Source organism: Sylvia atricapilla, chromosome 6 (genome assembly GCF_009819655.1).
Source record: "Sylvia atricapilla isolate bSylAtr1 chromosome 6, bSylAtr1.pri, whole genome shotgun sequence".
Taxonomy (NCBI): domain Eukaryota; kingdom Metazoa; phylum Chordata; class Aves; order Passeriformes; family Sylviidae; genus Sylvia; species Sylvia atricapilla.
Window position 1 is genome coordinate 51,621,792 of NC_089145.1, and position 249,011 is coordinate 51,870,802.

The 249,011-nt window shown below is 37.5% G+C and overlaps 4 protein-coding genes across 8 annotated transcripts; 2 read left to right on the plus strand and 2 right to left on the minus strand.

The window, feature by feature from the left end:
* Positions 1-12,840: 12,840 nt before the first annotated feature.
* On the minus strand, positions 12,841-55,593 carry TTC8 (tetratricopeptide repeat domain 8). The gene is made up of 15 exons (XM_066321937.1): positions 55,400-55,593; positions 47,113-47,142; positions 43,971-44,091; positions 39,717-39,780; positions 39,416-39,575; positions 38,556-38,645; positions 34,781-34,825; positions 28,303-28,388; positions 26,128-26,215; positions 22,448-22,558; positions 19,788-19,927; positions 18,370-18,544; positions 16,950-17,072; positions 15,085-15,168; positions 12,841-13,442 (listed from the first exon to the last, which is right to left on the minus strand). The coding sequence occupies exons 1-15, from the start codon at positions 55,505-55,507 to the stop codon at positions 13,326-13,328; spliced, it is 1,542 nt and encodes a 513-aa protein (XP_066178034.1). The 5' UTR covers positions 55,508-55,593; the 3' UTR covers positions 12,841-13,325.
* Positions 55,594-67,239: 11,646 nt separating this feature from the next.
* EML5 (EMAP like 5) lies at positions 67,240-162,792 on the plus strand. Of its 2 annotated transcripts, XM_066321939.1 has the most exons (43): positions 67,240-67,566; positions 86,597-86,756; positions 89,186-89,284; positions 89,850-89,918; positions 93,176-93,361; positions 100,608-100,743; positions 102,088-102,289; positions 103,431-103,568; positions 104,280-104,536; positions 106,508-106,720; positions 107,651-107,818; positions 109,121-109,227; positions 109,661-109,779; positions 115,435-115,621; positions 117,413-117,518; positions 118,774-118,867; positions 119,929-120,029; positions 122,071-122,273; positions 123,386-123,497; positions 124,467-124,594; positions 126,285-126,426; positions 128,202-128,354; positions 129,168-129,299; positions 130,568-130,656; positions 131,383-131,559; positions 132,495-132,696; positions 134,385-134,511; positions 136,068-136,082; positions 143,242-143,320; positions 144,345-144,474; positions 145,165-145,263; positions 147,124-147,144; positions 150,002-150,175; positions 151,083-151,291; positions 153,239-153,396; positions 155,281-155,395; positions 155,909-156,097; positions 156,296-156,468; positions 157,716-157,878; positions 158,818-158,921; positions 159,734-159,887; positions 160,705-160,805; positions 161,124-162,792. In XM_066321939.1, exons 1-43 carry the CDS (start codon positions 67,370-67,372, stop codon positions 161,158-161,160), a joined length of 5,925 nt encoding a protein of 1,974 aa, XP_066178036.1. In that variant the 5' UTR covers positions 67,240-67,369; the 3' UTR covers positions 161,161-162,792. The 2 variants fall into 2 exon arrangements, with proteins under 2 accessions (XP_066178036.1, XP_066178037.1); XM_066321940.1 differs by lacking the exon at positions 136,068-136,082.
* A 7,322-nt stretch (positions 162,793-170,114) lies between these two features.
* ZC3H14 (zinc finger CCCH-type containing 14) lies at positions 170,115-193,690 on the minus strand. 3 transcript variants are annotated; one of them, XM_066321954.1, is made up of 17 exons: positions 193,564-193,690; positions 192,849-192,891; positions 189,506-189,620; positions 186,566-186,606; positions 186,013-186,208; positions 185,250-185,670; positions 183,650-183,810; positions 182,461-182,561; positions 180,164-180,319; positions 178,630-178,704; positions 178,038-178,194; positions 176,324-176,547; positions 174,151-174,271; positions 173,086-173,222; positions 171,969-172,063; positions 171,017-171,123; positions 170,115-170,396 (listed from the first exon to the last, which is right to left on the minus strand). In XM_066321954.1, exons 1-17 carry the CDS (start codon positions 193,597-193,599, stop codon positions 170,390-170,392), a joined length of 2,193 nt encoding a protein of 730 aa, XP_066178051.1. In that variant the 5' UTR covers positions 193,600-193,690; the 3' UTR covers positions 170,115-170,389. The 3 variants fall into 3 exon arrangements, with proteins under 3 accessions (XP_066178051.1, XP_066178053.1, XP_066178052.1); XM_066321956.1 differs by lacking the exon at positions 180,164-180,319; XM_066321955.1 differs by lacking the exon at positions 192,849-192,891 and having other exon boundaries at positions 193,564-193,641.
* A 5,092-nt stretch (positions 193,691-198,782) lies between these two features.
* Positions 198,783-244,178, plus strand: PTPN21 (protein tyrosine phosphatase non-receptor type 21). 2 transcript variants are annotated; one of them, XM_066321941.1, is made up of 20 exons: positions 198,783-199,240; positions 202,800-203,172; positions 213,352-213,521; positions 216,117-216,214; positions 217,890-217,957; positions 218,391-218,461; positions 219,778-219,865; positions 220,067-220,155; positions 222,472-222,559; positions 223,249-223,328; positions 224,479-224,580; positions 225,107-225,167; positions 225,770-225,854; positions 228,015-229,480; positions 231,710-231,847; positions 234,159-234,380; positions 235,486-235,614; positions 235,929-236,163; positions 236,681-236,841; positions 237,671-244,178. In XM_066321941.1, the coding sequence occupies exons 2-20, from the start codon at positions 202,993-202,995 to the stop codon at positions 237,797-237,799; spliced, it is 3,660 nt and encodes a 1,219-aa protein (XP_066178038.1). In that variant the 5' UTR covers positions 198,783-199,240; positions 202,800-202,992; the 3' UTR covers positions 237,800-244,178. The 2 variants fall into 2 exon arrangements, with proteins under 2 accessions (XP_066178038.1, XP_066178039.1); XM_066321942.1 differs by lacking the exon at positions 224,479-224,580.
* Positions 244,179-249,011: the final 4,833 nt, after the last annotated feature.

The window sequence follows — 249,011 nt, forward strand, 5'->3', positions numbered from 1 at the left end:
TCTTGAGGAAGGACAAACTCAAGGAAGGTTAAACCAAGAAATGGCACCCATGCTTCTCCTCACCTGGATTTAAAGCCTAGATGGCCATCAGTCCCTCCAATGCTTGTGACAGGAACAGCAAGCCATAGTTCTCTCAAACCCAATGGTAGCTTGGTGTTCCCCAGGGGCTGCCATTTGCCATCAAGGAGAGAACAAGCTCAGATTTCATTCAAAACCAAATCTACAGGGTGTTTCTTGCTGTTACAGAAGACAGAAGTCTCCAGATTACCCAGAATATCATAGATCCAAAGAGCTTTCTATTTACAGTTGCTTGATTTTGGAGGCGAGGCTGACTCAGGACTTTCTGTGCTTGACTTGGCAAAGCCCACCAGCTTGCACCAGCCTCAGCCTCTGAATATTTGCCTGCTTCACATCAGACATTTATCCCTGCAATGCAGATTGAAGAGAGGACACACTGTTATTTATTTCTTTTCTCCTGGAAAAATATTTTCCTTTTGTATAGTCGAATGGTATCTAAATAAACATTTACTATATTCTTGTGTCATTTTGAAACACATGTTGATTCTGCAGAGAGAGTAGCACACAGCATTCAGTGTTTGAGTTGTCTATTTTGCTCCATCCGGACTCCATAGCCTTGAAACAAATGTGCCACATCACAGCATAAACTCACTGTGGAGAATTAAGACTAATTCTAGTTACTGGATTGAACAAATTGTGTTTACAAAGTAGTTGTTTGATTCTTTTAATTTCTTGTCATATCCTGTTCCGTGTAAACTTGATATCCTATTTTTTAACAGAACAGGTGCCACAATGACTGTGGCATTTACTGACTGTGACACAGTATCTCATTACCCTAAAAAAATCAACAAAAAAGTTTGAAGCTTATTGTCAGCTTTCAAGAGAGAACTTGCAGACAGAGCAGGAAAGTGCAGTCAGGTTCAGGAACCTGATGAGGAATACAGAGAAATGTTAAATAAATTATTACTTATGCATTATTAAAAATAAGTCACACTTCTATAGCTCCTCTCAGATAATGAACTCAAATCCATTTATTATTAATTTCACAATGCCATGTAGGTGAAGGAACTATGCCATGTTGGTTTTATGACCAAAGAGCTGAGACTTTGACATGTGAAATGTTAAAAAATTATGTAATACCAGGAAATTGTCCCCAGAGGACATTCCAACAGGCAAGTGGAGGTAGGCAGGCATCTGGTCTCACTGGAATTACATTTACTTGCCTCAGTTGTCAGTTTTTTGATGTTGGTTTTTCAAGTTTTAGCTTCTGGGACAATGTGTCTGTCTGTCCTGAATTTGATTGGAGTCTGGTCCAGTGGGGTCTTCAGATTTGGTCTTCAGCAGTGGGGTACTGACCCAGCACCTCTAACTCCATGGGACTGTTGAACTCATCATCCTGAGACTTGGAGTTGCAAAAAGGACATTTCACGGTGCAATGCTGTGACAGGATGTTGAGGACACCTGTCACTGTTGTTAAAACCTGGAAAATCATAGTGCTGCACAGCAGGGACAAAAAAAGGCCATAACACAAATGCTGACTTAACTCATGGATGGGGGAGCTGCAACTGCTGAGACTAGAAGCTGTTATGCCACGCGCTGATGGGAAGCAGAAGGATGGACTTGTCTGATCTGCTGACATGCATGGAGGAAAGCATTCAGCTGCTGCTGAATCCAATGGAAAATCAAAACCCTACCCCAAATGATTTTCTGACATGGTATATTCCCAGAAAAAGCAATGACATTTACTGGCGCAGTGACAATAACATGAGCGTTACACACAGCACAACCAAGTGTTCTCTCAGAGCTGAAGTCAACTGTGCAGCCCAGATTACTTCCACTTTTGTAGACTGCATTGCAGAGTGCTGTGGGAAGCAGTATTTTGGGAAGCTTAATGAGTAGATAATCTGAGCCCTGTGAATGCAGGAGAACGTGACTTGCCCTCCTTTCCCCTGCGCTGCTTGGGTTTGCAAATGGCAGGTATTTTCTTTTCCCAGCTTTCAGCCTTATTTTATTTCTCATGGGCAGTTGAATCAAGTTGCACTGTACGTGTGGTATCCTATGACTGTATTCTTTATCGGGCAGTGGCAATCCTTCTGTGAAAAAACACAACCTTTCCTTACATCCCTGCCCTTGCCCAGATGACAGTATTCCATGGTTGGTACCTTCTGCATCTGCTCACTGCATCACACAGGGAGCAGCAGTGAGATCCTGAAGGCAGAGAATGCTATTTTTGGTTCTGCACTTTAAATGCGAGCCTTTCTTTCTTCTCTCAAAATTGTGTTTATTATCAGATCACGTTTCAAAGAGGCAATGAATTTCTGCATTTAAAACACTTCCCCAGAAAGTGGTGGGCTTTCTTGATAGAGAGGCAAGTAGGAAGAACCTGTTCTATTTCAAATCTCCCTGTCAAATTATGTTGCTTCCTTCTCATGTTGCTGCTATTTAAGCTGTTCTAGAGGCTTGTTCTGACTGTATTCAGCAGGAGATGCACAGAAGTTGTCTCCAGCATTGGTCTGTGAGGGGCTCAGGGAGTGTCAGAGAAAGGATAATCATGATGAATGTCCACCTTCTCCTGGGGCCTGCAGGCTTCCTCCAGGAACTGAGATCCAGATGGTGACAACAGGTGATTTGCTATTCATACAGCAGTAGAAAAGCTGTCAGGACTCCAGCTGCTGATGGATGAACTTCAATTCTCACAAGGGGTTTTCTATTTTCTGACGATAAGTCCTAGCTGTACTAAATAAACAGTTCACTTCCCCAAAGCACCCTCCTTTTCACAGGATTTTTTATGTTAGCTCTTGTTCTGTGGCCTTCTATTGACTTAAGGATTACATATGCTGCAAAACCTGCCTATAAAATGGATTGTATGAATCACAGAATCATCAAGGTTGGAAGATACCTTCAAGATCATTGAGTCCAACCTTCAACCCAGCATCATCATAATGTCTCCTGAACCATATACCCAAATGCTGCACCCAGAGGCATCTTGAACACTTCCAGAGATGGTGACCCCACCACCTCCCTGGGCAACATATTCCAATGTTTAACCACTTTCAGTGACATTTTTTTTATAATATCTAATCTGAACCTCCTCTGGTGCAACTTTAGGCCCTTTCCTCTTGTTATTTCACTTGAAGCATGTCAGAAGAGACTATCCTCCATAACCTTCCCTGACAGGCCTCTAGTTCTTCAGATCCTCCTTCCACCCTTCTTATAGATGGGCATCACATTTGCCAAATTCCAGTCAACTGGGGCTTCCCACAGTTGTTTTCTTTTTTTTCACCAGGACTGCTGGGAAGTGATTGAAAGTGTCTGGGCAAGATCTTTTGCCAGCTCCCTCATTCCTCTCAGGTGCATCCTGCCTGGGCCCATAGACTTGTCAGTGTCTAATTACCATAGCAGTTCACTCACCATTTCCTCCTGGATTATGGGAACTTCACCCAGCTCCCCATCACTAACTCCCACCCCAGGGTATCCTGGGGGCAGCTGGGTTTGTATTGAAGGCTGAGGCAAAGAAGGCATTAAGTACCTCACTGTTTTCCTCATCCTCTGATACGATGCTATCCTCTTCATCCAGCAAAGAATAGAGAAGGCCCTTGGCCATTTCTTTGCTGCCAATGTATTTGGAAAACTTTTTTTTTTTTTTTTCCCTTTAACAGAAGTGGCCAAATTACATTTCAGTTTGGCTGTGGCCCTTCCAATTTTCTCCCCAACAGTCTCACAATAACCCCTCAGGTTACTTGCTTCTCCTTCCAGAGGTGATACACTCTATCTCTCTGAGCTCCAGCCAAAGTTCTCTGAAGATTTAATGAATATTGAGATATTCTTCATAATCTGGTGAACCACCAGCTCTTATCTCTGTGTGTATGTGGAGGAGCATGAAGAGAAGTCTATGCCAAGTAATGGCCATATGAATAATTTCTTTGACACAAAACTATTTTGTTTCTTTACAAAGTCTTGTATCCCTATGAAAGCAGAAGTTACACAGAGAGCACATTTTGCCTCTGGGGCAGTATGCTCTTTTCCTATATTTGTTTCTCATTTTATAGCAACAATCTTATTTACTTTATCAGGATTCATCATTTATAATCACTTCTTAGAAATTTTCTGACTCCACCAGCAATTATTTTGCCATCCTGAACTACACATTTTCAGAGTGCACAATAGACTATATATTCTATATTTTGTAATGAAGATGTGGCAAAAAAACTTTTTTTTTTTTAATAAATAGAATGCATATAAGGTCTGAACAACAGAAAGAGGTATGGAATTGGGATTTGATTGTAATTTGAGCAAGTGAAACACGACATTAAGATTAGAAGGGAAATATTTGCTGAAAATAAGAAAAGGTTATCTCAACTTTTTGGAATTACAAGATGATATTCAAAAGAGGTATTTTTATACACACCAGGGAGCCATACAAGGTTTATGCAGATTTGACATTTTCTTCTTTCTTCTCTATTTGTATCTGGAGCCCAGGGTGAACCACCTCCTTTGTGTTTGCTCTTGTTAAATATCTTTTTCTGGGCAGCTGTTGATTCAGGCCCTGTGAATAAATAAAATGAAGAGGACCTCCTGCATGATTCAAAAAGAAATGCTATTTTCTGAGCCCCGACTTGCCATTTGCAGTGTTAGCATTATCTTATTAGACAAATAAATGGCCTCATTTCCCTCCTCAAGAGCACATTAGCTTTGCACTTCCTAAAGCTGCAGCAAGTGAACTTTCCTGACATTTATGGGAGGTGATGGCAGGCGAGGGAAGATGTTGTCTTTGTCCAAGAGGAGGAGAAGCTCTGTGAGCCCAGTGTGCCTGCAGCACTCCAGCTTCATGCACAGATTTTATTCTCAGTGCTTGTGAGCGTTACTGAGGGGAAATCAAACGCAAAATCCTTTAAGAATTCTGTCTTATCACCCCCTTACACACTGCCTCTCACCATTAGGGAGGACTGTTCAAGGGAAAACCTCAGTGGTCACTGGGTGCAAGCGCTGAAAAATGGGGTCAGCTGACAGAAAATGCATTCATTTATAATAAATATAATAGAAGCAACAATCCCATGAGTCTTATTTTACATGTGGGAAAATGGAGACATAGAAAAGCACCATGTGCTGAAGCTGGGAGCACTAGCTGGGCCTGGGATGTCTGTTCTCCTCTTTCCAGGTCTCTATTCTAATGACTAGATCAAATTTGTGATGCCAACATGTGATTGCTCCCTGATATTCTTTATTAAATATGACTAAAACTTATTAGGGGAGCCTCACACAACTCTTTGAGGTTCAGGAATCCTCACTAACCCTCAGTAATATTTGTGTTGCCTCTTGAGAAGCATCAGGCAGTTTGGATGAATGTTCCCCCCCTAGCAGCTCAGTGGCTATGATTATATCTCTTAGCTCACACAAGCCCTGTTTCACATCCCATTAGCATGTTCAAAGGGTACTGCACTTAACTCCACCCTGTGCCAATGTTTTAGCTCCTATTCCTTTTGGACAGTCCAACACAAGGGAGAAGGGTGATGAAAAGGATAAAACGATATGCCACAATGTAAGGAGACATGAGAGCTGACAAACAGAAAGTGGAATGGATGCTGTGGCCTCACCAGACATGGAAGAAGCCCGGGAAACCCTGTGTGAGTCATATATACCAATATGCCCTGTGGAAAATATTGCCCCATGGCTGTAAATCTGAACCACATTGCTCATGCAGGTTTTGGGGGCTCCCTGGCTTGGCAGCTGCTCTGCTGCAGTGAATGTGCACTGTGGAGGGGATGGGGCTGGAAGGTGTGCAGAGAGCATGTCTCAGGCTGAGCAGGGGTGATTTGACAGGACTGCTGTGAACTCAGCAATCTCTGTCCTCACCATACATTTTAGAAACTGCAGACATTTTCAGTGCTCTGGAGTTTGCAGTGTGTTAGAACAGGAGGCAGTTGAGACAGATAAAACTAAATGCTGCTCATGTCTACAGCTGTGACCTTCTTAAACTCCAGAACACAGGAAAAGACATCAGATTAAAGACAGGTTGTCAGGCTGAAAAAGGGTGAAATTCCTGTTAGTCAGCATGATCAATTAAATGAAATTTCATTTGCTTTCCAAATGTATCCACAGGACAAACCCAAAGCCTCCAGATGACAAGCCCAGACAAAGTGGACTGTTCTCATTTCTCTTCAAGTAAATGGCAAATCTGAACAACTTCCAGAGTTACTGGTACTCGTGTTGCAAAGCTGGCCCTGGCATGGTGACAGCTTGAGTGGATGGAGATGGAGCCTGTCTGAGGAGCACATTTCTTTGGGAAAAGCCAGGCTTACACATTCAGCAGCTGGAAGAGAAGAATATTTTGGGGTCATACAGACCAAAGTGCCTGAAAACAGAATGTGAAGTCACAGAGAGTGCAAGTGCAGCAAGGCAGGACGAACACATTCTGAGAGAAAAAATGAAACTAGGTCATAATATCTGAGAAAAGAGGAGAAACCACACTTATCATTCACTAGCAATTCCCAGGTTACTTGGCATCTCAGATCGTCTGGTCCAAGGATGGATTTCACAGAGACCAGAGTGATTCCCATTTTCAGGTCACTTTTAAAGAAAACTCAAAATTAGCAAGTATTACTCCAGAAACTGAAGGAATTTCTTACATTAGCTGTCATGTGTCAGCCTGGTGCAGCCACAGAGCTGGGCTGTATCCCCCAGGAGAGGGGGACAGCTCTTTCCTTTCCTCAGTGGCAGCAGTGTGCCAGCAAAGGGAAGTGGCAGCCTCCAAGCCTTTGGGAGATATGCAAAGCTTTGGGGCATCCACATCTTCTTAACAACTTTATTTCAAGAGTAATACAAGCCTTAAAACAAGGTCCTGGGCTGTCTGTTGAGGTTTTTATCATGTGTACCTTTAGCTACTTAAGGCTTAATCAAAATCTGCCTTGAAGCTTATCCATGTAAGAGAGCAGATCTGACTGCAGCTGGGAGCACCACAGGGTGGTTGACTTCTCCTTGCCTGGTGAGATGCACTCAGCCTGAGAGTGCTCAAATTTCTCAGCAGCTATGAGGGGCTGTTGTATCTATGATTTCTCTGCTGTAAGAAGTTTTGTCATCTAAGTAGAGATGAAAACATTGGGTACAAACTCCTGAAATCAGGACCAATGATAGAAAATTGTTCTACTATGCAGGTATATAATCAAGTGATGGGAAGCACACCACTGACACCTGCTATGGATATGCAAGGAGAAAAGAGCATGAAAGAAGCCCTCATCTTTCTTGAATTTAGCTCCTTTATTATTGCTAAAACAGATTTGTTATACTCCATATCTGGAGTATACTCCATCTCTACACACCATATCTGGTGATATGAACTCCCGAAGGGGCAGAAAAATGTTATGACCATGTCTAGCACTGACTTTCAAATATCCATGGTCACAAGACAAGGATGGACTGCTCCCAGGAGGATGGCACTCTGTGGATCCATTAAAGATGAACAGATTTTTGGTACACCACAAACTATTTGAAGCCTGTCAAACTACCTGCTGTGCTGCTCTGAACCTGAACTAAAGTGGGACTTCCAGAGCAGAAAGGAGAATTTATTTACAGTATGTACATCTTAGAATCCCACGCAACAAGAGTGTTTGTTTTTTCTCAGGGTGTTTGAACAGACCTGTATGGGTAAAGTTTGTCTGTTTGCACATTGTTATAAATTATATTGAGCTACAACAGAACCTGATCTTGACAAAGTTGGCTATGTTGCCATGGGATAAACTCCAACAGACCCAAAGGTGCCTTCTAGTATTACATGAAAATATTGTTTCCGATCCAGGTAACACTTTTACAGCTTTCTCTTACTCTTTCTCATTCAAGAGATTTGTGCCTGAATTACCTTGTTTTCCCAGAAATTACAGATATTTAGCCTGAAGGGATTTTGGTTACAACTTCTGTTACTTTACAACATGCCATTGGCTTATGTTGCAGCACAGTAGTGCTCACCAAGATAACATGATATGAAGTTACAGGTGATGATGTGACAAGAACCATAGGCTACCCCAAGAAACAACTCTCTTTTCCCTTCAGAATCAAATACCTGTCATTACTTAGGCTTTTTCCCAAGAATTTTAAGTTTTGATCTAACTGGAAAGGTGTCTATTCTGGTAGTAGTGGTTTTTTTTTTTTTTTTTTTCCATTTTAAAGGCATTGGAGCATCTGAAGCTTCAGTTTAATTAGAGTCACTTTCTGAGATGGCTGAGTATGTCTAACTTTTTCCCTTCAGGTGATGATGTATTCTGGTAGACTGTATGAGACTTGACATGTAATGCCAGTGGTTTGAAAATTTGTGAACTTTACTTGTAATTGCTTAAAAGTTAATGTTTGATAAATACACACACATTGGGTAATAAAGATTCTAAAGAGTATCAGTGTGGCTGAAAAGTATAAAGAATATCAGTCATTTATAAGTAGCCACATTTTATTTACTATTATATTAATTTTTTTTGCTAATAAACATATACCCCTGCAAAACAGGATCTCCCATTGCACCCACACTTCCAAGTGTCCTGTTAGACTGGGGACTAAGGTACTCTTGGAGAATTATTTCCTTCACTGTCCACAGTAACTCTTTGACTTAAAGACACAGGCTGTTTGTGGATGTCTTCCACATATGCAATAATGACAGCCATGTCTATGCTGTCGAGATTTTTGATAAATGTGGTGGTCTGCTTATTAGCCTACCTTCCCAGGATCTCTATTGAATTTTAAATCTTACATTCATTCAAGTAGCTACAATTTAATACCTTAACAAATGAATGCTTAGTAAAGACAGCATGTTAAGCCTATCCATCAGACATTGCAGGACTGCAAGCAGAAGTCAGGGGCTTTCAAAGTTTTTTGTACTGGGCCTCCCCCATTGGTATCTCTGGAAAAACTAACAATTACATCCTTGAAAACTAGGACAGATACATGCATTTGTTTTTGTTCTACCGATTCGAAAAAGAGTCACTGACCATATACTTTACAACACTGGGGTTTTATCTGAACCCTAAACTGTTGTTTTATGGCAATTCCCAGGAATAAAAATAGTCCAGGGCTGCTTTTAAATTGGCTTTTGGGTGGTATCTCATGTACCATTAGTCTAGTTTCTCGATGGATGACTCTAGGTTAGCATGATCTAAATTTATTGCTGGAAAGGATAATTAGTTGACGTGTAATAGCTTTAAAGGTGCTTGGTATTATTAAAGTATATAGACTTAGAAAAATATGGAACTGACAGTAGTATAAAATGATACCAAAGCTAAAATGTAGAATCTTGGCAATTACTTTATGGTTATGTAAACTGAAGGAGCTGAAAATGAGATTAAACTGTTGGGGTGGTCTACTTGCTGGAACCAAGCTTCCTGGCTCTTAATGACTTTGCCCTTTCCATAGTGCTGAGCAAGGTTCGCATCCTGCAAAAGCTGTGCTTCCTGCTGTTTCTTCTTTTGTCACATTTCTAATGGCTTCAAGGCTCTGTCACACTGTAATTGGTTTCACTAGAAATACCTGTCAAAAAGCAAGCAGGAAATGGGGGAAAACCTCAATGTTTTTTATGGGCTGATGTATTCGTATACACAATTAACATATCACACCATTTCTTGGGAAGATTTTTTTACAAGTAACTCACTGACTTGATTTTTTTACCTATTTTATTTAGATTTAGTATCTAAATGGAAAATCTTTTCCAACTAAATCCTTATGACCTTTCAGTAAACTAAACACAAGGAGAAGGCTGTGCACTAAGCAACTGCTGTAAGTAATCAACAGAACAAAAGTACATATAGTACTTTTACAGCTCCTTCAATTACTCAGCATAATTCAGGCTATGTGTATTTGAGAATTTTGCAACAAAAATTGCTTTCATGGCATATCTTCCACATTTAACCTGCTTACACATGCTTCTGAGTATTTGCAGCTTCTGAGCCCTCATTAACTCTAAAAACTTCACTTTTCAGGGGAACTAGTTACACCATCTTACCAGCACAGGAATTCAAATGCTACTGGAGAGTGACTGGAGATACAAGTCTGTAAATGACTTGAATATCAAATTCTCTTAGCTTTTGCTTTATTCATCTTCTAAGGCACAAAGAGAAACCTATTTTTGTTTTCATTTGCAGAGAAAGGGGAAATTTGCATTCTATACTCGCCATATGCTCTTTTGCTCCTTGTGATGGTGGGATAGCGGTACAGTACTAATCTGTGGCCCACTCTGAGTACCCACTGGCTGAGGCTGGTTTTAGCCTGGAAAGACATGAATAAGCTTGAAAGCACCCATCAGAAAGAAGACAAATGTGGTAGGTAGTGAGAGTGACTAAATAGAAAATCTTTCACAAAACTTGATGCTGCTCCACCAGGTAATTGCTGCTTAAGTACGAAATAAGTTCATCAGAAGAAGTTCCTGGCTTAAAAAACTTGACTTATATAATACCAGAGATAAGACTGAATGACCCAAAAATCTCCCCCTCTAGCCTACAAAGACAGGAAACAATCAAAGAAAAAAACCCACCAACAGTACCAATAAAAAAATTGGATCATTATCCAGTCATACACAGACTGAACTGGCACCTAATGGCAAACTTTCTCTGTCCTGCACAACTTCTGAAGCTGTTTTTTGCAGCCAAAGTCACCCACAACCCTTAAGTGTGAATTGTGATTAATTTCAGCCACAGTTTTGTGGCTATAACAGCTGTGGCTGTAACAGCTAGCAGAAGGATCTAATTCCTTTAATAACCCAACCCTACATTATGACCTTTTAATTGGATTCATCCATTAGAAAGACCCCAGCAAGATGGTCAAGAAGGATAAAACTGATGGCAACAGCCACAAACTGTACAGGCCTTTCCTTCAGGGACACAGAAACTTCAAGACTCCCCAGACATCTGCTTCAAGCTTCCTTCCAGGCAGCTTTGTTGTGGAACTATCAGCACTGCAGATTAAAAAATTGTGGGTTTTTAAACTTGTATTCTATTCTCTACTCTGAAGAGGCTTTGTAAACGTTGGCCAGACATACATGGAGCTGTGCTACAGGTTAGATAGAGGCACATCGATCTCTGTGTTAGAGAAACGCTGTCGCAGCACTCGGACAGGATCCTGCAGCAGGGATGAGCCATGGATGCATTGTGTTGTGGTGGCCCTCAATTAACCGAAGGCACTTGGCCCCAGAGGCTGTTTGCTGCCCTCACGCCGAATTAACACACAAGGAAATTGAGTCTTCCAGGATGAACAGCCTGCTGATTCATCTGCTGTTGCACTGTGCTGAGTACTCATTACCACATTTGATTTCACTTGTGCCGCGCTAATTGTGAAAAATACATCGTCAGACCCTTGCTTTGGGGCACGAAAGAGCAACAAAGCAAATTGCTGCTGCCTTTTGAGGCAATCAAAATACACCAATTTGGAATGGCTTGCAGATGCTGCAGAGTAGGGAGCTAAAAAGGTTTCAATCCTTGTTTAGAACTTTGTAATTATTTTTTTGTGTGTGGGGGGGGGAGTTGATTTTTTTTTAATAACTGATTTGCACAAGCATATTGTGTGAAAGATTCCTTAACATACATAATACTTTTCCCTTTCGATCTTCATACATTTCCCAATAAGAAAAGAATAATAAAGTCAGATCCATGTTGTAAGGGGCACTGTTTGCTAGAAGAAAAAGAATTACTCAGATCATTAACCTGAGCATTGAAAACAGTAAGTGGCATCTTATAAGCACCTAGGAGGAACTGTCAAGCAGCCACACTGGATTGAAAACTGTAGTAGAATTACTCATTTCAGTTCCAATTCACATAGAAATAGGCTTACTTACTAGGCAATTTGAAAATTACTTTGAGTTAATAATATGGCATTCAAAAATTCTCAACAGTTGTGTTTAAACTGCTAATATAATTTTCTTTTCTGGTACCTTTCTAAGTTTAGTCATGACAGCTGGAAAGACATAAATACCGCAGATCAAAGGATGGAACTTCCCTCTAAATTCTTGCATTTTGGCAGCAAGTAAAATCTTAACTAATGAGGATTACTGGTAACTAAGATTCCCTTTTAAATAGTTTGTGATGAATTTCCAATAATATAAAATTAAAATGGACAAAATAAAATTCCATAAAAGATGCTGCATCTATTGAGCCAATAATGCTTTTGAACTTCACACCATGTGACAGCAATTAATGAGTGTTTCTGTCACCTACAGAATGCTCTGTGGGGGAACCTGTGGGCACACTTCTCTAAGCTCCCCAGCACCCACCTTAGCCAGCTACAAGTCAAAGATGAGGGTGGAGAACTAACAAATTATAAAAAAAAAAAAAGATGTAAGATTCATAAGCATGTTTAAGGTTGTCCCTTAAGCTAAGACATTCTCCTAATATATTAGAGAAACATGAAAAGATTTCAAAGGTCTGTTTCAGGATGTGCCATTTCAGATTGCCTTAACATCCCACATTTCTTAAAGGTCTTTTTAAAAGGTCAGGTTGAGAATTCATGTAATTTCCTTTTAGCTAAAATACAAAGTATGACAGAAAGTCTTCATTTGTTGTTAGTAGTGCTATTTCCTGTAGTTAGATTGATCCAAATATTTATTTAGCAACAGTGTTTATGTGGGAGCACATGTAATCACCTCATCAATGCCTTGTTCTCAACTACTAGTTCTTAATTTTGCAATTCTAAATACCCTTCTCACTCATTGAGATCCAGAATAAACTCCCTCTTGGGCAGAGAGGAACACATGCATTTATGTGATTTTGTACCAGTTCTGTGGAGTCTCTCAAAATATTAAGACTATCAACCCAGGTTTTCATGGCAATAAGGATGTAATTTAACTTAAATAAACAAATGAGACAAACCATACAAACTGAATTTATTTAACTCATAGACTGCAAGGAATATAAGAACTTTTGCTTTACATATGTATTTAAAATTCTTTTAAAGTATTTTAAGTTTAAAACCTAATATTCAGTAAGAAATTATACTATCAAAAACCAACTTGAAAACCAGTTAGGAAGAAATTTTACTCTGTTTCATCACAGACTATCACATGGGAAAGTTTAAACCCAATTTTTTTCTGCATAAATGTCAGAAAAAAAACCTTTTCTGTAATTTCTTGTGTACATAGGTGCAAAGATTTCTTGCTGCATTTGAATAAATGTTATCTTTAAAGATGATAAGTAATTGAAACTCAGTCTTTTCTTGCTACTCAAAATAACACAAGCTTTGCCACAGGAATGCATTAAGTATAGTTCATCTACTTTGAGCTGGTGTTCTCAAAATGTGTACGGGACATTTGCTCTGGCTAACTCCTTACATAATACAAAATTTGCTCATCAGAGCATAGCAAAGTGCTCTTTTAACTGTTTGATGAGCTGCTGTGTATCAACATGGCCTGGAAATGCTTCTTCAGACTTCTGAGCTGCTGTGTAACCTCTTTGAAGATCTCCAACCTGTAAAAAAACACACAAACTAATTTTGAAAATCCAAGCATTGCATTGTTTGCATCATGTATTCTTTGCATTCTGTGCAGTACATTTCTGATGCTCCCAGATTTTAAACACAGCTGATCCAAAGAGTGAACAGTCAGTATAAGGACATTTGGACGCAGGATTATGTTGCACTTACATCAAGGGATGAGAAAGACAGAAATGTGATTTTAATGGGAGGGATGCTTCAAGATATCAAGGTAACATACTCAATTTTACCCAACTTCTTGGAGAATGGACAAGGCACACCACGCCCAGTGCTTGAAGTAAGGAGGAATAAAAAAAATAGAAGTTTTACTTTTAAATTCCATAAAAGTGCTATTGTATAGCACAAGCAAAACACAACCCATCAGGCCTCTGTAAAAAAACCAACTCAGTGATTTCCTGCTTCCTCACATAGATTCACAACAGTGTTGGAGAAATAATGGTGGTCTTCAGTTGCTTTTAGAAGAAATTGTTCCCTGCTTAGAGAACTTGATTTTTTTCCCTAAATAGCCATCATTTTTTGGAAGGATTAAAAGAAAAGCATCTCAGAAAGTGTGTTCAGCAAAAAAGAACCCAAATATGAGTTACATCTAGAAAAAGAGATTACTCCTGAATGGAAAGGGAGGAGCTATGGACAGCCAGGAGGCCGTTTATGCCTGTGCATCACACAGCACAGAGATTCAGCACAGGAAGAATTCTCTGAAGGAGAAAAAGTCAAGGCTCCAGCCAGAGATGTCATGTTTTGTAAACCATGGCCTTACACTGACTGTAAGGACTGCATTACCTCCCTGCACCAACACCTGGCTGATGTGGCTGTCTGTCTTCTTCCATAACCTGTGAGAGTCCTTTGTGCAAAATCTACATAACAAGACATTTGCAGACTAGGATTTACTCCTCAATTAGTAAGTAAAAAATGCAATTATTCAACACCCTTTTGTGTTTCACAATGGAGAGGATATGCTTACAAATTAATGGGTTATTCTCTTCTTGATGCATGTACTTCAGCATTGGTAGGAGTGGAGCTGCCCACACAACACAGAATCATAACAGAATCATGAAGGTGTAGGCACAAGCAAAGGAGTAATTTTTTTCTTGTGAAGAAACAAGAAAAAAATTTGTACAAGTTTCTCCTATTAATGGGGAATGTTGGACACTGTTAATAGAGTGTCTGAGACACTCTGGATGAAATTGATCATTAACACAAAGCAATCAGGTTGTAAAGCTGAAAAACAGATTTTTCTTTTGAGATCAGTAAAGAATGTTCTTTCTAGCATTACTAATAAATCATATGATATTATTACACTTCACATTCTGAAACAGCTTATGACTGTAAAGACTGTAGACGGAACTGTTAACAAACAGTTCATCTTCCAGGCATCTGGACAATTACGAAATCACTTCATAGCCAGTTGGCCTCATTTATTCCCAAAAGCAGACATTGGAATGGTTACTTTCACACAGTTCTAGGTATGAAAACCTAATTTAGCATTTTCCTTGAGTTTACACACTCTGTATTCTTTTGTGTTTTTTATCTGGAATTCTCAGTAATAACCACAAAAAAACCCCACCTGCCTCACCAATGGCTCAATTTTTAGATTACAAGAACAAGATAATGCATTACCTTCTCTGAGAGTATGGCAATATTGAAATGGGGCTCATACATGTGAGGTGCTAAAGATGAAGCAGTCTGCAGCAGAGCTCTTGCCTATACAGAGAAATGAAAAAAATCATATAGTGAAATCTGGGAGGGAGAGTAACAAGAAACTAATGAAATACTCATAATTCTTAAAAGAAATCCATTTTCAGAAAGGTTACATCAATAGTGTAGGCATAACAGAGTCAAATAACATTGAAATGAATAAAGACTTTTGGTTGAGTCAGGAAAAAATTATTGGGACATACTCAATTAAGCAATTCAATTTTAAGTGCTGAGGACAATATATCAAGTAAATTAAATAAAACCCAAAGTATTTAAAGAACACCCCACTGTATTTATCTGTTGTCCCTGACAGCTCTGTCTAAAGCAATCCTGAAACCATAAATTTTATCATATAAATGACAGCTTTCACACTCAAACATTTTAATAAATTTAGGGGTTTTTTTTCTCACTAGCAAAATAAAGGCATAAAAAGAAAAACAAACTAAGTATCAGAATGTGTAGTTCCATGTTGTAAATCAAATCCAGAATTAAGATCCACTTGTGAAACATTTTACAAAAACATGGAGAGCTTAATGGGGATAACTCCAAAACGTTTGAAAACAAAAGTAACTGCAAACTGTGGCAAGACTGAGCTAGGAACTTATTAAAACTTCCTACATATGAAAAATCTGAGAACATGCAACAGTTTTTGTGAAAGAACATTGTGAAATAAAATCCAATATAAGCAAAATATCATCCCTTTAAAAATTCTTCTGTGTATATTTTTATTGTCAAGATTATTGCAATTTTTAATTATACATCTGATGCAAAAAGAAAAGTGGAAATTTTAAGCTAAAACCTAAAGTAAACAGGGAGCTATACTAATGGAAAGACTCTGCAGAGCTAATTATGAGCAATCACAACATCCACAACTGAGGGTATTAATTGTCTACTAGGGAATTAAATGTCTACAAATTTCCTGATTATGAAACAGAAACCAAACCCAAAGTTTGTTTGTCACTGGAAACGTAGAGTGCTGGGTTGATTTCAGTGTTTCCATAGTAATTGTTAGGTTATCTGATTAAAGTCAACTTCCATCTAAGAGAATTTGCTCTTAAAAAAGGTATTTATGATTTATTTTAGCTCCATGATGTATACATAAATCCATCAAATTTGCTTTCTCACGTAAGCCAACAGTAGTTTTATCCAAAACTGTCCAAAACCACATATTCATTTTCCTGCATGTTTATAAAAATGGTTACATTTACTCCACCATGCATGTCAATTATATGTCTAAGCACAATACACTTGGTATATTCACATTAGGTAAGATGCACCACCAAGCTTATTGATGTGAAAGTATTTATCAAGAACCTGCTGCTTTCTGACAAAATTCTAATGCAATCTCTTTGCTAAAAATAGCCCCAACTTTAAAGAGCTGATTTGATTTCTCTTGTCTGCCACCCAACAAAAGTATGTTATCTATATTTATAAACTGAATATACAGTCAAAGTTGTCTTTTAAGTGATGATTACAGTGTCATGGGGCTTGCTTTGAGTACCAATTTAAAAAAAAACAAAACTCAACAACTGCAAAGCTATTGGAAGCCTTGCTTGTCTTTGATGATCCATTTGGATAATATGCCAAAGAATAAGCAGTTTAATGGGAGATGGCATGACAATATAGAGCTTACACTGAAACATGTATAATAGCTATCCTATTTGTTTTCTGCCTGTAAGAGTAAGTTAGACATTTATACGATGCCTCCACCACAGAGAAATGACATGTTTGTTAAACACAAAAAGCCTAAATGAAGCATTCTGCTTAGGCTGACATTCGGCACTGACCTGTTCGGTGTGACCTTTTCGCATTTCCAGCACAGCCAAGTTGTTGTAAGCTTCTGCATAGTCATTATTGTTGACCAGTGTTAGCTTGAAACACTGGTAAGCCAGATTCAGGTCTCCTATGCCCTAAAAGTAAGACTGTGTTTTCATTCGTGAAAAGATTGGAAGCAATATGCATCTTCTTTGGTTTTTGGAATATCTTTTCATCTATAAGTACTACAGTGGAATGCAAATTACAATAAAACATTCTGATCAGAAACATATGGGCTTTCTTCCCAGATCCCCTCCTTATTTTTTCCTTATTCTTTCTACAGACAGAATCATTTCTCTCCAGCACAAACTTCCATGCTTCAAGTGATATTCACTTCATCTAATTTAACTTTTAAATTATTAAAGTGTCATCTAAAGATTATGCTGTCTGCTACTGTCTGTAGCAGGGTAGGCAAAACTGAGATGTCTGCAGAGAGGAAATCACCTTGCCTCTCTGTCTCTACACATATTTATGTTAAGGGAGATTCAGTTCTCAGATGGAGCAGCTGACTACTGCAACTGTAGTGTTAAGACTGACACTGACACAGCATCAGGCTAAACATCAAAAGTGACAAATGCTGAAAAATACAGACACATCAGCTCAAATTTCCATCTTTAAGGCAGTATACATTACTGTGTTTATCCTAGCTGCAGTACAACACAAACAGTTGTGTTTCTGACTCAAATCACTATCAGCAGTTGAAGACTGCTCGTGAGAAAGCTGTCAAAAACTTTACTCAGCAAACTTATTCTGGGAATGTAGCTAAAGAGAAATCCAACACAACTTATTGAAGAACATCTGCAAAAATGGGCAGGAATGTAAGAAAATTTGTGTAGAAATTTAACAAAGTTTATCACACAACACAATATTTCCATAGCTGCTTTTGAGACACAGGAATATACCTTCTCAACCATGACTATTTAGTGTTTTAGTATTGGCTACTTGGTGTTGAATGTGTATTTTCATGACAAGGGAATCAGTCTAAATTTCCATGTGAAACAAGTAACAGTCCCTAGAAAAATATCTTGAATTTTTTTTGTGTGTGTGTTGGTTTTTTTTTTTTTTTTTGGTCAGATTAGCTTGCTTTGCAGCCAAGGCCTTCAAGGCCTGCTGTATGTTGCAATTTTTTTAGAAAGATGGGAAGGTTAAAGACAGTGAGGAGTGAGCATCTTTTAGCAGGAGAAAACCACATTCTGTAAAGTCCAGAGTCTTTTTCTCTCGCTGCTTCTTCCTTACTGAAGGACAAATAAACATTCCATCTGTACTGGACTTTATCCTGTACACTATCAGGTTTTGTATTTCTAAGAAGGGAAATTACTCTTTCCTAGGGGTTTTTTTCACATTTTTTTATAAATTGTATTTATTCAAAAAGATAGTTAATATTTTTCATACCACAGCCACGTGTCCCAGGTTGTACCACACATCTGCTGTCTCCTCCTCATTTTCAGCCAAGAACAGTGCCCGTTCAAATGAAGATAGTGTCATATCATATTGCTGGGCATAGAAGCAACAGAGGCCCAGATTGTTAAAGAGCTGGCAGTTATAAACACCCATCTGCAGGAGCCGTCTAGATTGAAAGAAAACATTTGTTTCATTTTTAAAAATTATTTTCAAGTAGGAGTTCTACTTCAAAAGACAAAGTTGTCTCCTTTCTCCCTATTCTGAGAAGGTGTAAAAAACTAAGTGTTATAGTCTTACACTTGTTACTTTCATGAAGGGCAGTGCAAGGTATTTTTAATTAGAATCACGACTCTGCAAAAGACTGTGTAAATTAGTAACTTCTGTCTTCTTGACTAGGTCAAATGATCTGACTTGACTGTAAGACAGGGATGTCTTAGCAGACTTTCTCTGTTTCCTTTTCCCAATCCCTCGACATCAATCAAGCTGTAGTTAGTTGGAATTACTTTATATAACTCTTAAGACTTCAATTTTTTTCTTGGTTCCCATCCTTCAGTACTGCTCTAACTAGTAACAGTTTATTTAGATGTGAATCTATATTAATCTTACACACCAAGCATAACTCAGATTTTTATTCACATTGATACCGTTTAAAGTGTCTTTTAAAATGGAGATGTATTATAAAAATTCTGTTTATTAATATTTATAGGAAAAACAGAAATGCTATGAGGACCAGGGAAAAAGAGGGCTGCTGTCTGCAGCATGACTGTGAGTTTCTGAACCTAAAGCATAAAAGAGCTCAAGTCCAAGAGAAATATGATGAGAGTGCTCTTGCTGATTTAACCTGCTCTTAGCGAGGCACTTTCAGGCTCCTTTGCACTCTGACTGTATTGAAATAAAAATCAAGCAGCAATGTTTAAAACAATCTTTTCATTGCTTTCAGTAAAACACAGAGGAAGCCCAGCCCACATTCCAAGTCAGGGATTTTGTGGTAACAGCTCCTGGACACTGCAGGTGGAGTAAGGGCTAAAGAGGAAGTCCTTGTGCCTTCTGTATTTCTGTAATTCTACAACTGAAGTTGAGGGTGAGATCCACTGTTCTCAAACTGCCTCATGCTGGGGAAGAACTTTCCTTGGTTTTGGTTGAATGGTAACTGTTTTGATAATCTTTACTGATACTTCTACATATTCCTCATGTAATGATTACAAATTTGTAGTGATGTACTTATCACTGTTTAAAAAGACACAAAAGCTGCTAAACTGATTTTATGGTAGTATTTTCCCAAATGCTCATTCATACTCCCATGCTAATCTCCTAATTAATTTTTTTTCCTGCATTACAAAAATCAACCATTTACATTACCTTCTCACATATTCTGTTCCCCCTCCCTCCCTCTCCATAAGTACAGATACCTGTAAAACCGCAGAGCTATCTCAGGTTGATCTGAATAGAAATGGTTACTGCCAATGCAGGCAATGGCTTCCACATGAGTATTGTCCTGCTTTAAGACATCTTTGTAGTACTCTGCAGCCGAGGAGATATTGTTCATTTCCTACACAATTGGACAAAAATTCCAATTACTTCTACTGTTTATCGCCTATTTTTAATATGGAATTTCTTAAAATGTTAATCTGCTGAGTGCTTTATCTATGCCCTGTACCTAATTGAGTACCTAACTGAGATTAATTATCTATGGTCTTAAAGTTCTCTGACCATACCATTGAACACCACTGTTTTGCATCTTCACAAGCAACACACATATCCATGAGAGGAATGCATATTGATTCATTAGTAATATCTTTACCCGAAATTAACTCTGCCACAGCTACAAAACCAGATTTATTTGGTTTATATTTTTTAGAAAAAGAGACAGCCTGTTGTATTGAGTTTGAAAGTCAAAGGGGTGACTACAGGGACAGCTTCCATAAGAAGCTGCCAAACCTTCCTCCACATCGAACAGAGCCAATGCCAGCTGTTTTTGGGATGGATCCACCATTGGCCTCAAGGCTGAGCTCATCAGAGAAGGTAGTTACATCTCTGTGATAACATATAACCCATTTAAAAAAGGAAAAAAAAAGTTATTGCACAGATGTAATTGTGACCAGGAAGAGAGGAGTGAGAATATGTGCTAGGAACAGCTCTGCAGACACCAAGGTCAGTACAGAAGGAGGAGCAGGAGGTGCTCCAGGAGCTGGGATTGCCCTGCAGCCCGTGGTGCAGCCCGTGGTGAGGCAGCTGTGCCCCTGCAGCCGTGGAGGTCAGTGCGGGAGCAGAGATCCACCTGGAGCCTGTGGAGGAGCCCCATGCTGGAGCAGGTGACCCTGCTGTGACCCTGAGGGAAGTCTGTGCTGGAGCAGGCTCCTGGCAGGACCTGTGGTCCCATGAGGAGAGGAGCCCACACTGGAGCAGGTTCACTGACAGGATTTGTGACCCTCTGGGGGACCTGGGCTGGAGCAGCACCAGGTGCAATAAGACATTTGCCCCTTCTTGCACAATGTCTTGTGATACCCAGAACCCTGCAGTCAGTTTGCCAGCATGGTAACACAGAACAGACTGATTTCCCCTGACAGTGTCTCAACTATTTCCAGTGCTTTTTAAATCAACTCATTAATTCTCTGAACACAAATGAGAATATAATTGCATATGAAAATCTATTATGTGCCTTTGAAAACAGGAATCATGAATTTACCAAAATTGTACTACCTAGGATATGACAGTTAAGAGAAATGTACTGTATATAAATATATGCTTGGATGTGTGCTACTTGGAAGATGGATTAGGGTAAACTCACTGCTATAAATGACAGTGCACTGTTTCTGAAGGGTGCAAGCCCCTGAGAACCCTATCCCATATAAGAAAAAAATAAATTAAAATATCAATCTCACCTCTGTGCTTATACAGGAATAATTTCTACCTGTGTGCTATAGATACAATGTGCTCCCAACTTAACTAAAGAATAAGCTTTTATATAACTTCAGCAGTGTATTTAGCTATCACAAAGGGTTAAAAAGGATTTCTTGTGATTAAAGAAAATAGTAATACAGCAGTGCCTTTAAAAATTATGCTTTTTTTTAAACCAAAACACTCTACAACTCTTTGTACTGTCAAAAGTTAGTGACTTAGAAGAAAAGCTCTGATTAAAATGCCTGATACATATGTTCCACTTGTACTCACAAGTCCATGTAATGAAAACAGCCCTGTGTTGCAGTACAAATCTTTGCTAATGAAGCTATAATCCTGCACTCATGTGTCAGTGCAAAACTAGATCCTATCAAATATATGCTGCTCTTTAGTGATTCCTTAAAGGGTTATGCAATGTTATGTATGGTTCTGCAAAATAATATCCATATTAAAAACTATTCAACAATTCAGAAAGAAAAGCCTCCAAAAATTATGCAGCTGTTTTCTTCTTGCTGAAGGACAAAAAGGATTTAATATGAAAATGGATTAAGGCTTAGGGGTTAGATGAGAATGATGAGAACAGGATAGAATGCCAAGCATGAATATAGACAAAAAAAAATTCATTACTTTGTTTTTAACATTTGTTCTGGAATAGCATGTTACCAACTTTTAGTGAAAAACAATATGAAGTCCACTGTTTGACATGAAAATATACAATTTTAAAATGCAAAGTACATAGTTACCATGGTAAAGTGAAACTACTTTACAACTAATCCTTTTTAATAAAACATTTACTTCCTAACTAAAAAACATTCACATTCTAACTGTTCTCAGAGCATTCAGAAACTAATGGTAACACACAGTGCTAATAAAAACAACACAGACAAACTATTTTGCTGTTTAACTTGACTTAATATGGACTTGCTTCTGCATGCCAAGGGCAAAGGGGATCTCACTGGTGTGATTAATGGTTGAAACAAATAAGCCTGCAGGGGTCCCCTGACATTACCTTGTTACCTTTGTGGAAAGTTACTTGTTTGCATTAGTGACACTGAAAATCAGCACAGTTGGTTTTTGATGACCTTACAGTTATATTCAACTATTGACTCTTTTTTCTTGCTCTAAAGCAGCTAAATTTGGCCACTATAAGGATTGCATAGTGGATGCTTACCTCGTAGATTCTGGCAATTCCACAAATAAGAGTCACTTCTCCAGGAAATCGCTCTAACCCTTGCTTGAAAAGGTTCAAAGCTGTTACAGGCTGATCCAAGCGCAAATACACCTAAGCAAATAAAAAGTGTATATAGATGTCAAATGTCTGGCTTTTATACATGTTCTGCTGTTTAACAAGGGAGATAAATAAAAGGGATGACACCTCCATTTATACAGTAAACCATTAGCTTAGATGATGAATAATGCTGGGAAAATAACTGAGTGAATACTGAATAAATCTATGTAATGAAGATAAAATAGGCTACTTAAGACAATTAAATTTACCTAATAGCATCTATACATTATTAATTTGAATATTACTAATTTAAAATATCTTGTTATTTATTATCATATATAATATACTTTGACACTGAGGTGAAGGTATCACCTTTAATATTTCCCTGTTTATTCTATTTTAAAAAACTTGTGTTTAGGCTTGAAAGAAGTGGATCTTCAGGTTGATAGTGCTGGAATATCAAAATCTACTTAGTCAAATAAGCCTGCACTGCACAGAGTGGTGACACTTTCAAGTTTCCTAACTACTCAATCAACCTCCCCTGTCCCAACCAATAAAATCCTATGGAAAGAGGGCAGTTTTGCCTCTGTGGTTTTGGCTTCTGTGTTGATTATGAAAATGTGCACTGTGGATAATAACTGTGTGAGAGCTGGACATCCAGTATGTCCAGTGTTGATAGGGACCACCTCAGCAGCTGTATGAGTGTACAACTGTAAAACCCTCCTGCTGTGGGGTATGGTAAACACAGCTATAGCAAAGGGAAAAACCACATGCTTTGGGGAACTAGATGGCTAGAATGATTTATCTATCTCTCACTGAGTGGAAAAGGATTTTGTTGGAGAAATAGTATATCAATCAGCGCTAATACTTGACACTAATAAAAAAGAGTAAGAATCTGTGACTGGTGTCCTGATACAACCTTTTCGTGATGAAACATAAGACAAATATCAGTGTTAACTGAACACCTGAGAAACTTCCAATCATGATTTCTGCTTTTGCCCTTGAACTTCATGAACTTCTGACTGCCAATAATCACAACTGTACATTGCAATCCAGATGTAGCCATCTGCAAAAAATTCTTTCCTATGACCACTCAATGATGTTCTTAATTGTCAAAGAGCTGACAACTGTGAGTGTCTTCCAAGAAAGAGACTGCCATTCCAAGTTGGTCATTGTCAAAATGAAAATAATGCAGGCATTTTTTCCACTTGTTCTGCTAATGTCACCCACATTTCCTGTATCAAGCTAGAAACTAATGCCTTCTTGTGAAAATCTATAAAAGAGCAAGGGTTTTGGAGGGCACAGTACTTACTAGATTAGAACTGCACTAATCACATCATTAACCATGAATGATGCACCCAATTCAAAAAATGGGAAGTGTGAAACTCCCCTAGATCTGCCCTTTTTTAATATTTTTGTTTATGAAGTATGTTTTCTGAGCATTAATGACTTAAATCTGATCTACTGCTTTATCTAGAGGCATTATTTGTCAGCTGATTTTCAGCATGCAAAACATGCATGTATATTGTCAAGATGCAAACTGAATAATCTCCCTGATAATGGTGCTCAGACGGTGTTTCACCTTATCTAGAGGTTGACTCCAAAGATGCAGTCACTACAGATGCTAAGACCACACAGCCACAGGACTCTGCTATGTAATTCCCATATCCAGTGTGGTATCACACTGTCCAACATCTCTGTAGACAGTAGAGCCGCTCTCTAGGTAAGTGGCAAAAGAAATTAAAAAACAAGTGAGGCAATTTCCATCTACTCTCAGCTGCTTTGAGGAGACCAGCTCTTTAAAAGTAATTATCATTTATATATTAAAAGCAGAATAGCGCCATTCTCTTTTTGGTCTCTCGCTTATCTCTTGTAAAAATACCACATTTCTAGGTCTTCTAGGTCATGAAATACTTTGTAACTTCGCAGCAGGTCCTGAATGCCTTAAAGATTCCTACTTATTTTTTTCTTTTGGTCTTTTATACTTTTGTAAACTACATTTCAAGGGAGAAATCGCTTTCAAGAAAATATTATTAAGAACCCAGATAGCTGTTGCAATAATGAATATAAACAAAACTAACTAGTATCACGGTATCTGTATATTTCCACAGAACTTTGTGCAATCCTATTATTTTTTAATGGCCGCTTAACTCAAGCCTGAGTTTTTCAGTTCTGCTAAATTGAGCCATAGCTCAGTGCCTTACTCTATTGTCTGTCCACTGACAGTCACTAAATCATGCTGTGCAATGTTTTATGCTTGAGCAAGCTGGTCGATAGAGTGGGAGGTGGAAGTTCAAATGCAGCTCCTGCCTGAGCTAGTACTGATGTAGGGGGATGCAAATCTCCTCCAATGATCTTCTGTTTGTTAATCCAATTACTCTGCCAATTTAATAATTCTTTGTAGCTTATGGAGTGAGTCCAGAGAAGGGCCAGCAAGATGATTAGAGGGATGGAACACCTCTCCTGGGAGGAAAGGCTGAGAGAATTGAGTCAGCCTGGAGAACAGAAGGATGTGGGGTCACCTAATTGCAGCCTTCCAGTACCTGACAGGGCCCTACAAGAAAGCTGAAGAGGGACTTTTTACAGGACAAGGGGGAATGGCTTTGACCTGAAAGATGGTATGTTTCTATTAGGCAGTAGGAAGATTCTTCACTATGAGGATGGTGAGGCACTGGCACAGGCTGCCCAGAGAAGCTGTGGATGCCCCATCCCTGACAGTGCTCAAGGCCAGGCTGAATGGGGCTCTGAGCAACCTGGCCTGGTGGAAGGCATCCTCTCCATGGGGATGGAGGGGGAGAGAGACTGGAACTGCATCATCTTTGGCATCCCTTCCAACCCAAACCATTTTGTGATCCTATGTATTTTGTAGAATGATTTGTGATAGAGACAGGAAAATTAATAAGCTTCAGTGAACTTCAAACACAGTCTTGAAGACATGGCTCTAGATATCAATGATGATCATTTAAATACAAACCATAAATTGGTCAAGAAATGTAAGGCACATATGAATATCTGAATTATCCACTAGCAGTGATGACTTTTGGACAGGCCTGTGACAGCTGGCTTAAGGGGAATGATAAAGAGCAACTGGTTTCATCTCCTGCTAGGACATGATGAAGAAAAATGCAGCTTTAGTTTCTCACAGGCCATATTTTCTTGAATGCCTTAGAAAATGTTTAGAATCTAATGTGCATTCTGTTCTGAAACTCAGCTGTGGCACTTCTTTTAAAGCTTTTAATGCCATTATTTTGACAGACCATTCCCTGTTTCAAGGTCTCTGATTGCTTCCTTTAAGCTCACTTTGTTTTGATTTTGCTTGTGAAACTAGGATTTTGAGCTTCGCTCTTTATTTACAGATTTATTGCATTCGTTTCCTAGGAGACCATATATAGCCACATTGTTCTTCATACTGGAACTCCAATAATTTTTTTTAGCTACATAATCCTCATTGGAGTTTAGAACAAAGAATCCAGTAACATAGGAGATTTTTTTAAATCTTTTTTAAATCTGGGAGCTCTAAAATAATTTCGTAAACTATCGACTTCCATTGCAACTGTTAGCATGTATTGCCTCAGGCATGGAGATCATACACTTTTAAACACAATGATGTATCTATGACTTACTTTTGCCAAATACAAGATTGTATCAACCATGTCCTGCTGCTTAAGGGCTGACTTAAATTGTTTTTCAGCTTCACGATATAATCCCAACCTATAGAGACAACAGACACACATAGAAGGTACTTGGTTATTGGGTTTTTTAGTATTTTTTAAAAGCTTATTAAATAATGAACCATTTCAAACTAAATCTAACATAAACTGCCTGAAAGCACACTTTATGACTACATATTTGTGTGCGTGTTAACAAAACACATGTTGTTATATAAAGATAACAAAACAACCATTCAAAACTATTAAAAAGACAAATCCATGAAATTTGGCCCTGTCTTACACATGCAGCCTTCTGGAATGTCTGAATGGTGAATAATGATGTTCTTGTATTCATAGGAATTCCTCCTGCTCTTAGAACAGACAGTCGAGAATGAGGAATTAATGTCTCAATTCTACTCAGACTGTTTCAGACCAGAATCTCCTCATCCATGGCAAAGATCACACAGATAAAACTCCACTGTGAATGAACATCACAGGAGTCTATTTCATCTCAATGGCATTTGCTTTGCGTAATTACAATCAAATGTTTTGCACTAATCTATAAAAGCTACATTACTACAAATTAAGAGGACTATGCAATTTCAACAGAAAATGGTACACTTTCTCATATACAAATTGCCTTTTGTTTCCTTCAGCCAAAGAGCACATACATGCTGAAGAAACACACAACACAACAAGCCAGCTAAACAAAAAAAAAAACCAAAAAAACTCCAACCAACCAAACAAACCAAACCAAAGCAAAACAAAACAAAACAACAACAACAACAACAAAAAACCCCACAGCCAATGGGGACATAAGGTATTTTGAGATCCTGGAAGTCCATGTAACTGCCTGGATGCATTAGTCTCTATAATACGATTCATAAAAATTCTGGAAGTAATGGGTGACCTCTAAGCTTATATTTGCATGAGAAGGTTTTGGTAGCTGGGGGATTCAGGAATGGCTTCTACAAGAATCTGTCCCCAGCGTGTGACAGAGCCAAATCCAGAGGGCTCCAAGACGGACTCACAGCTGGCCAAGGCTGAGCCCACCCATGATGGTGGTAGTGCCTCCAGAATCAGCATAGGAATAATGTAACATAATAGATTTAAGAAGGGTGGAAAAACAGTACAATGGCAGGCAGAGAGAGAAGCAATAATCTGTAAAAAAAGCTTTGCAGACATCAAGGTCAGTGCAGAAGGAGCAGAAGGACGTGCTCCAGAAATTCCTCTACAGCCCTTGGTGAAGACCATGGTGAGGCAGCTCTGCCCCTGCAGCCCATGGAGGACTAAGAAGATGCTGAGATCCACCTGCAGCTTGTGAAGGAACCCATGCTGGAGCAGGTGGATGCCTGAAGGGGACTGTGACCTCATGGGATGCCCATGCTGGAACATACTCCTGGCAAGAACTGTGGCCCCATGGAGAGGTGAGGCCACGCTGGAGAAGGTCTGCTAGCAGGACCTGTGATTCTGGGTGGGACTCATGCTGGAGCAAGGGAAGAGTGTGAGGAGTCCTTCCCCTGAGGAGGAAAGAGCAGCAGACACAAACTCCATTCCCTGTCCCCCTGTGTTGCTGGGAAGGGAAGAGGTAGAGAAAAGTTACGCCCACGAAGAAGGAAAGAGTGGGTAGCTGTTTTAAGAATTGCTAATATTTCTCATTATCCTACTCTGATTTGATGCTTGTGTATGGGGTGCCAGCCTGAGGCCTCAGCATGTTTTTAACTGGTACTTCTTGGGCAATGTAATTCTGGCAGAAAGTGTCTAACATGAATATCTTATTCTGCATTATTTCATCAATCTGAAGTCCTTATTGACAGGTTAGTTCTCAAACTAATACTGTAATATTTATTTTATGTGGTCTGCTTTAGCAATAGTTCTTTGCATTTATTAACTGACTTAGCAAATAATTACTTTAAAATCCACTAACAAAGGCAAAATTGCAACTAATTCAGTTACTCAGTATGGATGCCTTTACCTCAAGCAGTGGTTTCCATGTACATTAAAAGAGATTTAACTGTAAGCACAGCACTCTCCAACAAAAAACACTTTCTGAGCTATTTTTCAGTGCTCAGCATTGCCCAACACACCCAGCAATACAGGTCCTGCACTCACAATCACTCACCACAGAAGAAATAAACAATAGCTTACCTATAGTAGCACTTTCCAATTTGGACTTTCCACCACCAGTCCTTGAATTGTGCGTGCTCAGTGGCAAGGGCTGCCAAATCTAGAGCCTTCCAAAACAAACCCATCATCTTAAAATTAATGTTTACACAAAGTAAACACAGCAAAGATTTTTTTCAAGAGAAAATTTTGAACAAAAGTCCAGTTAACTTGAGGTGAAGACACTGCTTTTTGTTTATTACTTTTATAGTTCAGTGCATAAAATAGATGAAAGAATTATTTGTCCCTATAAAAATAAGCAATCCAAACAGTTTCTTTTAAATCAAAGAGAAAATTATTTTGATCAGACTCCTGCAGTGCCACTTCAGAATATACTGACTATTTGTTTAAGCACAAACACTTTTTCCAGGCTTCCCATTCTTTTTCAGTGAAGTTGTTAAAACCAAATAAAAATCAACTTAAATAAAGAAATAAGTTCAACCAATTTGAAATACCGTAGAACTTTTCATCTCATTGCTAATATCAGGTCTCCATCGCTTCTGGAATCTCTCAAATGTGTACAATAAGAAATATTTCTTCCTTTAAAAAGTCTATAATGTAAGCAATTATTTTACTACAGCAAAACCAGAGAAATATTCTAAGAAATAGATATCTATTGAAGATGGTGGAGGTCTGAAATCTCTTTTATCTGGTATACTGGAAAGGCAGGTAGCTAATCAGTGTGCTCTGATCAGCCACCACAGCCAGAATCTATGGCCTTTCATCTTTTAGCTATAATTTAAGCACCTCCGTTAAAACAAATGTGTCTTTTCTGTACCACAACCTACCACATAAGCACTTGTGTTTCTTTTTTTTAAAATTTCATTTTGTCTCAGAACATATCAAAGCTGTGTTATGTTTGTTATATTTTCAGGATGTCATCAGAAGGAGGGTAAAAAGCTTAAACACAGTGTTTTTTAACACAAAGAATCAACCTTTCTTGCCTGCTTTTTTTGGTAAACATTTTGCAGACCACAGAAATCAGAAACAAATTGCCTATTAGGAACAATATGTAAAAGTTCTGTGCACCAGTCACTCAGTAGCTGAGAAAGAAATAATTCCAGGAAAAATTAATCTGAATACTGAAATGCTGTAAGAGCCCAATTTAGTGACATCTCTGCCTACACAGGATTCCTGTTCTTTCTGCTAGCAAAATGAGGCTGCAAGTAGTCAATGGGTTTAGATCTGACATAATGGAGAGAAGTGAGTGGAACGATGACAATTTAGACAAGTTGCTCTCTTTTGGCTTTGTGATAAAGAATAATTTGTTTTCAGTAGCAATTCAGGATAAGTAGTTGCATCAGTGCTGTCCCTAAGAGAAGGAGATAGCTGTCATTCCCTGCCTCTGTGACAGGAGAGAGAAAACTAAGGTAAACCTACAACTGAATTCACTATTTCTTCAAGTTAGGTGGAATCCTTGAAGGCCTTAGATGGCAGCTCTTATCTTGGCTGCCCTTTGTTTCTGAATATATTTGCAAATTACCCAACAGAGCCTTTGTATGCTACAGCTATACTGGGGAATAAGCTTGCTTCAAGACAGAAATTGTTTGATACCCTTCCAGACAGATTTGTCCCTTCATATGAACGAATATAAGTAATTTTGTCCCAGTACTGGAAAATCTGTGAAAGTAGTTGATGTTAAAACACTGGTTACTTTTGATGCATTTAAAATATAAAAACAATGTGGGCAACTGTCAAATACCACACCTGCTTCTAATGCAGCAGGAGCAGCCACTTCAGAGGAGTAAGGATCATACTGCAAATACTGTGCTCCAAAGAGCTTACCTCAGAGTTCTGTGATGGCAAGGGCTCAAGAAGGAGGACTGAGTGTCAGAAAATGATCCCCTCTGTAGCTACACATTCAAGTTTCTTTCTGGTATCCTAATTGCTTCTGATATTTTATGCAAGGCTAACAATTTTGGCTGTGATTGGAAAATGGGAACTAAGACTGCTTCAGGCTTGGTAGATAGTAACATCAGCAGTTTATCTGTCACTGCAGATCCTGAACTCTTCCTGGGATCGTCTACTAACATCAAGAAACACAGCATTACTTCATTTTGAAGTTAGTTTATCAATTCAATCCTGTTTTTATATTTTCCAATTAATGAAAAAGGAAGGGAATAGGAACATTTTGTTTCTGATACTTTACAAGCAATTACAATAACTTCAGTCAAAAAATACTATCAAAGTTACTAATACTTCTAAAAAGTGTTTGCTTGAGAAGGCTTCATGCATGCTAATAGTTAAAAATTTTTGCTGGTATTACAAAAAAATCTTTTGAAAATGTGGCCCTGAGAATGTTAGTAAATGGATCCAAATAGTCTTTTTAAAGTAAAAGCTTTCAACTTGCCCCGTCAATACCAACTGCTAGCATATTTAAATTTCAGTTTGCTGCAAACTTTGGGTTTTTAAGTGCACAATTTGGGTACAAATCAATGTTCAATCTGCAAAACATGTGAATTTAAAACCAATATATAAGAGCAGTAGTGATATGCCTGTCAGCACTCCTGTGCATTGCTGGACATGAGTGTAGTCATATTGATAACTGAAAGGGAAAACCATGATTGATTTGGGATTGGCAGATACTGATACATCATTTGAAGGATTTTTGATTGTAATACATGTATCAGTTCAAAACCTCCACTCCTTGCCCTGAAAGCTTTTAAAAACTTTAGGATATAACTCATCATCTGAATATAACTGATGAGCTGAAGTTGTTACTGTCTAGAGCACTTAGCATACTCAAGAATGCAGAGTACATTTCAGTAACAGTCTTAGCCCTGAGAAGCTTTTCGGAACAAATTTCTTTTATTCTCATTTCTTATGTTTTGCCAAATAAAAATCTTTAAAAAAACTGGTATTTGTGGATTTTCTGTTTCTTTTAAAAATACTTTCTCTTAAGGAATGAAAATTAATGTAGATTCTTTAATTGTGTTTAGCATGATTCTGAGTTTCCTTCTTTTTTAACCATTACTTTCCTTAGCTAAACTGTATTCTAACTAAGACTTCCAAACTATCTACCAGCTTAATGCAGTATAAAACAGCCTATAGGGTTGTGGCAATTTACTATTTTATTGCAAAATTAAATTGGTCAATGTACAGTTGTTTGAAACAGTAATTCCATACGGAATATTGTATGCCCCTAGAAATTAGATAGATGGAAACAACAGTAAGCATTTGCTACTTCTTTCATGTGCTGTTGAATGGCAGTAATTTTCCCAGCAACAATTTTAACAATATTTTATAACAATAATAAGACTAAAGTCTTATTTGTAGATAAATCAACAACAGATAGTCTATAAGATGACTGAGGAAATTACATTAGCCATAGGAAATTTAGCACAATTTATTTTGGAGAGTGTCTTCTGGATTTCTATATTTTGTAGATCTAACATAACTCCATTTTAAATAGATTTCTATCAGAGTGTATAAACTACAAAGTATTGAGAAGAACTAAGGAAAATTGAGAGGTTGTGACTTCTGGCCACAAGAATATATTGTACAATCTTCATGCTTCCTCAGGACAAAGTGTTTTGTCATCATTACCCACCTGTGAATAATGGTAAAATACAATGTCATGGTCTACTGAAGAAAGTAGCAGCAGAACTATTTCTGGACAAGTCTTTGAAACTGCCCTGTGCTTACAGCAATTAGCCCATTAAATGGCTTTTAGAAATAGCTCAAGGAGTACAGAAAGTCAGTTATTAAGTATATGTGTTCAAAAGGAAACAAGTCAAGAACAATAATGGATACAGAAATAGTATTTTCTTCAGACAAGTATTTAATTTTTCATTACATAAAACAAAAGACTTTTGAATATATTTTCAAGTGCTGAGAAGCTCAGTGCTTCTCTGTTCTTCTTGCATCCCCACGTTTCTGATAATTGATAGATTACAGATATATTTAGTTTTAATTTGAACCAATTTCCTCACACTATTTATCCAGTTGAATGCACACTGATTAATGGCAGTTCTCAACTGAAATTGCTGAGTCTTTTTTCTTTCTATATACTGGTTGAATATGAAACAGAAGATAAATAATAAAACTGCCTTTGTTTCTCAAATAATAATGCAAATGAGAACAGTACAAACTGTTCCAGTTCATCATAATGACAAAGAAAGTATATTGTCACTACTGCTTTGTTTTATTTGCAAAACTGCAGGATGTGGTATTCTACTCATGTAGAAAGCCCAAAGTAAAGACTTTTCAAACTTAAGTCAATTTCCCAGGCTTCTAAGCCTTTCAAGCTCCTTCATCTCATCTCATGCAGAAAAGTGCTGGGTTTTAAGAATATCCATCATCACACAGCAGCAGGAAATACAACGATGTAAGAGATGTCAGTGAATGTTCTAAGAAGTGATCAAGCAACAGCCAGATCAACTTTTAAAAGTTAACATATCTGCTGTTTCTCTATGAACCCTAAGGGACCAAATTCTTCTGAGAGAAGAAGAGAGATGCAAGATATCGAATTTGGGAAATGCCATTGCTAGGAGAGGTGAATAAACAGTGATGCAGCCACTTTTTAGCAGGCATTAAAGTGTTTATTTTTTTAAAAGAAAAAATTAATGCAGATAAAGTTCAAAAGAAAGGGAGAACAGTATGGGGAATGGAGTTACATTATTGCAAATGGTGTAGAAAGCACATAAGAAAAGAGTCAGTGAAAGCAAATGAGAGAAAGCAAACTGAACAGCTGAAAAAAAATTTCTTTGGAGATATACATTATGTGATAAAGACATCTAATTCTGTGATGTGTGAATTCAATCCACAACGATATTTTTTTCCAAGAAGATGCAATCATTAACCAAACACTGATATCTCTCTCTCATTACACAGTAAATGGTGGTGATTAAGCTGACACCTCTTTGCTTACAAGTATTTATTCAAACAGCTCAGGTGGGTAAAAAAATAGAGACAGAACTTTTCCTTCAAGACATTGATTTGGGATTATCAGCAAGGATTTCAAAATACAAAGAGTACAGTGCAAAAACACCTTACAATTTTTCTGGAATTCTTGAAAAATTACTTGCATTATATGAATCCAGGTCTAGCCTACAGATCCTGCATGCCATTAAAGTGTAGGCAACGTGTAGCATCATATCAAGTGACCCTTTTATTCTTAGTGAACTGGACTTACAGTAACAAAGATCAATTTTTAATTACTACTGGCCTAAAACTCAGGTACTTCCTTCATATTCAGTATTGGATATATAAATGTTAATTTCTACTTCTCTCTGACATTTCTGACACTTGCATTTACTTTTTCAATGATATTTGGGATTAATAGTGCATTACAATTCAATCCTCTTAAAAGAATGCTATGCAATAAATTGACAGTGTACAACCATAATCATTTGATACTAGATTAAAAAGCTTCACATAGCAGCACATTTGGAAATTATTAGGAGCTATGTCAACAACAGTAAAATATTTTTGGTGTGTGCTGTTGATGAACTGGAGAGTTTAACTCCAGATCTAATTGCACACCAGCCAGTAGTGTTGCAGAAAGTTCAATAACTGTTAGTCAACTATGCATTATTGACATAAACTTCTTTCAAACAAACTTGAACATTTTGATTCCATTTCAACTGGGTGCACATATCCAAAATAGCAATGAAATATATTGACACTTCATTAATTTCATAAAGAGATTCTTTCCCTGGGTGAACTGCCAAAAAAGAAAAAACCTCTGCAACATTTATCTCTTTTCGAAAGCTCAAACAATATGTACCCAAACTTGATCTTTCCCATTCAGAGAAGTAACATAAGAACCACAGAAGAAAAATTTTGGATAGATTAAGAGGGAAAATATAATTAGAAAAAATATTTGAAGAATAAATATTACAGAAAACTGTATGGACAATATAATCTTTCTCTTGATGTCACAGAACACCTCAGCACTACAGATGTACATTTCTAGAAAAAGTATCCAAAATCTTATCGGTATTTTATTTTTGTTTCACCAAATACGTTTTCTTTCTATTCACCCAAATGCATAAGCAGTCATCTCAGGAGTATAAAATGTCAAGTGATGTTCAACAATATCTGTTTTGTCAGGTATTTTCACCTTCCTCTGTTAATGGACATTCTTTTCTAACTTATACTCAAGCCTCAGGACTCTGAACTTTCTAGGCAGTTCAGCAACCACTCAGGCTCCAATAAATTTGGTTAACAGGAATCCATTAGATTCAGAGACCTTGCCATATTGATAGCTGAGGGATCCAGTTTTAAGAGTTAAAACGTTTTGCTTCTCAAAAGAAGATTGCAATCTGTATCTTGGTATTTGCCAGTTATCATTCCTGACTATCACCCCTGCAAGAAAAGATTTCTCCCTCTTAAGCAACTATTAATGCTTCACTTCTGTACTTGTGATGTGCTACCTGGATCCTTAGTTTAGCAGAATACTGAGAGAAATAACTGACTCATACATAATAAAACCTGAAAAAGGAACATATGAGTTACTTACATTTTTTACATCATTTTCATGGTGAAAGATATATTCAAACAGTGCCTGCCAGAAGAATATTTAAAACATTGTCATATTTGAGGAGAAAATTTGATAATATTCTTTTAGAGGAATACATAATCTTGATTATGCTAAGCAGAAATTAGTTCTTTGGGAAAACAATCACATTCACACATAACAAATGCTGACATTTACATTTATTTAAGACTCCAATAGACAAAAATTATAGATGTGCTACACTGTCATCCCAGGAAAGAATCTTAATTCCTAATTTGTTGCAAAAGATTAGTGGAATTGCCTCTTATCTTTGATGCTTATCATCACTTTAAAACAAAAAAGGCAGCTATAACCTCAAAGTGAATATATATTTCAGAATCTGGTACTATTTTAACGACTTTTTAACTGTAAAGTCAACTAGTGATCTAAGAAAAGCTTTTTGCAATGGACACTGAGGTGCTTACATAGTACCAAACCTACTTAAATTAAAAACAAGTTTATTAAAAATGCAAGCTGAGCAAACTTTGCCTTCGGGGAAAAAAAATGTTTTGGGATCTGTAAAATTTTTAAAAATTATTTTTAAAAATTTTTAGTATATGATAAATAAATGCTAATAATACTGTGCTTCTGAAACTCAAACACACCATCATAATACCAAGGCTTAAAGAAGTCACTTTCATCAGCTGTGCTGTGGTTTTAACTGCTTATAAGCCCACAACAATTACACAGTAAAATAACTGCAGCTTTAATTCCTCCAGTATAAAGCTAATTGTCATACTACCTTGTAGCTGTTCTGCACTAGACTATTAGATGAGTATATACCAGGTAATGGGGGTGACATTTTCAGTAAATAAAATGACATTGAAAGACACTGGATAAATAAATGGAGACTGGAAGCCTGTTCCCAAAAATGTATTATAGGTACTAGTGACACAAGGTTCAATTGAGTTGAACCTTGACCTTCTTCTGCATCCAAATCTTACGTCTTAATTGCTTCAACAGAACAGAACGTTTTTCTGAATTCATTTAATTAATTCTAAAAAAATAACAGGAGAAAATATTGCCCCATGAGGAAAGAAATACAGAACAAGACCTCAGTCTCCTAAGGGCTTCCATGACCCTTCTGCCAGATTTTCTTAGACAAAATTCTTAAAATATTTACCCTCAGGAAACTAGAGAATTACTAATGAATTGTTGGATCTTGTGAGGAAAATAAACCACAACCTACTTTTTGTCTAGTTTAGGTTAGAAAAAGACACTGAACAGATGATTAAAAGACATTAAAGAATTATAAATAGTAACACATTTATAAGGAGCTTAGATTATGTAGATAAGAAAAGAATAGAAAATAAAGAATTAGCGGGACGTTTTCTCCTCTTGTTCAATAACAGAAAAGCATTCAGTAAAAGTGTGTAAATCTAAAGTGACAAAAAAAGATGTTTTCTTGCACGGCTGGCATGAGGAATTTACTGCTGTTATGCACAGACTCTGACCTTCAAGAGGATTTAAGTGACTGAACATTCACTGGGATAAAAATATCTAGAGTTATCTTAACAAGTCTATTAAAAATCCACAAGCTAAAAAAGATAAAACTTTCTGTTTCATACCAAAGAACAGTTGCTAACTGGGATTTACCAGAGGCTTTCTGTGGTGACAGGTGATACCTTATATGTCTACTATGGTGTTTCCTGGGTAGTCTTTAACATGGTTAAAATGTGGCTAGTCAAAGACAAGCCACATTTCTGTATACTTCAAAACCTCAGACAGATAATTTAACTTCAAAAAAGATAGTGAGGTTACTTTGCAAGCACAGAAGCAGCATGTAGGAAGTATTCATATACAAACATGAATAGACTGGCTAATTATGTGAATTCAATAGTACAAGGTTTATGACCTTTATGCACTGGGAGAGGTGACAGCTCAAAAGGTTTTAGAATTTCAATCAATTATTCTTAACGGAGAGTGCAGTCTGCATTCTCACCTCCTGCTTTGGCTTTAGCCTTAATGCTGTTTTGCTTGAAAAAAATCTACAAATCCATGTAGCTCCAAATTTAAACTTAGATCTTACATTCTGTGTGAAATGTTAATGTCATAATGTATTAGCTTCATAATAATGACAAGTACACTTGCTGCCTATGGATGTTTCTATGACTGCTGATTTACATTTTTTGGCTTAAGTTTCTTTTCATATGAAACTGAAGGAAGACAAATCTGCCACAGAAAATGCTAATTAAACCCCAAAATTGTTAAAAATATGTATGTTGTTCATTCCTGCAAGCCGTCGTTGAGAATATTTCCTCTGAAAGCTAACCTACCTACTTAAATAGCATGTAGTTCGCAATCACAATGAAAAGCTAGCTGTCTTCCAGCAGAAGGACTAAGCCTAGTTTTTATGGATGTGTCTTGTGCTTCTTAATCCTTCCCAGGTATCTTACATTCCTGTAATGTAAGAAATTAAGTCTGGAAGAATCCAGACTGTAATGCATTTATAATAATGTGTCTGCTGGCTGATTGCCTCCAAGGACACAACTGGACAAAAAGCAAGCAGTATCTTTTCAGCACTGATAATGAACTGATTTGTAACTGCTGTCAAATGTTAGTATGGAAGTCATCAATTACCTCACCAACTAGAACTTGATACCTGTTCTTCTTCCTAGCTTGATTAAGAGGCCAAGGGACAATGATGCAAGCAGTGGGTGAAGGAAACAGGACAATTACACAAGATTTATTTCCTTTGAAAACCACACTGAAATGCAATGCCCTACATCAGTCTAGATCAGGCTTAAAAAGCAAAGAAATTTCCTGGCTGCTTATGAAAAACTGTTAACCAAAGTTTTGGACTGGAGGAGCTATTTCCACCAGCACATTATCAGATATTGCCAGTTTTCTTAACAGCGTTCACCACTATGTTTCTCAAAATAGATTGAATTCATATTGGTTTGTTCACCTTTAGGCTGAGAGCCAAATACAGCTCCTTAGAGTGTGTTTGATACCTTGTGCTCCCTAGAGACAATTACTTGATACATTGTGCAAAATGAGCTGTTGGCCTCACCCCAACAGTCGTTTTCATGAACACACTATACACAGAAAACATCTTCAACCACACAGCTCACTGGTTGTGTTGGGGAAAGATTCAATTGAAAGGCAACAGAATGATAAATCTTCACATAACTTTCAGCTCCCTGGCACTCAGCTGAAATCTGTAAGTTGGGCAGACAATCTGCAAAAACCTGTTCTACTGTCAGATAGTTTCACTGACCATCAATCAGATGATCTTAACTGAAAATGAAGAAGTATTCTGAACAAAAAAATGGTACCTTTTTACATAGAAAGTGTTAACTCATGCCATAAAACAAAAGGAAGAAATCCAAACATGAACATTTTTATGCCAGGATTGCCATCTATTTGTACACAGAACCACTTTTCCAGACATTAAGGAAGGTTCTGCTGTTTTTTTGCTCCTGGCTTCTTTTTTTAGTTGCCCTTCATCACTCCTAGATGCACAGCCCAAAGTTATTTACCAGTATTTACCAGAATATTTTTTCCTATATGAATGTTTTTCCTAGGTTATACTTTCACCATAACCTCTTTAGACATACCTTCAATTTCAAGTCTGGTAAACACTCTCAAAAGGTGAGTAACACACTATTTTTCTGAGGTTAATCTCTAAACCACTATTCATCATTGTTTTTATCCCCAATCCCATGTACAGTTACATTAGAATGACACCAGAAAACAAGAAAAAGATATTACAACACTAACAAAAATTGTTACATACCTTTGCCAATTTGGGTTTCTGAGCATATTTTGTTAAATTCAGTCGAGACAGATTTATGAAAGGGCCATCTGGATTTGTTATCATTGAAGCCTGAGGGGGAAAGAGAAGCTTTTTAATTGAGAAGATCCCCTACACTTTTCCTGAAGATTTTCAAAATAGTATTAACATACAAAAAACCCCCAAATTCCAAACAAAACATTTGTAGATTCACTGCTCTACTGTGCAGTATGGACTTCTCCTTTTTCTTCTCTGTCTCTCCCCACTATTGTCATACAGTGCCTAAGCACGTAGCTAGGTAGTTAGGATACATAAGCAAAAAAAATCCTCAAGAAATACTTAGGAAGATTAGTTCTTACCTTCAATAATGAGAACATGCCACATTTTGCCATTAATGTGATTTTAATTTGTATTACATATTCATGCCGGTTGCAGTTTATTAATTTTGCCAATAGAATGGGATAAATTAGTATAGACTATTCTTGTTATCTTTTGAAGTGACCGACAGAGTGCTTAGCAATTGTTTTGTAGTAGACACTTTACAGTGAAATCATGTCACAATATTTGCAAGGCCTTCCATGAATACAAATGTGTCTTAAAGAGCACAAAGAGTGAATTCAGAATTTATAAGAATCCTGGTGAACTTGTGAATTTATGTACATTTTTTAATATAAACAGACTAGCAAATGCACAAAAAAGTTATCTATTCAAACTCTATTTTGAAAAGAATTTTAAAAAATAAAAATAATCGCCTCCTTCAACCTTGAGCTTAGATACAGCTCTTAAGTAAACTGCCTGAGTTTACTTCAGAGTCACTGTGACCAAGAAATGTTCCATTCTGGGAACAGGGGCAAGCAACTCACCGTGCCCAGCCTGACATATCCCCCAGAAGCACTAGTGAGTGGACGAGCTGTGAGAGCTGTTCGAGGTGTTCTGATCGCCTGTTCCATGGTACTTGGGCGCCCACTTTGTGTGCTGGGTCTCACAAATCCTGTGATGGGTCTTCCTGATTGAGTTACTGGCCTGGAGATGTTAAGTGCATTGTCCGTACATTAAGTGGTATTTACTGATAGGGAATTTAAACAGTTATACATTAAGCATTTCATTTTCAGAAGATTTTTCATTTTTAACCTGTGACGTTTTTAAAAATAAACTATCACATACCTAACAGCTGGACTAGGGCCTCCACCTTGGCCAGTTCCAGGAATTTTCAAAGATGTTCCCGGTCCTACAAAATAAGAGCATTTCTCACTTCACTTTGAGATACTACTCCCTTGTCCAGAAGACTTCAAACATGCTTGTGTTTTACCACAAACAGTAAGCCAGAGATTTCTTTACTGAAACTGGAGGGACAAAGAACTAAACAAAAAGACAAACCCCAAATATTGCATTTTACAACTGATAAATTGATAGACGATTGCAAGAAACCTGCCAAACAGTGAATATTGGTTTTCTTTCTTTCACCCTCTCCATTCTCTTCTCCATCTCACCTGTGTGGATGCCTAATGGGATTGACCCAAACAATTGTCAGCAACATCTTGGAAACACCACACAGTGCTAAAGTAAGAAAGTTACTGAAACAATGAGATCAGGCTAACTTGAAATGGTATATTTTCTATCTGGCACTCAGACTTGAGTAAGTAAACCTAAACCTTCACCTACAGAGCAGATGGAGAATGGTATCTCATGACATTACCCCCTGGTAAGATCCCCACCTACAATTTACTGCACTATAAGCTGTGAACTCATCCATACCCAAAGGCCATCAATGTAAACTCTGAACTAGCCCGAGCCCAGGTGAACTGACATTTGATTGGGCAGATTTTCTAACCTGCTAAGTGAATGTCTATAAAATAGTTTTAAACACTCAGTTAAAAGGAACATATGACATCTATACCTTGCAATCTCTTCACTGCGTGTTACTATGTACAGAAAGAAATGAGATTTAACTTGACACAGAAAAATCTTGACAAACCACTGTTAATCATCTGCATATTTTCTATATACTTATGAACTGCTTTTATTGCAAATATTTCCAAGAACTGAAAATAAACTGACAAGTAGACAGTTTCCTTCCTTCTTTTTTTCCCCAAGATAAACCCTAAGCAGCCACCTGACTACAGCTGTATTTGAAGTTAAATAATACAAAAGAAGGTATTAACCACGATCTCCTTGGTAAAAGCAACTAAATATGCAATTTGTGCTAAAATAAATAAAAACCCTTAGGATTCTCTCTCTTTTGGCTGGACACATTTAGGATTCCTATTGCTTACTTGCCTTTTATAGCCCTGTGAATCTTGCAGTTTTTACTCCACAACAGAAAGGGTGGATAGTTCACACAACACAGTTTCTAACATGATAGCTAGGGCACTCTTCAGAGAAATGGGGAAAGTGGCTTTCAACTTTTCAGACTAGCAGACAAATTTGTTACTCTTCCACTTTCTGAACTCTTTTTAAAACTAGTGCTGTAATATAAAAGAGGCAAGATATTAAAATTCTTTTTTTTCAGACATGTTTTTTAATAACTACAATTGTTTTGAGTTTTTGGTGTACTGGGAGAATGCTTACAGGGTATAGTTCCTCTGACCTCACCACAGGCAACTCAGTCCTTACTTTGAGAATCCCAAGTCAACTAGGTATGAATAGATGTAAAAGATCACAGCAGTGCCTGTGGCCACTAGAAGTGTCAGAATTTAGGAGTGAAATTTGAGTAGTTTAACTCCTCAGTTAATGCAATAGCTGTGATTATACGCCAATTAGTACAAGTTTCTGAAAAATATGCTGTCAAGGTAACACTTTTAAACACAATTACAATATTAAATAAGAAAATTAATGGTGTTAATCATCCAGAAGTAACAAAATGGACTTTTCTGTAAAACAGTGCTCTAGGACTTTTTTATAATAAACAAGACTGATGGAAAATTAACACAGCAAAATTATTAAAAAAAACAACTGGTGGGAGAAAGATTTCATTACAAATATGTGAAGAAGAACCACAGAAAATTAATTTTTTCCCATGGATCCTATACACTTAAGTAATTATTTAATAATGCACAACTGACAGCAAAGTCATTATTAAGAGAGTTTAATCTGGAAACTAAGATAAGGGCAGATGTAAAACTGAAATGGTTATGTAACTGATGCAGAAAGATTTAAACTGCTTAGTAGGAAAAGTATGGACAATGTAGGGTTGTTCTCAGTGTAATATGAGAGGTGTAGCTCTAGTTTTATGTTTGTGAACTATGACTTTAGTGGAGGAGGATATTCTGAAAGATCAGCCACAGTGAAAAACCCAAGTCAAGACCAACTACGGCTAACACACTTTAACAGCAAAAGAAAAAGCCCAAAAGAAAAAGTCAGTAAGCACCCATTTTTATTAAGTTATATGCACAAGTGGAGTTATCACAGAATGGCGGAGGTTTGAAGGAACCTCTGGAGATCATCTGGTCCAACAATGTTCAAGCAAGGCCACCTGAAGCCAGTTGCCCAGGCCCCTATTTAGATGGCTTCTGGATAGCTCTAAGGAGGTACACTCCACATTCTCCCTGGACAGCCTGTGCCAGTTCTCATTCACCCTCACAGGTAAAAATATATTAAAATAAATAAATTTCCTGATGTTCAGAAAATAAACCTCCTGAGTTTCAGTTGTGCCCACTGCCTCTGGTCCTGTCACTAGGTACCACTGACCCCGTCCTCCTTGCACTCTGTTTAGTGATTTCTGTGCTTACCTTTTATGCAAAAGTGTAACATTAGAACACCTTAGCTGTATAAAGAAAGGAAAATCAAAGTGTAAAAGAAAAAGATGTTTCCTGTGTGTTGGTGGAGCATTGTCTGGTTTGGTGACTACAAAAGACAAGTGGATAACTAGAAAGGCTTAAGAAAAGAGTTTCAAGATTCAACACAAAAATCAAAAGATTTAGCTCAGAATGAGAAGACTGTTTAGCTTATCAAAGAAAAGATCACTGAATGATTTAATGACAGATTTAATGACACTGATGATTTAATGACAGATTTAACTATTTACTTTGGAAATATACATTTGAAAAGAACTACATATCAGGCATAAAACATTCATAAAGAAGCAACAGATGGAGTTATAGTTGATAATTCCCACTAAAGATATGGCACACTGATAAAAGCTAGTAAATTTAATAATTTACAAAAGACTGCAGGGGGTTCTCTATCTTTGGAAAATTCATATACTTTCTGAAAAATTATATACTAGCTCAGGCACACCTAGCAGATTTGAAGCATGGATAGCAATCTTATCTCAGTGATTCAGAAGAGCAGGCTACACTATTGTAATAATTTCCCTTGCTTTTGACATCTCTGACACACTACCCAGAAAAAAGTCACCTATTTTTCAGTTTCAGCATAGTATGAATATTTTTCCAGAATGCCTTATTTCTAAATAGTACTCATCAAAAAAATTTTTTGGAAGATAATCTCTACCACAGGGGACACAAAATCAAATAAAACTCTAAATCTCATTACTGTGGTGTTTTAAGACAGATACATATAATTAGTTGATCACAATGTATAAACACATCTCCAGTACTGCTTGACTGTGACCAAGCACGTAATGACAATTTTAGAAAATGTAATCAGATAGATATGCAATAGCCTACATCTACACAGACAAGAAAATCTTTTAACACTTCAAGTATCCATTCTGGCCTATGTCCAGTTCTTCCCTTGAATTCCCTGACGTGGTACATGGTAGAGAGGCATGCTTAATAAGTTATGTAAACAGAAAAAAAATAAGTTATGAAAACAGAAAAACATAAAAATAATGCCAAAAAAGTAATGGAAGACAACTAATAATTGTCCACTTAGAAGGGAATTGATGAAGCTGAAAAAAAAAGATGCATAAAAGAATCAATGGCAGAGATGAAAAACTGCTCTGTAAAGGAAGAGAAAAATGAAGCAGAGAAAAGGAGAAGAAAGAAAATCAGTTCAGATAAGGTTTGTAGGACCCAATGCCAAAAAGTGATATCTGATTGTTGTCTATACCACAGGCATATGGATAAAATTCGCAGTACACCACGGGCAGATTTTTTCTCTAGTTTCCCATAGTGCCTAAAGAAGTCAGAAAGGAGTAAAAGAAATCAACATACTGATGGAAAAAGCAAGTGACCACTTGTATGCTCACTACATTTCCTCAAATGTAGAGCAAAAGCTGACAAAGCACAATCAAGCACAGTCTGAACTCTTGTCTGACAGGTCTAAGTACTACAACAAGAACACATGGATCTCAACATTGCCATGCAACAATGAAACAATCCAAAACACGGTTTCTACAAATACTAAATGTTGTATCAGGTCACCTCTGTTTGTACTACTCCATGGCAGATGACATAAGAAATGGCCAAAAGAGCTCTTGTTGAGTCAATGTGTTTGAATAAAAGTCAATCTTACGTGCAACTTGAGCAATGGCATTTTCATCCAGGATCATCTCTGCAATTCCTTCTTGATCCATATCAATTTCATCCACATACACCATTTCTGTCAAAGCTCGTGTTTTCAGGTTCCAGGCAGCCTGAATAAGGATAAGTAAATAGTAAAATATCTTCAAGACACTAAATAAATAATCTAATCAGTTATTTTACCATTTCTTTATTAATCACTTCACAGTTTTATTAGGTAAGGTATTGACTTAAAACAGCTGAGTATATCCATCTGTCTGATGGAGGTTTAAAAGGGGATGAAGTCCTATGTTCAAAGCATCAGCTGTAGAACACTGTACAAATATATACCCTAGGCATTTCAGATTACTCATAATCTGTATTGGAACTGGAATAAAATATATTGGAATATAGTCATATAATTCATAAATACTTAAATAAATAAAACATTAATAAAAGGTATTGGAATACAATTTAGTGATCTGAACTGACAAATTGCTCCATTGTATGTCTTGAAGGATAATCTGAGCAGAGTGGAAAGGAAAGCATAACTCTAGCCTATGTGACAAGTTTTGTGTAGACTGTGAAGACACCAAATTGGTGGGCAGAAAAAAGAAAACAAGAAAGATCAGCAGCAGCCATATAGAAACACCAACAAAGTAAGTGCAGGTCCAACCACTAAGACAATTTGATATGCTTGCAATATACTCATAGAACTGGCATGATAAAGGAAGTCACAAGACCAATCCCTGATCTTCCATCACATACTGAACAGATCATCATAGATTGTCCAGAGTAAAAATCACTGCCAAAATAATTAGATTTGTTTCCTTTCTAACAGGGAGTACAGCAATCTGCTGGAAAAGCATATTCAGTATTGGCTAAGGGGTCCTTTCAAAATAGAAACAGACTGATGCTATCTTAATAGAAATAAAGGTCAAACACAGGGAAACATTTGTTCCTTAAATAAGAGGTATGAGAAGATCTGAAATTCAGGTTTATTTAATAATTCAAGCAATCATTTAATGAGACACTTCTCATTCATCCTGTCTCTTCCTCTACACTTCCCTTACACTTCAATGCAAATTTCTATCAATCATAAAGAAAATGTATCTAAATGTATCTAAAGATACTGAAATATTTAACTATTCTTTCAAAAAGTGCTTTCTTCAAGCAGAAGTAAAGGAAGGCTTCAGCCAGCTGATTCAACCACAATTAGAAATCTTTGTTCAAGAATGAAGAGAAGGGAATTCAGCATGATGATCTGAATCTAGGCCAGACAGTCATAATCCAGACCTGCTTTATTCTAGTTTCTTCTTATGTAGTAGGATGACAGCCTTTAATTAATGTTGAGATTTCTGTTAGATGTTCAGCACCTTTAACAGTTTTTCATGATTCTGTGAATCTTTAACACTTTGGTGGTACTCTGTTTTTTTCAAAGACACGTATATCTGCAGTCAACATAACTATGTCTATACAGGGAACAAGATTAGAGCTCTTTTATAGCCAGGCACGGGCTAATTTCTTACTAGAAGTAAGAAAATCTGCCCGTAGTAATGATCTTTTCCTGGAAATTGGAAGTAGTAACTCCTCTACACTAATTGCTAAAACTGAGGTCAATTCTTTACAAAGGCATAAGTATATTATTGTGATTTTTCCACTAACAAGCGAAAATGTGCTTTTAAAATCAACATGTCTCTTTGTCATTACTGGACAAATATCTGTCAAAAAATAGATTCCTTAGGCATCTCTTCCAGTCTAAAGCTCCAGTCCAAGGCTTCAGAGCCAACAAAAAATTCAAATATCACACAGTATTCCTTAATTAAACATCTGTTTGTAGATTACAGATTATCTGATTTCTCTGTGTGGGACTGATAATTTTGTTTTGTGATAAGCACCAATGTCTGGACCATATGAAGATAAACTGAATTTTTATGAAACACCATTTATATGGTAGGAAAAAAAAAGGGAAACTAATTTCAGACAACCCACACATTCACAACATAACAAATTTAGCTTGCTTAACTCATAATCAGAACAAAATTTACAATACCTAATAGCAACTAAAGGGGTACAGAAATGTGATACAGTATCTAAATACGCAGTACACACTATCTAAGTCTAAACTCCAGAAAGAAAAGTGACAGTGTTTTTCACTCAGTTCATGAGAAATTTGTAACTGAATTGAGTCTTTTCTTCTTGTTCCTGAAAAGTCCAAAAATCAAATCAAAAAGATAAACTTAGTATTTAAATTTAAATGTTTTCTCTGAACATGGTAACACACTTTTCTAAGAGCTTGTATTCTCCAATAATCCTTTCTACCATAATAAATTTTATTCCATACACAATAAAAACCCCAGAACACAGCTACATTGTGACGGATAATAATTACACTCAAGAAGATATCTGGCAGTGTTTCAGTGAAACCATTCTCTATGTAAACAAGGTGCACGAATTCATGGAGTGTAATTAAAGACCTGTAAAATATGTTACAGAGCTGTATTCAAAGATGCTATTTCACATTGCATTTAATCTCTTCTGACTGTGAGCTGGAGCCAAAAGATGCCATCATATGCAAAATGCTATTGTTATTACTGCCATTGCAATAATCTAGAGCTAATGTGGGGAGAGTGAAAATTAATTAATTACTCTCAATATTCCACCACTTATGCAAACCAACATCATGCACCTACAAGGCTACCAGACTCTACACAAGGTAGGCAGTGAGCCTGAGCTGCAAGAGCAGGAAAAGCATGAATAAGAGCCCACCATTACATGGATTAAATAAAACATGAAAGTGAGCCCTAAGAGCACAAACATTGTTCTGTCTGTGAATACACATTGTTTTCCTCCTAATCTCATCTGCAGGTGAAGGTCATTCAGTACAAGGTAGATTCAATTTAGCTTTTAGAAAGCACCAAACTGCTGAATAAAGATACAGGAAAAATATGAGAGAAATAAAATTCTATCAAATATAAAAGCTGCCTGTTCAAAATATCAAAAATCTTCCCTTTATCAAATGTAATGCCTTACCAATAATAATAACATAAAAAAAAGTTATTGAGAAGTTAATAACAAAATAAGTATTATTAAGTGTATTAGAAATCCTTCCCAATGATTGCATCTAATAATTGTATTTATGGAAAGAACTTTACCTGAAACACAGTGTATTCAGAATCAAGCTCCTGAAAAGAGAGAAAACAGAAACTGATGAATGGAAATATCGAACAATAAAAACAACAACACAACTGCATTTATACTCTGTGATGACCTCATTTTGCACAAACATTTTGTCTCTTACACACATATCTAAATTTCCATTTCATTACATTATCTCAACTTACATATGCTATGATGTCAATGTCATTATCTCAACTTACATACATTACAATGTCAATGTCAAACAATCAATGTTTTGCACAATGAAAGTAAATTTGCAGAAAGTAAATTTGCAGAAAGTAAATTTTTCTGATACCTTTGCTTTCTTGCTTCTGCTGGATCATCCTAGCCAAATCTTAGATTAACATTCAGGCATTATGAAGATGAAAAAATGATAGATTAAAAGAAAATGAACATGTAAGATGTATGCACAACTCCTAAAAATTAACCAGATTATCACACCATGGTCTTTAGAATACCTACTTAATAAAATCCATTTTATCACACTTTTTTTAGCTGCTGCTGGTGATTGCAATGATGCCACTCAAGAAGACAAAAGAAAATTTCAGCACTTTCTCATGGTACTTTTATGATGAAAATTATGTATTCATTGCATTTGGACAGTAATATTGCAAGTGAAATAAATGTCAAATTAACAGCCTATTGCATTACCCAAAAAAACAAAAGAAAAGCTGCCAGATTAAGTTTACTGTAAGTGAAAAAGCTGGAACTTGCAGCTACTCGAAAACTTCTGGTAAAATTGGGTAAATGTTGATAGGAAAAATTGTAGGTTTATCACCAATTGATGTGTAATTATCATGCTTACATAATATTTAAACTACCCTTCAGGGCTTTTGCTGTTCACTTCTAGAGACTGGGGATGAGCTTTTCCTAATGTATTACTTTAGCTTTAGACAATGGAGGTGGGAGATAGATGTTACTGTCTCTAAACCACCTTTTTTTTTTTTTTTTTTTTTTCTTCTTCTTTTTTTTTTTCTTTTTTGTAGAGTCAGATCATTTCTGCTACTGGAGGCAGTGAAAAATTTCTTGTATATCCAGCATTGTGTACATATATATAGTTAAACCAACTATATCACACTGGGCAACCTGTTCTACTGCTCACTATCCTTATTGAGAAATGTTTTTCTTCATACCAAGCCAAAGCTTCCTTCACTTCTCTGCATCATTGCAAGTGGTCCCTGGCTCCATACTCTTGATAACCTCCTTGTATGTATTAGAAGGCTGCTATTAGATCACACCAATGCCTTCTCCCAGCTCAAGCATTCCCCTGCTGCTGGCTTGCTTTGGAGCCAAGACACAGAGCTGGCCTCTGTTCCACCAGAATGGCAATGTCAAGATCAGCCCTCTGATGTTTGAGACATGGTCTACTTCTTTCAGTTTGAACAGTTTTACTTGGTAAATTCTGACAGCAGGACCTGAAATACTGGTGAAGGACATCTTCATCCTGTAGCGTACCAGAATCCTTTATAGGATTGTATTTGGAGCCAGAAAGTTGTTCATTGGTGTTGGAGTGCATAACACACATATTGAGTATTCTATGGAATTAAACATGAATTCAAGGATTAATCTCAGTTGACTGTGACATACCTGGGCCTGACTAAAGCACTGGAACTGGCTTTGCATTTTAGTTCTATTATTAAATTAACTATTACAATTCTTTAATGTATAGCAGTTGTTTTCTAAAAGAAGAAACTATTCAACTTTCTAAGTAATAAAGGGCATTGAGATATTTCAGCATGCATTTTATTCCCCATTGAGATATTTCAGCATGCATTTTATTTATACCCCACTGTGTCTGAGTATTACAGCATATATGAAGATGGCTTTAAGAACATTAAGTGGTCTTCCATTCCATATGTGCAACAGTAACTAATGAGGACAAGTTAGGAGTAAATGTCAACACTAATACAAAACCACTATGATGTTACAGATGTGTATCTTATTTTAGGTACTGTTCACTATTTTAAAAAATAAATTAAAAATCAACTAAATTTGCTTATGTAAGAGCACTTATATTACTATAAAATTCAGAAATTACATCCCTCATGATTTTGGCAAGAAACTAGAGTAGGTCAATAATACTAAAAACTACTCCACTCCCATAATTGTAGGTGAGAGTATGCATTGTTAATACAAACTAGTGCATTGTTTCACCTTTTGACAAGAAGTAACTTTGAATTTTAAACAACCCTCAAGCAGGTAACAGGACCCTTAGATTAAACAAAAGTATGGAATAACAAAAATTACATTAAAATATAATATACTTTAACATGGGTAGATGCAGCAGTTGCTACACATGCAAGTAATCCACAGGAACTAGATTTCAAATAAAGAGTTCTTTGAGAGGATTAACAAACAGCATTGCCCCGTAAGCTTGTCTCTCAAAACAAAAGCTCAAATTTATTCTTCATTTATACATAAAGCTCCCTTGAAAGTCAAGTCATTGTAAAATCAATGAAGGAACTATTTAATCCAGATCCCCAAATCCACTGAGGGCACTTTAACATTAAAATGTAAAGTCCGTTTATTTGAATACCAAAAATACTTAGAATAATTAAGGTTTTTGATGCTTATAGCCTGGAAGAGGGAATATATTACATATCTTATATTATAAGAAAGCTTCACTTTACAATTAGTTTCAGGTGAGTATAATTCAATACATGCAAAAATATTCAAATTATTCTATTCTGAAAACGTTCTTCAAATGATTAAGAGCAGAAACCCAGAAAAAAATCCCCAACCTTTACCCAGGAACAATGACTTCACTCTAAGTGTCAGTATTTTCATGCATAAACTTACAGTCTCTTGCACTAATAAGTGATTTCTGTTGATGATGCTTTTTCAAATCAAGTTCAAAGCCCGTAAACATAACCATGATAACTTTATTATGATATTACAAAAACAAGTATGTAAATTATAGCAGCTGAAAGTTCAACATGGGAGAAGAAGGGATGAATGAACAAATGCAAATCCTCATAGAAGACCATTAATCAAGTTAAAGGAAGAACAAAGGAAGAACCCTATATGTCTATTAATTATATTAGGCAAATTTTTCTATTGTTAAACTAGAGCAGGCCTCATACATGGATTCTGTTTATTGCCTTGAATCTGACATATGGAACACAAAGAGTAATCAGATTAGGTGATTAATCAGGATGATCAACAGAGACAGTCTCCTGGATTGTATTTCCTCTAGGTCAAGCTATTACTATAAACACAGAAGACAAGGCCTGTTTGCTTACAATAGGAAATAATTAAACTCAACACCAGTATTTTACTTGTTTCTATGCCCAAGTGCTAGTTACACAAAATACAGTTTTTATTTATCCTGAGTTAAGAATGTCAGCATAGAAGTGAATTCCACCAATACCATTTCTATTCCTAGTTCTTAAATAAAGAAATAAAAAGGGATATTTTATTAAAAAAAATTTCAATCTTTCACAAAGTGTAACTCAGTAGCAGTGAATTCTTCTTCTATGACAATGTTATTTATTAAGAACTCTTCAGGAAAACTTCATTGATTTTAAAACATTTCCATTTTGTTGTACTCTTTAAGAGTTCAAAATATACAATGGCACAGTATTTGATACTACTATGTACGAAAATTTCTGATTCATGCCCTGTCAGCTAAAAGGTCAACAAAGTACTTAAAAAACCTCCTAGGGCTTATTGCATCTGGTGACAGGGTTCAAAGAGAGTCCTGCACCAATTAAGACAGCCTCTGAATGTACGTACATGTGACTATTGACTGGATCATTAGTAAAGCTATTTTTAAGATTTTTATATCATCTTTTGCCAAGTTCTTAAAGGAGAACTTCTTGTCATTATTATACCTTTGAAACAAACATATCCTGAATGCTAAGCAATAAGTACAGAGAGTGGTAAGTCTCAACCTAAGTCAAGATGTACTGGTCAAAAAAATTTCTTACTACATTTTTAAGTGTAGTGGCAAAAATGCACCTAATTCTAAGGCTATTGTAAAAAGCTGGTTTCAGCAGGAAACCATAGCTCTAGGACAGTGCTGCAGATGCAATGGAGCAGAAGTGGTGCTACCTTTTAGCAGATAAAGGGGGGAAAAAGTGCAGGCTTTCACACAGGAAAGGCCATCTCTTCAGGCATGAAAACACTCTCCAGTTGGGCACTGTTAGTCTCTTCCCTTACTCACCCGCTGTTACATTACATGTCTTAGAAGGGAGAAGGGCAGTTGCCTGAGCATGAAAAAGTTCTGACCTGTAAGAGTCACTGTTTAACTTGACCTGGGCAAGTCTTTATAAGACACCAGCTCCTGTAGCTTAAATTATGCCCCAATGTATGCTGTTCAAAGAAGTGAGTCCCTGAGCAGTGACAGAGGTTATTGTTCCTACAAGATCCCCCTCTCCCTGGTTGCAGAGGTTTGGAAGCACGTGCTTAGCAGAATATGGGACAAGAGGATAAGAACAGATGGCACAGTGATTACAGCCACTGAATATTCCCTCGTGCTGCACAGCAGCTCACTTAATCCAAACTTTCTGCAAGTGTTGTCATTTGTCTGTCTGCTTTCCTGGTGCTCAACATGACATATCTTGGGTTTGATTTGCAGAAATTCTATCATTAAGAGTCTGACCATTAAATCTGCTAGAACTGCTATGTGTTTTTTAAGCATTATAAACCACACTTCCTGGGTTAGGTACCAAAAATGATGCATACTTTATTTTAGATAATTTGCCAACTTGTATTAAAATACTACTAATGTAATTCACACAGACGGAAAACAGCACCATTTTCTGGTAGGTGGCTGAAAACGACAGAACTAAAGTTCAATCAAAATATTTAGATTTCATTAACTACTGATTTCATTAACATGCCATTTCAAAGGTAACAGAGATACCAGAAATCAAAGCCAAACTGCCTGAGAATGATCCTGGATTCTCAATCAATGTGGAAATAAAATAATCATAGATCACTTTTCTAATATTCACAACTACAGCAAAAAACCTGATACACTACTATTGGAATAAATTCAGAATAATGTAAAATAGGATTAGACTAGGCAAGCCAGGAGAGTTAAGTAATGCATGTCACTTATTTGAGTTCTAATTACCTCAGTATTCAGCCTTGTATCTGAGTACCTTTCAAAAGTTTTAGAAAAATAATGATTTTGTTAAATGCAAGCGATATGTGCTACAATCCACAAACATGATTAGATTTTTCATTCTGTTGTATTAAGTAAGTTGAAATTAGTTTGTAAGGTTTCAAGGACACATAAAATATATTCTTGAGGCATGCTACTACTTCCTTTACTCCATGCCTGAAGTTTAGCAGGGTAAAGAGGACAGGCTGGTACCTGAAAGCAGCAAGTGTTAGGAAGTAATGAGCTGAAAGTGCAACAACATTGATAAGGGGTTAAGGAAAACACCCTTACAAATGAAAAGCACAATAATAAAATAAATACAGGTTTATTTGGACAGATAACCAGAAAATATTAGTATTTTAGGCTGATTACAATAAAAAGGGTAAAATCTAAATATCATGAACACAGTTGACTGACAAACAGAAATGCCATTCCATGTTAAGTTTCCCACGAATGTTTAAGTGATATTCTGATTAGACAATCAAAAATGTTTTGTTGAAGAGATTTTAAGTGTAATATTTTGTTTGTTGAACTGGTTTGAGTTTGGTTCAAGTTGCATTTTTGAAAGTAATTTAACTAATATTCTGGTTTCTGCAATGTGCTGTACCACAATGAACAGGTGGTATAAATAATGCTACATCTTCTCCTGTCGGGAGTTGTGCTTTTTGTCTGGACTAAACAAAGAAGAATGATGGAAAAGAGCTGTGTAGCCATTCCATTACATACCATGAAAGCAGTATATGCCATGATCCTTCTGAAACAACATGAACTTCCATTTATTTATCATCTCTCCACTCATTTTATTTTTTAAGAAAAACTGTTATTCCTGACATGAAATATTTCTATAGAGTAAAATCCACTTGGTGTCTGCAAACTTTACTTGAACATTGCTGTATGAAACCTTTTCAGACAAGGACTGAAACATCCTGCCATGCATTTTTAAACGTTATAGAGAAGGACTGATATTTCCCAATCTCAAACAGATATACTTTCAAATACTTTTATAAATCACTCATTCATGCTTAAAATGAGCTATTAATAAGGATTCCTCAAGAAGATTATATGAAGCAAGAACCAAACTAATCTTATTTCAAGTTTGTCCCTCTTCCCTCTGAACTTCCCAGTAAGTTTGAAGTGTGTTGCTGCTGAAGAGTACCTTTTTCACACAAAACTCTGAATAGGAACACAGTTCTGAAATGACATACTGAAGTTATAAAGTCCAGTCGCTTGCATGCAACTGTGGCCTGAAAGTTTTTTCAAAACAGTCATGAAACTTGATCTTAAAATTCAGAGACTTCATGTAAGACTACTAAGAGCTTATGATTTGATCTGGTATAGACAACGTTCACAACCCCACCCTATACCACTTTTCAAAGGAAATTATCTTAAATGTTTTTCCTCTTTCATTCTTATAAAAGATAAAGCTTATAGGCTGGTGTGAACATTTCATAGGTGATCAATTTTTGTCTCAATACAGAATTTGGAAAAACTCTCATATTGCTGGCATATAAGGTCCTTGTTCTCTAAGGAGCATGTGTACCTTGTCTAATAAAAAAAATAATTTATGTACTTAAATGTTTCACCATGTGTGATCTATATTTGGAAGAAGGAAAACAAATTAGGATCTACATCAGAGAATCACAGAATGTGAAGGATTTGAAATGGACCTTAAAGATCATCTGGTTCCACCCTGCCTGTGCCATTGACAGGGACATCTCCCACCAGACCAGGTTGCTCAAGGCCTTATCCAGCTACATCCTCTCATTGCTGTTTTGTTAATTTCTTCCTAAGTATTTTTTCTTGGCCTCATACATATTCTATTCCTTACCAGTGCTACTGGAAACAGCCCAGCAGAAGTTTGGAGCTGATAGGTATAACAATACCATTTTATATTTGAGCTTAAGCACAGAGTACAAATGGAGCTGTCTTTACATTCCCACGTTGAGATCATAGACTGCAAGATGTTTTACTTATTAAAAACTCTATAAATTAAGACCAACAGAAGCATTATGAACTTTACAACTTTTATTTACTGTTATCTGTGCTATTTCAAGTGTTTTCTTTCACAAATCAAGTGTTGTCTTTCCATATGCAAAGATCACATATATAAAGACCCAATAATGTAAAAACATATAAATAATACAGCACTAGCATGGAACTGAGTCCCATTTAGGGTTCAGGAATAATGTTTTTGGAATATTTTCTCCAGTAAAAATGTTTTTGCTGATGGCTCCTTGTTGGTCCCTTATAGTATAAAACATTTAAAAAAATCTTTTAGATATCTGTTGCAAACCAGTTCAAATAATTACTGTGCTTTATATTTACACTATTTTGTGAACAGGAAGCTTTCTTTAAAGACTTGTCCTTTGTGATAAAAAGAACTGTGCTCAAGATTCTTAAAACATCTGTCCATAGGATGCTTTGAAAGTTTACTGTTGTTTAAGATGATGCCTGTTCAATTGCTGTTTTTAAAATATGGAATAAAAATATTCCATATTTTTATGGATGTAAACATTAATCCAGAAACAACTTTGCCAAATCCTTTGCTCTTACAGAAGGGTGAGAAAATATGTAGGTATTGAAAAACATGTCCTGCGTTTCCAGAGATTCTGCAGCTGGAAAAATAGCAAAGAGAAAGAAATGCAAACACGTCGTGTCTCAAGGAGGGCTCGTAGGTAAGCTGAGCTAAAATGCATGTCTCTTAACCCTCTGGGATTTGGACCATAGAGCAGCACTGATACCTAAACATCAGTATAAAATCAACAGGGACATCCCTAGGAGGCCTGATGTTGAATCTCAGCTTTTCACCCTTTAACTCTCAACATCCCGAGCGGGTTGCAGTTGTCACTGCGAAGAGCCTGGCCCGGCAGCGGCAGTACCCTGCGCACCGCTCTCCCGTCCCGGTTGTGGGGCCGGGCGGCGGCGGCGGCCCCGGGGCGTGTCCGAGGAGGAGCCGCAGCGGCGGCTCGGTGCCCGGGGGACAAGGGGAGCGCGGCGGGGCCCGGCCTCCGCTCCGGGAGCTCGGCCCCGCGCTCGCTGAGGGCTGCCCCCCGGCCGCTCCGGCGGCGGCAGGCACGGAGCGCTCCCGCCGTGCTGAGGCGGCCGGGACGCGGCCGCTGCCGCTCCTCACCGCCCGCCACGGCCCCCGCTACCTGCTCGCCGGGCGGCCTCTCCAGCAGCTGCGAGCAGACGTCGGCGCACTCCCGGAACTTCCTGCGCCTGAAGTAGCTCCAGGCCTGGAAGAGCGGCTCCAGCCCCATCTCGCCGGCGGGAGCAGCTCGGGAGGTCCGGCCGGGCCCCCGCCTCCTCCCGCCGCGTTACCGCCGAGCGGGGCCGCGCTGGGGCTGCCGCGGAGCCGCCGGGCCCCGCCTCGGCCGGCTGGGGCGGAGCGGAGGGGCCGCGGGGGAGGCGGCTCTGGGCGGCCTCCGGGGCCTGCCGCTGCCGGGGCTCGCCGGGGGCGGACCCTGCCGGTGCCGAGCCTTGCCGGTGCCGGGCACTGCCGCTGCCGGGGCTCACCGGGGCCTGACCCTGCCGGTGCCGGGCACTGCCGGTGCCTGACCCTGCCGGTGCCAGACCCTGCCGGTGCCAGACCCTGCCGGTGCCAGACCCTGCCGGGGCCTGGCCCTGCCGGTGCCGGACCCTGCCGGGGCCGAGCCTCGCCGGTGCCTGACCCTGCTGGTGCCAGACCCTGCCGGTGCCGGGCCTTGCCGGTGCCGGGCACTGCCAGTGCCTGACCCTGCCGGTGCCGGGGCTCACCGGGGCCTGACCCTGCCGGTGCCGGGCCCTGCCGCTGCCGGGGCTCACCGGGGCCTGACCCTGCCGGGGCCGGGCCCTGCCGGTGCCGGGCCTTGCCCTGCGGCCCCGGGCTTGGAGCCGCGACCCTGCTCCTGGCTGAGCCCCTCGCTGCCCGCGCCTCTCCTGGGCTTGCTGTACTGGCGACTGACAGCAGAGTTTGATCTGTAATACACATCAGTAGACTTCCAGTAACCCCACTGATCTTAAATGTTGTCATTTTCTGTCCTGTTATCTAGAGGAGTTAGGATAAATGCCTAAACAAGAACAATACAGCCGTATTTGGGTAAAATGTCCTTTAGAGCCATGGAGCCCTGGGTGAGAAAAGTACACCTCGCTGTGAACAACACTTTTCAGTCTTGCAGGCTCTTATCAGTTCCTTTAGGTAATTAGTTTTTGGAGGGACATTTTCAGACTGAGATATTTAGAGATTTATAAGTTGGAATACAATTGCTCCTAGTTTATAGATACTATAAAATGATGAATGCAACCGTCAACCAAAGTAAAAGAAAAAATCCTAAAATTGCTTGGAGCAGTATTCATTCATGGTATGAAAATCTTTGAGGGATGAGCACAAACAAGACTACTAAAATCACATTGTTGCCATTTAAAGAGATCTTTCTGGTTTTATTGCTTTTGTCTCACCTAAGCTATCAATTTGTCCAAGATGCATGAAATTAATACCCAGGCTAGCAAGATCAGTGTCAGGTGTAAAGACAGAGAAGTAGAAGTGGCAGTCCCAGGACTATGACTTATTCAAATATGGGAATAAGTGGCTTGAACTGAAGTAGCAGTTACAGACAGCTTTGCTTTGGTTGTCCTGTGAACAGTGCACAGGTCTATTGGATTTGCATGGCAAGGCTTTGGGTGAGAGCCCATATGAGTGGCTTCTGTGACAAGCTGCTGGAAGCTTCCCCTATGTCAAATAGTGCTGCTGGCCAAGGCCAGTGGTGGTAGCACCTCTGGGATAACAACTTTAAAAGGAAAGAAAAAACCTGCACAAGTGCTGCTCAAGACAGAACTGAGAATATGTGAAACAACTATGAAGGAACCAAGGTCAGTAAAGAAAAGGGGAAGCAGTGCTCCAGGCAAAAGAGCAGAGATCCTGCAGCCTGTGGTGAAGACCATGGTGAGGCAGCTGTGCCTCTGCAGCCCATGGAGGAGTGCAGGGGAGCAGAGGATGCTTGAAGCAGGTGGCTGCTCAAAGGAAGCTGGGACCCTGTGGAAAGGTCACAGTCTTCTGAAGTCAGATGGGTAGATGCTTCTCAGCAGAAGGAAGGGGAAGATGGTTCTGCAGCAATTTTTATTTTTCATGCTGCTGGAAAAGGTATTCATTGCCCTTAGTGATCAAGCTGAACTAATGTTGTCCTATGGTAGCAATTAGATCAAGATGCATCTTCAGATTTTTTACAATGAGATTTTGCAGTGTTGCAAATGACAAGAAAATTAATTTTCCTTCTTTCCAACCACCACCTGCAAGGGGTTTCATTCTTTGTTTGGTTGCCGATAAAGAGGGTTTTTTTCAATTTCTATGTGATATATGAAGCCAGAAGGTGTTTCTCTGGTATTGGCACACGGGTCATCCTTTGCATATCATCTCTGAAGTCTTTTCCACTGATAATGCTGCTTTTCACTTCCTGTGTGGAGGTATAGCCTAAGCTTTCTAATATGGGGATTCTCATTTATATTGATTATTGAAATCTCCAAATTTGAACTTTTAACTAGAATTTTCTCCAAATATTAATCTCTCTGGGTGGCCACATGCCACTTCTCTAACTTACTAAAATCCTGGAATATAACACAGAATCCCTGTGGCTGTCTTTGTGTGTTCTGCTTGTCAGTCCCCATCCAGTGTAATTGCATGGAAGCTAAACAACCATGGATTATATTCAGGTCCTTCTGGAGCAAGCTGCTCTGGCGTGAGCCCCCATGGGGTCACAAGTCCTACCATGAACTTGTTCCAGCATGAGCTCCTCTCTCCATGAGGCCACAGGTCCTACAAGGAGCCTACTCCAGCACAGGTTTGCCATGTGGCTGGAAGTGTTATCTATCACAAGACAGCTTTTCAGTGGCTTATGGGAAATCAGTGGTTGTTTTTAGTACCATTAGTAGTGCTTCAGTCTCGATGTTCAGGAATTACTTTTGGTATACTTATGTATAGAGTATGGAAAAAGAATTATTTTGAGTATGTGTTTCTTTCTCAGAGCTCAGGGCTAAGACACTGTTTATAGTTTGCTGGAGCTATCCACTTCTTTCACCCACCCTTTCAAAATGAGGAAAATTAATTTTGTGGGAAGTTCAACAAAGTTAATTTGGGGAATTATACCCGAGATGTACCTGATTTCTAGGAGAACAAATTATCATTTTTCTGTTTAACATTGACAGAAAAAAAATATCAGAATTTAGTAATCGCAGCATCGTGGGAGAGGTTGTCCAGATGGAAAAAACATTTCAGCATGCAAAGTGTTACAAGGAGTGTAACATTGTGTGATATTATGAAAGGTAGAATTTCCTTGGCTTTAGTGCAATACAAGCTTGTCTGCATTTTTTTACCGAAAGGTTGGTAGTCTAGTAGTTAGTCCTTTCCATTACCTTAGATAAAAATGCTTAATTGGTCATAATAATCAAATGTTCGCCAACTATAATAAATTCCTCCATGTTTATTGAGTCAGTGCTATATTGGCACAATGATAGGTGTGTGACATAACTACAGAAATCACCAGGGTTTATTAAAGAAAAGTCATGTGCTTGTCTTGTATAACTATGCACATTCATTGTATTAGGGGTGACCTGAACTTAGCTGGGATGTTTTGAGTGATTATTCTCATCCTCTTTAAATGGACAGGAAATTTAGTGCTTTATTTACAGTTTGAGTAATGTGGTGATATTACTGTCACATAGGTAATTTGAACCTTGGCTTCATTTATTTGAGCAAAGAACAAAAGATTCAGGTATTAGAAGTAAGCATCAGTTCCTCTTCTGGCTATTATAGGTTGACTTTGTGTCCCATGACTGTAAGTCTCCCATGGGAGTTTTCTGTGCACCAATCGATCAAATATCAATTATCTCTCAGCCTTATCTCTCCTCATGAATGTGCATTCTTACAATAAAACCAGAAATAGAACCTAAAAATAGATCCTAAAATTCTGTTGATATCTTAAAATTTCTTAGGCAGCTCTGAGGAGAAATGTTCAGTATCCATTAGTAGCTAACTCATTTAGATGCAGGCTGCTGCTTCTGTCAGTTACTCATGTCTCCTGAGATACAAGAGTACAGAAGAAAGATGTTCTTTGCAGCTCAATATAATTAACAAGGACTTGAAAACAAATGTCGAAGTTGTGACGCATCTACCTGCAGATTGCCTCAGCTGGAAATGTCTTGCTCACCTTTGAGCAAAAGTTGGCATCATGAAAGTTGACATACAAAGAAGGTTCATTCTAGTGAGTCAGATACCTTTGGTATCAGGAGAATTGAGAACAACAGAGCATAGAGCAGGTTTTGGGTTTTGTTCTTTGAAGGAACGCAAATGGGACTACAGATCAGGCCATGCCAGGGGAAGGATACAGAAGTGGCAGAAAGGTAAAAAAAGGAAGTTCCCTCTTTATGTGCTATTTTCAGCAAGGATTCTGACATCTGAAGCTGAGATCACGTATTTGCTTGTAGAACCCATTTCTTGCTGACTGTAGAAAATTAAGAGATGTCATGCAAATGAAATTGCATTAAGAGTAGAGTTTTGTTCTCAGGCATGGATTCACCGTCTGGGAAAGTAATTTATAGTAACAGCTTCAGGTTTCATTCTGTGACCAGCCAAGACAACAACATGCATCAATAGCAATTATTGCAATCATAAATAAGATTTATGCTGTTTCTTTTTTTTCCATATATACTTTCTTTTCTATCCTAATCATGGTTATCTTGGTCTAGCTGAAAAGGGACCATCCAGAAGTTGATAACAGAAATGAGGTGACAATAATGTTCAGGTTCTAAGCATCCATCTTCCTTCATAGGACTTTAAGTCTGTCCTCTGTTATTTATGCATTGACTGAACCCACTCTTTGTAATCACACCCACACCTCCTTCAGTGTACAGAATGAATGGGATGATTTTTAAGTGAGATTATTACCTTTCTTTTTATCTGTAGTGCCTTCATATGAGGCACTATTTCTTGTTTGATGCAGATGCTCTGTATGCTGTGCTGAATATAGATTGGTGTTCATAACACTAGAAGAAATCAATGCAGCTATAAAAACCAAACAGAGGCCTATGAAAAAGGCTGGCATGTTATTTCCATTTAAAGATAGGTTGCAAAAAATTGCAAAGGATCCACTGATGACTGGATGTTGAGCTTAAAAATGCTTGAACTTTACTATTTTTCTTCCTTTTCAAGCCTGGAGCAGCTAGCTAACACACTTACTTGCAGTGGATCCTAAATATCAAAGTAGGAAACCTGGTAATACTACTGAGTTAGCAGTCATATCTGGAAATCTTGATACCAATTGTTTTGGTCATACAAATCTGTGTATATAAATGCAGTGGAGAAAAAATACTGTCTCCTGGTATTTAGCCTACTGTATTAATTACAAACCCATTCCAGCATCATCATTTGTTATGTACCTGTTAGCTCCCACAAAACAAAAAAAACAAAAAAAACAAAAAAAACAAACAAAAAAAAAAAAGTAGGTGCCCTACAAATCTACTTTCTTCTTTTTAGGAGTCTTAGTCTGTTTTATTATTAGTTTATCATTTTTAGAGCAAAAATGTGGGGAAAAGATCTATTTTGAGGATGAATTGAGTTTTATGAGGAGTGTCTGTTTTATAAAGCCTTTATAAAGGCTTGTGCACAGTGTGTTACACTAGAAAGTTATATCATGTAGCAGTTTATGGCCCCTATTTTCTTTTACAGTTGGAAGCACTTGAGAAGAACTATTTGCTGTCCTAAAAGTAGGCTTACTTCACTTTAGTTGGCAGAGTGACTGAAGTGCAGTGTGACTCTATTCCAGTCCTTAACTGAACTGTTCCAGTGCTTAGTTAAATCTGGTAGTATGAAGTCATTCAATGAAATTAATTAATTCAAGGTCTGCATTCCACTGCTTAATAGTATTATGTTACTTTTAAAGTTTCTTGGCATTATGAGAGTTAATACTGTTACTTTATTTAATGCTGAAATATTTTATTTCCTTCAGGTCTTCTGAAAATTTGTATCATTGCTAGTAAATGATGTCATATTTGATAAACCTGCAGTATTGTATGTTGATGCTATGTAGTGACTTACAGTTAAGATGTTTCATGATTCCTTTTGACAGCTAAGCTTTTTGAGACCTTTTGCAAAGTCAGTAGTGTTCACTGTATTTTGAAATCCTTGTCAACGACTGTGTAAAAGGAGGTCAGCTTGACCTCAAAATTTTAATCTAATAATTGTCATCAGCCAACTGAAATTTTGATTAATTCTCTACATAATTTTAACGACATGTTTTGGGGTTGATGATCCTACACTATCCTAGTTGTAAAGAAAGGATTTAAAATGGGTATAAAAGTTATGACTGTGTGCAAAGGTGTTTTTTCACATTGCTTTTGATCATATCATAAAATGATCCCTGAGATAGCTGTCACATAAGTTTAATTTAAAGGAAATTGCATACTATATTTAGTCATCAGTCAACAGTTGAAATTGATTTTAAGAGTTCAGAATCAGATTTTTATCATAAGTCTATTGATAGAAAATGCATTGGGATTTAACTACCATCCTTTTATGTGCTGCATTGACACCTGTTGAGGCTGTCATATGTTATGTCAAGTGCTGGTCTTCAAATCACCTAGATGAATAATGTACACATAAAATTTTATCTCAAATGCACACTAAAGAAAAGTGTTTAGATCCAAGTTGTGTGTACATTGATTAGATCCACGGGGTGTAAACACAGTGTCATTGCAGAAAGAAACTGAGTCCTCCACTGAGGGGCATCAGAATGCATCCTGGTCTCAGTTTGTTGGCAGTCAGAAATACAGTAATTTTTTCATTATCTATAGGTTAAAAAGAATCCTTTTAGTGGACTATTCCCTTGTGCCAGCTCAGATTTTAGGCCCAAAGCTCATGATAGACATTTTAGGAAAGAATATAAATGTTAGCACCCAACTTTTGAGACTAATATTAAACACTATTTTACTACAACAACTTCAGATGGAACTAAATGTAGAAATTCATTTGAGGAAAAATATATGCTGTGATGGAAGTTCTTGGACTGAGATTTTTTGCCATTGAAATCAGAAACCCTTCTTTCACTTTGAAAAGAGAGGATTTGAACTCTGGATTACCCTAAAACAAGGTCTTATGGTAAAAACATCATAGCTAATGAAGGACCATGCAGCTCTCAGTATTTGTGTTCCCTCCGCAGTTTCAGCTGATGTGGTTTACTGATGTACTTGCATCACTTCCAAATATCCAGGAATTATTGTTTTCTATACTAATTATGGATTAATCTTCATCCCTTTGCCAGACCTAAGTTAGGAAACTGTTACATCAAATTTCTGTGAATAAATGTATTATGGTCTTGATTGCTGTCTGTATTGTGACATGTTCATTGTCTTTTCAACAGGGTGCCTGTTTCTTTCAGTGCCTAGCATGAATGTTTATCAGATGAATACAATTCCTATAATTATCAAGGTGTAATTTGCAGAAACAGGAAAAAAAGTCTGTAATATTTAATTTTATACACATATAATTATTACATTTTAACGTTGCCTATTATATGGAGTTCATCAATCAGTACCAAAAGGAAATATGGATTCGTAATTCCCATTAGTTTATAATAGAACTTGCTTTTAAAATGGTTATAGAACTAGAGGATGCTTTGACATAGCACATGATTTTAACAAGAAGTTGCATTTTTCTCTTCAAAGCGTGTCACCTATACAATTTTGAAATTGTCAGAATTTTTGGAAATACAGTATAACGTACTGATGGCTTATTGCTCTTTGGCTTATCATTTTCCAACACCTTGCTATAAAGAATCCTTCTTAGGTGACCATACCCTGTACAGGCTCCTATCCTGTATTTCCCAGACTTTTCTGTGTTGAGACATGATGTGAAGAAATTAATAACTTTTCCTGTACCATTTTCTTATCCTTAATTAATTCCTTTGCTTTTTGATCATGCAGTAGACCTACTGATTATGTAAAGCCTTCCTGTGTCTAATGTTACTCTTAAAAAAATCTCTGCTGTTAATTTAATAAAATAACTTAGTTCTTTAAAATTTTTTAGTAACTTACATGTAGTATGTTGCTGACATGGTATAAAATGTATCATTAAACTTTAATTTCCTGAAGGAGAATTAACTCACCTAGTGTTTGAGTTTGCAATGCTGTCTTTTTTCCTCAACTTCTTATTTTTATCCAATAGTAAACAGGCCTTTGGGATCCTACATGTTTTGCCTCAAGGCTGGTAAATGGTTGCAGGTAATTCTTATTACTCTCTCATAAGTAGGTTTCTTAGTTTTGCAAAATATCATTTTTAGACATGTTCCCATAATAGACTGAGACCTTTTAATTCCCAAGAATCTTGAAATTAATGTTGTCACTGTTGTTCATCTTTTTCATATAATATAATTACTACTTGAACCAGCTACTCTGTATTACTTAGGACTTAACAGAGAATAATCCCTCATTTTGTGTGCTCTGGAATTAGCTGTTCCAAGAGCATTTGTTTAAGAAATCACTTCTCTAAGCCTTGTTACATTTAGCAGAACATGAGATACATTGTAAATATATTTGCAATATGCTAAGAAGTATGTTTTCTTAATAACCATGCGCTGTGAAACACAAAAATGCCACTTATGGGATTTCGTTTAGAGAGGTGAGGTACCTGTGTTACTGTGTACTAATGAAGCATAATTTGCAGTGATGTATATATAGGAATAACCCCACCACAGGCAGCTATGGCAAAACAGCCAGACTGTTGTGAAATACCTTACTGGAAGAACATAAAATGTCTTATTTATATAAAAGGTCATTTGTTTCCCACTACAGCCATAGTGGATTGCCACTAAGGCATACCTGACCCTGCCAATTGCTCAGTCGTCAGACCATGGTGTTGATCACACCAAGATTTCAACCTTTTATGGGCCATCCGTGTAAGAGCTGGACTCGATGATCCTTGTGGGTCCCTTCCAAGGCGGAATATTCTGTGACCCGGTGAAGTTTCCTTCCCGGCCCCGTGTGTTCTGCCGGCCGCCATCAGCACCTCGGACAGCGCCGTGCCCGGCCCGGGCTGGCCGTGCTCGGTTCCTGCATCCCCCGAGAAACAGAAACGACAGGGACTCGTGTCTGAGTTCTGGGGTAAATGTATACAAAATGTGTACCATTATACAACGTATACAAGGACTCCACACTGATGGAGGGATACTGTGGGGCCTTGTGGCTCCCAAAGCGCTTACTGCTCGTTATGAGTGAATGATAAGGGTGGAGACATCCAGAGGCCCAAGGAGTGGTGTGTGTCCGAGTGGGACAGAGCAAGGAGAGAGGAAGAGGTTGTTGCACTATGCTGCTTCCTATTCCTGTCAAAAATAGATGCCAAGTGTCTAAAATTCCACTTGCATCCCTTGTGCATCAGCATAAGGTTTGTAAACTCGGACAATGAATAGTTTTCCTCTTGTAGTTTTCCCTCAGACATTGCCTCATTTTAGAGATGGTGGTAAATTCCTGAAAAATCTAAAGAAAATGCTGGCTGTTTGAGCGATGCATGTGATGCACAGCTGTTCCCATCATCACACTGCATGTATGTAGTTTATCTGAGTATGGTTGTGGGTCTTCTGTTTATTACAAAAAATATGATCTGCAACTTCCAGTTAGAGACAATATCATTACATATTAAATTTACTTCCTGATTGCTGGGGGGTTTTCTTCTCTTCAGTTTCAGTTTTTGAACAATTGACTGAAAGCAGCCTATTTACTTTCACCTACCAAATACTCTCTTGTTCTAATTTCTGAGTTGCAAGGAAGATAACAAGATTAACAAATTTAGTTTCACTGAAGTTAATACTACACATTAGTATTAATATCAGAATCTCTCAGGAGATCCAGAATTTTACTCTAAGTAATAATCTAAGAAAAAACGTATTTGTAGAGAGTAGAAGAAAGTAAAAACACCATAATTATGGGTTTTGTACATTCAGGTTTAAATATATATTATATGGGCAATAAATAGAAAATTAATACATTCTTAATTTATGCCATAAAAATACTCCCACTTTGAAATGAGCTTTTGCAACATCAGAAGTAAAATATATCAACTGCTTATGTCTGCTGATAACCAAGCCAATTTCCAGAATGAGATTAGGCATCATTATAGACTTTTTCTCTAACCACCTTTCCCATGGGATAGCAACACAGAACAGCCGTGCAGAGTTAACATCTGATTAGAAAGAATAATACATTTTGCAGTTCTAAGACCAGCTAGTTGGAAATTTTTCAGTCCATTTCCCCTCATTTGTTACTCCTCCTGAGACTTCCTGAGAGACTATGGCTCCCCAAGCTCCAAGGTGATCCAGCTGTTTGAGAAGCAAATAGAAGGAGGAAAAACAGCTAATGATTTTCTGAGAGTAAGATTTATCTGTTGGTTAGTATATACATCTGTCATGATTAGGGATTAAAGTACTTTTCCTTAATTCAAAAAGTTATACGTTTCATGGAAGGGTAAGTTTCATTGGGTGTGAGTTTCAGGCTACATGAATTTCGCTGCAGATTTCTGTTCCATGCTGTGTTGTTTTCATTAAATGTGTGGGACTGAAAGCTGCATCTGAGCCTGGCGTCACAAACACTGTCATTATAAGAACTTGAGGAAAATATTCTCTGTCAGTGTTTTACACTGTGAAAATACGTTAACATAAAATTAATCGACTGGAATGCTTAAATCTATGCATTTTTACAAAATAATTATTTTTAAAAAACAATTAAAATACTAATAAAATATTAAGTTTATGCAAGAAAGAGAGAAAGCTCCCTCTAATTAAAATGAATACAAAGCAGCATGGAAAAATGTCTCCAGTACGAACTAACTAGTTAAGAGTAAAAGTTTTGTGGGAAAACAGTCAATATGAATAATAACAGAGTAAAAGAGCAAAAGAAGATAAAGAAATGGAGATTTAAAAATAAATCCTAATAAAAGAAATACACTTGGAAAGCTAAACCTGTGCTGAAAGTAATAGAAAAAAGATTTGGTTTATTTTAAATTGTCAAACCAGACATTTACCCAGGAGCTTTCCGAACAGGTATTCAACTCTTTAGCACAAAGCTGCCCGCATGATCATGTACTGTACATTAATTTAGGCAGCGAGGTCCCCTATGGAGTGACAAAGCCAAGGGGAAGCACCTTTTCCTGACCAAAACTGTGGACCTGGCGAGGAGTTTCCCCGGCACTGCTGCCTCGTGCAGCACGGAGAAATCGCTTCCACGTCTCTGAGGTCGGATAGTGGTGACTTTGCCATGTAAAACGCTTTCAGAACAGAGGCTGTAAAGTTGCGTATGGGGAAATTAGGGCTTGAACGGGGAAGTAACTTTTGTGTGGTGCATGACTCAGGCGGTGGGCTGAAAGGGTTAACTATTCGTCATTAAAAATTACAGTTGACATTTTCTTCTCGGATGGCAGCGAGCTGGCGTGCCGCCGGTCCCCAGCGAGAGCGGGGGGTGGCTCCCAGCACGGTGACAAGCGGCTGCGACTCTTCCAGCCCCAGCGGCTGGCGAGAGCCGGCGGCGATGCGCCGGGGGAAAGGCAAGGGACCGACATATTCCCCGAAGGGGCAGAAAAAAACAAAACCTCCCTAAACTTGGGGATAGGGGAGACAACACAGCCTCTCTTGAGGAGGTAAAAAAAAAAAAAAAAAAAAAAAAAAAAAAAAAAAAAAAAAGCCACACGCCACAACGCGCTGAGGCGAGGCGCGTTCCCGCCCGCTCGCCGCCACCATCACTCGGTGGCCGGTCCCCGCTCGGTCCCCGCTCGGTGCCGTCTCCCCCGCCGCCCGCCCGCCGCTGACGGCGCCGCCCTCGGCGCAGGCGCAGCGGGGCTCGGGGGGGCCGGAGCGGCGCCGCGCCCTCGCTCCGCGTCCCGGGCGGTGTCTCGGCGCAGCCATGTCTGGCGGCGCGGGGCGGCGAGGCGCGCTCGGGCGGCGGCGCCCTCTGTGAGGCGGCGGACGAGCGGCGGCGGCGGGCATCCATGTCGGCGGGCAGGGATTAGCGCGGCGGGCACCCAGCCGAGCGGAGGGGGCGGCCGGCCCGTCGCCCCCTTCCCGCGGGGTCTCCGGCGGGAGCGAGCCGTACCCGGCTGGCGGGGGCGGGTGGACATGGCTGACCGGAGCGCGCCGAGCTGCCACCTGCGGCTGGAGTGGGTCTACGGCTACCGGGGTCATCAGTGCCGCAACAACCTCTACTACACGGCGGCCAAGGAGATCGTCTACTTCGTGGCGGGGGTCGGCGTGGTCTACAGCCCCCGGGAGCACCGGCAGAAATTCTACCTGGGGCACCAGGACGACATCATCAGGTACCGCTGGCGCCGCGCGCCCCGGGGCCGCATCTCGCCGCGGGCTCCGAGCCCCTCCGGCCGTCCCGGCCCCGCAGCCCGCCTCGTCCCCGCCCGCTCCTCCCTTCCCCCTGGAGCGGGGCGCGAGTGTCCCCCCGGGGCCGTCCCGGGCAGCGCCGGTGGTGCGCGTCCCGCCGCTGCTCTGGGGATCCGGGGAGCGGACCGAAATACATCAAGGACGGTCGGCGCTTCCTCACCGTCCCCCCCCCTCGCCCGGGCTTCGCCGTGGGTAGAAACAGCCTGGAAATGGCTTTTAGTTGTCGGATTTAATCAGCCGTGTTGCGTGTCCCCCGCTGCCGCCGGTGTGCGGTGCCGAAACTCGTACGGGCGCCTGTGCCCGGCGGCCCGAGGGTCGCCGCTCCGTCCCCGGCCGCCCCTGAATGTCAAAGGGCCGGCGGCAGGAGAAGCAGTAATCGCGTGTGTGCCCTGGAGCACTTGGGCTGCGGAGGAGGTTAATCTGTAGCAGGTAGACCTTTGTCTGGTGTTTAAATGGCGACGATTACATGGGGAATTAGTGGCCTGCCTGTAACTCACGCAACTTTTAGGGTAATCTTAAAAGAACGGCTTTCTTGAGAAGTTGAGGCTTCTTCTGTAGCTCAGTAGTTCGCTTGGGTGGGAATGTTACCAGGTGCTGAGTTCCATTAAAAATTACAAATTGATGTTGCAAAAGAAGCGTGCTGGTACAATTTCTTATATGTCTTTCCACTCCAAGGATGCTTTTGTAAGCCTAGTGGTGTTGTGAGATCAGTGAGAGAATTTGAGGAGTATGAAGGGCAGATGTGAGCCTGAGTCATCAATCTTTTCCCTTGCAGTAGGTGTCATTGCAGATGGATTTTAAATTCTGATTTCCTTTGGTCTTTCTGTTGGAGTAAGAGCTAGCAGTAGATACTTTTGTAGATCTTTTGTATGTTTTACAGCACAAAATTTGTTTTTATGAAGCTTAGTGTTCAAGGCATACCTCCGTATGTGTTACTCATGAGTAACAGGTATTGCCTGTAGAGAGCAGAATAGATGCTATTTCATTTAAGCTTTTAGACGCACTAGAAAACCTGGTCATAATGGCCAGTTTTTCCCTTTGTTTAAATCTTCTTGAAGAACTTTAAATCGTTCTGAAGTGTGGCTATGGGTGTTCCTAAGAAGGCTGTCACTTTCGTGGTATATGTCAGAGAAAACCTAGTCAATGTCCCACGGTAGAGTGTTGTACTAGGGATGTTGAGTCAGGAGTTTGGATCACTATAATTTGCATCACTTAATGTTTTAACATTCTCACTTGAATCCAGGAAGAACTGTTCTCTTCAGCCCTGCTAGCCGCCTGTGATGTCAGGTGCTGTGGGAAATCCAGATCTGCAACTTGCCATTGTGCTGAGGAAGCGGTGGCTCGCTGCTCCTTCTGAGGTCGCAGCAGTGTAATATTACACATTTAATACCATGTATTCATGAGGGCTTCCGAATGACACTGTTTGTTTCAGTAGCGCTTCTTGTAGCGTAAGAATTAAAGGGTTTGAGCTACAACTGGGCAGCTTTTCTGTTTGCATGCGGTAACAGTTTCTTGCTCAGTCTCTCTCAGTTTTGGTATAGTGTGCTACGTTTGGCTAAAATGTGACAGAATGGTTTAGACTAGGACTAAACAAACAACAACCACCACAAACCCCACAAACCCCAAACAAACAGATCTGCTGTAAATCAGCTCACTGGAGAGAAAGAGTACGCCTGGTTTGTGTGAGTATATAATTCGATTTGGGTGGTGCCATGGCCCAGCATAACAGAGTTATCCTGCACTGAATTGCATTGATGTGAGAATATAATTCTAAGTATGACAAAACATTACATTTTTATGCAATTAAAAATCTGCATGCTTCTTAAATGCAAAAGCTATACAGAAATATTACTATGCTTAAAGAAGAGCACTTGATTTAAAAGCAGGGTGATTATTTCTAATAGTATGATTAGACTCGCATTGGTAAGTCTTTCACTTTTTACTTTTCCTAAAATGCAGCCTGCTACCATTTAAATGCCGTCTCACACTTTTCCTGATTAAAGTTGGGTATCTAGGCATGTTAGTTCTTAATATTTAAAGCAGTTGTAGGGTGGTCAAATATTAAAAAAAATCCCAACAACAAAACCCACAAAGCAGGTGCAAAAATGGGATCATATAACATAATAATAATGTTACTCAATTTTCTTCCTGAAGATAAACTCAACTGTTGTATTGCAAAATAATTAATTTATTTTGTGCTCTAATAGTTTCAGCAAGTGTTTTCTGAATGCTGAGATATTTGGGACTTTTTAGTGAAAGCAATGGCAGGATTAAGTGACTTTTTACAGGTATGGAATCTAATTTGTGAAAGCAGTTCTGGAGTCTGAAAATCTTATGTATTTAAAGAATCAAACTTTCATGAGCTAAGCTCCATAGCTACAAGGACTAAGCATAAATATTGCTCACTACATGGTGATATTATTAGTACTCTTCATTATGAGAACTTTTATATTGTAAGCGTTCTTTGGATGACATTGTAATTGTAAACGTCAATCAGGAGAGAGGAACTGCAGTTCTTAAGTCAGAGACCATTTCTTTAGTGGTGGAAAACAGTGTTGGAGTAATGGACAGCCACAAGACATTTTCCACTGGAAATTTCTAACACTAGCAGGGAGTTTTTGTTCTGCTTTGAAGTTTTACCTGCTTTTGTTTCATGAAACCCTGTAAACCTGCTATAAGATTTTTTTAATATTGATTAGGTGTTTTAACATAATTTGTTTTCAGTATAAATGTCTAATCTTAATTTTAGTCATGGTGTCCACACCCTGAACTCCTCAGCCTCAGTGAAGTGTACAGTAAAAGTAAGAGAGCTCTCTCTCAGTGTTTTGTTCCTCAGATCTATTGTAAACTCTTTTGGAAAAGAAGAAGATAATTAGGATCATTTCAAACGTCTTTTGTTAGTCTGGAGTTTTTGGTTTGGTTTGGAGTTTTTTTGTTTCATTTTTGTTTTTTAATGTGAACAATCCCAGTTGTAGTCCATTTTTAAAAGGACTTTTCTTGCTTGCTGGTGAGCTTTTGCTTTTTATGTTTGTTTTTTATCTCTTCTGAGAATTACTTTCCAGAAACCAACTGACTATTCTGGAGGATAGGACAGGATGTTTTCAATCTTACTTGTCTCCCATTTCTTATGCATTTACATATTTTTATTGTTGAGGTCCAGAATGTATGCAAACACTTGTGGAAAGTGTCAGATGCAGAAATGCTTTAGAAATTTGCATATTTTGGGTGTGCAAATAACTGAGTTTCTTACATTTTCAGGAGCAGATAAGGAGAAAAATCTTGTACATGAAATCTCAGGTGACTTGCTTTGATCTTTTACCAGCAGCATAACTTGGATGTCTGCTGTGTTTGTGGAAGATAAGTTCCCCTGTCCCACCTTGGCTGTGTATGTGCAGGAGATACTAACACTGAATGAAAATGCAACTTTTTCCTACAAAGCTACTGAGTTCAAGTGCATGTTCTCTAGGATTTCATGCATCACCAAACTAGCTTGTGATCTGTAGAGTGGTTTGCTTTCTGCTAGCTGAGGAAGAAACAGTATCTTGGTGTGTTCAGGTTAGATTTTGACTTTGTTCTCTCCATAATTTTATTGGTTTAGAGGATCATAGGTTGTTTAATGTTGACTGATCTTCCCATGTCAGAGAGACCTTAAGGGGATTGTATTTAAATCTGATCTGTATCAAGATTTCAGAAGATGCCCCCTCAGAGTATTAACTTGTCATACTGTAAAACTCATGGTCATGTTGAGGCTCCTTATTTGTCTGGGCTAGCTAATGCATATTTATGTATAGTATTTTTTTGATATGGGAAAATTTGAAACCCTGAACATATCCACCTTTTAAAATGACTGTCTACTGGCAAAAGCCTTTGATGTCACTAGGACAATTGTCTATGATGATGTGCTCCAAGGAGACTGCTGAGATGCTCCAAGGTGACTTGTGGAATACTTTTTTCTTTTTTTTTTTTTTTTTTTTTTTTTTTTAAACTGCATTTTTTTACTGCCTTTTTTTTTTTTTTTTCTTAATGCCAGCCCTGTGACTTTTTTTGGGAGGGGGAAGGCGGGGGGGGGGGAGTTTCAAAGTACTGTAATTTTACTGGGAATTAACTTTTCATCTGACATTGGTGATGCTATTGAAAAATAAAATCAAAACTTAAGGTTAGGCCAGTGCATAGTGCATCTTTTTGAGAGCTTTAGTACACTCAGAAAAAGTTTATATTCTGCTTTCCATGATATCCGCTCTTGATTTCAAACTTTAGCTCTTATTTGTAATTCTCCTTTTGCACCATTATCTTTGTGCTGACATAGAACTGCACAACTGTGCCAGTCACAGAAAGAAGAAGAATTATGTTTTTCTGTCAGAAGGAGACAAATGAGGAAGAGTTGTTATCTCTGTCCTACTTTTTTAATATCCATTATGTGAGCTAGCTGGCAAATAATAGTGCTTTTGTATATTCTTCCTAGAACTTTATCACTCTGACTGCTTGATTAAAATGCTTGTGGTACATTTAGGTTTTATTGCTTAAGGTAGTAGCTGGCACATTTTATCCTAGTAAGAATTCTTAAATCTCTGCTGATTATTGCATTTATGGCTCTGCTGTTGAGCAACCATGGGCTGTGTCTAATAAGTTAATTTCTCTTCTTGTCTAAAGTCTGTATATTTTTCCTTGTCTTGGACTAAGTTGGAGGAAAGAAATTGTGCATTGTCTGCCCTAGGACTCATGCAGTGTTCTGCTTTTAGGGCAAACATAACTTAAAAAATTATTTAGAAGACATTGAAATTTTTTGCTATTAGGAGTTCTAGTACCAGAAACTAATCAATACTGTGCTACAAAGACAGAGGAGAAATAAATGGTTCTACTTTTTTTTTTCTGTTCGGTTAAAATGTGGTTCTCTTCCCCCTTTGTGCCCCTCTGTGTCCAAGACTGTAGAGAGGTAAATTGCATGTTTCCAGGGAGCAGAGTTATATGCAAGACAGGTAGAAAGAATGGCAAAGCATTTATCTCTGTTCTCCCAGAGACAGAGTTTGGCTGTTCCTAACAAAATAATTTGCTTGTCTAAATCATGATTTTTCTTAAGACAAGTTTTCTTGTTGGTGTGAGCTCTATAGGAATTACCCAAACTTTGTTTCCCAAGGAATAAAAATAAGCACCCAAACCTCTGACCACCAAACTGTGATCTTTCCAGGCACTTTATTTAAGACTATCATCTTTTTATATTTCAAATTTCATCTACAAGACATTGTCCTGCCTGAGATACTATGATTTTGTTCCTTTATTCCAAGGCAAAACAAACCATTTCATTTTAATGTCAACATTTCTTAGGTTCTAGTGAAAATCAAAACAACTAAAATCATCTCTGCTCTCTGGTGGTTAGTGCTGTCTGCCAACTCTGATTTATCTATTTATTGTGGCACTCTAGTGTTAGTGTAACCCTCAACATCTAAGAAATTGTTGGGTTCTGTCAGCTGCTTTCTAAGACTGCTCCTAGATGGTGCTCTCCAGGAGGCAGGTCCATCCCACCTTCCTCTGTGGTTTGCAAGCAGAAATTCTGGCAGTGCAGTGATTAGTCACAACCGAGCTTTGAATGGCAACAGATCTTTTCCTCACCTTCTCTTTTCATTAACTATGCGTTGTTATGACTTTGGATGACCTTCTGTTGGATGTTTTTAGTAAAGAGGCTCTGTATTTCTACCACCTCATTGTGTCATTCTGCCTCCCTTTGATACCATTTCATTAGATTCTAGTAATAATAATAATAAAAAATTATGAACAAAAGATAATATCTTCTCAGAAAAAGAGCCAAACAGATTTCATAAGAACATATAAGGAAGTTATTTTGTTTCCATGTTTTGTGTTCACTCAGTAGTCTGGCACCTTGAGAGTTCTCAAAAAACCTCAACAAACAGTTGAAGCAATTGAAAGTTGGGGTATCTCCTGTCACATTTATTGTCTTGCTCTTGTCTGGCATGAATGGTGTATGTTTCTCACCTAACTCCAGATGACAGTCAAGCACAAATGTTAAGCAATGGATACTAAATATAGCTACAAAATTTTGTCAGGGGAAATTCTATTAATTGGTTTGGCCCCAGCTCTATGAATTTTCACTGGGAATTTCATGATTAGTTGTGTATTTTGGACTTCAGAGAATGTAACTGAAGGAATACCACTGTTGCCACGTAAAGAAAAAAATTCTGATTGTCACGTGCAACCTTTTGTCTTTTTTGAATTATGTATGTGACAGAGGAAAAAAAGCTTCAGCATGTTCTGGTGAGGAATTCTTTGTATGCACTTGAATTCTATACAGTCCAGGTTTTTCTTTCTAGAAAAGAACTCTGTTGTTTATTCATTTGCAGAAAGGTAATCTCCCAAACTATTTCAATAGTTTTAGCCATTGGAGAAGGCCAGTCATCCCCCTTGGTAGCCTCTGATAACTGGAGGAAAACAGGAGTAAAGTCCATTTTGTAGTTACGCTTTAAATATGAAATGGATCATGCATAGAAACACCTCAAAATGCAGCTTGTCTAATACTTAGCAAACACACAAGGTGCATACTGTCTGGGTTATTAGGTATGGTGTGAGGAAACCAGACTTTGTTCTTAAGTCCCAAAGAAGGTCCTTGGCAGGAGTATTTCCCCTTGACTCAGCGCTGGTGAGGCTGCCCCTGGAGTGCTGTGTGCACTTCTGGCCTCCAGACAGGAGGGACTGCTAACCAGAGTCCATTGGAGAGCCACAAAGGTGATTAAGAATCTTGACCATCTCTCCTGAGAAAAGGCTGAGAGAGCTGGGACCATTTAGCCTGGAGAGGAGAAGGCTCAGAGTGCGCCTGATCAATGCATATATATAGCTGAGGTGAAAGTGTAAAGAAAATGGATCCAAGCTCTTTTCAGTGGTGCTCAGTGACAACTCAAGTGACTTTGCAAACAAAAATAAAACCATGCTGAATGGTAGGAATTTCCAGAATTGGCGGTTCAGTTTGAAAGCTTCAGTGTTTTGACTACAAACATTATTCATTACTTTCTTCCCACGTGCAAATTCAAATAAAAATCATTTAATGGAAATCTAGTTGAGGAAATAATTTTTCAAATAATTTTTTTCTTGAAGAAAAATAGGCATTAACTATAGATCATGGGCTTTTGGTATGCAATAGAATGTTTACTGTGAAATGAAATACCTTTAGTAGTATTTTCTGTAACAGAGCAGGCTTTGGGCTGTGTGCTGATGGGTTGCTGCTCAGACATGGCACATGGGGTTCATTCTCCATTCACACTTGATAAAGAAACCACTTTCTTGTTTCAAAGGATGAAAGCAGTGTAGTGCTGAAGTCATGTGATCGGCCATTCTGAGAGGTCAAATAGAGGCCCAAATCACTTGAGCAGGTTAATTCACCAAGATATTCTGCTTTGTTAATAAGCTGTTAAGGCATTTTTCTTTTCTGAATATATTTTGAGGAATTGATTTATCTTTTTCCCCAGAAAGTTTATGCTTCCAGCTGAAAAATCATGTTTTCTTAGCTTATTCTTTGGGCCTATATGGTGTCATGGGGGTTTTTTTTGTTCATACTGAAGATAAATCAATTAAGTCACTTTATCATCTCCAGATGATATTTTTGAGCATACCCAGTTTATTTCCCTCTGTGAAAGAAGTCATGACTTAAAACCCAAATTATATCATAATTAAACTAAGCAGTCCTCCTATAAGCCTCTAGCTTCAGTATCTTTTGTCTCTCAGTCAAAAAGGCATTTCTTACAGCAGAAGCAATTGCTAGGACAAGGTGAGAGAATTACCCTGCTGCCCATTTTATATTGTGGTTCACAAGGGCAAAGTCCCAGTTCAGCTTTTTCCAGCTTTTCATGCTAAGTGGTCTCCACTTGTCAAATGTGTAAAAGTCTGAAAGGAGGATTTGGGTTCATATCCAGACCAGGGGGAGAGATGAAAGACAGTGATGTGCCTTCCACCTCAGGAAAACCAAGTTTTCTCAGTAGTTCTAGGCCTGTTCTGGAAAACATTGTACTGTCTGAAAGATGTTTTTTGAGGGATTTAGTGTTGAATCTTCATAACAAATCTTTTTTTTTTTTTTTTTTTTTACCTAGAGTTTTGTACATCATCTTTTAAAAAACATTTTTCTTGCATTTGGTTTGATAAAATGAAAATATTTTAGGAATACAGAATAAAAACTTCCCTGGATTAATTTTGAAGTGAGGCTAGAATAAGCCTGTTGTTTAATACACCTGCATGCCACTGAAAACTTGTTTTCTTCCAATGAAAACTACAAGAATAGAAATACCAAAAATACCCAACCAGAATTGGACATTTGAAACATACTACAAGTTGATTAAAGTAGATCAACACAGCAAGGAGCTACAGGCTTAGGAGCTTGCCTTCATGCATTGTGCTTTTCATAGCCAGCAGTCACATCACCTTCTGATCTGATTCTGTCAGCACTCACAGGCAAGGTCAGGTCAGGTCAATACTTAAATGGGAAAATGTCTTGGTGCTGTAGAAAATGCTTTTCTTGGTTTGGTAGTTGGGTCTTTTTCTCAGAACTATTGCAACAAAATGATGCTCTAGGACAATATCTGAGAAGAAGAGATGTAACCAAAAGCTTAATAATCAAAAGCTTAAAAATTTTCAAGTATTTCTGCAGAAATTTTGAGGTCTGCCCTAATCTTTTAGTTTTTCCAAACTGCAGTCAAAGAAGTTATAATTCTGCTTACCTATGTTTTCAGTGGTTCAGTATGTTAGTCATTCTCTTGATAAAGAGAGGAAAGTAAATTATGTTCCTGGTTGATTTTTTAATAGCATTATGGGGTCAACTTACTGTGTTTGCAGTGTTATTGCGGTAATGATAGGCAGTAACTTAGCATGTTTCAATAAAATTGAACTATTGATTTTTTTATCTGCGTCAATTTTTTTTTTTTTAGATTGAAAACCATAGTGTACATGTTCTGTATGACATATCAAAAATTAGTTTAGATTTTAATATAATTAATAACACAAGCATTGCAGACTTTTTAAAAAAGATGTGTGCTTGAAAGGGAACCTGAAATAATTACAAAAAGATGTTTCTAGCTTTATGTCATCTACATTTTGGGGTTTTTGGAGTTTAAGCTGACATTGACATTAAGCTAAAAATCCGTAGAATTTAATCTTACCTTTTATAATATCTCAAGGGGTTTTTTACTTCAAGATGTAGTTTACCTAGTTTTTCAAAATATTATTATGCAACTTACAGAGTTGTATTTGGGATTTAGGGCAGAACTTCTGTTTAACATCAACTTTGAAGGAAAAATAGTTTATCATTGATAAAAGTGGCAAAGGTGTCTAATCTGTACTGATAAGGATTTGGCATATGCTCACATTAAAATTTAGATTTGTTAAGATACCCTTCAATTATAATGCTGTTATATCATGATTAAGGAAAATGGTTTATTCACAATATATTTATTTTACTTGAAATAAACTTATTGGTTTTGCCACATTCACATGGTAAGCAAAACTACTGGGCACTTGAAATACCTTGAAAAGAAAAATAAAGCTGTAACTTTCCTTGAACTTAGATGGCAGAGTGAAATCTCCATTAACCATCTTAATAATTTGTTTGAATATTTAATCTAGATGGTGTTGAATGTTCTCTTCAAAATACATGCAGTGAAGATTTTTTGCCCAGTGAGATTCTGGTGTGTCCTGTGAAGTAGTGTGCATTTCCCCTGGTGTGACACTGAAGTGCCTTACAGAATGTTATAGATACATACAAATCACCTTCATTAGGGCACAGATTGCTCTGATTACTCCACTGGCTATGAAAGATTTCCATTTCTACTGGAAATACCCAGTATCATTATTTGCATTGCTGTTATAGCTATTACCATAGTAATACACTTTGAAAATGCAGTGCTTGATTTGCACAAAAACGGTGAGAATCAGCCAAGATTGCCTTAACTCTTGGTAGCAAAAGCTATGATTGTATTTTTAGGCCAGGTTTATGATGTCTATCGGTTTTATGTTGCAAAAGATAGAAACCACAAAGAATTCCACTGTGTTCACCATTTGATAACACCTCTACTACTCTGCATTTAAAAGAAAATGTCTTTGTGACACCACTTCTGTTAGAAAAGCAGTTCTCCTTGTTATTTTATCTAGCTTCTAGAGGATACCTGCATTATTAAATCTCCAAAGAAATAAATATTAAATCTTTTCTTCAGAGTAGCTGTCCTCAGCCTAGTTGCAAAGGACTGTCCTTTAACTGGGAATCCTCATTGCTATTGAGAGGCTTCTGGCTGGACTCTTTTTCTTTTGAATAAGTTCTGTAAGATGATGCCTGATGCTTATTCTTCTATGAAAGCCCTGTGTATTCAGGTATTACTTCAGAAAATACAGTGAAAAATCCTTCCAACTATTTTTCATAGGTTTTTAATTTCATTTCACTCTTTGATCTTCCAAGCATTTTCAAAGGAGTTCCTTTATAGTGCCTATTGCTTTGGGCTGCAGACAGGATGGATCAAGACTCATAACTGTATGCAAAGGTCAGTTTGATTCTTTTGCTTTAAAAGCACGTATCATTTTAGCAAAAAACATCAAAAATAATTAACAAACCCCAAAAAACCAAACCAGATCAAACCAACCAACCAACAAACAAAAAACCCCAAACCCAAAACCCCACAACCCAAAACCCATCCCAAAACTAAAGCTTCTCATCCAACAGCGATGTTCAACTTCTAATTGCTCAGATATTCATGGAGTCATTTTTTGATAAATATTTTTAGAGGCTCCTTTTTAGGGGATGAATTAAGGAATCAAGAGAAAAGTGTGAGAGTGAGTGGCATAACTGGAGAGAATAATGTCAGTGTGAACAAAATGATCAGCTTTAGAGGTACCTGCAGTAATACTTCCACCTATGGTTTAGGCAGAGTGGTGACAGATTACATTTAGGGAAATCTTTCAGTTGCCTTTTACACTGTGTTGACTCTAGAAAGTATTGCACCTTAAACTTCCTTTGCCTTCATATGAAGTATATTGATGAGATATTTGGCATAAAATTACATGTAAATAAAATGCTTGATTCAGGTGAAAAATTCAAGTGAAAGAAAAGAAGCAAAACTGAGGCAAAGGACCAGACCTAATAATAAAGCAAATGTGTCCAAGCTGAAAATGATGTTTAGAAATTGCTCTTAATTACATTAAAATCATTGTGTTTTCTTACAAGGCTCATACATTTCACTCCTGATTACTTAATGTAGTTTTTACTTTACCCCAACTGACAATGAAATTTGTATTTTTATAACCACGTTCTAAAAGAGTGTTTTACTGCTTTGATTCTTTCTATTTATGTGGTACATTTCTTGTGACTAAATCTGGTTGGATATTTTAAAAATAACAGTGACCCTTCAATTTTCTGAACCGTAGGGTAACTTATTTCAAGAGCAAAGCTCCTGTAAATGTCAGACTGTGATATAGGTGCCTGCAAATCCCATATATAAATGCCATTGGGGGAAAAAAAACCCCAAAGTGTATTTAAAGGTAAAAATCACTTAAAATTTTTATGCATTTTAGTTGTGGTGATTAGAGGTCTCCAGTTTATCAAGACAGCTTGCATGCAGAATGAGTGGATTAATTCTATGTTTTGGTTAGCTGACAACAGCATAAACCTTCTCCTGACTTTTAGAACTATGCTAATCCCTGTTCCTTGTTTATAATCCCTCTACAAGAGCAAGCAAGGTGAATGATGCTTTATCTTAGATCAAGACAAGGCATCTGACAGCATTTGGAAATTGCCTGAAGAGTTATTGTGGTGAGTGTGACATTTTAAGTGAAATAGCCTCCTGGAGTACTTGGGGAAATAAAAGGAATATTTGAAGAACTGGTAAATGTTTGGTTTGGGTTTTTTTTTTTTAGATCAAGGTTGCACGTTAGATGATATTTGTGTTTTTTAGTTACAGGTTCCTCTTTTGCCTACTGTTTTTTCAATGCTGTTTCTTCCACCATCTAAATAAATCACCACAAAAAGGAATAGCCTTTAAAACATTATTCAGTAATAATTCATAAATAATCATGATTTTGTCATTAGCAGGTTACAGCATGTGCTTATGAGAATGTGTATTACATTATATTACATTCCTCGTTGGGATTAGTCAACTAATCAGTATTTTTGAGATAAACATAATTTTTAAGCAGAAGATTTGTATTTTTTTTGAAAGTCTTACACATGAATGCTCTTTATACATCTTCTCCTTTCTATTTGTTTTCAGTAATTAAGTTTATGAGCCCACATGGGCGATATCTTTCATTGGCTACCAACTACACATTGACTTCTGAGTCCCTTTAATATTCTCTAGTTTTCCTATGCTTATTTCTTGTTTTATTTATGGTTCTGGTACATGTGGGGATTTTGTTTGTTTAGGAGATGGTCTTTTGTGTAAGTACTTTTGTGGCCTCTATAGCATTTTTATAGTTTTTTTCTAAGCAAGAGTCAGATGTCCCATTTTTAAGTGGTATCCTGGTTCCTTTCACTTTTCTAGGTGCAAAGTTAGATGCTGGGATGGTCAATTTGTGCCAAGTGTTAGAGATATCCTTGACTTTTTTTCTGTAGGAGAACACCTCTGTTGAGCACCTGCAGGACACCTGTACTAGCACTTCCTGATTTGTTAAGGGATCTCTTTTGGGTCATCAAATCCAGTGACCCAAAGGAGCTGGTCAACTTCACTGTCCCCCTCCTAAGTTACTGACAGCTGATTGCTCTGTCTTCTCTCCACAGATCTTGCACTTCTGGTTTCCTCTTTCCTTTTCTCTCTCTTTTCATTTTGTTTTGTTTCCTTGCTGCTAGTTCTCGGGGAGTCATATTTGACACTTCATAAGTAATAATGGTTTAAATAATTGATTTTAAGTCTGTGCATTATCTTGTGAGGAAAGAAGGCAGTTGGATATTTTTTTAGGTGGGATTCTTACTTGCCTTCAGGCTCTAGTGTGTCCCATTATTGTACCAGCAGTTCTTTAATATGAATTGCTATTAGGGAATAACAGGACATTATTTTAGCAAAGTCATCTCCAAATGATTCTGGAGAATATGATACTTCTAACTTTCAAGTGAGAAGATTTTTTAGCTAGGAACAGGTAAGTAATTTTGCTGTCTTCTTTTTCAAGGGGCAAATTAGAAAAGAATTTTTTCCCTCAGATTGTGAAAACCTGGTGATTAAATTGTCAAGATCATGTAGAATTTGTAAAAAGCCAGCAACCCCACTCAGTCAAACCATGAGTTCTCCTATTGGCACTGGCAAAATCATTCATATTTGAAAAGAGGGGGAATATCTTTATTTTTAATCAGTTTTCTAGAAATTGTAATTTACTAGAAAGCTGAAGTCAGTCCCTTCCTCAGTAGTGGAGAATGTGACAATGCAAGACAAAAATTGACATCTTCGTAAAGGGACATATAGTTCCCAGAATATTTTACTCAGTTCTCATATTCAATGAGTTGGGAACTTTGCATCAGTATTGCTTTACTCACTCTCTAAGTCTTTCTTTATCTTTGAAGTACATCTGGTTTCTTTCCTTTTTTTTTTTTTTTTCCTCCTTGGAATTCAGGAACAAATAGAAACCCAAAGCAATCTTTAGGATTCTCTGAGTTGTTTATAAATGTTTCTTGTTAATCTAAAAACATTCAGATCCAAGAGGAGAAAATATGGAATGGTAAGGAGATAAACTGCAGCTGGGAATAACCAATGTACAATTTGAGTTCACTGTCCCTGTCTCCACTTCAGACTCTCTCACTTTGAAGCTGGATGCTTGTGCAATTTAAGGAAGCTTCAGAAAGCTTTGTTGGACATTGTTGGCTCTGGGGCAATAACTGTATGGAAGGCCAGTAGTGATGCTCCATGATGGATACTGCTTTGTTTTGTCTATGGAAAATAAGTGCTCTGACTTGATCTGTTTAAACTTTGATGAGAGATGTTTGCTGATTACAGATCTTTCTGCTTTAAGATCTTAAATACTATGACAGAAATGGTTTGTAGCTTCCCTTGTTATTCTTTCTGGGAAATATGGATAAATGACAGCAAATAAGAACTGTATGTAAAATGTCTGTAAACATACCATGAAAATATTTTGCTTTATTTAAGCATAGAAACAATTTCACACTTGAAATTAACTCTTAATTAATAGATGTCTGAGATGCTGTTATTTTACTGCAGTATTCTTTTGTGCATTTTTACTGGTGCCCTAGTTTTACGAAGCTCAGGAGTAGTCACATGAATATATTCTTGGATTTTCATCCAATATTGTTGCTAAGGAAACATCATCTTTAATACTGTATCCTTGTCTGCAGCTTGTCTGTACTAATCAATGCCTGCTAATGCTCAGCACAAACCAAGTAAAGATGAAAAAAAAAATCTTAATTTCTTTTATTATCAAGAATTTATTTTTGACTATTCTCCTTCAGGATCTCCTGCCACTACAAACCTCACACAAATTGGAGAGTCTTGTCCATGTCTCTAGTCTCATTCTATGCAAATGCAACATGGACATATTTTATTTTTTTTCATTGGCAGCCATTAGTATTTAATATAATAATCTAACACTGGTCTTGTACAGTGCATGGATCTGGTCAAAATGTTGGGAAATGCTTACATGTTCCTCTAAAAGGGAGAAAAAACCTTTTCTGTATGCATTAAAAAGAGGAGCTTGAATGTACTAAAGTGAGAAACATCCCTTTAACATGCTGTTAAAACTCTACTGTTGCATTTCAGCCCAATTTGAGTGTCTGGCTAGGAAAAGACCTGTCATTCAGACATATCAGTAGAAATCTCAGTTCACTACAAGTCCAGCTATTTGGTTTATTGCAATAGTGACAGACAAGTTTTTTGAATTTTCTATTTCTGAACTCTTCTGAGGAGTACCAAGTTCTAGAGCAAATTAAAAAAAAAATAATTAGACTTAGCAGTTTGTTAGCTTAATACCTGCTTTTTTTTTTCATGATCACGTTTGCCTTTTGGACATGTTCTTACATATCAGCTTCTTCAGAGCCACTACATTAGATCTAACATCTGCTGTGGAAAAGCCCAGGTCAGAAAGGCCAGAGGCAGACAAGAAGGCCTGAAGAATTTGTCTCATTAGGAATATCTGTTTCCTTTTTTGGACAAGCAGCAGTATCTCATTCATCAGCTTAGTCATCCTTCAAGGACGAGGAAAGAAATCAAGCACCAGTTTACAGTCTAGCTGTGTGGGCTAGATGCAAGCAGTTTTCAGCAGTCTAACCTGGATAGGTCACACCAGCTCTCATTACCAGCATAGTAAAGGGAACATGAGTTCTCTCCTTCTGGGTGCAGCACAGGGAACAAGTGTCCTTTTCTTCTAAGTGCAGAGCTTCTTATGCCACGAAGCAATCTCTTCCTTCTCCCTAAGACAAAAATAAATGCAAGGAAATATTTGTGAGGCACTGTACCTAAGCCCACAGGTCCCACACTGACAGATTTGAAAGCTGCCTTTAGAGCTGAGCCATACCTATACTTTTCTGCCTGATCTCAGGAACTGAATGGCAAGCAGCTATTGCAGATACCATCCCAATAGCTGTATGATTTTAACAGTAGAGGGGTGCTGAAGATCATACCTAGAGTACCCAGAGAGAGCTCAAACTCATTGTTTGATCCTGTTAACTGCATCTCACCCATGAGTTCGTGTATGGAAAGCATTTATTGTTATTTGTTTCTGGGCACCCATTCTAGTTAAACTCTTTCTTTCTGCAGTAGGAAGCTATTTAAAGTGTTTTGCTCAGGGCTGTTCTAACAATGAACATTCTCAAGTATGTGAGTTGTATAGATGCTTCTGTTCTAGAGGTTAGATCAAGATACTGTATTTTTGTATTGATTGCTCTGCTTATAGGGATTGCCTGATCACTCATAGTCCAATGAAAGAACTGAAAAGAGTCACCATATTGTGTAAAACTGGAATCTAATCCTTGGTTTTTCATGAGGACCCAGAATTTCAGATCCATAATTCTGCATTGTGCCCCATGGGATTAATAATAGCAAAGACTTGATCATTAAGGAAAAACATTCTTATCATTTCATGTCTCATATCAAAATCATGTAAATATATGTAATAGTTACTTAGTTTAGTGTTAGTAACAGAAATAGTAGTCTCTTGACTTCTTTCATGCTTCTCTTATTCATCTGCTCTGGTAGCCTGTGAGATAGAGTACTTGCAGGTAGAACTTCAACTGATCCTTCACTCCTTAGACTCTAAGAAAAGTTGAGGAAAGGTATTTTCAGGTGGGCGTTTTTTCAGCCACTGCTAACAGCTTTGCTAAATACTTTCCCTTAAAGTCACCATATTTGCTTTTTTTGAAAAAGTTTCCTGTCTTAAAAACATTTACTGTACACTTATTTTCTTCTTCTTTCAGTCACTGTCTAGAAAAAGTTATTAGCAGTTCACTATAGAGATTGAAGTGATAGGAGGACATTGGTAATTCTACAGGGTTGTCTGCTGTGATTAAAATACAGGCTTTGGATCTTAATTTGTGCTGTATTATTGTCCCATATCAAGGCAGAATTTGAGCTCAGTTGTGTAAGCCAGTATTTTGTATTGTGTTGTAGAAAGGACTAATACTGTGCTAGTACTATTAGTTGTAATTTGCTATTTATTGATTAGAAGTAGAGGAAACCTTCTCTGTATTCACCTAATACTCTTTGAATGAAATTAGTTGGTATACTTGGGCTAAGGACACTGTTCTCCTTTCCCTTGGTAGTGCCTGTTCTGTTGTCCCTTCCATCTCTGATGCACTGTGTTTCTCTAAAGACTCTTGGCTTTGGTTAAAAATATACAGAGCTAATTTTTGGTTGCTATAAATTGTTCTGTAAGGTGTGGTGTGGGGATGCTTTTGCATATGTGTGTGTCCATGGTGGTGTATGAGTGTTTTGTTGTACTTGTTGTGTGGTTTTTGCTTGTCTAAAAATGCACTATGCACTTGTAGCACAGATCAGGACAGGACTGAAGAGGTGGCGAATCAGACATGAGACTGGTGTGTTTTTTCTATTTTCCTCTTAGTTTCTGTCTCTTTTTTCTTGCTTGTTCTTTTCACTTCCTTCTTCAAATTTCTTTATTGTCCATTTGGTCAAATTCCTCCCTTTCTCTGGTGCCATGCTGAAAAACCAGATCATTTTTGGTGCAGCATTTTCTCTCCCTCCAGATGCTTTCCCCTTTTCCTGTGAGTACACCATTTGCCTTTGTGTGCTCTGGGAGATGTGCAGGTGTTAGTCAGGATTAGGTAGCAGAACTGAATGGAAATGTGCTAAGTTTTGCCGCCAGCTCTTTTCTGCAATGTTTTTTAATTGTGAAGTTGCTCTGTCAAATAAACAAGAAGGGAAGAACTAGGAAAACAACTCTGGAAGTGGTGTGAAGTGGAGTGGGGAAGTATTGGTTACTTTATCCTGGTGCTGAGGATAACAGGGAGTAGCCAAGAGCAGAAATTCCCATAGCAAAATGGAAAGGTTTAGGGCTTTTTACCTTTTCAACTTAAAAGTTAGAAGTTCTGCACAGTTTTGCATGTGGAATTTGTCAAGCGGTATCAACCAGCTGAACTGCTATTTTAAAACAAAAAAAAAATAGAAATGTATCATGTACTGTAGTGTAACTTCATAAAATATTAAGCATCTTCTAGTGTGGTTTTCTCTTGCTCTTTCTGTATATAGAAAATGCATACATCTTTTGAATTAGATTGTTTTTTCCTGGTAATTTCCTGGTTAGCTTTAACCTTGCTGGTTTTGTTTATATTTATAGACTTCCCTTGTCTCCACCCTTTGAACTTTATTTATCAAATCCTGTGTTCAAGTTAAAGATCATCTTACCTTTGCAAAGTGCTCAACCCTTCTCCTTTCCAAATCATTTGGAGAAGATAAATGTACTTACTGCATGTTGTTAGTGGTTCTGTCCACCAGTCTCTCAAGATCATTCATTACCCTGGGATTCATCAGGCTAGGAAATTTTTTAGCTAAATTAAACAGCCAGCTTTGGAAATTATGTCTTCCTGACTTCTATATGTTGTTTCTACATCATTTTGGACTGCTGTACCTAGGATGTGTGGAATGTGATTAAATAGTTTGTTTGGGTTTCTGTTAGAATATATTCTTACTTTTCTGTATTATGAAATCTGAACCTCATGTTCTCCCCTACAGCTTGTTGGCATAAACAAAATGAAGAAATATCTTGCTGATTAGAATGTTTTCTAGCTTGGTCCCAGATTTGGCAAAACAGTTCTAATGAGCCTCAAGTGAACTCTGAAAGACTGAAATGCAAGCTAGAAGAAAATTCTCTACAATATTAAAATTGTGAAGAATTAATAATTATTCAAAACCAGCTATTCCCAATTGTTCTATATTAAAATTACGATATTTAAGATAATCACTCTTAAGTTTAGTCATTGCCTCTAGTCTAAGCTTTGGGTTCATGCTTTGGGTTGCTGTGCAATCAGGAGAGAGACAGCTCCAGAAAGCTGTCCTCTCATGAAAAGGACATCAAGTACTGTGTAGAATAAAGAACTTCTGCAGATGTGTACATATCTCTCTCTTGGTGTTTGATGTGTAGATAGTTAAACACTAACTTCTGTCTTCTATTGTTTGCGTTTTTAAGTTTTAAGAAATGGAAAGAAAGGAAAAAAGGTATTTCTCTCAGTACATGATAATCCGACCAAATTTAGTAAACACTTTTGGAACAAAGGAGTGTTGACTATTTTGCAATTAATTTAAATGTAGAAGGCTTTGGAAGGCTAAATTCAAGAAAGATGTTGGTATGTACTATATTTAGAATTTCACAGCTACTGTGGAATCTGTGATACAAAATGACTTTTTATTATCTAGTATCCATGGGAAAATATTGTAAAAGAATTTTTAAGGCAAAAAAAATCAATGCAACTAACTAGGCAAGACCAAAAATTTCATGCAGAAATATTTTATATCTTTTTTTTTTTGGCAGCCTTGCTTTGCACCCCGAACGTGTGTTGGTGGCCACAGGTCAAGTTGGGAAGGAACCATACATCTGCGTGTGGGATTCATACACTGTGCAAACTGTGTCTGTTCTGAAAGATGTTCACACACATGGCATAGCTTGCTTGGCCTTTGATTTAGATGGTCAGGTATGTAATTAATATTATTTTTTCAAACTTTAATAAATTGTTTATCTCTTAGAAGTTTGTTACATGGTTTCTCTTAAAAAAACCCAAAGTGTATTGTCTCATGTTTTATCTGCTTATTCCCTAGTTGAGGAAGATAAAAATTGCATTACTGATGAATGCCAAATATTTTTCATTTGACAAGAGTATTATAACTTCAAAAGCTTTTTAAATGGTGATGAGGTGGTAGGGAGGTTCTTGTAGTCTGTGGGCCACAGTTCAGGGTTAGACCAAATGGCTGGAGGCCGGAGACCTCCCCTGTGCAGGGGCATGTCTTGTGCCCAGAACGATGGCAGCCCCATTGCGTTACTCATCTTGGACTCCTTCAGGCAGTATCCCCTCCTCTGCCATGCATTTTGATTCACTGGTGGCTCTCCACATTTTGATTGTGCAGATTCATGTATCCTGTATCTAAGAGTCAAGAAAAAGCGTTTCATTGGATTATGATTTTGTTGCTTTTGAACGTTGTCTGAGTAGCAAATTGGTTCTCAGAGTTGCTACCTATAATGAAAATTGTTTTTACCAGACACTTGCTCCTCTGAGTAAAGAGATTTTCTTGACTGATATGTTAGAAACGGAAAATTTGATGGTTATATTTACATGTTAGGTAGCAGCTGAAAAGGTATTAACTGAGAAAATCCTTTCTGGAGATGTGATTTCTTGGTCTGAGAAACTTCTTTCCCTCCCACTCAACCTTGCAATAGTTATAGTCAGATTTAGCGATGTTGTCAGTTCCTTTTCCTTGCTAAAAAGGTCAGTGTTAGTTACTGCTGTTTTCTCAAGTGAGGATTTACTGTAGAGCCCACTTGCTGTCCTTAAGAGAATATCAAACGGAGCTGTGTTGAACCCAAGAGAAAAGCCTGTCTGTAACTTGTTTCTGTTAAAACATATTGCAATTGTTGTAGGAAAGTTCTGAAATTGTTGAAATGACCTCTCATTGTTTAGGAAGTTGTCTTCTAGAGTCAGCTTCTTTCTAGAACATAATTTCTACTTCACAGCGACATCTTTTCTCTATATTCGTGTTGTGTAAACTTGTGTCCCTCCCTCACTTGAATGGCCTTCACAGTTTAAAATCAAGATACATCAAAATAGGATTGAAATACCCTAACTTTTCAAAGATGGAATAGAAAGGTTAGATTTTGTGGTATTAATAAATAGGAAGCATGGATAGAAATTGTATTTAACTTGTTTATTTTTCTTCTCATATTCTTGAGGTGTTTCAGACAGTAGAGGAGTTATGTTATCTGGAATAGGTTTCTGTCTTTGGGAAAAAAGATTATGATTCAAGTTTGTTTTTTTGGTTGTTTTTTTTTTTTGGTTTTTTGCTTATACAAACTCACTGGATAATCTATGTAGAAATTGAAGCTAAATTTGTCTTTAATATGTGTAAGTATTAACTGCTGAACAGTGAAAAAAGCTTTGCCCAAAAGATTTCATTTATCAACAGCGAGATGGCACAATTAATGCAAAAACTGAACAAACATACTAATTTTCTTTGAAAATTAAACCAAATCACTCAGCTTTTTTTAAAATTTTTAATTCAGTCCTGTTAGTCTTTTGAGAATTTCTATAGGAAAAAAAATAGCATTTTGACTGGTTAACAATGACAATACAAGTGGCTAATTTACTCAATCAGTTGTATCAAGAAATCTGTGCAAGGTGTCTTCCCAGTCAAGACAACACAGGCTGCAAAGCACAGGAAGATCTCAAAATTTTATTTTTCTTGATTTTTTTTGAATATTCTTTTTGTCCATCCTAGTTTTACAGTGTAAACGGCTTCAAACTCTTTCTGAGTAATAAAGACTTCATGAAATTATGTTTGAGGCCTTTTTAATTCTGGTTTGAGAAAGTATTCGAAAAGAAGTATTTACTCATATGTGTCTTGAAGAATCAAGGAAAAGACTTTCAATGCATTAAGCTGTTTTTAATCTTTTGTTTGTTTCCAAGAAGATTGAAGAAAATATTTTTTCTCTGTATCTCTTGAACTTGTAAAATAAATCGTAAATTCTGTAAATTGCATGTAATTAAAGATAAACGCAGTTTCATTAACTTCAGTGATTATTCCTTTTTTGCAAATGTCTCCTGACTGCAGCTTGCCATGTGTGCTATATATAATTATATACATTAAACATTATAAATCAGAAGTATGTTGTTGTCTAAGAAGATCTTTATGATCATGATATTGGACCTGAAAAGATGCATCTATGTAAGCTTTGGTGTAAGATATAGCTTATGTTTTCTTCTGTATCAAAATGGAGCTATTTGCTTCTCAATATCTCAAATATTAATATCTCAAATATGTTACACGTGTTTTGCAACTCATTCAAAAGAATGACTTTGGCTTTCATTAATATATTGAGCTATTTTTATTTGTTTAATTTGGACACTTTTAGCGTTTGGTCTCGGTTGGTTTGGATTCGAAAAACACAGTTTGTGTATGGGACTGGAGAAAAGGAAAGTTGTTATCAATGGCTCCTGGTCATACAGACAGAGTAAGTATAACTAAGTAGTCTGAGCATCAGTGTCATTCTAGTTTGTTAAGCCATGTCTGTATATTCATACTAGACCTATGGCTGAACAAAAACCATTTTGTTTTAGAAACTGGATTTGCCTAAAGGTTAATATGAGTAAAAGACGTGAAGATATTTAAGATGTGTGCATTTGTTTCTAGAACAAAATGTGTAACTCAATGTTTATTTGTGTATTGTTTGTTGAGACTGAAAACATGTAGGGGAAGTGTAGAATTAATGCACTTCTCAGACCCTAATCCCATATGGGAAATCAAAATGCAAATAATTGCTTAAATTTTTCTAGTCTATAAATGAAGCTTAATGTTGTTTTATAATGTGTTTTAATTACTCTAGGGGAAAAAAAGCCAGAATAATATTGGGTATATATTGAGATTTCAGTATGGAATGAGAGGATAAAAAAGTCTTTCCAATGGACCTATTTAAAGCATTTCAGATTCCTTGTTAATTTGCTAAAAGTTTTTGCTGTTTTAACTGTCCTGTGCTAGAAAGACCATCTCTGCTGACATCCTTGGGGTTTTTTGTGCAGATATTTGATATTTCTTGGGATTTATACCAGCCAAACAAGCTCGTCAGCTGTGGCGTAAAACACATCAAGGTAATGAAATAACTTTTCATTTACAAAATATATAAGCTGCTGTAATATATGCTCTATAAAATATGTAAAAATAGAATCTAAAAGGAATATAGAATGCTAATGTGGAAGGTCTTGTGTAAGAATAATATTAGTTCTTAGAACTGCAATCCTGAATTACACCTGACTGCACTAGATATGTTAAAAGATCTGTGTGGGGATAAACAGACCCTCTCTGCTCAAGAGATTTCATGCCCTTGCAGAAGTAATGCAGTAGGAATGAAACAGTTGTCAGTAGCATTGTATTCAATGATTGTAATATAATTTAAAATTTAGGTTCTCTTAAACACGCTGTTTGAAATCTAAAGAAGTGTAAGACAGGATGCACATGGTTTAAGGTGACTCCAGGCACTCAAGTTTCTGAATCTTGCACAGTGAATTAATTCCTGCACTACAGAGGTGAAATGAATCGAAAAACCATTTCTTACCATTTAGAGAGGGTTTGGGGAGGCAGTGGAAGAGAAAGGAAGAGAAGAAGAAATATTTTCTTTTATTTTAATTCTTTTCCCTGCTTGTATTTGTGCCTTTGTCATTTGGAGCACTCTGTACCTGTTACAGGATTCATAATTTGGACAGTTCCTGTCTTTTTCAAACATGCTCTGTTTGATCCATGTAGCAAATGCTGGGCAGAAACAACTTCTTTTTCAGGTTTAACTTTGTCAGCAGGATTATCAGTGATTAGGAACCATGTTTCATGACAGTCAAAAGTCAGTCTTCTCCCGTGCATGGTTTTCTGTGTTACCACATAACAGCAGTAGATGGCAGCTTGAAAGTTCTGTATTGCTGTTGTGTGTAGGTTCCCATGGTGGGGAAAATGTGTTGCTTTTTATATGATGAACTTTTGAAGTAGAATGTTTTAATGACCTACTGGAAAAGGTCTTAAATCTGTTGGCTAGATTGCGTCAGTCTGATTTGGCATAGTATTTAGCATGTCAGTTACAGAATTCCATGAACTTGCTTAATAATGATCTTTTATTTTCTACTTCTCCATGAAGACCTTTATGCCGATAGTAAGCTGATATTTGAGAGCAGTGATTTACTATATTTTAGATGACTTTATGATGTCACACCATACCTATTTAGATAAGCAAAAGTTTGAGCAGCTTTTAAGGCTCTAGAAAGCCTTTCTAAATAGCAACATAATTTAAAAAATCATTTCTGTTTCCTGTGCAAAAACATTATTGAAAATCAGAATTCTAGAGGTATTTAGGCATTTGGATCAGGCAAGAGATTTTTGTTGATGTGTGTTTTTCCACTCTTTCTTGTTCTTTCAGATATCTTAAATTAATTTAATGTTTTTGATACTATTGTATTTTTTCTCAGATTATATTTTTTGCAAATTGTAATAGTACTTAATCAAGTTATGTAGATAAATCCAAGTGAACTGATATTGAAAAATTACATTTCTTAGATACATCACCCGCTTTCACATTGGAGCTAGGTGTTTGAATAAGAAGTGGCTGTGTAGTTGGTTCATAAACAACAACATGGTCTATGTCTTGAAATCTCTACTTTAGTTAAAAAAATACCACTGTAATGGTTTCACCTCAGCCAGAAGCTAAGCCCCAACCAGGTGTTCAATCACTCCACCACTAGCAGGACTGGGGAGAGAATTGGAAGGGGAGAAGCTGGAAAACTCATAGGTTGAGGTCAAGACAGTTTAATAAGGAAAGCAAAATCTGAACATGCAAGCAAAGCCCACCAAGGAATTAATCCACTGCTTCCCATGGGCAGGCAGGTATTCAGCCATCTCCAGGGGAGCACACATAATGGTGACTTGGGAAGACAAACTCCATCACTCCAAATGTCTCATGTTGTTCCATGCTCACCCCTTCTTCCCCTTACTTTATATACTGAGCATGATGCCACATGGTCTGGAATATCCCTTTGGTCAGTTTGGGTCACCTGTCCTGGCTGTGTCTCTTCCCAGCCTCCCATTCACCCCCAGCTTCCTCACCAGTGTTGCAGTAGGTAACCAGAAGAGCCCCTGGCTGTGCAAGCTGTGCTCAGCAATAACAAAACCATCTCTGTATTATCAACAGTGTTCAACCAAATCCAAAACACAGCCCCATACCAGCCATTGTGAAGAAAATTAACCATCCCAGCCCAAACCAGCACAACTAGTTAAGATACTGGGATTTGTCTAATCAATACCAGTTATTCTAATCAGTAATGTTAATTTCTGGTTATTTTTGGATTTCAGTGTTGCATGCAGGTACAAAAATCTATTCACGGTAACTTCTTACATTATCCCATATTAATTGAAGTCTGCTCAGAGTTTTGAATTGATTATTGGTAACAGAGTGCCTTGCTGTGAAATACAGTTCTATAAACTGTATGTTTATACAGTTCCATAAACTCACGCAGGAAACTCTATATGCTGAGACAATGTAAGAGTAACCTGTCAGCAGTGATCTTTCATGTTTTGTGCTGGATTACTTCAGCAACTTCACTTTCCAGTGCACGTTTATATGTTTGGACAGGAGAGTTTGAAAGGAATATCCAAGTGCTTCTTGTTTGCAGAGATTTCAGAAACTGCAGTGTTTATGTAGGGACTTACTTGGCAAGTATTGTGGTCTGACAAGAGACTTTGCTGGTCTTTAGTTCAGGATTCATTGGTACTTGTTGGGTGACCTAGGAAGGAATTCACACTTGTGTGATTACTGCAATTACATACAAATAGTTTATTAGAAAGTTCTTAAAAATCTCTGCCTCAGATGGCTACTCTGTGTAACCCATGGTTCTGATGAGAAATACATCTACAATAAAACCAGCTGCCTTCAAACGGAGCAAATAGCAAAAAATCTACATGCTTAGGTAGATTTATACATCTTTAAATGTATAAAGGAACATAAAGTACAAATGCAGCATTTTCAGCATGAAAGTCTTATATCAAAGAAAGGTAAGATAATTCTATTACGAAATGCTTTTCAAAAATAGCTGAAAATACAACTGACTCACAAATTATTATTTGAAAGAATTTTAGTGTGATTTACTGCTGATATCCCACAATTCCTTCCCAACTACTCTGATATGATGATTTTATGGAAAGATAGAGTTGGTTAATAACACAAAACATTATTAATCTGGAGAACTATGGCATGGAAAAGGAGGTGAATGGTGATGCTTTTTTCAGGGAAAGTACTTCTCTTTCTGATAGACATATTAAATGATGAAGTATTAACAAAATAGCCATCTTCCTAAATCACTTTATGTTACAGTTCTGGAGCTTGTGTGGCAATTCATTGACACCAAAGCGTGGTGTCTTTGGCAAGACCGGTGATCTCCAGACTATCCTGTGCCTCGCCTGTGCAAGGGATGAAGTGACATATTCCGGCGCACTGAACGGAGACATCTATGTGTGGAAAGGGATCAACCTTGTGCGGACAATACAGGGGGCACATGCTGTAAGTGTAGCTCTCTAAGGTCGTATTAAATGTTAAGGAGATTTCTGGAAAGCTGGAAAGGGCAATGCAAGGTCACTTTGTGCTCCTAAATGGTTTCAGTCATACTCAGGATGTCTTGTTTGAATATTTTTTTAGAACAGTACACGGCTTTGAAAGGTGAAGGTATCTCAGTGAAAGCTTAATAAAATCTTTTCAAAATGCTTGGTAATATCTTCTTTTAATTTAAATATTTAATATGAATATAGAGTGATTATATTTTTGCTATATAGGTTTTAATTACATTTTCCATGTTGTTTCAAAGCACATGGGTTTGTGATTAAAGTAGGCAGCAAAAAACCCCACTTGATGGTTTGCAGTCTGATTTATGCATACTAAACTGTGAAAATCCACATTACTTCCCATTAGGTAATATGCAGGATTTGACTTCCAATTGTCCAAGTATCACTTGAAAACAAAGCCAACCAGTTTCTGGTTGGTTTTACCTATGAAGCATGAAACTGCTAAGGTCACTTTATGAAGCTATATGACTTGCTGGTTGAATGTTAATTTTTGTTTTGAAAAAGCATTGTATGTTCTTGATAATATTTGAACTTACCATATTAACAATTTAACATGGTGTGAAAAAACAAACATATGAGTTCTGATATTGCAGCTTCAAACTTCTAGATAAAAATCAGTAACAATGATTCTTGCTTGTAAGAATGTGTTTGTTTTACTGGCCTGTTGGACTGGGTGGCCTGACATTTGTAACTGAAGTAGAAGAGTCACTCTTTGATTTAATCAGAGAGAGTGGAGAGGACAAAGCAATGAATGTTATGTGTAAGAGGTTGCAGTCACTTGTTGTAAGGAGACTCTCGGTTTACCCAAGATTTAGAAATAAACATTCAGGATGATTGCAGCTTGTTGAATGAACTAATAATTCAAAAGTGATTGGAGCACTTATTCAGACAGCTGTGTAATGACACTGTCTGCTTTTGAACAAAGATGAAGTTATGAAGAACATCTGTGTGTAAAATGCATCCCAGACTGTATTTTGCATTGGAGATTTCTTTATATACATAGAAGTATATGTGTGTATATATATATATATATAAATTACAGATAAACACACACAAGCATACTGTCCTGTATGCATCTTTAGAAATACTAAATGTATTCAAGAAGGCCCAATTATAAATCAGGAAGTATGAGGGGGTATTTTCAGTGTGGAGTTATCCCTGATTCTTGCTCTGTAATTTCAGATCTGGTTTCAGTCTTCATAATAAGTGTTCAATAGTGTTCTCTTTTTTTCTCTGTTTTCCTGAGATGATTGGACATTGCATATGCAGACCTTGATTTCCAGAGGAAAGAGTGCGCTTAGTCTGCTGTTGAAAACTGATGCCAAAATATTCTCCCATCCTGTTGGTGCTGTAGGAGACAGCTGTCCTGCATATTAACATACTTTTTACTTGGACTACGTAGAACAGCAACAGTTTATTTCTCAGAATAATGCAGTGCTTTTCAGCTGTTTAAGTGTGAAATGACACAACTGATAAACATAAGATGATGAGAGCTTGTTGCTCCATTCCCTTATGTGCTGTGTCAGTTCTTCATTGACCACAAGATCAAATTTGAAGTGTAGTAACATCCTTATCTTCAGTAACATCAATGGACGGAGCTCAGGTGACCTTGGAGTAGGTCTCATCTAGCCTTCTATTTTTGGCTCTGTCATCTAGGCTCAATGGAATTGTACTTTGCAGTACTGAAAATTAAGTAGGGACACTAGTTCATGTCTTTGAAATTCATTTTTACAAGAGATTAGAGTCTACAAATCTCACCAATTTCAGGGGGAAAAAGAACACAATAAAATATGGATGGAAGCTTCTTTCCAACAAAATAAAACCATGCTTTTCAATAAAAAATTACCTTAAAGGATAATATTGATAGACTAGTCAAAGCTGAACATATGGAAACTTGGAATGACAGAATCTCTTCAGCCATACTAAAATATTATCATGATATTTTATGGCTACTCAATTTAATAAATTATTGTACTTAGTTTTATTAATTATAAATTATGTCCTTGTCTGAAAAAAATGCAAATGTAAGTAACAAGATTTATGGTATATGTATATTGTTGAAGGGACAGTGTACACATAGTAGGGAATTAATGAAATTTCTCTTTAGTGTGCTAGTGTTGAAAATGTCATCCCTGCATACATGTTCATCATCCTGTATCATTACTCCTCAGTAGGTGTGACATAAACTGTAATCTTATTGAAGGAAGATGTCTCATTATTTGCATAAATACCATTCTTTTCTTGAAGCATAAATAGCAGATACTGGAAAACAGTTTCTAAAGCACATTAATGATATGGAGAAATAGTCCAGCCCCAGATTTATTAAGTTATTATTAAGACATTTTCTGCATTAATATAGAAAACCTGTTCTTTTCAAAGGTTGGTTCTCTTTGTGGTAGTTGCCTTAGCTGAAAAGACATTTTTCATTTTAAGAACCATTCAATGTGAAAAACCATGCTCTCCCAGTATGAACAACCAAGGAAACAGATAGCAACTTTAACACCAACAAGCAAATTAAGAATTTTTACTTCAGACAGAATATCTGTTTTCTGTCATAGCAGTACTAAGAGAGAGGAAAGTAGTTTCCCACAGATTTCTAACTGAGTTTGAGTAGAAACAAAAAGTTGAAAGCACATAAGTTGAGGTGCCTGGAGAATTAGTTGGAGGAGGATAAGTGAGTTCACCTAAAATAGAAGCAGGAATGAAAAGTAGAAAACATGCAAATGAACACAGAGTTCATGTGCATGGAACAATGGATAACAATGGGAAACTCCAATTCTAGATTTGCCTCCTTAATAATAATCCTAATAATAAAAATTTTAAAGGGGAGAAAAAAACCCAATAACATGAAAGCGTGTGTAAATTCGCTGGCAATGATAATACTCCATGAGGTGATTTGAAGGTCATGGAGCTGGCTCTGGAAAGTTAGTAAATATCTAGACTAATAAAAAAAAATCTTTTAATAGATGTCTCATTTGTGTAAAGTGCAAAGAACAGATTATCGAATCTTCCACTTATCACCTTATATGTTCTAAATTCAAGATAGTCCATGACTATCTTGAATTAAGATATTACAAGGTGTTACTTGGATATTAAAACAAAATTGTATGTTTAGTTAAAGCTAGTTAAAACACTGTACGTTTGAAAGATTCTTGTGTGCTATGCTTTTGCCTTTCATAGTAAATGTACATAAGACACTTTCTCAGCAGATGAATAATTAATTTTCAGATAGTCTTTCAGAGGTACACATTAAAGTTGTGTGGATTGATGTCAGAAACTGAGGTTAAATAACAAGCTCGAGGTTAAATAACAGGCACTCTGTTAAAACTATTGCACGCCTATGTCAGTTGGCTGAATGCTAATTAAATATAGATGGAAACAATATAATGAACTTAAATGAATGGTTTTAAGCTAGTATCATGTACCAACACGTTAAGTCATGCAATATTTTTTCCTGCTGCTTAGACTTGTCATTGGTTTCAAAGGTAACTGTCCACTTCTTTCAGCCAATGAGAGGTATATAGACAACTAATTTAAATCCTTATCCTAATATGCACATTTTAAAACTGCTTTCTGGATGATTTGTTAGACAGGAAGATCACATTTCACAGTAGTGTCTCTCCACTGCAAACTCACTGGCACCTATCTTAAATGTTTGCAATCCATTTCCTTACTTTGCAGTATATACTGGGAGAGACAATGTCTCAAAGTGCCCAACACGTGTGTTGCTTTACATTTCTGTGTCCTGTTGTGTATCTGGGAGTAAAAAGGAGGCACTGGAGTTGGTTTTGTGTTGGTATAGTGTCTCTGTTCTCCATGATGCTCAGTAGTAGTCAGTTACTTCTGAAGTTTCCCTATGATCTTCCAAGCTTTGTCCTAATTATAGCTAGCTGCAGTCCATGTGTTTTAGGAATTGTGTGGTCAGAATTAGAGTGGTGTATTTTATACACAAATTTAGCATTTAGATAAACTGACACTTGATTTTTGTCCATTGGGGGCAAGAAAGGTCTAGCAGAAATAGAAAACCATCAACTGCTTCATTGGAAGCTTCTTGGATTCAAGTAGTGGCTAAGTATTCATGCAGGAGGGATCATCTTTGTCAAATTCTTTTTGTACTTCTCCAGCTTTCAACTATAATTTCTGGTAGATCTGTCCATTTATTTTTTTTATTTGCTCCCATTCAACTATTTTTTTTTGAATTTGAGGGAACACAGATGTGATACCAGCTGGTTATGTTGGGAAAACAGGAAATAGCATTCTGAGAAAATGTTGATCGATTTGAGATATTATTTCCAGAATTTTCATGTTCATTAGGAAGTGAAATGAAGAATTCATAAAAGAAGAATGCAATCTGTATGCCAATCTTCATAAGTTTTAAGATGGAAGTCTTTGATTTGCACCTTTTATTTTTATTCAGAAGCACAGTCTTTGCAGCTCGCATTCAATTGGCTCTAACGAAGTCAGTGCAATTGTTTGCCTCTCATTACTGCTAGAGGGTTTTTAACCATCAAGAATCAAATTATGTTAATGACAATTTCAGGCTAAAGGATTAAAGAAGCATGAAGATTCCAAAGTTGATTTGCATTAACAATATTGTCAGTTTTTAAAAGGAAGGATTTACTGGCTGAGCTACCCCAGTAAAGAATCTATCTTTTCCCTTAAAGTGTGAGCCTAGAGCCTAACAATTAAATGAAATGTAGCAAAGCTCAGCTTTTTCCATAGATACTTACAGTCCCCATTAATGAGGGACATTTTTATAGTTTTCATCTCATTCTGTTATCCCAGTGGCACAAAGGCTGAAATGAGACTGTCCTATTGCATTTCAGGAGATTGAACAAGCACATCTGCCAAATCTCCTTGACAACCAGTATGTCCTTTTCAAGATAAGGGTATTCTGTGGAATGGAAAACAGATTAATGCTGGATCCACTTGATCTTATCTTCAGAGCATTCCGCCAGCTCCCACATCACCAAATGTCTGATTATTTTTTTAATACTGACTAATTAAATAATGGATTTTGGAAAGAGTTAATTAGAGAAAAGAAAATAATTCTATTATCAAGATTGCATTCCAAAAAGAACTTTAAAAGATTTAAACTTCGACAGAATTCAGCATATGCTACAAAATGAGCTGGAATTCCTCTAGACTTTTAGTTATTCCATGGCACCTAGAGTCGTAGAATCACTAAGGTTGGAAAAGGCTTCCAGGATTAGAGTCCAAATGTTAACCTGGCACTGCTGTGTTCACCACTAAACCCTAGCCACAGGTGCCATATTCACCTGGTTTTGAACACTTTTTGGAATTATCCCTCTAGGACTTCCCTGGGCAGCCTGCTCTGATACCTGGAACCTTATCAGTGAAGAAATTTTTACTAGTATCCAATCTAAACTTTTGGTGCAGCTGGAGACCATTTCCTCTCATCCTGTCAACTGTTACCTGGAAGAAGAGACAGACCCTCCCCTGGCTACACTCTCCTTTCAGTCAGCTGTAGACAGTGATAAGATCTCCCCTGAACCTCCTTTTCTCCAGGCTGAACAACCCCAGCTCCCTCAGCTGCTCCTCATAAGAATTCTCACAATAAGAAAGATTAATGCAGTGAAACAGACAGACACACACAGAGAAAAACAAATACAGTTTGTGCTGTATTTTCAAAAAGCTCTAGGCTCCTAAAGAAACAGAGGATTTTCAAGATGTTAGAGATAATGAGAATTAGCCTTCTAAGCTGCTTATGACTTAGAAATTCCACTACATTTCTGTTTAGACAGTACTACTCCTGAACTTGTGACTTGTCATAGAAGTCTCTTTCTTCAGAATGGACATGACATGTCGAAAAATTTGAGGTCTGTCACCCTCGTCTTTCAGTTTTGATTGTCATGTGACATTCTAGCAGGCTTTTTTTTGTGAAAGCTGAGAGATATCTTTTTGCTTAACATGATAAATTATATCCTTGTTACCTGATGCTAGAGAAGCAAACAAAATCCATATTTTATTATGACCAGTCGATTATGCTATTTTTCTTAGTTGTAATTTAAGAAGAAAAACATACTGGTAGGAGATAATAGTCATGAGTACCTCAGAATTCTCACAAGTCACATCGTATCCTAATTTGTTCTGTGAGTGTACAGCTTTTTTTTCCCCCAAAAGCCAGTCTCTCCTTCACAAATTGCTTTCATCTTTGCAGATAATGTGCTTCATTACTATAACATCTGGACTCTATCTAAAGAACTGTTGGTATTTTACTTCTTTACCAAACTGAAATTTCAGACCAATATTATAGAAGATACATGTATATTATTGGCTATTCTACTTTCTTTTGGGCAGGAGTTAGAGGCAGATTTTCTCTTCCATTGTTTCTAATACTCTCTTGTTTTCTTTTGTCATAGCTGTATATTACATTCTTTAAATAAATATGGAGCAATTTTTTAAATTTCTCATAGTCTTATCAGCTAAAGTTGCTCTTTCAGTAGCTTTTCTTACTGAAATGTGTGAGTTATTTCTGAATATAAGGCTAGTGAATTGTGTAGGTATTTAAAAAAAACTCATAGCATGTATGCCATTTAGATATGTATTGTTAAATATAGTGGCTATGGCTATAGTATCTTTATTTTAATACTATATATATCATCCATGCCTCTTTGTTATCCTGAATAAAACATGTATCAAGTGAGTTGAAGAAAATGAGTTAGGTTTTGTTTCCTGATGTTTGCCTTTAAAATAAGAATTCATATTAATTTTTAATGGTGCAGCATGATCATTGTTTTTCTTAAGTTTTATTTCTAAACTTAAAATTTAAATCAGTCTTCCTTGGTATAAAAAAATGAAATCCCAGAAGTTTTTTGTGTTGTATAACAGCTGAGTACTAGCAACCAAGGCTCTAAACCAAGCCTAACAGAGATCATGGGAAATCTTCATGCTGACTTTGATTAGAGTTGGACCAGGTCCTAAGGCAAGAGGATATGAAATTAAGCTCTTTCTAGGGATAAGAAGCAGCACCACTATGATGATGACCATCAGAAGGAAAGCGTTCCTGCAGCAATTCACTTACTGTTTATCACTTGTTGGTAATTCTGCCTGTTTTGAGTTTGTTTCCATTTCTGACTTGCACGTATTTGAAGCTTGTATTAGTTGCATGCTGTTTTTTCTCTAATCTGTGAATGTTGTTAAAAGTCACTTTCTTCTCCCTTTAGGCAGGAATTTTCAGCATGAATGCCTGTGAAGAGGGGTTTGCCACTGGTGGCAGGGATGGCTGTGTTCGCTTGTGGGACTTAAATTTTAAACCAATTACTGTGATTGATCTCAGGGAAACAGACCAGGGATATAAAGGTAAAGAGAAATTTGTTGCTTTCAATATATCAATAAGATAGGAAATTTATCAGCATTTTGAACAAGAAAAGGCTTTAAAATCCAAAACCTTGTTTTAGGTATGTAACTATGAACTCTTTGCAGAAATAGAGTAGATCATGCTCACTTGTATGAAGGTCATAGTTACTTTTACAAACAGTACCTATGATGAGGATGTAGACACAGATTTAATTTTTTTATGCATGTTTTTAGAGCACAGCAGTTTTTAGCAAGGAACAGTAATGCTTTAAGAGAACTTGGGACAGTGAGATCTACAGTGTAAAACAATTGAGTACAATAACTTCACTTGCTAGTTATCCAAATTTTCCTTAAAACTGTTTGGATGTTATCTATAGTTTTGTGGAAATTAGAACACTGCTTACTTGTAACTATGACTTCAGTTACTGTTCGTGTCATGCTAAAATTTTACATAGAGTGTTTCAGATATTGTTGTTGTAATGATTTAGGATAAGAATACAAACATGTACTGAAGCATTAATGTCACTCATAATATTGCTTTTGTTGGCATTTGGTTTTCTTTGCCCCTAGTCACTTTTGTTACATTCTAATATCTTGCCAAGAATTTGAAAATGTGTTGGAATGTCTGATAGCAATGAGATACTCAGGGTTAATACATTACTGATTACAAGTGAAGTCTTTCTATGCTGTAATTGACATGGCATTCCCACCAAAACTGTGAAGTGTTGCAACAAGATGGAAGACATTTAATTTTAAATATGCCCAGCAGAGTGGCTCTGCTTTAAATTTAAATTTACTTGGCTACTGCCTGTCAGTTGTGATGCATGTAGCTGAAAGCTGTTTCATTCCCTGTTTCATTCTTTCAGACGTGTTCTCACCTGCAGTTTGCCTCCTTTAGTTCTGATGTGACAGACTCTTACCATATTTTGCCTTGTTGAATGCCCATGACAGAGCAAGCAGATTTTTAAAAAATCTTATCTTGAATTAAATGAGTTTCCTGATTCTTTTCCCTTCACTCTTTTTTTCTTACATACTTCTGAGGATTGCCTTTCTGACTTGTCCTCTTGCTTTTTTTCTTAATTGCATTTTCTGCTACTCCACTGTCTTATCTCTTGGTATACTCTATATATTTCTTCCAAGTAGTCACTAAAAAAGTTTATGTTCCAAGGGCAAGTATGCCACTATCTATGAAATAGATAAAAAGAGTAAAAGAAGTAAATCTAGGAGTAAGAGAAGGGATATGGATACTTCTTGACATCTTCTTGCTTTTATGCTTTGTCTTTTGCTACTTTACCTTTGTTTTGCAAGTTCTGAGGATGTATCTCTCAGTAACAATCTCTTCTACAGGTCTCTCTGTAAGGAGTGTTTGCTGGAGAGGAGACCATATACTCGTTGGGACACAAGATAGTGAAATTTTTGAAATTGTGGTGCATGAGCGTAATAAGCCTTTCCTGATAATGCAGGGGCACTGTGAAGGAGAGCTGTGGGCTTTGGCTGTCCATCCTACCAAACCCCTGGCCATGACTGGAAGTGATGATCGATCAGTCAGGTTAAATTTTGTTTCTTTGTTAAACTGCATACAGTTTTACACCATCAACTCATTTCGTAATTAATCTAATTGAAATGTGCGCATTTTAAAGTTAGTAAAATGTGGCATTGATGTACTTCTGCAGTTAAGTTATGCAGGAAATTAGTGCTCTCCAGTACTAAAATACAGTGGAAGTATATATTTTCCAAAACCCCCATATAGGAAATTTGGAAATATTTCATTTCGGCCAACACTGAGCACTCAGAGACAAGTATCCTTTAAGTCTTTCCTTTTCAGGAATTATGTTAAACATGCACAGCTTGCAATGAAAAAAAAACTTGTGATAAAAACTTACACATTTTAGTCTTAACATATTTACTTTTCCAAATGATGTAAATTAATTTTTCACTTTTAACAAAAAATTCACTTCTAACGTGTGAATTTCATCAAACCTAGTCCATGCATTGTAAACAGAATATAAATTCTCAGAAAGTACACCTAATTGCTCCCTCTTATATGTTCATCTCTATTTTTTTTTTGGTCAAAACCACCTTTCCTTTCTTATAAATTAAAGGTGTTGTTATTTTTGTTAAATATCTGAAATGTAACACTGTTAAGCAAATAAATAATTCAATTATTGATGTTGAAATATTACTCTCAAATTCCAGATATAATTGTAAATAATAGATGTAATCTACCTTGTTATAAAAGCTTACATATTTTAATATTATTAATTATAAGAAGTTATCAATGAGAGTTTGATTGGAAAATTTGTTTATACTGATCATGATTGGAAAAGTTGTTTATACTGATCGAAATTGTTATTTAATGTTTCTGGCTAAAATTATTAGCAAAATAGTGGAATTCTTGCAGGAATGGTCTCAAAGTATGTATTGTCATACGCTATCATCTTTTTATATTCAGAAAATCAAAATTAATCTGTCCCCACATTTTCTCATTAGAGGTAGTCTCACCTTTTAAAATATAAGAATATTTCTTGTGTATGCAAAATCCACACTTACGTCTTAGATTTTCATTGTGGAAAATTATTTTAAAATAGGGATGCTGCCATTTCCAGCACTGTGCAGAAATTCAGGGCTTCATCTTACCCGTGACAAATCTGCAAATCCGTTTTACATTTGGAATAATCACTTCCTTGTAGGATCTGGAGTTTAATCGACCATGCTCTGATTGCCCGGTGCAACATGGAGGAGCCCATTCGCTGTGCCGCCGTGAGCACCGATGGGATCCACCTTGCTCTTGGAATGAAGGATGGCTCTTTCACTGTGCTTCGAGTCAGGTATGCTACAAAACTACAAAAAATACATTATTAATATTTTAAAGATACATTATTAATATTTTGATAGTCTTGTGGCCATGCATGGGGTCATTCGCAGCTCTGTTTTAAATGGGGGAGAGTGCTCAGATTTTTTAAATGTGTGCTACATATGTTCATGTTGTTCCATAACAACCCATTTGAACAAGTATATTGGTCTATTTGCAGTGTGACTGTGTTCTAGGAAATGTGTTACTTTAGGGTTTAGATTTATGAATTATCCTCGAATTACTGAGAAATAAATTTTCATTACTTCCTAAATTGTTTTCATGTGTTGGAATTCTGCTGTCAGCACATCTTGCATACAAAACCAGTACTGCCTTGTGCTGCTGTGATCCCACAGTTTTAAAGGGAAAATGAGATTTGTGTCTCATGCCGGTGAAGTTTCCTTCCCTGGGTGAATAAATATCTCATCATCTACCTGATGAAATTTTCTTGTGGACTCAGTTTGAATGGTTCCATTTGTTCACTGTCCCTCTAGCCCAGTGAAGCACCTTCTTGTGTCACTGTTTCCTTCCTCCATGAAGCCCTAACCAACTCTAAAAACAGCAGTGTTGTGTTTGCATGTAGGATAGTTAGGTTCAGTTTCACAATCTTGTTAATTTTTTAGACTGGGAACTTAACAGTGTGATGAGGCTCTTCTCTACTTATGTCATGCTTTCTTTCGTACTACAGAGATATGACTGAGGTTGTTCATATCAAAGACAGGAAAGAAGCTATTCATGAACTCAAATATTCTCCAGATGGGAATTTCCTAGCTGTTGGTTCCAATGACAGCTCTGTGGACATATATGGTGTTGTTCAGCGATACAAGAAAGTTGGGGAATGTATTGGATCCTTAAGCTTCATCACGCATATGGATTGGTCTTCGGACAGTAAATACTTACAGACCAATGATGGCAATGGAAAGAGACTTTTTTACAGAATGCCAAGTAAGATTCTGAGTTGCCTTCATGTTATTTCTTACTTATAACAGAAATAGCATATAGTGGTTTTGTGAAAAAAGCTAAATGTAAATTCTGGTTCAAAGCATGGGGGTATAGAGGAAGTTTTTTGTATTTTCATAAGAGTATTTGCAAGTATTTGAATAACTACAGCCTTTTTCTGGCAAAGTTACTGAAATATTTTTATCCTTATATGTTTACTCTTCTTTCCAATGCATATTTTTGTACTAGAGATGCTGCCTTATAATTTGTTTTGTTAAAAAACAAATAAATTTTTGGTTATACATATATTTATTTGTTTTACAAATAAATTTTTGTTCCACTTTTTTTAGAAGAATTAAGATGCAGCATTTAAATTAAATTTGGCAATAGCTTAATATCTTTGTTCTTACGAAGCTTGGATATTAAATGAATTATCATTTGATTGCACTGAATGGTTTTTAAAATGTGTGGAATAATCAGTACTTTGCAGCTCAGAAGAGGCATTTGGTTTTCTCTGACTATGTTTGCAACAGACTGAGAAATTCAACTGAAAAGAGCTTTTGCAAAGCGGAACTTTGTGACAACCCCATTATTGCAAGTGTTTTCAAAGACAATTTTCTTGAAAACTTGACTGAAGTGTCCCATAGTCTTGAAATAATTTCTATCAAGGTAGTTGCCTCTGTAGAGGACATATGCACATATTACTATCTTAAAGCTTGACATTTAAGTAGTTCGTACTAGACTACGCCAATGGCAGTATTTATCACAAGGCTTGACTTCCATCTGTTGCATATAATCTTTACACAATACTCTGTATTCTTCCCACTCATCCTTTGTAGTATTTATATTTATGGCAACTGTGTATTATCACCTCTTTTTATATTGTCCCTTCATTCTTATGAAAGATTTATTCTGTGCACTTTGAGCTTTTAATAACTCTCTGCTGAAGCATCTAATTAATTCTATGTACAATCTTGATTCTGAATGCAAAGAAAGATGTGTAAGAAAAGGTAGTGAGAATTTAATTAGACAGTAACAAAGAGACACAGGAAAAGCAATTTGAAATTATATAGACAGCTTTCAACCTGGAGTTTCTTCATATGTTAGTGTGTGGGATTGTGAAACCTTGTTTATGCAAAAGAAGAGTTAGAGGAATCTCCCAGATATTTCAAAATAATGATCAAATTGTGTAATACTTGAAATTCCACTATGAATTAAGAAACTTACAGTTGTCTGGCACAAGACCTGCAGGATTTAATTATGGATATAACCAGTATTGTTAATCACTGTTTACATGGATTAGTGATTGAAGGTTAAAAGTGAATTGTTGTCCTGCTCACCTTCTGCAGGTGTGTGTTCAGTGTGACTCACAGCTCTTGCCTTTGCTTGCACTGTTCTTGCATTGCTCCAGCCCTTGGCTTCTGGCCTTTCCAGAAGTGGAAAGTGGGCTTTTGTCCACTTTTGCCCACTTAGTGGGCTTTTGGTCTGACTCAGTTCCTCAGCTTTTACCCTGTGGGATTGGATCAATCTCATGGCAGTAGAGCTGATGTGAAATAATGTAACAAGGACCTAAGCATGAAATTGGTGATTTTTGTAATTTGCAGTGTTCAAATGTGAGTTCTTCAGTTCTTGCTTTAAATAATCCAAGTTTCTACAATCATTCAGCAACAGATTTTTAATGAAATTTATCTTAGAACAATTGTATGTATTTTTGATAAACATTTTAAAAGTAATGCAGTCTCAAGCAGATACCAAGAAATAAAAACTGTGAAGTAACAAAACTATGATCTTATGTTAAATAGTCTTGAGAAGTCTTCTTACTGATACTGTTGGTCATAATAGAGAATACTACATCAGAAGTCAGTTTTTAATTTTGTTGCACTTGGATTCAATTTTTAGAGAATTTTTTTAAAATATCACATTCTTTAAAATTGCATGAGTGAATATTGAAAAAATGGCTCTTTATTTTTTGCTTAGGTGGAAAAGAAGTAACAAACAAGGAGGAATTGAAAGGCATTCAATGGGCATCATGGACCTGTGTTTCTGGCCTCGAAGTTAATGGAATCTGGCCCAAATATTCAGATATAAATGATATAAATTCTGTGGATGCAAATTTTATTGGTCAAGTTATGGTTACAGCTGATGATTATGGAATAGTAAAGCTCTTTCGATACCCATGTCTAAGAAAAGGTAGTGCCTTTTGAATTCAATTGTATGTATATTTTTAATTGTGACTATTGTGTGGCTATTCAAGAAAAATGTATTAGAAGACTGTAAAATGAAATGGTTTTTTATATCACTTTTTTCAAAAAGAGTTTAAAAACATGGGGGTTATCAGTCTTTAAAAACAACATCAAAATTTTTCTTTTTAAGTAAATAAAGCTTGGAGACATATCCTACGACCTATCCATGCAGTTGTAGCCAGCATTAAACATGAATGGTATCTAGAATGAAGTTCTTCAAACAGCTCTGAAACAATAAAGCCTTTCTGGTATAAAAAGATTACTTACAATGGAGTGCTGTTAGGAATTTCATTTCAGTAACTCATCCAATGATTGTGTTTTCGTTATGTAGCCATGAAAATGTTAGCTGGATGTAGCTGTACTACTACTACTACCAGTTCTACTGCTAAATGTGGGAGGAGATGAATTGCTCAGTGCTTAGCACTGAGATTGTACATTGGGAACCCGTGCTACAAGCATGTATATGGGGGTGTTTTCACAGACCTAAATATACATGATTTAAATAACTGTATTTTTCTCAAAGTAGAAGTAATAATTGTCAAAATCTTAGTTTGTAAAAAGTAAAATAAAATTAATACAGTGAAATTCTAAAACTCTCTGGTACACCTCATACAGCATTATCGTAGGACTTCTGTTCTTGTGTTTAACTTGATTAAGTTACTATATTTTGGAGCCAAAACTTAAAAATATATCTTACACACATATTAAAATTTGTGAAAACTGCAAAAAGTCGTTGCTATTGATTATAATACCAGTAGTAATTAGAATATCTTTATTAAACACCACTTTTTCTATGGCTTCGTTAATATGATTTTCTGAAGTGCTTCCAAAACATGTGTTTCACAAATATTGAGAGAGATTTTTATTCTTGTTCTAGGAGCAAAGTTTAAAAAATACCTTGGTCATTCTGCTCACGTGACAAACGTCAGATGGTCACACGATCACCAGTGGGTTGTTTCCATTGGAGGAGCTGATCATTCTGTCTTTCAGTGGAAGTTTGTCCCCGACCGCAAGTTGAAGGACACTCTTCATATAGCACCCCAAGGTAAGTAACTAACTGAAAAAAAAAACAACAGAAGGGTGGGAGGCAGGGAGGCTGAAAGAGAAGTAAAAATTTTTGGTGCCCATATTGAAATAAATTCAAAATTGTCAGTCTGCACAATTACAACTGTTGTTCTTTAAACTTTGCAGGTGCCTGAAGCACCTGATAGAGTCACCTAATACTTGTCCTGGTTTGGCATTAATTGATCTTTGGTGAAGATGAAAAAAAGTCTGTGCACTGGCATTTGGCCAGTGGTCAAATCATCACACCTGTGTGTTCAGGCTAGCAAGGGTATGAAAAACCCTTCACTGCTGTGCTTTCTTTGAGATGGAAAATTTTAAATGTTCAAATCATAGATACGAATTTCTGAATTCTGTATATGTCACCCTTTACTAGATTGACAACAATGTGGTGCTCAGACGTCACTGGAAAAATACAGTTTTATACTAATTTGTTTAATGTTTTGAAGTATTTAGATGATTATTTAAGTATTATAACTGATTTTTTTTTAAGCAGAATGTAGATGTTTAATGTTTGGGAAAAAATGAAGATCATGTTTCCACTAGTGACTAATTAAACAATTATTCTCATGAGTTTCCTAAATCAAAACAGTTAAATGAGCACCTCCCTTAGGAATTCCTAAAGGAACTTAGAGAATCCTTTGGGAAATGAAAATATAGAGTTACAATAAAATGGCTGTTTCACCATCTAATTGCTCAGATCAGATAAATATGTATCAGTATGGATCCAACAAACAGGTAAATAAATAGAGACGCAGTGGTGAACTTGTCAGTGACATATGCAGAAGGAAACAATTATAGGCTCATCCTACATGTCAAATTTATAAGACTACCCTTTTTCTCTGCAGTCACAAAAAAATTTTGCCTCTTTCTTCTCATTTATAATTTTTTTCCCTATGCCTTAACCTACCTGAAGGATTTCTACTTGCATCAGTGGCTCATTTAAACAGAAGTTTCTCCTTAGATCCTTTGTTAATTTTGTGCAAATCTCAGTTTCTGCTTTACAGTGATTATTTCATTATCTTTTTTTTCCTTTCCTCCTAACATTAAAGCTGATGAAATAAATTTAGTTAATAAAAACTAACTCACTCCAACACGCCAAATTAATCATATTTATGGCTTATTTCTGTGTAGCAGCAGAATTGTTCCTATCAATTATTAGCAGTTTATGTTGTAGTTAACATCAGCATTGATTATTAAATCAGAAACTTTAAGCAGTTAGTTTAAAATTTCTGGCTTGTAATTTAGGTTGCCTAATGTTTTATTTCTGTTTTCTTGGTGACAGAGAGTCTGGTTGATTCTAATAGTGATGAATCAGATTCAGATCAGTCTGATGTTCCAGAGCTGGACTCTGAAATTGAACAAGAGACTCAGATCACCTATCGTCGACAGGTAAAGATTTTAGTTTTAATTGCAGTTGGAAGCTTCCTAGGATTTAACTTGGTCATTTATGAAGACTGTTGAAATCTCAAAACTGGGGAGACTGCACAGGAGCTGACCAAAACCTTTAGAATTTTTATTACCTGATGCATTCAAAAGATCACACTTATTAAAATAAAAATATTAATTAATAATTACAAGGAAGTTATTTATTAATATTAATAGAGAGAAAAATTATTATCAGAACTTTGCCAAGGTTCCAACACAGGTAATCCTAGAAGACAATTTAAAGCCAAGTTGCACTATACAGTCACCAGCTACAGGTATTAGAGGGTTTTTCAGTTATGTCAGAATAACATTTTCATGAATGATAACAGCAGCTGAATTCTCAGAAACATGTTTTTATGATGAGTCTTTTAATTTTTAAATATGATTTTTCTCAAAGGTTTACAAAGAAGATCTACCTCAACTTAAAGAGCAATGCAAAGAAAAAAGAAAAAGTGCAGCTTCTAAGAGACGTGAGCGAGCTCCAGGGAACAGTATAAGACTGCATTTTGTTCATGGGTATGCAAACTAGGATTCTTTAAAATATACAAGCAGACTATTTGATTTTGTAGCCTGGTGTGTATAATTTAATAATCTGATCAAGGACTTTCGTGCCTGTTGCTTTATGATTTGATATTTTTATTTCTATCTGTATAGATAAATTTATACTAAATAATTAGAAAGCTTTGATGCCAGCATAATAATTCTACACATCAACTCAGAAGTGAATTCACATTCAAACTTTAGCTGGTACTTATTGCTTGAATACGTGTGACTAAATAAAGTATTCAGTAATCTCACCCATACTTTGGGGTGTCTGGAAAGCAATAGTTCTCTTTTGTGTGTGGTTTTGATAGCTAGCACAGAAACTTTGTGTAGTTGAAGATGACTGGATTCTGGACAAAGTGATGTTTCTAGCAGTGATTTATTAAAACAAAAAAAAGGCTAAACTTTGTACCTAGTCTGAAACAACTTACATGTTCCTTTCTTAGTTTAGGAATTAAATGTAATTCTTAATAGGTCTTGTAAGTCTGTTAAAAATGAGTTTATTCTCTTTTTGGAGCTAATTTGAGTAGTAGAATGACTTCTGGATGCATCCTTGAAATCTTATGATTTCATCATTAGGATTACTAGTTTCCATAATTCTTCATAAGTGAAGAATTTTTATCAGGAAAAAGATGTGGTGTTTTAAAGCAAACTCGTACTAGATGTTACTGCATTAGAATAATGATTAGAAATATAAATTCTCTTGATATAAAGCAAAACCAAAGCCTTTATTCAAGTAAGACATTGCAAGTCAAGTTTTCCTTTCAAAAGATAGCTCTTTTCAGGAGGACAGCTTCTTTTCAGGTATAACTATACGCAGGGAGGAGTTACTGATACTGTCTTTATAATGGCACTTAATTTCAGTAGGGCTCCACATGGACTACTTAATAATTTGGCTAAGAATAGTTAATATTAAAATCAGCAGTTTTGTCTGCAGAAGACGTGTAGTCTGAGTAGTAGCTTTGGAAATAATGACAACTGGAAGCTTGGTACAGAGTTGGGGTGTTTTATTTCTCTTTTTGGTGCTGCAGAATTTTCAGTTGAAGATTTTTATATCTGTATAGAAAATGCATTAAGATGGGTAGCTGGTGTATGTAGTCTTTAAAATTTGGTCTTAGAATAAAACCAAATGATCCTGAAGAAGATGTAGCACAAGCAAGGGCCCTGGATCTTTGGTATTATTGTTATTTCCTTCGCAACAGAAGTGAAGCTTGACCAGAATATCCAGGAATGACCAGAAGTAGAATGTCCTGTTGAGTTCTGTCTGGTTACCCAATGGGCATCAAGAAAACTAATGAAGAATCCATGCTGAACAACAGATTTTTCTCAATGTCCAGGCTGTTAACTTTAAAGTGACCCACATCCAAGTGAGTAATAGGCATATTCTCTGATTCAGGAAGTCTGCTTTGCTTCATCTTTCTTTAGCTGCAATGGAAATGTCTTGGATGTTTCTTGAAAATGTAAGAAGTGGTGTTTTTTTTATAATTAGGGGAATCAGAAGCTCTTTTTCTTTTCTTTGTTTTTTGAGCTTGTTTGTCTTGTGTTTTGAATTTGTCAACTGCCTTGAAAGACAAACTTCTAAAACTCTCTTGATAACCTGTAAGAAATCTCTTAAACCTCTGGTTACTTCCTGTTTTGGAAGGGAATAAATTCAGAGCATGTGAGCCAGCTTCTGACTAACATGGACAAGGAAAGAACTTCTATTAAGGGGTTCAAATGTGTCTTTCTCTGAGAGATCTGATGCAGTTATGATCAGAAACGGGTTGCTAAATTGGTGTACAAATCTGTCCTTTTTTGGACTATTCCTGTATTTTAATTCTGCCATGTCTTTGGCAGGGTGGTGGTTCAGAAGCATGAACTATTCAGAAGAACCTTTTTATTGGACTCAATGCTTGTTATGCTTTCTTTTTCCTGGCAGGAAATAAGGATGCACATATAATACTCATGCCCCATATTCTCTCAGAACTGTGCTGTTGATTTCACCGTAATGATTTTTTGTATTTTTGAATAGTCATAGAGTCATAGAATGATTTTTCAATATTCAAAGTATTTAAGCACAATCTAGAGTGAGTTTCAGGATATCCACTGAACTAACCTCGGTGTAAAATTAAATTTGGTAGCAGTTTCAAGATGGCATGGGAATGCTCTGTAAGCATTATGGGATAATGCATAAGGCATTATTATAATGCCTTACAACACCTTGCATGGATTCGTACAAGTACCTACAAATCTGGAGGGAATAGCCTATGAGTGGGTCCTCTTGAGAAAACTACTGCTATGAAGAATATTTTAAAAAAAAGTTTCCACCTTTGTACTAAAGATTTCCACCTTTGTACTAAAGATGTTAGTTTTGACATTTGGTTCTTCTAGAGATTTTTGGGGAAGGGTCCCATTACATGTAGAAACCTCTCCCATATACTTTGAAGAGTAACATGCAAATTTTGAAATGCTTACAGCATTAGACAAGCTATGGACATCGACTCTGCCCAGAGAGGACATTACTTGTGAAGTTGCTGGTTAGTTGGATATAGATGTGTAACTTGCATATGTGGATAGGATTCAGCTTCAGGTTACAGAATTCACAGTGATGTATCCAAAAGGAGATGGTTTTATGTGTATATCTGAACTTCCATCACAGTCATGGGAGATGCAGTTAGTCAGTGGGAGGATAAGGAGTGATTTGGCTTAGGTAGAATGGCCAGCTGAGCAGCCCTGCAGGTAAAACTGACTGTATTGGCTATAGCCAATTGTTGACTAAAATGTAGGAATTAATGTATCTAGCAAACATGTGAACAGCTATGTTTACATGTCACTCTGGAATTGAATGCAGCCCCTACTATTCATGACTTTGGTAATGGCAACTTTTTTTCTCTGTGTAGCACTGAGGGAGCTACATCTTCTGATAGTTACTGTCATATTAACTCAAATCAATCCTGGATAATTAGCTATGGCAGAATGCAGTCTTATTTTTATTATGCCTTGATATATATTATACTGTAACTACAGTACAGAAATTGCTTTCACTATTATTTAGTCTATAGTTGCTAATCAAGTTGCCTTGTATATTTCTTTGGTTTATTTTCTGCATGTGAATAAATTATTTCTCTTAATGCTTTTTTGGAGATTAGCTAGTAATCTCTGTTCTAAATTGATTTAATAATGCAGATGTGTAAGTACTTTGGAACTGTGTAGAATATTCTTAGGGAATGATATTCTACATTGAAATATGCTTCTCTTCATTGCTGTTTAACCTAGGCCCATCACTTCCCTCTGGTGAGAAGTACCTGTATTGTCAAGGAGTTAGTAAACTGGGATGTGGGAAAGACCAGAGGTGTTTAATTTGGTGACAGAGAGTCTTTGTTGACACTTCTTGATATTTTGGCAAAATATGTTGTATCTGAATTGTAAACAATTGATTGTACTCATTTTTTGTAATTACTAGAAGAAACAAATCTAGAATTAACTAAAATTAACTTCTATCACAAGAAGTTGTGAGTACTAAGAACTATTTTCCTGCATCCTAGATACATTTAGGATATTTTAAGTAGTCCTGTGCTGCGTGGCGTTAATGTACTCAGTTTCACTATGTTTATTTTAGGCATAGTTTCACTGTGTTTAATTTATAGGCAATTGTTATGATGAGCTGGGAAAATTCTGGGTTTCTTGGTTGCATGTAGAAGGACCTGAAATCTTTTTGCTGTTTTCAAACTATTTACTTTTATAGGTGGTTGCTAAGCTTGCAAGAAATTGCTCAATGTCCAGTATTTCTTTCAGCACACGTATTTTCATAGATGTTGGTTTTTGTTGCTTTGGGTTTTTTTAATATTCTCCTTTAGGGTGCATATTTGGCCTTTTTTTTTTTTTTTTTTTTTTTTAATTACTCTGTGCTTGCAAAGGAAATCCAGTATGTTTAGCAGAGCACAGTGCAGAGTGAAACACAGGAAAATGATGTCTGAGCAACAATAGATTTAGGTATCTCCTTTGGCACTGTGCCTGCCTTTATAGTCCCTACTCCTCATCTACTGTTGTCATGTACTTAAAGTGGTGATGTTACATTCTGTGATAGGTTGTTTTTGTTATTTCTTCATAGTTACTGTAGGTCATTGTATATTCTGTTCCTTAAAAACCTAGTGGCAGCTGTACATCGAAGAAGGCTGCAAGCAGACAGCACTTTGGGTTAGGCAGAAATCAGCTTTAAAACATCTGCACATGGTGCTCCTGTTAGTGAAGGATGTGGGTGGACGGAGAGCAAAGCAGGACTGAAGAACCTGCACTTGTATTGTGAGTCTAACTTGTTGGTCACTTTGAGAAGAGCAGGGAGCAGACATAGCTGAGCCTTAGATCCTTGAAGGGAGGATCTCTCTCCCTGCTAGAGACCTTGAAGGGACAGTAACTCAGGAAACACTGAAAAGTTGCTGGACTGGGACCAAATAAGAACTTAAGAATCTGCCTATGAATATCAATCTAAACAGTGAGTTGAAGGGAGCCTTTTTTAAAAGCTTTATTTCTGTGCTATCACAATTTTTGCTGGGCTTTTTTGTCATCTAATGAGACCCAGCTTTGGACTTCACAGTATGGCAGACAGTACTAACTGGGAGGAGAGGCTGGCAGACCTGATGGCTGTGCCATCTGGAGGGACCTGGACAGGTCAGAGAACTGGGCAGGCAGGAATTTCATGATCTTCCAAAATTTTGAGATACAAGTTCATGAAATATAATATACTTCTGGGGATTTGGATTATCTGCTGGTCTGCTTAAAAACTTTTTGTGGTGATCTTAGTAATTTTTCTCTAATCACATACAATGACCGAAGTCCCATTGTGTGCAATGTAAGTGAGCCAACAGAAATACATCATATTCAAATCTGCTCCGAGTATGTACTCTGTTGTTGACCAGCAATGCATAGATCTAGTGTTTATCAACATGGATTCATGGTTTTTGGAATATTCATTAAACTAAAGTTGGTCAGCTGCCTAACAGATTCATTACTTCCCCAGTGGACATGGTTGTGCTGTGTACATAAGGAAAGATGTATATAACTTCATGAACTTCACGCCTAGGAAGAAATGAGTGTACTGAGATAGTGCATACAGATCTCAGTTGGGAATTGGCCTACTCATGCCAGTTCCTGTATCAATTAGAAAGCAGATAGGTTTTCCTTCAAAATAAGAAACTGTTCTAGGAAAAAAAAATTATGCATTGTTTTCTGTTATCAGGTTTCCAGAAACTATCATGTTTTGCTGCCTGATTTTTGAGCAGTAGGAAATAGCCAAAGCTAAAACTACTGTGGACATTTTCTACTTCACTTAACTACATGTTGCATGCCCAACTTCTCCATGTGGTCTGAAAAAATTACTAGCTATTACTTTCTCTTCTAAACCTGTGGAAAGTAACAATTAAGCGCCACTTTTAAACTAGCGCTTGTAGTACCAATGTCTGAATAGTAAATTAGATTGATCAATTGGTGTTCCTTTAAGAACAGGAAAGTACGCTCATAATTTTAAAACCCCAAAGCAGTAATTGGTAAGTAATGCGAGTTTGACATGAAATTAATTCAGCATAACCGTATCTCAGTTTCAGTATGCATGTTTATGACTTTGGTGAGCAGCCCCTTTTTTTGTTTCCTTAGTTACAGAGGCTACGACTGCCGGAGCAATCTCTTCTACACGCAGACAGGGGAGATTGTGTACCATGTGGCAGCCGTGGGAGTGGTGTACAACCGCCAGCAGAACACACAGCGCTTCTATCTGGGTCACGACGATGACATCCTTTGCCTTGCTATTCACCCCTTAAAGGACTATGTGGCAACAGGCCAGGTAGGATTCGTGGGTTTCTGCCATAATAACAGTCTGAAGTCATGTCATAACGATAATAACAGTTACTGAAGTTATTCATTGCTATTGAATTTAGAAAGGGCTTGGAGGTCTTGAGAGAAAAGCGTCCAGTCTGTATTTATTCATGTGAAGGACTGCATTTTTGTTGCAGATGGAATCATGGTAAAAAACTGACACAGAAGTGTTTTTATAGTTACTTATATTATGGTAAGAGTCTATAGTCCGTAGTTTCTCTGAACCTCATTTAAGACTAAGATTAGATTAATATTTTTTATTCAGCATTATGTTGCAGCTTCTTGATAACAGGTGGAGGAACTGTGCAGATAAAATACAGTTTTTAATATCTTGTTTGTGAAGTTAGTATATTAGCATTGCATTCATTTACTGTTTCATAGTGTGAAGTGAGCAGTTGTTGTTACAGTCTGACATTCCATTTTAATGAATTGTTTTTCATTATCACCGGTACACAAACGATCTACTGTTTGTGCATACAACGAAGGAATGTATGTTGCTCAAGTTTATAATACTAATAATAGTTAATTTTATCTTTTGTCAGGCAAAAGATTTAAGGTATTATACATTTAAGGTATTATTTTCACTCATGTCTTCAGACAAACAAGCCTTCTTGTAAATATTTATACATTAGGACTTGAAGGTTTGAGCTGATGTTTCAGGGTTGTTTATTTATGCTTATAATTTTTATAATTGTTGCTCTTGTTGTTGTATAATAAATCGGAAAATGCGTGAACTGAATTTTTATTAGAAATAAGCTTTTGTTTATTATGCTCTTGATTTCTATAAAAAGGTTGAGATTAACATGACTCTGTATCTCAGTTAGGAAACTAGCCCTAAATATAAGAATTGAGTGGATTTAATTATGGAGTAGTAAAGACTATGAATAAAAATGTCCCTGAATTTACGATGACTTATGCTATCAGCAGAAAGATACACTCCACTGTATACTGTTATATACACAAATGTTACATACTGTTGTATGCTATATTACATGAAGAAACTAGGTAATGCAGTAATTAAATTCCTCATGCCAGCCTGGTTCAGATCTTCCTGATCATGAATGTTCTGAAAAACTTTACAAATATCTCATGTTAAGTTTGTGACAAAACCAAAAATAGATCCTAGTTTTTCTGAGCCTGAAATGCAAGAGAATTATGTTCTGGTTTTGCAACCTTTTTATTTGTGCAAAACCCTTGGAATAGCAAATCATCTTTTAAGTACTGGCAAATAGTGCTTTTGTACATAGTTGAAAAGAATAACCTATATTCCATTTCTTACCAGGTTTGTTGCCTACATAGGTGCATTCTAGTGGAAATTACTGCACAGGTACCAGTGTATTAGAATCTGCCTTATAATGACGCCAGAAAGCAGCAGAAGTCACCTTGATTTCTGAAACGTGGAGAAGCTGACATACTAGCAGTAAAAATAACCTTTTATTTTTAGACAGGGAATGATTGATGAAAAATTGATGGAATAAATATGCTAAAGTGCAATCAATGAAGGGCTTTCCTCCCCTCCCCCTGCCCCCACTACAGGAGGACTTAAGTTAATTGTGATTAATGTGCCTAAGTCAGCTGGGAAGTAGTATTTGGGAAGCAGCAAAAGGAATGATGTTCTGCAGCAGTAGTACCAGGAAAATTCTATCACTGTAATTTTTTTTTCAAATATTTTTTGAAGTATTCCTAATACTTTTTAAGCAATTGTGTAAAATAACTGAGAAATGAAAAAATAAATGGCTGTGAATATGTATACTTTCAGGTTGGTCGAGATTCCTCAATACACATTTGGGATACAGAAACAATAAAGCCACTCTCTGTATTAAAGGGCTATCACCAGTATGGTGTTTGTGCTGTTGATTTTTCAGGTAATAAGTATCTATTTATTTATTTATACTTTTCTGTGTAAAAATACAAGATAATCAGTTCTATTGAGAAACTGGGGGTTCCTTTACACTGAAAATTTTGTGTTAAAAACATTCTCCAGTGTTCAGTGTCAAATGAGAGACGCTGTCTTGAAATGAAAATTCATTAGAATGACCTCCTTTGGAGTCTTGCACATAGGAAGTGCAAGAGCAGCTACTGTCCCGTTTAACAGCTGAGCTGAGCACTTCAGAATTTCTTTTGGTTGTGCAAGGCAGGTGCACAGATCTGGAGTGTTGTGTCTACTTAACAACTGTCTGAGAAGATTTTTGAGCAAATTGATCAGGTGTGCAATTTTCTCTTTTTTGAATGAAATCCCAAAATCCATGTGGGTAGCACACCGATCTGTTCAGGAAGTCTAGTCAGGGAATTGTTCTGGTCAGAAGCACAGTCTCTCTCTCCACCTTAAACTAACATAAGACTATCAGTTAAATGCCTTGAGATTTTTACACCCCTACACTGAATTCCTATACCAATATTAAATTTCCTCTGCTCCACTAGCAGAGTGGAGAAATTCATTCTTTAACTCTTTGGATTTACTGGGTAAGATCTCTGAACTCACAGCAAAGATGTGTGATCACAAAGATGAATGCTTTGTGGTCTTTCATGCTTCTTACTTTTGTTTCTCCTTTTTCAAGATATGAATCTCATTTCTCAAATTCTGGCATGGATATATAGCAATTCCAAAAATGGATACATGTCAGAAAGTCATTGATTTTGAGTGAGCACAGACAGCTTATTTATTAAAGGTTAATGTGGGATATGTATCAAAACGTTTTTCCCAAGGCTTCATAGTACTGCTCAGTTTAAGGGCATTTCACAAATATTGTGGTATGGCTTCAGTGCTTTCCTGTTCAGAAATGAACAGAGATTTTCAGAGTGAACATAAAATTTTCACAAGAACAACCTATGGTGAATGCTTTTGTGCAACTATGTCAGCAGCTAATTGAGCAAGGTTTTTAATACAAACAGAGAGCATCTGAGTTCAAATTTGAGACAGGATAATTTGAAGTCCTACACTTCATCCAAGTTTAAAAGCAAACGGATGAAAAAGCATACCTCTAAATCATCATATGCTTATTTACTTGTTTGTACATTCTTCTTATGCTATTTGTGAAGTAATAATATTTTTAATATGGTTTCTTGTTATTGCAACATAGTTATCTATCTACTCTCTTAATAATAAATTTATTATTCTAGCGGATGGGAAACGATTGGCTTCTGTTGGAATAGATGACAATCACACTATTGTACTCTGGGATTGGAAGAAAGGAGAAAAGCTTTCAGCAGTGAGGTAGGAATTTACCTATGCTTTCAAAGCTGTACCTAGATTTACTATCAAATGACAGTAAGGAAAATATATTTATTAAAGAATAAGAGTTCTCCCATGAATTCACAGTTCCTATTATGTCAGTGATGCAGGCAATAACATTTCTGTCATGTTAAAAACCTCTGTGGAAGGAATAATTGAAGGTCTGATAGTCAACAAGAACTATTGCAGTGGCTGCTCAGCTGGTGAAGAAAGATGACTTAGAAAACATTGCTGTGTTCTGAAATATTTTCTTTAAAACTCTCTGCACTTCTGTTTGCCCTCTTAAAGATTTGGAAAGAAAAAAATTAGGAAAGAAACTGTTTCATCGACTGGTCTGAAAGGACGGAAAATAAAAGATTATTGCCACTTTTGAACAAGGAGAAAAAATTAGGGGCTGGGGGCTCTTCTGCATTTAAGTAAAGAAAAACAACCTGTAAGCTTTGCTTTGCATAGATGGCAAACATAATTGAAAGCTGTTTTTCAAACTGTAGGACTGAAGCAAAGCATTTCTTATAGAAGCAGAGTAAGAAATCTAGAACACAAGAGGTTTTAATGTTTTTCGAACCAACTGTAATTTCCATCAAAGATGCAATAGGAGCATAAATTTTGTTCTAACAAACACAGGAGAATCAGCTAAATGGTGAATGACAATGGCAGTTTGTTTTCAAAATAAGTGAATTTAAAATAAGATTTGTGACTTTACTCCTTTCAGAGTTGGTATGAGCTGTCAAAGAGCTAAATGCCATATACCCAAACTTAATGCAGATATATTTTCTTTTGCAAAGAAAGTGCCTCCTAGTGCCTCTTTGCCTAACAGAATTCCTCACTTGCCTTGGAAACTGAAGGGTAATGAAAACAGAGGAAGACTCAGTATGTTGCTTCTTTAGATTTCTACTTCCTCATTATTAACTATTAGTAATGATTTGAAAGTAAATGCTAGGAAGATAGAGCAGGTGTACGTAAAAATAAAACAAAAATAACCCTCCCAAACCTATTTAAAAATATTAATACTTTTATTTAAATTATTTTGCTTTGCATTTCAGGGGAAGCAAAGATAAGATTTTTGTTGTTAAGATTAATCCTTACATGCCTGATAAATTGATTACAGTTGGAATTAAACACATGAAATTCTGGCGGAGAGCAGGTAAGAACACTTTTCAGAATTAGAACATTTTCTGTTACTGACAGTATAACTATTGCATCTCTTACTGTATGTTTCATGCATGAAAGGCAAATGTTTTCTCTGTGTATCTCTTAGGTAGTGTTGTCCTAGCAGTAATAATGTTAACTGACATTATGGAAGTAGTGGAAATTCTTTTGAAGATCTATCTACTGTGGAGTTACAGCTACATAAGTAGAAAAGACCCTGCATTTTCTACTGTTTTTATATATAATACAATAATAATATACATATAATTATTTTATATATAATACAATAATTATTTATATATATGTATAAATTATATATATATAATTTATTTTATATATAATGTAATAATAATATAGCATATCTGAAAATTTTACAGTGCTGCTCTAAAATCATCAAACAGTTTTTGGAAGAAGAACCTTTACAGCACATATGCTGTAAAAAGGCACAAGTATAAATAATGTTAAGGTTACAAAAAATTCACATACAAAATACAGACAAAGTACTTGAAGAGGACACATCTGCCAGTTGAGAGCTCTTTGACTAGATACCTCTGTTGATCTTGAGAGTTAAAAACCAAGGTTATTTCTGCTTGAGAAATTTTGAACAGTGAAAAACCCATTCTGTGATACTTGTGTGAATGTCATTGTTTCACACCTCAAATCATATATAGAGGCATATGTGCTACAGGAGACTAGCTTATCTGCTAAGAATGTTCTAATTATTCATGCAGAATTTATGTACATTAACTGGCATGAGTCCTGATAAAGATTAATTGTGTAGAGAAAACTCTGTGATGAAAAAAATTACACTGTTTTTCTCAGTTCTAGCTCCAACAGAAATTAATCAAGATTGCCTGAGAGCAAGGTGTTGAAGTCTATGTAAATTATTAATTTGCACAATTGAGCTTTCTATCTATAGAAAGAACAAAGTGTCTCAGAATATTTACTAAAAGAGCTACTATAAATTATTTAGAGAGGAATCTTAACTATGGTAAAAGCTTGGAGATGGGGATTTTGAAGAAAGAAAGGCAGTTGTTTAATAAGCAGCTTTGATCTCTAGCACTGCTCAGTCAGAGGAATCAGATTCCTCTGATGCTGCAGCCCACCTGGGTGAAACTTCAGTGGCACACTGGTGAGGCTGTCCCTGCCAGGAAACACACTCAGCAGTGTTAGTGTGAGGAGCACAGTCTCTGTGCACCTGAACAAATGCAGCTTTCTGAAATCTGCAGTACAGCAGGTGCACTTGGCCGAGCAGTGACACAAAGCACATGCTCTGGACTAGATTGTCATCACTGCCTAGTGAGGGCAGAGGGGTTCCAAGACCTGGCATCTCAGTGCAAGAACAATACAAAGTGTCAGATCCTGAGGGACTTCTGTTTTATACCACGTGAAGTTTCCCTGTTTTGTTTTATATCATTGTGATGATATAAATCTGTCTTTCTAGCCAGAAATTATTGTGTGCTGTAGTTGCAAAATCTTTAGATGTAAAACTTTAGATATAAAAGAATTACAAAATTTATATACCTGTAACACTTTTGTTACTTGTAGGCTACTAAAAGTAAGGCTCTAAAATAAAGTTAAAAAATCCTCTCACTGAATGTCGGGAAAAGAGTGGGCTGTGAAGATCTGAACTTTCTTTCCAGACAATTCATTAGTAGGTTCTATGAACTGTGTGCTAGATGTTATTTTTTTTGTTTAGATGCAAATTTACAAATGCATTTTATCTATATATGTCTATGTTGCTATATGTACATATTCAAATCCAGATTCAAGTAGTAAGTTAAAAGTAAGGTTGGGTCTTTTGGGTTTGGGTTTTTTGTTTGGTTGGTTTTGGTTTGTTTTCTGGTTGGTTTGTTTTGGTTTTTTTATTGCAGTGAAAGTTGACAAATAACAAAATTTGTTTTGTGAGACCTCATCTTTTTTGGGGACTATGGGCAGACTAAAAGAAGAGGACTTGTTGCTCTGGATGTGATTATATTGTTGTTGTATTACAGTTCCAAGCAGATGTCTAATGACTTGTTTTTGGTCTGAACCAGGAGGAGGACTAATTGGGAGAAAGGGCTGCATAGGTGCATTGGGAAGAACTGACACAATGATGTGTGCAGTATATGGCTGGACAGAAGAGATGGCCTTCTCTGGAACCTCCACGGGGGATGTGTGTATTTGGAGAGATGTGTTTCTCATAAAAACTGTCAAAGCACATGATGGTCCTGTGTTCAGCATGCACGCATTGGAAAAAGTAAATAAACTGCTCATTGCTTTTTTTATGTCTGGACAAGAAAAACTATGATAAAGCTAAACCTTTCCCAGACTCAGGAATCCATGTCCTTATTTTCATTACAGAAAAGCCTTGTGTGGTCCGGATTCAAAACAGTGTTTTATGCATTAGTGCAAAATAGCGTTTATGCAGCCTCCTATTTTTGTTCTGTAGCTTGCTGTTTGTCAAACCCTTGTGGTCAGTGACATCTTATTCAGTAATTTTCATAATCTTATACTAAACAAATGACAGTAACTGATTTAAGCATCAGTAAGGTCAATGGAATATGTGAGCTTGTGAGAAAGGAAGAAGACCATACTTGTACTATTTTGTGCTGTAATTACTGTCTACCCCTAGGCAAAGTCAATCAGTATATCATTAAGTACTTTCTTCAGATTCTTGGCTTCTTTTTAGCCCAGGAAAACCTTTAAGCATGTGCTTAAATATGGATGAGTCTTCCAGTAAGATTATTTGTGTCTTCAAAGTTATGTATATGTTGGTGTTTTGCTAGGTTATACCGAGTCACTCCACCTCCCAATATTTGCATTTCAGAAAAGTAGCGTTGGACAACACGTGTTATTCATACTGCAAGAACTGAGTGCTCTAAAGGAAATAACTAATTATTTCAGTGTTACCTATACCTGTTGCTTTTTTAAATACCTGTATATAATTTTTAAAGACAGAATGGCACAAACGTGCATATATTTGAAAAATATAAGCAGTAATCAAATTTTTACGTTACAAAGTCTGGTGTCAAGTAATGAGAAGAAATTCCAAAGGGATATGGAGCCTAAATATCAAGGAAAAATGCTGCAGTGTGTTGGTTATCTTTTTTTTTTTCTAGAATGGTAGAAGCATACAAGTTAGAACTCCTAAATCCAGCCTGTGTACATGCACTGTGTACAGAACTGTGCTGCCTTCATTAGGAGGAGAAATCACTCATTTTGTTGCTCCTGTTCTTTTCATCTCTAACATCTGTAGCTCTGTGCATTACAGTGTTGTACATAGTCCATTTTCAGTATTGGCAGAAATCACTGAAAATTAAGGAAAGATAATAATGAATTATAACAAGTGATTTTTATTTCTTTTCCCAGGGGTTTGTCACTGGAGGAAAGGACGGGGTAGTAGCTCTCTGGGATGATACCTTTGAACGTTGTCTCAAAACCTATGCCATCAAAAGGGCTGCTCTGGCTCCTGGATCCAAAGGTAGCACAGACTTTATCTGTGTTTTGTTCTAGTTTTAAAGTACTTTCTTTGGAAATCTTTGTGAAATTGCTTTCCATAGTAAGAGGAATCCACATTTGACATAATAAATACTAAATTTTTTTTAAGCTTTATTGATTCTAAATAAGTAATTTTTCTATTGGGACAGGAGTCATGTGTCATAGGGTCTGTGTGCACATTTGGTGGGTGCAGGTCGTAATATTTAGTTTACTATTAGCTTAAATTAACTGATCTACCTGTTAGTTTCCTGTAATCCAGGTGTTTTCTTGCTTTGTTTTGTTTTTATTAAAGTGGAAAGCAAAAAGCCTATTATATTTCTGATCATAAAGTCTTTTACCTGATCTTTTTTTGTTTTGAAGAAAGGAAGGAAATCAGAATTGTGGTTAGTTTTGTAAGGTATTAGTAGTTAATTTTCTGTAAATGCATATGTCTTTTGAAATGATTAAAGATTATTTTCATTTCTATTTTTCCTGTTTCTACCACTTATTCTTGATCTTAATGTTGATTTACAGTTCCTTGTGTTTCATTCTGGATAGTTTTTTCCTCTTCCATCCCCTTCCCTTAAAATTATGTTTGCTGTGTTCCAAAGTACATGATTTGATTTTCAAACATGATGAATGTAAATACTCATTAATGAAAACATTGTACTCCAGAGTGTCTCATTCTCATAGCTTCTTTACAAAAAGAATTGGAGGTACCATAATTGGCAATATATATATATAGCAATGTAGTGCTATAATTTATACTTCACATGCACAGAGTCAGGCTGGTTAAACTTCCTGATGTATTGCTGAATCCTCCCAAATTAATCCAGACACGTTGTTTTGTGCAGGAATGTTTTCACTGTCATTACTGAGTAGATTTTTTGATAGTGAGGATGTAATGTAAGTGTGAAAAATCCTCTTTAAGGCAGACTTGATACTCCTATCCTCTAACATTTTGATGTTCTAGGTCTCCTCTTAGAAGATAATCCTTCTATACGTGCCATATCATTAGGACATGGTCATATTCTAGTGGGCACAAAGAATGGTGAAATATTGGAGGTGGATAAAAGTGGACCAATAACTCTGCTGGTTCAGGTATGTGTTAAATATCAGTCAAATATGTCATACTACTACCATGGTTTTATTTTTAAAGTAAAGACTTGTGCAGTAAGAAGCACTTCATCTACTAATGAAGTTAATGAGTTTGTATCACTTTTAGTTAGACTTGGACTATTGTGACTCCTTAGTGAGCAAGATAGAACACAGAATTTCATCACTAGTTTGTTCAATGAGTTCATCCTGCCAAACAGACCAGGATCATAGATATGTTTTGAAAAAATAAGAAGTGTGTAAAATAGTGGGTCCTCCTCCAAATTCCTTATTAACTCCTCTAAGAGTGCTAATTACTCTTATTTTTGAAAGTCTCCTTGGTGGTTTTTTTTGAGATTTTATTTGTAATTATGTAAAAAAGTTTACAATACTAAACAACTACATTTTTTAAGCTTGACTACTAAACAGATTTTTACTTTGCATCAACATAGTATTTTCTTTCATAGTTAAGTAAAAATCTCTGGATTCTCTCCTTTCTAAGTGGCCAGTGCAATAAATAAAGAGCTGTATTTGTTAAAATAAAATATTAGAAAGAAAAAAGAAAAAAACTAGTTCATAGAATAGTTTGGGTTGGAAGGGACCTTTAAAAGTCATCTTGTCCAGACCCCTTGTAGTAAGAAAGGACATCTTCAAATAGATCAGATTGTCCAAAGCTCCATCTAATCTGACTTTGAATGTTTCTGGGGATGGGGCATCTGCAGCATCTCTGGGCAAGCTCTCCCAGTGTTTTACTGCCCTCGTCATAAGAAATTTCAATTCTTCCATGTAGCCTGAATCTACCCTTTTTACCTTAAGCCCATTACCCCTTATCCTGTCACTACAATCCTTACTAAGAGGTGTCCCTCATATTTCTCTCTCTTCTGTACTGAGAGGCTGCAACAAGACCTCCCTGAAGCCTTCTCTTCTCTAGACTGGGCACCCCCTCCTCTCTCAGCCTGCCTTCATAGGAGAGGTGCTGCAGCCCTTTGACCTTTTCTGTGGCCCTCTTCTGGACCCATTCCAACAGGTCCATGTTCTCCTGTGCTGAGGAGTCCAGAGATAGACACAGTACTAGAGTCTGACCAGGGTGAAATAGAGGGGCAGAATCCCCTCCCTTGACCTGCTGGTCACGTTTCTTTTGAGGCAGCCCATGACACAGTTTGCTTTCTGGTTTGCAAGTGCACATTGCCAGGTCGTGTCCAGTTTGCTGTCCATCAAAACCTCCAAGTTCTCTTCAGGGCTGCTCTAAGTCCATCCTCTGCCCAGCCTGTGTTTGTTTGTGCTTAGGATTGCCCTGACCCACATGCAGGACCTTGCCCTTGGCCTTGTTGAGCTTTATTGTATGTGTTCCTCTGTCCAGGTCCCTCCAGTGTGTTGAGCACACCACTCAGCATTCTGTCATCTGCAGACTTGCTGGGGGTGCCCTCAGTCCCACTGTCCATGCCACTGACATACCGGTGTGTGAGGATTATTTTGCAGATGTTTTCTGTAGTAGAAATTACTATAATTTTGCACAAGTAGCAAAATGAATATTTTTCAGGTGTTCTGTGTTTTTATTCAGATATTTATTATCCTTTAAATAATGCGTGCTCTCTCTCTTTTAAAAAAAAAAAAAAACAAACTTTCTTAAATGCCTTAAATTATTTCATATTTCAGTTGAAAATAAAAAGAAATCTGATTCATTGTGTTTTTTCAGGGTCACATGGAGGGGGAAGTTTGGGGTCTAGCTACTCATCCTCATTTACCTATTTGTGCCACTGTAAGTGATGACAAAACCTTAAGAATATGGGATTTATCTCCTAGCCATTGTATGTTAGCTGTTCGCAAATTGAAAAAGGGTAAGATGCTTAGTATGAAAAAATATTTACTGATTCAATTGACATTTACAAGCATTATGAATCTTTTGAAAGCAGAACTTGAAAGCAGAATGAATTCCTTTCTTTGCTCAAATTATTTTATTAATGCTATGTTCATGTGTTCATGTGTAGATATGAGCCCTTAAGCTAATGAATCTGTGCAAAAAATTCTGTGTAGTACTGTTCTGAAGATTATTTGCAAATGTAACTTACTTAAGTCAGTGAATTAGCAATAAAAGTTGAGTCAATTACCTAAGTGCTGTGTTACTTATAATATTGCAAGGCTTTTTTGAGACTTTGGATCTAGAAATTTTTGGAAGAAATCTTAGAAGAAATGTTGACATTTTCTTCTTTGTGAATGTTTGAAGGATCTTGAATGTCAAGAAAAGAGAAGTCAAAATTTTTACTTGTTTAGGATACAATTAAATTCTATTTTGACAGATGGATAATCTGTTTTAAGTGACATCCTATAAGATGATTTGTTTAGGATTGGATGAGACTGGCCCTGACAAGCTTCTAATGCTATGTATGCTCTGCTAGATAAAGGAATACTGTAGGCTTTTTCTGTTTGGCATTCAGCAATGCAGTTTGATTCAAACATAATGGGATGCTTAATTGAAGATGATTTAGATTGACAAAGTAAATGTAGAAGAGATTAAAGCTCACACAAGCAGGGATTAAACAAGAAAGTGTCTAGTTGGTGAACTCTTTTCAGGCTTTAAAGCTGATATTTCATAATATTTTTGAGAGTATTTTTTGCAAAAAAAGTCTTTGATGACTATTTGCTGATGAGACACATTTTGAGATGCTTTGGCAATCTTAAAAAGTTCCTGTGTACTGTACAAAAAAAGATGGATACTTCTGCAGACTGAGTAATGGAATTGAAATAATTTGTTAATGCTAAAAGGCAAGACCCAGTGACTGTAAGAAAAATATCTGTGTAGGTCAGGAGTAACTTAAACGGCAGAAGCTCAGGACGTTGTTGAATGCAGGGTGACAATTACATGTGATAGTGAGGTATTTTTCCCAAGACACATTGCAGCATTTGTGTAAATTATAAGACAAAAATCAGGATATTTTTGGTGTGCTTTTCTCAGCTATGTTCAGCTGAATGCAATTAAAATAAAGTTGAGAATGGAGAAAGGAGCTATGGGATAGTGAATGCAAAGCCTTGTGCTGAGCTGTCTAAGTAAAGGATTGCTGGCTACAAGTTAATCAGAGAAACAAATAGTAGGGGAAAATATTTATGTTAACAGAGAGTTCTGGCATGAAAATAAATCTACATCAGTTGGCCATATATAAATTTAAAATGGAAATTAAACTGTGATTCAAACAACACTTGATATGTTTATTGGAAGGATTCTATGACTTTGTCTTATTGTTTGTGATAGCAAATGACTGAATTCTGTGAATCCAGAGAGTCTTTTCCAGCTGTGTTCTCCTTAGCAAATGGTAACAAGCAGGCAGCACCAGGTACATAAAGAAGGAGAGCAAATTAAAAATATACAGATAATAGTGATTAATCTGTATTACTAATGTAGAACAGATGTCAATTAATATGCAAATTCTAAGATTCTGGGCATGTGTACCCGTTCTTATGCTATCACAGCTTGGAAATTATTTTGACAGCATCTGGAAAACTTGCTTGGAAGTTTTATAGTACAAGAATAGCTTTCCTTTACTGATGGAAAAATAGATCTGAAAGAAGGATAATGCACTGTAAATGTATCCGAATGCAATTTCTTTATTTCTCATAGGAGGCAGATGTTGCTGCTTTTCTCCTGATGGAAAAGCATTAGCTGTTGGTCTCAATGATGGAAGTTTTTTGATAGTTAATGCAGATACCCTGGAGGATTTGGTCTCTTTCCAGCACAGGAAAGATGTTATTTCAGAAATCAGATTTTCTCCTGGTAAGTGATTTTTTTTTAGCTGAAAATTTTAATATCAATGTTGTTCAAGTAAGGCTTATGACATGGAAGAGATAAAAGTAGTAAAGATTTGTAGTACTTTTAGATGTAAAAATAGGTCAGCAAAACTAATACTGACATTTTGAAAGACCATGGTGTGAAGTCCTGTGTTGCTTGTTTAAGGATGAGATTATTGGAATAGGTTTGCTTATAGTAACCTCCTGAATACAGCAGTCAGTTTTAAATCATGAATATCTAGCAGCTCCCTAGGGTTCTACTTTCTGAGCTGCATAAGTTTGGAACATCACTGAAGTTACTGTGAACTAATAAGAATACTTGAAACTGATGTGTCAGAAACTTCTGGCAACTTTTTTTTTTATTTCCCCCCCCCTTAGCACCCCCAGTGAGGCTAGGGCGTTTCCAACATTTTAGCTCATATTTTAGGATTTCAAAGTGCATAACCTACTTCAGTTAAAATACTCATCTGTTGGAGAAATTTGATGCAAATTACTGATACCAATTCTCATACAACATTACTCTCTGGTTCCCTGAACCTTACCATTCTCTGAATGCCATTAATGCTTAAAATTTCAGCAAATTGTTTTTAGTGTTCGAAAATTTAATATCATAGCTGTGTGTTTCCTGCTGATTATGTGATATGAAAATCAGTTTTCTGGGGAATATGTATAAATTAGCAAGCTGATGTCAAAGAATTTGAAGTTACATATAGCTAAATTTGAGGATTTACTTGTGTTTAATATGCAGAGCACTAAAATTTTTTTGAAAATATTTTCTGTTTGTACTGATGTGTTTTAGGGGCTGGGAAGTACTTAGCTGTGGCATCCTGTGACAACTTTGTAGATATTTACAATGTAATGAGCAGTAAAAGAGTAGGAATCTGCAAAGGAGCCTCCAGCTATATCACGCACATGGACTGGGATATAAGAGGTAAGCAGCATTCATTGTAAAAATGTGCTGGAAGATTGATTACATTGTAGACACATAAAGTACATGTATAGTATGGATTTGTGGTATCAGATTTGATTCTTCAGCTTATGAATAATGCTCTCACAGCATCTGAATAAATATTAAACCCATGATTTTTACTGCCACGTACATTTTTAGAAGTTGTGCAATTTGAAGTAAAATGGTTTTTCTCTATAGATTGGTTTGTTTGGATTTTTAAAAAAATCTTTCCTGTTTATCATTTAACTTCACATGGCCAGTTAGTGATAGAAGGGCCTTAAGTTGGAGGAGGGTATCTTCAGATAATGTATTAGGAAGAAATTCTTTACTCTTAAGTGTGCTGAGGCACTGGAAATGGCTACTCAGAGGGGCTGTGGATGCCCCATCCCTGAAGGTGGTTAAGGCCAGGCTGGATGGGGCTCTGAGCAGCTTGGTCTAGTCACAGGGGATTGGAACTAGATGGTCTGTAAGGTCCCTTCCAACCCCAAACATTCTGTGATTCTGTGTTGCTACTGCTTTAATAATATACTGTACAATGTGGTTGTATCTGTGCTCAGGAATATGTATCTTTGTTGTCACACACAGCAGAAAGACTGGATTTCCTGTGTTCCAGGGTATTAATATGTGATTACTTGAAATATTGAATTTAGTCCTCTTTCATTAAAATCCAAGGCTGTGCAGTTGTGCAATCTATTTGTTCACATTCTTATTCCTCTACACAATCACTTTTGAAACAGTCTCATTTATTTTGAAAGTGTTGTAAATTAGCTTCCTTTGAGAATTTTGAAAAGGAAGAGGGCAGAAACATTGGTGAGAATTTCCCTCAGAAATGCAGTATAAAGGTGTAAAGAAGTCTCCTGCTTGGGATCAGCCAAGGCAGTGTATGTGCTTCTGCATCCCAAAAGCTCATGCATCAATAGCCAGTTATCATAAACAAGCTTTGAATTACACCCAGTACATTTTGTCTACTATCTGATGGGACAGCCATAATAAGGAGAGAAAAGTGCTACATTAGTACAGTTTTCAAAGAGAGGAGAAAGGGTTGTGAATTTAAGGGATCAAAGGACTTAGATCTCTTTAGAAGACCATACTTCTAGATCCATTATTTATGTATGCAGTTTCTTCCAATAGAAACAAATAATGGATGCAATGCTGTTAGCAATAAAAAATTCAAACTCACCTTTCTTTTTTCTTCTGTAAAATTGAATCTTCTGTGTTAACATACAATATGTATGTCATATGTTTTATAGGAAAACTTCTGCAAGTCAACACTGGTGCTAAAGAGCAGTTGTTTTTTGAAGCCCCTCGGGGGAAAAAACAGACTATTCCAAGTTTGGAGGTGAGGAACTGCACTGCCTTCTTAATTCATTTGCAAATTAGAGTTATGATATAGCCATCTATACCACATAAGAGGAAATGATGTATAGAACTGTAATTTTAAACTTTTAAAATAATGAAATATGTAGGGGATTTCACGTTTTTCTCTTCTATTAAGAAACAGACATTTGGCTGATTTAGTTTTGAATATCTCACTAGACTTCTATGAGTCTTTTCTGATACCTAAATACCTTTGAAAACCTATTGCAGATTACTTAACCCTAACCTTGCTGTGGAAAACCTCGTGTTTGTCTTTATATAACAATGTAATACAGTTTACATAATACATATGTGCAAGAGTAGTATTTTGTAGCTATAATGTTTTGTTTTCTCAGATATAGGGCACTATCATAAGGCAGAGAGCAAAAATGGATAATTTCCAAATTATCTTTCCCATGGTGTTGAAAGGCAGTGTTGGACAATATAATTTGTTTTCTTTAGCCTGAAAGGGCAGCTAAGGTAAAACTTTTCAAAATACTTCTTTAGATTTTGGAATTGAAAGTTTATAGAGGTAAAATTACAGATCTCAAAGGAAATTCTGAATGGTAAAAACCCAAGTGATTAATATATTAAAATACTATCTTTTAGATGTGATGTATCTTCCAGTGGAAGGACTTTCTCTCAAAATTGGATATGGAAGAAAAATGCCTGAGAAGTATGCTCTGTCTCAAATGGGTTGTTTTTGTAGGTAGAAAAGATTGGCTGGGCATCATGGACAAGTGTTTTGGGCTCCTGCTGTGAAGGAATCTGGCCAATAATTGGTGAAGTCACAGATGTAACTGCTTCATGCCTCACTAGTGACAGTAAAGTATTAGCCACAGGAGATGATTTTGGATTTGTGAAACTGTTTCGATACCCTGCTAAAGTAAGTTATTTTCAGCTGTTTATGGAAAATATTTATTCATAAGTCTGCCTTTTCAAAATTGTGAAAATTAATTACTCTGAAGAAAATAATACTTTTATGTTTTTCTCATTTTGATCAAAGAAAGCATTCAGTATTACACTGCAGTTTGCAGTGCATAGAACTCGCAAGGAGTAAGAATGATCATTCCAGGTCAGACTGTAGAACCATCTCATCCGTGATGAGCTATCTCAGCAGTGTCCTGCTGAGCAAATGAATAGGAAAAACTTTAAGAATGACAATGGTTTGAAAGACAGTCTTTCTCACCTAGATTTTATTCAGGATTTTAAGAGCCTTCATTTTGTCCAATAGTAGTCATTTTTTTTTTCTAAGATGAAGACCTTTACAATCATGCATCACAGAAAAGCCATTCCAGAAGCACACTGTATTTTTACTGCTCTTCAGTACCTCTACTTTTCCTGTATATTTGGTGGTAAATGTGTCTTCAGTTTTGAAGTCATACCATGCTAAGGATGGTAACAGTTCACAAGTACTGATACAAAATATTCTATGTGTATTTTATTCCAACTCAGTTAGATTATTGTCTCTCTTAGGAAAAGTGTTTGACCAATGTTTATTGCTGGAATCAGTTTATAAACTAACTCTTTCATGCTTGATATGAAAATAAGATTAACATTTCATGAAATTTCTATAGGATGGGCGCTTTGTGTGTTACAATTATATATTGTATATATAATTGTATATTATATATATAATATACATAATACTGGAATTATATATATATATAAAAATATAATATAAAATACTGGAATACAAAACAGCTGAAGTATGAACTGCAAAGAAGTTAAGATGATGTCATTGTGCACCAGAAACTAATTCCAGTTTTGTCTAGCAGGCTGGGTAAATTTGATCTTTGTGGGTTTTTTCCCCTTTCTCAGGGAAAGTTTGGAAAATTTAAGAGGTATGTTGCTCACAGTACCCACGTGACAAATGTCCGCTGGACCTACGATGACAGTTTGTTGGTCACTGTTGGAGGAGCAGACACCTCCTTAATGTTGTGGACTTATGAGATGGAAGGACATCGGGACAGCAGGCAGTGTGACAGTGAGGAGTCTGATCTAGACTCTGAAGAAGATGGAGGTCAGTAACAGTTTATACAACTAGCTGAATTATGCTATTTCAAGAAGACTTCATTAACGTAAAATGGCAAATTTAAAAATAATTTATGGATTTTTTTCTATCTTAAGTAGCAAATACTTTTCAAAAAAGTTAAATATAATTTGGTTTTGGGGAAAGGAGTGATAAACTGCTGTGAAGAAAATGATAATGAGGTGTTTGAGTTACTGCTTTGAGTCACAGTACATAAAGAGACTCTTGATATCTTCCAAATGAAAAATATTAAGTCTCACTTGTACATAGCTACCCAAAAATCTATATTTAAAATAGAATCATCACAGTTGATATTCAGTCACTAATTCTAAAGAAATAATATTCAAATCTGTATAATGTGAGATCATCATTATCTTGATGTTATAGCATCTGCTTCCATAACATGGAAACTGAAGAAGACTGGTGTTTATATGTATTTATTTCATGGTCACAGTATCAGTAATTATAAAAGTGTTAATTTTATTTTGTAGCATTAACTTCTGCTGTTTTTTCCATACTTATGTTTTCTTTTTCATGTTATAATTCCAAGGGTTTATGAGCCTCCAGACTGGTTTTCTCTTTTCCAAGGTGCAGTTTTTCCTCCTTGTCAGTTCCTCAGTTTTCAAGCATTTTTAAACTATCACTGCTGCTCGTTAAATAGTTCTGTGTAATGAATTAACTGTAGTTGTCACTAAAATGTGCTAAATAACCAAAGAAATTCATTAAATATTAAACATTCATTGGAAAAGAATTTTTAATCACTTTCTTCTTAAAAGCACTGAAGAATACATTTTGTATTTTACACGAAGTAATTGCATAAAGTAATTTAATTGCCTTTAGGAGGACTTGTCGAGTTTAACTTTCACAGTCAAAAATTACAATCTTCAGAGTTTCTGTTCAGCCTCTGCTTGAGACCTGTTAGAACATCTTAGCCCTGTAATCTCTCCCAGGCTCTGCTGCTTTACACAGAACCCTCTTAAGCTGTGTGTTCAAAAGTACTCTACAAGAGAGTGATGTCTGTGCAGATTTACAAGGAAAGACATTGACACCTTTATCCACAAAATTTCTCTTGGTCATGTCCTATTAATTTCAGTTAGAATTAAGAACTATTCACCATCACATCGTTGGCATTAGTAGTCTCTATCGTTGAAAAAACAAAAAACAAAATAAGTAACAATCCTGTCCCAACTTAGCTTTTCCAACAGGTTCATTTTACTATAGTAAACATCATCTTGATGTTCCTTACTGCCCCTAAGCATCATGTAGAAACCTTGTGCAGACCCATAGATTCCATGGTAATGGATGGATCCTGGAACTGAGAACAACCAGGTGCTGACTCTTACAGGTCTTAAGGGCAGGTGTCAGGTAGAGAGGTTCTTTTTAGTGATTGTAGTTAAGGCCAAACAAGTAGAAATGGGGTAGCTTTTAAAGTCCCTTGACTCTTTAATAACTTTTTCCCATAAAGATATTGTAAGGAATTCTTTTTCTTTTAATGTCTTTTATTAACAATGTTCATGATTCCCAGAAACTTTCTCTCTGTTGTCTGTGTACGTTACTAGTAATCCATTTTATAATAGTTTTTGTAATCTAATACATTGTTGAAATCTGCACAAATTAAGATTAAATTGTTGTTCTTGTACCTTATTTTGGTTTGATACTCTTCCCTCTGGTTTTGTTAGGTTATGACAGTGATGTGACAAGGGAAAATGAAATTAATTACACCATCAAAGCCTTATCAACAAACATTAGACCAATGTTTGGAATTAAGCCTCATCTGCAACAAAAGGAGCCAACCTTAGATGAAAGGTAATTAATTACTAAATTACAATTCTAGCCAAGAAATCAACCTGAAAAGATAATAGTAGAACAAAATTATATTGGAATATATAATTCTTAACTTAAAAGGATATGTATAAAAAGAATCCAAATGCTTCTTTGAAGAAAAAAAAAAAAAAAAAAGGTTACCCAAAGGACTAGGCTGTATCTATTTTCAGAGAGCACAAAAGACTACAAACTATGTATGCATATTTTTATGTTTGGGGGATTTCCTTGAGATGATTGAGTTTTTTGCTGGTGTTTGATTACATTTGTTTTGAAACTGAATTACTGACTGGTAGTTGGTGATAACATTATAGGCAGGAGCATGTATGATTGTTTCAGTGAAGGACAGCTCTCTGTTTTTTGGTTCTGCCAACAAGCTGCTCTGATGAATTCAGCTCTAATTGCTCCTTGCATTGTTTCAGTCTCCACATAACTTCTACCTTTCTCTGAAAAATTCTGGCCACAGTGGTTCTGCACTTTTCTTAACAAATCTTGAAAATGAAGTTGGTTGCTTTGCAGCATTAGTTTTATATCTTGGTTCACTATTGTATGCTTTAGAAGAGAATGGGATGGGAAGCAGACTACAATAAACCCAGAAGATAAAGTACAGGGAAGTTTAATTTTCACATTAACATGCAAAATAACAAAACCAATTTAAACCCTCTGGAACATTATCTGTTGTAGAATGTGCAGCTGAGCACAGGACCTGGAAGTTGTTTGTTGTCCACAAAATAGATGTGGAGAGGGTCTGTGAGGAAAAAGAAAGAGGGATTCCTAATACAGAAATTGGAGAGCATTGATACTAAAGAGAGGAAAACAATAGGCTATAACAGGGTGTAAGGAGATGGTGAAATCGGAGAGTAGAAAGTTTTGCAGCAGTGTGAGGTGTTCTGTGGCAATGCTCACACCTCTTTCCTGTGAAGCTGAACAGGTCTGTGATACCCTGGTTGAGAAATGCAGTGGGAGTTTCATATCATCTTTTGTTTTTTAGTTGTGTTGCTGTAGGGGAGAGTGGGATGCCTGTGTATAAAGCTGGGTTTTATGTCTTGCATTTATGAGAAATGCTCCTTCTCTTTTTTAATTAGATATATTTGATGTGGAAATCAAAAAGAAATAATGTGCATGGTGTGAAAGTGTTGATTAAAGATTTTTTTCTTTTTAATGAAATTATAAACCTCTTGTGGTTTTTTCAATAACTGTTTCTGGAAGCTAAGTGAATTGTGTTTTTCAGTTTCAGACAAATTAATAAGAGAATTAATTCTGTAGTAAAGTAGTTAAATTGTGATTCAGAATGCAAAAAAGGTCATGAAAAAAATCCATTGCCTGCATTGTTGAAAAGTTTGAGGCCCTAAAACTTCAAAGGCTTTTTTTTTTTTTTGTGAAGAGTAAAACCAGATTATTGTTACTGTATGTATTTTAACTTCTGTTCGGATGTTAATATTGTGTAAGATTGGTAAATGTTTTAGAAATGTTTTAGTCTACTATAATAGATACTGATTTTTTTTTTTTTTTTTTACTCTTTATTTTTGCTTCCTATGAAGGCAGGGGGTAGTAAGGTAAGTTCATGTACATGAAGTCCAGGATTAAATGGTTTTAATAACTTAAGTTGCTTGGGAAGGGAGTGACAATTTGCAACAGAAGTGAGGGATTTACCTCTTTACCATTAAATAATAGCTTGTTAATGGGTAGAAAAGGGTTAAGGGACAAATAAGTGCAGTTCTCACTCTACGTTGACATGAATGAACACTGGAGTATTTGAGGAGGTGATCAAACCTCATCTTCCTTTCCTCAATACTTTGGAGTGGCTAAGGGACATCAGCCTGTCTGAGTCACAGCCCTTGCCCCAGTGCCTGTGGGTGCCTGTGTCACACAGCTGTTGTCTCACTGCTGTTGTAGAGGTCCAACCTCGAGCAGAGTGCAGTGAGCACATTGCACAGGTGCCTGAGGTGCCTCTAGCAGCAGCAGCATCATACTGGAGCTGATAAAGCTCCTGGGTGAAGGGAGCACTGCTGCCTTGGCTGCAGCATTTTGCCAATGCACCTCTGCTGCCTGAGGATCTGAGCTGCTGAGTCCAAGCTGTGTTCTTCTGGGAGTCTCTAGTGTAGGAGCCTGCATCAGGTTATTAACTTCTGCACCTACTCTGTTCAGAATATATACATATGCAAAAAGCTTGCTGTTAAATTTGCAGCACAACAAACCCTTAGGCTGTTAGGATTTGTTACCCTTCAGACTTGTAGATGGAGCTGCCTCCGTGACTGGAACTCGAGATTTCATTCAGATTCAATTGGTCTGAGATTTTCTTGCAGTGTTAAACACCAGCTCTAGTAATGATTTAGTATTCTCTAGCAGGGAAATGACCATGCTATATCATTGAAATTGGAATACTTATTTTAACTTCTATTGGAAACACAAAATGGCACTGCTGTGAGGCAGCACTTAGGTCTGTAATTTGAATTATTTATCATTTCTGAATAATAGTGTTTATAGATAATATTTTTATGTGAAAAGATGTGTACTGTATGTCAAATTTGGTTGTGTAATAGCATTGTGGATACTCAGCAGCGCAAAATGCATTTGAAAACTGTTTCTATTCTTTACTAAGGGTTCTTTCCTAGTATGTTTTTGTGCTAGGTAAATTACTCAGAAAAAAAGTCCATCATGGTTGATTTTGAAAACACATCTGACTCAGCTACTCCCTCAGCTGCACAGCACTGAAGGTTAGGAGATGGCTCTGGAGAATAATGCTCCATTCTCATTCTGTTCCTACACTCTCTGAAGTTGGCTATTTGTGGCTGCTAAAGGGGCAGTGCTGTGATTAATGGACCTTACAGATCTACCAAGAGATCACAACATTAAACAACCAGGAATTTCAGTTAAATTTTTTCACCAAAAGTTTTAAAGATTTGCAAGCAGATAAAACATTACTTACTCCATGTGCTGAGTCTCTTGCATGAAAAGATCCCAGCAGCTTATCTTTTGAAAATTCTTTTGGTGTTCTGTATACATTCCCAGATATAATTCACAACTGGGTGTTGTGGCAAAACTGCCTCCAATTGTATTTATTTAGTTAGCTAATTATTCTTGAGGATTTTTTTTGTGTGTGTGTAGGGACCTACAGACAGATGCAAAAATAGATAGCCTATTTTAGATCCTTATGCATTCAAAATGGGAATCAACCAAAAAAATATTTACAAACTATTCCTTTACAGATTGAAATGTGAAGAATTTTTTTTTATTCATTATAGACAGTAAATACACCTTAATTGTGCTTCCAAGGGAGTGAGAGAGGAAGGAAACTATTGGAATGAAACATTTTTAATCCAAAACTCACAACTATCACCTTGTAATTGCCACTGAAGGAGAAAATATGAGATTTTATACAGACAACTTCCATATATGTTTTGGATAAATGAAGAGAATGCAATTACATTTTTCTGTTTGCCAGTCTACTGACTTGTGATATGAATATAAATAATACAAATTCCAGAGCTCTTTTTGTAAAAAATCATCTTTATTTTCTCCTTTGATTTTGTCAACTTGTGTGATTTGGGAGAAGGGAGAAGCCAGGAGTCAAAATTAAAAACTACAGCAAGGGACTTTGCACTATCATCTTCTCTCTGTTTACCATGTCCACAGAATAAATTAGTTTACAGGAAAGTTTAAATTTAACTTTGACTTTAAACCCCCCTCAGTTTTCTAAAACAGGGTTTTCTGAGGCTAACTTTTTTGCCCATTGGAATGTACATTAGTGCAGGGCATTAACCTTGGGATTGAAAGCCCTGAAATTACAGACTTAATTCTTTCCAACCATAAATTTAGTTATTATTAGTTACTTATATTACAAGCTGTAGACTGGAACAACAGGATGGAAAAGAATGGTATCCCTTTACCAGTTTGAGACAATTACTTTTTCCTCCCAGAGGTGAGCTAAAACCCATGTCTTTGATGAAGTGAAAAAGCCAGTTACCAAAGTATAAAGGTTTACCAAAAAATCTCAAATTTGAATGCAAAGAAAAAGCCTCTTCACTTTGCAACTAAGAAGGAAATGTCTAGAGAAATGATTGCATGGCACAGTGATGAGAATTGGAAGATTTGCATTTGATTTATGATCTGTGTAGATCGGATTTATCAACAGAGAATCCAAGTAGTCCTTGCTTTACTATGAAAAATATCTGGAGGTGTTTGAATTTTGTACTCCTTGAAGAATTGCACACTATTGGCTGCAAAACCTGTTCAAGCTACATTTGGATTTTATTGTGGCAAAGGTTTTGCTGTTTCCTTTTTGAATAAATAGTGCATTGGTCTTGCACTGCAAAATATAGTTAAAACTAATTAAAAGACATTCAGTAAGACCCATTGTTTTCAATATAGGAAAAGAATCAGTCTGTGTATTGGTGAATTGTTAACATTGCGTTCTTAATTTTTAGTTTATTTTCTTCCAAATTATTCCCCAAATTATTTTACTTAATTTATAAGTGAAAAAACTCACTGGTGTTCACCTTGCCACAGCAAAGTTGCTTAGTGGTTCTTAAAAGAAGAGCTTATCATACCAGTGGAAGTGTACCAGCTAATCAAACTAATGTAAAGTGCCCATGCATACACAAATATTAGGAAATAATCTGTACATGCCCATATGCTTTTAAATTATTAATAATGGTTTTTGGCTAGTCAAAGTATAGGAGTATTCCATCACACATGACTGAGAAAACCTATCCAGGGCAAAGTATCTTCAATCAACATAAACTGAATTAAGTAGTCATGCAAAAATACTACATATCAGGATTGCTCAGTACCCCACACATTCTGATTAGCAGAGATAAAATTATTTTAGTATAAATGAATGTATTTTTGTGACTGAAGTTGAACATCTGTCTTTAACAGCGAGTTGACTGTTCCATCCATCAGCTTATTTCAGGAAGTTAAACCTACACAACCTTTCTTTGAGTTACGCAGGTGTTGTGTATGCTGACTCTAAACACTTGCTATACTTCAGAGGGTTTTTGTTCTGCTTCTGCTTTTTTTCTCTATTTACAGTAGAGTTATTCCATAGAATTATATTCTCATGCCAACACATGTTCATAATTCCCATTTAAGTGAATGGGAGTTTTCTATACAAGTAATAGATTTATATAGTCTATGAAGTGAATAATCCCCTTGTAAAAAGAAGTATACAAACGAGGAAGTCTGCAATAATTATCTATATGAATAATTCACTGGCACCTAAATTTTAGCCAAACTTGTATAAGTAATCCTTTTCTCTTTCCCATCTGCTGCTGAAAAGAGGTTCCAGGTAATGCTTTTATTTTCCTATCTAGTCCATCTTCTACTGCCACTTCCCATTTTTCTTAAAAAGCCATCTGTCATGTTGGGTGCCATGCACCTGTCACTCTTCAGAATATTGCTGTATGAAAAATCTGAAATTTATACATATTCATTGTAGTTCTGTTTCATACAATAAGCTAGATAAAATTTCACCTAGCAATATGAACTCCAACTCCATAAACTATTATACTTTCCTATGTTTCACAAGTAGTGTTTTTCAGTAATATTTATTAAAATATAAAGGTTAGTACTCCTTCCAGTCCCCTAGTGGGCAGCTGTTTTACACGTGATGATTTGACAGTCTCACCTGACATGTCAAGGTGTATATGTTATTAAATTATTTAAGCATTAGATACTCTGTATCTGGGTTAGGAAGTATAAACCGGTATTTACTGCTCATAGGACACATGAAAATAATTATTCTTATATATATATATATAAATAATTACCTTTATATATTATTATAAGTAATTTTTGTCCAGAAGCAGTATTTAGAAACTACCAGCCTTCATTATCCTCTAATGGAAGCCAGACCTCTGTAAAGTTTCACAAATGACTTTGAAGAAGTTGCCAAGAGTAAATGTAAAGAAGTCCTCCTTTTAAAATTCATTCTGTACTTCATGCTTGCCAACACTTTTTGGGGAGGGCAGTGCAAGGCACTTCATGCTGAAGAGTGGTGCAAAATCAATTGCTAAGTTCTCTACAAGTCCCCCTAAGTATGAAGTGCAACTTTGGTGCCCCACACAGGAAGGGACTTTTTGTTTTGCACCAATAACTGTAATATGCTCTATGAAATCATGCCCCAAATAATACTTGTATTTTTAAAACAGAAATAAATATTAATAATAAATATTAATAATAAATAAAGAAAGAAGTAAAACACACCATTATAAGTTACCACAGAACTCAAAGAATTGGTGGTAATTTACATATGCTATGAAAATGAAAATCATTCCATGTTCTGTTAGTAACTTTAGATACTCAGTAACAATGAGGAAAATATGGAATGAAATACATCATACAAAAATAAGTAGTAATATTTAAGCTGTGAAGAAGGTGGTTTTTTTTTTTTTTCAGAAACTACTTCAAAATGCTTTTACTCAATTTTTATGGTTTCATAGCAAGAAATATTGAAATACGTATACCAAACCTATTTTAATTTTGAAAATAAATTACCAATATTGAGGTATTTATTCCCTTATGATAGATGGCTGGAACTCTCCTTCCCCATGCTAAAACTGACCCTATCCATACATGAATTCACCCAAACATGATATTCATGCTCTCCTTCCCATCTTTTCCACACAGTTTTTGAGCATGCAGCAAGTTATGCATACAGGTATATATATGACCTCTGTGTGTTGTATATGCCATTAGCCACTTTGCTGCACATTAAACTGCAAATTAAACATATTTTGCACTTTGCTGCAAATTAAACATATTTTCAGCTTTCACACCTTTAAAAAGGACTTGGAAAATGTATTCTCATATCCTTCATCATTCCTGTTTTTAAATGCTCAAGTTGTTATCTTGAAACTTAATTTGGAAGAGAATACATACACGCTTGTAATTTGTGTTCCAGTCCCACTGCTCTGGATCAATATAGAATTATTCTTTCCTGGACAGATATTTCAATAAATTGTTTAGGTGACCTGTGAGATAATGCAGCTGAGTAATAGTTGTCAGGTTTTCCTGACCAATGTGCATTATCTTTATGCTGTTGTGTGGTGATGTATGAATGCAAATGTACTCTATTTATTAATTAAGGATGAGATCAACCTGTATTTGTATCTCTAGAGCCTTTAAGTATAGATGGTCTTCTCAAGCAGTTGTAAAATATGAGATTGTTTTACCTCTTCTCCCATTCTATCACAAGGGATTAACAGGCAGCCAATGTTATAAAAACTCCACATTCTAAAACCAAGCCACAGAGAAATGCTCAATTCTGGAAACATAAACCTCTGTCAGAACCATGTCCTTTCATTTTTTACTGCTTTCATCAAACTTCAGATACGTTCTTCTGCTACTTTTAATTTTGCTGCTTTTCCCCCCCTCCAACTCACTTTTCCCTCTGTTTCAGGGATCTAAGTGAATTAGGGCCAGGTTAGGAGAGGAGGAAAGAGATGAGGTTTGAGTGCTCTGTGTCAAATGTGAGGATGGTAAGCGGAGGAAGGGCTTTTTATGCTGTGTTTTGGTAATTTCTAGAGGAACGATAATGAGACTGTTGCAGAGTTGTCCATGACAAGTCAGAAATTAAAATTATGCTGTCTTTTGTAGCATTCTGGAGTGAGCTGTTTTGTATTAAAATTAGGCAGGGAAAATGAAGAAATAAATCTAAGAAAATGGTATTTTATTTGATTTACTGAAAAAATGCTTGTCAACTGACCTTCAAAATACACAGTGTACAAACAAATCATAGTGTTCTGAGAAAAGACAGTCATTATTTTGAATCAAAGTCATCACTCAAGAGCAGAGACGAAATTAGAAGTACTTCATACTAAAAAGGAATATGAAAGAAACCTATTGCTTTATGTTTGATATTGATTTATTACACTTCCTACTGGATTAAATAATCTGGATGTCACTGAATTTATGCAAAGAATTTGTTTTTAAATGGATTACTCCTCTTAAAGGTCAAGTTTAAAGGATTGTTATCACAGCCACAATGCTGTATCTACAGAATCAATAATCAATGCTCCTGCGAATTACTAAGAATAGCTGCATATATTTAATAAAGCTTATTTGTTGATGTGTTTCTTTGTATAGGTACAGTTGAATGTAATGTGCAAGATGTTATGGATATTTGTTAGACGTATCTAATTAAGATTTCCTGATTGAATCTGGACTATTCAGAACAGTGGAGCCTGAGTTATGGCTGTTACTCCTGCATTTGCATGGTCTTGGTTTGCTTCCACATAAGCTCTGATCAATATCTCATTTCAGTTATGTAACACTGAATGGGCACCTGGAGCTCTTTATAAACTATTACAAAAGCAGGAAAAGTTAGGGGTCTGCTGGAGGCATGTGGGAAGAGGCATTATTAGATTAATCAGGTAAGCCTCTAATTCAGTAAAATTGCTGCAGAGAAGATGAAAGTACCTTGAAAACATAGCTGGAAAAAGCTAAGGATATTTAAAAAGTGGTCAGTCATTTTAAAACAAGGTTTTGCTTTAACCCCATGGATTGCTGAATAATTAGGGAACCTAGGATTTTAAATAAAGGATTTTTAGGTTTTGTCTTTCTGCTTTGACAGAGGGATTTGTTTTAAAGATGAATATGAATACAAGTTGAGTGTTCCAGAGCTATAAGATTTCCCTAGGCATTAGCAGGTTGGAATGTTAGTATGGAATGGGTGACGGACAGCCTTCTCTTATTCACAGTTCTTTATTTCAGACCACCAGTTAGTAGGGCATTGCCACAGCCGGAGAAACTTCAGACAAATAATGTGGGCAAAAAAAAGAGACCTATAGAGGTAAGAAAAATGTTGCTCTTCTTGTCTTGTAGGATTTTGGTTTGCCAGAAACTGACTCATTTGTGAACACATGGAATGATTGTTTTATTCTAAATATATCAAAGGTGGAAATAGGGAATAGTGGGTGAATAGCAGAAAAAGTGGGAGAGAATTTTTTCCTGTAAGTAAAAAAACAAAAGTCCTATATGTCTTTTTCTTGCAAATAAAATGGAGTAAAATTCAAATCATGAAACCTTAGAACTGGCTCTAGAAAGCAGGATGTCTTGTTTAGATAACTGGATTGTTAAAAGGTATATTGTTGCTAATAAAGCTAAGCATTTTTTAATTCCAGTCTTAGAATTTATTTTAAAACTTCATTTTAAATTAATCTCCAATAAGAGTTTTAAAAATAATTTTAAAAATTCCATTAATGATGAATTCAGCTTTGGCACCTGTTTTTTCATTACATGGCAGTTGCAAACAAATATACCAATTTTTGATTATTCTGAAGTAAAAACTTCATCTAACCTTGGAAAATGCAGTTCTTTACCAGCCCAAATATTATTGATTCTGCAAAATATTTGGTGTAGCATAATAAACAGCTTTTTGACATCAGTGCTCTAGAAGTTTTAGGCTGTGAGTTAGGTTTCTAGTTGCTGGCTGGAATTAAATTGTGGACCAGTGTTTGTCATTCTTTGTTTCTTAGTGTCTTCTGCATCAAAAGAACTTTATTCTTCACTGCACTTGATGTATTGATGTGCATGTGTATAAGTATCTCTTTCAGTGTGTATATATCTGTCTGTGTGCATTATATGCACATTCTGCAGCATCCCCCTGGGAGGTGTGACACTGCTGAGTGTGACAAGAATGAGCAGCTGTGTAAACTGACAGGGGAGGCACGAGCTCAGCTGCTGTTGGTTTGAGATGTCATTAAACTCCTTTACGACATAGGGACATAGTTAAAAAAATTAAATCCTACGGAAGAACGGGAGGTTCACAACTGCTTGAAGGTTTTGTGTATCATTGATGTGACTATCTTTTTTAGGACCTAATTTTGGAGCTGGTATTTGGGTATCGAGGCAAGGACTGCAGAAACAATGTGCACTATTTGAATGATGGTGCTGATGTAATTTATCACACTGCTTCTATTGGGATCTTGTATAATGTGGCAACAGGTAGGAGAAAACCCACTGGATGGAAAATGTTTCTTTGCACACATGGAGTTGCAGTTTATAAAGTAATGAATGTGCTTTAAGCATTGTAAAAATATGTGGAAAATATTATTTGTTGCTAAAAATTCAGTCTGCAGAAAATATTCATAGTAGCTGCATAAGCAAGCAAGTATACTGAAATATTCTTGGTGACTGAGCTTTAAAGGAAGTAAATATCTGGATTTTTTGCTATTACCTTTCTGAAATTTGCATGTTGAAATGATCACAGAAAGAAACTAAAAGAGCTGAATGTTGAGGTAATTGTAATTTTGTTTCCTAAGAATAAGTTAACATTTTTATTTGGTTTACTTTTCAGTCATCTATATCACAAATATTCCTTCCCAATAACCCAGTGAGTTTAGATAACTTAGACCTTTAAAAAAGTATCCAATGCCATTTGTTTCTGAGATAGTTAAGCATCGTGCTGTGGAAAACTTGAGGGAATACTCTGGAGTTACTGAGTGATGTGTATTGAAGTCAAGATAAAAAATTAGGAGTTTCTGTTTTCTAGTTTTACACTTCAAAATGCAACATGACCATAATATTGTTTTCTAACAAATATTATAAAATTTTCAAACATTAGCCATGCCTATGTGTGTATAAATGTTTTAATTAAAGTTGAACCAGGGTTTGATTTTTTTTTCTTATTTTTAGGCTCTCAGTCATTTTACCAGGAACATAACGATGATATTTTGTGCCTCACTGTGAATCAGCACCCCAAGTTTACCAACATAGTGGCAACTGGCCAAGTAGGTATGTTTGTATTTTTGTAAAAAGAATTAACATAACAGCATGCATTCAGGGCCTTGTAAATTCATGATAAATCACAAAAAATATTTGATTATGCTATCTCCGTTTGTATGAGTGTTACTCAGTTACCTGTCCTCTTTATACGTTCCTTCGAGTGTAATTGAATAAAGTTGACAAAAAATATTGTGGCATGAAAGATTAAACTTATCTTCTGTTTGGAGTATTATCAAAACTATTTTTTCAGAAATCATAAGCCCCATTAAATTACTTTGGTTGCATTGAACTATCAGCTTGTGTTAGACCTTCCAAAGAGTCACAGCCCTTCCAAAAAATAGAGCTAACCTTCCTTTCTTAAAATACATGTCAATCTTATGTAGGTTTTACCTCATCAGGTAGATTTATAATAACTACTTGGTGGTTGGATATGATATAGCTGTAATATTCCAGGCAGAACCAAAACCCTAATGGTGTTCCCTACAGATAAATTGAGATTTAGAGGGAAAATGTATATATGTATTTCATAGTGACATTAACATCTATAAACAAACCAGGCTTAAAAAAAAAAAAAAAAAAAGGAAAAAAAGACCCATTTTGCATTAACATAGCTGGTAGAAATTGCTGTTTCTAGATTTTGTAGAATAGTGATTTTTGTAGCCCTACAATCTGATTGTAGTTTGCATACCTTCCATTTGTTCTCAGCAGATTGAAACCCACATTATTTTCTTCAGTGCATAGAATACCAAAAACCCTTTATTTTATTTCAATCAAAATAGCTTTTTTTTTCCTTTTAGGTTTGTTTTAGAGGTTTCATGTAAATCCAACCAGTTCTGCAGAGTTTATTATCTGCTTTCCCGTGTCTTTTGGATTTTTAGGTGCATTTCTCATTAAAATTGACTCACTGATAATACTAACTGCTTAGCTAAAATAGCTTCCTTTCTTGGTGAATTTCCTGCCTCACATAATTTTTAACAATTTTAGTGGAAATTATTTAAATGGAAAAAAATCACCAGCAGATTTTTGTCTATGGTTGGATTGCAAAGAATATTTGTAGGAATTACAAACCCTCTATTGTCTTTGAGAATTTGCTTTTGCATCATATTTATTAATCTGGCCCTGTTTGCCTTTCTGTGAAAGAGGATTGTGAAGATTTTTCTTCTGCAGTGTCCATCTTACCCAAGACACAACACAGGGCTTAATCCTTTTATTTTCATAAACATTTCTACATCAACTAGCAGTAGGGAAATTTTAACTCTGAATTAAAGCATACAAATCAAATGACACTTAAAAATTACATATACTTTTAAGAAAAGAAATTAAAATAAGCTGGAAGTCAAATATCTTAAAACAGTGCTTGTTTTTTGATTCTGAAGTGATGTTAAGGAGTGTATATACTCTATAAAGAACACTGAATTGCTGCTACTTTTCCTACTGGTATAATTGGCACAAATAGTGTCACTGTCATGATTTAAATCTTCAAAGGATTTATTGAATCTTCAGGTACTCAAATGCTACTTAGCATTTTTCCCCACTTAATTTGTTAAACTATCAATGACATGAAAAAATATGTTTTTCATTTACTTTGGCTGAGAGAGACCTAACATACACCAAAACTAGAATTTTGTGTGTAGCTCAAAATGGAAATCAAAATATTTTCATTCAGTATATTCATTCTATGATTTATTTCTTATGTGACCTCCTTTTATCAGTAATTACTCATCTTTTACAGCAGTATTGGTGCTGCTGTAATGCAAAAAGATGACATCAAGGTGTGTTTTAAGAAATTACACTGAATGTGGCATATATTTTCTTTAGCACTTATCTTACTTCTGATCTAATTATTTTTCTGCTGCTTTTCCATTACAGGAGACTCAGCAGATATGTCAGGTAAGGGAAACAAAATTTTAACATCTTCAGGTGTAGTTAGTCTATCTAGTGGCCATCTGCAGCTTTATAGAGCCGTAAGTGATGTGAATTCATTTTTAGCTTCTTAAACCCCGTGTATCAGTCATATTACTGTCAGCACTGAATATAAGTCAAAACAGCTCAGCATACTGTAGATAGAGAAAAATTTTAAATGTTAGAACACATTTAAAACTACTCTTGTTGAAGCATATTCCCTTCTTGCTGCTTAGTTATTAGTGAGTTCTAATACATACTGCTTCTGTAGCATTCCTGTGTATGCTTGCCAGTTTTGTAGGTATGCTGGGGCTAACAACATTTGATTTAGACCTTCAATTGAGTGTAATTTTAAATATGCATTTCTAAAGTAAATTCTGTTGAGGAGGCCTAGGTGACTGAGTGAATAAACTAATCACCTTTCACATGTATGTACAATTGTAATGCAGTTATTACCACTGATCCAAAATGCTTTTTATGATGTCAGTTTAATTTTTCCTATATCATTTTGGGTCTTTGACATTTTGACAGTCTTGACTGAGGCATTTTTTATTCCTTTTTTTTCAACTGTAATTCTAAAAACTCATCACCATCATGTGCGAATGAGTTCATTGTTGAGCAGCCATAATTGTCTGTCTTGTGAAGAATCTTCAGAGATGCATAAATGTGTGGTCATGTGTACTAGAAAGTGTAATAATCTTGTGGATCTAAAGCTTGTTCTGTAAGAACAAATGTACATTGACATCTTTAATGTGTGTTGACTTCTCTTAAATATGGCAAATGGTGCTTGCTCTAAGGATGGGAGGAAGAATATAGGTACCTTTTCCTACACTTTTAACCTTAAATTTAAATAAATTTAAATTTAAATAAACAATGATGATGTGGATATTTATGTGAAAGAACATCTTTAGTCCTGCATATGGTGCCTGGACGCTTCCCCTGTGTCACATCCCTTTTCTTACTGCAGCTTCAGTTTGAGCTTGTGTATATTACTAAATTCTGTTGTCACTGCCTGAAATGAGCACTCTTTACTTTTTTTTTTCTTTCTGGAACATTGGTCTGGAATCCAAGCTGCTGCCTGCTTTCATTAGAAAGTTGAAAAGTTTTGCTTAAAATTTATTGATGGCTATTTGGCATCCTTCTTACCAACAACTTTTGCTTTTTTAGTTCCAGTTTTCAGTTGTTTATAATGATGCAGAAGTTCTTGGAGGAATACTAATTGTACTAGACTGGAATGGCAAATAAAGTTTCCTAATGCGTGTGCATTCAATCCACCTAACTAAAGATTTCTTCTGTCCTGCCAGCCCATGATACCTTTATCTAACTGCTCCCAGAACGAGATGACACCTTAGAACATCTCTCTTGTCAAAGTGTTGAGTACAGGCAGCATTCAGTGTCAGGACAGAGACCTTCAGAGGGATTCCATCACATAGAAGGACCTAAGAGTCCATGTTTTCTGTCTTGCAGACCTTGCTCTGAAAGATTTTGTCTGTTCTTATTCAGGAAAACTAGGTGACAGTTTCTGTTTGCCATCCAAAAAAACCTTCTGGCCAAGGTTACTGGGCCAAAAGTGCACAATTCAAGGGTAGTACAGAGTTTTACCAAGGGGAATGTTCAAGAGTGAAAAACAGCTCAGAGCCAAAAACAGTTCCCTTCCCTTAGCTTCCCATAAGAACAACGAGGAGTTTGCTGACAATTTTTGGGAAGTGCTTGTTACTGTCAACTCCTACTCTTTCTGTTTTAATGGCATGTTCATACTACACTGTAGTACCTCTCAGAAGGTAATGATAACACCATGTTGCTGCCAGGAGAGGAAATTCCAATGGGAAATAAAAGAAATGAGGAAATACGTTCTAAAGACTGTTTTGGAACAGCTGAAACTCAAAACCTGAGTTTCATGTGGATGAAATTTTGCCTGAGTCCCTGTGCCTACTGTTTCCCATCACATGCATGCCTTTGAGGGCCTAGATTTAGCTGATTAGGAACACAAAGCATGAATCCAAAAGGGAATTTAGTTTATGGGAATCTGGGTCTATGACAAGTACCAGTAACCTTCAGACTCTGCAGTCAAGTTTATTAGAGAGCAGAAGTGAAGAAGTTTGAGGCTCTTACTGTCCTGGAAATGCCTTAGATGCTGCTTAGATTTTGTAAACTATATATGGAGTGCAAGATCTTTTGAGAAGGCATTGCACTGGGGAGAAAAACGGCTGTCATCATGGTAGAGATAATCACATAAATTAGTAGTGTGGAAAGACAGCTTTTACTGCAGAGAGCTTGCAGTCTGAACAATGCAGACTAAACACTCTTGTTCTTCTACATGGGTAAGCAAGTCGATGGTTGGGCTGATGTTCTCCTAAGAGGAAAAGCATTTCAGACAGGTGGCCATTTTGTAGAAAGGAGATTTTGGCCCAGCCAAATTGATTTCTCTGTAGTTATCAGTTGTCCAAAAGTCCCACATAGAAGTTGTGTTCTTGATAAGCATCTTTATGAAGCTTTTTGAGTTAGCATGCTGCTCTGTGTTTTACTAAGAGAAAAACAGGAGAAGGCAGCTTGCTTTTAGAACTTCTGTTGTGCTTCACAAGTCCCATAACAAATTAAGCTACAAGTTAACATCTCTGGTAATGTAATGAGGCCAACTTGTTCATGCTACCTAATGATCCTGTTTGTCACAAATTGGTTTCCAAAGGGAGGCCAAAATCTCCTTTCTTTTCTTTCTTTTCTTCCCCCCATCTGATCACAGCAATTTTTGGGGAAGTGCTCATTAAAAAGCATTAACTGCTTCAATAAGCAAATTATCACACATTTTCTAAATGCATACTAACGGCATGTTTTTATATTTGTGTAGCTACAGCTCCTTCCATTCATGTGTGGGATGCAATGAACAAGCAGACACTGTCAGTACTGCGGTGCTACCATTCCAAGGGCGTTTGCTCAGTCAGTTTCAGTGCCACTGGCAAACTGCTGCTGTCCGTAGGGCTGGATCCCGAACATACCATTACCATTTGGAAGTGGCAGGAAGGTAGGAAAGAGATTGGTTTTGTAGAAGGTGTTTACACTGTTAGGGATATGTCTCCTTGAGTCAAGAGCAATAGTAACATTAAAGCATCAGCCAAGAGATCAAAAATTATTGCAATAAATGCTGTGCACTGTGCTCCGTGTAACAAGATCTATAATAGATGTGTTTACCCATTCTAGTGACTGCTAAATATATCTCCACTGAAACTATTGTGTAAAGAGCAAGATAATTCACTCATTTCCAGTAAGAATAATGTAAGGTTTTCTTTTTTAAAATTGTCATAGTTATCATCATTTTCATTGTTATTATTACTTTATTCTTCTCTAAAATCTGTTTACTAACACACTCCTAAAATTATTCTCAGAAGTTGTAAATGGCAGAAATGGGGTGCAAGGGCAACTCCTCTATGTATACGATTGGTGCCTTGAGCTATGCTACGTGTTTTCAGATCAGCTTTAATCTGTCTTCCTGATTTAGGCTAAAGAGATTTTAGCTCCTTTCCTCATCTCCTTTCTGCCTGGCAAAGCCATGCCCAGATTATGGATCTGATTCTCTAGTCCTAGAGGTTTACTTCCTCTCTCTTTGGGGGTTGTTGTTGATAAACCAGTAACTCTCAGAATTTTAAAGATCAGCTATTAAGTTAATAAAAAGTGATATTTCACAGCTTGTCTGATAGATCCTGTGGGGATGGATAGAATGTCATGTGTGTATTTATACAATCTTAGGTAGGATGAAGGATGTGTGGTCAGAACATGCCTGTGTTCATCTTAAGGGTTGATACACATTCAGCATGGCAGCTGAGGATCCCAACTGAGGAATCTTCATATGGGTCAAAATTATTTTTACATTTTTAAACCAGAAATGTGTGTTTTTCTCAGAAAATTCAAAATGTCCATTTTCTTTCTGCCAGGTGCCAAAATTGCCAGCCGAGCTGGTCATAACCAGCGTATATTTGTAGCAGAATTCAGGCCAGATTCAGATACACAGTTTGTTTCTGTGGGAGTGAAACATGTCAGGTTCTGGACACTGGCTGGAAGAGCTCTCCTCAGTAAAAAAGGGCTGCTGAGCTCCATAGAAGATGCCCGGATGCAGACGATGCTCTCTGTAGCTTTTGGAGCGGTACGTACTTCAACAAACCACCCGAAAATTCATGAAACCAAACTTTTTTTACCCTTCTGCTTTCATTCAGTTCAGTGAGACTTTTATAACTTGCTGATGAGTATATCAGTTCTTTTGTTAAACTCAGTTTAGCATTCCTAATACTTATATGCTAGTTAGAACTAGTAACAGCTTTCTTTAGAACAGAAAGGACAAGACTACGGGTTTGTACGTTTTCTGGAGAAACAAACATAGATGCTTTGGACTGATAACACACTGCTTGTTATTTAATCCAGGTGAAACAAAGCTGAGTCTAGACTGCAGGAACCAGAGTAGAAATGAGGCTGGTTTTATGCCCACCTGGAGGTGATTGTTTTGTAATCTGTATGTGCTCATGGGTGATCAGAGAGCAGCATTGTCCTGGGGCATTCGTTAATGTTGGACACTGCTAGACAACTGCATTAGGGGTTTCTTTTGCTGTGGAGATTTTTGGACATGTACAGGCCATCCTGCTAAGTTCCACAGCTCTGCTGGTCTGGAGTTGCTCTGCATGAGCAGTGCTCGTATCTTCAGAAGGGTAGGAAGCAACAGATACCTTTGTGAAGTGATCCTTTGCTTTGGTTGCCTACATTGTTGTCCTGTTTGACCATCTGCCTGTTGGGTCCAGATGGAATTTACACCAATTTCGATTTTTGAAACTCTAATTGGGCTGTGGTTTCCTCTTTTTTTTGCTACACTGTCTCTTTTACACAGTGGTGTCTGCCTGATTTAGATGAAGGTCTTACAAAAAACCAAGAAATTTGCCAAATTTTAACTGTTATTGATGCCCAGCCCAGGCATTAGTCAGGGGTTTGGGAAACCTCTGTAAACTTTGTTATGAAGAGACAGGTTCTTAGTGTGAGAATCAGACAGTAAGCTGTATGGCCTGAAGTTTGGTATGAGGGTTGAGGATGCAGAGCTTTCAGGGGTTTTGTGAAAAGCTATGCAAATGGAATAAAGCCGAACCTGGTGTGTCCTCCATACTTCTGTAGGGAGCAGTTCTGGGAGTGCTCTTCTTGATTTTGTCTCCAAAGGAGCTGGTTCAGCTCTCCCTAAACAGAAGTTGGAAACAGCCCAACAGTTATGCTGTGAGGATGATCTGAGGATCTGCTCTCAACTTCATTTCCAGTCCTTTTTTATTTTATTAGAGCCACACACAGGCACTGTTTTAAAAAGGATATAGAGCATCAGCCCACTTCAGTCAAGGGAAGTGTTTGTGCCACATGTGTACATATGTACTGATACTCTTAAATGTGATAATGTTGCACATGATACTGAATTTGAGGATTCATCTAAGTTACTAAACCAGTTTTGCTCAATAACCAGTTCCTGTTGGAATCCTAATAAATAGCCCTTTAATTTCAGGGGTAATTAAATTTATTTTTATTACCTTTCAAGAGCAGGAAGCACAAGTAAAGAACAGACAGCTTTTAATTCTAAGTAAAGTCAAACTCTTTTCTTCCTGAACTAAAGATTATCGTAATCATGTGAGTCTCTTCACCTTACATCAAAAATTACTACAAGCATAAGATATATAGCAAGGAGATGCAAATTGCCTACTTGTGTGGTTGTGTAGAATGTCAGTTTTTACTGTTTATTCTGCTTCTTTTTGCCACACCTTGCACACCTGATTGGCTGAAAGCTTAGATCACTGTATGACTGAAGCTTAAGTCATTGCATTTTTTCTTGCAAAACGAAAGGCCGTGATTTTCTTCAAGCTACAAGAAAGCAGACTTCAGACTTCAAGAAGGAATTTAGTAGCTCATTGTTTTGTCCCTAGAGGACCTTATTGCCTCTTCCACAGTTTCCTCTTCTGCAGCAGCCAATAAAAGCAATTTAGCCTCTAAATGCAGATGGTGTTTATTTCTGAATGTTTTTCTTCCCACCTTACTCAGAATCAGATGATGAGTATATTTTTCCCCTTTTCAGAATAACTTGACATTTACAGGTACTATCAGTGGAGATGTTTGTGTTTGGAAAGATCATGTGTTGATACGAATTGTGGCCAAAGCTCACAATGGACCTGTTTTCACCATGTACACCACACTAAGGGATGGTTTGATTGTTACAGGAGGCAAAGAAAGGCCGTGAGTCTTATTTTTCTTTTTTTTTTTTCTGCATGCACATGTAGTCTTTAAAAATGGTTTGCATTCATCCCATCAACACTTGTTGAAACATTAAAGGTAGAAGAGCAGTCTATTTCAGATAGTTGTTAAGACAAAGAGCAGACACCAACTCCACAGTGCAAGTAACCCCAAATGAGCTTCAACTAGCTATTTTTCCCATTGATTGTAAGAGAAAGCAATTAGTCTGAAATTTAGAATCATAGAATGGTTAGGGTTGGAAGGGGCCTTATAGATTTTCTAGCCCATTTAGCTTTAAGCAATAAAAAGTTACCTAGTTTTTGGGTTACTTCTTTCACTGAAGATGTACCAAGGTTGTTAACCCAAGTAATTTGCACTGTTGTGATTAAATACATGAATGATATATTCCATAGCAGTATGATGCAGAACTTCTTTCAAAGGAAAGATCTGCTTAGTTATGATGGCAGAGGCAAGCTGTCTTCTCTGAAATCTAAGGTACAGCAAGGTTCTTTGTTTCTGGGGTTGCAAGCAAAATATCTCCTCCAGCACTTTAATTTTTTTGGTGCCTTCCTAATCATAAGAAAATGCTTCAGCTGTAATACAGTCCATCTGATGACATGATAGTGCCCCATTTGCAGGACACAGGCCACTTATCTTTTCAGATCCAACTGAAAACTTACTTCAGTGTTTAAAATATTTCCTTCTACTATTTATACATGTTGTTATTTTATTTGGAGGATATTCTCTCTACCACTTAGCTTCAGAGGCTCTTAATAATTAGTATTTGACCTGAAACAAATAGTAATGAATAACAATAAGAACCCAGAGTTAATCTCTGTGGGAAAATGAAATATTGACAGTACGTAAAACAAATTTTCATTTGGGAAGACTGCATGCTTTTCTCTGCCTTAGTTGTAGTTCACTAGCCTGTTTTGGTAAAATCTTTTTGCTGAGTATAATGATCAATCATATGTCAAAACAGTGCTAGTGGGAAGCAAAGAAAATACTATTGCAAGGACTATCAATTTATAATAGTTATATGCATAATTAGTTATTAATTATGAATTAGAATTCATAATAGTCCTTTTATTAATACTACTACTACTACTACAAATCAGTGATTGTGATTAAACATTATGAATTCTTTGTAAGATTATTCAGTAATCAAAGCAGCTCGATATTGTGGAACATTGTATTTTTGGTTTTTTTAGGGGAGATTGAAGACAGACAAGACATGTCCCAGCTCAACTAGAAATGCCACATTTATCACTGTTTCAATAGACGTTATCTCCTTTTTAGAAACTTCCTTTTTTATTTCAATGTGTTCTGCACTGAAATACCAGGGGGTTTTTGCAAGTGGGCGGGAAATACTTAGTGTTTTTATTATTAATACCTATTAGCTATGTGGTTTTTCTGCTATATCTGTGTAATTTATTTTACAACAGTGAAAGTAATGACGTTTTCACACAAGTGAAAAATCTTCTATCATTTATTTCCTGGAACTAAAATACATACCATTTCTGTTTCTCTCAGCTCTAATTTTAAAACCTCTGCCTGTCTGATTATTGAGATTGTGATTTGCACGCTTAACTGTTCTTTTGACTAGACAAATTCCCTCAGAAATACTCATTCAGACTGAGTTCAGCAGCACCCATCTTTCAACTTGTTTGTAAGGTAGACCAGTGAGGACTTGGAATCAGTGTGTCTTGCTGGGCTGTGAGGCTCAGCATGTTAACATCAACTGTCAAATTGAATCTTTAACAATTTAAAGCATACTAAAATACCTCATCTGCAGTCCAGTACATTAAATAATGCAGTTCTTTCATCCATTAGTTGTCCTTTTTGTGCCAGCTGTTATGCTCATGGGTCTTCCTGATGTCTCCATAGCTCAAAGGAAGGAGGAGCAGTTAAGCTGTGGGACCAGGAGCTGAAGCGATGTCGTGCCTTCAGGCTGGAGACAGGACAAATGACAGACTGTGTTCGCTCTGTTTGCAGAGGCAAGGTGAACAAAGCTGCCTGTCTTTAAAATAAAGCTTTTATTGTGATTACTGAATTATAATTTTATTATAATTCGTGGGTTGATGTCTAAATATCAGATAAATTGGTTCTGCTTTCTCTTATAGCTAGTATTTGAAATTAAAAATGAAGCTAGAAGGTGCCTACAACTGATATTGTGGCAGGAAAACATCTACTTTGTGATATCTCAGTCTTTCTTGGGATAATATTCCATATATATTTTTATTAAAGACTAATTAAGGATTTCTTTTCTATTTTCACACTTCAGATATCAAATATCAAATGACAAGCAGTAGCTCAGCCAGCATTATGGTATCCACAGAGCTTTGTACTTTAATAAATCAGCAGAGATTAAAAAATAATTTTTCTTTGATTATTTAATAACTTGATCAAGCAAACTTTCTTGACAGAACCATAGCTCTAGATTATATTTTAATTACTGTTCATCATGAGAGGTTAATGTATTTTATCAGAGATAATTCTTTCACTATTGTTCAAGGGGAAAATTCTCGTTGGGACAAGAAATGCTGAAATAATTGAAGTTGGAGAGAAAAATGCTGCATGTAACATTCTAATTAATGGTCATATGGATGGACCCATCTGGGGCCTAGCAACACATCCATCCAGAGATTTTTTCCTTTCTGCTGCAGAAGATGGCACAGTAAGACTCTGGGATATTGCTGAAAAGGTAGGTGTTAGACAGTACTTGTTAGGAAAAAAAAATAAACTTGTGATTGTGTTGCAGACTTGAAACTTTTTTTTTTACTATATTCTGAAAATAATCCATCTGATGCTGTTAGCATGTTAACAAACTGTTAGCATAAGATGCTTTTAAAATATGGACAGTTAGTAATAATTACTATTCTGAATTTTTATTTCTTCACAGAAGATGCTGAACAAAGTCAGCTTAGGACATGCAGCTCGTACTGTTTGTTACAGCCCAGAAGGTGATATGGTAGCTATTGGCATGAAAAATGGAGAATTTATTATCTTGCTTGTGACCTCTCTAAAAATTTGGGGGAAGAAAAGGGACAGAAGATCAGCAATTCAAGATATCAGGTCAGAAAATGTAATTTGTGGTCTATTGTGGTATTCTAGAAATCCCTAATGCTTTGTTTTTTAAATATACAATTCCGTGCTCTGAGGACCATTGCAATGATATTTCAGAGAGACAGAATTGATGAGTGAATTGTGGAGTTTGTGTGATTATGCTGATACCAGGAGTAAAAAAGAAGGAGGAGGTACATGAAGATGAGAGATAGCATCAGTGAAAACAACTGGTGGTGTAGACACCAGTGAGGAGTGGTGTTCCCTGGGGGCTGGAGTTGGGAGTGGCACTGTTTGACATCCTGGTGGCAGCAGGGACAGTGGGGTCCAGTGCCCTCAGCAGGTTTGCCAGTGACACACTGGAGGGAAGGGATTCAAAGGAGGTAAAATGAGATCAGAAACTTACAGATGAACACTGGATTGTGACAGATAATGGAAATGCCTGTCTGTCAGTTTGCTGTTTGTTTTTAGAGACGAGTTAGAAGTAAAATTTTGCTTCTGTTTCCTGAGTGGAAGAACAGATTGCTTCTTCTGTGAGATAAATTGGTCATAATCAGCTAAGGAAAGTTTTGGAAGGCAAAGTGTAATGAGAGAGAAATAAAAGCAAGGACAGACCTTGCAGGAGAGCTCTGACAGGAGTTAGAGGGTTGCTCGAGTTGGAAAGCTGTCACAAGGTATGTTTCAGAGAGAGCAGAAATAAAGCAGCTTCCCCAGTAACACAGAAGTGGCTGTGAGGGCTTTAGCTCAGGAAGCTACTGAGTTTCAAGACTTGAAAGGAAAACTGGAAGAAAGAAACAAGTGTGCAAAGATACATTGAGCAAACAAAAGGTTTGATTTACACCTTTTTTTTCAGTACATTTCATCTAGAAATTCTGGCTTTTTTTCAGTTACAGCAGTTCAGTTTTCCAATTTTTAACCTTGTAAGTATAGCATCAGGGAGTCAGAGTGTCATCCAGGGGGATTTCACAAGTTGTTAGACCATGAGATGGTCATGAAATCAGATAATGAACAGAGTTATTCAAGAGATGTTCCCAGTTCACTTACATGTGTACTCTGTACCAAAATTATTGCCACCTTCTGCTGGATATGCATTCCCTGAAAATTTAATTTCAAAAGTTATTTTGCTTAGCAGACTGAATACTCTGCCTCTCTCTAGTTCTGGATAGCAGATACTTGAAATGCACGTTTCTGTACTTCTCAAATATTATAATCTGTTGTAAGTGCCAACCTGTGTTCATGAAACCCTTTTATCTGTTCAGGTTTAGCCCAGATTCTCGTTACCTAGCAGTTGGTTCCAGTGAGAATGCAGTGGATTTTTATGATCTGACTTTGGGTCCCACGCTAAATCGAATCAGCTATTGCAAAGATATCCCAAGTTTTGTGATCCAGATGGACTTCTCTGCTGATAGCTCTTATCTCCAGGTATCAGTCATTAATTGTTCTAGGTACTGAATGGAAAACATACTCATGACAGATACTCTGCAAGTATTCTCCGTGCAACTTCTAAGTTTCAGCATGGTTCTGTCATTAGACTTAGTTGTAGTGGCAAGTGGATGCCTTTAGTTTTGAACAGTTTTCCTGGAGATCAAATATAGAAGATAGACAAAGAAATGAGAGACAGATTTCAAACCTCCTGTGATGTGTTTCCTGGCTTTTTTACCCCTGATGCTGATGGGCTATCTTAAAAGAGGGAGGGGTACAGTGTCATTCTGCAGGACCTGGGGACGTTTGAATTCTTCATCTCTCTGACCTTAATGATGGCATGACATGTCTTTTTAGTGCTAGACTTTGTGGAGCAGCACCAAAATCATGGTGTTGCAACTTCCAACTATAAGAGGGCTTAACACATTTCTTAAAGTAAAAATAAAGTAAATATAATATGCTTTCTGTATTTTATTTGCATCTGAGAAGAGAAATAAGCTTCTCTCATCATCAAATCAATATTTACTGCCCAAGAGGAACACCTTTGTGTCCATTTTCAAGACAGTTTATTTTGCCTTATTTGTACATACTCATGCACTAACACATATGTGCAGAATGTGAGTTGCTTCAGGTTTTTTTACTAATTAGACATTTAAATGTTAAGATTTCTTATGCTTTCCCACTGTTGAGTTGCTTCAGTTATTTTTTACTAATTAGACATTTAAATGTTAAGATTTCTTATGCTTTCCCACTGTTGTTTTATGCTTGTCTAGATTTTTGAGAATTTTCAAACTCATTCACTTAATTTTTCTTAATAGCTGTTATTTTCTGGAGTAAAAAGTAACTGTCACAGAAATGCTTTTCAAAGCCCTCTGGAATTAGACTTCCATGTTTTGAAACCAGTTAATGTATTGTAAATTCTCTGTGGTCACCTCAAAGGTCTCTACGGGGTCTTACAAAAGGCAAGTGTATGAAGTGCCTTCAGGAAAGCAGCTTGTGGACCAGGCTGTGATTGACAGAATAACATGGGCTACTTGGACAAGGTAAATGATTCGTCTATTTACACCTGTTAAAACATCTGGAACTTCCAGGAGAAGCACCTACTATTCAAAAGCATATTTAATCCCTTCAGTCAGATATTTTCTTTCAACATCTGCTCTGGCAGCAGCTCCCCTAAAGACAGCCCAGCAACAGGGAATGCAGAGCAGATTCCCTCATTATACAGGGGCTGTTTATCAAAATAGTGATGAGAGTACAGGGCCAATTAAAACAGATCCAAACATGGAAAGACAGTACACAAGTAGAGTAATTCAAGTTTATTTACAGTACCACACTCATGGTACTTGTATAAGTTACTATTAACATTTGCATATTAGAAGGCATGCAAAAGTACCTCTAAATACCTTAAAGTTATTATATTTCTTTCAAGATATTACATGAAATATAATATCATATTTTAGTTTTTATTTTGCAGTTAAATAATTTCTTTTCTATTCTATAAAAATCTGACTTCCTACACCCTTTTTCAGTCTTGCCTCCTTTCAATTGTTGTCTTCTAATTATCACCCTCAGACAAAAATTGAGAATAAATACTTGAAATTTTTCCACATTTGAACCACATTGCCATGGGCCACATTATTTTGGGAACTATATCACTGAATCAGTTTCAGGGGCAATTATGCAATGATTCAAAAATGAATTACAGAATAAAAGCTATATAAGGTGTGCATGTGTGAGAATAAAATGTAAACATTGCCTTTTTATAAAACTAGCTAGAATATGAGATCTGCTTTCTATTTCCTGACTCTTGTTTTTGCAGTGGTTTTCAAAAGAATTTCTTGCTCTTCTGTTTCAGTGTTCTGGGGGATGAAGTAATTGGAATCTGGTCCAGGCATGCTGAAAAAGCTGATGTGAACTGTGCTTGTGTCTCTCACTCGGGAATCAATCTCGTAACAGGAGACGATTTTGGCATGGTCAAACTGTTTGACTTTCCGTGTCCTGAAAAATTTGTAAGAACGAGTTTTTGCATAGTTACAACATGAAGTGATGTTGATATTAGGATCTTGTCTGGTTTCTCTAGAAGACATATGATGGAAATATTTTCTTCTCTAAATCTGTAGCTTTTTAATACCTCCTTAGCTCGATACTCTCATATGCATGGTCCACATCAGTTTCCCTACCATTTTATGCAAGAGCTCAACTGTTGTTGATACTGTCTGCCAGTCTGCTTTAGCATAGTGCCTGCTTAATGAAAATCTCAAAGCCCTCAGTGATTTCCACATCTCTGATCCATTTGACAGATGAGGACGATAGCTGGTGACTTTAGTCCCATCTGTGTATCTTCACAGATGAAGAGTTTACAGATTTTTTTCACTAACACTGTTAAATTGTTTCACTGGTTTTTATGATTTTAATTTATAATGTTTTTTTAAATTTGTTTTCACTGTTAATTTTTGAGATTTGAAACTGCACAGGGTAAACTGCTCACACAATTGCAATTAAAATATTTTCTTTTCAGTGTGAGGGATTTTACACAAAACTTGGAAGTTACTCATGTGACAAGATGTATTTAATATTATTGCATTAGCCTGAGCATTCTTTCCAGTTTTCCAGTGCTTTCTTACTGGCTGACAATTTAATCTGCACTGCAGCTCAATAGTAGGTCTCCTTCAGGAGATCTTTCACATTTGATAATCTGTGTAACTTTTGAACATTATAAATATGTGAGGCAATAAAAAGGTAGACAAGAACATGCACTCCTTTGATTTAGGGGGCTGCAGAATATTTAGAGTTTCTCATTCTGTTGTTGTTTGGGGTTTTTTTCAGGCAAAACACAAACGATTTTTAGGTCACTCTGCCCACTTAACTAATATTCGGTTCACCAGTGGGGACAGATACGTGGTCAGCGCCGGCGGAGACGACTGCAGGTAGGTGCCCTTGCCATTGCTGTCAGAATCTACACTGGACATGGACAGACCAGAACAATGTAAAGCTCAAGTTCAGCTTTCAGCCTTTTTATCTGTGTGCTTGCTTTCCTGTTTATCCATAGAGAAAAAGATATTTGTGACAAAGTAAATATCCCAAATGTTAACGTGAACAGCTAATATTTGATAAGTTAAAATGTTCACATGAATATTCAGAACATCATGCTTTTAATGGGAATTTCTTTTGCCTGTGTTAGCCATTTCTTCTAACAACACTGTAGGTGTTTATATCTCATATTTAATATCTTTTTGAAAACACAGCTTATTTGTTTGGAAGTGTGTGCATATGCCTCATTGAGAGAAACATGGAGACTTGCAAAGAGGAAACTGCATGAAGTACCAGGCATGAAATACCCAGGACTGCAGTGTGACATTCTACTGTGCCCTGCATGTGTAAGAAATGACCCAAGACACAGAGCAATCTGTTTCTGAAAGACAGCACCTGGAGTCTGCCAGAAGGATGGACTGTCACAAACACACTGAGGCTGCTAGGCTTGCTTCAGTGTCAGATAATCTGGGTTTGTATTCCACTCACTGCCAGATGTTGAAAACAAAATATGTGGATGAAAGGAAAAAGTGAATTGTGAATCAATGTACAGTTTCACAGCAAGTTCTTGGGGTTTTAATCAAGAGATGCTGTTTCTGAGCTAGTGCTGTACATTGATCTATTTTCAGCATGAATGTTTTTCCTTTAAGTTTTGAGGTCTAAATAGCATAGGTAAAAAGAGTATTCCATATTTTATTACTGAGAGAGACCATATATTAACTCTTAAATATATAGTATTTTAATAAATGTTTAATTATTTTAATGGAAATTATATTTCTATGGCGGGTCAAAAGGAAACATCATATCTGATGAAGCAGAAAATAATAGAGTTGATTCCTTATGACTGAAATATTTCTGTATTTAGAGGCCTGGGTCACAGTCATGTCTGGTGAGAGCCGTTGGATATGCATGATCTTCATGGCTAATTTAGTGTTTTTGTTGCACTTAAACATTAAATTAGTTCTATGAGCAAAAATAGATTTGCTCACTTTGCGAGTGCCTTGCCCACTACCTAAAAGTCTAACTCCAATTTTTGCCTTGTGAATAAAAGTCTTCTCAGTGGAAGAGAGATTATTGCTGTGTTACTTGACTGGGCTGTGAGCCTCTCTGCTGGAAATGAGGACCAGGGTGAGGATTTTGTAGTCTTCTTGTCGGGAAGTTTGGGAGTCAGCAGTGGCAAAAATAGGATTTCAGAGCAATATGAATTGATTTTATTTTCTCAGCATCATAGGGGAGATTCAGAGAGAACTTTCTGAGCATTATATTTTATACATTTGAACTTTTTAATAGAGTTAGGACTAGCTGGGAGATGTCTCTATTCAGATTTCTCTTCTGATTGTGAAAAATGTCCAGTCATCTGCTTCTTTGAATGGACCTACTGTCACTCGAGCATTTTTCTATCCTGCAACATAACTGAGGTTCTAAGTTGGAAAAACATTTCAGTGATAATAAAATCCTGAACAAAGCTGTGTTTTAGGTACAAGTGAGGAAGATTTTGTCAGCTATTTGTCTAAACCATGTCAGAGAGAAGCATTACAGACCGTTAATTTTCATACAATAATAGTAGGGATCAAAAATCACTAATTATCAGCACTGCTCTCATTGTGGTATTTTGCTGGGAACAGAAAGCTCTCTTTCTGTGTAAGCCAGCGTTGCTTTGACAGTGGCACTTGTTTAGGTCAGTCAAGAGGCTTTGGTATTTTTCATCTCTTACATTTTCTTAAGCCAGATGAAAAAGAAGTGAACCTCATCTCTTCTTGTAATCATCTTGTGTGTATGTTGGTTACAGAGGGAATGGGAGGGCTTACAGGTAGAAGAGAAGAAGGAGAAAAGTTACAGAGCCAAACTTTTGTGCTCTCCTTGTTATGTGGTATACAAAACTAGTTACCCAACTGTCTTAGATAATATATTTTATATATCAAACTAGAACAAATCTTTATTTTAAAGAAGCTGATGAACAAAACTGTATTAGGTTTCTCAGCATGGTGGTTCTTAGCAAAGTCTTGACAGTCATGCAGCTGCTATTCTACAACAGCAAAAACTCTGAGGATTTGGTCATGAGTGTACAGGAGGATTTTGGCATCAATGTTTTTGAGTTTAGGGAAATTGCTTGTGAGAGTTGTGATTAGACCTGATGTATCTCATAACCTTGTTTCCTGTCTGTCTGTTGTACATGAAAATTAGTCTCTGGTGTTTATATCTTCTCTTTACCAGAGGAATGGTTTGCAGTGTGCTCTTTTATGGCTGTGATTCTATCCCTTACTAAAACACATCTGTGCAGGACTTTTGGACTTCAAGTAAGGTTTGGCCTGCCTCTGTTTTAAAGTTGCCTTTCATTGGATCAAGATAGATGGCTGTTTAAGAGCTCACTCATAGTCTGTCCTACTCAGGCTGCCAGATCAAAGTCCATATTTTTCTGTGTCTGAGTTTTCCTCACAAAATCCTAGGCTCTGTGAGCTCTTCTGTGGGCCTTCACCCAGTGAAGGAGGTCTGTGGATCAAGAGGGTTTGTTCCTCAAATCCCTGTCACTGATCCTTTTCTCTCCTCCTCCCTCCCCCAACCCCCTTCATTAATATTGTGCCTCTCCACTGATAATTTATCCATTGGTGCTTTTCCCCTGAGGAATCCCAAAGGCCACACCAGAGCTGAAGGATGAGCAAAAAAGGGCAGGAGGGACCAGGCTGAGGGCTGCAGCCTCCAGGTCTCCCTGATCCTTCACTCTCTTCCAAACCTCACCGCTACTGTAAAGGGCTGGGATGGGAGCAGGAAGCTGAGGAGCTCTTTAAGAACTAAACTGCCAGCATTGTTCCTCCTCTTGCAGCCTGTATTGGTAGCCAATGTTTCCCCTGGTGAAACTGCTCTGTGGTTTGCCAGGTGAAACCACAGAGTTTTGTGGGGGCAGCCAGCTGGGGATGAGCACAAACGAGAAGAGTGAGCAGAGCCTCAGTTGCAGTTTGGAGCATAATGTAGCTGTGATTCTCTGCTGAAGTGAAGAGCTGGCTGTCAGCATGGTCCAAGCTGGCAGCTTTATGGTGTTTTTGGTCTTTTTGTTTGTGATGGTGCTTGCTACTGTGCCTCATTTGCTGTTTACATTAAATGCTACTGTAGTAACTTGCTAATTGTTGCCACCCATGCTTGAAGCATGTGTACATGGGAACAAGCTGCCTGTTCTGATAGGCAGTGGGACCTCAGGCTGGATGCTCCATGGAGAAGTCAGAGGATGAGAGAACCCCTAGGATAGGTCAGGGAAGAAGCTGGAATGTGGAAGGACTAGGGACAGCCTTTCAGCTGGAAGCATCAGAGAGAACTAGGAGCAGGAGGGCTTTGCCTGAAGCTGGAGGAAACCTCTTCTGGGGTTATACAGCACCAGGGAAGGGGAGGCAAAAGTTCTTTGTATAATTTAATCACTCATTGTGGATGATTTTGTACTGTAGCTTGTATTTTTGGTAAGCAACATACATTCATCTTTGGGATCTGTAGTTGGCAATATTTTTGTAATAAAAGAAATTAACTAGATAACTGAATAAAAATAAAATTACATTTCATGTAATAAAATAAGTATGCCCTTGAAGGCTAATAAGCATACTTAGAAAAAACAGAATAAGGAAATTAAACAAATAAACACATTTAGAACTGAAAGTCTTTTTAGTCCAGGAACTGAAGAACACAGTTGGGAATTAGAGAGCAAATTAGCCAAATATGTCTAATCATTTAGACTTGATTTTTTTTTTTTTTAATCTCAAGAAGGTAGTCAGCATATATGACTTTTTTATTTTGCTAGGGAAAGCAAGAAATGCTGTGAAACTGAAGGAGAGGATTTCAGAAAATTAGGGCTGTTCTGTCACTTGGTGACAGCTGAGGAAAAGCACACATTCAGAGCATTCAGAGCAACTTCTTACTTTGCTCTTTTTCAAAGTTTTCAGTGCTGGCAAGATTCATTTCAGCATAACTGAACTTTCTACCAGTCAGGTTAATGCTGACCTGGAATTGTGCCATCAGAAAGCAGGTCCACTGCAGGTGAGACATCTCCTCAGTCTAAAACGAGACCAAAATAAAGGACTTCAGTACCAAGAGCAGGACTTTGATAGGATTCAGGAGAGGCTGAGTTTGAAACCATGATCCAGTTCTGTCATCTGCTGCCTAAATCACCTCTTTTGGAGCTGCCAGTTTGCCAAGAGACCGAGGAGCACCTGCCCTGCCTTGGGATATCCCCCAGAGCCTGGCCTGCATGGGCTGGCCAAGCTGGGAGAGTGTCACAAGCAAAGGATCTTGGCTTCAAATACAGCATTTAGTTAGGTAAGGTGACATGTTCCCTATTTCTTTATCAGTGTCAGAGATGTAACCAGCCTTAATCCTGAAAGTGTTTTTTAAAAAAGTTCTCTTAACATAAGCTGTAGACAGATGTCATCTTGTCAATGTTTTGGACAAAGTGGAGCATCCTGTAGACTCTACAGAAGGAAGTAAGACTGCAAATCACATAATGAATTGCCACATCAGTGATGTAAACACTCCTAGTAGCATAGCACTTGTATGCTTTTTTGTCTCAATTGGGTTTTTTATGCTTTCTTTCAGTCTCTCTGTTTTTCTAAAATTTTTAGCAGCATGTGATTTCTGCTCATGTGGATAGATCCATATGCTTGCCAAAGCCTGCTGTCATTTTTCATACCACTCATTGTTGGGTGATTACACTAAGTCCATTTATTTTGTTGATCCTGGCCTCTGCTCTTCACTTAATTTTGACTTCAGACTTGAACTCAGCATATCTTCTTTTAAAAATAAAAATAGAATAGTTTTAGGTGTCTAATATGCATAAAAGCTACAATAGGTTTCCTTGCCAAAATCATTTGCACATAAGAAGTACTAGGTGGTTTTTTCAGTCTATTTGATGCTAGCACAGGTAAACACCATCCTTTTCTCAGTTTACTATTAGCAAACCAGTCAAAACCCTGATACTTTGATCTGTTTTCTTTTTTTGGGTTTTTGTTAACTGTGAGATCAGCAATCCAACCCATTCACTACTACTTTGAAAAGGAAGAGGAAAAAAAGCATGGAACATGTGTTCTCTTCTCCATCCCTTTGTTTAAAACAAAACAACAAAACGTGTAAGCTCTTAGCATGATGACAGTAGCCAATTCTTCTAATTTCCATAATGTTTATAATTTCCTCTTCTTTTTGGAATTATGGAACATAAGTTATAGGAAGCAGTAACAGGAAACCCGTAAACAAACATGGAGAAAAGGCAGAAGGAAAGCAGAGAAAGGAACACTCAAAAATAGGCAAAGGCAAGACCAAAGAACTGACGTGGATCGTGGTGAGTGGCAGATGTCTTTTTTCAAGTGGGAAACATTCAGTGGCTGCTTGGGAAGTTTAAGGACTGGAGAGCTGCAGAATGCTCAAGGAAAAGCTGCAGGCAATTTTGGTTGCTCTGTTTTTGGGAAGATGCAGCCACTCCCACTCATTGCTGTCTCCACTCTTGTACCTGTGGGACACCTGTTTAGAGCTGAAGTGCAGCAGCAAAGAGCAGGTCACCCACAGCTGCAGTGCATGCAGTGGGACAGAGAAAGTGCTATAAAGACAGAAGTGCTGTGTAGTACTGAGAGCTCAGGCAGAAGAGTTTTAAGGATGCATTTTAAAAGGCTACTTATCTTTCCACCTGAACCAAATCTGGATTGTTTTAATAGGCCTCTTCTGAAAATTTTCTTTCTTCAAACAAAAAATATTAAACCAAAGAAATATTATACTTCAGAAAACTCTTCTTAATCAAGCTGTTGCAATTACTGCCTCTTGTTTCTTTCCTATTCAGCAGTTCTTGATTCTGTTCCCAGGCATTCACAACATTTAAGATGACAGTCATGAAATCTGTGGGCTTTACTACATTTCACTTGAGGTGTGACAGCAAGTGTAATCTGCAGAGGGCAGTTCAGATCCAACTTGAGTCAAATTTTCCTTCATGGTTCCATGTCATGGGCTTTCAGATATACAGGAAGTCAGGTGAATGTAATTAGACCCAACGAATACATCTGAGTAGAAATAAATCAAGTTCTTGACTTTATCCCATAGTAAACCATTACTAAACAAGGAAATAATGATGGTAAACTTTATATAAAAAAAATAATCCAAACTCCTTATAGGTACTGGTTAGACAACTGGACTTTAACTTGTAGCAACTCTTTGTAAGATACACAAAATTTGTGCATGAATAGCTGGACTGGTCTTTCTCCACATGCTGGAGGGCAGTGGAGTTTGGGACACGAGAGGCAGGATGTTCCTATTGCTTGGTATGTTTGGATTTCTCTTCCATAAGCCAAAGTAGGTGTTTCCTTAGTTTCTGTTGCTGTTTGTAGGATACCTTTAAAATCACTACAAAGTGATTTTGCCCTCACTTAGTCTGGGCACAAATGTCAGGTGAGAGTTTATTGGAAAACGGGAAGAAACCAAAACCAACAAACCTCAAATGTTTTTTGTTTTTTAATGATATCCCCTGAAGTATTGTCATGTTTGTTCCAGTGATGTGAAGATCTGTGTGACTTGTACTGTTTGCAAAGGAAAGCAGGTTGTATCCACTTAACTACTAAGTGGCCCCCACATAATGGGCGTTTTAAACCAGAGGATTAAGGCCAGTTGTGCTTTACCAGTTTTCTAAGATGAAGGGACAATTGCCACTGTCCTGTTGTGTGTGGTGCTGCAGAGCTCATAAAGCTGGTGCTGCCTTCAGCTGCTCTTAGTGGGGCTGAGGCAGAAGATGAGACCATAAGAACAAAACATAAATTATTGCAACAAGCATTGTGTTGGTGGGTTCTGAAAAAGGGCTGCAGCAGAGGGGCATTTTAGTTTCAGTCCTCTGCAGGACTGTAAGCCTTTAGGGAAAACAGAAAGTTAATGTAATATCCTCCATTATTCCTTCATCAGCTTTGGCTTTTATTACTCTTCCTCCTCACAGAAGTCCCTATCCCAGCTCCTCCCTCCCAGCCACCAAATAAGTTTATTTTTCCAAAGTAGTGGCTGAGAGAGCCAACTTTAATCAGCTTTGCTGTTAGTTACTGTGGTCATTTGTAAAGCAAAGCCAATCCCAAGCATTCTGTTGCTGAAAATTAATTTTCTGTTAACTTAGTTGCAAATTCTTGAGATGGGGTAGAAGGGAGTGGATCTTTCCATGCAATGGAGCTGGAAGCGGTACTGCCCTAACACCATGATTTTTTCAATCACCAGTTGCACCCAGGTCATGTGCTACACTGTATTCTTTTGGAATCCAGTAAATATCCTTTCTAAAGGAACTCCAGGCATGAACACAGACACACGTTGCATGAAATAAAAATGGTTTCCTGTACTTTTGTGAAATGTTGGTGCTGTTGGGTAATACTTTATACATTTCTGTTTTTTCCTTTTCTTGCTACTACTTGCCCTGGTGTTGTGGTTTCAGGTGCAAAATAGCTTGATTTTTTTTTTAAAGCAGTATCTGGTAATTAGCTTCATTTTTGCTTTTCAGTTCAGTTATGGGTGTACAGCATATAGTAAAATGGAAAAGCTGCATTACTGATTTGTGAAACAAGTTAAGGCATTTTTAATGTAAACTTCTGTATTAGAATACACTCAAGCCCAAAATGGTAACTTGAAAATTTAACAACCTAAGTAAACGCATTAGAAAAATTTCCTTTTTTTTTTAAAAAATGCACTTCTAGCTTTGTAGCTTGGTTTGTTCAGTTTTTAGCAGAGGAAAAGCTTTCCTCACACTGAACACTGTGCAGTTGGTGACAGCCCAGCACAGCAATGGAAATGCAGCAATGGAGATGGTCCTGGTCTTCTGCTGCCCTTACAAATTCTTGTCTCCTCATCTCACATGGAAAAAGCTTCATGGTGGCAGCTATTTCTGCAAGGGACAGCTACTAGAAGGCATTGGGAAATTCTGTAGAAAAATAATGTTCTTTGCAGTCTTTCATCTGGAAACTCATTCCAGCAGTGCTCTGTGCAACACCAGAGCTCATCTTCTTCTCTCCTCTCCAGTCCTGTCAGGTCACCTTACAAAAATATTTTACTGTAGTTCTTTAAGCTTAAAATGCAGTTGTCTGTTCAGATTTGTTGTTTCATTATGGAGTGTGTCAGATAATCCCTCTTGCTTTAACAAGGAAAAAAAAAAAAGCAAAAAAAAAAAAAAAGTTATTTTAAACTAGTCCAAAGGTATGGTCATGTATTATTGTAAAAAGGATCATGGGTTTAAGTGTACTCCAGTTTGGTTCCCATCATGAACATCTAATTCCTGTAACAATGTTGTATGTTTATTTAAAGTATATATATATATACATATATACATAAAAATTAAATGTCAGATTTTTGCATTAATTAAGATTTTTTTAAATTTGAATATGAACTTTGAGTACTTTATTTAAAAAAAAACCTTAAAAATACTTTTCCTGGAGTGTTACGTTTCAGAATTCCAGACTATATTTGTCAAATTTAAGTTTAAAATATGTAGCTATCATTGTTTTCTGATATTGAATGTAAATATTTGTAAAAATAAATTCTTTTGTATATTTTTGTGAAAATGTAGTTCCCCAAAATATAAAAAAGATTTAATAAAAAAGTGCATTTATGTTACTGTTCAACACTTTTCATCATTTTAATATCCCTTAACCATATTTATGGGCATGTGTCTGCATTATTTTTTTTGCCATGTAAGGCACCTTAAGGAACCACGTAAGGTTCACAGAAACCTTCTTGAAGGAGAAAACCAGAGTATGCCCAGTAGGAAAAAAGAATTCCTTAGAAGAAAATTCAGCAGTACTTTCTTTTCCTTCTTCCTAGTATAAATGGAGATATCTCTGAGTATCTATTTTCAAGTGAAGTGGCAGGCCATAAGAGGAGAACAGTATCAGTAATCCTTGAATTGTTCCAGCTTCTGAAGCAGTTTGTTTCCCTTTGTCTTTTTTTCCCCATTTTAGAGAGCAGAAGGACTGTGACAACCACTGCAGTGGAACAACACCCCAAAGACAAACATTTGCTTTGTGCCTGTGCTGGAGTGGAGAGCTCAGTCCCTGGGTGCTGGGACTGCAGTACAGCCATGTGCACTGTACCAAACACTTGCTGGACAAAAAGTATTTCCAGTATGATCCCAACAAAGGAATAAGCTTTCTAAGCACTTCTGCTGCCATACTTTCTTCTGCAACACACCAACTCTTAAACAAGGAACATTACTCAAACAGAACACAAAATGTGCTTTGAAGGTTTTTAATGGAATTTAAAGTAAAGCTTCCCTTACACAGATGTTTTTTTTCTTACAGTGTAAAAAAAATGTAAAATTGCCCAAACTTACAAACTTGGAAAATTAGGGACATTTCAAGTATGTAATCAACCTCGTTTTATGAAAACATGTATATTCAAAGTCCAAAATGTATGAGTCTTTCCTAGCATCCTGTGTCCTGCTGGTTAATCTTCCTGTCCTCTACTGTCCAGGGGAGGCAAAGCTCAATCCCAGGTCGTACCATATTCATTCACTGAGAAGGAAGAAAAAAAAAATTCCATTAGGAACAATTCTACCCCTCTGTAAAGATGATTTGAGAGCTGCTGGGTGTCCTACCCCTGTAATGGTTAAAACCTTTGCAGAGAGGATTAGTTGGAGTGAAAAGATCATGAAATCACATGAGCATTAAGGCAGGCCCATAGCTGCAGCTTTGGGAATTCTGCTACTGGTTTATGGAATCATGGGTAGATGACAGGAGCTGCTCTACCAGAAACACTCAATGAACCAGTTGAACCTATTGTGGAAAATACAGCTTAGATACAAGATAAAACAATGGTAAAAAGATTTTCAGCTTTATTCAAATACAAGTCAGGAAACATCATCTGTCCAAGTCCGGATTCCAGTGACTGTGCCCTATGCCAGCTGCAGGGCACTTGTTTATCAGGGTTGCATCACATTAGTTAATGTTTATACAACTACTATCAAACAGCAGCACAGAGGTGTCTTTAAAAGAAAGTTTCCCATAAGGGGTATCTTTCTTCATACATCTTTGTTGTTTCTCACACACACACATTACTTCTGCAAGCAAAACTGTATTAGTAATATCACAACATACTTCTTATTTTTCTTGGTTAGGTTTAGAGTGTTTCTCACCTAGTTTGATTTCGAGTCCATTTCAAGGCATGGCGTGGAGGTACAGCAACAGTGGGATGGTAGAAAGTGCAGTCTGGTCTTGTACACTGTGTATTAAACCTACAATGCTAAAACCAAAAGTATTTCAGAAGAGGCTGCTCAGTGCAGGCTGCCTGAACTCCTGAACATGCTGAGCTGCACTGTGACCCTTGTACTGCTCTGTGACACATCTCACCTGCCAACACCCCCCTCCACCAGGTGCAACCAGCTCAACCCAGTAACAAAAAATCCTTTTTAAAGTACCAACTAGGAATTTCATGCTCCAAAAGCTGCCACTGCACTGACTGGTGGAAATTCCTTTGCTTGCAAGAGTTTACAGAGCTCCGTTTGAATTGATCTTTGTGTACAAGTTGGAAGCATGACACAGCAATACCTGAGGGGGGAAAAAAGCCAGAGTATCTGGCTAATAATATCTGAGCACAGGTATTTCAGCATTATTAGGGCTTGAAAAAGCACTAAACTTCCTGGCATTAGATGCAGGAACACAATTCTATAGAAGTACCCAAGGAATAGACTACTGTAGTGTCTAGATTATATTAACACATTTTAGGGTAACTGGGCAATCTTTAAAGTTTTTGTGTGTTGCAGCATATCTGATGAAAGAGTCAAGAGTCTTGAGACATATTCCTTCCCAAAAGGCTCCTCTCTGCCCTCAGCATCCTGGCTGGGTATATTTTGAAAAGAGATATGGCCTGTTTGAAAGCTCCCCAACAGCATTTGGTAGGAAGATTACTTAAAAGTATGATTTTCCAAATTCCTCAAGTCACTACTTTTGTGTATTCTACTTATAAGGCAAAGTTAAAATGTGAAAAGTAAAGCAAAAAGTGTTAAATCCTAGCAGCATTTCCTGTCCCAAAGTTGCAAGTTTCAAGTCCCTTTCTAAAAAGGAAGGAAGACAGGATATATATCTTACTTTTGGGTGGTAAAATGGACACTCCATTTTCTTACAAGCTGGAAAAAACTTGCACAGCGGACTACTGGAGGGTATGGACAGTGTGGGCAGGGGTGCTAATAGTAGAAACAAAAAGAACAGGAAGTGAGTCTGGATCAGTATAAATTGCCTTTTTAAGACAGCTCCACACAACCTTAAATATATCAACCCTGCTAGATATTGCATTTTATAATACACCAAAGTTCAGCAAGAAATACAGACAGCATTTCCCAATGCAGTTAGTGGATCCTGGAGCAGAACAAGACTATCAGGTAATCATTTAACTCGGTTCTTCACCTTTTCAGGACAGGAAGTACCATGGTCAAGGCAAAACTTCCAAAAAATTACACAGAAATTCTGGTAGGCAGAGAACCTCAAAGGTTAAATTTAGACAGCAGCAAGCCTGTTGGAGTTTCAACTGACTGGACTGGGAAGGCACTGCACTTTCCAGGAATACAGAAGAGCTGCTGGAAATGATACGGGAGACAAGCACATTGTACTTGGTTTCTTGGCAAGGTAACAAAACTGCACTGAACTGTGACTAGGGGCTAAATTACTTCCAAAAGATCATGCAGCAAAGGCCCTGCACCTCGTCACTGTTCAAAGGCTCAGCAACACTAACCCATATCAAACACAGCTACTGCCTTCACCAAGTAACCTCACCCTCAAAGTCATCTCATCATTACACCAACTTCACTCCTACACTGGCATTAGAGAAAAAAAAATGTTCAAAGGCAGAACTCTGTTTTCAGTGTGTGTCATAAGCCCTTGGTACAACATGTGTCCAATATAAGAAAAAAATCAGAGCAAAACTGCAGTGCTGGCTAATACCTTCAGAGAAATGGACTTGTGCAAGTCATCACTTTGGCCTTGCACAGCCTTCATATGAACTCCTGCATAAGAGCACTGGATGATATTTCTGATATTTTTTTGCAGTAACACTGGATTATTATTCTTCATCTTGCATTAAGAGTTGTAAGAAAATTAGGTCAACTCAAGCAAAAAAAAATATTTTTCATCACAGTCAATTTCTGTTTCCCAAAACATCACTGTCCCTTCAGCACTTTCATTTAAAGCTCAGAAAACAAGATGTGCTCACCTGGTTTAGGAGATGGATGGGGGGTTCGTCGACTGGCGTGAGTGTAAGGACAGTCTGGCTTAGTGCACTTCGCATCGTATTTACAGTTTGGATGGATGAACAGGCATTTGTCAGCAAATTTGCAGTTAGGAAAAACTCTGAGGGAAAAGAAATTGAGTCAAAAGCTCATACTTGGAGCAAAATCCCCAAACATCTGTTGCTCATGAAAGCCAGAATATCACAGAAAGCCAGAGGTGCAGCAGGGCTGAGGCACGTCTTGGTTCCTTCCCAAGTGGGGCACAGGCTGTGGACCCTGCACTCAGCTTCCCTTCCTGCAGACCCTTCCTCCATGCAGTGAACAACTGAACCACCTCATCACTCTCAGGGCAGTGTGGTCCCAAACTCCTTGGTGCAAGCCAGGACATGTCACTCTTAGTGTGTGGCACAGAGTGGCAAAGGCAATGTGAAATCAGACCTTCCCCAGAGAGGGGTGCAGTGCTCCCTAAGTAACATGGTCTTCTCTGAAAAGTTTTATTTTGAATTGAATTACACCAGTTTTTATAAGATAAATCAGATGTCCGAGTAACTGAAGTTAAACTCTGGTAAGAGTTACGTCAAAACTGACACTGTTTTTCTGGACTTCTGTTCCTGCTTATGGAAAAGAAGTCAAAGGCACAGGGCACGCTTCAAGAGTTTGTCTTCTCTTTCTAATTTAAAACCCACAATCACTGCATTACTACATAATGATAACCTAACCTTCAAAAGCACTGTGACAGCTGACACAAGAGGGCCTATTCTTTTCAGATGCTAATTTCTGCATCTTTAAGCAACTCAGGAACATCGGCCTGTATTCTATAAACTACTAAAGCTTTCTTCTGCAAGGGTGCAGCTGTCATCCGTGTGTTCTGACACTCAGGAGAAGGGCAGAAAACAGAAGGAATTACAGTGTGACAATCTAGCTCTGATCCTAGCAGCACAGGTTTGTGCTGCCTTGGAATATTTATTTACTGACACAGAGCAGAAGTTTGCAGCACTGGAATAAAATTCGAAATAGCATTTCAAGTGGATGAGCTCTGTACTACTCACTTGCAAGGTAGTGTGGGGTGATGGTACACACATTCATCTCCATTTTTGCAGGCAGGCCAGTACTTGCAGCGCTCCAGCACCTTCTCCTGCTTCTGTAGCATACTTAAGTCTTCCATTTCCACTGGATGGTAAGAAAGAAAAAAAAAAAAAAAAAAAGAAAAACCACCAAGCTGGCACCTTTATGATTCTATATGCAATTTGGTATAATCAAAATGTACAGTACTTCTATTCTCTCTTAATCAAAAAAGTCATGACAGTAAAAGTTTGTGTACAATCATATTTTCTGAAGAAAATTTCCAAAACCATAATGTGAAAAGTCATAATACTGGACTGACAGCTGCCTTTTGGTGATAGAAGACCAAATTTGCACTGTTTACAAGCAAAATAAACTAGTTTTCTTTGCAAATCTGAATTGCTTTAAAGACTTGAACAGACAAGACAATTCTCTAGCTGAACCTGAGTTATGACTGTTCTGCTGAGCCATGAGTTAATTATAGCCATGTTTCCTTTCTTCAAGATCCTTTTTGCTCTAGAAAAATATTTTAAGAGATGAAAGTTAAAAATCAATTTTTACACTGATCAGATTTATTATTATGGGGGCACATACTGAAAAAGGCACACTTTCATGTAATTTGTTCAGACACTTTAGTTCCCTGAACCCAGACTCTAATCCAAAAACTATTTGAGCAATTCTAAGCTGAAACATTCCATATCTTCACTACTCTTACGGGAACATACGACTTTGACTTTCTCCTATTTAACACTGTTTGTAAAACCTTATTCTCCAAATTCAGACAATTGTACATATGCTGCTGTTGCCTTTTTTCCCCAAATCTGCCTAAACCTTTGGCTTTTCAAAGTTTTCCAGCACTGCCTAGACTTTCCTCTGATCCTACTAATGACACAAACTGCTCCAGCTCCATTCCATCCTTAGTCTCATTGATGCCTTCTCCTTGCAACACACCAAAGCCAAATAATGTCATCCTATTGTGGGACCACACTGGCTCATAGAGATCACTTCCACATGGATCTGACTGTGTGTGAGCTTCAGCCCCATCCCTGCTACTTCACAGGAATCCTTAACAGAGCTAGGACTGTACTGGCAACACTCTCCTGTACCAAACAGCTTTGGTGAGGAGTATGAGGCTACACATAGAACAGTATGGATTTGCAAGGAAATATTCTAATGATGGTCTCTCTGTGCTAGTAAAGTGCATGGATACACAGCATTCCCTAAGCTTTAAGAATGCCTGATATGTGCAGTACTTCCGCAGCCAGGGGACTGAAAGGATGTGGACTGAAAAGATCTTTTGCTATGGTGCTGTCACAATTGCACACAATTATAGCTGGATCCATGAAATTTAAGGGTTCACAGTACAACATCAAATAGTATTCTTTACTTAGTTCAGAAATTTGGATACACTGTTACTACAGAAAATAAGGATCTTTATTTTCTTAAGAAAGCTAAGTGAAAAACATGAATCCAAGCACAGCCCTCAGGCAAGTATTCAAACAAAACAGTAGCCTTTGTGTTTCTCATCACCATGTCAGCATTCTAAACAATTCAACCACGTGGCTCAGCAAGGAATTTCCCATGTTATTCAAAAGAAATATAGAGAGAGAATACAGAAACCTTCATGTAGAATCATGCACTGTTAAGTTCTGCTTTCAGGTGCTAGCTACCGGACTCTACCAACACCTTAACACTTAACAGATGCCTTTTGGTGTCACAACCCTCAACAAAAACATTAAAACCGTCTGATATATTTTTAAAAGTTCAAGGCATGTCAATATGTTAACTATAACATTTCCTGTTCATCAGCCCAGGGACAAATCATAAAAGGTCAACCAGAAGAACAGATTTCTGGCAATGACGACCAACTACATTTGCCAAAAAAAACCAAAAACAAAAAAACCCCACAAACAAAAAAAACCCCCAAATTTTACCAATATTGAGATGTGTGGAGAACTACCACATGTCATATTGCTCTAGTGTACCAAGACAAAGGCTTCTGAAAAGATGCCTAAAAATATTCTAATATTTGCCTAAAGAATATTCTAATTAGAAGAATAAACACCATCACTTTGGTTTCTTAAGAATGAGACAACCAGGAGGTCTAGCCATGATCAAAGCACCACCCCAAGGCTAGATCCTGTTGGTCAGTATAATTACCATCACAGTTCTCCAGCTGCCTGGTGACAATTTGCATCTGCTGTGCTCGAAGACCTTTTAATCCTCTGCCAGCACATATGTGCTGGGTAACTGGCTTTACTCCTTCCATTATACACATATCTTCCTCCTCCTGATCAGAGAGGTATCCTGGTGGACTGGGCACACCATCCAGCGTAACAATGAACTTGGGACTAGCAGGTTTCTCTGGCTGTGCAAGCTGGTCTCTGTCAACAAAGAAATGTAAATTTAGATTTTCTGACTCAAGACGTTTGAGTGAATGTGAGCTGTGCTAGTGGGTGTAAATAGTACAAGCTTATCAATGGGGAGTCAAGCAGTAACAGGCCTTCTTTTAGTAATTACTGGTAATGCATTCCAGTTAACAGTTAGCCTTCAGGTCTCCATGAGGCACTATTAAGAACTACAGCTCGCAGATACAAGTTCAGTTTGTTGCATTCTGCTCAAAAGAGAGATCCAAAAGCTCACTTACAAGCAGTCAACCCTGTGGAATTTGCAGTTTTGAGATAGAAAAAGAGAGCAAATATCATTCTTGGAATTACAAACCTCTTAACATAGAAAACATGTGTCTCCTCTAAATTACTGAAAACCACATTATGAAGGAGTGGTGTAAAAGTTTTTAGAACTAGGATGAGAGAACTGAAATACTAAGAACTTTGACATTCAGCCTAGCCTAGTGTCCTGTATCTGCCAGCAGTCAGCATGGGTAAGAGGGAGCATTAAAACAGGGGACACATACATTTTCTCCAGTCTTTCATCATCCCATCCCTTTCACCTGATGGGTTTCCTGAATGACAGGTGATTCTAAGTATATGGAGAACCGTGGAGTTCTCATCTTTGACAAACAGTAATGGGATAAACTTTGCTTCTCTATGAAATAAGACTAAAAGCAACTACACTGTAGAATGCCTTTAAGAAGATAGAAATCAGAACATTAAAAACATCACGAGGTAGAACTCTCAGACTGAAGCAGTCAGAAACTGACGTATTCACATGCAAAAATTTACCTATAGTAACACAGTCACAGCTTTCAACTGTGATATTGCCAGGTTATCCTTTTGGGTTCGATGCTCAGTGTTAATTTTGTTTTCAATTAAAACAGGCTGCCAAAAGCCACTCACAGAAAGGAAATACCAGCAGTTTCTCAAGCACAGCAGCTGACATGAAGTTCATCACGCTGTTCAGAGTGGTTTTAACTCGTAACAGGTATGACTATTTTGTTACCTGGAACTTCGTTTGAAGCTGACATGAACTTTAAGCTTCTCCTGGCAGAACTCTCCAGTAAGGAGCCTTAAATCATTGCCCAGGATCCACCACACTCAGTACTGTGTTAGAAGACGTTTCTTAAGAAACGTAATCCAAGGGTGAAACAAGTATAAAACTAAAGGCAATTTAAGCAAAATGATTACTTGACTAAGATTTCAGAAATCAGAACAAAAGAGCAATACTTTTCAGAAGTTCCTTCTTCTTTCTTGCAAATCAAAGACATGCTCAAGTTATAGCTGACCCTAGGATTATTTTCCATTTAGAAGGATTTCTGGGAGGCCTTTTTTCCTTCTGCTATTCAAAGTCAGTCCATTTTGCATGATTTCACACCTCCTGACCGAACTGACAAAGCAGAAGTCTGACCAAATGGCTCCATCTAAACCCCAAACAAGCAACTTGATTAGCAGCAGTGCTAAATGAAGCAGCTTATTACCGTGTCTGTATGAGACGTCCTGAGTGAACTCGCACTGCCTCTGTGCCCTTCTTTCCCAATTGCTGATTCTGGGCTGCCATTTCCTCTGATAACTTCGGTTTCTTCAGGATAAATGACCGAGTATCTGAGTGGACCATAGATTCTGGGTCACAGTAATCTGCATTGTGAGAAAAATTACATAGAGAAGAGTAAAGTTAGGTGGTAGTTGTACTCTTAACTTATAGCATATTTCTAGCATCAATTTATGGTAAGTAAGTTAATCTTGCTTTGTTTTAATTTCTTCCTAGTAGTTTCCAGAAAACATTTTTACTTCCATGTTAATTCCACAGAGGTGGATCAACAGAAGCCATAAGCCGTATTAGGTCAGATCAGGAAATTTTATAAATGGAACAGCTATGCTGAAGAGGGTCCACCCATCCCCCACCCCACCAAATCTCTCATCCTCAGAACAGGATGAATTTAATGCATTCATTCCTTAGAGGTGCAGAAACTAGAAAATTGTAGAAATCAGTATAATTAATTGAGAAAGAGTATCTTAACATTCACTGGCCAGGAATATTAGATTTGAAAATAAAAGATCACAAGACTTAACCCTGAGTCACTTGCAAGGCATCTTCAACCATAGGGTCAATCTGAAGCCGACAAGAAAGCTCCTTTTGTTCAATTCCTAAAAGACCAGCAGTAAGAAGTATATTTTACAGCATGTCAACATAAAAGTATAGATTAGAGAACTGAGGCACACTCTCTTAATTCTTTTGATAAAAAAAAAATCAACAAAAACATTCACACTTTTAACAACAACAAAAGCCATTCTCATTATTATGCACCCTTTTCTCATTGTTTCAAGAACAGTACCATGGCAAAAGCTAAGTACTGTAGGACACTACTTGTTCCCATAACTGCTGCTCAATACAAATGAGGTCTGTGGGCACAGCAACTGATGAAGGCCAAGCTTTTCCTCCTCATTTGTAGAGGAGTTGGCCATTTAGAGAACACACACAGAGGAAAGCAACTAACAAGGGACTACTTTACAGTCTTCTTAAAAGAGCTGAAGCAAATCAGAGCAGCAGTGTTTTACATTTGAGATAGGGCTAAAAAAATTATTTTTGCCTTCTGTAGATTTCCTAAACAAGCTGTCATTTCCATTTCAATGGCAAAAGAGTGAAAATATTTAGTGTGATTATTTTCTGTGCATTAATTCAAGGGCTGATAAAGCTTTTTCTCACATATTTTACAGATACAATTTCAACTACTTAAGGGTGGCAGGAAGATTCCAAATACATCTATATGAAGAATAAGCAACTGCAAAAATATTTTTTTAAATAATAAATGTTTACCCTTCCTTAACAATGATCATGGTATGATGTAACAAAAATCTTACTCAAAACCAAATTTCATTCATTATCAAAATATCTAAACACTTAGCAAGTATAAACTAAGTACTTGTAATATTTTTCCCTGCCTTACTTCTGTGATTCCTTGTGACTAACAAAGACAATCCCCCATCCTCTATAAGAAAACCAGGCTGTAAAGGCACTCTGACTGCATTTAAATGTTATGTCCTTTAGGAGATCCAAAACAGAAGTAAAAACCAAAGATAACACTGCCTGTTATCAGCTGTCCTTTAACAGCAAATAGAACATTCTTGTATTTAAAATGGAAAATAAAACACTAGAACCACTTGTGTTGAAACCATGTGTTGTAAATAATCTTTTAATACTTCATATGTTGGAAAAGTGCTCTAAATACTCTAGAGTATCTTCACTCTCACTTAAGCTTTGTGACAGAATTACTCCTACAAGATACTAATGAAAATGTGCAAAGGATGGGGAAAAGAAGCTATCCAAATGTAAGTGCTTATGTAAAACTATTCTTCAGTTATATGCCACATTGCTATTCCCTTCTTTGCTTACTGATTAATCCCTCTGAGGTTGTCTGTGTGTGTGTTTGGATACACATATCTATCTGACAGCCATGCTTTAGAAAGCTGCATGGACTTGAAGGCAGTTCTGCATACAACTTTTGATGCAGACTTGGAAATTAAAAGCATTCCTTTCCTCTTCTCTGCTCAGCCTGTAAAATGGCATCCCCTAGTATAAATTTTTAAAAGAACATTATCAGATGACCTTGAATTTCTTCAAGTGTCTGCTCCTTTGATTCTTCTACTTGAAGCTGAGAACTCAAAACAGGCAGTCTGCTTTGCACATGAATTACTTCTAAATGTGATTCTTCTGGGCTAATTCGAGTTCTTGGTGCAACTGGAACAGTCTGTTTCTGCGGAACTTTAAACAGAGAAACAATGGCAAATCATTTACATACTACCCAGTCACACAATAGTAGCATTTTTAGATATATTGTGCTAAAATGGCTCTCACAAATTCCTACACACACACACACAAAAACAAATCCCAAGCATCTTCCTGTCTACACAAAAAACATCTTTAAGCTACCTGTAAAATTCTTACTGTGCAAGCATATTTGTGCATGTGCACAGAGCACCCTGAGTGGCACCTCAGAACACTTACTTCTAAGACAAAACAGCATGACAAGCATTAGAGTGACAACAGCAAAGTACTCATTCCTCCACTTCTACATATAATTAATGTGGTACTTTCTGATAGTTTTGAAATCACTTTTCATTCCATCTTTCGTATGAATCATGGACCATCAACATGTCTCCTCATACCCTTTGCTGAAGTGCTTGCAAATACAAAACTCAATGGCAGCAGAATCATAAAATCACTGAGGTTTGAAAAGACCCTTAAAATCACTAAGTCCAACTGTAAACTTAGTCCACCACTGCTAAGCACATCACTAAGTGCCACATCTACACCTCTTCTAAATACCTTTAGGGATGGTGACTCCACCACTTCTCTGGATAGCCAGTTCTAATGCCTGACCACTCTCTCCATGAAGAACTTTTTCCTGATATCCAATCTTAACTTCCATCAGCACCACCGAAGGCCATTTCCCCATGTCCTATCACTGGTAATTTGGGAAGACATTCACCCAGACCAAACTAAAACCTCCTTTCAGATAGTTCTACATCTCTGTACAGATAATTGTGGTTTGGAATTTGGGGGTAGCAGGACAACAGGCTGACTTCTTTACTTGGCTTCTGCTAAGACTGTCAGAGCTGATGGTGAGAAGCTAAACTCTTCTCTTGGCTGAGTATCAGAGCAGCATTTAAATTCTGACACGTACAACTGAAAGGTACCACTCAAGCACTGGAGTCATTATTTATAAATTTACTGTTTTGTTTTACCTATGTGTTTTAAATTAGTTTACTTCCATATTCCAATAAAAATACTTTTTAAAATATGTTAAATATTACTTCTGAAGTGGAAGAACCTGCATGATACTTCAGATAAAATTCACAAATCACCTCCGTTAAAAAAACAAAGTGGTGCCTTCTGCTCTTTCCACTGAAATATTCTCGTTGGTAAGTCAAACTACAAGATCACCACTATTAAAAAGACCAATAGTTACCATTAATTTAGACTTTTCTAGCTATGTTTCATTTCCTACCAAAGTGCTTCACACATAGGGAAGAGCTTCCTGCATCACCTCAAAGTACTGTTTCTTACCATTTACAGAAATTGAGAGAGAGCAAGCAAGAGTCTTCAGATGGTATAAAAATTCTACTTCAAAAGGTATAAAAGTCATGGTTTAAGTGATTTAGTGAATGCTTCCTCCCTGGCAAGGTACAATGTGTCCTGCTGACAATATGTGGATTTATCAACACCCAGTGAAATGAAAGCACAAGACAACAGCTGGATTTGCCCTTCTCCAGAGGTCTCTCCTAGCTAGGAGAACTGAATGCCTCCACACAGACAATTGCCCAACTGCTGGGTCAACTGCAACTAAAATCACTGAACTGAAAGTGCAGCCTTGCTGTTAAAGGACAATATACATCATCATACACATCCTGATATTTATCAACATACCATGATATACATCAATCACTTTGTTCCTCATTATTTTGCACCTCTATTACCTATATCCAGTGCATTTTCATTTTTTTGCTGTTTTGCTTTTTTCTCCTCCCCTCTCAGAAGGAAGAGTGAAGAAAGGGAAAACAGTTCAAGCAAATAGCTCAAACTACCTGGCTTATTCTAATTAATTTCCCCTTGGCAACTATTGTCTTCAGAATACTCTGGCACTTCCATTTTGTATCTATACACTTCACAGACTCACTATCTTCATCAATACATTTTAAATATCACTTCTCTCCCTCGTTTATGTTTTCATAATTCATTACTGAACATCAGTGCAATGAAACAGGACACAATAAATCCCTCATGTATAACTAACTGGCTATTTTGCATTCTGTCTTATCTCTAAGCACTTTCTTTAGCTTGGATTTATACAACAGAGTTCGGAAATATTACAGATTAGCACAAGCAAAATCAATGCTAATTACCAGTGGAATAATTGGTTGTTTTTGTAACTGATTCCTGTGCTTCAGAGATTGCTTTCAGTATTAAATTCTTATTGGCCTGTTTTGAAGGCGGCAATGAAGGTCTAAAGGAAATAAAAAAAAAATTATTTGTACATGGATTGTACAGTAACTGTACCCATGTAAAGACAGTTGTTTCAACAGGTTAACACAGGACTAATATTAACAGAAATCATCACCTACAATTATTTTATCCAAAATAGTTTTCGGTTAATCTGCTCTCTCAGTGAATTCAAGATCGGCAAAATGCTCTAAAAAATGGAAGTCCAAAAGTGTGATTTCACCTCCCAATTTAAGCTGCTGTAAAATCATGCTACATGTGAAAGGCACTCTCTGCCATTCATTTCTTCCCACCTCTGCCCACCACTTATCTCTTGCTATGCTTGTGCTGGCACAAATAATTATGCAGCCAACCTGAGAAATACGATCCAGCTGCATAATTAGACTGACTCAGTCAAAAACATATTATTTGTAAAAAAATCTGGTTTGCTTATCTTTAACATCAACAATAAGGAAGCTTAAATCAGATGAATGTGCTGTGGTGCTGAAGATAAATTCAATACAGTGTATTAGCTTAAAATAAATCTTATACAAGCTAGCACTGTAGGTCAGTAGAGCCATCTCTCCTCTAGTTTAAATTATCTTCTTCTGTTGTCAAAAATCAAATACAAAAGACACGAATCTTGAGTAATGCCTGACACTGAGACAGAATTAGGGAGCAGAAAAAAAGGAAAAACCTCTGAAGACTGTTCGAACAGTTAAAATCACCTTAAAGAAAAAGTGGTAACTGGTTCAAAAACAATTCCTGAAAATAAATCAAATTACTGAAATATTATTTTACCACAATAAATACTTGGTCTGAAACATATCAATATTAGTGTTCTTTTGCCAGTAAACTTTACCCAAATAATGTGAAAATTCACATTCCATGGCCTCTTACATGCAATAATGAAAACAAATTACAAAATCAAAAAAGGGTGGCATAAACAGGCATCTCATCCACAGAGTTGTGAGATAATACAAAAACTATTAAAACAGTTTACTAAATTTTGTCTATCAATTTTCAAAAGTGCAAACTGATTTTCCCCACTTCCAAAGCTGTCATTCATTATATTAATTCTAGAAAACTCAGAATCACTGAGCCCTTCAGTACCTCCTTTCTGGCTTTGCAGGTACAGACACGCTGCTGGAGATGCTTCCTGTTCGCAATCCGTAGTCTTCCTCATCCTCTTCATCTTCTCCATCATTACAGAACTTTTTCACTTTGACTACCGAGCTTACAACAGGCAGCCGCCTCTTCCTGGAGCTTTCCTCCTACGAGGTACAGAGCAGGCAGAAGAGCTCATTTAGCATAAATCTCGTACCAGTAAGCCAGCAAAGAAAGCACTGCAATTCCACCCGAAGCCAGGAGATGGGGAACTTCCATTCCAGTTGAACAAGTGACTGCACTGGGCAATATGGAAATCAGATACATTTACACCGAAACATCTCATTGGAAATGTAACTGAAAACAGCATTTAGGAAAAAAAACGAAGAAACTCTCAAGTACAGGAAAATTATCTAACACCTACAGAAAACTAGGTTTTTCAAAGAAATTTATATTATTCTTCAAGATGAGTATGGTCAAAGTCCGAGGGAGAAAAGTGAAACCAGTATAAATTACTTCCTCTGTATCAACTCTCTAATTTCAGATAAGTGTAAGGATTCATTTCTAGCAAGGAAATGACATATTCCAAAGGATGCTAATGGTTACACACAGTCAGGACAGTCCAGTTTAGACAGTGCAAGGTCCCTGATGTCTCTTCTGGACACTGTTCATGAAACAGTAATAGAAGGAACGTACCACAAGATCTTTTTTGAACATTTCCAAGGACAGACTCTCCTGACATTGATCAGTGACTGATGTACAACATTAAATAAATCACTATATTCTCATTTACATTTCTCCATTCTCAAAACCTAAGACACCAGCATGTATCTTTGTAAAGCATTCTAGATTTCCAAATAAAATTAATTATTTTTTTACACAGAATGAAGGAGTGGCAAAGAGAGTACTTTAAGTGCAGCAATAAATATAGATGCACTTGCAATACAAGGTATGTATAATACTTGTTTCATTACAACATTAGTAGCTATACTATCTTCATTCCTCTCAAAAAAGGCCCTTAATTCATTCATAAGGATAATCCATCAGCTAGGACTATCACCCTGCTTGGCTTAGCTTGGCCTCCAAAGTACTAAGAGCAGCAATCATCTTTTATTTTGTCCTTGTCCAACACCCATCCCAAAGAACACTTAACGGACACAGTTCTAAACAGAACAATCATCATCACCATCAATGTATCTGGGCTAATAAATGGCATGCAAGAAATCCTGATTTACAGGACTGTGTAAAGCTGGGGGTGTAAAGAGCACTTAGGAAAGATCATGCTGATTCAATGACCTTAGGATCAGAATCACAATTTCTGATTCATCACACACAGCTCAGTAATGTGCTAACCTGTTAGTCCAAGTCAATATGACACGAAGAGGTACATGGTAATTAACTCTGAGATGCAGCAAGCTCTCAGATAATGATGTCAAACTATGCAATCTGTTTTTACCCGCGGACCCAAAGGATGGAATCTCAAACCTACTGGTACCAGTGACAGAAGTCTTTCAACTTCTCTGAGGTCAAGATTTTACTGAAGTGTACACAGCAATTTAGGTTCCTAACAGGAATAAACTTTTGCAATAGTTTATGTTCTACCAACCTCACTCCCCACTTTATCAGCACCGTGTTTGGAGGTGGGTCTGTGACCTTCTGCTAAGCTGCCAAATGCTTCTGGATTGCAGAGCTGGCCTGTTTCCAAAGGCCTGCAGCCCTGCGTGTCCGACTGCCGGCTCTCCTGCAGGCTGCCCTGCTGTGACAATCTGGGCACGTGCGCGCTGCCGTCCGCGCCCCTCACGGCTGGCGGCCGGTAGATCTCGGCCGAGGGACGGGAAGAACCGTAAGTCACAGTCACAATGGGCTTCTTCCGTGCCAAAGGATTCTCCTGCACAAAGTTTAGGTCTTCATCAATGAGATCATCTGGTTCAGGTTTAATGTCAATTACAGCTTCAGAAGGTGACAATTCCCTCAAAGGCTTGACGGTAGATGTTAAGCGGGATGCAGAACCATCTTCACAGGACTGCCTGATAAAAAAAAAGAAATCGCCAACTGTTATCTGCAAGTCAAGTCCTGGAAAATGAGAATTGTCTTTTAATCAAAGCCAGGTGGGAAGAATCATTAAGGTATTATTGTTTATACACACTGAACAAACTGATTGATATTTTCAGTTTGGTTAATTGATCTAAGCCCATATGTTGCTTGAAGAACCGGATTCTGATTTAATGTTTTTTATACAATGAATTATAGCGATGTTTTACTCTTCAGAAGTACTTGTATCTTTTCTGTCTGTACTCTTTAGAACGGCTACTGCACTCACACAACTACTGATGTCTGAAAGAGTGTTAAGAAGTAGCCAGCAGCCTTACCTGGAAGCAGCGTTCCTCTGCTCCTGCGAGCTGGTTGAAACTCTGGAATCATTTCTTTCAGTCCTAGAGCTTGACACTGCAAGAGGTGGCAAGTTATCCTCACGCCTCCTCTCATCACTCACACATGAAGTGCTTTTGCTGGAAGGCAGGCTGCTCTCAAAGATATTAGATTCTGAAGATTTTACATTGGTTGGTTCTGTGGAGACAGGTACCTTTCACTCACTTTTACATTAAAGAACAGCAATACAGATTTTACAATAAATGTAGCTAAGAAACTGCAAACAAGATGTTGCATAGGCCTGAAAATACAACAAGTTGGAAGCTGTTTCAGCTGAATATATCAGTAAGAAACACAGAGAAAACACAAACACTGGACTCAAAACTAAATGCTTTATCTCAAAATATAAACGACTTTTCTTAACAGTCTGGATCCTAAAGACCATGTAAACAAAAAATTATTGAACAGCTGAGATATTTTTGCAAGTCATTAGACATGTGACACTACACAGAAAAAATAAGCCTACCTTCATTCATAATCAATTTTCTCACTTACCAGTAGTCACAGATCGCAGCTTATCCAAAACGCCATGGAGCCTCAAATGGACAGTGCACAGGGAAGGAAGCAAAAGGAGAAATAAAAAACTTTAACTTACATTCACAGTAATAATTTCTCAGAAACCTCGACTGCCTTTCTACCCAATCACAAACACTTCTTTTATCTAAGACTTCACTTGCCATCAACCACAGTATGTTTAACCTCAGAAGGGAGGCTTAAAGTATCTTGCCTCTAGTATGTCTTGCACATGCAGGTAGAGTTTTCATCATATCATCTGCTTTTGGCATTTAGCTGGTTTACTTAATCAAAGCCAATACTACCTACCTTTCACTACAATCAATGGAGTTAAGTATCAAAAAGATTGATTAAAAAAAACCTAAGTTACAAGCCCAAAGCATAGCCTAAAATTTTACTTTGTAAATGAAATTTTAATTACACAGTAGAGTTAAACATAATTGTAAGTACAAACTCAAATAGTATATAACTCATAGCACATAAGATTCTCAGGATCCTTTCAGCATGCTTTGTATATACCAACAATACCTTGAGACATGCTCAGTGAGTACCAAATTTTCCCTTTGCCTGTGAAAAAGGCACTCAGCTGAAGTAACACAGAAAATTACAGGGCTTTAATACAACAAGGCTGCTTAAAAATAAACACCTATTACAGTGAGAAGAAAGAAAAAAAAACCCCAACACTTAAATTCATATCTTACTTGGAATGTAAACCTGATAATGGGCAAGTCCATAATTTAGGCTGAGTATCAGAAAAGAGCTAAGGAACAAGAAAGTATTGAAAAGACTGCATGTGGGTATAATGAAGGTTTCTACTCGTCCTCCATGTGAACTTTCACTAGAACACTTGTCAGCTGAGCTCTGGTCATGCACATCAGTTTTCACACTGACCTCAGTAACTCATCTGACACTTGGTTCAGAGTAAGAAGTGCTGGCCAACCAGCAGGATTGCCAGGTCTGTCACAATTGCTGCAAAACTTTTGCCAGAAGGCCCAAAATTACCAGCTACAGAGACAAACAAAGGAATTTTGCTGAGTACTGTATGTAACCAACATTTAAGAACATAAACATTCTGGGTAGTCTGTTGTCTTTAGAAGACGTAAAAGAATATAAACCCCCCAGCTACAATGCTATGCAACACTTTTCCATCAGTCCTCTTACAGCTTACTCATAGGTTTCATCTTGTCTTCTTTTCTATCCTTCTTTTAACCAATACCTACTTTGGTACCTGATAAAGCACTCTAACATTGAGTCTGTATCTATCTATATATAAAGAGAATACCAACTTAGGGTTAAAACAGTCTCTAGTCTCTATGTTTAAAATTTAAGCAAGTGTCAAAAACAGCTAGTGGCATAATACCTGCACATAGTCAATACACCATTTTAAATACAAATATATAAAATGATCTGGACTTCTTTGCTGAAATTTGCTTTTTCTACATATTTATTATTTTTTGCAATAAAGATTTAGTTTCATTTACAAAGCCATGAAAGTGTTTTCTGCTACACTACTTCTTACTGTATATCAGGATTCAGTCAAAACCGTAGTACAGGAGCTACATCCTCATCCACTTGTAAACTTCACTGGTTTGTCTGATTCCTAGAACTACTATGAGAAAGACAACTGCATGACTTACTGATACACTCAAACTCAAAAGTTTCCCATAGGCAGGCCACAGAAGGCAGCAAAGAAATGCCAGTACAGTTTTCAAAAAAGAGGTCCATGCTTAATTGTACTCCTTTATTATATTTTTGACAAATGCCAGGAGAAAAATGAAACCTGTGTAAGTAAAATCAAACTACATCCACACAGGTTACACTATCACCTGTAAATCCATTACTTTAAACAGCTAATAGAGTGAATTGTAATAGCTGGAACTATTTTTCTTTTTTTGTCAGTGTTTATGATCTCATAACATAGCCAACTTCTAAAATGTTTCTCTCTGCTATTCAATAACAGAAAAGCTCCTAGGAACCAATTACATGGAAGAAATATTGGAAGTGAATGCAAGCTGTCAGTATAAGAATGTCAAAGAAAGCAAACTGAAAAATTTAAAAAATTGTAGTATTTCTTTCATGTATACAAAACAAAATAATGTTCCTTTAAAGCTGTATTAGGTAGGTGATTCAGAAATAAGATTAACTTGAAAAAATACACAACTCTGAAAGTAACGAAATCTCTACAGTCAATTGTCTGAAATGTGAATTTACCTACAGGTTTCTACTGTAAAACAAATTCAGTATTAGAAAATGCATGAGAAATACAATGGCTAAGTTTGTCATGTTGCATGGAATAAATGAACCTTCATTGTCAGGAGCTGACAGTAGAGCTGAAGTGTTGCTAACTTGCCCTGTTCACAGTAATACTGAGGTTCTACTTTTGGTTTTTAGAGTTGGGTGGTGGTAATAAATAAACAGACTGAGAGGTGGGAATACCTAAGCATTTGGTGCTAAGCCTTGTCAAAGACAGTACACAGAATTAGATCCACTGCTCATCTGCCCTGATATAGTAATTCCCATGCACAGCAATCTGAACCAGTGTTAGCTCAAAAGCAAACAGATTGGTCCTTTACATCTAACTGCACTGAACAATGCTCTCATGCTCACACTGGGTTTTGCAGGAATAATTTTAAGTCAACATACAACCCTCGCTTACCTGAGCACTTCATTTATAAATCTGACTGGCTTATAAACAAATGAGTCCTCCAGTCCATTGCCATCTAACTATCACCTCCTCAAAAGTCCAACAGTTGACACACTAAAACTAATTTACTCATTAGACATGCAAAGCAGAAGTTCTTATTAATGCAAATTACATAATGGGAAGATAAATAATTTTTAATTTTTTAAATGCCAGGTGTTACTTATAGAAAGCCGTCCTGCACTATGGATAAGAAGTGTGACAATAGTTGGCAAACATACCAGACAGTAAACCTGACAGTATTGTTTCCAAGGAAAAGGGAAAGGTCTTCTGTCATCTGCTCTTGACTCTTCTTGTTGGCCACCATAACCATAATATAATCAGGGAGCTCTTCATCTAATAGAAAGAGAAACATATTGTTTTAAAGTACAATAAATCATGGAAGACATAGCAAATACCTTGAAACACATAACCAATTTATAAAAGACAGAAAGAAAAAAGACTATGCAGACAGAGGATTAGGTAAGCAAATTAACAAGACTTCCACTCCCTCTGAGGTTCAATACAAGTCTCATCTACAAGCAAGGGATAAAAGATCATCAACTTCAGAAGGGTGCAAGCTGAAGGTCAATGTATTTAAAAAAGTGAGTAAACACAACAGAAAGAAGGACAAGATAAAAGAAAGCCACTCTGCTGCCTATATTCTTTTCCTCGAATACTAGCAAATATCTACAATATTCATCACCTCAAAAATTGCCAAATACAGCAGCTTATCCTTTTCAAATTTCCTTTAGTTACAAAAACAAAACAAAAAAAAAATCCATTTCTGATATGTGCATTAAACAGATCAAAACTGTTTTAACTTCCAGATCTTCTAGCTACAAAAATAAAACAAATCCTGAGAACTGGATTTCTATTCTGTAATTCATGTAATTTCACACACAGTGAGAAACCCACTCCCTTGCACACAAGGTACTCCCACTCATCAGAATGCAGAGGAAGGTGCTTAGAGCCCAAAATTACCACACTAAGGGTTTGGGGAGTTTGGTGTTTGGCATTTCACTTTGGCCTAGCTCTGGCCTCTGCTGAAAGACTGACTGGCACAATTGCTGCTCAAAGGCATTCGCTGTGCTTCTTGAGCACAGACTTCAATTTAGTTTAATCAAATATCCCATGCTTTCCAATTCCACTCCACGGCATGACATGAACATAACAACACTAAGTGAAAACAGCTGGGAAGTACTGCCCAAATGATGAAATTGAATCAAGGCACTAATACAGCTGTGCTTATTTAATCAAGCTAAGACAGTACACAACACTAAAAAGACCTAAAAAATGAAAAATGGAAATCAAAATCCACATGAAAGGAATTGCCTTTCTTCTATGTCTGTGTACACTGTAAATAATTTATCTCTACCCTAGACTACAAAAATAACGTTCACACATTGTACCTGCACTACCACTACTCAATTGTGCCAACATAAGCCATTCCTAGCTTAAACCCTCACTTCTTTTTGATGGCTTTTTATTTGTTTCAGTTTTTGTTGTTGCTGCTTTGTGTTTGGGTTTTTTCTCACTGCTAACTACAAGTTGCACAAGATGTTCAGACGTAGGAACTTAGAAAGAATTTTATTTATTGGCCAAGCTACTTTAAAACATGATAAGCTCTTCAGGTAGTTCAACACATGACACAGTAAAGAAGATATTTTAAGTACCAATAAAAATGTAAGTTAGCACAATTACCTGTAACAGGATGATAGAAGAAGGAAAGAAACTTTCTTGGTAACTACGTTGGCTTATGAACTTAAACAGCATGTGGAACTACAGCCTTCTGAAAAATTTCCTAGCTGATGAACAATTAACTGACTTAATCTTGCTTAAATACATAAATATTTCCCTCCTAAGCTCTACACAACAAGTAAGTTTCAATGTATCTTCTTGTAGAAGACTTTTCAAGAGAAAAGAACTAGCAGTTACAGAAAGAAACAAAGGCACAGCTCTTGTACAGAGGCTAGAATGAGGGAGAATCAACCTTTTACTGATCGCCTGAAATAAGGAATGGAGAGTTTTAGAAAAACATTACTAGAAAAGTTGTCTGAAATATTCTAGAAATATTCTGAATTTCTGTCTGAAATATTCTATCACAGAAAAGAAATGTGAAAAATCACAGGAATTTGGAAACAGCGATTTAAAAAGAAAAAAGAGCCCAAGGCAAGACAGACTTAGCAATAAAGAATACAAAGTTATTTAAGTTCAGAAGTTGACTGAGAAGAAACTGCAGACATGGTCTGCTGATCCTGGGAATACAGAAAACCTGTCCTCTGAATACAAGAGACAGAAGGAAAACAAAGAATAATCAGTCATAGCTGGAATCAAAGACGGCTAGTATTCCACCAGCATCTTACATTATAGACAGGAATGACTTTTATTTCTGAAATACAGGAGAAAGCAAAGAATCAAGGACTGAGAAACTGAAGCCTGGAGTGATGGTCAAAAAACGAACAAACAACAAAAAATGAGTTACCTAAAAAGACAAGCTTGGAGATGGTGAAAAAGATGATTGCACAATTAAAAAGCTCTAAACACTGTTCCTAGGCACCAGCTGAGTTCAGAACATCAGCTCACACTTAACTGCCTTCTGTGGAGCTAATACATTTTTCCATAAATACAATGCCTCCCTTGAAACAGATGAACTTGAACAGATGAACTTGCCTCCCTTGAAAGAAGATGAACTCGGGCTCAAACTACAACCTTTGAACTTGGCCCTGCAACTCACAGGATCTCTAAATTATGCTCTCAATTCCTTTTCCTCCCCCGAAATCCAAGAAGCATCACAGACAACAACAATGCAGTTTCAGGACTAAGGTATTTTGTTTCCAACAGAATGCTGTGTTAAGTTACCAACTTTTACTGCTGCAAAATCAGCTGCTCTGAAGTGCAATATCCATTTCTTCCCGGATTCAGAAAAAAAAAACAAACCCACAAAACCAGAGATGTTCACACTGCTCACCCCTCCTGTCACAAACCAAAATAAAATCTCACCCTACCTATAAGATTCAGATACATATATTTCATCATCATTACCTCATCACAGTTCTTAGTCGTCTCCTTAATGGTCAAGCTCTTCTATTTTACTGGTTTGTCTCATGTAACGTTTCTCATCCTGAACTCAAGAGCTGTTAAAAATATGCCTAAGAAAGACTGATTCCATCTCAGAGTGGTCACAGCCAACTGCTGATGTATTTCCAACAGACTTGCTTTACATAATGTTTCTCCTAATGCTTCAAAGAAATTTCCTTAGATATTCACATCGTGATTTGTTTTTCTTTCAAATCTCTTGCCACCATTTCAGAAGGGGAAGACTATGAGACTGACTTCTTAGTCACTTTATTTTAGTTCTTCACATACTGATGTTCACTACTGCTTCCTCTTATCCTTAGACTGTAATGTTTTGTGAAATACGTCTCTTGCTTTCTTACTAATCCAACACTTGAGGTAATTCTCATGTTAGAGACTTCTGTACGCAGTAACAGAGGTAATAGTAAATTCCACTAGCTAAGCTGTTTTTTTCCTGCATAACAAAAATGATCTAGAGAAGATTGCTGAACACGTGGCAAAACTTACCAACATAAGCCCCCAGCTCCTGTAACTTTCCTTTTATAGCACCCTAAAAAATAATGAAATATTATTTAAGGGATGGGTCAACAAGTTATTTCTAACTGCAAAGAGGTGGGAGGCTTAGCAAAGTTTCTCTCCTTTACTGTTTGAACACCTCGGTCTAACACGTTGAACTTTTCCTATTTGTACTGCTCAGCCCGGGAACGCTCTAACAGCGCGGGGCCGGCGGCACAGTAACGGCGTCTCGCCCGGCTGCATTTCCGACACACCAGTTCCTGGCGCTACCATTCAACCTACAAGTCCCAGCTGCTCCTTTTTAAGCACAAGCCACCCGGACTCATAAGGTGCAAACAAAACGAACCTAAGAGGGTTTGATAAAAGGTCGTTCCCGGCTCAGCAGGGAAACGGGAACCCGCCGGGATTTCCAAGCCGTGAGTGCCGAGCGGGAGCCGCTGACAGGCCCAGCCGGTGCCGGGGGCTCACACCCGGCCACGGCTCCGGGCAGCTGTCCGGCGGGGAACAGAGGTGCCCCCACTCCGCTTCCCACAGAAACGACTCTCCTGCTCCCGCCCTCCCCGGGGAGTCCCGAGGCCGAGGGACGCCGCCGCCGGCAGCTGTGACGGGGAGCCCGGTGCCTCAGCCGCCGGCTGGGCCTGCCCCCATAAGCGGGCCCGGCCTCCCGCCGCGGGCAAAGGGAGCGCCCCGGCCGCTTCCGTCTCACCCGGATCTTGCGGCTGATCTCGGTGCCGATCTCCATGGCCGCGCCGAGCCGTCCCCCGCCGCCCCGGGCCCGGCTCCCACCGCCGCCCGCGCGGCTACCGAGCGCCGCTCGGGCACAGCGCGCGGCCTCCGCCCGCACCGCCCCCTGCCGGCCGGCGGCCGCCCCGCGCCGGGACCCGGGACACGGGACCCGGGACACGGGACACGGCCCCTCACCGCCCCGGGAACCGCCTGCCCCTCACCGCCCCTCACCGCCTGCCCCTCACCGCCTGCCCCTCACCGCCTGCCCCTCACCGCCGGCCCCTCACCGCCGGCCCCTCACCGCCGGCCCCTCACCGCCGGCCCCTCACCGCCCCTCACGGACCCTCACCGCCCCTCACCGCCTGCCCCTCACGGCCCCTCACCGCCTGCCCCTCACGGCCCCTCACCGCCCCTCACGGCCCCTCACCGCCCCTCACCGCCTGCCCCTCACGGCCTGCCCCTCACCGCCCCTCACGGCCTGCCCCTCACCGCCCCTCACGGCCTGCCCCTCACCGCCCCGGGAACCGGCGGGACTCGGAGTGCCCGACAGCAGCCACGGGTTGTGTCAATATTAGTGCTCTTCCTCGAGAACTACCCAAATGGAAGGTTCAGTTCCGTGTTAAAAACAAATAAATTACGGTGTGGCCATACGCAAAGTGTTCAAGTAACTTCTAATGCCACACTACAGCTACACAGGTTTCCTAATGCCCACCACAGCCTCTTTATCGCCTCCTTTGCTCAGCAGTGCAGGAGAGAGAAAATACAACAGAAAGGCTCGTGTTGAAAACAAGGATAGGAGACCTCACTAATTACCGTCATGAACGAAACAGACTTGGGGAAATTAGTTTAATTAATTAACAATCAGATCCACGTAGGATAATGATAAATTAACCCAAATCTTAAAACACCTTCCCCGCACCCCTTCCTTCTTCCTGGGTTTAATTTTACTCCTGATTCCCTACCTGTCTCCCCCCAAACAGGAGAACGGGAATGGGGATTATGATCAGTTCATCACCTGTTCTCTTTCCCACTGCCTCCTTCTCTCCTGCTCCCAGCACAAAGAGTCTGCCCCAAAGCCTGTGTGCTCACCGCTGCAGTGTGGATGCTCTCAGGGCTGCGGTTCCTCACAAAGTGCCCCGCCGTGGGTCCCTTCCCTGGGCTCGGTCAGTGCTGCAGGAGCAGGCAGCTCCACTGTGGGTCCCGCACAGGGTCACAAATCCCCACGCCAAACCTGCTCCAGCGTGGGCTCATCTCTTCACACGGCCACGGGTCCTGCCAGGAGCCGGCTCCAGCATGGGCTTCCCACAGGTTGGCAGCCTCCAGGCATCCATGTGCTCCGGTGTGGGCTCCTCCACAGGCTCCAGGTGGATCTCAGTCCCGCACTGACCTCCACGGCTGCAGGGGCACAGCTGCCTCACCACGGGCTGCACCACGGGCTGCAGGGCAATCCCAGCTCCTGGAGCCCCTCCTGCCCCTCCTTCTGCACTGACCTTGGTGTCTGCAGAGCTGTTCCTAGCACATATTCTCACTCCTCTCTCTGGCTAAAATTTGTTTGTACGCAATAACTTTTCTACCCTTCCTAAAAAACGTCATCCCAGAGGCGCTACCATTTGCAGCGATGGAGGAACTGTACCGGGAGTGTGTGTAGCCGGTTTTGGCCAGTGGAGGGTCCATCCTGGAGCTGGCTGGCATTTTCTTTATCAGACATGGAGGAAACCTCCAGCAGCTTCTCACAAAAGTCACTCCTGTAGCCCTTCCACTACCAAAACCGGACACACACACCCAGTACATGCATCTACTGCTCTTACTGCTACAAGAGATTAGTTACAGAGGTAGGAAGAACAATGTAGAGAGAAAAGCCTACAAGGTAAGCATAATAATAAGCAAAAAATAAGTAATATTTGAGGCAAACAATTTATCTTTTGCACCAATACCCCAGATTCACTTCAGCTGACTTAACGATTAGTAATATTATAAAAAGCCCAGCCTACAGATAAAGGGTATTTTACAAGTAATGCCACTGATTAAAATAAACTCCAGGCATTGTAGTTAACAGCTGTATTAATCCCTTTCTGCATCACTCTTCCTTATATAAATCAAACATCATACAGAGAGAGCTTAGACTAATTATTGCTAATGATCTGAGCTGTTTGCCTGACTTCACTTATATTGGTATTACACCGAGAGGGAACCAATAACAAATTAGCTTAATTACACCATTCTATTTTAACCTTTAAGAAATACATTTTCCTTTTTATGATTTCAATTATGTTGTATTATGTTGTGTTATTGTAAAAAGAAAAATAATTATTGCAGTACAGAAACAAGAATTAAGTTTTTCATAAGTAAAGGATTTACCTTAGAGAAAAAGATACTGTGTTTGAGAAAAGTTTCCTTTGCAAATAACAGCAGGAGCTCATTGCTTCAAGTTCTGTACTACATTCTGTGTAGGAAAACTGCCTGTTTTCTTCTAATAGGAAAATTTTATAACCCGAATTAGTTACTTAGTAGAACATGTAGAACTTTACACTGCATTGTGATTAAAAATGAATCTCAGACACATGAAATTGCAGGCTTCAAGCATGTAATGGACATACAGTGTGGTCATTTTTCTCTACTACCATCAAAAACATATAATGATGCATAAAGACCCAGCCACCTCTTGCTTTCTCACAAATAAGAAATAGAATGATAAGAAACCAGGAAGGCTTCAGAGCCAAAACATTATGAATGAAGTGAATTTGTTTAGAGAACAACTTTCAGATTTAGCATTAGAGGTATTCTGACCTTTTAGTTCATGAAGTTACTATTTGGCATAGTGTAAATCAAGGTATTTTTCCACATGACTTCTTCATTGTTTCAGCGTTGTGGGAAAGCCCCTTTAACTAGCAGTTTCCGGGTTATCCTGCCTGTGTTTTTATCACAAACAGGTAACTCTCCACTAGGCTGAGGAGTATATACTTGCATACCACTTTTCTGCCTGGATGGTGGCTGATTCTGCTTCCTGCTTGGCTTGCTTCCAACTTTCTGTTTTACCTTTACTCAGTACAAAGACTAAATGCTGGAGAGTTCCTCCAGAATTCAAATAAGGTGAATATTTGCATCAACTTCCACCTCTTGGCTGATACACTCAAACTGCAATCACATATTTGGACCAAGATGAAAAAGAAAAAAAACCAACAACCCTCCAAAATCCTGTCTCAAAAGGGAGGATGTCTCCCCTTTTCTGAGGAAAAAAAAAGGTTTATCCCTTTTTCACCATGGGCAGGCCATATTCAACCCAGTGGGCAGAAACTTTCCTTTGTACCTATCGAACAAGAGGTGCAAAATGCAGCTCTGAGATATTATTAATTTCCTCACATAAACTTCAATAACAGAATAAAGAGTATGGCAAAGATGATGTCAAGAACCATGAATGTTGTGAGTGTTGACAGGGCTTAAAGGAGAAAGCAGAAGCTCAGTATTGTGCCCTCAGGTAATCACTCCACATCTTGTTGATGTGTCTTTATCAGAGTCCATCACATGTTCATGGTTGCCCTTGTCTCTTTAGATTTGATATTTGGAGCAAAGCAGGTAACAGAGAGGTGGTAAGATAAAAAATGAGGTGGGGCAGTATGGAGAAAATATGGAAAAACACAAAGCTTGGACAAAAACTGGGGTTATGAGAAGGAAAAAGCAGAAGAAAAAAATTATTTGTGAATACCAATGTGATGAGCTTCAAAAAAAGATGTAAGTTGCAGAGGAGCATGTTGACAATGTTCTAACTGTCCCTTTTAAGATGAGGTATTGTCTTCAATGTAAATGAAAAGAAGGAAAATGCAGCAAGAACTAACTATGGAAAGCAAGGAAAGTCCAATAAATGCAAGTTCTAGGCAGGAAATCAGGCAGGAAAAGGGTGTGATGAAGAATTAGAATAGGAAATGTGACAGATAAGAGAATTCAGACTTTGTTTCCAGTATCAATTGTTTAGAAATAGGAGGGGTTGCCTCTGTAACCCTGAATTTTCATGGCTTGGATTTTTCATACATTGTATCAGTCAGTTTTCTCCAGCAAGTAACTGCAGTTCTGTCCTCTAGCAGACGCCTTTAGAAAAAGGTGTTAGAAAAAGGTATCCATTTAGGCTAGTTAAGGTTAATTTCTCTTACTCAAGATAAGACCCCTACAACTAATGTTTTATATATTGCTTATGGACTGCTGATCATAATTATGGCTGATGTATGGAGGGGAAAAACAAGAGATACTCCTCTGATCTCAGAGAAGATGGCTGCATCTAGGAGAAAAAAAAAAAAAAAAAAAAAAAACAACTCAGAAGAATTCATCATAGTATAAAATTACCTACATATTTCAGCTGAGATTAGTGTCCTCGTGAGCAACTTGCTATTTGCATAGCTGACCTGCAGGTTAGACCTGCTCAGACAGTAGCATGTTTGTGCATTTCACATTACCAAAACACTTTCTAGGTTTTAAAGTTATTAGTCAGTGTTCACATACTCACTTTACTTTTTTTTTTTTTTTTCTCATCCCTGACTGGTTCCAAGTTTGTATATACTTTTGCCTGGTTCGCTCAGTGTGGAGAGCCAATATTCCAAATTGCATGCAACAATTGTTGATTTCACATGCACACACACGAAGGTCTTCATATACTTGCAGGACTGGAGCACAGCCCCTCTTACGGCATTTGCATCAGTTAAACACTGTAAATATTCCTGAATTTATATGCATTTAAAGCTTGCCAAGGCAGTTGTTATTAAGGATATAATTTCTACTGCCACCTTTGGGAGTTTTTAAGTCCAGACAGGCTGAAAGATCAGCCTTTAGTCTGCTTTTTTTTTTTTTTTTTTTCTGTGTATCTCACCCAACAGCTGAAACTTTGCAAGGACATAAATGTATGTGCATAGGTCATTTGGTAAAGCACGCAGGGATTAAACCTTGAAAATATTTCCAAGCTGCATGAAAAGCAAGACCAAGAGAATTTTGTTAAGACAGTTGCCTTAATTGGAAAGGCTTAAAATAAATGATCATATGATTAAAAAAAGCAAGGATTGCCTGCTATTTGTTGTAACCCCTATTTCTGTAGTGCCCCTGTAGCCAGAGAAGCAGCTGTTCATTGCTGACATTCTCCCTGCCAGGCATTCCAACTCTCTGAGGTAATGGGCTACAAGCATACGGGCCTTCGCTTTAATTCTTTCAGCGTATCCTTCCGCATGGATAGAGCGAGGGGAACGCCTCCAGGAAAAGAAATTAAATGCACACACACAGAGGCACAGAGGGACGGCCGGTTTGAAAATATTCCTGAGAACGCACTTTGCGCTCATGCGGCACAGCGTCACATGAAAGGGGCCGCCTCAAGAGCTGGCTGGCACAGGTTTATTTTGTTGTAGTATTTTCTTCCACCCCCCCAGCTCTTTACCCAGTGGAATGATATCCAGAGCAAGTTTTTTGAGACAGGAAGTGAGGAATGTTTTCACTATGAGTGATCTGAGAAGAAGGTGGGTTAGCCGAGATAGCAGCTGCTTGGGACAGGAGGAGCACAGTAAGTCAGTTCCCGAGGAATACAGATGAGATGGCTCCGGGAGAAGAAGTCTCGGAGCGCTGGGGGTTTTTTTCGGCTACACGTTTGTGAAAGGAGACCCGGTGCCTTCGGATCGCTGTGCAAGGTAAGGGGAAAACAGCGGGCACAGTAAAAACATAGCGGGTGATCCCTTCTCTGCTGTGTACCGTAAGGCTGAAAAGTTTCAACGGCTTACTTTTTGAAAAGTAAATGGTTGAAATGGTTGTGGGACTGTGCTTCTGGAGATATCCACTTACTGCTGCTCTCTCAGTCCAAGAGTCATGTCAAAGATTAACTGGTAAAACAAGGGGAGGGTGGAGTATTTTGATTACTTTTTTGGCTGTCCAAATATCTCTGAAATAAAAGTATATGTATTTCAAGTATGTGAAGTAACAGAAACCCCTCTTCACCGTGATATATTGCAGTTTTATTTTGATTACTGTCATTTATGCAGGCTATTTAAAAATATTTGTAAAGTAAAATGCTAATTACTGAGGGAGGAGTGAGAGGTGAAGGTAAAGGAGAAAGATATCACAGTGCCCAGTAATCACACATTAGTCACGGCCATGTTGCTGAAATTCTAATATAGCGTTGTTGAAACTACAGGTTTCTGTTGAAATATAAAGGTACAAAGTTTGGCCACCAAAACATTTTAGCTGTTTTATGAAAATTCCAGGCTTGGTAAATAAAGGCTTGTTATTGTAAAGGTCGTTAGTTGGATTTGTAACTCCTGGCAGTATGTAGCTATGAGTTTTGGCCAAAGTAGCTTTTAAGCTACAATGTAGGTAGGTCTGAATTTAAAGTAATGCAACAGGCAAATTTGAGAGCACCTAGGAATGCAGAATGCACAGCTGCTGAATAAAACCACCACAGCTATGTTTGCAAGAACTACACATGGCTAGCAGTAGAAGATACTGAATGATACTCTGGTTTTATTCAGCAAACTTGCCTTAATTCTGCAATATTTCTTATATGTCAGGAATCTTTTTGTAGTTGGTCTTTTGTGACATGATCTGGAAGTTAATTACTTAGGTTTTTCTTGTTATAAATGGGTTTCAGAAGTCATGAAAATTATGTCAAGCGTACAAAACTGAAATAATTTAGGGTAAATGCTCAGTGGGGCATTTAATGTAAACGACAGACCTGGAGAATGTTCCTGGCTGGCACATTCTGAAAATTCTGCTCTAAACTTCCTATGTTTGCACTGCTACCTGTTTGCATAGTGAAATAACTGAAAGTCTGAGGCTGTCTCATGTCAGCATTAGATGGTTTGGAAATTTCACCTGTCAGGTTAGCCTGTGGTTAGTGATTTTGGGTGGGGTTTTTTTGGTGTGTGTGTGTGTTGTTTTTATTTTGTTTGGTTTTGCTTATTTATTTATTTCCCTCCCTCCATGCTCTTAGAATACTTTTCTAACCCTTGATATGGGCATAAAAGATTTAAAGTCTTTCATACTGAGTGGCACTCCGTAAAACCTGAGATTAAAACACTTCTGCATTTCTGACTGTAGCTTTCAGAGAGGAGTAAACTGGATTCCCTCATTGCTGTAGCACCAAAGAAGACATCTAACTGTGCAAAGAATGTATTGGAAAATGGGCCTCGGGGACATGAGCTAAGGTCAGCCAGCTAAAAGTTACTCTGTCAGGAATAAACCCAGTGTGAGATTGTGCTGGCAGTGGACCGGAGGAGTAAAAGCTTCTGTCTGTAGAGCATTCCCTGCATGCTGTTCAAGCAGGGCTGGATTTGGAGGATCAAAGTGCAGAGGGAGTAATAAAGTGAGGATTCCCTCTGTATGCCTAAATTTTTCATGAAAACCTTTTGCTATCTCTTGTTATTTATTCTACAGCTACACCCAAAAATAAATTTGTTGGTGTTTGGGTGAGGATTGTTTTTTCATTCAGCTAAGATTTTAGTGGTACCTGTTGAGGATGGGGATTGTGTAGAATGGTAGAACTGCTTCAAGATTATCACAGATGAGGTCATGAAATTTGCTTCTGGTCATTCTTTGGGGCAGGGTTGCAAAGATGTCATTGCGAAAAAATGCCATGCCGCCTCCTTTCTCCCCATTGTATGCCTTTAATGTCTTTCCACCTTCCTTCCTTCTTTGCGGTGCTGCTAGCTGGGCTGTAGGGAGTCTGATATGAGTCTATAGAGTTTGTGGTTATGTTGGATAAGTTTCTAGGTGGGTATATCAATGTCCAAGGAGAATGTGGTATCTGTTTACAGCTATACCTTTGAGCTTAAAAGCAGGTGTGCTAGGAAGACTCCTTCTTCCGGTTCCTCCTTTCCAAAGAAACGCAGATCCTCACGTCCCTCCTAGCTGGCCCATTCCGAGACTCCTCAGAAGACAAATCGTGCCTTTTATTATGTGCTACTAATACGTGCCAGCCTGGGGAGGAAAAAAAAAAATTATATATATATATATATATATATATATATAAAAAGAAGAGTAGACGCTTGTTTTCTTTCCCCTCCCGTCGGGGCGGTCCTGCCGCTGGAGGTGCCGGGGCAGAGCGGCGTTCTCCGGGCGGCTCTGCCCGGCTCCGGGATCGCTCCCACCGCCCGGGGCATGGCATCCCACCGCCCGGGGCATGGCATCCCACCGCCCGGGGCATGGCATCCCACCGCCCGGGGCAGGGCATCCCACCGCCCGGGGCATGGCATCCCACCGCCCGGGGCATGGCATCCCACCGCCCGGGGCATGGCATCCCACCGCCCGGGGCATGGCATCCCACCGCCCGGGGCATGGCATCCCACTGCCCAGGGCAGCGGCGTGCACCGGGGGATGGATCGCTACGGCGCCTTCCAGCGCGGACATTTCCGTGCCGCTGGGACAAGTTTACGGACTAGGCTGCGTGCCCCAAGGATCTGGAAAAGGAGAAAGGCAAAGCATGGAATGGAGTTGACAGGAGAGGAGGCGTGAAAGGTGTTTGCAAAAGGTGGGGAGATGGGTGGCTACCTGTGGTCTGGGTAAAAGTATGTTTTTCAAGGAAAAATGAGAAAGTGAATGGTTCTCACAATTCCCATACACCCTTGATGAGGCAAAGCATAACCTGAAGCATCATACTGCAGCTTAGCATAAGGACTAATGGTATGATTTGCTGTAATCCATGGGAGATTAGAGGAATTACACTTTATCTGGTAGGAAATGGCTAAGGTGTGAGTTTTAATGCCTCCCATGCCTTTCTTTTTTTTTTCCCCTTTATCATTTCTGGGGCTTTGTTTTGTGTTCAATTCAACAGCAGATAGTGGCTGAGGCTGCACGATGCTCTGAAAAACAAACCAGATTGCTGGATTTGCTCTTAAAGAAAATGTCGAGTACTACAAATACCTCAGATTTGATAGACAAATTTCATTTAAATACCAATTCAGTTTATAAATATTTATTTTAAGACATTGCAGTCACACCTGATTAAGACTCATTATTCACTTACGAGTTTAAAAAAAAAAGAGATCAACTTGCCAAAATCCAATGTTGTCTGTAGAAAAACCAGAAACTCTGGTACTTACTTCATTATTTGAATACATAAGAGACCTACAGTTTGGAAAGGTAGGCTGATGATTTAGATTTAGCAAAAATATACATGTTACTTTTCCCATGTTACCATTCCCCTTTCAGTGAACGTATTTCTGATTCTTGTATTTCTTCTCCTTTGTTCCTTACTAGGACTCCAGTGGATGTCTCTTCTCCTTGTCTTTTGGTGGAAAACTTGCTTGGCTTTAATGGATACTGCTGCTGGTTGATCTCTGGAGACTTTACAGCTCCTTACCTTTTGAGAGGAGGTGACTTCTGGTCACCTCTCAAGGCCTCAGTGGTAGCAGCTCTTTATTGCTGACCATCCCAGAGGGGGAAAAAGAAGATGCCTCTACCTTTTGGGTTAAAATTGAAACGAACTCGACGTTACACAGTGTCCAGCAAGAGTTGCTTGGTGGCTCGTATCCAGCTGCTCAACAATGAATTTGTGGAGTTCACACTGTCAGTGGAAAGCACAGGCCAGGAAAGTCTGGAAGCAGTGGCTCAGAGGCTTGAATTGCGGGAGGTGAGTTGTCAAGTGAAGGCATAACTTTCGTTTTTGGTGCTAGATGACCTCTCTGGTAAGTCCTTGCCATGTAGGGTAATCAGCTATTGGAGCAGCTGTCCTGTGTTCCCACTGTTTCTTCACCTTCTGGTCTTTATGGGGACTTTAATTGCTCCTAAACAGTTGCAAAAGTTGTTACAGAGCTTAGGGAATGTCCGAGGGGAGGAAATGTGAAAAGTTTTGGTGAATTAAAGTTTAGAATAATAAACAAAACAACGTTTTTTTAAAATGTGACAATGGTGAACATTCTGTTTAAAAAAACCCCATAAAGGAAGAAAATAATTTCTACCTAAGCTGCACAGTTAAAAACTACAGCAAGACTTGAGTCATAAGACAGCATGTTATTTGTGTGCATGTAGTTTTTTTCTTATGGATTAGTGGTGTGAAAAGAACCTAAACCACAAAATGTGATAAGTGTACCAGTTACCAACTGTTTGTCTTGCTTGTTTAAATACTACAAATATATGAGCTCCTTGGAGCTCATATATGGTCATATAGATTGAGTGGTGGCATCATGACGAGACTTGGTTTGTGCTAGTTGGATATGTAAATATCTGTTCAACCTGACTTTTCCCCCCAGAATCTCCTTACTTGGTATTTTGAAGGATTCTTTTGGAACTGAAATTTACTCTTCCACACATTCAGTGATTATTCCTACATCTCATGTGTTGAGTGAATTCCTTCTGAAATGCTAAGCTTTGAAATATTGTTAGAAATCTACACAGATGACCAACATATGAACCAGTGTCATTATTTTATGTCATTGTTGAGCACAGGTGGTTTGAATGCAGTATTTGAATGCTCTCAATCCTAGGTGAACTGACATTTCCCCCTAGAGACTGAAAGGTTTAGTTTAGTTGATTTTGGAATCATTGAACTGTGACAGCGTGTGCACTGCAGGAGAGAGAAAACTAGTGATACAAGTTTAGTGTTACTAACACTGTTCTGAAAGATACACTTTTGTTCTGTTTTGTGGTCTGCCATGGAATGACCTTTTGATTATGGGATTCAAATACAGGATGAAAACCCTGGCCTTAGGTAACCAAAAGATGAGTAACTGTGAAAATAATGAATAATAAATATTGGCATTTATAACTATGATCTTTTAAAATACCATCTTTTTATCGTCAAGGAATGGCAACAGTTGGTAACTTTGTTCAAATATTGAGCAAATATATTTAGAACACAATCCTGCAAACATTTATTACTTTAGAAACCATGCATTGTAGGATTCCTCAGTGGAAAACGTTACATATAGTCATTTGTTCTCAGAAATGTGCTTTATTTTTTCTGTTTAAAGAATACTAAAAAGTGAAATAGGTGTGAAGCCATTAATCTATAAGGGTTTGTTTATTGTGATTGTTTTCAATTGCAATATGCATTCTTGTAGAGTCTCCGTGTATTTTTTTCAGTGTTTAGTTATTTTGGAAAGTGCAATTCTTTGCAAGGGTATGCCTTCTTGTTTTAATCTTTCTCCTTCTTGCAGAAGGAGAATCTAGCTACGCTTGTAGCCTTAGTGTTTACTTAGAACACATGGGGTATAATATATTTAGAATTCAATTATTGTTGCATGAAATAATTCGTCAGTTTTATCTGTCCACGTTCAGATGTGACTTCTAAGTCACAGCAAGTATAGAATTTTTACTGTTTGCAAAATGCAAAGGCTTTGTCTTCCTGACTGATGACTACTAGCTTCTATTGAACTAGCCACAGAGTGCTGGAGATGCAGTTTTTTTCAGCTATTCTTCATTATCTCTTTCTTTGGAACCACTCCTAAAATCTTTTTAAAAACAAAACAAAAAAAAAAGAGAGCAAGAGATGCAATTCCCTCAATTAAGAGTCATATATCAGAATAAGGGAGTTGACAGTACACTATTGAACTCTGAGCAGATTCCTTCAGTCATGCATTCTTGCATGGATTATTTTGGCAGGAAAATGTGTTGCAATAAATGGGAATGGAAAATAGGGATATAAATTACTTTCCAGAGCTTGCATTCAAAAAAAGTTGCTCTGCCTTTAAATAGTCAGATTTGCCAAGCAGATACTGGATCATTCCTGACGGCTTGCTTAGTAGAAAGTTTTCAGAAAGAAATACGTGTTCAGGGCTTTCCTTAAAGCTGCAAAAACAACTTTAGTCTTTGATACAGTAAAATACAAAGTATTTCTCTAAGAAGTAGTATATTTTTAGTGCACTGAGGAGCCTTTAAAGCATAAAGTTGAATTCCAAGTGTTAAAGATGAAAGTATGGCTGTTTATCTGAATACTGAGACTCGGGCCATTCTCAGATCCAAGGTATCAGTTTCAGATTACTGTATATGGCCTACACAGCTAGGACAAGCAGTTCCCAAGCATCTTCAGAACAGTTTATTGCATGAGGAATTAGGGGAATGTCTACCATTTTTTACACATTCAGTGGTAATGTTTGTACATACCTTTTCTCTCTGGTGTAGTCTGGAATTACTGAATTTGGACAGTGGACTGAACTGTTTTTAATGGTGTGCCATTTTTTAAAGTATTTGTTTTAACAGATCTTTATGTAAATGAGTAATCTTCTAATTATGCATTGGATGGCTAAACAGCGTTTTTCTTTTGATTTTCCAATTAGTACTTCTTAATTTCCAAGTTTTATCCTAGTATGGACACATGGTTAGCATTTAGAAAGATTTACATATGTTGACTTTTTTTTTTTTTTTTACTGAATGGTAAATGTTATAGAAAAGTGAAAGGAATTCATTAAACTGAGTATCTTCTGGTATTCCTAGAATGTGACTCATCAGGAATGGGTATGTAATCCAGCTCTCTTAAACTGAGGAATTGGGGAAAGAAGCCAAGGGGAACAGTGAACATAAGTTACTTACCCTTTGTAGCACAGTCTGTCTTTTATCCTGGGAGGGAACTATAACCAAACATGACTTATGCAAAAAGCAGTTACAGAAAACCATTCTGGAATCACAAGTTTTGAAAAACTGCTGAGAGCTCTGGTGGTTAACTACCTTAAGAAGTACATACAGCAGTGCTAATCTTCCATCCAGGGCTTAAGTATGTAAATGAAATCCTTGAAAATACAGGGATTTTAAAAACATTGTAATATAGCTAGGTATATTAGCTAGCTAGATTTGGCAGGAGATGTTATAACTGCTGTCTTTCTCCTGTTGAATTTTTGTTGTTGTTTTCTAATAGCACTTCTAAACCAGAGAGAAGGAGCAAATTCTGCTACTGTGTACAAGGAAATTCTGATTTAGCTGCAGATATGTGGTTGAGTACAAATATAAGAACCAATGGCAGGGAACTTCTGTGGAGTGTGTGTGTTGTGCATATGGAAGTTCCTGTGTTTGTTTTAGGACGTGCAGAGGAAATGGAACCAAGGTTATCTGGATCCTGAAACTTCAAAGTTCTGAAACAGTGCTTTGGAAATGGTTGAACTATGGTGTAAAACTTTGCTCTGAATTCTAAAACATCTGTTCACTTCCAGAGAAAATACAAAAAAAAACCACCTTTACTTCATTGGGGTGGTTTCTTCAATGTGTTTTGCATATGAAGAGTGTTTTTAAAATTAGACCAAGGGCAACCATAAATGCACTTGGTGTATCAGTATACCGTATTGACTGACAAATAGGAGTTGGGCCATGTCATGACAAAGGGATCATTAACATAATTATGTTTATGTGTTATACCAAAATCTGACACCATTTTACATAATGCTTGCAGAAGTAAGAGGAGAAGCAGTGCTCATAGTTGAACTGCTGTGATTGCCTCCCTGTACCAGATTTTCCTTATAACTTGGAAAGGAGAAATTGTTATGAGGAATGTATATAAGAATGCAGATTTTCCACGTGTAATCTGATTAGTTTAAAAGATGCTGCTTTATTGAAAAGCAAATTTGAATCCATCTAAAACAAATATTAATTATAAGGGTGCGATAATTGTAATTTAGGAAGCAAGATAAATTGAAGGATAGGGCGGTCAGGCAAAAATCAGTAACAGACTCAGTTCAATTATTGTAGAATTATTGTAGTTCTTCCCTTCTCTGAAGAAAAGAAGATACACATTCAGATAAATGGTTTGCACTCAGTCTTATTATACTGAGCAGAACCAAATTGAGGGTTTTCCATGAAAACAATAATGGCAATTAGGAAGCCTTGCCCCTGATTTCCGTAGCATTTTTCTGAAGTTAAGTCAGAATTTGGATATACCACCTAATTGCATTTTGTTTCCCATCATGTCAGTGAATTTCTGTACAGTTTTATATCAATTTTGACAGAAGAGGTTTTCATTACTCCTGAAGCAAAGACATTAGCCTATTGTGTAGTATTTTTAGGCTGCCTTGAAATTTGACTTTTCCCTTTAGTAAAGCAATCGGAACTTAAGCCTCTGATGAATGGGTACATGATACTTGTTCTATCTATTGTCAGTGATGTGTAAGGTGGAAGTCAAAAGCATTTATGTGAGTTCATCTTTCTTAGAGCCTTGAACAGTGGTGGGAAAAAAGTAGCATGATTTTTTTTCCAAAAAAAGTGTATTTCTACATTTCTGGGTCATGTTGAGAAATGACCTATCTCTGCCAGAAGGTAAAATATGTCTTGGATATAATGTTTTCTGTGCACTATGGAAGTATGGCTCTTCAGTTTGTAAATTAGTCAGCTTACCTTATCACATCCTGATGAGCAGAATCTTCCTTGCCTGTTAGAAGATTGTTTATTTAAGATATTTGAAGAGTGTGAAACACAGTGTATTGTGATTTGCACTGTGCTTCATTTCAATAAACTAGAATACATCAGATTACCTTGCAATGTATTGATTTGTCTATGTATTTTTTTATCCCTTTTCTTTTGCTTTGAACTATAGTTGACAATTACTTTGTTTAAATAGTGAAATTCGTGAAATCCATATTAGAGTAATTAGGAGAAAATAACTGTGTGTGTGAGTGTTGGAAAAAATGTTTCCATTATGAAAGAACTAAGATTTAAGAATAAATCGTCTCTCTGTTCAAATAGTTACTCTGCTCAAATATGCCCTCCTGCAGCTACAGTTGAAGAGCTTGTCAGTGCTAGAACAACAAAACCAGTATAGACAAAAGTACCCTACAGTAAACAGCTGTATATGGGGGGAAAGGGAGGGGTTTGTCAGTGATTCTCCTGTTTCTGCAAGAATTGGTCATGGTAGTATATAGAGAAGAAGCAACTTTCTGCTTGGTGGCTGGAACATGACGAGAGGCACAGAGGTCTTTTTCTCCACCACTTCAGAAGTCTTGTATATTGTACATTGGCCAGTCCAGGCTGCTCCAAGTCCTTTCTTAGCTAGAGATTGGGAAGTTTTGTGGAGGAGGTTGTCTGCTGTGATAAGAATGGAGTTTCTGGAGAATTTTCAAGGCCTATTGTCTCCTTCTGTAGCTTTTAACATTGGGCGTAGGGAAAAGCTTTCATTTGGTATCTGCCAGTTGTGCTTAGTACAAGATTATTGACCCAGTTCTCCTGCACGTGGCTTATTTAAACTGTGCTATCCTGATAGCAGGAGCTGTTCTGTATCCAAGCATATAATAAAGCTAGACGTGGTGGAGCCCTTGGGCTAAATGGGATTTTAAGAGTTTGACTGCAGTGCTTATCCTTCAATAATGAGAAGGTGTTTTCAGCATTCTTATCAGGGAAGTCTTGTATGTACCAGTGTAAAAGAGGAGAAGCTTGAAAATATATTTTGACTGCATTCTTCTGCTGTTGTTTTCTCTTTTCTGAATTTTTGCCTCAGATCTTAGGATGGTGATTCCTCTGGTACCCTTGACGCAGGTAACCAAATGCATCAATTAGAAGGCACTGTATTAACCATTAGCAAACAATTCTCCTTTCTAGCCTATTTGTAATATATGACATATTTTGTAAGATTTATAGTACAGGATATGGGAATTAACTGGAAAATGTATTATTAAGTATGTAAGGTTGAAGAAAAGTTTGAACACTGCTATGCATCAGGGGACCTCCAAGGGTTTCATGGTCCTACCCTCTGCTCAGGAGGATCAGGTGCTTCAGGGGGTTGCCTGGGTGAGTTTGCCATCCAGGTGCCTCCAAGGATAGAGATTTGACACCTCTTTGGGCTATCTCTTCCAGTGTTTGGCTAGTCTTGTTGTGAAATTTTTTTCCTGATCTAACTGGAATTTCCCACATTGCAGCTTGTCCCCAATGCTTCTCGTGCTTGCAGTGATTACTTCCAAGAAGACTCTGGCTCTGTCAGAGTCCACAGTAAGATTTTACTTTGTGTCTTCTTGAGGCTGATCAAGAAGAGACACTTCTCCAACTTTCACTGTACATCATGCTGAAAGATCTAATACAGTCACCTGCAGTAATGTAGTTTTGTGGCACTCACACCTGGTGAAACTCCTCTGCTTAGCTTAGGAAGTCTGGGTGACTTCAGTGATGAAGTCACTCCCATCAGCTTGTGAGCTGTAAATACTGTGTGGGGCTTTTGATATTTTTCTGTTCTTGACAGCTCTTGAAATTTTATGCAAAAATATTTACTGTCTCTACTGTCAGAAAACAAATAGATAAAAATCAACTCTGCAGAAATTATATGTTCTTTTTGTTTCTATTTGATTTTCTTCAGAGGGGTTGGGTCATGAATAAGTCACTAAAATAAACGAACCTCAAAGTAGTGTTAATCTTAACAGCTTAACATATTTTAAGAATTATGTCATGCCATTCTTTTAAGCACTGGATGTTGTCCTGAGCTGCTAATAATAAAATGTTTTAGCAATGAATAAAAGTGGGTTCTATTTTAATCAGTGCGAATATTCCAGGGTGCATAAGCTCCTCTGAAAACTCACAGGATCAAATTCTGCCCTTGAAGTGAAGTGAAAGGTTTGCATAGAAGTCAGAAGACCAGTTTTAGGCTGTAGTATTTTACGTTACTTGTTGAAAGATATGCTGGATTCCAGAGGATGTTTTAAAATGTGTAAACACATTTTTCTTAGTCCGTTATGCCAGTAACTGCTCAGTTCTGTGTGTAGGCAAGAAAACAGTCAGTGTTTCAAGGAAATCGATCTACTCAGGTGATCATCATGTCTTAAAAATAGTCTATACACTCAGTTTCAATTCAGGGTGTAGAACCAGGAGTGTTTGACATCAGTACGTTTGAAACAGTGGCAATGTTTGTGGTCTCTTTCTCCTCACATTTGTTATACACACAGGCTTCTATGAGGTTTAAGCGCACCAGGGGTGCAAGTGGGTTTATTCAAACAATTTCTGTACCTTTTTTTTGGGTGTGTTTTTAGTCGGTTTACAAATGTGTTTGTGTGATATCATCTACAGAAGTCCTTAGCAGCAGCTCTTACCCTTTGCTTTCAGTCTGTGCCGTGGCCATTGCCCTTGCCCGGAATGTTGTGGTTCCACATTTTCGGTGGTGCTCAGCCCGAGGCTGCTGTGGTCCTGTCGGAGGAGCGACCTGGGTCAGAGCAGAATGTCAGATTACAGTCTCACTTTGGCTCCTGTGGCTGCGTGCATGGTGTTAACAGTCTTGTGATGAGAGAGAAATACACCTTGTTACCCGCATTCCTTTCCTTACTCAGTCTGCAGCAAGGATTAAGGAGTAGTCAGTCATTCAGTACATTTTATCCTTTTTAACATGTGATGTTGCAGTGAACGTGGTATTTCTTTCCTAACGAAGATTATGTGGTTTTCTACTGTTTGGGATTTTTCCCTCAGCATCTTATGGAATTGAAGATACTGTCGTCACAATATCCTTGTGGGGTAGTGGTAGTCACCTATTTTTTCATCTATATTTTTTTTCATATATAGTCACTATGATTGGGGGCTTGAAGAAGAGATACAGAATGTCATTTAAGATACCGGCAAACTTTGTGTGCCTGGACTGGGAAAGGAGAAATGTGTTGTTTATATTATTTATATTCAGAGGCATATTTCTTTTGTCCTCTTGAAACTCAAAGTATTTATGACTTTCTAAATTTGACTCTTGGCTTTCAGAATTTAGGAGTGATGAAGCACACAGTGTCCACCTGAGAAAAATTTGGTTTGTAGGATTTGCTTTACAGAGAACTCTGTTTCTGATTTGGGGACAGTCTGGTTCTCTACTGTGATTTTTAAATTTTTCCATTCCACACTTTCTCTAGATATCTTCCTCTGTACAGAAAAAAACCCTGCTTTTTTCTTCTATGAACAGTTCTAATTCTGTTGATTTTCTGTATTGTAGGCTGTCTTTTATCAGAGGGCCAGAGCTGGAGTTTAGAGTTTACAAAAAGCATCTCAAGGTTAAATAGGCAGATTTTTCTGAATATATTTGTTTTTTATCTTATGAATCCTAATTTGGCGATTACATGGTAGCTAGCACTAATTTTAACTTAAAGGATTTTTTTAAAACCTTGGGGAAAGAAAGCCCCCAAACACCAAAACCCACTAACAATCACTTAGAATTGTGTTTATGCTAATCAAGAGAGGAGCAAAGAAGTACATTTTGCCAGTATGCAATGCCAAAAGAACATTATGCCTTAGAACTGGCTCTAATTTCCTACTTTTGCTAATATCCCAGGCAAAATGGTTTTATGGAATAGACAGTTTTATTAATTTAATGCTACATCTTGACTTTTGTGCCTCAAATTACTCAATGGTCTGTGTTGATATGAAGCACTGATTTAGTTGCAGTCCATGAAGTTTGGGATGGGGTATGTGTGCCTGTGCTGTGGTTGTTGCACACACAGTCAGCCTGTCAGACCTGTAAGGAAAATCTGGAATCCCGTGAGAGTAGACTCTTCATCCTGTTTAGACTGTAAACTAAGAAGATGTATGCATAAGAATTTTCAGGATGTGTATATGGATGAGTTTTTGCAGGAATGTACTGAAGTGGCCTTTTTCTTCCTCAATGAATTTCATATCTGTGTTCCACAATATCAAAATGCTAGAGCTTTTGAGAAAACAACAGTAAATACGTTCTTTCCTATGGAGACAATTTTTCCCTGACTAGTTCACAAAAATTGTTGATTTAGAGAAATCATGATAAATACTCCCTTTGTTTTATAAAACTTCATCCTTAAAAGCTTTATTTTGTATAACTTAAAAATGTCTGAAAATATGGAAGGAAAAATACTGGAATAAAGGTGTTGGTATTTCTACAGTTTCTACATACATTAAAGTTTATGTAGCAAGGACTTGAAAAATTTTCATGTAAATACCTACAAACCTAATTGGTAATTTGTAACATTCACTTATCTCTCTCCCCCAGTTCAAACACTTCTATGATATCTAGTTTTGCTGTGATAATGACATGAATATTTTCCAGTCCACATCTGTTTACTAGTCCAGAACTGAACAAAATAAGTACAGGAGGAGCAGATTTAAACCAGTTTAAAAATAGTGAAGAAATTTAAATTTTAATGGGTGACTTTGCAGTGTGGATTTAGAACTCTACTGTGGAGCAAGAGAAAAACACTCTGATCCAGACTCCTTCTGGGAGAGGATCTAATAAAAGTTAGGTTGTGTTGCTCAGGATTCTGTCCACTGGGATTTTGGCCTTCCAAGGGTGACATCCCTCAGCCTCTCCAAGTGGTGTGTTCCAGTGCATAATGTATGTTGTGTTTTGCCTTGGTCAGGAATTGCCCACTCAGGCAGGATATCTTTCTGCTCTGCTGTATCTGGTCATTTTCCTGCTCATGCTGGGAGCCAGCATATGCTTTAATGAGCTCAGCTTTGACTGAGCAGCTGTGCTGTGCTCTTTTGTCCTTCAGCATCCCATGTGAGCCTGCCTACCAGGTGCCCAGAGAAGCCATGCTTTGCTCTGCTGCTGTCCCATGTCATTTTCCATTTGCCTTCCCCACTTCTCTTAGATTTCCTGTCACACATGAGTGCCTACTACTAGCATCTGTGAATTGCCACAGCAGAGTTATGAGGTATGAAATGTTTCCAAATAAAGAGTAGTTCTGGTAGGGTTTTAGATGGGGGACCTCATGTACCTGAGCTGGTTATCTGGATGGAATTGCTTTTTATGGTAAATGTCTCTACAGTTCCCTGAAGTTTTCAGTAACCCATAGCCTTACTCAGCATTTTAAAACATTTATTTCTATGTAGCAAAACTTTCATACAATATATTTTATGCAGTATCACAGTATTAACTTTTTTTTTAATCATTGAAATGCCTCTTTTTCAGATTACATATTTCAGTCTCTGGTATTATAATAAGCAGAATCAACGCAGATGGGTAGATCTGGACAAGCCTCTGAAAAAGCAGCTGGACAAATATGCCTTGGAGCCAACTGTGTATTTTGGAGTAGTGTTCTATGTGCCTACTGTTTCTCAGCTTCAGCAGGAGATTACCAGGTAAACCTCTTAGGACAAACTTCCATGTGTTTATAAGTTCGCTCTCAGCATTCTGAAAGGTATAGTTTCTTTAAAAGTTTTCTGCTTTCCACTCCCTTTAGAGGAATAAAAACTATTTTAGGTAAAATTTATGTTCAAACTCTATGCTAATTTATCTTTGGAATAATTTAAATATGTGATAAACTAAGCAAGCAACTATATTTTTGTGATCTTAGGAATCTCCTCAAACCTGTTTTAAGCAGCAGGCATACCTGTGCAGTCAGACTTTTAATTGTTTTAGTCTCTTCATGTTTGACTTTTTAATTTGTTGTTGTTTTGGTCTTTTTGACTGTAGTTTTGAAGATCTGTATGTTGCTTTCATGGACATCTATCCTGTATAAAGCACTTGCAGATTTTATTAAGCTATGCTTTCTTTGTTTTGCTTTCAGTACTTTCTGTTCTTTTAGTACAATACTTTGGCAAGCTACAGGCTGCACTTCAGCTTGTGATTTTTTTTTTTTTTTGTGTGTGTATCACTGAGCCATAAATATGGATATTAGTTCTGGTATTACATGTATGTTTCTACTGTGAAACTGGGGAACATCACATAATTGTTTCTGACTGCAGGGGGAAAAGTAAAATTGAGCATATATATACTAGCCTGTTATTCCTGTGGACCTTTACATTGGCTTCTAATGGCTTAATGGGTAGAGTTCTGATTTAATGATTATTTTTAGTTGGCAGTTGGGTACAAAACCCATAGTTGGATTACAAACACATATTGCTATTTCAAAACTATGTGCTTGTATTAACTGCTAAAAGCTTAAGGTTGCCCCTGCTTTGAGTGGGAAGTTGAAACAGATGATCACTCAGAGGTCCTTTTCATCTTAATTTATTCTGTAGTTACATGAAACTGTCTCTGTTCCTAAAATACCCTGCCAGACACCTTTTCTGCTAATTGCGATGTGAAAGCTTTTCAGGGTCACCAGGTACAGACCTCTTGGTGCAGACACTGGTGCTGTTGTGTACTGCTTTATGGTTTGGCAGCATTAGATTTTGGTTTTGTGTGTAATTTCTGAAAGATTTTTTTTGAAAACTCTATAATTTTGTGCTATTTCTTGGAAATTTTAGTGGCTTAAAAATCTGATTTTGTGTTGGCATAGGAGAATACATTAGAGTAAGATAAACACCATGGTATTGCATTGGAAAGCTAAATTGCCTGAAAAATCTTGAATAGTCTTTTCTAAAATTTATTTAAAGAATATGGTGTTTATGCAGGAGCTTTAAGAAAAATTTGGCAGTGTGTTGTCTCGTAGAAAGTAGGATTTATGTGCCAGCCTTATGCTTGTGTCCTAGAGGATAGTACTTACTTTGCTAGTAAGAATTTGGGTTAGTTTCAGAAATCTATGGGGTTTTTAATGCCCGTTTGATATAAATGAAATTGAACATGGTCAGTGTTTAATATACACCAGGAAGTGCTATAGACAAAAAGAGATGTGCTCTGTTAAGGTAGTGTTAAGATTCTTTATCTACATGTTTACTTTTAATACCAGTTCTATGGAAAGAGCTTATCTTCTGCTTCTTGACTGGGAAGACTTGTTCCCAAAATGCCTTGGGCTTTTTCTTTTGTTTTCTTTTATTTTTAAGGCCTGGGTTTAGTCCCAGCTGTTCTTGTGTGTGTTATATAGGGATGTTATGTACTGTCATATGATATACTGGGTTTTTGTAGTAGCATCCCCTAAAGTCTAAATAATATTTATAAACTATCATTGTATTTAACAGGGCAGTAAACAGTGATGGAAGAGAGTTGTCCATTAACATGAATATAATTTATGTGGAGTTTCCCTGACCTTTCTAATCACTGGATGAATTACAGCACATACTTGCATGTTCTCAGTATTAATGCCTTACTTCGCTAGAGTTAACATACAATATGAGGAAGAACTTTTTAAAACTAGACTTTTAGAAGACAAATTTCCTCTTTGGCCAAGTCTGTGTTGCTGTAATGGCAATTTTGAGGTGTTTCGAGCTCCAGGTAAAAAGTTCTGTGGGTGGTTGATAGGGGAGGAAAAATTCAGGCAAATAGTGTCTCAGACTGTGGACAAACAGTACAGCTGGTAGTGGTTGCATGTACCTGAGATAATGCAGGAAAAGCCTAGATTAAAAGGAAAAAGAAAAGCTGCCTTGAAAGTGAGAACAAAATGTGGTCAGAAGGTGTAATGCAGAAATTAAAATCACTACTGGGACTGAGGGAATGTACATTGTTAGATCTGTTGGAGGAGCAGATGCAGCAATACAGCAGCAGTTAGCTGGACATTGCAAAGAGACAATAACAACAATTTAAAGGAAGGAAGAGGAAAGAAAAAAGAGGGTTTGATAGCAGATAAAAATTGTGGAGGTTCTTTAAGATGACCAGTTGTAGAATGATTTGTGAGAGTTAAGGGAGGCAGGAGTTTTAAAAGGTTTTGAAGTAGTGGGTCCAAATGATGAGGAAGACTACCCTCTACTCAAACTGGGGAATGCAGAGAGGAACAGGAAATGCAGGCATAGTCTTCTACTCTTTCTTAAAAATTAAGAAGCCCATGTTAGGTTTTTCTTCTTTTTTCTCCCCTGTAGGTATCAGTATTACTTGCAGTTAAAGAAAGATATCTTGGAGGGCAACATTCCTTGCACACTGGAACAAGCAATACATCTGGCTGGTTTGGCAGTTCAGGGTAAGTAAGAAATTGTGCCAACTAGCTAATGTTGCATTAGAAATTTAGGTGATACATTTTCTATTGCTTGTTTTCTATTTGTCACTCAAGAGACCCAATTCAGTAAGTTATGAAAGGGGCTTGCTCCTTAGGACTTCATCATATGGGCTGAGGAGAGGAACAGCAGGATCAGTGGCCCTGAACTTGCTTCTGTGCAGTCCTCAGAGGTGTACCTGGCTATCTGACATGTCATTTCAGGAGCTGGATTGGAATTAGACATTGGGGCTCCTTTGGGGGCAAAGGCTTCAGTTGTCTGTTTAAATCAACAGACTCTTCCTTCTGTTTCTGTTAATGAAGACTCTTTATTCTGCCATATCTTCATAAATAAGCAATTTTGAATGTACTTTTATTTCCACTTTTTATCCAAAATTTTCTATCACGTAAGATTATTTCAAGTTAGTGTGCAAGACTGGTAACAGTTCTTGTCTTCAAATCACTCCTGAGAACACATTTCTATGCTACCTCTATGAAAAAGGCAGGTTTATTTCTCCTAGCTAGGGTCAGATGGAGTGTATACCTGTCTTGAGTCTGTCTGCACTCATCATGGTCTGTATTCCTTGCAAGGTGCTTGCCTGATAGAAAACTATCAAAAGTTTGTAATGGCAACAGCTGTGTTTAGTGTGTTTGTATATTGTCACTTGTATATAATTCACAGTGAATGCCACTTCAGTACATTTAGCAGCAAGTGTAAAACTGCCAAAATTGAACAGGACTAAAAATTACTGGTAGTATATGCAACCAGAGATTTTTTTTGGACCTTCTTATATACATTGGTTTTATCACAAAAAAGATGATGATTGTGTTTTGTTTTTATTTAAATGTGGAGTAGGATAAATTGTATTATGCTACCAGTGGAGTAGGATAAATTGTATTATGCCCTGTTTATATAACAGTGAATCTGTTTAATCCAAGCTGGGTTTTAATGGTCTTCAACTGAAAAAATCTTGCTGTGTTATTTCCATGTCTTTGGACAGTGTAGATGTCTCTCAGCTCAGTGAGTTGTTTATAGAAATCTTTCAATATAAGCCTCTTTCCAGATGGAAAATATTCATCCTTTTAGCTTTCACCTTCTTTTTTTATTCCTGTATAAGAGATCAACTGTATATGTTGATAATACAATGAAAAAAAACTCCAAAAAAAGCACAGGTTCTAAATTAATGTGCTCCAATGACTGAAGTAGCTTATACCAGACAGGTTAGTAATTTTAGCTGGTGAATGAACAGAAACAGTGCTTCCTGTTTCAAGTCAGCTGGTTTCAAGATTAATCTGTATTTAAAATCAGTGCAATAGGTTAGTTATAATGTTTACAGATTTATCTCAAGGGCTGTATTTGTGTAATGTGTCAGAGGTGCTTCCTTTTCATATAAATAACTTCCATATTAAGTGTTTCATCATTTCTTCTTCTCAGCCCACAGGGAATGTTACTAATTTTTCTGAACAAGGCAAAAAGATGGGGATTTTTCGTAACCTTTTCTCTTTATAAACATTATTGATTGGTTTGTTCTGTTGTTTTGCTTTCAAATTGTAGTTCAATAGGATAAAGGTTTGTTACTTGAAAATCTTGATGGAATTAATTGGGTTTTGAATAACTTTGTTGTAAGTGTTTGAATCCAAATTTTTTTTTTTCATTTTTTAGCGGATTTTGGAGACTATGATCAGTATGAATCTCAGGAGTTTCTACAAAGATTTGCTTTGTTTCCAGTGGTGAGTACTTTCTTTAAATTGGCACATTTAAATTATTAAATCGACAAATTCAAATACTTCTTAAAATTGGCAAATGCAAATCATTTTTAGGAAGCCTCCATGATCTTGCTGCTCCCCAGCAAAATTTAGTAAAGGTCTTTTTTGAGATTGGAGTGAGATATGACACCTTATGTTACACAGAAACAAAGATGTAGTAAGGTCTTTTCAATTTTATTGTCTATTACGCTGAAAAGAAGGTTGAGGTATGGATGGGAAAGTGAGCAAAACTACTTCAAAACAGTGTTTGTGCTTTTGGGGTTCATTTGTGCATATTACAACATCTAAGTTCCAAGACTAGACCCAAGGTTTGATTTGCATGTGTAAAGAAACTATAACCATTTGATTTTGTAGAATTTTTTTGTATTTCATTCCACAAATGCTATTTTACCTTAAGGGTTGGCTACAAGAAGAAAAAATATTGGAAGAAGCAACACAGAAAGTTGCCTTGCTACATCAGAAGTACAGGTAACATGTCTAAAGCTCTTCAATGCTTGATTTCAGTCTTCAGTAACTTCTGCAAGTCAGAAAGTTGTGAATCTTGAAATCTGGACTGATTTCACTTCCCATTTAAATTAGTTTTTTCTCTAGTGTATCTGTATTAAAGTTACAAGAGATTTTGCTGAATGAAAATGAAAGAGAAAACAGAATATGTAGTAAAATAAATTAGAGGATTCAGCTTGAAAAGAATACAGGACACAATTAGATAGTGTGACTTCACCTTTATAATGTTTCTGACTCTTGTTCAAGTGAAGTTCAGACCCCAGTAAGGATGCTTCCTGATAAACAAAATTGGGTGATATTAAGGGCAGGAGAAATGTAGAGATAGTATCTGCCGAAATGCTTATGATCTTAGGTAGAAGGGAGCAGTAGTAGAGGAAAAAGGAAAGTTAAGTTCTCTTTATCAGTTCATTAGTGAAAAACATTTGTGACTATGTGAATAATATTGAATACTTTTCACTGTATTGGTTTAAAACAACAGTTAGAAAATTGCAGTTTCACTTATCTTTAAAATGCACTTGTAACAAGATTGAATGATTCAGATTCAGCAAAGAAAACCTAATCTTCATGACATTAGGGAAAAAGTGAAGAAATTGAGAGATTTATGATTGAAAAACTATTGAGAGATGTAAAAATGAGCACAACAGGTTTTTTCAGGTAGAAATTATGTCTTTTATGAGGTGACTGAGGTATGTTGGTGGGTAGGTAGGTAAACACCAGCTTTTAAGCCCTGGATACTACTTAAAGTCTGTAAGAAGACTATCTTTGTCAGTTGGTCTAATTATAAAGAATTCTACTTTCACCTACAGATCTTGTCCTCATGTTTTCAAAGTACTATAGTGCAATAGTCAGCATTTAGAAAATGACTATTTTAGAAGATGTTTTTCTGAAATGTAAAATGCCAGACTTTGTATTTCCCCTCTAGCAGTATAGAGGACATTCGTGTCTTGAACATGTGTGCCTCTGATAAAGTGGGGAAATGTGGAGACAGTGCTGGATTTGATCAAGAATGTGATAATTGTGTGCCATTAGTAGAGATGGTAATTTTACCTGGTCTTTGTTGCCATTTACCCCTAAAGATGCCAGAGAGAAAGAAGTTATTAGAATCTAAGTTATTTGCTGAGCCAAATCTGTCAGCCATTGGTACAGATAGAAACATCAGGATTTGATGGTTACCTGGGTGTCCTGGGGGTGCTTTTCAAGCTTTGGCAGTGTCGTACAGAGTAAAACAAAGATGATTTTTTCTTATTGGCAGTATTAGCTGATTGTTGTTTTATTTGTAGAGGCCTTACTCCTCCTGATGCAGAAATGTTATATATGCAAGAAGTGGAAAGAATGGAGGGCTATGGTGAAGAGACCTATCCTGCAAAGGTAAATGGCATTTTGATCATTGTCTAATTGTCCTTTTCTCCCTGTTTAGAGTGGTTGCTTCCTGCCAAAAGTAAATAAAACCCAAATGCCAAACCACCTGGAATTTTCTTCTCCAAAATTATAAAAGCAGCTATTTCTTGTGTAACTTTGCTTTTGAAGACCTTTTTCTGTACTTGCATATTTTTTTGCACCTTTTTACAGGACAGCCAAGGAAGTGACATATTCATTGGAGCATGTCTTGATGGCATCTTTGTGAAACACAAAAATGGTCGTCCTCCTGTTGTATTTAGGTTAGTGTTGTTCTTTCATAAAATACCTTAGTGAACTTCACATTTGAAGTGTGTTCCTCACAAGTATCAATGACTCTTAATATGATGTGTATTTATGCATTTGATAAACCTGAATGTAGTCTCATAGTCATCATGCTACAGTGAATACTGAAGCCAGTGGGGAATTTCTCAATGTATTAATTGCAAAATTAATCTCTTTAAGACAGATTAATTCTTAGACATTAATATTTAATATACAGTTGCATTGGAAAACATTTATTGAATCAAAAAGGAGCAATTCTCTACACACAGGGAATCTTAAGTCCTGAAATTGTCGCATCAATTCATACAGAAATATTCACTTGTGAAATTGTCCAGGAGTTCCTTTCATATGTTACAAATGTATGTGTAGAGTTACAGAGTAACATTTATTTTAATATTTTGGATTCATACATTGTTTTAGTTTATTATTGAATTATAAATTGTGGACAGAGCTCTCACTTACCTAAACACTTAAAACTCAGTCTTTATGTGAAATGGCTTCCCACTGACTTTAAGAGGAGTTGCTTGGGAGATCTTTGGGTAGAATTCGGAGTAAATGTTTTTTAAAAAAATTTTGAGATATTTTATTTAATGAGTCTTGGCAATATAGTTTTTACTATATTTTACTATAATTTTTGACTGAATATGAACAGAAATCTTGAAATCTTAAGGTCAAACAGTTTCTGGAACTTCACTACTGGTAAATTTCTGGGATTAGAGAAAGCAGCCAACTGTGCTTCTTTCTGTAAGTAGTTTTGTTTCACAGAATTTTGAAATTCACTACTGTTAAATGTTCCTTCAGAAAAATTTCTGTCTATGCTGTGATAGGGGAGCTGATGCTGAGCTCTTTTTGATTGTCTTGAGTTGCCAAAGTGTCCTGCTCTGCTTTCCTACAGCATTAAAGAACAGTTGCATTTAGCAAACACACAGGGGAGGAATAAAGTTTTGTCCATGCATTTCATGTAAATTCTCAAAGAATTGTGGATGCAGTGTCTGTAAACATAGGAAAAAAGTTGCACATTGGGAGGCATCAGAAAGTATTTATATTACAACTTCAGGATCCAGTTTTCTGCTCTTTTGCTTGTTTGTTGTATGACTATGGGCAATTCCATCATGGTTAGCAATATCATGCTATTTGGGTGGCAATAAAGCATAGAAAAATGACCCATTAGTATAATTTACAGTCCTGGGTTATGTTTGAGATTGGTTCAGGTAATTTCATAGTTGTGCCCACAAAGGCTTATGAACCACAGCCTTAAATTTGAGGGATTTTTGTTCTGCATCAGAATGGAGACATTTATGTTTCTCTATCTCATATGCATAAGGCAATCGTGATGGAAAATGCTAACAGACACCTCTGTGTAATGAAAATGGGAGTCATAAAAACACCTCTAGACAGAGCCCTATGTGCAGGTCATGCTTTTTCCATGTGTTTGTGTACTGCAGAATATTCTTTTAATAAATCAATGATACAACCTTTATTTACATTAACAAATACTAATGGTTCAAGCTAAATTTGCATTTAAAAAGATGAATAAATACATTTTATACAATCTATTTTTTTTAATCTGTGAATATGCAAGTTCTAGAAAATATGCATAATAACACCTTAAAAGCTTTGTTTAGTGTAGGTTTATTTTTTTTTTCTGCAATGTGTGGGTTGCTTTCAAGCAGTTGGGACATTTTAATCTACTGATGACTAAATTGGTCCGAGTTTGATTTTTCTTTTTAAAGAACACTTGAAAGAATTTCAAATGGAAGACAAGTCATAATATTACTATACACATTGTACAGTATGGTAGGGAAGTGATGACCTACAACTTGTTCAGATAGATTAATGAGCCTTTTCATAGAATCATAAAATGGTTTTTCACAGAATCATAGACTTGTAGCATATGCTGTCTTGAGAGGGACCCATCAGGACCATCAAGGCTAACTCCTGGCCCTGCACAGGACTATCCCCAAGAGTCACGCCATGTGTCCAAGAGCATTGTCCAAATGCTTCTTGAACTCTGTCAGGCTTGGGGCTGTGAACACTTCTCTGGGGAGTCTGTTCAGTGCCCAGCTTCCCTCTTGCTGAAACACTTTCATGATATCCAACCTAAACCTCCCCTGACTCAGCTTCAGCCCATTCCTGTCACTGGTCACGGGATGGAAGAGATCAGTGTCTGCCTCTCCTCCTCATGAGGATGTTTTTCATCCACATTTTTGATGGTGGTTCTGGTTTGCAGTCACATTTTTTGTGGTTTGAAAATCAGAGCTTGTCCAGTCATATCCTGTCTCTTTTGTCTGCAGGTGGCATGATATTGCCAACATGTCCCACAATAAATCCTTTTTCGCATTAGAATTGGCAAACAAAGAGGAGACAATTCAGTTCCAAACTGTGAGTACATTTTTTATTTTTTACTAAGTCATCACTAAATAAAAACAAATTAAAACTGATAATTTAACTCAAAGGTTAAAACTTACTATCTATATATTTAGCAGCTTTGAACTGTATGAATGAGTCAAATGTAATAACACTGTCTTTGGCCTGCTTTCTATGGGAAGGCATTAAAAATTGGACATTTTATGTTGAGTACATTTAAGTGTTTGGTTATGTGGTCCTACAATTTTTCATCCATTCCAGTAAAATTTCTAGTGTGCTTTTTACTTGAATCAGTGGCAGTTAAAAATAAATGTAGCCTTAGAGCTGTGCTGGAATGGTTTGGCATTCCTTGCAGAATTAGTTTTATTCAGCATCTACCAGTTGCTTTTGTCAAAAGGCAGTTGTTGACAATCTTATGGCAATCTTAACTATAAATTGTGTCAGTATAACAGCTGATAAGTGTCTTGAGCAAAAGGCTTCTACTTTCAAATTTCATAAGTCTACAAAAATTGTTAGGCTAGAGTGTATATTTGGGTCTGCAAAGTAGAGTTTTGGGGAAAACCTCGTGACATTAATGAAGTTACATTAAAATTAAATGGGTCAATGGTAATTTAATTTTGAAAATTTCAGTAGCTTGTCTGAAAGCAAGTGAAGGGTATGAATGTTTGACTTAATGCAAATGTTGGGTTTTCTTTTTTTGGCAGGAAGATATGGAAACAGCAAAATATGTGTGGAGGATGTGTGTGGCTAGACACAAATTTTACAGATTAAATAAATGCAGCCTGTAAGTAGAATACATTAGCAGAACTCTTGGTGCCCTTGCAGCTTCTGTTGGGAAGCAAAATCTCCCACTTCCTCTGTGAAGTCTTTACTGTCCCTTCTAGATGATAATAATTAATGACTTGGGTTCATTTTCTTAATCTTTTTTGAGAAAATACTAACCACCAGTTTTTGAAATACTTCCTGCTTTGTAACAGAGGACAATATTAAGTGCTGAAATCTTATCATTAGTAATAATATTTGGCCTTTTCTTCTGGATCACCGTGTTGTGAGAAACTTCGGTTGCTTTGGGTTCTAATATTGCTGGTGCTGTTGGAACCACCCGGGTTTTGGCCTGTGTTTGGGTGAGCTGCTCTGAAAGGACACTAGAGGCTTTAAAAGGGAGGGCAGTGTATGTGAAGCACTCCTGAAATGTGCTGGATTGACAGCTAAGAGGTATGTGGTTCTTTAGATATCCATGGAATCTGAATAGCTCAAGTAGCACCAGTGCAAAGTAAATTGGATACAATTCATCAAATTAAATTTAAATGGGCTGGTCTCCAACTTGGAAATCAATTGCTGGAATTTGAGCTATTTTACTGGAACAGCTTTCCTTCAGTTAAGTTTATTCAGTCAAAGAATAGAGAATTAGACACAGTGAATATTCTGGCATTGGAAAAGCATGATTCCCATATGTTTCACTCCTCATGTGCACGGGAACATAGATGTTTGATATCTGCTGAGGCCAGTGGAAAGATAATCAAGTATTTTGTGCCACAGGTGACTCATTAGTGTGTTTAAGGCTAATTTATTTGAGAAGTAAGATAAATTTGAAATAGATTAAACCTCATACCTCAAAGCTTGTAAACCTGTCTGTCTTTTGAGAGTGGTAAGAAGCATTGGTAGAAGTAGTGCATTCATGGGACGTGGGCATTTCTGTCTTAATAACATCAGATCTGTAGTTCTATATTAAGTGTCAGCTGCTGGGATTACTTACTGTAATTGTTTCACCACAATGTGGTTTTAGATGAGGTTAAGTCCTCAAGAAAACGTTCCTGAATATCTCTACTCTTAAGATTTCTTGTCATGTCATCCTGCAGCTGAAAACTGTCTTATGCATGCCTGTATCAACTTCAGGGTTTTTTTTTCTAAATATGTACATACCCTGTCTTTAGAGACTCCTTGGACTCTCCAGCTGAGGAGGGCTCTCAGAAATCTTCCCTCATTCTTTCCCTTCCACGCTTTCCAATCCTTTCTCGTCCTTCACTTCCCAAAGGGTGAGCTTAAAAACATCTTTCTCACTAAAAAACAGCAGTTACTGCATTTGTGTCAAGCTATCTTTTGACCTGTCTTACTATGAGATGCAGAGCACAGGTGCAGTGTAGGGTGGGGGAGAAAAGGAGTTTAAGACTTCTGAACTTTATGTCCTGGAGCCAGTCCAACAAATTATGCAAATTCATTACAATTAGCATCAATGTTAGAACATACAAATGCTAATGCAGTGTAGTAATGCTTTTCAGTTCCTGTAACATCTGTAACATTGCAGTCCCCATACAATTTTCTGTCTAACTTGTAGAACAGGAGATTAACTGGGGTATTTTGATCTTGGGTTTTTGATTTTTGCTTAGCGATGGTGGCTAATGCCCAGAGCTCTTCCCTTTTGAGACTCTATTGGAAGACTAACACAGGCTTGGCTCCTGGAAATGTAGTAATTTTTAATTGAACTTGGAAGTGCTTTCTGATGTTTGAAATAGGTCTTGCTGTTGTTAACGATAATTTCTTACCATTAAATTTCTTCTGTAGACAAACTCAGCCTGTGGCAGTGAATCCTGTTAGAAGACGATCTTCATCCAGGATGTCCATGGTAAGGAAAGCAAGTGGCTTTAGGTTTGCATTTTTATGGATTTGAATTGACTTTGAATCAAATATTAGTTCCCTTCAGTGAAATGAAATGAGCAGTGAAAAAGATGAGTCTAGGATGTGAGGAACTGTTTCTAACTTGTAGGAAGAGCTGCTATATAATATCTAAATCATGGACTTAAAACAATTACAATGAAAAATATTTTAAGCACTTCTGTTTTCAGTTTGAACATTGTCTCTAGGAGACTCTCCTGGATGTCAGTTGTAAGATTCAATCTTGGGTTAGTGGAGTGTGAGTTCAAGGTCTTTTTCCCATTTTTTTAAAATTTATTTTTTGTATGACCTCAAAGGAGAAACTTACCTTGCAGACTTAGAGAAGTATTTTAAGACTTAGGCTTTGTATGTGTTTATTTGAAATATTATACACATTGTAATATAATATATAATGCGTAGTATTACTATGTGTATAGTATTATATATAATATGTATAATATTATTCATATATATAATATAATGGTGTACATTATGTATTAAGAAAACCTCCAGTAATTACTTTTAAAATGAATAATCAGTTTTTAAGTAACAGTGAGATGTTTGCTTTGTTAGCCCAAGCCTCAGCCTTATATGATGCCTCCACCACCTCAGCTGCATTACAATGGTCATTATAGTGAACCATATGCATCTTCTCAAGGTAAGTTCATTCAATCCATGGCCACACTACACAGTTTTATAGGGTAAAAACTATAATTTGTATGTGTAGCTACTTCAGCTATAGCAGAATAAATCGATAGGTGAACATGGGGTTAGTTTGTACTAGAACATTCATGGAAGTGCTTGCTGCTGCTCAACACGTAGGCTAATGTAAAATACAGTTATGGAATCACAGAATTGTTTAGGTTGGAAAAGACCTTTAGGATTATCAAGTCCAGCCATCAACATAGCACTGTCAAAGCCATCACTTAAACCATGTCCCCATGTGCCACATCTGCATATCTATTAAATACCTTCAGGGATGATGACTTCAGCACTTCCCTGGACAAGCCTGTTCCAATGCTTCACCACTCTTTCCAAGAAGAAATTTCCTAATTTCCAATCTAAACCTTCCCTGGTGCAACTACAGGCCATTTCCCTCTTGTCCTGCTGCTTGTTACTTGGGATGACACTAACACACCTCACTGCAACCTTCTTTTCTGATAGTTGTAGGGAGCAGTAAGGTTCTCCCTGAGCCTCTTTATCTCCAGGCTAAACAACCCCAGTTTCCCCCACTGTTCCTCCTCCATATCCTCTCCTATGGGAGATAAGCAATTCTAGTTCATGTACAGCAATTGTAGACTGAGATTAAGCTATCACTTTTTTTGGTTCATGTATCAAAGTGGTATGTTATGGCATTGTGAGACCCTTGTCAACATTGGTCTTAATAGCTGCAAAGAGATTGCCCCAAGACAATTCACACAACTAAAAATTTTTTTAAAAAATTAAACTCAGAATGCAGTAAGAGAGACATAGAGACATTTATCTAAGTTTGCTAGACTACAGGGTGTTGAAGAATTCAAAGGCTAAAAAAGTTTGCTGGTAATGGACTTGGTATATATTTGATTGAAACAAAAAAAAATGAAAATAACCCAAGCAAACCCTAACTAATATTCTCAAGCAATGTAGACTCCTTATCTTAACAGTTTAGAGCAGAGTCATGGCTGCTTACTGTCATTATTTTGATTGTTACACATTCAGCCTTTAATTAACAAAGTTGCTGCCCTGAAGGGCTGAATCTCATCTTTTGCAAAGTCTCCTCAAGTTTCATAGGAACTTTCCAGACCTACAGATCTGCTGGATAAATAGTACTCTAAAAAGCCAACTCACTGGGAAGGGAATAAGCACATTTTCTATCAAAACAGAGTTACACAGGTCTGAATGAAATGCAGGTATTTGGCTACATTCAGAATGTAACTGAATTCTTTGCAGTTTAGTGTTGTTGGGTGCTTGCTAATACAGGTGTCCTATTTTTGAACATTTTTTTCATAAAACAAATTTTGATTGTCAGCAAATGCATTAACATAAATGTGGCAATTATTCTGGCAAACCCAAACAGTTAAATCATGAAAGCATCTACAGCAATGACCGAATTGTTCTCCTCTGGAGACTGGCAAATTGTACATCCAATGAAGTAGTAATTAAAATTATTAAATATGTTTTGGATGTATAAAATGTTAGACCATTTTCTTTACAGTGTAGGTATATATATGTGTGTGAATGATATATGGTGGTAGTTTAAGCTGCCTCCAAGATTTCTGGAGAAAAGTTAATTTGGTTTTTTTGAGGTCTTGTGGTGCTGTATCTACATACATCCTGAAGGAATAGAAGAGGGAAGGGCAAGGGGTTTTGTTAGCTTGTTATGCAGCTGTTTTTAGGTTTTTGGTGGTATTTTTGTTTTCCTTTGTTTTCTTTCTTTCTTTCTTTGCTCTTTAAACTGATTACATTAGTGCAAATCCTAGTGTAGACATTCATTTTTGCAGTGGTGTGGTTTGATTGATATGGACTTTGTTTATCTTGGACTGAAAATTAAGAAACCTATCCTAAACAGAAGAAAGTAATTAATAGATAGACAGTGTTTTCTCATAGGGATTTGCATGATTGAAATAAATATAATATGTTACCCAAGGTATATATGCCAGAATATTAACAACAGAAAAGCTGGGATTTTGGTTTGGGTTTTTTCCTTCCCATTTTAATACATAGCTAAGAATAACTGAGGTTTTGAAAATCTCAAGCATTGCCTTAGCTGCATCTTAATAGAGGGATAACTTTGTTTGATATCCTGGACATAAAGATTGTTCTTAAACTTTACTTTCAGATAACCTCTTTGTGAGCAATCAGAATGGATACTACTATCATTCTCAGACTAGCTTGGATAGAACCCCTCATGACTACAGTGGTCGGATCCGCAATGGGAGTGTCTATAGTGCACACAGCACAAACTCCTTGAACAATCCACAGCATTACTTGCAGCCATCCCCCATGTCCTCTAACCCAAGCATTACTGGAAGTGATGTCCTCAGAACTGATTATGTCCCATCACACAGACACAGTGCACTAATTCCACCTTCTTATCGTCCCACGCCAGACTATGAGACTGTGATGAGACAGCTCAACAGGGGGATGGTGCACACAGACAGGCAGAGTCACTCAATGAGAAATCTTAACATCAGCAACTCATATGCTTACAGCAGGCCTGATGCCTTAGTTTACAGTCAGCCTGAAATTCGAGAGCATGCCCACTTCGCTGCCCCACAGTCTAACCATTATCCATTTAACCTGAACTACAGCTTCCACAGCCAATCCCCCTATCCCTATCCTGCTGAAAAGCGCCCAGTGGTTGGGGCAGTCAGTGTGCCTGAGTTGACAAATGTGCAGCTCCAGTCTCAGGATTACCCAGCACCAAATATAATGAAGACTCAAGTCTATCGACCACCTCCCCCATACCCGTACCCGAGACCTGCAAACAGTACTCCAGACCTTTCGCGACACATCTACATCAGCAGCAGCAATCCAGACCTTATCACACGGCGAGTGCACCATTCTGTCCAGACATTTCAGGAGGACAGCCTGCCCGTGGCACATTCTCTTCAGGAGGTCAGTGAACCTCTGACATCGGCACGCCATGCTCAGCTGCAGAAAAGGAACAGTATTGAAATTGCAGGCTTGACTCCCAGCTTTGAAGGAATAAGAATTAAAGAGAGGACCATGTCAGCTTCTGCAGCAGATGTGGCTCTTCCAAGAGTTATCTCAGAAGGGTCACAGCCCAACATTCTGATGGAGCGAGCGAAGCAAAAAGAAGGTGAGCAAGAGGAATGCATGAACTGTGATCACAAGAAAACTCTTTCAGATGCCACTATGCTGATTCACAGTAGTGAGGAAGAAGAAGAATTTGAAGAAGATAATAAGGCCAGTAAAAGTCTTTCTCCTCTCACTGAAGATCAAACCCAACTTTCATCTGTTGTGGGAGGTTATTCTCGTGATTCAGTACTAAACTACCCTTATAGCTCTGTTGCTTCATCTGCTGGTCCTTTGCATATTCTTGAGCCTAAATTACATATCACAGAGGCAGAAAAGAGAATAAAAGATATAAGTCCTGTTCATTTACTAGTAGAAAGCCAGGTACAGAGAAGAGGGGAAGGACTGCTTACTCCGTCTATGTCAGAATCTGATCTTACAACATCAGGGAGATACAGAGTAAGGAAAGATTCAGTCAAGAAGAGACCCGTGTCTGATCTTTTGTCTGGGAAGAAGAATATTGTGGAAGGCCTTCCCCCTCTAGGTGTAAGTGGATACTATTTGTCTTGTTTCGGGTTGTTTGTTGCAGTTTATTGTTGTTTTTGTTTGAGGTTTGGGGTTCTTTTAATCAGCCTTAATATTTCTATGTCTATTTCTGGTTAACTTTGCTTAGCTATCTTTTATCCCCTTCTCTGCCACGTCTAAGTTGTTTGTTTAGTCCACCCACACAAATTCAGCTGTGCAGTCTCTATGCATCTAAAAAGCTAACTTGTCTAGGAACTTTAGAAGGAGTTAATATAAAATCAGTTCTAGATCCCTATTCTGCCCTACTTCTTATCTGGAGCAGAATCATCTCTTTCCATTCAACTTTCTCATCTTCCTCTCACTGAAAAGTGATATATAGCAAAACGTTTACTTTTTTAAAAATTTGTTTGCCTGCTTCTTCTGACCAAAGAGAACCCTGACACCTTAAGGAATAAATTATTTCCTTGCATTCTCTTTACTTCATGCCTTCCCTTTTTCATATTCATTCCCTTTTGCCTTCTTTTCAAGCTGTTTTTATTCTACTGAAGGTATTTCTTGCTTGCCGTATCTCTTTCTCCTACTCCAATCTTAGGACACTGTAAATAGTGAAAAACTGCAAATTTCACCCTTGCTGTAATTTCCACCTCACAGAAACATCAAGGACTGCACAATTTCACTGGCACTCCTTTGCGCCCATTTTGCCTTAAGCTTTTGTTCAGTTTTATGTAGTTTGTGGCAGATTTCAGGTGCTAATAGAGGAAGACTATTTTTTATTATTATTCTGCCTTTTAAAATCAAGTGATACCTGAGTTAGTGTCAAATAGTTTTCTGCAGAAGTTGGGCTGCAGGGGAACTGCTGTGTAACTTGTACTGTTGTGGTAACAGCAGATACTGAAAAAACTAACTTATGCAAAAGCTAGGTATTGAAATAGTTACTGCTCTCACAAGTTTTTGTCTGCCAGATGTGCTATACATGGAGCTGAACACAATGAAATGAACCTCTGTCATCTTAAATTCATTTTATAATTGTGTATGTTTTTCTACATCTTTCTTCTATTTTCTTAATGTGGTTATAGGGGAAAGAAAGGGATACCTTCCTCATATTCACATTTTGATAGTTACTTAGTATTTGTTCTCCAAAAGATACATTTTCAGACAGTAATGTGTCTACCAAAATCATAACCTGCTTTTCCTTTTGACAGGTATGTAGTTATGACATGTTCCTGTCAACCTTTAAATGAAATTAACAGTAGAACTTTTTCATTGAAAGTGTTCATAACATAGTTTCTAGTTCAGAAACATTTAAGTGTTGTTGCATAATACAGAACATTACCTTTCATAATCGATATGAATATCCTAGTTACAAAGCAGGCCCCTTGCTTTGAAAAGCTACCAATGCTTGCACATTTTGCTTTTCAATGAACTTTTGTTGTTGTGTTTGTGTTCACTTCACTTTTAAATGTAGTCTCATTCTCTTAGCTTTGTCTTCCTATTTCTTACCACCATTTAACTTTTGAAAGCATTGATTATCATTCAAGTGGCATATGTGCTCATATTTTCAGTGGATTTTTGTTAACAATTAAACTTAGTAATGGAAGGAATGATGAAGTTTCCTCTTAGCCTTTTTAAAAGAATAATTTGAATTGATTCTCTCATAGAAATTCCCCTTTGATATTTTTTATCAAATAATGGATGGTAATTCCATAATTTAGATTCATGGACTGGTCCAGGTCTCAAATCTGTCTGCAATTGTGTGTTCATGTTTTGTGTGTCAAGTTTGTTGCAAACTTAGTAAACCACTTAGCTATGTCCACATATCTTAAAGGTATACAGTCGTTGCCTGATTGTAGGGAGGAGAAGTGCCTACAAACTGAATAGCTTAGTAATGAATCATTTTGCTGTACTTTTGGGTTTGGGAAGTGATTCCAGGTCTGTTCAAGAATGTTAATTATTCAAAGTTGCCACCTCACACCCTCAGTCATGAGCTTTGTTGTAGAGAACAATATTTGTCATTCTCATGCGGTTTCATTAACCTGTCTGGAATGAAGACAGGCTTGTGTTGTGTCCTTGGAGGAATGTAGTCCCACCACCCTGTTCTCCCACTGCAGTGCTTATCAAAGAAAAAGGTCAGAGCTGTTCACAAAAGGGGCCAGAGAAGTATCTTTTGCTTAGTTGAACTCATCTGGTTTCTGCTTTATAACTTCATCAGATATTTAAGAATATTTACAAGTTTTAGCTTTTCTTTTGCAGGGTATGAAAAAGAACAAAAATGATGCAAAAAAAATTGGCCCTCTGAAGCTAGCTGCCCTAAATGGATTGGCATTGACTAGAATGCCTCTGCCAGATGAGGGGAAGGAAGAATCAACAAGAGCAACAAATGATGAACGAGTATGTTCAAGTTTTTTAATACTTGATTTACACTAGCAATTTTTCAAAATTAGATGATTACGAATGGTACATTTTATTGACTGTAAAATGCTTCATATTAAGGCAACTCAAATGCTGGGAATAGAAACAAACGATTCCTGATTGACAAGTCATTGCTAGAAGTATTGGGTGTATCACAGATTTTTCTTTATGACAGTGATTCAACTATAGTTTACCTTTTGAACATAGAGCAAGTGAATTAACTAGTACCTACTGATACATTTTTGTGCAACTCTTCCTGTTTTCTTTCTTTATTTTGGTTTCACCAGAGTGAAAAGGTGTGAAAGTTCTGAGTGGGAGATTGATTTTATTTGCAATTAGTAGTAATTCATATGGTGTTTGGAGTAAGTCTTGCAGTTAAAATGCATCCCCAGAATACGAGTAGTGCAGATCGTATTTATCTGTTCAGGTAGAGCCCATAAAATATAGATGGAACTTGTTTGATCTGCTGAAATTTTAAACTTAGTAAAAGATCAATGAGAGCTCATCAGGTTCTAGAATTTGAGGATCGTTCTTTGAGAAATATAAGACTCCACCAGCTTGTGTCAGTATAAAAAACATCAGTAAATCTGCTTCAGCCTGTCTCATATGTCATTAAAGAAGTACGGGAAAGTGAAATACAGTCAATATTCAGGCTGTGACGGGCTGTGAAGAGCAGTGCTGCCATCACACAACTGACCAGGGAGCAACTAGATACACCAGATTCTACAGATTATTGCCCATTCTGCAAACAGTGGTCTCTACAGAATGTGATTCTGAGCATGGTTGGGCATCCTCAGCTGCAGGTGCCCTCTAACTTAATTTTTTTCTAGTCACTAGGGATCTAATCTAGTGATTAGGACCTGAGGGAAAAACCCTGCTCTCACCAGCTGCAGTTTAAATAAACAGACCAAGAAAATTAATTGCAAACCACTCAGTAAAAATCACGTTGAACTACATATACATTGCATAAGGTGCTAAAGGACAAAAATTAACATTGTGTTACTGAGACACAGGTTTAATACCTGTGTTGGTTATTTCCTCTTACCTACAGCCATCATCTCTTTCTGGGTTGACCTTTACTGAGTTAGGCTGTGTTTGTATTCAGCTAGCTCTGCCCAAAGCATTGTGGCAAAGAAGAAACCATAGAGTCAAGTTATGACAAAGTCATGTCACTACACTTTCTCTTCAGGCAGTCTCATAGGGGTAGAATAAATACTGTGAAACAGGAGTAGTTCCTAAAACAGTTGAGAAGAGGCAATGCAAAGTAGACATGTGATGTAAAAGGAAGTGAGGAACTGCAGGTATTTTAGAAGATAAGTTTAGTGTTGATTCAGTGACTGTTTCATTGCTCAGCTTCATATTATTATCAGTTTAAATATGTAAATTTAGCTTAAAGATAATAAAGGAGCTTGTACAGTTGATGTAATGATGTGCAAATTGCATATGATGGAAGTTTACACCTTCCTCTGCAACATTTGGCATACTTACTTGATATAAGACACTTCTATGACCTGATACCACAGAGCAGTTGCTGTGAGACTCTGGGAACATGTGACATAGATGAAATTTTCTGGCTGAAATCTTACATATTATTCCTCCTTATTGTTGGCAAAGAGATGCAGAAATACCAGAGGTGTCTTATGATTTAGAAACAACTTGGTTTCAAAAGAATAAAGGTGAGGAAAAACCAGTTTGTTAAATAAAAAAGATTGAATTACACTATTAGAAAAAATTCTGGGTTTATACTTTAACTGCAGCAAATTTCTAAGGCGTTTTTCCTGCAAAATTTTAAAGCAAAATTTAGTTTTTCTCTATCCAAACAACTTAGGTTTGTGGGGTTTTTTATTATTATAATTGGGGTTTTTTTATTATTATAAGGTTAAAAGAGATCTTTCAAATGATGTCATCTAGCTGCCATGTTGAGCAGGTGGATCAAAGGTGTTTGAAGCAATATGCAGTATGGCATAGCTGTCTGGTTGGTCAATTTTTTTCTCCCCAGCTGGGCTGTCTTTACAGAAACTATGGAGTAATTTTTCCTTTACCAGCAATGTCCACATAAACTTTGTGACCTAGTGAAGTATAACAGGCTGCTTAGTTTTCACTTGAACAAAATTCCTGCTGGTTAGGGTTGCCTCTAATTTATTCTGGTATGTTTGCGGAAATGTTAATAGCTGGAGAAGCACTGAGGAAGTATGTAGGAGAACAAAGTGCACACATTTTATCCTTCACGAGTTCTCTGTTAAGATGGGCCCCCCCAGCACTGTGTGGCTGTCTGTGGTGTGTGTTGCAGTGCAGGATCCTGGAGCAGAGGCTGGAGCAGGGGATGGTGTTCACGGAGTACGAGCGTGTGCAGAAGAAAAGGCTGATGGACGGCGAGTGCTCGATCGCGCGGCTGCCTGAGAATGCTGAGAGGAACCGCTTCCAGGATGTGCTTCCTTATGATGACACCAGGGTGGAGCTGGTCCCAACCAAAGAGAACAACACAGGTTACATCAATGCATCTCACATCAAGGTGAGAGAAGTGCTCTGGGAGAAAAACTTCCCCGTTTGTGTGGTAACTAAAATGCGTTTGGCTATCCATTTTGGTTTGGTAAGATGAGTGACAATCCATTTCTCTCTCTCTTTCTTTTCTACTCTAGAGGTTTCTTTGGGGAAAGCAGGAACTTGTTTTCCTAATCACCTAGAATAATGGAGGGTTAATTATTGGAGGGATCTTCTGCATTTTGCTTCTGTGTGGATTTGATCTACTGTCTCCTTTCTTTGTTCCTTCTGTGGGGATTGCTGCTAGCAGAAGGCATGTCTATTCTTCCCAGAGCTAAGGAGGCAAAAGGGTTTAAAACAAACTGGGATCCTCTGCAATGACTATTTTTGAGATGCACTGACAATCACTGTTTTTTTCTTTTTCCGTACTCTTAGACTATATCCACAATGGGCAGTAAGCTAGCTCCCCTCTTTCCCCATCCTTAACTCCTTTTGGAGTTAAGGAGCTAAACTCCTTCTAGCTCTGTTTAAAAGAATTTGAAGGGTGACTTCAAGAACCTGGAAGGCAGTTCATTCATTTTTCAATACATTTATCTGCTATAAGTGCAAGTACAGTTGGCTTCATGCCTTCTTTTCTGAAAAGAATTGGGATTGTCCAAGCAGCACTTGTAGTTGTGTTGCTGTCTTCTTTTAATAAATCTGTAGACATGGCATCATAGTTTTTCTGCTTCATTCACAGATGTTGACCCTTCTCAATCAAGAAAATATTTTTTCAGGAAATTACAACTAGTACTGTAATAATATTTACAGCACCAGAGTATGAAAGCTTCTCTAAACCTAAATTTGCTAAAATACCTTAAATCCACAAAAGAGAAATACAGTTTTGTTTTCTCAGTTTTACATGATGCTTATGATGTAAAATACATTTATTTAGCTTTGAACCCTTACAGTTGTGTCTCTTCTGCATCTAATGTGACATGGTGCAGCTAAAAAATGGGGCAGATATAACTCACAGTTGAATTTCTACTTCTGTGGTGTTGCAGTATTTTTTAATTTTGTGCAACTTCAAATGGCTGCTGTTAGAACTGAGGAGAGGCTTTTCAGTAATGACTAACCTAGTATCTTTCTTTTTACAGATCTCTGTTGGTGGCATAGAGTGGGATTACATTGCCACACAGGGCCCTTTGCAAAATACGTGTCAGGATTTCTGGCAGATGATCTGGGAACAAGGGATTGCGATCATAGCTATGGTGACAGCAGAGGAAGTGAGTACAAATTGGGTCAGGTTTCTCCCAGAAATCCCACAATGATTTTTTTTAAATAATCTGTTGGGGGAAGGAGATCTTTGCTCCAACAAATAGACTGATCAAAGATAAGTTTCTAGTGACCCCTTTCTGTCTTAATTCCTTTCGCAGAGAAATGCAATTTGCATACTCTGTGCTGGAAAGTTGGTTTCCTCAGTACAAGGCTGTAACACGCTAGTACTACTTAATAGAGGAGAGATGCAGTTGTTACTACAGGAACATTAGCTGTGTGAATGTTCTCAGGTTTCTTGTTAAGCAAGTGTTCTACTTTTAAGGAAAGTGGGAGAGAAAAAAGCTTCAGATACTGGCCACGTCTTGGTTCAAGACACAACACTGTGACATATGGAAGATTTAAAATTACCACACGGTTCCGCACCGACTCAGGCTGCTATGCAACTACAGGTTTGAAGATTAAACATCTTCTCACAGGACAGGAGAGAACGGTTTGGCATTTGCAGTATACTGACTGGCCAGAGCATGGCTGTCCAGAAGATATAAAGGGATTCTTATGTAAGTTTTATTTAATAGCTTTGTTTTGGGGTGTGGTTTGTGGTGGTTTTTTTAATACCTTGATGCTATATATGAAGTAACTTTTGACGAGTATGCCAAGCATTTCATTGTGAAAGGTTTCTTCACACCAGCAAGAGATACTGAATTATATTTTTTGCAGGAATATACCTGACAGTTTATTTAAGTGACTCCTTCTGTCTAAAGCAAATAATTTACACAAAGGCCATATAGAATAAAACATAATTGCGCCCCATACTACACATTTGAGTATGTTGCAGTAGGAAGATGGCCACAAGCTGTATTTAGTAGGAATAGGGGAACAAGGCAAGGAAATTCTTACAAAAGTTAGATGATCCTTATAGATCTGTATTGCTGTGTTTGGGGGTATAACTTGTGATTTATACAATATATCATTTTCCTGTGGCACGTCGATTGTTAAATTGCTACTTTCTGGTGGTCATACAGTATAACAGCATATCTCCCCCATTAATTGTTGTTACCTTGTTGAACTGAACAGCGTACTTGGAGGAGATCCAGTCAGTGCGGCGGCACACCAACAGCACAGCAGACCCTAAAAGCTCCAATCCTCCCCTGCTGGTGCACTGCAGTGCGGGTGTGGGGCGGACTGGAGTGGTCATACTGGCAGAGATCATGATCGCCTGCTTGGAACACAATGAGGTGAGCTCTTTCTCTTGCTTCTGCTTTAAATGGTGTCAGGTAATAGAAGAGTAAATCACCTGCCGGAAATATGTTAGGGCTGTTCATCTGAGCAGCTGCTGAGAGAGGCCTTGCAGCTGTGCTTGAAATGGCTCTTGGGAATTCAGCAGAAGTTAATAATCTTCTAGAGCTGCCCACATGCACACCAGGCACTGGAATGCTCACTTGGATTCTTGACTCCCTAAGATGTTGAATCATTGAGTGGAGCAAGGTATGCCCTAGGCCACTGAGCACATCTCAGGATTTGATCCTGACTTTACTGCTTCTTGTCTTAATTAGAATGGGTCATATTCAAGAAGATGCTTTGTAGCCAGTCTCTGTACTTGTTATTATTTTGTTCCTAAGTGTGGTATATTTGCAGTATCAGTCTCAGCAGAGGACAAAGAGGTAGTTTAATACAATGAAATCAGTCCTGTCAACTTCTAGCCAGAAGTGGACAGCTGTAAAATGTTCATTAGTAATATAATATGTCAACTGAAACTCAACAAACATATTGTTTCATTGTGCATGCCTCTCCTAATACTGTAACAGACCTTTTCAGCCATTAGGTTTGTGAAGGCCAGTACCCCATGAGATAGGTAACTTTACCATTATGCATATTTCCCAGATGATCCGTGGTGTAGTGCAGTCCATACTGCAGGCATGGGCAATGAATTGTCAGAGCTGAAATCAGAACAGCTGATTCTGTCTGTAGATCATTGTGGTACTGCTCTGAACCTCCTGCTGGGAAAGTGCAAGCCAGTTTCCTGGCTCACCAGTCACTTGTAATGTTTTTTTCCTCTTCTTCCAGATGCTGGACATCCCACGAGTGCTGGATATGTTGAGGCAGCAGAGGATGATGATGGTGCAGACTCTTTCACAGTACACTTTCGTCTATGGAGTTCTCATTCAGTTTCTCAAAAGTTCTAGACTTATCTAACCCCTGCCACTTCCTGAGAGATTCTGCAAGAGTTTACAGAAAGAAAATCAGAGTTGTCCAGACCTGCTCTCACTGGTGTTTTCTTCATATGATGAATCACAGAGTTACCATTTAGAGCTGCCATGTGACTGTTCAATGCGAGTCAGTGTAACAGTCCCTGCACAGCAGGATCTCTGCTGGGCTGAATTCTTCCCATGTTCAGCCACAGTCACATGAAGGAATGATTTTACTTGTACTGGTCTGTAGTACTTGCACATGTGCTTTAGAGTGGTGTTACTCTGAGCAAAATAAGTATCTTATGGAATGGAGGTATATAGTACAATTTAACTAACATCATGTTTTGGAACGTAATTTTGACTGTGCAAAAGCTAAAATCTGTAGGAGCACATGGGGTCAGAAACCTGCCTCTTGAGAATGTCAAGGTCTTACACAGTTTGATTCTGCTTTCAATTTTATATTTAGAACAATACATCTATATTTTGTAAAATGAACATTGGTTTCCTCTGGTTTACCTAGCAAAATTAGCAGCTATTAAATATTTTATGCTGTTGCTTTAAGGACAGTTATTTTTGTATTTGAGATTTTAAAATTAAAAAGAAAATGAACCACCATAACAGAAAGCTTTTTAAACAAAACAATATTTTCAGAGGAGAAGAGTGACAATGTTTGAACCAACTTTTCAAAAATCGTACAGAAAGTCCTAGAGAAGCTGATGGTAGTTGGTTGTAGTGCCATGTAATAGAGCAGACAAGTGAAAGATAATAGTAACTGTTAATAACTTTCATTTGAGAGGAGGCATGTTTACCTGCAACAGGCAGGGGAAAAATACTTTTAAGTAACTATGAGGTTATTGGAAACAAATGGATGAGAGAAAGTACATATTCAGTATTATTCATATATTTAGAGGACAGTTTGATTTTACTGGCTGAAATCAAAGTGGATGCAAATGTTTTAAGCACTTTTTTTTTTTGCTCTGTTATTTATGTAGCTAAATATAGAGTCTATAATCATGCATTGTTTCATTTGGTAATATACCATTACTAACCTGTTATTTTAAGAAGAGCTTTTTAAGTTGATGAAGTGAGAGAACCAAAATGGGAGTAGGAAGGTGCAGAGTGGTGAAGTGGAAATGATTGTATGAAGCATAATGGAGGAGGTGTGGCAGCTATGATTGCTGGTTTACACAAGTGCAAAGATGACCTTAAAAAAATGTTAATGTTCCCAGGCAAGAGAGCCAGTAAAGCACTGGAAGTTTCTGTAGAATCCTCCAGATTATTTTGTTAGTGCTAGAGAAGATTTTGCTGATGCTGTGCAGCGTTGCAATGAAGTACATTTGAGAACTTGCAGAAGAAGAGCTCTTAGAGGAGACACTGGAGATGTGGGTAATTTAGTAGCTGTGTAGGTGGCTGAGTCAGTGGCTGTGGCATGGACCTGAAGTAGGCAGGTACAGCCTACTGTAGTTTCCATTTTGTCCCATGGGGCTGCTCAAATGACAATATCCCGAAATAATCTCTGTGGTTTTCAGCGGGGACAGTGTGGTTTTAGCTGCCTTTCCAAGTGTTTCAAGATGCTGAGTTGAAAATCCCTATTTCAAATTGAGCCATAGTTTTTAGATACTTGGTTTAATTTAAAAAAACCCTACAGTAGGCCAGTCTGCAGGCATGGTTGTGTACATTTCCCTTGATACTGGCTTAGTGAAATGAAAGGAAAATAAAAATCAGGTTTGTTAGTGCTGAAATTGTTATTTTTCTGATCTCTGACAAGGATTTGGAAACTATTAAACCACCTTCAAAACAATAGTTGTATCCCAAAACAGGAATGAAGAATTATAAACAGGTTGTCCCCATTTCCTCTGTGATAAGCAGCTTCCATGAAGTTTTAACACGTGGTTTGAATGACATTGTGCTAATATGTCATTTTATGCAAAATATATTACTTTTAGGTACACAGTATTGATTTAGTGCTTTCAGGTCGGCTTGGAAGCAGTCTGATTTGTTGTACTCTCAGTATAAGTTAGATTGAATATTTCAGACTAAGGAAAAGAAATGTTGTTCTTACATAAAATGCCTAGGAACAATTCATTGCCAAATCTAAAACTGGAAGTCCAGAGGAAACCAGCTACTGAACACTGATTCTTTGTATATAAACCTTGCAAACGTACCAGTCTGACATATCTATGTTGACAGAAGTATTGAAAGAAGCAAACATACTTAGCTGTTTGTATCATGCTGTGTTTTAAAAACATTGTTAATGTTTGCCACAGTTCACTTCTATCTGCAGAAATCTTTTTGAATGGGAGGGCAGGCTCTAAAATGTAGCTTGTACCTTTTCCATTTCTAAGCTTTGCACTGTGATCTTCATAAACTGATAGAAGCAGTTTTAATGACATGATGGACAACTCAGAACTTCAGTTTCTGAGACAGAACATCAGCTGCAAGGCATTAAAAGGAGCAGTTAATACAAGCTATTTAATCCAGTACTTATGGGATTATCTTGAGGTGAATGAGGAAATGTGTGTCTTTTGGCTTATTTTTCTGTTTAGCTAAAAGAAGTTATGGTCACTTTTAGAGGTGGTTGTGCCCAAATGTGGTAGTCACAGTCTTGGTTTATTTTAGTGTGACACTGCTGCCTCCTCCCCTTCAGCTTCCAGTTCTGTCCATCAGCAGTCTGTTTGTGCAGTAGTGGACTTGACCTTATTAGACTTGACTTCATGTGAGTTTTTCTACTGAACACAGTAGGATTGCTTTTGTTTCTAAGCATATGGCTCCAAGTGAGCATTGAAAATGAGCAGTTTCTCTCCTAGATACCAAATGAAATTCAACTTCACAACCTTCTTTAAAAAAATGTTTTTTTTAAACCATTGTTTAGATTTTCAGTTAACTTATAAAATACAATTCAGTTTTTAGCACTTTTGTTCTGAGCCTTGAAAAGGGATGCATTTTTACATGTAGTTGTACTGGGTGCTTCATGAAGTTTTGGATGTTATAAGAACACTGTCCCAAATCCAGTCACAGTGTGAGTCGGAGGTGGATTTATTTGTCAAAAAACTTAAAATTTCTCTAAAAGCCTGTCCAATTTTGCCAAATGTGCATCTGTTTTTATGGGGATGAAATCAGATGATTATGCAAGATTTGAACAGAGTTTGTTTAGTAAAAAAATTGTATGAAGAATTCTGGCAGCAAATGACAAAGATAATGCTGACCTCTAGGGATGTTCAGAGCTCTCAGGGACAAATAAAGGTGCTATATACTGTCAAGAGACAGATCTGGTGGTTTTTTGTTGACTAGGTAGGAGATGCTTTCTAGGATCAAATTATATGAAGAGACAGGAGAAGAACGTGCAAACTGTAGTAAGGACTTCTGCATATTCGATATATTTCTTGGTTGCTTTGATGAGAGATTTTTTTGGCCAGTGAATCTTTGTTGTCTTGGGCTAAAACCTCTTCTCTAAGGAGCTGAGTCAGAGCCCTGTCCATTACAAAGATGTCACTGACAGCTGGGTTAGCTTTAGGCTGCAGGTCCCCCCTGGCACTGCTGGGTGAGGGAGAAGCTCTGAGGTGCACAGAGGAGTTTTGCATCGCCTCTACAGCCTGCACAGCAGTGCTCTCCTTCTCTGCTGTCCCCCAGGAAGAGCAGAAAAAGTTTTATGCCTTAGTATTTCTCTCATTGGATTACCTTTCACACAAGGAAACAGTAGAAGTGCAGGGTGTGCTACGGTTTATACGTAGAAATACATTTAATTCAAAGCAGGTGACCAAGGCAGTGTTCCTGTATCTCTATGAATGAAAAGCTGCTCTAAGATATCACCAACATTTAGGAAAAAAAGTACAAGTAATAACAAGTGAAATAAATTTTTACTAAAGTGGAAAAGATTCTTGACATTTTATGTTCGGCTCCTCTTCTAATCCTGTATATCTCTTTTTGAAGTGGGCAACACTTGGAGCAATCTTCTCCAAAATAGCTCCTTTCAGTTTAATAAATAAGACTGAGGCTGCTGCTCCTGCTGCATATTTTGTGTTGGAGCAGCTGTTAAAGTTGAGGGGCTCATAGATTTTGATGGCTTCTGGACCAAACTTGGAAACTGCAGGGTTGTTAATCATAGCTGTGTAATGAGACCTCAGTTTTAATATCAATAGCATTACTTAATCCCTAGACTTAAAAACAGTGAACCCATTACTCTATTTCAGTAGTTCAAATTAATCAATTTGAAAGGATCAATGCTTCAGTTGCTGGGAACTCAGTGCATTAGTGTTTATGGTTGGGGTTTTTTTCTGATAGTGCAAAGTTGTGGAAGTCAGAGTCCAGCCCTGCAAGATGCAAAATTCCTGCACTTCTTCATGATGCTGTAGGAATTAAAATGGGCTTGCTGCCAATGAAAGCTTGAGCCCTTAAAGCGCAAATACCACTTCTGCTTTAAATTTAAATACAGATTACAAGAATTAACCAAAAGAATGCAGCAGGAATGTGCATACAGGAAAGTACAGCATTCAAAAGAAAAGTAGATGAGAGGTCAAAAGAAATTCTCTTGTGCAAGTACAAAATTGTGGACATAGAGAGTGAGGATTTGAGGAGTGGCAGAAGGCATTTGGAGAGGATTTGGAATGTTTTGTATCCAAAGTAGAGCTGCTAGTAGGGTTTGAGTCATATGGTATGTTTTTCATGGCATGGTAGGGTAAGTGAATATGTAGTCATAGGTGTTATTTTTACTGGCTTTTTAAAATGCGATTTTTTAAACTCCAAATATTTTTTCAGAGGCTCTGTTATTTTTACATATCTTCCTTTCCAAATGTATTGAATGCAGTCTGTCAGCTCAATTTCTGTTTACTTATTAAAGGTCAGATTTTTCAAACCACAGTCTCTGGTTTTACAGATACAAAAGGCAGGGGGAATAGGCATACTTGTAATTTTGCAAGTGATAATTTCTAATGGATGCAGGTGAGATGATTCAAACATCTGACTATGTTTTGAATGAAGCCAGGTGTTTACAGTTGGTGTGAGTGGCACCAAGTTAAGGCTGGGCTAACAAGGAGACTCTTGAAATGTGGAATTTACCATGTACTTAGAAGTTCTGATGCAGTGCAGCATTTGCAATACAGTGACATTAAACCAGTGTAGTACTGTGCTAAGGTAAGGGAAAAAAAGGTTAAACATTCACCTGCTGTTGCAAACATGTCTGTAAAAAGAGAAGTTAAAGAAAAAAAAATTCTTAGTACGATCTTGCTGGGGACCAGCTAACTTGGTGCACTCTGTTGGCATCACATGTTACTTTAAGGTCTAACTGGACTGAATAAAAAGGATCTGTTTACTTAAATGAACATTTCAAAAAACTGTTGCTGAATAGCCTTTGGTTCTGTTCTTTGCTATTTTCCACATCATGCTGCATTCAGTGGTGAAGAATAACCTCCAGTGTGTTTGTTTTGTTCAAGTCCATTCTTCAGCTCTACTTAAGGAATGAAGATAGAAATCAAATGTAAAGAATCTAATGAACAGAGTTTACAACAGATCAAACCTGTGGCAAGTCAAAAGTCTGTAGATATTTTAATGTTCTTTCAGTTCAGATATGCAGCAATCAAAACTACCAAATTATTAATTATAAGCACAGTTTCAGAAGGTGCCTAACTTTTATAAAGGGAATTAAATGCTGTTTTTCCATTTGGAAATATTTAGGTTAAATTAGGAAACTTTCTTTTCATATACTTTAAAGACATTACAAATGCCATTAATTTTCGGAATGGTAGGAAATTTGATGGAGAAACCCACTGTAAAATCCTCCAGTCTGTTACCTTGCTAATCCTGGATAATTCTGACAGACAAGGTGTGTATGCTCTTTACAAAGATACTTGCTTAAATTGCTTTGAAATACCCAACTTATCTGTCCTCTTTATGGCTTTTCTGGGGGCACTTGAATGGAAATTTAAGGGACTTTACCTGGCAAATCAGCAAGTATGTACACTCCTGCACGCTGCTGAAACCTCTTCATTCATTAAAAGCAAACAGGTGTTTGAAAACCTATCAGCAGTTTTGTGGGATTGAGTCCTTAGTCTCAGAGGAGCACAGGATCTGGCTCCATTTTCTTCAATTTTCACTTGAGCCAGTATGCAAGGATTTAAATGGGACTTTGTTTAAAAGTAGCAAACATGAAGTATTATTTTCTAGTACTAAGCTAGTGGTTAACATGTCTGTTTTTTGCTGTCTTGCCACCAATACTGTAAAAATGTATAATCAAACCAGCTTTAATTCTTGTAAAACTGAAATTGGTTTGTAAAACAATGTATAAATTGTGTTTCATAGACAGAAAAGCTTGTATTACTGAATGTAATATATGTGAAATGAATATATTATAGTCTATTTTTGCCATGGAAATAAATATTTGAAGCAATTATGAGTTTCTGTTGTTCCATTATTAAAGGAAAAATCCAAGAACTTACTGTTCATATGTAGTCCTAGGCTGGGACTTAGCCTTCAGTTCACAAAGGTGTGATACCTCTTCTAATGTGCTGCAGGTACTGGATAAAAAACTTGTGCTATCAAGTACTAATTGGTGTAATCTTTGTGTCAGGAAAATCTTGTGCCTGCTGCCCTGTCATAATTTTTCACAATATTTTGTGTTTTCTAAAGCTGTTTTTGGTACTGAACTTCCAGTTTTCCCTCTAACATTTAAGTGTAGGAGGGATTACAAGCTTCTGGAAGTTGGAGAACCCTTTCCAAAAGCATGTGAGGGAAGAAACAGTTGATTGTATGCTTACTGTCACTGGAGCTGCTGCCAACAAGTAGCACTGAGGTTATTTTCATTCGAGAATTGGCATTGAGTTAAAAAGGGAGGTAATGCAACAGCTTGTTTTACACACCTGGTACAGCATGAAGCTTTTGAGGTGAATACAGGAATTGCACGCTGGACATGATAGTTTCACACTGGACAACAGCATTTCCCTTGTCTTTGCTCAATGTCTAGAGCGTTGTCCACCTCGCTACATCTGAAATAATCGGGCTTTTAACTAAATTTTTGTCTTCTAGGTGCACTCAGTTTGAAGGCATTAATCAGCTTAAGGTAAGACAGTTACCACAGATAAATCCATACTTGTCTGATCAGTTCCCAAGTCTTGGGGAATGTCCTGTGCAATGTTCTGTGTGAGCAAAGCTCTTCTATTAGACATGGTTTCAAAATCAGAAGAGGAAAATGGGACTTCCTGGGAGCAGAGGTTCATGGTAAAGCATTCAGCAGTTTTGATCGTACTTGTTATTTATACTGGTTTTAGATCTCTGGCAAAGGTATGTTCAGAAACCTAAATTTCCTCTAAATCCTCAAATGGTTTTAAACTGCATCTGTTATTTTCCAGCTAATGTAAAATCCCCATTAGAGATTTCTGTACCCAGAGCTGGCTGACAGGGATGTGACTTGATGCTTGGATTTGGCACATCTGGCGAGAAGCTTCCTTGGGAGAGAGCCCCAGGACTTGGTACACTGGAGCTGATGAGAGAAGTTTCTAGCTCAACCAGAAGAGCAACAGGAATCCAAATGACAGGTATCAGATGCAGTAGCTTTGATGCCCTGCAAAAACCCTCAATCTACCCCAAGTAAGGAGCATTGCTGAGTGTATGCACTCCCTGCAGTCAGAACAGATTTGTCCTTAGTGCCATGGTGTTAGGAGGGCTGCCCTGGTGAGTTTAGCATTTTTAGTGCATATATGTCATCAAGCTGGAAGTAAAATGCTCCATTTGAGCCTGTTTTCAGGACAAAAGGTCAGCCTTATCCCTCTGCACTGTGCTGGTGTTTAAATAATGACAAATAAGCAGAACTGAGGGTAATGGACATTCTAGAAATGTTGCACAAATATTACAGGTTGAATTTCCTGATATTTGGGAAGGTAACTTTGGCCATGGGGTGGCCCATCCCACCACTCACCTGCCCCACAGCTTTGTTACTGGAGCGTGCCTGAGACTGCACCACGGGTGTTTTATGGCAGGGTTTTAAGTTTCATGTGCTCTCACCTCCAGCTGCTTCCTCAGGTAAAGGGAGGAAGGAGGAGCTGGCTGGGGAGATGTGCCCAAGAATCCTTTGGGGAGACCTGACAGCACCATAAAGTGCATTGAACAGAGACTCTAAAGATGTTCAAATAGTGAGGAGGAGCCATGAAGAAAACACACCCTATGGAAAGCCATAGCAAGGGCCTTTAAAGACTGATGTTTAGGCTGAAACTCCCTGTATAAGACTAAAAACTCAGGGTGGGATGGGAGTAGCCATTATGCAAGCTTGTGTCTGGGGAGGGGAAAATCAAGATGGAAGTTTTAGGAGTTCTTTGTCTTACAGTCCACTGTTAGATGATTGTGCCCAACTTTTGGGAAACCTCATAGCCAGCATTCAAAACTCTGCTGTCTGTGTCATGCTGGTTTTACTGGTGTCAAACACTGGGAAAAAGCAGAGTGCCAAATGCCTCTGAGCTGAATTTCTGATTGGAGAGGCCACATCTTTGAGGTTCTGCAAGGAATTCTCAGGCTGACAGGAGAGCTGATGGCCTTTAACACATTGCTTCACTTCTTTGGCATGTGAGCATGCTTATGAGTGAGAGAAATGGATACTGGGAAGAGCTGGGGTCACCTCATAGTTGTGTTACTCATCTGGAACCAGTCTCTGGCTGCTGTGAGATGTAAGATATGCTGCAGCCTTCACACAGATACTGTAAGGGGAGTCCTACAGGCTTGCTGAATTCTTGGGATAACTGCAGAGAGCTCTGCACCTCGTGCTACAGATCACGCTGCCTGTCCTCTACGAGAATGGGACAGCACAGCTCTGTTGCCTGCCAGCCTGAGGCTCTGTCCGAGTTTCTCAGGTTTCAGAGGCCTCCCTACTCCATTTATGTAGCCTTTCCTTGCCCTTCTCAAGGTCTGATTTCATTCCCCAATGCGGCACGGCTGGAAAGATTGCAGGGGAACCTGTGTGTGCTGAAGACTGTGATGTACAAGAGCAGCAAGGGCACAGCAGCAGCCTGTGGGGATGCCTGGCATTCCTCCAGCCCAAAACATGGTGTTGGGTTGAGAGCCTTGTCATGGTTTCAAGGATGAACCTTGAAGCTTTGTGTGTTGTCACCTGGCTGTCAGGGACACTCCTGCCCTTTGCTGTCAGCTGGAGTTAGCTCGGTGGGTGAGCTACAAGGTACCATTAGGAACCCAGCTGCTCTGGAGACTGTACAGAGAATAGAAAGTCCCATGCCCACTAGATACTTCGTCCTTAATTCTGGTACCCTTCACCTGAATTAACAATTCTTGTTGCTACTCCTCAACTGGATGACACCCTGGAGTCCTCCTAGGCTTTCTTAAAGGTGGCTGAAATGGAGATGAGCTATGTGACAATCAGCTGATTTGTCACACCAGTGATAACTGCTGATTCTTCCTATCCCTTCCCAGTGATGCTTTATCCCAGACACGCTCAGCTTGTGCTGGCCCATGACCTGCTACAGGTTTTGAAACTGGATCCCTTGACTGGCTGTGACCCGCGCTGGGGCAGTGGCTGGGGCAGATTCATTTCCTGCTCACCTGTTTGCATATCACTTGCTATACTACTGGAATACAAAGTGAAGGTGGTTGTTTCTGAATGAAGCAGATTTCACTAAAGCAAACAGGAAGACTGGACAGCTTGTATCTGGTTTGGTTGTTTTGGGGAATGAGAGATGATTTTTGTTAAAACTCTTGGTTGCTGTTCTGTTCCTTGTAATCTGTGTACATGCCAGGTGTCAGCTCTTGAAAACAGCAGGTTAAGTGCCTGGGAAGTGCCAGAGAAAAAAGGTTGATGGTTTTGGAGACATCACACAGCTGCAGTGCCCTGCACTTACTTATCAATGTATGCTCTTGTCTTGGGTGGTCAGAAATCAGTTGGGATACTGGACTTCCCCGCAGCTTTCTGAAGTAGACCTTGAGTTCCAATTTTGTGGTTTTTTTCCCCTTTGCACAAACTTTTAGGTCTCAAATACAAGCACTATGATACAAAGGTGGAAAAACTGAGGGAGCTCTAAAATACATTTGAAGGTCAACATTAACAAATGGCACCTAAATCTCTACTCTGAAAGTGGAATCAGTAACAATTTCCCTTTTGCCAGTCCTTTCTTCCTGTATTCTCTTTAACATTCACTTTCCACTGCTATTCCTACTTATCCCAGGCTGTGGCCTGGGGCTGCTGCCTCTCCCAGATACTCAAGACACAGGAACAGTTGTTGTGCACTAAAGGGCATTATTAGAATGTCTTGTTGGTTAGCAACTGTGCTGTTGCCACAATGGAACAGCCTGCCTTAGGGGCTACAAATGAAACTCCTGGGCTTTATTCTTATTTACACTGATGTTGTAGTTCTCTTACTCATAAAAGTTGCACCAAATATTGGTGAGGAAAAAATTAGCCCTTTTTTCTCCACTGTCTGATGGAGCCATTTTTACTTCAATCATGACATGCTGTGAGTTGAGCTGCATCATTCTTACAACTACTCTTGCACAGCTATATATGATAAAGTGCATAGAAATGCAGAGAAACTTGATCATTCTGCAGCTAAGCCTAAATGAAAACTCTCCAAGAGTTTTAGACACTGTGTGGATCAAGGATAAAAGGAGGGCTTGAAAGTTGTTTTCTGGTCAGCCCTAAGACATGTAAGCACCTTTTTCTTTGATGCTGTTAATCTTTACTTCAAATGACTGAAAGCCCCTCTCTGCTTTGCAAATAAACAGAATCCTACCTTTGGAAAAAAAAGCAGTGATGACAAAACTGTAGCTTTAAAGATAAGAGGTCATTTTGTTAGAGCAAAGAAATAGTAGCAGGCTTTTGTCTATTTGAAATATATATTGTGGTGAACATACTCATGGCCCACATGAATCTGGGCAGAAAAAAGTCTTTACATTGCAGATCACCACTGCTGAGTGCTCCTAAGTCTACCTCTGAAGGACTCGGATATGTAATGGTGTGTGACTCTCTTGTTCTGCTGCTGCTTGTGTCAAGACTCCAGTATAACACAAAGGAAAACATAACGAGAGAAATTCAAACCCAACCAACTAAAACTCTCAGAAAAAAAATCCCCAAACCTTGCAGTGTTGATTAATCTTATCAGTGATGTGGGTCAGGACTGCATATCAAGGTCTTCAGACAACTACATTTTAAGCACCACCTTCAAGTAAATGTGAATAGAAGAGTCTTAAATCCAAAGCAGCCTGAATTTGCTCTTGTATCTACAGACAAA

Coding starts and splice junctions, on each gene's coding strand:
- TTC8 (XM_066321937.1), bottom strand. CDS start 55,507: ATGGGGCTGGAGCCGCTCTTCCAGGCCTGGAGCTACTTCAGGCGCAGG. Junction 34,826..38,555: donor AGAAACCCAAATTGGCAAAG/GTATGTAACAAT, acceptor TTCTTCTGGCAG/GCACTGTTTGAATATATCTT. Junction 17,073..18,369: donor ACCTGGGACACGTGGCTGTG/GTATGAAAAATA, acceptor TCTTACTTTTAG/GGCATAGGAGACCTGAATCT.
- EML5 (XM_066321939.1), top strand. CDS start 67,370: ATGGCTGACCGGAGCGCGCCGAGCTGCCACCTGCGGCTGGAGTGGGTC. Junction 132,697..134,384: donor AGACTCTGAAGAAGATGGAG/GTCAGTAACAGT, acceptor TGGTTTTGTTAG/GTTATGACAGTGATGTGACA. Junction 150,176..151,082: donor CATTTGGAAGTGGCAGGAAG/GTAGGAAAGAGA, acceptor TCTTTCTGCCAG/GTGCCAAAATTGCCAGCCGA.
- PTPN21 (XM_066321941.1), top strand. CDS start 202,993: ATGCCTCTACCTTTTGGGTTAAAATTGAAACGAACTCGACGTTACACA. Junction 217,958..218,390: donor GATTTGCTTTGTTTCCAGTG/GTGAGTACTTTC, acceptor TTTTACCTTAAG/GGTTGGCTACAAGAAGAAAA. Junction 225,168..225,769: donor CTTCATCCAGGATGTCCATG/GTAAGGAAAGCA, acceptor TTGCTTTGTTAG/CCCAAGCCTCAGCCTTATAT.
- ZC3H14 (XM_066321954.1), bottom strand. CDS start 193,599: ATGGAGATCGGCACCGAGATCAGCCGCAAGATCCGG. Junction 183,811..185,249: donor CTGATAAAGTGGGGAGTGAG/GTTGGTAGAACA, acceptor TGTACCTCGTAG/GAGGAAAGCTCCAGGAAGAG. Junction 180,320..182,460: donor AACAACCAATTATTCCACTG/GTAATTAGCATT, acceptor CTCTGTTTAAAG/TTCCGCAGAAACAGACTGTT.